The 215115-nt window shown below is 44.7% G+C and overlaps 1 protein-coding gene across 2 annotated transcripts; it reads right to left on the reverse strand.

The window, feature by feature from the left end:
• Window positions 1-7695: 7695 nt before the first annotated feature.
• On the reverse strand, window positions 7696-195081 carry NUP214 (nucleoporin 214). Of its 2 annotated transcripts, XM_077491484.1 has the most exons (37): window positions 194896-195081; window positions 190934-191129; window positions 185519-185670; window positions 181206-181401; window positions 178449-178519; window positions 177524-177587; window positions 171946-172049; window positions 171161-171270; window positions 167484-167550; window positions 153478-153604; window positions 151828-151986; window positions 149287-149938; window positions 147694-147866; window positions 146057-146139; window positions 144193-144234; window positions 134560-134709; window positions 133650-133808; window positions 133450-133553; window positions 131577-131750; window positions 117403-117491; window positions 107934-108017; window positions 106643-106924; window positions 104593-104748; window positions 104406-104505; window positions 92640-92715; window positions 88792-88894; window positions 87735-87834; window positions 82987-83057; window positions 68065-69705; window positions 67844-67914; window positions 64970-65123; window positions 38861-39007; window positions 28894-29065; window positions 19284-19447; window positions 19171-19195; window positions 9713-9771; window positions 7696-7818 (listed from the first exon to the last, which is right to left on the reverse strand). In XM_077491484.1, the coding sequence occupies exons 1-36, from the start codon at window positions 194935-194937 to the stop codon at window positions 9735-9737; spliced, it is 6297 nt and encodes a 2098-aa protein (XP_077347610.1). In that variant the 5' UTR covers window positions 194938-195081; the 3' UTR covers window positions 7696-7818; window positions 9713-9734. The 2 variants fall into 2 exon arrangements, with proteins under 2 accessions (XP_077347610.1, XP_077347611.1); XM_077491485.1 differs by lacking the exon at window positions 38861-39007 and having other exon boundaries at window positions 194896-195080.
• Window positions 195082-215115: the final 20034 nt, after the last annotated feature.

Genomic DNA, 215115 nt, shown 5'->3' on the forward strand with positions numbered 1-215115 from the left:
CGCTGAAGGGAAGGGGGTTCTTGATAGGAACCTCTGACATTTTGCGTTTGCTGGAGTAGCTGCTAGATCTATGTCCGGTGAGCCCCAGGTTTGATTTATGAGCGTAAATGCTTGGGGATTCAGAGACCACTCATTGTTGGAAACAAAACTTCTGCTGAGTGAATCTGCTAGGAGATTCTCGATCCCCGGAATATAGGCCGCTCTCAGATCCAGTAAGTTCAATTGAGCCCACTCCATCACAGGGCAAACTTCCTGCATCAGGGAGAAGCTTCTGGTACCCCCCTGCCTGTTGATATAGGCGACCACCACTTTGTTGTCCATCTTCAGAAGGATTAGTTTCCCCCTCAGGTAGGTACTGAAGGCCAGGAGGGCCTGAAAGGCTGCTTTCATCCTAAATGGATCCTGAATGGCCAGCGGCCCTGAGCTGCATGGTGTTGGTAGTGAGCCCCCCATCCTTCCATGCTTGCATCTGAGGTCACGGATTCCTGAGGAAGGGGAACTATATGCTTGCATCTCGTCAGATTGCAGGAACGAGTCCACCACTGCAAGGATTGTTTGACCTCCTCCAAGATGTAGATCGGTTGGGTCATGGATGAGCTGTCCCATTGACGCAGAAAGGAAGTCTGAAGGGGTCTCGTGTTCCATTGGGCCCACTGGACCATAGGAATGGTCGCAGACAGAGTGCATAGAAGACTGAGCCACACTTTGGCCAGCAGGGATGTTGCTGAGATTGCTCTTTTCACTTCTGAATCAGTGGGGAAATCTTGTCCACCGGTAGTTCCACCGTGTTTGCTCGAGTATCCAACTCTGCACCCAGGAAGATCATCCTCCTGGTAGGATGAGCATTGCTTTTTTTCCAGTTTATCAGCCAGCCCAGGCCTTGTAAAGTGGCCACTAGAACCTCCCGATGTTGGATAAGGGACTCCTGGCTGCTTGAGAGAAGAATGTCATCCAGGTAGTGATGGACTCTCAATCCTTTCTCCCTTAAGGACGCTATCACTGGAAGCAGTACCTTCGTGAAGGTTCTGGGGGCGGTAGAGATCCCGAACGGGAGACATTGAAACTGGAAGTGGCCCTGATTCACAGACAACCGAAGGAATTTCTGGAAGGCGGCATGGAACGGAACATGAAGATAGGCGTCCTGAAGATCTATGGAGAGTATCCAATCCCCCAGATTTATGGCTTGGAGGATCGACTGTAAACTCTCCATCTTAAATGTCTCCACTCGGATGGAACGATTGAGGTTTTTTAGATCTAGAACTGGGCGAAGGTCCCCAGATTTTTCTTGACCAGAAATAATGGGGAGTAGAATCCTCGTCCCTTCTGTGAAGTGGGTACTTCTCTTATTGCTTTCTTTTGAAGAAGCTCCTGAACGTTTCACATCCTTGTAACACAAAATATTGAAAAACTGGAAAGGTGAGCAGCACTGGTTTATTATCCTTGAATATTTTAAGTACTTTTTCTCTGGTGGACTCCCACTTATCAATGTGGAGGTTGGTCCTCAAGGTGTAGAACAAGCTTTTTTTCATATATTGGCATGTTTTTTGGCATCCTATGCAAAATACCTACTGCAATATACTCCTTTGTTTTGTGTTAGATTTACATGTCTGGATCTTTTGGCTCAATCCTTGTGAGCATTGATGTGATGTGCGGTGGGACTAGCGTGGCTTGCCTTTCCATCAATCTACACAGTTGATTTATGTTCTTGGTCTTGTTTGGATCCACAAAATACTGAAGTGTGTTAGGCCCTGTGTGGCCTTTATATATAATACTCCTTTGTGTCTTGCGAACATGTGGTGGAGTGGAATAGGAAGATCTCGGCCTCGATTTTTTGGTCAATTCATCCTGCTGTGTGAACAAACACGAACTATGTGAGTATTCTCTGCATCTATTGATATTTTGCCATGTTTGGAAAATGGTTAATAAGCAGCCACTGCTACCCTTTATACATATTATCATATCTATTCATTATGAATTTTATATTACTTTGTTTTTCTTTTGTTAATAGAATTAACAGCCTACCTCAGCTCCCCCAAAGAAGGAAATAAATACCATATTTTTCCCAAACATGCTGGGCATACTAAGGGTGGGGTCAGTGGCGCTACATTTTTTGTGGGCATATACTACTATTGTACCCTGAATATTTTCATAAGGCTATTATGCCTATTGCAGGGAGAATTGTTTTTTTTTTTTTGAGCACTTTCTAGGTGCTACGGACAACACTATTATTATTACCTTTTTTTCAATATAGAATTCTTATTTTCTTTAAATATATAACCTTTGGATAATAACTTTTCATAAAAAGTTTATACGTGCGTCAGCAACTGTATTGTTTGGTTAAATAACACTATACTGCACTGGATATTATTTATGTTATGTACAGTACAGCCTGATAGGGACTAAGCACCTTTTTTATTTGATGACTAACTGACCCAAAGAGTATTTGATCACCTTAGCCGGTATTTAATATCATACGGTTTTGGGGATAATTACATTTCTTTGTAATAGGTACAGGCACTGTTGATATATATATATATACTTACTACTTTTTCTTTCATATACTAGCACTGCACGTCCAATACCCCCAATTCTCCCTGCAGAAGGCATAATACCCTTATGTAGCCCAGATGAAAATATTCAGGGTACAATAGTAGTATATGCCCACAAAAAAGGTAGCGCCACTGACCCCACCCTTAGTATAATACTTTTATGTAAGGCTCTGGCAGAGGAGCCTCATTCTTAGGGGAGGCTGCAACCGAAATTGCTTACCTAAGCACGGCTTTCTTTAATTAAAAAATGCTGGGCATACTGTCAACACATTTTTTTTTTTTTTTTTTTTTAACCAATAAAAGTTTATTGAAGCATTTGACATCACAATATAGTACAATAAAAACTAAGGAACAGTCGTGGGATCAAACCCACAATGCACAACATATCATATCGTTCAGTCCTAGATACCGTTACAGAGTACCTTATATTTCGGTAACATTAAGCAGCATGGGGAGGGGGCCCGAAAAAGGGGGACCCCCTACCAACATAAATCAGGACCTCTGTAAATGCGGAATCTGATGAGGTAATCGACCATAAACCCCCGATAGTCCAGACATTAAGATACTTGCAAATGGTGGGGGTGAATTTTAAGTGTCTATAAAGAAAGGGGGGGAAAAGAAAAAAGGATTGGGGGTAAAAGGAAAGGTGGTGGGGAGGAAGGGAGGGAGTGGGAGAGAAAAAAAAAAAAGGGGGGAGGGGAACCGGGACCCGAAAAATGCAGGGCGCACCCCGTATTGGGGGAGGTGCGGAACAGAAAAAGCGAGAACCTGTCAATAACTTGTCCTGAGTACACTAGCTGGCTTCAGAACGGCAGCAAAGATGTTACATTATAACCGGCACATAACCCCAATTCAAGATGCAAATTAGTTGAGAACTGAAATGTAGGGCTTAGCTTAAATCACATGAGACCATCTTACTACTAAACAGACATGTACATAGCTATTAGGGATTCAACCATTTTGAAGTTTCGCAAAAGCGTCTGAGTATTTGAAGGTAAACCAAGGTCTCCACAGTCTGTGAAATTTGTCAGTCCGTTCGGCAGCCATCGCCACCGTTTCTTCCATTTTGTACAGGGAGTCCACCTCTGACAGCCACTCCCTCAAAGAGGGAGGGCACGTGGACTTCCAATGTCTGGGAATGATCGCCTTAGCGGCGTTCAGCAAGTGGCGCACCATTGATTTTTTGTATTTGCTTAACGAGTAGCTGGAGATGTGGAGTAAGCAGCATTCAGGTGTGAGGTCAATGCCCGTCTCTGTGATGGCGCGAATCTGCGAGCAGATCCCGTCCCAGAACCCTTTAAGGCTCGGGCAGTTCCACCAAATATGTAACATATCACCTCCACATCTCCAGCAGGATTCTGACGTGCCTGGGAACCATTTATTAAGTCTAACTGGTGTAAGGTACCAGTTCGTCAAGACTTTATACGCTGTTTCTTGTGTGCTAGTGCTTATAGAGCATTTGTGTGCCAGTATGCATGCATTGTTCCATTGCTCGTCTGTAAAGGTCTTGGAGAAAAACCTCTCCCAGTCCAGTTTATGTCTGGTCGAGCGGTCAGTCCTGGAGGTCTGTAGCCAATTGTAGATCAGGGATGTCGCCCTTCTCACTGGTTCACCCGTGATGCACAATTGTTCGAACCACGTTTGTTCTCTCAAAACGTGCGATCTGTTGGTCACGCAGTGAATATAGTCATGTAGCTGTCTGTACTGCCAGTAAGTGAAGTGTTTTGCCTGTAAGTCCTGCGCCAGGGCTTGAAAGGTCTTAAGTTTGTTCCTCTCCAAGCAGTGTGTCACAGTCGTGGGTGTCCCATCAGCCCTATGTGGGAAAGACACCGTAGAGTGCCCAGACGCAAATGAAGAATTGTGAGCCAAGGGTGTCAAGGGACCCGGCGTAGATGCCAGTCCACACCGACGTGATGCTTCCCCAAAGACTTCTAGAGTTGGCCCTATCAGAGGGTGTGTTGTAAGCATGGCCGGTCTAGCCTCCTTCACTACCCACGGCAGGAACCTCAGTGGCGTATCTGACAGGCCAGCTTCCAATCTCACCCAGTCTTTAGTCGTGGCATGGCAGTTCCAGTCCAATATGCGAACCAGGTGTGTCGCATAGTAGTAGAATCTGAAGTTTGGTAGATTGATACCCCCTTTTACCTTCGGCAAAGTCAAGGTAGAAAAATTAATTCGGGGTTTCTTGTTGGCCCATATAAAAGTTCTCACTAATGCTTGCAGGTGAATGAAGAACCGTCTAGGCAACTTAATGGGAAGTGTGTGAAAAAGATATAGTACCCTCGGCAATATTGTCATCTTAATGGCAGCCGCCCTCCCGAACCAAGACAACGGGTGAGTGTGCCATGCCCGTAGGTCCTCACGCAGGTCGCTCAGAAAGGGTTGGAAGTTTTGTGCGTAGAGACTGTCTGAGTTGGGCGTGAGCCAAATCCCCAAATATTTGAGTTTGTGATCTACCCACTTAAAGGGACAATTAGACTTGGCAGTCCGCAGGCACGCAGGACCCAGGGATATGTTCAGCGCCTCCGATTTCTCGCAGTTAATTTTAAAGTTTGAAAGGTATCCAAAGATCTCAAATTCAGTTAATAAATTAGGGATCGAGATGTGGGGCTGTGACAGTATGAATAGAAGGTCATCCGCGTAGGCGGCTAGCTTGAAATGCGTGAGTCCCTGCCTGAGGCCACTAATTGATGGGTTTGCATTGATCATGCGGATGCATGGTTCGAGTACGAGGATAAACAATATTGGCGATAACGGGCAGCCCTGGCGCGTACCGTTACGTATGCTTACAGGTTCGGAAAGAGACCCATTTATTTTCAAACGAGCCGTCGGGCGGTGGTACAGCGCCGAGAGCCAAGCCAACAGTCGCGTCTGAAAACCCACCCGCCTGCAAACCGCGAACATGAAGTCCCACGCCACTCTGTCGAAGGCCTTCTCCGCGTCCGTGGACAGGAGAAGGCCCTCGACAGCGCTCCCCCTCATACAATGCAAGAGATCCACCACTTTGATGACATTGTCCCGAGCCTCTCTCCCGGGCATAAAGCCTGCCTGCTCCGGACCAATCAGTTCGGGCAAGAATGTGTTCAGCCTGGTAGCTATAATTTTTGACAGGAGCTTTATGTCCAAGTTGAGCAGCGAAATTGGCCGGTAGCTTGAGCAGGCACTAGGGTCCTTCCCCGGCTTGGGGAGCACCGTAATGTGTGCCAGGTTAAAGGTCGGTGGAACCTCCCGGAGCTCGGGAAGGGAATTCAGGGCCCTCAATAAGGGTGTCACCAAAAGGTGTGCGAAGGTCTTATAGTAAATGGCTGAAAAGCCGTCCAGGCCTGGGCTCTTCCCGGTTTTCAATGATTGAATAGCCTGCGTGAGCTCCGAGGCTGTAATAGGCCTGCTGTCAACACATTTTGGTCGACTACAGGTCTAGACCTCATATGCATATCGGTGATTTGTTGCCGTTTACTATTCGTGTCATTTATTATTGTTTTATAAGTATTTGTACATTTTTGTATATCTTATGTCCTTTTATATGTTCTTTCAATGATTTTGTACTTTTCTATACTTCTTATATGGTCTGGTTTCACCTCCCATGCCCATATAATCCCAGGGAGAATCTCCATTTGCAAATCTTTACATGTGGGATGTGGCATGAGTCCTCCATTATTCTCATTAGAGGTTTCTCTTAAATATTTTTTTCTCTATTTCCAGGTGGGGCCCAGGTACATTTCCCCAAAACTGAGAAGTCAACCAATACAGAAAGCTGCAACAGAGAGCAGCAGTTGCTATAAGGCAGCTCTGGAATTGGTAGCAGAATCCAAAAAATAAAAATAAAAAAGATAAAAGATAAAAAGAGCATGCTTTTTAAACAGAGAGATGTCCATCACCTAGGAAAATTAGCAGGTGTCCAATCACCTGAAGGTAGCTGCATATAACCTACGGTTAAGACTGATCCCGTGTTCTGTAGGATTCAGAAATTTAAATATTTTTGATAGGGCAAATAAAAAAATACATTTATGGCTTGTGGTGTAGAAGTTGGCGTGCTCCAGACAAAAGCAACAGCTTTCTGAGGCTAGATTGTCAATCAAATATGGAGGAGTAAGTAGACCAGAATACAAGTCACTCAGGACACATACACCCTTCCAGGACCATGTGGGGTGGTCAGTTTACACAGAGGGAGTTTTCAGTATATTTATTTGCAAACGGTGTGTCATAGATATACAATGTTGTATACTTTTATTTGTATATGAAAGAATTTATACAAATAAATTAAAAAGATATAAAACTTCAGTTTAGCAAGCTGTGACCTTTCAAAAAGAGGTTTAAAATAAACGTGACCAAAAACCATTTCACTTTAAGACTATAAAGTACACAATTACATTAAAGTGAAACTTCACTCTCTGAATCAACATTGATTATTTTTAATCCTAATTTTGCTAGCATTGGTAAACAGATCGGAAAGTATATCATATTTACTAGTTTTAAACTTTTTGTTGTACATTTCTTCAGTTCCCAAGAGGGATTTTCACAGCTAACCCTCCAGCCTGCATGTCTGCGCTAAGGGCAGATGGATACCAGGAAGTAAATGCTACATGAATAATGTGCCCTTACTCAAGAAGGTGACGGCCAAAAATGCTGGGAGGTGTTTTTCTCAGCTAAAGCATGAAACATAGATGGAAGGGAGTGTTGGCTTTAAATACTAAAAATGATTTAAATAGCATTTTTGGTTTGTGCCGCTCAGAAATGTTTGGAGGCTTTATAGGAACCTGTCAGCATAGAATCAAAAGGGCTACCAATATCAATTTGAGATTTAAATGTAGATCTTGGCTGTTTTCCCAAATCTTGTTCATAGAGCATCAACATAGTAAGCAGCCCAAAAAAAACAATGCACCTTGCATTTTAGATGACAAAAACAAGCAGATATACCACCATTATTTTATCCTGACAGACTACGTACAATATCTTTGTAGACCTTTTATGAGCATCTTAAATGTTGATATTAGCATGGTAGTGATCCTCCCTGGGGTGGAAACTATTTTCCATGTTCCCCCCCCCCCCTCTTGCTTTCTTGACAAACATTGCTTCTTCTAGCTTCTTAACATATATTGTACTTCTCATTTACATTTACTTTTATTCATGTATTAATGAGAGAAACTTTTTTTTAGCATAAAATGTAAATAAAGTTTAATTTTCTCTGGAACAAAAGTAACAAAGTTGCTGTTCTCTTGAGATCATGATTATTTGAAGTTGATGTAAAATGTTTTTGTTTAGTCTGGATCTGTAAGAGAAGGAAGAAATGTTTGCATCTGTTACTGATACTTCAAATAAATAGTTTTCTAAAAGGGAAAAAAAGAAAAAATCTGTGGGTGAAGGAACGTGAAGGGAAATTAAGAAGTGCATTTAAAACCAAAAGCAAAAATGTATACATTGCAGATTAACAATAAATGGCTGTGAGCTGTGATTTATTATAGACTCCTTTCCCATAATTTCACCTGTTAATCCTGCTGTTATTTTTCAACTTACTGTATTTATCTGCGTATAACACGCAAACCAAGTTTAGGAGGGAATTTTGAGGAAAAAAAGTTTTAGGAGGGAAGTTTAAGGAAAAAAACTTGCATTAAAATGTCCATCAATGCAGCCTTATCGGTGTCCATCTGCAGCCTTGTCCATCATTGCAGCCTAGCCCAGTGTCCATCTGCAGCCTTGACCATCATTATAGCCTTTCCCAGTACCTTTGTAGCCTTGCCAGTCTCTTTGCAGCATTTGCCCGATTAAAATTTGGTGCCGATTTCCACTGACTGTGAGCGGACAGCAGAGAGGAGCGAGCGGAGCCGAGATACAGAAAGCAGAGCGTACTTCAGCTTTACTCGGCTCTGCTCACAGTCCCTCCCATCTCCACTGTTTGCGAGAGGAGAGGAGTGAGTGCCGCTGACATACAGAAAGCCGAGTGTACTTCGGCTAGACTCGGCTCTGCTCAGTCAGGGACGGGACTGCGAGAGGAGCCGAGACTAGTTGAAGTACATTCAGCTTTCTGTATGTCAGTGGTGCTCGCTCCTCTCGCAATCAGTGGAGGTGGGTGGGACTGTAAGAAGAGCAGAGTAAAGAAGAGTGTACTTCGGCTTTGTGTATCTCGGCTCTGCTTGCTCGTTTCCTTAAAATCAGCGGGGGATCGGCGTATAACACGCACCCATGATTTTAAGGGGGAAAAGGTGCGTGTTATACGCCGATAAATACAGTAGTTTTAACAGCCCAGTAAAAGTGGTAGTTTGGTTGAGACAGACCATTTAACACAGACAGAGGTGCTGCATACAATGGTCAGCTTTTATTAATTTATGTAAAAAAGTATAGGCTGGAGTTCAGTTTTAAAGTAATATTAAAAGGTATTTTTTTTAAAATAACAAACAAACATGTAATACTTACCTGCACTGTGCAATAGTCTTTCACAGGACAGAGCAGCCCCAATCCTCCTTTTTGGGGTCCTCTTTTCCAAGTGCCCCCACAGCAAGCTGCTTGCTATGGGGGAACTCTGGCATGCTCACTCTTGAGCATTAGACACACACAGAATGAGCCTCCCGCCGCCCCCTCCTCATTGGCTGTGAGCTGTGATTGACAATGGCTCCCGCTGCTGTCTCTCAGCCAACCAGCAGGCAGAGACCCAAGAGGGCAGCTGCTGGATCGCGATCAGGCTCAGGTAAGTGTTAAGGGGTTGTGGAGGAGCTGCATACTGAAGGCTTTATACCTTCATGCATAGAATGCATTTTATTATTGGCCTGTAATGGGAAATCATAATAGCTGATAGTGAGGTGCAAGAGGTTAACCAATCCAAAGCTCTCAGCCCTAATAGCTCTATCAGAAGTTGCATAACAGGCCCTCTAGGTGAAAACAGGGGTGATATACAGACATCTGCAGATACATACTATGCTACATATATTGTATTTAGTGCCCACAAGTACACTTTAATTTGAATAAAACAAAGCTAAATAGTACTATGCAAAAATGCAGTACACATAAAATAAAACATTTAATTGAAAAGCGTGAGATAGTCTTTGGTAAAATGTGTTACATCTGACGCAGCAGATGCTTAGAATGCTTTCAGGATGTTATTCTAGTTTCTGAGAAGCAAAGAACTACATGATTACAAGGAGAAAACAGGAAAATAAAAAAGGAGTCACCTTTTTTTCTAACTCCATCCATTCAGCCTCTCCAGCCACCCCCAAATGCGGATGTAGACCTGTGGAAATGTAAACAGTGGATTAGCTATGTACAGATGTGCATCAAGAAAGGTAACAAAAGAGTTAACTTTTTTGAAATTTTTACAACCAGAAAATATTACACTTAAAAAAATAAAATCAAAGATTGTCTCATTTGATACCTTTATACAAGTTATTATCAATTCCAAAGGGCTAATAAACCTTTCATCACTTTGCTTGCATAACTGTGGCTACTAGATACACTACTGGACTTTAAAGTGGTTGTAAACCCTTACAACACACTTTCACCTACAGGGAAGCCTAGATTAAGGCTTACTGTAGGTGCTGTAAATATGCCGTGACCCTTCTAAAGTGTGCATGCGCCGAATACATCGGCACATGCGCAGAAGGAATCCTCGTACAGGGAATTGTAAATATCTCCTAAACCATGTAGGTTTAGGAGATATTTACAATTCCCTGTACGAGGATTCCTTCTGCGCATGTGCCGATGTATTCGGCGCATGCACACTTTAGAAGGGTCACGGCAAAGAGGAAGTAAACCCATCAGGGTTTACTTCCTTTTTAATAAATGCACCTTCTTGTCACTGCAAGAAACTCTAGCCCAGCCTTGCTCAATGTTTTTAACATGGAGGAACCCTTAAAATAATGGTTGATTCTTGGGGGACCCGTCAAAAATTACTAAATCCAGAGTTCAGGCACATTAATGTGTAGGTCACTTGGAAAAATGCTCCTTATTTGGTGGCAAGTGGGAAAAAGCCCCCCTTGAAGACAGCTGAAAATATCATTAGTGTCAGTGATGACTTACCTGAGAGGCAGGCATGCATGTGGTCAAGGACCCCCTAGTAACCCCTGGAAGAACCCTGGCTAAGAAAGCTCTAGGTCAGTGATGGCGAACCTTGGCACCCCTGATGTTTTGGAACTACATTTCCCATGATGCTCCTGCACTCTGAAGTGTACATGTTCATCATGGGAAATGTAGTTTTAAAACATCTGGAGTGCCAAGGTTCGCCATCACTGCTCTAGGTTTTACACAGCTATACACTACTGCAGGGGTCTCTAAATTTTCTAAACAAAAGGGCCAGTTTACTGTCCCTTTAGACTTTAGGGGGCCAGACTGTCGCCATTGGGAGAAGAAATCCTGGCATTGGTGGGAGTAAACAATTCCTCTCCCTAGTACATGTAAACATGTACTTGGGTGGGGGGAATCGTGCTCCCATCGTCAGTGCCATAGGAGGAATCGTGCTCCCATCGTCAGTGCCATAGGAGGAATCGTGCTCCCATCGTCAGTGCCATGGGAGGAATCGTGCTCCCATCGTCAGTGCCATGGGAGGAATCGTGCTCCCATCGTCAGTGCCATGGGAGGAATCGTGCTCCCATCGTCAGTGCCATGGGAGGAATCGTGCTCCCATCGTCAGTGCCATGGGAGGAATCGTGCTCCCATCGTCAGTGCCATGGGAGGAATCGTGCTCCCATCGTCAGTGCCATGGGAGGAATCGTGCTCCCATCGTCAGCGCCATGGGAGGAATCGTGCTCCCATCGTCAGCGCCATGGGAGGAATCGTGCTCCCATCGTCAGCGCCATGGGAGGAATCGTGCTCCCATCGTCAGCGCCATGGGAGGAATCGTGCTCCCATCGTCAGCGCCATGGGAGGAATCGTGCTCCCATCGTCAGTGCCATGGGAGGAATCGTGCTCCCATCGTCAGTGCCATGGGAGGAATCGTGCTCCCATCGTCAGTGCCATGGGAGGAATCGTGCTCCCATCGTCAGTGCTAGGGAGGAATCGTGCTCCCATCGTCAGTGCTAGGGAGGAATCGTGCTCCCATCGTCAGTGCCATGGGAGGAATCGTGCTCAGTCATTGGTGTCAGTAGAAGGGAAAACAATGCCCAGTCATTTGTGTCAGCGGGAGGGATAGTGGCCCATTGCTGGTGTCAATGGGAGAAATATTGCTCCATTGTTGATGTCAGTAGCAGGAATTATGCGCCATTGTTGGTGTCAGTGGGAGGCATAGTGTATTGTATCAATGGGAAAAAAAAGTGCTCAAAGGGACAGGTAAAGGCAAGCAATGCACCGCATCCAGCCCATGGGACGCAGTTTGGAGACCACTGCATTATTGTATAACCTATATATGGATATCTGCTGCAATACCTAATGTCTCTATGTGCCTCATGTGGCAGCAGGCCAATAAAAACCTCTTTGCAGCCAGAATGGGATATAATATATGTCTCAAATTTCAGAAGTTTGTGGAATATTTTTCTTTTTGATTAGGTCGGAGAGTGGAGGTTGGTTGAGTTGGCTAATTAGATTCCAACTGAAACATGTTGGGTGGTTTAGGGCTCTTTATAAGCATCCAGTCTGTTCAGGAGTTTAGCATCACCCAGGAACCAAATTTTGTGTATGTCAGACAGGGGAGAATTGAAACATCTGTTTATTGAAAGATGGCTCCTGTTTTGTGAGACACAACCTATGTGACAACTTTATACGCAAAAAGATAGGTGCCTGGTGCAGCAGTAAGTTGCTCCAGGTGGGTTAGCCACACATCCTGTATGTTAGTGAAATGCTGAGTGGCAAGTTTTCCTTTTCTGTTTTCTGATCATGTACATAGTGCATATATTCTGTGTAAATAAATTGCATGTGTGTTTCACCGTGTCACACGCACTCCGCTGCCAAGCTAATCCCTCGCACAAGCAATAATTAATGAACAATCTGTCTTGAAAACAAACCTTTGAACATTGGGGATGCCCTTATAACTATCAAACTCATGGCTAAGTTCCTAATGTACATGTAGTGGGAGCAACTGTGTGGGTCCTTTGTTTGAGCTATATTTGTGTAAGTGTTCTAGATACATTAACCATTTGTCTACCAGGGCATTTTTTTTATTTTACACACATTAAAATCCTTTTTTGCTAGAGTTTACTTTAAGCCCCCAAATAAATATATATTTTCTGAAAGCCGACCCTGCAGAATAAAATAGTAGCAGCTGCATTTTATTATGCCACACAATATTTGTGCAGCTGTTCATCAAACGCAGCATTCTCAGGAAAAAATACAGTAAAATAAACTTTTACGCAAAACAAAAACACTAAAATACCGCTTTTTTAGTAAAATACCAGGGGTGGGGTTGTGTTGAGTAAAAAGATATCAAACATGTCAAGCCTCAAAGGATAAATCCAGCCTAACACTAAAATCTATAGACATCCACGATCTAACACTAACCTATCAAGCCCTGTAAAGAAGAAATCAGTATACAGTGTTCGGGTGGACTTCCACTTTAAAACTGTGTGTGTGAAATCGCAAAAAAAAAAATATGGTACCCAACATTCTTAAAAAGGTGAGACTTTATCTAGTTTAGTACAGAGCTAATCCTGACACTTCTCTCATACACATTTTTTTGCTAGGAAATTTGTTAGAACCCCAAAACATAATAGAGGCCCTAGAGCAGGGGTCTACGGCCCTCCAGGTACTACAATTCCCATCATGCCTAGTCATGTCTGTGAATGTCAAAGTTTTACAAAGCCTCATGGGACGCGTACTTTCGCAAACAGCTGGAGGGCCGTAGTTTGGAGATCCATGTCGTAGAGGATAAAATGGTGGGTGCTGCAATTTTTTTTTTGTCACACTGTATTTGTGCAGTGGTTTATCAAATGCAATTTTTTTTTTTAATACACTTTAATGAATTTTAGTGAACAGAAACACAATAAAATTCCATTTTTTTTTAGAATAGCAATGATTATGTTATGCCAAGTAAATAGAGTACATGCAATGCTTTAAAACAAAGTATGCCCATGGAGTGGCGCAAAACTATGATACCTAAAAATTTCAATAGGCGACACCTTTACAGGTTTCCGGTTTTTATTAAGTTACACAGGAGGCCTGGTGCTAGAATTATTGCTTCCACTTGGACGTTCAAGCCAATACCTCATATGTGTTAAGAAATTAAGGGTTTATAATTTTTTGTCATATGTGCATTTTAAATGATAGGGACAGAATATCAAAAATCCAGAAAAAAACACGATTGTTATAAATTGAGCTACAGTTCAGTGAGTAAAATAATTATCTGATCCCCTACCAACCAACAATAATTCTGGCCCTCACAGACTGACTACAGTATGTGCTCATGTGGCAAACAGATTAGTCCCATCAATTTAAGAAGGTGCTCCTAACGACAAGTTCTTGTGTTTATAAAATAAACCTATCCACTGAATCTTTCTTCCATTCAAACCACCATCATGGGCAAAGAGCTGTCAAAGGATGTCAGGGACAAGACTGCAGCCCTGCACAAGGCTGGAATGGGCTACAAGACTATCAGCAAGAAGCTTGGTGAAAAGGAGACAACTGTTGGAGCCATTATTCGCAAACGGAAGAAATACAAAATATTAATATTTATGGAGGGAGCTGAAACTTCAAGTTGGCAAGCGACAGCCAAAAAACCTTAAGGATTTAGAGAAGATCTGTAAAGAAGAGTGGACCAAAATCCCTCCTGAGATGTGTGCAAGCCTGCACACCAACTACAAGAAACGTCTTGCCTCTGTGCTTGCCAACAAGGGTTTCGCCACAAAGTACTAAGTCATGTTTTGCTTGGGTATCAAATACTTATTTTACAAACTGAACTGCAACTCAATTTATAACAACAATTGTATCATGTGTTTTTTCTGGAATTGTGGTTGCTATTCTCTCTCTACCATTTAACCACTTAAGGATCAAGCCTCTTTTTGAGATTTGGTGTTTACAAGTTAAAATATTTTTTTTTTTGCTAGAAAATTACTTAAAACATTATAAATCAATTTTAAAAAAAAAATACACTTTTTTAAATGAAAAAATAAGACATCAAAGTTACCCCAATTTTTTTTTTATATTGTGAAAGATAATGTTACACTGAGTAAATTGATATCCAACATGTCACACTTCAAAATTGCACCAGCTCGTGGAATGGCGACAAACTTTGACCCTTAAAAATCTCTATAGGGGACGTTTAAAAAGGTCTACTGGTTTCTATAGAGGAGGTCTAGTTCTAGAATTCTCTCACTAACGATCGCGGCAATACCTCACGTGTGGTTTGAACAGAATTTTCATATGCGGGCGCGACTTGCGTTTGCAATCACTTCTGCGCGCGAGCTCGGTGGGACAGGGCGCTTTACTTTTTTTTTCTTATTTCACTTTTTTTTAAAAGACGGAGTAAAAAAAAAAAAAAATGGGTCACTTTTATTCCTATTACAAGGAGTATAAACATCTCTTGTAATAGAAAAAAAAAGCATGACAAGACCTCTTAAAATGTGAGATCTGGGGTCAAAAAGTCTTCAAATCTCATATTTACACACAAAAAAAATAAATAAAAATAATTCCCCATTAAGAACACTGGGTGGAAGTGAAGTTTGACATCGCTTCCAACATCCAATGGTGTGGAGCCAAGCGGGGGACATCTTTACCTCACTCGGCTACTGAGACCACTTTTATCTGAAAGCTGACCGCCTTCTGAAGAAGAGGATACTGGGGTTATCACAGCTAGCTGCTGCCATAACAAAGGTATTCCTCTTCAAACAGCCACCGTATAATGACCGCGGGCAGTCGGTAAGTGGTTAAAATACACCTATGATAAAAAATATAGACCTTTTCTTTGTAAGTGGGCAAACATAAAAAATCTGAAGGGGATCAAATTATTTTTCCCACTGTAAGCGTGCGGAACTTACATATGCATTCTTAGATGGGCATCTTAGAAAACGTCATACACAGGGATATTGGAAAAGGTATTGACAAACACACATACGTTGAACTGGATGGACTGGTGTCTTTATTCAACCTTACAAACTATGTAACCAAGTTCACATATGCACATGAGCTTTTTTTAAATATTATTTAAAACTTTGTTTTACACTGTCCTTTTTTATTTATAATGCAAAGTAAGACAACAAGATAATATCACAAAAAGTACAGTCAGTAAACATCAAAATTCTAAAAGATGTGACTACCAACATAAGCATCAGCCAGGTCCTCCGACAGTAAAATTGGGAGTGCAGTTTCTCAAAGCCATAAGTTAAATATAAACTATATGTAACCAAAATATTGATGGACTGCACATTACTTAGCAACCTAGAAGAGTATGGTGCTTCATCGACCAGATTTTAAAGTATGCCCCACACTCTGCTAGGCCCACTTACACCTCACCCAGGGAGCCATTTATGCCCACATTGTCAGGGGCAATAACAGTGCAGAGAACAGAGCAGGGTGAAGGGGAAGGAGAGAAAAAAAAAAAAAAAGGCGGGGAGGGGGGAATTCCCCTACGCCCCTCTGCCGCGAGTATCAACCTAATGAAGTTGCGCCTGACATTTTGTAAATTATAAGAGTGTCTTGTTAGACAGTAAATATAGAGAAGAAAAAGAAAAAACAGAAAGGAAGGAAAAGAGAAGAAAGAAGAAGAGGAAAAGAAAAAAAAGAAGAGGGAAAGGGAGGGTCAACCAATGGCAAATCACAAGGGAGAGACATATTTGATCCACGGGTCCCATGTCATATCGAATTTCTTGGAATTATTACGGAGGGTCCAGGTGAGTCTATCATTAACCATGATCCAGTTAAGCTTAATTTTCACAGACTCTTTTTACAGCCCCTATACACAGTCTATTTTCCATCTTTTTTCACCCATATATCGCTCTTTAGGTGTGTATAGGTTAATGTCTCATCTCACTGTAACTCTCATATCATATGTATCTGTTTAAATTTGAAGAGTCCTTTACAAACCCCCCGCATCTGCCGTGGGAGGAAACCGATGGGTCCTGTGATCTACTGCTTCCTCCTTTGTGGGTGAGCTGATCCCCTCGCTATTTAAATTACTGTAACTCTTCTGTTATGTCATTATATGATTCGCTGCTATTTGATTATTTGCAAATATTTTTATTTACTCTGTAGACTATCCTCCTGAAGAAGCGGTTTGCCGCGAAACCGGTAGAGGAAACGTTTCTGTATCTCTCTTCAATAGAAACCTTACGGGGTTATCCGTCGGTAGTTCATTAAATTGTGGTGTATATGATTTTAGCAATATGAAAGTTTTGATGGATTTCATTTTTTTGTCTTTATTAAATTATTTGTAATTTTTTATAACAGTCTTTCATGATTTATTTAGTACCGCAATAGTCCCCTCAACAAACATTTTTGGGTGTGGATATCAAGGGAGCAGCCTCAGCAACTGCCCCAATATCCTTAGAATTCCCAATTCTTGACAATTAATTTTCACAGAGTCAAGAGGAACCATCGACTGCTTCCAATATCTAGCTATAGTTATCCTAGCAGCCAAAATTATATACATTATCAGTTTTGAGGATTTCTTAGGAACCCCATCAGGGAGTTTTTGAAAAAGCGCAACTTCCGGGGCTCTACGAATATTAACCCCAGTAACTGTGTATATGAGGTTAAATATACAAATCCAAAATCTAGTTATTGTTGGGCATTTCCACCAAATGTGGTACATCGTACCCACCTGGCCACACCGTCTAAAGCACATGGGGGATGCAGATGGATGCATCTTAGCGATCCTGGTTGGTACTAAATACCATCGCAGTAGGGTTTTATAATTTGCCTCAATCAGTGTTGTATTAATAGATACTTTAGATAAAGCATAAGCTATGTCTTGCCAGTCGGACAGGTCAAAATTAATGTTCAAGTCCCGTTCCCAATGGGTCATATAGGGGAGTTTAGTAGTCGGATCCGTAATAGCGGCATAAATAGTAGATATGCTTCCCCGTAATAGGTCCTTTGATTGGCAAGATAACTCAAAATTCGTAAGTGCAAACGGTCCATCCAGCAAACTGAGTTTAGAACGTATAAAGGATATAATTTGATTATACCGAAACAGTTCACTAGAGGGCATCTGCATTATCTCTATGAAGTACTGCAATGAGTGAGGTCGGTTCCCTTCTAGATAGTCACCTATCCTTAGGAGGCCTTTATTGAGCCACCATTGAAATACCTGTGGAGTCAAGCCAGGGGGGAATTCTGGATTACAGAACACCGGGGCCAATGGAGTATGCGAGGATAATAACGGTTTACGATGTCGCACCCTGTCCCAGACCTCTAGGGAGTGAGACAGGGTTGGGCACAAAATGGGAGGGCGAAGGCGACTCGGCAGCCACATCAAGGAGCCAATAGCAAAAGGGTGGCACGAGAGAGCTTCAATAGACACCCAAAGGGGCAGAGGCCCCCTTTTAATTTTTTCTTGATCAACTTTATAGGCTGTGGCAGGTCCTCTTTTTGGATAGATCTGGGGTTTATTAGACCAAACCTCTCCTCTGGCCTCCAAAGCATCTGATCAAACCAAAATCGGTTTGATCAGATGCTTGTAAAAGCTGGTAAAAAAAAGAAAAGAAAGATCTGATGAAGGAGTCACACATGCTCCGAAACGTGCTGCCGCCCCTTTCTCTCCTGACACCATCAGCCTCGTGTGTCCCGCAGTGAATACAGGCTTCCCTGCGGCCTCCTCTCTTCAACACGTATGAGAACGCTTTACAGCTGCTGGACGGCTCTACACTGCTCTCTACCACCATGCAGAGGATGGACACATGACACAGATGAGGACTCCTGATTTTATCATGTCTTTTAACACTCAACAATCTTGTAAGTGCTTTTAACCCTTTTTGCACCTTATTAAATTTTGCATACTGCACTTAGAGGCGCCTTTCTTTTCCTTTTTTATATCTTCAGAGTTGCTTCTCCTCTAAAAGGTGCTGCCAGAAGTGCCACCTCATCACTATCATCCCTCTGATCAGCTATCCCCCTCCCCCAGAGCGCCCTCATCTCCTCTCTGTTGTAAAAGCTGGTATTTGCTGGGAAGAACAAAAGACCGAATGTGCAGTCCACAGGATGCCAACAGTCTGCATCGCATACCAGCACATTATGAGAGACTTACCTTAAAACAAAGGCCTCCAGTTGTGCATGGTTACCGCTGACAGGAAGCATCAGACCTCCTGTGTAAATCGAAAGTGGTAACCTGTAAAGGCTTTTAAAGCATCACCTATGGGTAATTTAATTTACTGCTGGTTGTCACCGTTACATGGGTGTGTGCAGTTTTAAAGAGTGACATGTTTGGTATCCTATTTACTCGGCATAACTTTTTTTATATTTTACCAAAAAAAATTTGGTATTATACTGTGTTTGTGTGCACTAAAACTCATTAAAAGTGTTTTTCCCTCCAAAAATGTTGTATTTGAGCAACCGCTGCAAATACAACGTGACAACAAAATTGCAACATCCACCATTTTATTCTCTAGCGCCTCTGCTTTAAAAAAATATATGCTTGTGGGTTCTAAGTAATTTTTAAGAAAAAAATTAAATAAAAAATGTAGATATTTGTGAGAAGTGTCAGAATTGGCGGGGGGCTGAAGTGGTTAACTAGCATTCATAATGAGTATCACGTGACACTGTCAGAAATACTTACTGGTTTGATGCTCCAAATGCAAAACCTGCAAAACAATTAACAAAACAAGGGTTAATTTAGGTTTATGAAGATTTACTGGTTCAAGCTGTTTCAGAGTGTAAAATGTACTTCACCTCCACTGCTTCCCGAGGCTGCTCCACCACTACCAGAACCAAATCCAGGAAATCCACTATTCTGTCCACCAAATCCAGGTCCTTGCTGGGACAGAGTCCCAAAAGTTGGGGTGGTTTGGCTGGCAAGGTTGCCAAATGTGGCAGTGGGAGTGTTGCTTCCAAACCTGTAGAAGGGAGGACAAATGGAGAGAACTTTGTAATGACTTATTAACCACTTGACCGCAGGAAGATTCCTCCCCCCCCCTTCATGACCAGGCAATTTTTTGCGATACGACACTGCGTTACTTTAACTGACAATTGCGCAGTCATGCAATGCTGTACCCAAAAGAAATACAATTTTTTTTTTTTAACAAATAGAGCTTTCTTTTGGTGGCATTCGATCACCAGTGTTTGTTTTTTTGCGCTATAAACAAAAAAAAAATGTATTTGTTGCATTCACCGTAAAATCCTTTTCTCTGTAATTCACCGACCGACACAGCACCTCTCTGTAACAAATGGGTTGTTAGCCTCATCACTAGGAGAATACTAGGCATACTTGTAACAACACTCAGAACTCTTAGTTTCTCCCAGGGGGCGGTCCCTTAGGCTACAACCCTCCAGTCTGCAGACAGACCTTAGTACGTCAACAAGCAGTATAACGTAAAGATAAAAGGAGGGGCGGGTGCTGTGTCGGTCGGTGAATTACAGAGAAAGGGATTTTACGGTGAGTACAAAAAATCCTATTTTCTCTTATATTCACCGACCGACACAGCTCCTGTCTAACAAATGGGACGTCCCCAAGCAGTGCCAAACCAGGGGTGGGAAAACAGCATAGAAACTTCATCCACCATGGCAAGTTGGAACTAGTGAAACTTTACCAAAAAAACAAAAAAAACAAACAAACAAACAAAAAAACAAAAACAAACAAACAAACAAAAAACAGTGCGTGGAAAAAAACACCACAAAAACCAGGGTACCCTCAACAGGAGTGACTACCCATAACCGCACATAAAACTGCAGCATGTAATGCAACAGCGCATTAACTTAAAAGTACTGTGTTTTTATCGAAAACCAGGAAAAAAGGAAATAAATATTGCATAGTCAATTGCAACTATACGGCCACCTGCAAAACTTTGTGGCCAAAACTGGCAGCCGATGCACTGACGTCTACCTTGGTAAATGCATGGACAGACAACCAGGTCACCGCTTTACACACCCGAGCGACCAACGCTTGGTATTGGAAGGCCCAAGACGTTCCGATTGCCCTTGTGGAGTGGGCCATTACCATAAAGGGGGGCAACTGCCCCTTCAAGGCGTAGGCTTGTACTACAATCTGTCTGATCCACCTGGAAACAGTGGCCGACAAGACCGCCATGCCTTTATTGGGACCAGCCACTGAAAGAAACAGTGAGTCTGACTTACGAAAAGGAGCCGTGGCAGACAAATAGACCTTCAGAGCCCGAACCACGTCTAGAGCATTAAGGGCCACCTCCTTAGGGTGCTTCGGCTTAGGACAGAGATGGCAATACAATGTTCTCATTAATATGAAAGGTCGAGACCACTTTCGGTAGCAAAGACGGTTGTGGACGCAACATCACCTTATCCTTGTGGACAACCAGATAGGGCGACTTGCAGGACAAGGCCGCCAGCTCCGAAACCCTCCTGGCCATGGTGATGGCCACTAGAAAGACCACTTTCTGGGAAAGAGTCAACAGGGGAATCTCCTTGATATTTTCAAACGGCGGTTTTTCAAGCGCCGACAACACCAGGTTCAAATCCCATGGGGGTAACGGTGAATGCACCGGAGGGACTGCATGTTGTACCCCCTGAACGAAGGTACTCACTAAGGAATGCGATGCCAGGGGTCGCTGAAAAAAGACAGCTAAGGCTGAAATTTGCCCTTTGATGGTGCTTAATGCCAATTTCTGGTCTACTCCTTACTAAAGAAACAGCAGGATCCTGGATATGGAAAAGGAACGCTGATACCATCCTTTCTCCTCACATATGGAGATGTAGGCCTTCCAGGTACGATGGTATATCTTCAGAGAAGATTTCCGTGCTCTCAACATAGTTGGGATCACCGAGTCCAACAGACCCCAGATCCTCAACACCTGGCTCTCAATAGCCATGCCGTTAAAGAAGAAGTAAAGGCTATTTAAAAAAAAAAAAAAAAAAAAAAAAAAATGCAAGGCAAAGGCATAATGAGCTAGTATGCATAGCATACTAGCTCATTATGAATAACTTACCTGAGAACGAAGCCCCCGAAGCTGTACTCCGTCTTCATGTTTGCCGCTGCCATGTATCCCGGAGTGACTTCCGGGTCTCGCTGCTCCGGCGCTGTGAATCGCTGGAGGCACGATGACGTCACTCCCGCGCATGTGCATGGGAGCCGACACGAGCGGCATATCGCCGTGATCTGCGGCCTGCCCAGTGCGCCGTAGACAGCCGTGGCTGTCTTTTTGTAAATATCTCCTAAACCGTATAGGTTTAAGAGATATTTCTTGGACCTACAGGCAAGCCTTAATCTAGGCTTTCCTGTAGGTCAAAGTGGTTTGTAAGGGTTTACAACCACTTTAAAGTCAGCGATGGTAAAGCAGGATGGAGAATAGGACCTTGAGACAGAAGGTCCTCTCGCAACGGCAGTCACCAGGGAGCGTCTGCCACCAGGTCTGCGTACCAAGGACACTGAGGCCAATCTGGGGCAACCAGTATCACTGAGATCCCCTTGGCTTCCACTCTGCGAAGCAGACATGGTAACAGTTTCAGTGGAGGAAAAGCGTAGATCAGCTGGTACTGATCCCACGGGGCCACCAGCGCGTCCGACACGTTGGCCCACGGATCCAGCCAACTGAACTCCCATCACTCCACCCCAGCCGGAAAAACTGGCGTCTGTTGTGATCACCGTCCATTTCAGAAACAAATTTTCCAGACTGAATCACCAGGGACCTCAACCAGAGAGTCTCCAATTGTCTGGCTCACCTGGATCTGTCGTTCCAGGGACAACTGAGATTTGTCCAATTTTTTCAAAAGTTTTACCGCGGATCTGAGAGTCTGCAGCTTGTCTGAAGGGAGAAACACTCTCGCTTCCCTGGAGTCCAGCAGGTAGCCTAGGTACTCCAGATGCTGGGTCGGCACAAGTACTGACTTTTTTAGGTTCAACAGCCACCCAAATTCTTGAAGGGTCTGCATGGTGATCGACACATCCTCCTAATTCTGAGGCGGAAGATGCCCTCAGGAGGAGATCGTCTAGGTATACCACGATCGCAATCCCACGTTGCCACAGCAAACTGGAGCCAATACCTTGGTAAAGACTCTGGGGGCTGAAGCCAGACCAAAGGGAAGAGCCACAAACTGGTAGTGGGCTTCCCCGAAGAAAACCACAGAAACTTTTGATGCTGGAGGCATATGGGTATGTGCAGATATGCATCCTGGATGTCTAAGGACGCCAGGGACTCCCCTTGATGGAGTGCAGCGACTACCAAGCGAACTGATTCCATTCTGAATCTCTGCACTTTTACAAAGTGATTGAGGGCCTTCAAGTCCAAGATCGGACGTACCCCTTCCTTCTTGGGAACCACAAACAGAATTGAGTAGAACCCCTGGAAGCGTTACGATTCCGGAACCGGTACAATCACCGCACGATTCAGCAAATCCCTTAACGCCCCAAAGAGGGCCTCCTGGCGAGCCGGGGATACGGGTATGCTGGAGGGGAAGAATCTGTTTTGTGGCCAAGAGAGACTATCTTGTAGCCTGTGGAAATCAGATCGTAGACCCACTGGTCAGATAACCGGGAGGACCACCGGGCTGCAAACTCCCGAAGGCGACCCCCCTCCTGAGACATGGGTGGGGGCAAACCTTCATGCGGTAGCACTTTTATTCGCAAGCTTGTTAGGCTTGCGGTTCCAGGGACGTTTTTGACTGTCCGTAGGCATCCTGTCGGGCTGGGGACGTTTCGTCGAAGCTCCGGGTGGAAAAAAAGCAGTTTGTGAGCGGAAAAAAGAGGGCCCTTGCCTACGGCGTGGCTCCTTAGCCTTCCTGGCCTGTGGGAGTAAGGTACTCAAAGAGCCGGCCCACCAAGGAAGGGAAGATCCGTCAGGGCTTTTTTGGATGCCTGGTCAGCAGACCAGCATTTTAGCCAAATTAGGCACCACAGCTGACACTGAAGCCCTGGATAGAAGAGGGAGAGTATCTAGGGCCGCGTCACGAAAGGCCTTCACGGTGCAAAAGTTTTGCCCACTCAGTCAGTGTCCGCGACACAAGTGCGGATGCCAGTACTGGTTGCATGGCTGACCCCACAACCGTAAACAAGGAACGAGCCACTGCCTCGGCCTTCCTGTCCATGGGATCCTTGAATGCAGGAGTCCCTTCAACCATGATCATGGTTACTTTATTTAACCTGGATACTGGGGGGTCCACGACTGGAGGAGCCGACCATTTTTTGAGAAGGCTCTCCTCAAAAGGGTAACTGAAAAGGTCTGTTGCGGGCGACCCCATTCCTTGTAAACGAACTTGTCAAAGTAAGTCAAATACGGGAACACCTTAGGTGAACGTGCTGGCTTGCGGGACCCAAAAGGGACCGGTACATCAGCAGAGGGATCCGCTGGCTCCTGAATCTTCAGGGTATCACGCACAGCTGTGATAAGTGCTCCAACAAGTGATTTGTCTCACCCGGACGGGGACTCATCCTCACTGTCTGAACGGTCCTGGTCAGCGTCGTCTGACAAGACAGAGCAGGGGTCACCAGCCTAAGCAGGACCCGAGTCTGCGTCAGAGCTCTCCCCAGAGGATGGGGGTGGGGGGAAGGGGCCTAATTAACGCACCTTTCTTCCCACGCACCGCCTCCATCTTGGCAACGAATGCGTTGAGGACCGCCGTCAGGGTGTCCATGGGCACTGCGCAGTCCGCAGGTGACCTGGTTGCAATTGCCTGGATTTCGGGGGAAGAAACACCAGTTTCTGAAGCCACGCTGACCCTACCCTGTCTGCCACCCGAAGGGGACTTACGACAGTGACAGTCCCACCCTTCTTGCTGCCTCTGACTGAGGGTCTCTTTCCTGCCGGACTCACCACCCTGAGGAGTTCTGCGCTGTTCACAAGTGGTGCCTCTAGACCCTGTGTGCTCCCAAGTGCAGAGGAAACAAACGCTGTGTCGGGCGCAGCCACCAGAATGAGCGCTAAACGTTATGAAAAACGTGCTCAGGCTACAAACAGGAAACACAGGGAAAATGGCTGTGAGAGCATCTAAACCATGCTGCTGCTAGAGAACACTGAAAAAACGCGTCCAGGCTTCCAGAAAATGGTCACCAGTGTCCTTAATAGGAGATCACTTGCAAAATGGCTGCTGAAGCCCAGGAGGGCATACTGCCTTGCCCACACCTAAAATGGCTGCCAGCAGCTCCATGAGGTACAGAAAGAAAGCAATGTGACAGAGACACAGCAGACCCTTACAGGCACCTTCCAAGAGTTTAACACAGAGAACTCTGGACACCGCTAGTCAGCCAGCCCCCCCCCCCCCCCCATCTCAGGTAAGAGCCAACAGAGAGCAAGCATACATCTCTCAGCAGCCATATACAGCATCCCCCCAGGGAGGGAAGATGGGACAGGGGAGAGAAGAGAGGGAGGTGAAGGACCCCCGAATAGACGTCCCAGGGAATGCCCAGCTGCTGAGCCCCGCCGAGGAAGGGAGAGCTGTACTTACCAGTCCCGAAGAGCTGGGAGACATTCCATTGCAGAACTACTCACTGATCAGTACAGGGTAGCTGCTGGCCTCGGCATACTGTGACGCAGACATCAGTAGCCCGGTCATATGTACGCCCCCAGAGCATAAAAGTTCACTGACCAACTCTGGAGCTGAGGTTTCGTCAAGGGCTGTCAAGCCGTAGCTGCGACCTGCACACGCTCGATGGCCGGACTGGGGAGACTACAAGGATAAGGGTATCCAGCCTGTCACCCAGCCGGCTGTTGATAGCTGATCACAGGATCATTCATCTTGCGCAAAAAGCCAAGCTTCTGCATAAAAAAAATGTACGGACCGATGGGCCCGCAGGGTTCCTAGGTCCTTCTTCACTAGGCAAAATAAAACTGAGGTCTGTCTGCAGACTGGAGGGGTGTAGCCCAAGAGACTGCCGGTGGAACTAAGAGTTCTGAGTGTTGTGTTACAACTATGCCTAGTATTCTCTTATTGATAAGGCTAACAACCCATTTGTTACAGAGATGAGCTGTGTCGGTCGGTGAATATAAGAGAAAAGACAAACAATTTTGAAAAAAATATATATCTATATATCATCTTTTTGCTATAGAGCCTATCCAATAAAAAAAAACATCAAAATTTCTTCATAAACATTCAGGCCAATATGTATTCTGCTACATATTTTTGGTACAAAAAAAAAAATAAAAAATACCAAGCAGCATATATTGATTAGTTTGCACAAAAGTTATAGCATCTACAAACTCAACACAGCCATTAATGTCTAAACCTCTGGCAACAAAAGTGAGTACACCCCTAAGTGGAAAATGTCCAAATTGTGCCCAGTGTTAATATTTTGTGTGGCCACCATTATTTTCCAGCACTGCCTTAACCCTCTTGGGCATGGAGTTCACCAGAGTTTCACAGGTTGCCACCGGAGTCCTCTTCCACGCCTTCATGACGACATCATGGAGCTGGTTGATAATAGAGAACTTGCACTCCTCCACCTTCCGTTTGAGGATGCCCCACAGATGCTCAATAGGATTTAGATCTGAAGATATGCTTGGCCAGTCCATCACTTTTACCCTCAGTTTCTTTAGCAAGGCAATGTTCGTCTTGGAGGTGTGTTTGGGGTTATTATGTTGGTTGCTGCCCTGTCTCTGAAAGGAGGGGATCATGCTCCGCTTCAGTATGTCACAGTACATGTTGGCATTCATGGTTCTCTCAATGAACTGTAGCTCCCTAGTGCTGGCAGCACTCATGTAGCCCCAGACCATGACACTCCAAGCACCATGCTTGACTGTAGGCAAGACACGCTTGTCTATGTACTCCTCACTTGGTTGCCGCCACACACGCTTGACACCATCTGAACCAAATAAGTTTATCTTGGTCTCATCAGACTGTGGACATGGTTCCAGTAATCCATATCCTTAGTCTGCTTGTCTTTAGCAAACTGTTTGCGGGCTATCTTGTGCATCATCTTTAGAAAAGGCTTTGTTTTGGGACAACAGCCATGCAGACCAATTTGATGCATTGTGCGGCATATTGTCTGAGCACTGACAGGCTGACCCCCCCCCCACCTCTTCAACCTCTGTAGCAATGCTGGCAGCACTCATACATCTATTTCCCAAAGAGAATCTCTGGATAAGATGCTGGGCACATGTACTCAACTTCTTTAGTCGACCATGGCGAGGCCTGTTCTGAGTGGAATCTGTCCTGTTAAACCTCTGTATGGTCTTGGTCACCATGCTGCAGCTCCTCAGTTTCAGGGTCTTGGCAATCTTCTTATAGCCTAGCCCATCTTTATGTAGAGCAACAGTTCTTTTTTTCAGATCCTCAGAGAGTTCTTTGCCATGAGGTGCCATGTTGAACTTCAGTGACCAGTATGAGCGAGTTAGAGCAATAACACCAAATTTAACACGCCTGAGACCTTGTAACACCAACGAGTCACATGACACCAGGGAGGGAAAATGGCTAATTGGGCCCAATTAGGACATTATCACTTAGGGGTGTACTCACTTCTGTTACCAGCAGTTTAGACATTATTGTGTGTTGAGTTATTTTGAGGTGACAGCAAATTAAGGCCCCTTTCACACGGACGTTCCGTTCAGGCCCGCCTGTCAGTTTTTCAGGCGGACCTGAACGGGTGCTCCATAGAGCTCTATGGAGCGTCGGATGTCAGCGGTGACATGTCCGCTGACATCCGACCCGCTCCGATCCGAAAAAGTGTGACGGAGGAAAAAGCTATTTTTCCATCCGTCTGCGGATCGGATCGGATGACGACGGGCACTGCGGTCCGTCGTCATCCGATCTCCCATAGGGGAGAGCGGCGCTGTGACAGGTCCGTCCCTGCGCAGTGTGCAGAGACGGAGCTGTCATCTCCCTGCTCAGCGGGGATCGGCGGAGTGATCCCCGCTGAGCAAACGGACATCCACGGGGCGGATCAGAACTGATCCGCCCCGTGTGAAAGGACCCTTACACTGTTATACAAGCTGTACACTCACTACTTTACATTGTAGAAAAGTGTAATTTCTTCTGTGTTGTCACATGAAAATATATAATAAAATGTTTACAAAAATGTGAGGGGTGTATGCACTTTTGTGAGATACTGTAGCATGACCCAATTAAAAAGGAAGGTTGAAAAGTTTAGGGGACAGTTGCAAGTACTGCAGAGTTCAGAGGTCAGTAGTATGTAACATGGAGTGCAGCTATAAGTATTATATAATGCACAGTTTAGGGGTGAGTCGTAAGTAGTATCTAACTCAGGGGTCAAGAGTAAGTAATGCAGAGCACAGGAGTGAGTAGTGCAGAGATCAGAAGTATGTGAAGCAGAGTTCAGAGGTAAGTAACAGAGGTCAGGGTCAGTGGAATGTAACAGTGTGGAGGTCAGTGGTGTTAAGGGCCTGTTCACACTGGAGCAGTGATTGTCGTTTTCCTGCATTGAAAACACACCAGTCACTGCTAGGTCACATAATAAACAACTGTTTTTTATGTGTCCCATTCTCCCCGAGGTGCAGTGCAGTGAGCCGTTATAAAATGCAGATATGCTGCATAAGCATAATATTGCAACTCGCTGGGTGGCACTGCATGTCACCACACAGAAAGTACAACAGACTGTGCTGCTGTATGGTGAGGTGAAGGAAGTGTCACTTTGTACACCTCAAATAAAGTGAAATTAAAAAAAGGGAGCAGTAAAACGCAATGAAATACACATCACTGTAGCCTAAAACGGGCTTCTGACCGCACACAAAACCCCTTTGAGTTTGAATGGGCCCTAAGCATGGGTTCACACTACTGTGTGCAGGGCTGCCCATGCATTTTAATGGGCTGCCCTACCTGTGAGAAATGTGGGGAAAGAGGTCCCTGACCCTTTTTGAAAATCACACTGAGCCACATGGTGCTGTGGCACCGTGCATTTTGGTGCGTGTGAAAACACACAGTTTACAATGTGTGGGGGTGACATTAGGAAATAATGACATCCTCGTGCATTTGCTACAGAGAAGTGCATTTCTTTGCGTCAGGAACATGTGATTTTTTGCACGCACTCCCGACATGCAAAGATGTGAGCCAACAATAACACAGTAGCACAATTTCTCCTTATGCAAGGTCTGCCTAAGCTAATCAAACTCCTCAGACTTTGTGTACACAATCTGCTTGGGCTCAGATATCCATCTGCCTCCTGATGCATTTTGGGGAAAATCACCTCTCGTCGGTCTTCTCAGAATAAATTTTTTAACAAACAGCCCAACAGTAGAACATCTCATTTAATTCAATGAGCATAAGGGTCTCCTAAAGCACCGGTAAATTCTTTGGAGGAGACACTATAATTTGTGCAGCTTTCCCAGCCTAAGAAGAACACCAAAATATTAACAATAATAATAATAATAATCAAAAAAACTAATACAATACAAAGTAAAATGTGTAATAGGATAGAATAGCTTCTTACCCAAATCCTCCTGTGTTAGCTGCAGCTGTACCCTCGCCGAACACTTTGCCGCCATTTGAGCCCAGCGGGCTTGAAAAATTTGGGGCTGAACCAAATGCTGGCACCCCTCCGAATCCAGGGGATCCCCCAAATGTTGGAGGGCTGCCGAACACTGGAGCAGCGCCGAACCCACCTGAGCAAAACAGAGGCAAAAAAAAAGAAAAGAAAAAAAAAAAAAAAAAAGGGAGAGGAAAGGAGACATAAGGGAACAAGAATCACATGCATGCCAATAGCAAACAGGGGTCTTAGCACTATGACAAACTAGGACAGAGGTCACATTAAACTTTGTATGGTGTTGACCAATATTTTAAGTAATTATTTCAAATTCTTGGACACACTTGCCAGTCTATCAGTGTTAGAGGTCAGAGGTTCCATATACAGCCTGGGTTTAGGGGCCAAAGGAACTTCACATGTACCATAATCAGATCAGCCATAACCTAATAACCTCTGACAGGTAAAGTTAATAACCCTTTGGGCCGATATCTTACAGTTTATTTGCTTAGTAACCTCAATTTTTGTCCCTCAAATAGAGGCTGTTTGTCTCCTGGGCTTGGTCAACCATCTAGCATTTTCTAGGGCCCCCAGAACACTTTTAGGTCTACTCTTGTTCTGTGCTAGAAAAGCCATAATTTTTGGCATTGAAATAGAATAGCCCCCCTATTTTGGAGCGCTGGAAGAAATTGGTTAATTTAGTGGTCCCATTGTATAAAAATGACATATCTCCCAAGTTTGCCCCCCCCCCCCAAAAAAAAAAAAAATCATAAGGTCTGGGAAATTTTAAATGATTAAATCTCCCTCAACTACTAATGCTAGAGACGATACTGTGCTTGACTAAAGTGGATGGTGTGTAAATTCTATGTTCCTTGGGGGGGGGGGGGGGCTTTACCTTTTCTTATCTTCCCTGGGACTATATGTGGCTCATACTGCATTTTAATATTTATAGTATTACATTCTTAGTTTTATAGCTTTTTTTTCTGAAATAGGATATGTGCTACTCACTATGATAGAGTCTACCTTCTACCTCCCGATTGCCTACCTTGGTCATGTGATGCTGCTACCCTCATTGATCAAGGGACACCGGAGTTGTGACTACAGCTGGGAGTGTTTTGTTATGTTATACATTATATTTTCTTTTGAGACGGAGAATGCCAATAGGCTCTGTTTTGCAACATAACTTTCAAAATTGTTTTAGTTGTAGAAAAGTAACACCACTGGTTATCTCATTACAATGGTACCTGAAACCTGGGTGGGATACAGCAAATTAACATGTCCCTGAAGTTAATGTGTTCAAGGCAGGAAAAATGGGCAAGAGTAAGGATTTGCTAAACCCAAGTGAACTCTGTGCTAATGTAATCAACAAAACATCAAAAAGGATATTTAAAAAAATATGTAAACCAAAAAAATGTCTAACCAATATCACGGTCAGGATAGCTGCTTCTACTAGTATAAACAGATACAGTACTACAAACATATATCCATAGATAAATCTATAGCACTATCACTTTAAGAATAGTGAATCTAATATACATACAATACAATAGTGAATAAAATAAAACAAAATAAGTGCAAAATCCAAACACAATCTCAATAGAAGATTAAGTCCACCGATTGTGAAATATTATATAAAAAAGTCAGCTAAAATTATATAAAAGTGTAATAATAACTTCTTGTGACCACTTCTGTTCTCCAACACTCAGTGAATCACCATCGGGAGGAACACTTTCACTGTCACCATCCAGACTTTTACATAATATTTCACAATCAGTGTGGTGGACTTAAGCTTATATTGAGATTGTTTGAATTTTGCACTTATTTTATTTGCATTGCATTCACTATTGTATGCTTGTTATATTCACTATTCTTAAAGGGATAGCACTACACATTCATCTTTGTATAAAAGCGTAAGGATTTAAGCGACTGTCAAGGGCGAAACTGTAATGGCCAGTTACAGGGTCAAGCCCACTCCAAAACTGCAGCTTTTGTGGGATGTTCGTCATCTGCAGTGCTTGGGTCATACAAAAATGGTCCAAAAAAGGAAAACTGGCAAACCAGCTACAGGGTCATAGGCTGTCAAGGCTTACTGATGTACATGAGGAGTGAAGGCAGACGCCTGTAATCTTGAAAAAGTTAATGCTGGTTCTTATAGAACTGGTTAGAACACATAGTTTGTTGCGTATGGGGCAGACAGTGTCCATGCAGACCTGTGTCCACAGCCAAAAGCTGCTACAATGGGCACGTGAGCATCAGAACTGAATCACAGAGCAATAGAAGGTGGTGGCCTGGCCTGATGAGTCACAATTTTTTTTACATTATGTGGATGTCTGGGGTGCCTGTGCATCCCTTACCTATACATTACCTATACATTACTGCTATGAGCAATGAAACTTTGGGTCCTGTCATGCATGTGGATGTTACTATGGAGTCCATGCCTTGATGGGTAAGGACTGTTATTGTGGCAAAAGGGGGACCTACTCAAGATTAGGTGGAAGTTCATAATTTTATGGCTGATCAGTGAGTGTGTGTGTGTGTGTGTGTGTGTGTGTGTGTGTGTGTGTGTGTGTGTGTGTGTGTGTATTATATATATATATATATATATCTCTCTATCTCAGATGCTCCAACATCTGATAGGAACATGTTTGTTCCATTTCATAAATTCAATGAGCAGTGAAGGAAGAATGACCATCGATAAATACTGCAGTCCACACCAATTCAGGTGGGTCCACATTTGCCCAGACTAACTATTGGGTGCGCATCCAGCTTGTTGCTGTTTGACAGTAATAATTTCATGCTAATCAGTGCTTACTCACACAGTGATTCACTCCATAAGATCTGGTTAGCATGAAACGCATGATGAGAGGTTTGTAAGCATTCCATCGGTATCACTTTTTAAAGTAAAAAGTGTCATAAGTTGTATGGAAAATATGCTGGTTGAGCCACCAAATATATTCTTTGGATTACAGTGAAGGAAAAATGACAGACACCAAGCATGTGCCTTCAAAAACAAGTCAGCAATGTTGACTCTCCTAACATGTTTCTAAATAGCTTACTTCACAAAACAGACGTATAAAAAAAAGCTAAAGAAATGTTACTTGCTTTTTTTTTTTTGTAACAAGGCTCACTTTTGCTTAAAGCTGGACTCCAGACAAATATATTTTGGTGTACCTGTAAAATCTCTTTGAGTACATTGCAGGGAACAGAGGAGTTAATACCCAGGAGTACTTGGGTTATGCTGCCACCAACAGGTAAATGGACACCGGTCAAAAGTAAAAGACAGGAATCCCAGCACAGGCATAACCCCTCCCAGCTCAGTTAAAGAGGAAGTAAACCCTTACAAACCACTTTGACCTACAGGTAAGCCTAGATTAAGGCTTACCTGTAGGTCCAAGAAATATCTCCTAAATCTATATGGTTTAGGAGATATTTGCCCGAAAACGGGCACCGCTGTCTATGGCGCATGCGCCGTAGACAGCGGCGCGCAGGCGCACTAAACGCGGCAGTTCCGAGAATGGAGCTGCCGCATTTGTCGACTCCCGTGCGCATGCGCGGGAGTGACGTCATCGCGGCTTTGCCGAATGACAGCGGCGGAGCTGTGAGACGCCACTCCCGTGCGCATGCGCGGGAGTGACGTCATCGCGGCTTCGCCGCTGTCATTCGGCGGAGCTGCGAGACGCCACAAGCAAGATGGATGCGGCGGACTACAGGGGATAGCGGCGACTTCGCTGGCTCCTGTGTCAGGTAAGTGACACATAATGGGCTACTATGCGATGCATAGTAGTCCATTATGCTTTACCTTTGCAGGGAAAAAAAGAGGAAGTAAACTCATCAGGGTTTACTTCCTCTTTAAGGCAGTTTTGTAGCAAGCAATGATGAACACAAGCAAGAGGGGTGGGATCAAACTCCCATTTCTGTGTCCTGTGATGTGCTACAAGAAAGGATTTTACAGGTCAAAGTGGACCTTCGGTCATTTTTTTTCTGCCAGCAAATACTTTATACAGCCCACTTCCTGTTTTTTGCCTGGTCATTAGCCTAGGCATATGACATCATGCACAGCTCTCTCTTACTCCCCCTGAGAGTCTGTCAGGAAGGCAGGGGAATGAGTCATAAGAGGGCCAATGAAAGCTGCAGAGCTGGAGGTGTGCCTCTGTGTGAATCCAAGAAGTGAACAGGCAACAGCTTCAGCTGCCCATAATTAAAATGGCTGCAGACAGACTTAGTGGAGGGAGATTTCTGCAGTATATTTGGCAAGAATAGAATCACAGTATATATAAAATAATATGAAAAGTGGTTGGAGGGAAGCTTCAGAGTGGTAAAGATGTTTTTATTACAAATTATATGAGCAGACTGCAGTTCATCTTTAAACAAAAATTCTATTTACCTAATTGTACATCCAGGAAATAGGGGAGTAAAACTATAACTAAAAGCAAAACTTTTTTTTTTTGTTTTGGATAAAGTGCAGAGGGATTAGAACGCTGGTTAGTTTACATTGTTGTCTGTGCTCCCGTTAGGTAGATTTGCTGCCGCTATTTGTTCTCCCCAGAAAAGTAATAGAGCCGAAATCTTGTAAAGGGGACACTAGTTCTGGTGATCTGGGGTCCCCAAGGAAATCCCCTAATTTGCAGGAAAATTCCTCTCACTTCCTGTTTGTTTTCAAGGGAGATCCTTGAAATGGGACAAAGATGGGCGAAGTAAAAATCTGTCAGGGGTTATAACCCTCCATTGCTTTATCCAAAATGAAAAAATAAAATAGTACTTTAATAATCATGGCTTTTTAGGATGTGCTAAAGCACTGAACAAGAGGGACAAGCAACAAGACAAACAAGCCCTAAATCCACGAAGGGCAAAGGGACAACAACACATCGCAACAGGCTTTCCAGAGTTGCAAAGAAAACCCCACTTTTGTGAGAACCTGAAGATACCCTTGAGCAAGTAGGGAAGCCCCTTCGTTGAAAACAGGGGAACCTGAGAGTCCAGTCCTTTACCCAAACTTGGTAAGTATGCTTTGATTTGGAGCCTGAGGCTGCAAAATCTCCCAAGAACTGCCAGATAGCAGTATCCCCAAGTTTGATTCTCTGGAATGAAGCATATACTTTTGCCCAAACTTTGAGGGCTTGGCAAATTCCCCCTGCAACCATAGCAGGCTGCTGCTCCTACCAGAACAATGCCTTAAAGTGGGCCTCCAACTTCGAATCTGTGACATCTTTAAGGACCAGGACCTTGTTGAGGTTTTATTTAACTAAGAAATAGCCAGGTCAACAGCCCGAGAACCACATTTCCTGTAGAATTAGTACTCAATGCAGTACTGGTGAACAAACCATTTTAGTGGCGACGCCATTTTCTCAAGGTGAGACCCATCAGCATAGCATACATACCTTCTAGAGGTAGGTGCACTAGGAAAAACTTGGGAATTTAGGGGGCTGCCATGACCCAAAACCATTGACTTTATCAGAAGATGAGGATTCTGAGGGTGGTAAATTAAGGTTAGGGACAACCTTAAATGCCAGAAAGATCATCAAGGTATACTGTGACTAAGACAGCCCTGGATTCCTCCTAGGAGGACCCCTCTACATAGGATTCCTGACTAAAGGCTCCCATTTCTTCCTCCTCCAAATGAAAATCTCCCCATGCCTTATCCTCTCTCATTCTAGAGTTTGCATCTCAGGAATTCCAAACTAGTAAGAACTGCTAAAAGCGGATCTCACGACTCAGATTTGGCCGCAGAGAATTCCTCCCATGACACAAAGAAATCTGAGGACTGTGCCCCTGATACAGTGGAGATACCAGATGAGGGCATGGATTCAGAGTTAATATGACCGTTTAGGGAGCACTCCTACCTGATAAAAGGGATTTAGGGGCCCGTCCCATTGTTCTTCTCGTCTGTCTGCACAAAGCCAAAGTTTGCTGAGGGATAATCAAGCCTATATATCACTGATGGATGAGGCCACTGGGCTGAGAGAAATATCATGCTAGGCAGAAAACATTGGCAGCACCCCTCAAAAACTCCAGTGCCCAGTGCCCCTGGTACTTGCTGTGCCCATATCAGCACAGTTATTCGCTGAAGAGGCAGGATGGCACAGATTAGAGCTGCACAATTCTGTGAAAAAATGAAAATAGCGATTCTTTTGCTTGGACTAAAGAACATAATTCTCTCATGATTCTTTAAAATGGTCATTTAAAAAAGAAAAAATCAGCTGTAGACGGCACATGCGCAAACACCACGCTGCTCGCTCCCGATGCTTGGGGCTGGTTATTCATTTAACACAGGAAGGGGTGGATACTTTTCTCAAAGGGGCGGATGTATGGTTATAAAGACATCAAGGGGCGGATGTATGGTTATACATTGAACACAATCAACATGATGCTCAGGGGTGGTTATTATAATGGGCGGATGCTTTTCTCAAAAGGGACGGATGTATTACATCCGCCCCTTTGAGAAAAGCATCCACCCATTATAATAACCACCCCCGAGCATCGCGTTGATTGTGTTCAATGAATAGGGGCGAATCAAGATTTATACAAGATTAATCGTGCAGCTCTAGTACAGATGCAGGCTGGATTCAGTTAAGGCAATTTGGGGCTGAACCCACATGGAGAGTATAGGAGGCAAAATGCCATTGGCAGTAGCACAATGGCATCATCATAACATGCTCCATTCTGGATTGCCCACAATGAACGCTGCCCACAGCATGTATAGCACCCAATTAAAGTGGTTGTAACCCTAAAAAGGCACGAAATATAGCACAGTACTTTTGCCATGTAAATTGTCCCTTTCTATGTGGTACAATACCTGGCGACCCTGCCTTTTCCTATATTCTGTAAACTGACCACGTTTATTGTGGCTGCTGATCCATGATAGCACGGTCAGTTTACGCGCCTCCATCATCCAGCTATCTCCTCAGCATCTCCCCCTCCTCTCTCTCTTCTGTAGTCTGTGCAAGAGCCGATCTCCACCCCACCCCGCCCCTCATGCATAGATGGAGCAATGCTAATCCCCTGAAGCTACTACTCCCCTCCTGTTTACCAGTTCCCACCCAGGCCAATTCCGATATTCCTCTTCTACATCAATATATTTATTTTTGCTAGAAAATTACTTTAAAACCTCCAAACACATACATAGATAGAGATAGATATAGAGATATATATATATCTCTATATCTATATCTCTATCTACACACACATATACATATATATACACACACACACACACACACGAACACACACACATTTCTAGAGGAAGCCCTAGAGAATAAAATGGTGGGTGTTGCAATTTTTTATGTCACACGGTATTTGCGCAGAGGTTTTTTAAATGCAATTTTTTGGGGAAAAAAATACACCAATACATTTTTTTTTGCACATGAGCAATAGAGAATACTCAATTTTTTGTTAAATTCTAAAAAATTATGTTCCGTTGAGTAAAAAGATACCCACCATGTCACGCTTAATTGCGTACACCATTAGAACTGCGCCAAACTACATTATCTAAAAATTTCTATCAGCGATGCGTTAAAAGCCTTTATAGGTTATCAGTTGAGCGTTACACAGGAGGTCTGGTGCTAGAATTATTGCTCTCGCTTTGACATTCGTGGCGATACGTGTGACCGTTCACATATGCGTGTGCGACTTACATTTGCATTGGTGTTTACAAGTAAGCACCGGGGGATAGGGAGCTTTAAAAAAAAAAAAATGTATTCAAAACTTATTACTGTCTAACTTTTTCTTTTTATTACTTTATTGCTTTCACAAGGGATGAACAATCGACTGACCGACCGATCCTCTCCGGTGGTCAACCGACAGACCAATCCTTTCTGGCAGTTGACCGACAGATCCTGCCGGTAAACCGACTTTCCATCATTCTGCTCTCTCTGCAGTATCTGTATCTCTCCCCCCCCCCCCCCCTCCTGTCATTTCCGTGTTCTGTGTGACGCTAAGGAATGTGAGCCTCTCTCACTGGAGTCCCTCTGCTTGGGATGAAGACCTGAGAAAACAGCACTGCTGGGAAAAGGTATTTAGAGACGATATTGCTGGGGAAAAAAAAAAAAAAAAAAAAACACACACGCCGCCATTACTATTGCTCCATAAGAGAACTTATAATGGGATTTTATTGTGGAGACCACTATTTTTTTTTTTTTTGCAAAATCTTTTTTTATTAAATTTTTCATTAGCATACAAAATCAGCCCACGAAGGGGCCACACCTTTGCCCATGCAGGAGCAGTTCTTCTGATGCAGCAACATACCGCAACGGGGCACAACATACAACATAAACTAACTTATACTATAACCCCAATGTGGGGAGAGGTTCAGTTCAGGAGAATCTGTGCTCAAATTGGTACCAACATTATAATGCAACATAAGAGTAGTTGGGGCAATATACTAACCGACTAGAGATATAGTGTTAATCTAGGAATTGGTTACTGCATCAGTTGCTGTGGTATTATCTAGCCAACAGGTCCATACCTTTTCAAATTTTTGTGGACAACCACTGCCCGTGTAGGTGGCTTTATTACAGGGGTAAACTGGCATTCACCAGGCTTTTCCAGAATCTGACAGAGGGGGGAGACGATTGTTCCCAGTTCATCGTAATGGCCTTATGTGCATAGTACAATAGCAGGGATATGAGTATTTTCCTGGCTTTGATCACTGACAGTTGTTCCACCAGCCCCAGCAGACAATATTTAGGATCATAAGGAAGTGGAGACCACTAATTTAAAGCGGTAAAAACACATAATGCCACTGTCCTATGACCTAAACCTCCACAATCAGGGAACACTGCAAAGGGGGCTGCCACAACTCTACCGTATACAGAGGCACTAATCAGGCCAAGCATCAGAGCACCCTGCCAGTGAAATCACCAGGTACACTGCACACCGGAGATCAATGCTTGTAGGATCCAGTGCCGTCCCTCCCTTGCAGGTGGGGGCAAGATACAGTCCCTCAAGGCCTGCCTGGATGGAGCCCATCTCTGCCCTGGTGGAGGTGTAAGGAACAAGCCAGGAAATGTCTTAAAAGAAGATATCTTCAGAGAGACTCTGGAAAAATGTCACCTTCAGACACCAGCACTAAACTGAGTTTTAGCTGAGCTGGGAAGGGGTATGTCTGAGAGGAGAGTTCTGCCTTTTTTTGGCCTAGTTGTATTGCTTAAAGTGTTACTAAACAAAGGACCTGCATTCACTATATCTGGTCTCCCACAGTACATAGAACAAGGAACTGCAATCGTTTTCTGAAATATATGCTGCTATATACCTTTTCTCACCAGCAGTTAGAGCAGTCTTGTGACTTTTATCAGTGTCTGGTTAAAGCTTGTAGGAGGAGTTTTCATTCTCCCCGATTGCCCTATGAGGCTGCAGGACCCCTGTCCCTCTGTCTGGACTGTGCCGACTGGTCCTGTGTTGATCACATGCACTCTCCCAAGAAAAAAAAAAAAAAAAAAACTCTCTAGCAATACACACCAAACTGAGAATGTGCAGCTTGTCCCCACAGGTCTGTTCGATCAGGAGATGGTTTGGGGACAGTATAAGAAAGGGTGGATCAGATAGGACAGGATCAAACATCCTTTTTACACAATGCAGTGTATTAACCCCTTAGGTTCCACGGTGAGCATAACAAGCATGCTTTACTGCATATACAGACTGATTTTACGGTTGTGGGGTTAGTAACACTTTAATTGCAGCAGAGAGAAGTCAGGTGACCAACCTGGTTGTACTTTTTGACAGGGCTGTGTTAATCTGAGGACTAGATGGACAGAAATACAAATCCAATGACAGGTAAAACAGCTCCCATGAATTTCAACAGTGTTTTAAACATTTTACCTGGAGTTTATCTTTAAGTAAAACTGATACTACTAGATTTCTCCAATAAAACAAGATCAGAAATGTGTCTTGTATGTTGGTGTTAGACAGTCTATCAGGACAGTCTGCAACTACTCTGTCATACCTGTCTTGGTGGGGCTGGAAAAGCCAAATCCTTGTGTAGCCACACTGCCACCAGCGCTGAATGTCCCGGTTGTTTTTTGCTCTCCAAATGATGTGTTGCCAAATCCAAAACTCTTTGCCCCGCTGTTGCCAAAGAGACTGTTTGTATCTGACAGAAGAGCAAGAAATCCAGACTTCAGTATAGAAATGAATTAAAATGGGATGGTGAAGAACATAAAAGATGGTCAGTTTTGACATCTCTGATTCAATTTGAATAAGAGAGGCCGGCAACATTTCTAAAATGCGTTTTCCATAAATGACTATATAGTCAGTTATGTTTTGGTAGAAATAGTTCAACTGGATCTCAGGTGAAAGTTGGACTAGCTTGTCAATAAAAAAAAAACAGAAAGAACACCAACACCACAATAGACTTGTGTGTCTCCAAAGCACACATACTGACAGCAAGGCAGATTACAATACAAAAAAACAATCTGTCACATTCTTGATACAGAAAGCAAAAGGGGTTTTGGGACTTTAAATTAGGTGCATGATAACATGCACCCCCATCCCTAAAATCAGAAAGAATGGGGGTTTTTGGGACTTTGAGTGAGGCACAAGACACGTGGTAGGAGAAATTATAAAATTGTTTAATTGGCATATAAAAAAAGCATACCTCATAAACATATGAAACATTGTTGATGAACATGAGTATTCTTCATACAGGCAGTTTATCCAATGATATACACTGGGCAATTGTGAATGATGACAGCTGCATCTACTTAAAGCGGTTCTAAAGGCTCAAGGCTTTTTACCTTCATTTATTCTATTCATGAAGGTAAAAAAACAAAAACAAAAAAAAAAAAAAAAAAAAAAAAAAAAAAAACTTTCACTGTGCAGCAGCAGTCCCAACCACCAAATACTTACATGAGCCTGATCTTCCTCCAGTGCTGTGCACGAGAGCTCTCTGGGGACTCTCCCTCCTCATTGGCAGAGACAGCAGTGGGAGCCATTGAATTGACACAGGGCAGTGGCTTGGGAGCAAATCTACCTGGGTGCCCCCAAAGCAAGTTGCTTGCTCTAGGGGCACTCAGCAGGTGGGAGAGGAACCGAGTATAGGAGAATCAGGGCTGCTCTGTGCAAAAGTATAACACGTATATTATTTTAATGTGAAAAAATCCAAAGCTTTAATATCACTTTAATGGCTATTGTTTTGCAGGCCAAAACCTACGAATGATTTTAGGACATCATCCCTATATTATTGTGTTCCATGTCAGTCTGAAGAAAAGCATCCCCACAACATGATGCTGACACCACCATATTTCACGATGGGGATGGTGTGTTCAGGGATATGTGCAGTGTTAGTTTTCCACCACACATAGCATTTTGCTTTTAGGCCAAAAAGTTTAAATTTTGGTCTCATCTGACCAGAGCAACTTCTTCCACATGTTTGTTGTAACCCCCCCCCACGTCTTCTCGCAAACTGGACTTCTTATGGCTTTCTTCTTGCCACTCTTCCATAAAGACCAGATTTGTGGAGTACAAGGCTTATAGTTGTCCTGTGGATCTCTGCAGCTCCTCCAGAGTTACCATGCGCCTCTTAGCTGCCTCTCTGATTAATGCTCTCCTTGCCCGGCCTGTCAGTTTAGGTGGACAGCCGTGTCTTAGTAGGTTTTCAGTTGTGCCATACTCTTTCCATTTTTTGGATGATGGATTCAACAGTGGCTCTGCGATGTTCAAAGTTTTGGATATTTTTTTTTTCTTAACTTAACACAGATTTAATTTTCTCCACAACTTTATCCCCAAGTAGGGAGGAGTTCAGGCGTGTTCGCATGGTCCACGTGCAGAGCCCGCCAGGAAGTCAGTGCAGCGCTGCACTAATAACAGGCAGCAAGACATTGCCCGATCTCTGCAGCTGCGCATCGGGGCAATGTCTCACCGCCTGTGATTAGCGCAGCACTGCGCTGACTTCCTGACGGGCTCTGCACGTGGACCATGTGAACACACCTGAGCTCATCCTTATCCCCGAGCTGTCTGGTATGTTCCTTCATGATGTCGTTTGTTCACTAAGGTTCTCTAACAAACCTCTGAGAGCTTCACGGAACAGCTGTATTTATACAGAGATTAAACTACACACCGGTGGACTAATTAGGTGACTTCTAAAGGCAATTGGTTCCACTACATTTTAGTTATGGGTATCAGAGTAAAGGGGCTGAATACAAATGCACGCCACACTTTTCAGATGTTTGTAAAAATTTTGAAAACCATTTATCGTTTTCCTTCCACTTCACAATTATGTGCCAGTTTGTGTTGGTCTATCACATAAAATCCCAATAAAATACATTCATGTTTTTGGTTTTAACACGACAAAATGTGGAAAATGTCAAGGGGTATGTACTTGCACTGTGTAATTGTTTTGCAAAGAGCAATCCGGATCCTCCTCTTAGGTCCCCCACAGGCTTTCCTGGTCCCTTCCCTCCACAGAGTACCCCCCCCCCCTAGTAAGCTGCTTGCTATGGAGGCACTCCTGCATGTTCGCTCCCATAAGACACACAGAATGGGGTTCAGCCCAGCCCCCGCTCCCTCCCCACTGGCTGTGATAGCAACAGGATCCAATGGCTCCTGCTGCTGTGTCTCAGCCAATAAGGCGGCAGAGAGCCTGGAGAGCAGTAGCTCTCCCGTACATAGCTGGATCGAGATCGGGCAAGTATTAGAGTGGATCTGGGTGGAAGCTGCACAGAGAAGAAGTGTTTTTTTTTTTACCTGCATGCATATAATGCGGTGCTTCTCAAACTTTTTTGTCTTGCAGCGCACCAAAAAGATCTAAAAAATTGTTATGGCACACCTGAAAAGATTTAACAATTTTTGTTAATTTTAAAGTTTTATGTGAGGGATGTGCCTGCTTTCGAGAACAAATCAGTTTGAAGCGATTGTAATCTTTATAATTTTGCTTGCTTCTTTGCTTTTTATTGAACAGTTTCTCTTTCAGAGTTCCAGACTTGATTAGTATTTCTCCATCGCTAAACAATGAACAAACTTTATAAGCATCAAAGTTGTAATGGAACGGTCTTTATTATCATATAATTAGAGCGATCAAGCTCTCCAGAGATCTTGCACAAGTCTAGCGCTACGAAAGGAACCAATGAATGACAGACTGACAGAGATTGCATTTTTATATAAGCTACTTTTTTAACTTTTGCAACATTGCTTTACCATTTCATTTTTCGATATGTTCAAGGTTTCATATCGCTAGCACTTTTAAGTATTTTTCAAAACTCCTGCAGTACACCTGCAAATCTCACGTGGCACACAGGAAGAGTCACTGATATAATGCATAAAGGTAAAAATACACTTGAGCCTTTAGAACGACTTAAGTCTAATTCTTCAACTTTAGACTCGAAACCTTAACTCACATGGCAAACATTAGAAATTCGTTTGCGCAATCTCAGACGTTGTAAGGTAAGGAAATTGTTGGGTTCCTGGTGACATTTGACTCCAGATTTAAAGCGGATCTTTGCCCATAGCAAAGTTATACAAAATAAGAACATACATTACACATTAATAATTATGCTACCAAAATCAGTGTGTGCTGTACATTGCCTCCAGCATTATTCCTGTTTCTTCTTGCTGGAGGCTGCCATTTTGCTGAAGGCTAGAACCCCCGAGCAGCAGTAAATCTTTAGGCTGTCAGCAGATTGGTCTACACATTTTGGGCACAGTATCAACAGCTGAGCATATGCAGAGCAGGGCAAGACTGTGTATTACTAAATTTTAAACAGTATAGGCATTTATGTTTAATGTTTTACATAGCTATGCCTGCAAAAGAAGCCAGCATTAAGTGATCTAGCAGGACTTAATTTTCAAAGGTTCCACTTTAAATTCCAGTCATATTTAAAGGATTTTTAAAAATGTAGGACTGAAGAGGAGCTCCAGCACACAGCCTGTGACTGGCAGACACAGCTTTGCGTGGTCCTGTGTACATTGAGGAAAGGACAGAGGTGTCCTTTCCATCCAACCAGGTATTAAAGCTCTCCTCACCAAGTTCTGCAGTGTAGGTCTTCAGGTTCCCAGCCTCCTGCTTTTCATATCTGAGAGATGCAGTGTAAAATGTGCATTTTGGAAGACTATGGGGGACAGGTGACCACAGATAAACAGGTACAACTCATGTAGGAGGATTTGTTTCATCTCTATCACCTGATGTTAGTCAGTCACTTCACTGGGAACACAGTGAGGTGAAAAAAGTATTTTATTCCCTGCCGATTTTGTACATTTGTCGACTGACAAAGAAATGATCAGTCTATAATTTTAATGGCAGGTTTATTTCAACAGTGAGACTGTTAAAATAAACATAATCCAGAAAAACGCATTTCAAAAAAGTTATAAATTGATTTGCATTTTAATCCCCTATCAATCAGCAAGATTGATCCCAGGTGTCTTCTATACAGGTATTGAGATGAGATTAGGTGCAATCTCTCCACCGCCAAGACCAAGGAGATGTCCAAGGATGTCAGGGACAAGAATTGTAGACCTACGCAAGGCTTGAATGGGCTACGAGACCATCGCCAAGCAGCTTGGTGAGAGAGGGTGACAACAGGCAGTGTGATTATGGGAAAATGGAAGAAACACAAAATAACCGTCAATCTCCCTCAGTCTGGGGCTCCATGCAAGATTTCACCTCAGAGTTTCAATGATCATGAGAACGGTGGGGTAATTAGCCCAGAACTACATGGGAGAATCTTGTCAGTGACCTCAAGGCAGCTGGGATCATAGTCACCAAGAAAACAAATTGGTAACACACTACGCTGTGAAGGACTGAAATCCTGCAGTGCCCGCAACGTTCCCCTGCTGAAGTTTGCTAATGAACATCTGAACAATTCAGAGGAGAACTGGGTGAAAGTGTTGTGGTCAGATGAGACCAAAATCAAGCTCTTTGGCATCAACTCAGCATTCCGTGATTGGAGGAGGAGGACTGCCGACTATGGCCCCAAGAACACCATCCACACTGTCAAACATGGAGGTGAAAAACATTATGCTTTGGGGGTGTTTTTCTGGTAAGGGGACAGGACAACTTCACTGCATCAAAAGGACGATGGACGGGGCCCATGTACTGTCAAATATTGGGCAATATCGTAGTTCCCTCGGCCAGGGCATTGAAAATAGGTCATAGATAGGTATTCTAGCATGACAATGACCCAAAACACACCACCAAGGCAACAAAGGAATGGCTCAAGAAGAACCAGCACATTAAGGTCCTGGAGTGGCCTAGCCAGTCTCCAGACCTTAATCCAATAGAAAATATGTGGAATTTCACAAGATGATCTTCCATCCCTGCATTCCGCATCCATCCTCCCCATGTATTTATCTGATCACAACCCAGTTTCTCTGACCATAGATATCGCACAGGCCCCCACCAGATCCTCCATTTGGAGGCTTGACCCGTCCTTACTCACAGATGAAACTATTACGGCCACCATATCTCAGCGATTAACTTTATTCTTTCAAGAAAACGCTTCTCCAGACATGTCCCCCTTGACGCTTTGGGAAGCCCATAAGTGCACGATACGAGGAGATCTTATTGCTATCTCGGCCAGACGGAAAAAGGAAAGGAAGGCTCTCATTTCTAAATTGTCCCAACGCATACAGCTTTTAGAAAGAGCTCACAAACATTCTCAGGCTTTAGCAACGCTCCCAGCTTTGCTCCAAGCCCGGACAGAGCTTTTAGAGGCCCTAAATAGGCAAATACGTCGAAATTATTCCCTCGCACAAAAAACCTTTTATGAATATGGAAATAAGGCTGGAAAACTTCTGGCAAGAGCCCTCAAACGGAAGAAAGCCGCTATGACCATACATTCCATTACTGACCCCCAAGGATGGAAATTGACGGATAGTGATCACATAGCGCAACAATTTGTGACATATTACTCCCAGTTATATAATCTAAGATCCGCTGATCCTCCCACTAGTGACAGTTCCCGGCTTCAGATGATCAATGACTTTCTTTCCACCTACAGCCCCGACCCTCTGTCGGTATCGGCTGCAGCTGACTTGGAAAGACCCTTGTCCTCCTCAGAATTAGATTTGGTACTTAAGCAACTGAAACCTGGGAAAAGCCCGGGCCCAGATGGGTTAACGTCAGGATATTATAAGACGTTCATTGATCCTCTCAAGCCGCATTTTCTGTCCGCCTTTAATTCCTTAGCGCTTGGCGATACCCCTCCTAGAGACTTGTTGACGGCTCACATAACCGTGATCCCCAAACCAAATAAGGATGCATCACTTGTGATGAACTATAGACCAATATCCCTACTAAATGTTGATCTCAAGATCTTCGCAAAGATATTAGCCAACCGTCTCTTGCCTCTCCTGCCCAACCTGGTCTCTTTGGACCAGGTTGGCTTTGTACCGGGCAGAGAGGCAAGAGACAATACGCTCAAAGCTATCAACATTCACCACTGGTTATCGTCCTCCCGTCAGTGAGGTTTCTTCCTTTCCCTTGACGCGGAGAAGGCGTTTGACAGGGTGGCCTGGGACTATATGTCAGCGGTTCTCAAGCGGATAGGACTACGGGACCGCATGCTTCATTTTATCTTAGCTTTGTACTCGTCCCCAACAGCTAGAGTCCGAGTTAATGGCCACCTGTCGGACGCCTTCTCCGTGTCAAATGGAACTCGCCAGGGGTGCCCCCTCTCACCCTTGATTTTTGTGTTAACCCTGGAACCATTGCTTAATCGGCTGCGGGCTAACCCTAACATCAAGGGAGTTACAATATCTGATTCTATCTACAAGTTAGCCGCTTTTGCGGATGACATTCTCCTATTTTTGACAGATCCTCATGTATCCCTACCTAATGTACTTGCGGATTTTGCTACTTTTAACACCCTATCTAATCTTCAAATTAATTTGTCTAAATCAGAAGCCCTGAATGTATCTTTAGATCCTGAGACGCTCACATTATGCAAAGCCAATTTCCCCTTTAGATGGGTTAAAGACGCCATCACTTATTTAGGAATCAAGCTCCCTACTCACCTATCTAACCTATATGCGCTCAACTATATCCCTCTCATTCGAAACATTCAGAAAGATCTTAATGACTGGTCGTCCGGTATGTTTTCGTGGTTTGGAAGGGCGGCTGTCCTTAAAATGAATATCCTCCCGCGCTTGCTATATATTTTTCAAACAGTTCCCATCAATGTACCCCAGACTTTCTTTACCTCATATAGATCGGCCATACGCCGATTCATATGGGGCTCTCAACGTCCCAGACTTAGTCTTGACAGGCTGGCCCTACCCAAAATAGCAGGTGGTATAGGCTTACCAGACGTGACTAAGTACCATTGGGCATGCCAGTTGATTCGTATTATTGATTGGAATGTCCATATTCAATCGAAAGCTTGGGTTAATATAGAACAAAAATTTACTAGATTACCGATAAGTTCATTGCCTTGGCTGGCCTCAGAACACATACCTAGTTCGTGTACACATCATCCACTAATCGGGTGCACCCTTCAAATGTTCAGGAAGGCCTGTAAGGGGCACCGTATTTCCTCGGTAATTGGTCCACTAACTCCAATCAGACAGAATCCGGCATTCCCTGCGGGCATGTCAACCTCTTTTATGTCGGAATTTTGGCCCCATGATGAGATGCAGGCAAGACATTTCTTTTCTGCAGGGTCGTTTTTAGACCGGGCTGATATCCCCTCACGGAATGTTGATCGCGCTTGCCCTATGTGGACTTATTTCCAATTGCGACACTTCTTAAATGACCCCCATAAGCGCAGTGACTTCTCTAGACAACCCACCTTGTTTGAAAATTTGTGCTTGCAAACAGAACAACAAAGACACTTAATTTCTAATATTTACCCAATGTTGTTTTCGAACCATGATCCTAAATCCAATGTGGCTGTTCGAAGCTGGGAAAGAGATCTTGGCCTTAATCTTTCCCCAGCCGAGTGTGAACATATTTACACGCTGATTCATAAAGGTTCTATTAATGTGTCAACCCAAGAGAATGGCTTTAAGATCTTCTCAAAATGGTATAAAACTCCGACCAAATTGAACAAGATCTCCCCGAATATATCTTCCAAATGCTGGCGTTGCTCGCAGGATACAGGCTCCATGCTACACATATGGTGGTCCTGCCCTAAACTCCAACCCTTTTGGCAAACTGTACACCGACTGACTTCCAAGATCACGACTTACCAGTTGGATTACACTCCTGGGCAAATGTTATTACACTACTCTTCGATCCCCTTTAACCATTATCATCGTTCATTAGCTCTCCACCTAATCAATGCGGCCAAGATGTGTATTCCCACATTATGGAACTCCATGAAAGTACCGACAATTGCGGATTGGTTTAAACGCATTTCTAGAATTGCGGAAATGGAAGATCTCATACACCAAGCTAAAGACACAGCGTCTAAATTCACGAAGATATGGTCCTGCTGGAACCACTTTAAGTTCTCTGATGAATATAAACTTCTACTTTCACAATGAGAGAATGCTTCCCCAGCTTTCGAAAGCTTAGGGTAAACATGGTATTGCCCCCCCTACCACCCTCAGGCTGGCTCTGAGGGCAGCTGTCATCCCTTGGAAGTGTTACCATATCTGACGTGTATATATGTAAGAAGAGCATTTATTTTTTAGTCTGGGTATCCCCCTTGTATGCTTCACTCTTGGATCTCTCCATGTCCCTTCTCTTCCCGTTCCCCTCCATCTCCCATGTTCCGTTGTTAGTTGTTTTTTCTTTTCTTTTTTTGTTTTGATTTTTCTGGTGTTTAGCTGTATGTCCACTCGCGGGTAGCACTCACAGGGTGGTCGCTAGAGGTCCGTGACCGCACCCCCTCACCTCTCCAGGCATAGTAATACGACATAATTGCTGCCAATTAAATCCCCAAGCTCTTGGGCATTAAAGTTTCCAGTCACCTTTATGCTGGACACATGAAGACCCATTGTTAAGTTTGTTAAGTATGCCTTAGCACGTACTTTTCCTGTTTTGTTTGGTTCTATGAACATGCATTGTTCGAATTTTTCTTGTGTCGGTTCTTGATCTAGAGGAGCTTTTAGGTATACGGGGCAGTATGATCATGACCCTGGTCTCCTCTAAAGGTATTTGCCTTATCTTGTAGACATGTGTTTTGTTTACTTCAATGTTCCTTGGTTATTAATCGAATGTGACATCACTGTAATATACTGCTCTGATGTGCTGAACTGTAAGTTTTTTGCAACCTTTACAATAAAACTTTTTTTGGAAAAAAAAGAAAATATGTGGAGGCAGCTGAAGGTTTCGAGTTACTAAACCTCAGCCTCGAAACCTTAATGACTTGGAGAGGATCTGCAAAAAGGAGTGGGACAAAATCCCTCCTGAGATGTGTGCAAACCTGGTGGCCAACAACAAGAAACGTCTGACCTCTGCAATTGCAAACAAGGGTTTTGCCAAGTACCGTCATGTTTTGCAAAGGGGTCAAATACGTATACAAATCACTCATTAAAATACAAATCAATTTATAATTTTTTTTTTAAAATGCTTTTTTTCTGGATTACTTTGTTATTCTGTCTTCCGCTGTTAAAATAAAACTACCATTAAAATTATAGACTGATCATTTGTCAGTGGGTAAGTGTACAAAATCAGAAGGGGATCAAATACATTTTCCCCTCACTGTATGTAAGGGTTTTCAACCACTTTAGCAAGGAATCTAGGATATCCACATCCAGAATCCCTCATATCCAATATGTTAGGTTGAAGATGTCAGGGTGATGGGCTTATTCTGCTTGGTCCAGGTGCCAACGCCAGAGGTAATCTGCTTTCCGATTGTCTACTCATGGGATGTGGACAGATGTCGCTGGAACGCGTTTTTCCATCCATGAGATCATACTTGCTTTCTTCAAGGCTGCATGACTCCTGGGTGTCCCCCTGGTGATTGATGAAGGCCACAGTCGTGGTGATGTCTGATTGCAACCTAATCAGGTGTTCCATGAAGAAGCTCCAAGATGTTAATGGGGAGCTTTTGCTTCTTCGGTTGGGCATGTAACTTAACTGGAACACACTCTCTCCCCCCTCCCCCCCCCCCCCCCCCGGGTCCAAGAATGAATATTGAATATGCAGCAACCTGGTAGTGAAATTCCTGTAGCGGAGTCCCTGTGGCAAAGGGGAGAAAGGAAGGAAGGGAAGGGGAGAGAGGAATTGGCTATAAAGAGCTCTAGGCAGAAGCAGCAGGAGCAAAATGAGCGACACTGGTCAGTCATTCACCTGAGACTAAGCTCCTGGGTGGTTGAATTTTAGCACCAAGCTTAAAAAGTTTACACCAATTAAATGAATATGTTTCAAAAACAATCCTGATTTCCTGCTCGTTTTTATGCATAAACAAATACTAATCAGCATACACAAATATTATAAAGCAAGTAATAGCAATATTTTCACTCAAACGTGCTGTGGGACCATAGTAACAGTCAAAGGATACAGGGTGAACCTGTCTTATCTATATATGTGGCAAGTCCCTATACAGGGTCCAGGCTTTACCCACCATGGTGGGTATAACCCCAAAAGGGTCTTCAGATTCTGGGTTCCATAAGAATGGACTACAAACCTGGACCAGTTTAGTATCCTGCAGCTAACTACATGGATTGCAGAAAGTGGCAAGATGAGCACCCATGCAGAATCCATTGCCCGAAGCAACATTACAGGCCATACCCACAGTGTGGTGTCCGGACATGGCTCCCAAGGTTTTACTCAGGTTGCTTTTACTGTTGTATTAGAAGATAGTGAAGGGTTGATTGAAGATTTCAAATTATATTAATAAACTATTTAAGTGAAGAGTAATTTCTCCTGTAAGGGAAAACAGATACTCCACTTTGGGAAACTTACAATGAAGGACTATCAAAAAGGGGTAGGGCTATGGGGAGGGGGGGGGGGGGGGCAGGAGGCATGTCCTCACAGCTTTGCCAGTGTCTCATTACCTGAAGGTGCAATCCTTTAACCCAGAGTCAATGATAATCAAAAGCCTGTATCCTGTACAATTAAGATAAGGTAAGCTCCCCAATGCTCGGCCCACATGGCCTACTCACAAAGTGACTCTTCAGAGATATTCACACCTGGGGCTGTGCCACAGCTCTGGACCCGTAAAATGTTTTAATGGATAACAAATGCAATGCACTCTGGTCTGGAAATGCAGAGCCCAGTGCCTGAAGGTCCCATTCCATACAAATCCACAATCATTCAATCCAGTGGACCCAGGTATGGCCACCAAAGCTCGTGCTGCTGAAAATCTGATCCCGATAGCTGAATATAGAGATAACCTCAAGCAGGAGAATCTTTAATGAAGAAAAAAAAACAGCTGGATTCCTGGGAGTGGGAGGCTGGCAGAGTTTTAGTTTTCTTGTTTGTCCAAGTCCTCCTGTGGGCAGCAGCATAACCCAACCTTTTTTTTTTAAAGTCCTGTCTCTTTCAATGAATGAGAAGAAAAAGTGGCTTGTAAACAAACCAATCGCCACTGTCCCACAACACCCCCTAAAAAAAACTCTGTCCTGAAGTCCAGAGAAAATAATGCATTCCAGCCCATTGCAAGAGTGCATTCTTGTGGGATGTTATGCTCCCAGCTTTGCCAGACAGGGGGCTGGCAAAAAAAGCAGGCCTGCCATTTGCCATTAAAGGTCTTAAGTAAATAGATCACAGACCTGATCTAATATTCAGCAGATTCAGACACATACACCAATCAGCCATACCTAGGGCTTTTTTGTTAGAGAATAGGGGTACAGGAACTCCGGGGGGAAAGTGGAGATGTGGCACATCAGCTGGTGGGCATGGCCAAATTGCACTAACAGTAGGAGGGTCTTCAAGAAGCATTGTCAAACGGAACCAGGAGTGTGTAATGCACAGAATGGTAGGGTTCAGGAGTGCATTATGCTCAGGGTGGTAGGGTTCCAGAGTGCGCAAGACTGGCCCGATAAAGGAGTGTAAACATTAAGAAGTTTCTTGCACACAAAGTGCAGGGTTCAGGAGTGTGCATCAGACAGGCCAGTTTACAACCAAAAATACCTCCTCCCAAATCCTCCCCAGACCCCCACTTCAGAGCCTAATTCCCCCCCCCCCCCACATTTCCCAATTATAAAATCCTAACTGCTGCATTGCCTACTCTTGACCACTGAACTCTGTATGCTGTGCTGTCCCTATCCCTATCAAGTAAAAATCTTCCCCAGTAAAAAGCTTTTCCGGGGGCGTGGCCTAGACATGGCTGAGTAAGGCTGTTTTTCCCCAAGAGCTCCCAGCCCGAACCCTCATACCCCGTCAAAAAACACTTTCACACCGGTATGAGCTTAGCCAAGAAATACGGGACCAGAGCAGCAATGAAGGGGACCCCCCAGGGAAAACTATCAGCGAGATCCATCGCTACTTCCGGAGCCTGCAGGAGAAATCACCAGGCGCTAGACCAGCGGCACCATGAGGCCCCCGCGCACGGAGCTACACAGAGAGCATACATGTCAGGCCCATGCGAATCTCTGCTCGCCACAGGGTTGCCATCGGTCTGCTCCCAAGAAGACCCCACAGAATCCGGGCAGATCGAGATGTCTACCCTTCAGCAACCAGAAGCCTCCATGCTGGATCAGGACATCAGGGAGATGCTACAAGCCCTCCCTACCCAATCCGCCATAGAAGCGCTGATCCTCCGCCTGGAAGAAACCCACAGGAGAGATATTCAAGGGGTCACAGGAGAGGTGTCCACTTTGGCAGACAGAGTATCTACGGGGGAGACATAGTTGTCCTCCCTGGAGGTCCGGGTGTCAGTGCTGGAACAATCCCGAGACCAACACCGGGACACAGCAGTCGCACTCCAGCTACATATGGAAGATATGGAAGACCAGAGCCGCCGTAATAATCTGCGGCTCCGGGGAATCCCGGAATCAACAGAATAGAGAATGTCAGGGAGGCAGTCAGGACTATCTTCCGGACGGTGCTCGAGGACCCAGAAGCTGAAGTAATCCTCAAAAGAGCACACAGAGCCTTGGGTCCCAGGCCTACTAACCCAGACAGATCGTGAGACGTCCTCTGTAGGCTCCACCGCTACACCCAAAAGGAGACCATCCTTCAACGCGCTTGGGAACGAGGAGACGTGGAGGTGGATGGATCGAGAGTCAAAATCCTGCAGGACCTGTCCAGGTCCACACTGAGACGCAGAGCCCTCCTGCGCCCACTGCTGGACCTGGCCAAGCAGCTCGGCTTCACATATAGTTGGGGATATCCCCTCTCAGTGTCCTTCCGCAAAGAGTCCGGAGCCTTTACCCTACAAATCGCCGCAGACCTGCCAGCGCTCTTCTGATTCATGGGCATGGAGTCAATACCCGTCCTGGACTGGCTACAACTGCTACCACGCCAACTAGGCAGATCAGGCGTCTTAGCAAACCACGGTTCACTACCGCCCCGCCAACACCGAGGAAGACGAGGCACCGGTCTGCATCTGGTGGCGCACCATGTAAGTGGGCCTTGGGCCACCAGTCCCTGACATTTACTACCCCAACCTGCCCGGCCGTGAGCACCCCTGCCTGAACGAGGTAGAATGTTCTGCCTCTTGGACCCCAGACATTTGAGACACCCAGCGTTGACCCTGATGCTCTGTAGCTGTAGTCACCTACACAGTATCTCCCTGTCCCATCTAGCGAGACTCCTGAACAGACCTGGCTGATACTTCCCAGGGGAACCAACTGAGACAGTTGCCTGGCAGTTGGCTGCACTACAGGGACCGATCAGAGACTTTCTGAACCACTGGGGCTGCTGCCCTGCTCTCCCCTGAACTAGAGCATAGCCCCCATCCCCTTGGGAACAACCCAGACATGCTTCTCCTCATGCCAAAATGCTGGGACACAGAAATAGGTGGACTGGCACCATACCGCTGCTCCAGTGGGACACGGAACAATACGTGGCCATGACCGGGAATGTGCCCCCCCCACCGAGTGAATGGGAGAGAATTAGTCAGGGCATTTGGACTCACTGCTGGGGAGGACTCAGCTCATTTGGGGGCACAGGGGGAATGCCTGGAGGCACAGTGTGACTACACAAGCCTGGACAATAGCACACATCAGAAGCATGCTTGAGGACTTACTTCGACCCTCCTGGTCATGACCTGCACTTGCAGCAACCAGAGGGGAGGACCGACAGTCTACCCAGTGACATAAGGGTCCTCACCTATTTACAAAGCTGCTGCAATGCGGAAAAAGAAGATAGGACATGCTCTCTTAGCTCAGGAATGGAGAATGAACCCTGCTTATACTTTGATTTGCATTATGTTCCTGTTTTATTGAACGTTGATGATATTTGTTGTTCTGTTTCGGTTAACAGTTATTTATAGAGTTTTGAAATTACAAAGTTCGTAAGCTGCTTAGTCTCATATGGACATGACAGTCCATCTGCCTCACTATACCGGTATACATATAATTTCTTACTGCAACTTGCCGGCGATGGGTGGGGAGAGCTGGGGGTTCGCCTCCAGGCTCGGTCTACCCACTCCCTCATTTAGGATTGCGCTCCATATTCAGAGGTCTCTCTGACAAGCGACACAGCCAACAAGGCTACTAAAGCTGCACACCCTAGTGACAACTTTCTATCCTCCCCCTCCCTCCCCCCGTATTTTTCTTCCCCCTTCCACCCTATCCCCATAGCGTACTTCACCCACAACCCACCCTCCCTTCTCCTAACCCCCCCCCCTTTTTTTGTGGTTTTGTTTTTATTGTGAACACACGCACCCACCACGAATATGGTCTCCCTTTATTAAGTGTTCCTAAACGCAAAGGGCCTAAATACGCCTGAAAAGCGTTGGATACTACTACATGACAGCCGCAGTGCAGGAGTGGACATCGTCCTGTTGCAGGAGACACACTTTAAAAGAAAACAACCTCCCGTTACTTAGAATAGACATTACCCTTTAGCCTATCACTCCAATTAAACTGAAGCTAAATCTAGAGGAGTAACGATCCTCATTTCAGCCAGGATACCCTGGTCGCTCATAGACTCACAGACAAAGGAGGCTGCTTTTTATACCTGAAAGGGTTGATTGGGGACAGAAAGGTAACCCTGGCGAACCTATACGCGCCAAATGACCACCAAGACGTGTTCCTCAGGAAAAGAATGGACCACCTTATGCGCTTCTCAGAGGGACAACTGATAGTAGGAGGAGACCTGAACATACCCTTGAACCCCACGGGGGACACCTCCACTGGTACATCCTCCACCACAAGGGGCACCCGCAAACGTAGCTGCTTGACATTCCACTTTGTACAACTGATTGATGTATGGTGCCTTTTTACCCGGAAGAGCGCGACTACACTTTTTACTCAAAACCGCACCAGAATTACTTGCGTATCGATTACCTCCTCATACCTCACGGACAACTGTACCCGGTCAGAGCACATCCATCGGGTCGATTACGTGGTCAGACCATGCCCCGATCAGTATGCAATATGTCATCTCAGAGACACAAACGAAACAACGACCACAATGGCGACTTAATGAAAGCTTACTGCAGGACCCCGAGGTCCTAGCAGAAGTGGTCAGAGAAATAGGACACTACTTCGACACCAACAGCACCCCTGACAGTGACGCGGGGTGGTATGGGAGGCCCACAAAGCAGTGATCGGGGGACCCTCATAAAACATGGCTCCAGACTAAAACAGTTGAGGAAAGAGAAACTAGAATCACTCCTCACCAAACTCCACGCCCTAGAGCTGACCCACAAGACAGCCCCGACCAGAAGCATTGGGATCTAACTCAACACCACACGTTCTCAAATAGCTGACCTCCTACAAATTCAAAGCCAAAGTAGCGTTACAGATCTGTCGGAGGAAATCATATGAATCGGGCAACAAATGCGGGAAACTCCTAGACCAGGCCTTGAAGACACAACGAATGGCATCCTACATTCCACATATCACGAACACCAATGGACAGAAAATATTACCCCAACAGATTACAAAAGGAGCTCAGAAACTATTATAGCTCACTATACAATCTAAATGCGTTACCGCCCCCACCCCACGGTATGTCGGTCTATCATGACCATGCCCACACTACCGACCGAAATACAGGAACTCCTGGAGGAACCCATCACATTAACTGATCTCTAATTAGCTTTGAAAAGTGCAACACCGGGTAAAGCTCCAGGCCTGGCGGCCTCACCACTGCTTATCACAAGACCCTACCCCCTTCCCTGGGCCAACACTTGGTAGCCCTGTACAATGGTCTTGGAACAGGGACTTCCCTTCACAGCGCCACACTGCAATCACAGATTTCGGTCATCCCTAAAGAGGGTAAAGACCGGCCCAATGTGGGAGCTACTGCCCTATTTCAATCCTAAACACCGATAAATTATTCACCAAAATTCTGGCCTTCAGACTTCAGCAACATCTCCCACAACTCATCCACCTAAACCAAGTGGGCTTTGTATCATCTAGGGAGGCTAGGGACAACACCACCAAAGTCTTCAATTTACTTCATATAGCAGCCAGTAACAAAACGCCAAGTGTATTCCTGGGTACGGACGCCGAAAAGGCATTCGACCGGGTGAACTGGTCATTTATGTTCAAGATGCTGGCACATGTGGGCCTAAGGAGCAAGATGCTAAACTGGGTGACTGTAGCTTATGCGGCGCCGTCTGCCAGGGTGAGGGCGAATGAGGTACTCTCGGAATTATTCCTGATTACGAACAGGACTAGGCAGGGATGCCCCCTCTCGCCCCTCCTAATCGCCCTGACCTGGAACCCTTCTTGTGCAACGTCCGACTGAATCCAAACATCACGGGTATAGGAGCCAATGGACCACAACATAAGATGTCTGCTTACGCGGACAAGTTCTTGTTCCCCTTCTCGAACCCTATGAAATCCCTACCGAATCTCCTGCAAGAATTTAACACCTACGGCCAACTATCCAACCTAAAGATTAACTTCACCAAATCGTAAGCTATTGGCATAGGGCTACCACAGCATCAGCTAAAGCGACTTAAGGACAGTTTCAATTTAAAATGGACGGGCGTGGCCCTGAAGTACCTAGGCACTTATGTACCCACCTTGTTATCCCAACTTTTCAAACTTAACTTTCCCCCCCTGCTGAAAACAGTACAGAAACTACTTGACGGTTGGGGCGACGGCCTGCACTCATGGCTCGGCCGATGCACCATCCTCAAAATGTCGATACTGCCCAAGTTCCTCTATCCACATACCCGGAGACTATTTTAAACGAGTTCACTCCATCTTCACTCGCTTTCTCTGGGTGGGGAAGCACCCACGCTTTAACAGGAAACTACTCTCCCTTCCAAAAGCACGCGGGGGTTTGGCCATGCCAGAGATCCGCGTATACCATGATGCAGATCACCTTAGCAGACTCCTTGACTGGTGCCGACAAAGACACCAAACTATGGACACAGTTGGAGCAGGACCAATGCGACTCAACCCTACACAGAATCCCCTGGTGCCGCGACACCTTGCCTCCTAAACTTAGACACCCCCTGACAACACAGCTAGAATATGCTCACAACTTTTGACAAACTCTGACCTCTCAACCCGTAACTCCCCCTTAAGACCCGTAATTGGGCACAATTCGAACCGGGCCTGACAGACAAGAAATTCCAAGACCTCCGAATCGCAGGTCTCTATCAAGCATCACATTTTAGCACAATGGGTAGGTGGAGGACACACAAGGAACTATCAGACCCCAATTGGCCAATATAAGCTAGACTTTATGAGAGCCCTACAACTCAGCCACTTTTTCAAGGGCCTGCCACCTCCTCCTAATGACTCACAAAGACCCCTTATGACCCTGGAGGAGCTCTGCACTGAGACAGAGGTAATCACACATACGCTCATCCCTGATTTACGCTATACGGATGGAACCACCGGGAGACTACCAATCCCCATGTCTAACCAACATGTTGGTACAGAACTCCCACTCTCCTACACAAGCTCTTCCCATCAAACAGAGGAAGGCACCCTCCTACACATATTCTGGTCCTGCCCCGACTGCGAAACTTCTGGGGAGAAGTTTGACGTATAACCCAAACATTTACAGACCGGATAATACCGGATACTCCAGCCTACTTCCTTCTACACACGACGGAAATACCGGCACGAAAGTATAGAAAATCTGTGATCCGACATACCCTGCATTCCACTTAATTGGAAGTCCCCGCATCCACTGACCATTGGTCAATGGCTACACAAAGTAGACAGACAATGTCAGTCGGATGGAGGACCTGATCCTCACCGGCCAGCACCGCCAGGAAGCATACTCCAAAACGTGGCAGGCATGGAACGCATTCAGATACTCCGATGAGGGACGTACCCTCAGAGGGTCTGACTAGACAAACTGTCCAATGAACTCTGGGTGTCCCCCTCCATATCCCCACATTCCCCCAACCCCCCCCCTTTTTCTTTTCCCTCCCCACTCTGACCCCCACCACCCCTAGAGATACTACATCACCCCCTATTCTTTCCTCTGTGTGATAAAAGGGAAAAGGTAGAAGGGGGGCTGTATCCGCAGGACCAAGGTAACCTAACACTCGTGCAGTCCTGGTGCGCCTACGCCTATCCTACACAGAAGGGGACATCTTAGTCCCAAGATAGGGTCTGTACCTGGGTGAAAACCCAAACATGGACCACCTTATATCGCTGTAATGTGGATGAAGCCTGTATCTATGTAGATGTACCATTGATTGTATAACAGCCAATGTATTATCCTGTTGCTGTGGTTCCTGTGGCCCGGTTCCTCTATCTTAAACAAACAATAAAAAAAAAAAAAAAAAAAAAAAAAAAAAAAAAAAAAATCTTTTCCCCCACAAAAAAAACATCTACAATTCAACTCTGTAAAACCCTGGTCCACAGATCACCTTTACAACTTCCATCCACAGTTCACCTCTATATCCCCAATGCGCAGCTCACCTCCACACTTCCCGTCCACAACTCACCTCTGCAGCTCCGTCTGTCCATCTGTGACCCACCTCTGCACCCCCATCTGCAAGCTCACCTCCACCCCCCACAGCTCACCTTTGCACCTGTCTGCAGTTCGCCAACAAACACCCTCAACCCCCCTTACATTCTGCAGGTCACCTCTGTAGCATTCTTCCACAGCTTTTCTCTGCAACTTCATCCCCTCCCCCATTCCCCCAACAACTATGCTTTGGGACCTTCTTCCACAGCCCCTTACCTCGGCATTCCCCATCTACATCTCACTTACATAGTTGGTCTGGTTGAAAAAACAAAAAACAGAAAAAACAGAAGTCCATCTAGTTCAAAAGAAGGAAAGAATTTAATGAAAAATAAAATAAAGATTATACAATCCCATACCCACAGCTGATCTAGGGGAAGGCAAAAAGCCTCAGCAAAGCATGACCTAATTTGCTACAGCAGTAGAAAAAAATTCCTTCCTGATCCCTCAAGCAGCAATCGGATATTCCCTGGATCAACTTTACATATAAAATGTTAGTATCCAGTTACAGTATATTATGTACATTTGGGAAAGAATCCAGGCCTTTAAAGTAAACTATTGAGCTGGAAAGAACCAGCTCTTGAGGGAGTCTATTCTACATTTTCACATCTGTTACTGTGAAGAGGCCTTTCTGTATTTGGAGATTAAATCTCTTTTCCTCCAGATGTAAAGAGTGTCCCCTTGTCCTCTGATGACCTTAACCACATCAGCCCCAGAAGGATTTACCCCTTAATGACAAGGCCATTTTTAGCGTTAATGCACTGCGTCGCTTTAACTGACATTGCATCGCAGCTGCAGCATTGGGAACATGTTATACCATATGTTCTACCCTGCAAATGGGTGGAACATGTTCCCAAAGGTGAACTTATCCTCTAAACTCTCCAGTATCTTCCCAGCTATAGAAGATAAACTAACAAGGTCTGTAATTACTTGGTAAAGACTTTGATCCATTTTCAAATATAGGTACCGCATTTGCCTTAGGCCAATACAGCGGTACTATTCCAGTCATTAAAGAGTCCCTAAAAATTATAAACAATGGCTTTGAAATGACAGATTTAAATTCTTTTAGGATCCGTGGGTGTATGCCATATGGTCCAGGTGCTTTATCCACCTATATTTAGTCTAAATATTTATGGACCATATCAATTTTGAGTCTATGTGGATCATTGGGAGCTGTGTCAATACCACCCCCATTATGGACATAAAGCTCCCTATGCTCCTTTGTTTACACAGAGCTGAAGAAGGTATTTAAAAGAAGTCCAGCCAAAGCTTGTTTGGCTGGACTTCTATGGATCACAGGAGTGAAATTTGTTTTACACTCCTGTGCGCCGTGTCACGGATATCTGGACAGACACCCCGTTGAGAGACTGAGCCGGCCACCCCCCCTCCACAGCTCAAGTGAGCGAGGAGGGGGCAGAGCAGAGAGCTGTGACCGACAGGCTACAGCTCTCTGCTCGGGGAACTGTCAGAACTGAGCGATTAGCGATGTTCGACCGTCCGGGGGTGCAGAGGAGCCGGGGGACTGATGCTGCATCCACCGAGGCAAGTACGATTCTAAAAAGAAAAAAAAAATTGACCCATACTTCTCTTTTAATAAATTTTCCGTCGCTTTGTCCCCAGTTACCCACTCCAGATTATTTTGTAAAGGGCCTACATGCTCAGACCTGACTTTTTTGCTATGCATATATCTGAAGAATTTTTGGGGCGTTTTCTCTTTTGCAATCTAATGTTTGCTAACATTTTTGAGCCCTTTATTTCCTTTTTACATATTCAATTATATTATTTGTAACATTTAACCACCTCAATACAGGGCAATTTCACCCCCTTCCTGCCCAGGCCATTTTTTAGCTGTGGCACTTTGAATGACAATTGCGCAGTCATGCAACACTGTACGCGCATTATTATTTTTTTTATCTTTTTCTTCACACAAATAGAGATTTCTTTTGGTGGTATTTAATCACTGCTGGGATTTTTATTTTTACAAAAAAAAAAGTTTGTCAGTAGATTTTGTAAATAAGTAATTTTTCTCCATCACTGATTTGCACTGATGAGCAAGCACTGACTGGCATAACTTATGGGCACTGATTGGTGGCACGTATGGGCACTGCTGGGGCTTTCCTGTAATCGGGGTACTGATCATCAGTGCCCTGATTACCTGCCCAGGTCTCCTCTGCGAGAAGATCCCGCTGATCGGCACTCCTCGCCACACACACTGTCATATGCCGTCCTCCCAGAATGAGAGCCGCACGTCCCTCCGTCATTTGACGATGGGCGGGCAGAAAGCGGTTAAGCGCTGATAGTTCCTTAAATTTGATACTTTTGAAAAACTCTTCTTTTCTTATTATTTATAGCTTTTCTAACTTTGGCCATGAGCAACATAGGTTTTATTTTTAGCCTTTAAAAACGTATTGACCACGGGAACGTATTTTGCAGTATGTTTTAAAGAATTTCCATTTCTGTTCTGTGTAATCGATGCCAATATTCCCCTCATATTCTAAGCCCTTATACACATGGTCGGACATTCCGACAACCAAATCCATCGGATTTTGCATGACTGATTTTGTCTGAAACTGTTGCATACTTCATCGTACTTAACGTGATGACGTTATTTCGTTAGGACGGGACTACGTTCAGGCTAGTAGCCAATAGCTTTGGTCTAGGAATTTGATCTGAGCATGCGTGGCACTTTGTCCGATCAGAATTCTCTACACATGATCGGACAAAGTCTGATCGGATCATGTTGTCGGAAAATTTTATAGCCCAGCTGGAAAACTTGGTCCGTTGGATACTCCTACGGAAACAGTCCGATGGAGCCCACACACAGTCGGATTATGCGACAACACGGTCCTATCAGACATTGTTCATCGGAATGTCCGACTGTGTGTACAAGGGCTAAGTCTTGGAGAGCAGCCCTCTTATTTGGAGGTTTTGCTCTCTTAGGCTAGGTTCACACTATTGCGATGCGGGAACGCCGCGAATCCGCGGCGTTTTCCCGCATCGCATACCTCCCGCCGGCAGTTCACACTGCCCTATGCGGACGGCTGGGGGTGTCAATGTTATGTTAATGACACCCCCAGATCCGTCGGCATATCGCAGTGCGATCTGCCGACTCGCACAGGAATCGGATCGCATGGTGTGAACCCCCATGCGATCCGATTCCGTTGCGGACCCAAAAAAGGGTCCTGTGCGAGTTTGCTGCGGGACAGCTGCGAGTTCAGCCATACTATCTGTATGGCTGAACTCGCAGTGCTACGGAGATCGGATGTGATTTGCTGTGCGAATCACATCCGGATCTCCCCCCGCAGCAGTGTGAACCCAGCCTAAAAGTTAAGTGTTTTTATCTTCCCAGTCTGTGCTTGTTGAATACAGCGGACATTAAATGAAAACATGTAATGGTCACTGCTACCCAGATTTTCTTTTATATGAACATTAGTAATAGGCTCTGCATGGTTTGAGATTACCAGGTTCAGCAGAGCATCATTCCTAGTTGGCGCCTCTATGAACTGGACATTAAATTGTCTTGTAATAGGTTTTAAAATGTTTGCCCTTTAACTGCACCTGCAGTGCCATTACTCCAGTCAATCCAGGTAGATACAATTATCTATTATCACTGTCCCAGCCCTTTCTATCTGTGCAAGGAGCCGAGTTTCCACATTAACACTGGGTGACCTGTAACAAACTCCAATGATTACCTTTGTATAGGGGTGCAACGGATCAAAAAAAAAAAAACTCATGGATCGGATAATTTTTCGGATCAGCAAATAATTGAATTTGCAAAAACCTGTGAAAATTCCACCACCATATAGTCCCCACTGTAATATCCACAATCTCCCCCACTGTAATATTGGCCGAGTATGGCTGGGCATTGCCGAGTATGGCTGGGCATTGCCGAGTATGGCTGGGCATTGCCGAGTATGGCTGGGCATTGCCGAGTATGGCTGGGCATCGCCAGGGTGTTGGCGAGTATTGTCTGGGTATGGCAGAGTACTGGCAGAGTATTGGCAGAGTACTGGCAGAGTATTGGCAGGGTACTGGCAGAGTATTGGCAGGGTACTGCAGAGTATTGGCAGGGTACTGCAATTGTCACAGAGCAGCGCTGTGGGCATTAGAGATCCAGCCCACAGTGCTGCTTCCATCTGATCTCTCCACTCCACTGTACAGATCAGTACACCGAGGGAAGAGAGGAACCGGCATCATTACATGACGCCAGTTTGCTTACAAGTGATTGCTCCATCATTTGATGGAGCGATCACATTGTAAATGGCCGCCGGGTGTACCAAGATGACCGCTGCTCCGGAGCTAGGCTGAAGCCATGGCCTTTCCTAAGGCCAAGGCAGGGGAGCGCTCTCCGGATCGCGGGGTGTGCCGATCCGAACATTTGACCCGTTCGGATCAGTGATGATCCGTTGCACCCCTACCTTTGTAGTATGCACACCCATGTGCAGTTCCACCCATAATGCTTTAGCCTCACACTCTCCAACTTGGTCCTCATTCACAATCACTTTGACATTACTTTTTACATAGAGACAGATACCGTCACCTTTCCTCTTTACCATGTCTCTCTGAAAGAGAGCATAGCCAGGAATATTAAATAGCCTGGTCATGTGAAAAATAAAGCCAATATTAGGCAATACTAATTAATTCATAGTTCTCTTCATACACCGAAGCTTTCAACTCACCTATTTTGCTTGGCCAACTTCTGGCATTGGTGAACACACACTTTAATCCATTGTCACATTTTGCTCACAAATTTTGCATATTTCATCTTTTAGTACAAATAGTACCATTTCTAATGGTTGTTTGTAACATGGGAACCTTATAACCTGCCATAGCCCTCCCTCCATCTTTTTCCATTTCACCCACCTATAGGGACTGACCCTGTCTGCCCTATTGTAATCCAATTCTCCCTCCCCCCTCAATCCTAGCTTAAATACTCCTCCAGCGCGTCCCATATAACACTTCCTCAGGCACAGCAGACCCCCTTCTATTTAGGTGCAAACCATCTTTAGCATATAGGTTGTACCCCAATGAAAATTCAACCCAGTGCTTTAAAAAAAAAAAAACAATCCTTCCTTCTTACAGCAGGTCTTTAGCCATGCATTCAATTCTCTAATCTCCCCTTGTCTTTCCTGTGTTGCACATGGCACAGGCAAGATTTCAGAGAATATCACCTTGGGGGTCCTTCTCTTCAGTTTGCAGCCTAGTTCTTTAAAATGATTCTTAAGAAGCCTCCACCTTCCATGTATTCTGTCATTGGTTCCAATATGGACAAAGACAACTGGGTCATGTCCAGCCCCTGCCAGTAAGTTATCAACCTGGTCTACCACATGCTGAACCCTGACACCAGGGAGACAGCAATCCATTTGGTTGAGGCGATCCTGGTGACAAATTATTCTATCAGTCCTTCTAATTATAGAATCCCCTATAACCACAACTGTCTAGGCCTTCCTGCATTACCCCCCACCCCTACTAGATGGGCTGCACTCCCAACTGTTACAGGTAGCATCTACTCCTGCACCTCTCCTCGGCTCTGACCTCTACACACCCACCACCATCTTTCCCCTTCCACCACCTTTTACAGGCTTACCTTTGCAAAAAGTATCTTTCAGAAGCCAGCCAGCTTATAGTACCTCATGCAGTTGCAGTTTATTTACCCACACAGTGCACACTCATTTGTGGCTCTGCCTCTTTCACTTATAGCAGCAGTTAGATCATCCAGCGGGGCATCTGAAGCAGGAATAGCTGCATGAGCTGTCAGGAGAGGTAGGCTGTCACTTGTAAACACAGAGCCAGTCTTTAGTGTTTACAACTGACAGTAGAGAGCAGCCAGAGGTGGCAGAACAGAGTTCCACCATGTTCTAGCTCAGAAAAAGCCCTGGCCATAACATTATGACTACTGACAAGTAAATTGACTATTATAATCTTGTTACAAAGGCATCTGGAAGTGGGTTGGATATATTAGGCAGCAAGTGAACATGTTGTCCATGAAGTTGATGCGTTGAAAGCAAGAAAAAAATAAATAAATAAATAAAAAAAGGGGGGGGCAAGCGTAAGGATTTGAGCAACTTTGACAAGGACCAAATTGTAATGGCTAAATGACTAGATCAGAACATCCCCAAAACTGTAGCTCTTGTGGGTTGTTTCCAGTCTGCAGTGCTCTGGACCTACCAAAAGTGGTCCAAGGAAGGAAACCTGGTGAACTGGCAAAGGGGTCATTCAAGGCCATCAGCCATGACTTATTGATGCATGTGTGGAGCAAAGGCCAGCTCGTGTCGTCCAATTCAATACAAGAGCAACTGTAGCTCAAATTGCTGAAAAGGTTAATGCTGGTTCTGAAATATGTCAGACCTCACAGTCTGATGCAGTTTGCTGCATATGGGGGTGCTTAGCTGCAGACCTGTCAGGGTGCCCATGTTGACCCTTGTCCACAGCCAAAAGAGCCAACAATGGACAAATAAGCATAAAAAGTGGACTACAGAGTAATGGAAGAAGGTGGCCTGGCCTGATGAATAAAAAAATGGTTTGAGGAACTCAACAAGGAGATCAAGGTGTTGGCCTCGAACATCTAAGGGGTGTGCTGGAAAAACAAGTTTGATCTATGGAGGCTCATCTTTCAACTTATAGAACTTCCTATCTTCAGAGGTCTAGTAGCGCTGTCCATGCCTCAGCGGGTTATAGTGGGTGGCCATATAATTATGGACAATTGGTGTATATGGGCTTACTAATTAGCCCCTGCACTCTGTGTCCCAATCCCTGGCAATCGGGACTTTAAACTTCAAGGTTGGCCTGGTCTGCCATTAGTCAAAAGGACTGCCCATTGCATTGAAGACCCAACAAATATGCTTGGGAGACAGAGGAATCAAGTTCAACAAAGGAAAAGTGAGATTTGCATACATCTTCTGTCTGTACCTTTGGACCTACATAATTTTAAATGTACAGTTTTTACTAAAAAAATTACATCAGCTTATGCGTTTTTATCATATTCTTAGTCTGGACTTAGTCTGATTTGCTCAGAGTTGAAACAGGATTATGTTATTAAACCTGTCTGAGGGTTTCTAACAAGGCAAAGTAAGCATGACCTGCATCAAATCATTATGACAAGACAATCATAATATAACAAATTTCCATTTCTTTTAAAGGATCGGCCTTAAAAAAATGTTAGAAAATACTTACTTGCAGAGCTGGGTGACCCAAAGCCAGTGGTGGATGATCCAAATGGGTTCTTGTTGGCAGCTTCCTGGCTGGGTTTACCACCAAGACCGCTAAAGAAACCACCACCCGTACTATTGCTGCTTGAGCCAAAAAGCCCACCACTGGTGGAAGACGCCTGCAAAGAACAAAAAATAAAATAAATAATAATAATAAGATGATCAACAGAGAGATCTGTGTTTTAGGCAACGTGTCAGCATAGATTAAACCCTACACTCAATAGATATTTTCTGTTTTGGGTGTTGCTTGAGCTTCCACAAAGTTTCGACTACTGACTAGAACACTTATGAGAATCTTCTACTCCAACATCGGCATCGCTGGCTGGGGCTCTCGGACTCATACCAACACCAGCTTAAAGCTGGGTTACACACGTACCAAAATTTGGCCCATTCAGCAGGAACTGACTGAATTTCAATCTGTGTGTAGCCCTTTCTGTTCAACAACAGCTGATAATTAAAATGGGCTTCTGTCGAACAGTCCTGCTGGAAAACCAGCATTTCATCAGCTACTGCAGTGCTGATCCGTGTATTCACCGCTGTCAAAATACAATAGCACAGCAAGGGAGATCCCCACATCCACATTGCTTGGGTGGACGCAGGAATCAGGTTTTGTTTTTTCCATTCAGCCCACTGGTTGAGCAAAAAAACAAACAAACCCCAAAAACAAACAAACACACAACAGTGGGCACCCAGTTTACTAAATTTAAAATAGATTCTAATTTAAAATCAACTAGAAATGTATGGTTCAGTCTTTAGCTCCCTGCTTTTGAACCCAAGCTTCTTTGGTGTTTGGTATGTGGTCATTGGACTATCAGGGAGTAGTCAGAGGTGGGAGTGCTGATTTTCTAGAGATGTAAAAGCAGTAGTCTCTACCCGGAAAAAAAAAGGCGGTAGTCTAACAGTCTTATGTAACATGTTCACTGTCTGTCTTGTACAGCAATGTTTCTCAATCCCTGGGCTGCAGTTTGACAGCAATGGAAGGCGGCAGGAGAGACAAGCTGTTGTAATGAGTGGTAAAGGCGTTGGGAGAAGTGCTGTGCCTTTTGTTGCCTGTATATGGATGCCAATGTTGGAAGAGAGAAGGAGGGGTGGGCACGCAGTGGATGCCAGCATAAGGGAGAGACACACACTGGTCCCCAGTGTAAGGGATGGTGCAAAGGGGGGGGGGGGGGGGGGGGGGCTGGGGAGACGCACTTACCCCTGGTGCAAAGGGGAGACAAGCTGGCTGCCGGCGCAAAGGGCAGGGGGGAGACACGCTGGCCGCCGGCGCAAGGGGGAGGGGGGAGACACGCTGGCCGCCGGCGCAAAGGGCAGGGGGGAGACACGCTGGCCGCCGGCGCAAAGGGCAGGGGGGAGACACGCTGGCCGCCGGCGCAAAGGGCAGGGGGGAGACACGCTGGCCGCCGGCGCAAAGGGCAGGGGGGAGACACGCTGGCCGCCGGCGCAAAGGGCAGGGGGGAGACACGCTGGCCGCCGGCGCAAAGGGCAGGGGGAAGACACGCTGGCCGCCGGCGCAAAGGGCAGGGGGGGAGACACGCTGGCCGCCGGCGCAAAGGGCAGGGGGGGAGACACGCTGGCCGCCGGCGCAAAGGGCAGGGGGGGAGACACGCTGGCCGCCGGCGCAAAGGGGGGGGGGGAGACACGCTGGCCACCGGCGCAAAGGGGAGGGGGGGAGACACGCTGGCCACCGGCGCAAAGGGGAGGGGGGGGAGACACGCTGGCCACCGGCGCAAAGGGGAGGGGGGGAGACACGCTGGCCACCGGCGCAAAGGGGAGGGGGGGAGACACGCTGGCCACCGGCGCAAAGGGGAGGGGGGGAGACACGCTGGCCACCGGCGCAAAGGGGAGGGGGGGAGACACGCTGGCCACCGGTGCAAAGGGGAGGGGGGGAGACACGCTGGCCACCGGTGCAAAGGGGAGGGGGGGAGACACGCTGGCCACCGGCGCAAAGGGGAGGGGGGGAGACACGCTGGCCACCGGCGCAAAGGGGAGGGGGGAGACACGCTGGCCACCGGCGCAAAGGGGAGGGGGAGACACGCTGGCTGCTACCGCAAAAGGGAGGGGAAGACAGGCTGATCACTAATGAAAGGGATACACTGACCACCTATTATGGGGACACACTGAGTGCTGATCACCAATGTAAGGGCCTCCAGTATAAGGTGGCATGACGATCATCTGTGTACAGGGGAATGTGGAGTGAAGGTAGCATACTGAGCAACATCCTAAGTGTACACTTAACACCTGGTCACTGCCCTCTGAGCAATTACATAGTCCTGACCACTGCAGTCTGACTGTGGCACGATATGTGGTATGTTGTACATTACACAGTCCTGACTGCTGCACCGTATACTCCACATAATCCGATCTACATGGGGCATGGAATCTTTTAGAAAGAATTTACTAGGACCTGGTCTCACAAAAGATAACAATATTCTACCGCATGTCTTCACCACACTTGTCATATCTATAGTTTTTGACAGTTCCCTCTATCAATTTTGCAGTCTCTGAAAGTCTTGTGAAGAATTACATTTTCTCATTATGTGCGGCTCTTTGGCAACATCAGGGGTCACAACTGAAGTCCCCTAAACCTTGAAACTTGACAACACCTGCTCTAGCCGATTCTTCATACAGACAACTCACTAAGATGCTGTGGTCAGCAGACTGTAAAACAGATTGGTCGGATATTGGGATGAGATATTCCCACTGGAGTCTCCAAAGCCAATAAAAAACTGAGGAGAGAATAACACACTGGCAAAAAAAACTTTAAGAGCAACCCATTTGAACCTTGACTCTATAAAGGCACCTGCATATACACACAAAAAAACAAAACAATAGATACCTGTCCAAAGACATTTGCGTTGCCACTTTGTGATTGGCCAAATACTGATCCAGTGGAATTGGAGCCAAATGCTAAAAAGTAAAAGCAAAAAAAAGATTGCATTTAAAGATATTCTTTTTTATTTCTTAATTTCACTGCAATTAAACTCTTAAAGAGGTTCAAAGCCACAGACATCACTTCCAAGTTTAGAAGGACAAATAAGTAATGAAGGAAATGCCCACCTGATGGTTGCGCAAAGCTGAATGCAGAAGATGACGTCGTCGTCGTTGTAGATGAGCTTGCACTGCCGAAAACAGGAGCACTTTGCCCAAATGTGGAACCCTGGCCAAAAACTGGGGTGCTGCTCTGTCCAAATAGGCCTCCAGAAGTGGATGCATTGTTGCCGGTTGATGGTTGCCCAAATGAGAATGAACTTGCACTGCTCGTGTTTGCAGACGCTCCAAACAGGCTGCCACCACTACTGGTTGCAGCAGTTGAAGCAGGAGCCTGTCCAAAGGCTGGTTGGGATCCAAAGGCGGATGGTGCAAAGGAGAAGCTGCTAGCAGAGCTAGCTGGGGCTTTCCAAAGTGATGCCGTTTGACCAAAGGTAGGCTGTCCGAAGCCTCCACCACCATCTGCTGATCCAAAACCTGGTGTGCCAAAGCCAGAAGTAGTAATCCCAGATGTGGTTGTTGACGTATTGCTTGGCTGACCAAACAGAGTACCTGTACTAGGTGCTGGTGCCTGGCCAAATAGAGAACCAGCTGTTGTTGCAGTAGGTGCAGTTGCTTCTGGTGGTTGGCCAAAAGAAGAGGCTGTTGCAGTAGACCCTGCAGATGCAGACGTGACCGGGGTGCTGGTAGGACCCAATGTAGGAGCTGATGTAACCAACACTGGAGTCTTAGAAGAAGGTCCTTCAGAGGTGGCGGCTGCAGGAGGAGACAAATGACTGATTGATGTAGGTGTGGAAGTGATGGGGACATTTAGATTGGAGCTCGCTGTGGTTGAAAAAACGGAAACTGGTGTATTTGTCTTAGCAACTGTAGGTATTACAGCAGGAACTGTGGCCATTGTTCTTTCAGTCGTTGAAATAGTTTGTGCAGAAGCAGGCTCCTTACTACTCTCTGTTGCGGCAGTAAGCAATGCTTGCAGCTGGGGAGGGAGAACCACCGGCTCATTCAATGGTTTTTCAGGTGCTGGTTGTTTGGCCTCCACAGGTGTGGAGCTGGGTACAGGTGTAGGCAGTGAAGCAGAAACTGTTGTTGTAGGAGTCTGAAGTGATGTTGAAGGAGCTATGAAACCACCAAAAGGCAGAGAGGATGCAACTTGTGTCGTGGACGAAACTTCAGTTTCAGAAGTTGTAGTGGCTGGTGTTGTAAATGAGAAGTTTTGCTTAATGCCAGTAGAATTAAACACACCAGCTATCCCAGGGTTTGTTAATTTCATATTACCAAACATGGTTGAAGAGCTGCTTGCTGTTGAAGCTGGTTCTACAGGTTTTGAAGGCTGAAATCCTCCAATGCCTGTCAAAGGAGCACCACCTGAAATTTTTACTGGCTGTATTGATGGAGTGACTTTAGGAGGCTCTGTCTTTGGTACGTCTTCTGCTTGACCGACCCTCAGTCCTGAAAAACTGCCCAAAGTCTCTCCTCCAGTGAAGGTCTGTGCAGATGCCATGCCTACACCAGTGGATTGTGATGTAGTAAGTGGAGGAGCTTGGGCAGATGTTGATTTAGCACTTGTAGAATCTGAGGGGCTAGCAGTGGAGATACCAGTGGCTGGCTTAGGGGGGCCAAAAGCAAAGTTTGCTTCTGTTCCAAGGCCAAAGTGGAACTTGTTCCCATTGTTGTTAATAAAAGGGGTTGGCAGGCTAGCGTCCTTTACTGAAACAACAAATACAAAAAAGTTTACTTGCGTGTGCAATTATAAAAAATGTTTTACTATATAATTAAAAAAAAAGGTACACAATAATGGAAACAAATCAGGTATGGTTATTTAAAGTGATTCTAAAAGAAAGATTTTTTTTTTTTTTTTTTATAAAACATGTTATATTTGCCTGCTTTGTGCAATGGTTTTGCACAGAGTAGCCCCGATCCTCTTTTTGGGTCCCCAGCCGGAGGTCTTGGCTCCTCCCCTCTGCCCCGAGTGCCCAAGGTAGCAAACCTGTAGTTGTCCATTTACACAAAGAGCACCCCCACGCTCTCCTCATTGACTCACTGGCTGTGATTTACAGCAGTGGGAGCCATTGACTCCTGCTGCTGTCTGAGCCATTAAAGGGTTTGTAAAAACAGAAGGTTTTTTTTATCGTAATGCATTCTATGCATTAAGATAAAAAGCCTTCTCTGTTCAGCAGCCCACCTAACACTTACCTAAGGTGCCTCTCTGTCTAGAGATGTCCACGAGAGTCTCAGCCGCCTGATATTCTCCTTCATGATTGGCTGAGACACAGCAGCAGTGCAATTGGCTCCCGCTACAGTCAATGTCAGGTAGCCAATCAGGGGAGAGAGGGCGCGGAGCCGGGTCAGGGCTCCATGTCTCAATGTACACAGGGAGCTGTAACTCGGCGGTAGCAAGCTGATTGCTGTGGGTGCACTGAACAGAAGCACAGAAGAGGGACCCGAGAAGAGGAAGATCCGGGCTGCTCTGTGCATATCCACTACAACAGAGCAGGTAAGTATAACATGTTTGTCATTTTTTTTATAGGAAAAAAAAAACCAAGACTTTACAATCTCTTTAAGGAGAGAGAAACCCAGGAGAGACGCTGGTTTCATGCACACCTGTGGATCAAGATGGGGCTCGGGTAAGTAAAGTAGATATTTATGCAGCACATACCACACTGAAATCTCAATCAGTGTTATCAGCCCAGTTCAGTTCTCCTCTGAACTAAAAAAAAAAAAAAAAAAAAAAAAAAAAAAAAAAAAACACCTCACCCCATATTATGCAGATAAGAAGGGTATGTGTTCTGTAGTCCTAACACACCTCCTTATCCTAGGGGGAACACTTTTTCATCACAGAGTGGATTCAGGGAACTTGGTTACCCTGGTACAGGAAGTGTGTTACTCTCAGGATCACCAGGTAAAAATAAAAGGAAACAAAAGCCAGAGGGAAAAGAAATTTGAATGCAGCCACTACATTTAAGGACTGGTAAGCTACACTATTTCTGGCTAGGAAGCTTATTGCTAGGAAATGGCTATCTTACAACGGCGCCCACACAGTCGGAATGGATTGTGTCAGTGAATGATTCTCTTATCAGAGAACAACTCGTGTACCAACCAAAGGACTGGTAATCTGCAATATAATAGGATTTTTGCACATACTGTAAAATCCTTCTCTTGGAGTCTATTGAGGAACACAGAAAGTATTTCCCCTTCAGATTACACTGCTGGCTACAGGATTGGACACTGGCAAACAAAAAGACTGCAGGCCAGCCCAGGATAACCCTTTTTACTACCAGTGCGCCTCAGTTTTGAAGTAAAGCAGTACCAAGAACACGATTATAAACATGGAGGGGTGAGACCTGTCTCCCGCAATGGACTCCAATAAAAAGATTATTTTTGGTGAGTACAAAAAAAAAAAATCCGGTTTTCTTTTTCGTCTATTGAGGGACACAGGGAGTCTTTCACCTTCAGGACATCAAAAAGCAGTCCATCTGTGGACAGCACAGAAAAACACACTAACAAGCCCCCAAAAACAACAGAGAGCTGTCTGCAGCTTAATGAGCTTCCCGAAGGAGCTTGTGCTCCAAGCTGGCATCAAGAGAGACCACAAAATCCACCTGGTTGAATTTAGAAAATGTGTGAACAGAAGATCAGGTAGTAGTAAATCTGGGAAATAGTTGCTTGATGCCAAAAAGCCAAAGAAGCAATCAAAGACAAAACCAGAGAAATTTCCCAGCTCAACTCACCAACCAGTCTGCTTACCAACCGAATTAACCTGTCTAACAGTATGTGTTAAAAATTAACTGCAGTCTTAACTCTTGTAAATTTATGAGAGTCTCCAACCGTGAGAGCACATGCATTCTAATGAATAGAGGGCCGGTGGGCCTCAAGGTATCCCAGTCCTCAAAGGCACAGGGGCACAATGGACACCCAGCACAATGGCTGGTTTCGTCTTGCATGCGTTGCCCTTCCATGTGCTCCTTGCTGTGAAGGCCAGTCATAGATTGGAGCAGGGGCCATATGTTTGTTACTGATGCAATATACAGTGGGGCAAAAAAGTATTTAGTCAGCCATCAATTCTGCAAGTTCTCCCACTTAAAAAGATGAGGGAGGCCTGTAATTGTCATCATAGGTATACCTCAACTATGAGAGACAAAATGTGGAAACAAATTCAGACAATCACATTGTCCGATTTTTGAAAGAATTTATTTGCAAATTATGGTGGAAAATAAGTATTTGGTCACCTACAAACAAGCAAGATTTCTGACTCTCACAGACCTGTATCTTCTTCTTTAAGAGGCTCCTCTATCCTCCACTCACTACCTGTAGTAATGGCACCTGTTTGAGGTTGTGGACAGGTGTCTTATACTGACAGCAAGTTCAAAGTCACACGCCAAACTCCACTATTGCGAAGATCAAAGAGCTGTCGAAAGACACCAGAAACAAAATTGTAGACCTGCACCAGGCTGGGAAGACAATCTGCAATAGGCAAGCAGCTAGGTGTGAAGAAATCAACCATGGGAGCAATAATTAGAAAATGGAAGACATACAAGACCACTGATAATCTCCCCCGATCTGGGGCTCCACACAAGATCTCACCCCTTGGGGTCAAAATGATCACAAGAACGGTGAGCAAAAATCCCAGAACCACATGGAGGGACCTACTGAATGATCTGCAGAGAGCTGGGACCAACGTAACAAAGGCTACCATCAGTAACACACTACGCAGCCAGGGACTCAGATCCTGCAGTGCCAGACGTGTCCCCCTGCTTAAGCCAGTACATGTCCGGGCCCGTCTGAGGTTTGCTAGAGAGCATTTGGATGATCCAGAAGAGGATTGGGAGAGTGTCATATGGTCAGATGAGACCAAAGAAGAACTGTTTGGTAGAAACACAACTCGTCGTATTTGGAGGAGAGAGAATGCTGAGTTGCAACCAAAGAACACCATACCTACTGTGAAGCATGGGGGTGGCAACATCATGCTTTGGGGCTGTTTCTCTGCAAAGGGAACAGGACGACTGATCCGTGTACATGAAAGAATGAATGGGGCCATGTATCATGAGATTTTGAAAGCAAACCTCATCACGTCTCTCATAGTTGAGGTACACCTATGATGACATTTACAGGCCTCTCTCATATTTTTAAGTGGGAGAACTTGCACAATTGGTGGCTGACTAAATACTTTTTTGCCCCACTGTAGGTAAGGGGACACACTGGACACCTTTTGCTGCCATTGTGCTATGCGCTGGGTGTCCAGTGTGCCCCTGTGACTTTAAGGACTGGGCTACCTCCAGGCCCACCTGCCCTCTATCTATCCATTAGGCTTAACGTACACAGGATGTTTTTACAACCTCTCCTGAACGATTTAACTTGACAGATAGTAACGCACATTTAAAACGTCAATTTTGGTGCGTTTACATACCGCGTTTGTGTTTAGAAGCGTTTGAAAAAATATATATATATTTTTTCCCCCAAAATAGCCAAAAATGGAAAAACACCTGTAAACTAAATGCACATTTAGAAGTGTTTGGAATGCCTCTAAACTCAGCGTCTGAACTCATTTTTTTGCTTTCCAAAAAAGGCCTCTAAACTCAATTGCCTAAAAACGACATTAAACGAACCTGTGCACATGTACACAAGATAACATTGGATGAGTTCAGGGGAAGCTGAAAAAAAGCAGCCAACTGCCTCTGAACATCCGTTTACCAGCATCAGTGTACACGAGGCCTTAGAATGCATGTGCTCCCACTGTGCAAGTTTACAAGGGTTAGGACTGCATAACACAGGGTGCCGTGAAAGGGCCCTTCAGCTTACTCATACGTTTGCAAATGTGTGCCAACTAAACCCCTGTTTTTAAACGCATACTGTTAAACAGGTTAAAGCGGTAGTAAACGCGCAATTATTTTTTTTTTTTAAACCTGCAAAGCAAAAGGCATAATGAGCTAGTATGCACCGCATACTAGCTCATTATGAAATACTTACCTTAGAACGAGGCCCCGACATCTGGCCCGATCCACGCCGAGGGAGCGGACATGCTCCCTCGGCGTTTCTTCCGGGTATCGCGGCTCCGGCGCTGTGAGTGGCCAGAGCCGCGATATCATCACTCCCGCGCATGCTCGCGGGAGATTTCATTCCGGCTGGCCGGCCACTGCCGGATTTTCAGGCCGAGAATCCCCTTGTGCGCATGCGCCGCTGCAGTCAGCGGCGCATACCGAGGGGAATATCTCCTAAACCGTACAGGTTTAAGAAATTTTTTTCTTACCTACAGGTAAGCCTTATTATAGGCTTTCCTGTAGGTAAAAGTTAAAAATTTGAGTATACAATCACTTTAATTTGGTTGGTAAGCAGACTGGTTGGTGAGTTAAGCTGGGAAATTTCTCTGGTTTTGTCTTGCATGCGTTGCCCCTCCATGTGCTCCTTGCTGTGAAGGCCAGTTATAGATGGGGGCAGGGGCCATTTGTTTGTTATTTAGTAGAGTGTACCTGGACAGGAAAGGGTAGAAATCAAGACTATAAGCTTAGATGATGGCCTGTATGAGCCACCTAGAAATGGCGTAAACAGAAACCAGTGCACCTTTACGGGGACCATCCAGCATGACAAATAAGGAATCAGTCTTTCTGAAAGCAGTGGCTGAGACACAGACCCTCACAGCCCTAACCACATCTAGACAATGAAAGATCATTTCATTTTTAGTGAACTGGAGCCTGGACAGAGGAATGGAAGAATGGTCATGTTGAGGTGAAATTCAGAAACCACTGTGCTGGGTCCTAGGCTCTCAACATCACCATGTTAATATGCAAAACCCCAAAATGTTCCTTGCAGGATATGATCACCAGTTTAGACACGTGCCTCGCTGAGAGATGGCTACAGGAAAGACCACATTTTGGGTGAAAGTAAAGGGTTAAGTCTCTAAGGGGCTCAAACAGGGGTTTCTGAAGTGCAGAGAGAACCAGATTCACATCACAGGGGAACAACCTGGAGAAGCTACATGGAAGAAACCCTGTACCTTAACCAAGCTATAGGAGACCAATGACCTCTGAAACAAGACAACGGGCAGAAACTGGACTTTTAATAGTGTTGGGGGCCAAACACAGCACAGATTCAGCGTCCAACTTTTAACATAGATCACCTGTTCAAAGTTGCCCTTGTCTCTCTGATGCTGGGCTTCAAGAGTTATGTCATCAAACCCATCAACCGAGAATAAAGGTGGCAAGATGTGGACAATCTAGTAGAGCCCAAGGAGCATCCTCCAGGAGTCTACAAGTCGGAGTGCCACGCCCTGGCTGTAGTGCTGAGCAATGAGGATCACCAGGAATGCCCTCAAGTTGGAACCTGCTAAGCAAATGGATCGCTGTTGCTGGATACAAACCTGTTCAGTTTCTTGATAAACCTGGGAGATCCGCATCTGGCACCCCTACGAGACAGGCCCTGGAAAACCTCTGTGTAGGGACTAACCCACCGCCGAGTCGAGACTGTCAGCTGAGGAAGTCAGCCTGACAAACGTCAATTGCCTGGGATGGATATGGCAGACCAAGCTGGAATGTGAAATTCTGTCCACAGCAAGAATTCTGGTTTCTCTCCGATAGCAGATGCATGACACCACTGTGGCCATATTTTGGATTGGTATTGTCCGATCCAATCCGGATCCTCCAGCAGGACAGTCCAATGCTGCAGAGACAACCAAATCAACCAAAGCTCCAGAATGCTGATTGGGAAACAAGATTCCTCTGATAACCAACTTCCCTATACAGAAGAGGTACTCAGGACTGCACCCCAGCCTGCAAAAATTCTTAATTGTACCTCTATGCACTGGAAAATTGATTGCCAGTTTTCAGAGTGTCACGATTTTAAAAAATGGTTAGGGAATGGACTGTGCTGAAGCTGTGTGCACTGCATGTGGGCTGCTGCATTTATGCAGTTAAAACAGGTGTTGAGGAGGCAACATATTGCCTGTTCACTACCTGTCAAATGCCTCTGAGAAGCGACCAGAGCATGAATTGCTTTTCAGAGAAGTGGCAGTCCTTGCTTCTATTATGAACAAACCCTAGAAAAAAAACAGTTCTGATTGTACAGAACTAGGGATCAAAAGTAAAAGTAACATACACACTCCCCCTTTTTAAAAACTTGCAGTACTGTACACGTGCACTGCCAAGTACTGCATTGTAGGGGAAGACAGAGGAGGTCAGGATTTAGAAAGATGCCTTCCCCTTCCTCTACTCTATACTTCACTGTCCAGATCAAGCTTCTGCTGTGCCGATGTATAGTTCGGCAGGGGAGCGGGAACTTGGTCTGATCTGACAGCCTTTCTCAACCAGGATGCCGTGGCAATCCTGGCAACCCAAGATAGCACCCCGATTGAGAAAGACTGGTCTAAGTATCCGACATCAGGGTTGCCACGAGAGCGCAGCAGGGATAGTACTAGGGCGAGTACCTTAGTAGACACTGGAGGTGCAAATGGGAGGCTGAAAGACAAAGCCATTAGCTGGTAGTGTGGAGGTCCACAGCAAAACAAACATTCATGTGCTAAGTAGGGGACATGCAAGTACCCATCCTTGATGTCCACAAAAGCTAGTGGTATCCCCACGTAATTTATGAACTCAAATTCAGACATTCAAAGCTTTGAGGTCTAAAATAGGCTGCATGCCCCTTTAGGTTTGAGAATGGTTAACAGATTGGAGGAGTATAATCCTTTAACCACTTCAGCCCCGGACCATTTTGCTGGTCAAAGACCAGACCACTTTTTGCGATTCGGCGCTGCGTCGCTTAACTGACAATTGCACGGTCGTGCGACGTGGCTCCCAAACAAAATTGACGTCCTTTTTTTCCCACAAATAGAGCTTTCTGTTGGTGGTATTTGATCACCCCTGCGTTTTTTTTTGCGCTATAAACAAAAATAGAGCGACAATTTTGAAAAATTTTTTACTTTTTGTTATAATAAATATCCTCCAAAAATATATAAAAAAACATTTTTTTCCCTCAGTTTAAGCCGATACGCATTCTTCTACATATTTTTGGTTAAAAAACAAAACAAACAAAAAAAACGCAATAAGCGATTGATTGGTTTGCGCAAAAAAGTTATAGCATTTACAAAACAGGGGATAGTTTTATGGCATTTTTATTAATATTTTTTTTTACTAGTAATGGCGGCGATCAGCGATTTTTATTGTGACTGCGACATTATGGCGAACACATCGGACATTTTTGGGACCACAGCAATCACTGCTATATAAAGTGATTTTTGTGTAAATGACACTGGCAGTGAAGGGGTTAACCAGTGGGTGGCAGTGTAGGGGTTAAGTGTTCCTAGGGGTGTTTTACTAACTGTTGGGGGCTGGGCTTTCATTTAGTGAACACTGATCTCTGCTCCAATCACATAGAGCAGAGATCAGCGTCACTAGTTGCTAGGCAGAATGGGGAAATGCTGTTTACAACAGCATTTCTCCGTTCAGCCGCCCCGTGAGATGATCGCGGGTATGCCCGTGGCGATCGAGTCCGGGGGACCCGCGACCGGACTCACGGGGGTCCCGACCGGCACGCTCGCGATGGCAGGGCGGCAATAAAGATTGGACATACATGTACGCCAATATGCCTGCCTGTGCCATTCTGCCGACGTACATCGGCGTGCGCCGGTCGGGAACCGGTTAAACTACAGGAACTGTGTCATGACACACTGGTCTAGAAGACTCAAAAGGGCACAGGGAAGATCTGCTAATCTCTGCGGAGATTAAAAGGGATTGTAAAGTCTTGTATTTTTTAAGTTAAAAATAACATGTTATACTTACCTGCTCTGTGCAGTGGTTTTGCAAAGAGCAGCCCTGATCTTCCTCTTCTCGGGTCCCTCTTCCGAGCTCCTAGACCCTCCCCTCCTGTTGAGTACCCCCACAGCAAGCAGCTTGCTATGGGGGGGCACCTGAGCTGAGCCACAGCTCAGAGTCCATGCAGACAAGGAGCCGTGGACTAGCCCCACCCCTCTCTCCTCATTGGCTGGCTGACTGATTGACAACCACAGGAGCCAATGGCTCTGCGCTGCTGGCTCAGCCAATGAGTGCCCTGTGCAACATCGCTGATGCACAAAAAAAACCTTCTGCCTTAATCTCTTTAAGGAAGACTGAAAGTGAAAAAGAGGAGGGGAGCAGGGAGTGAAACATCTTTGTAGACCTAGGATACCACTTCCTGCACCCAAGCATCAAAGATGCAAGCTGTTAAAGTGTCCACAAAAGGTTAACAGGTGCCCCCCAACACTCTAGTAAAGCAGAGGTCATGCAGAAAACAACTTGTCTGAGGATTTGCCAGTCTTTTGAGTCTCAGACCTTGCAGATGGACTGGGAGTCAAGCTTGAGAGGTCTCGACGAGGAGAGTGCAGGGGAGAAGACAGGAGAAAGGGAAATAGGTGGGAGATGATTTAGGAGTCTGTTCTATAGGCTTCTCTTGCTGAGAAAGATGGGTGCTCTTGCCACTAGCTGCACCTTCGATTATAGTATCAAGAGTAAATCTAAAGAAATGTCCCTCAAAGACAGTTCTTAGATACGGGTTTCGCAGTCCGGCAATTTAGCCAAAGTGTCCTTAGCATGGGTACGGATATCAGGGATTTTGACTAGTAAGCCAAGTCGCAGCCATGATTGGTTGAGAAGCAAGATCTGCTAGTGAGAACAGTGTTCTAGAAATGGCTTCCAAATGCTTATCGTGCGGTTCTTCAAGATGGGTGTAACCTTTAACAGAATATTGGTTGATTTATTAAGACGGGACACAAATTCTTAACCCTACTTTTTATACAAAATCTTCTTCAAATGTATACAAAGCCAACATACCATTGGGGGAAGCAAGCAGCTTGCCAGGATGCATCTTATCTCAACAAAGAAAGAGCTAGAATAGCAGGTGCAACGCAAAGGTCTTTGCAGCCTTAGGGGCTGTAAAAGACCCCAGACTGGAAACCGTCCTGGTAGAAGGAACAGGCTGATCCTCTTGTTTAGCACTGTTGTGCCAAACCTCAATAACATCTAAAATAGTCTCTTTAAATTTGAGAGTATTCAGAGAATACTGCGACTCCTCCAGGATATATGACAAAAGCTGGAGCAATGCAGAATCTCTCCGGTCAATGGATCACAGACCAGATACAAAATCTGCAGGGAAGGTCATGGAAGCACACCTGTGGCTTCAGCAGTCAAAGGGCAGAAGAACAGGCCACACCTGGTGGAACTAAAGACTCTAAGTGGAACTTCACTCTCCTATTTAGTAGTCATTTTTAAGGATGAGCTCTGGCGTGTTCGCACAGCCCATGTGCAGAGCCCGTCAGGAAGTCAGCACTGCGCTGCACTAATCACAGGCAGTGAGACATTTCCCGATCTCTGCAGACATGCATCGGGACAATGTCTCACTGCCTGTGATTAGCGCAGCGCCGACTTCCTGGCAGGCTCAGCAAACATGCCAGAGCTCATCCTTAATTATTTTAATCCTAATACTGCCAGCATTTGTAAATACACTCTATTGTCAAAAGTTTTGGGACCCATGCTTTTACACGCACCTGAACTTTAATGGCATCCCACTCTTAGTCCGTAGGGTTCAACATTGCAGCTATAACAGCTTCAACTCTTCCGGGAAGGATGTCCACAAGGTTTAGGAGTGTCTATATAGGAATGTTCGACCATTCTTTCAGCGCATTTGTGAGGCCAGGCACTGATGTTGGACTAGAAACGCTTGGCTCGCAGTCTCCACTCTAAATCATCCCAAAGGTGTTCTATCAGGTTGAGGTCAGGGCTCTGTGTAGGCCAGTCAAGTTCCACCACCCCAAATGCGCTCATCCATGTCTTTTATAGACCTTGCTTTCTGCACTGGTGTGCAGTCATGTTGGAACAGGAAGGTGAAATCCCCAAACTGTTCCCACAACCTTAGGAGCATGAAATTGCCCAAAATGTCTTGGTATGCTGATGCTTTAAGAGTGCCCTTCACTGGAACTAAGGGGCCAAGCCCAAACCCTGAAAAACAACCCCGCACCATAATGCCCCTCCACCAAATGATTTGGATCAGTGTGCAAAGCAAGGTCCATAAAGACATGAATGAGCGAGGAGTTTGGGGTGAAGGAACTTGATTGGCCTGCACAGAGCCCTGACCTCAACCCGATAGAACGCCTTTGGGATGAATTAAAACAGACTGCGAGCCAGGCCTTCACATCCACATCAGTGCCTGACCTCACCACACCGCTTCTGGAAAAATGGTCAAACATTCCCATAGACACACTCATAAACCTTGTGGACAACCTTTCCAGAAGAGTTGAAGCGGTTATAGATGCAAAGGGTGGGCCAACTCAATATTGAACCCTACGAACTAAGACTGGGAAGCCATTAAAGTTCACTAGCGTGTAAAGGCAGGCTTCTCAATACTTTTGACAATATGGTGTCGATAGGAAAGTATATCATATTTGCCTTGAAAAAAGTATTCGTACCCCTTGAGATTTTCCACATTTTGTCTTTACAACCAAAAGTGTAACTATATTTTAATGAAATTGTATGTGATAGACCAACACAAAGCAGCACATAATTGTGACGTGGAAGGCGAATGATAAATGTTTTTCAAAATGTTTTACAAATAAATATCTGAAAAGTGTGGTGTGCATTAGTATTCAGCCCCCTCTGATACCCCTAACTAAAATCTAGTGGAACCAATTGCTTTCAGAAGTCACCTAATTAGTAAATAGAGTCCACCTGTGTGTAATTTAATCTCAGTATAAATACAGCTGTTCTGTGAAGCCCTCATTGTTAGAGAACCTTAGTAAACAAACAGCACCATGAAGGCCAAGGGACAGATCAAGATAAAAAGTTGGAGAAGTTTGAAGCAGGATTAGATTATAAAAAAAATATCCCAAGCTTTAAACATCTCAGAGCACTGTTCAATCCATTCATCTTCCGAAAATGAAGAGTATGGCACAACTACAAACCCACCAAGACATGACCATCCACCTAAACTTACAGGCCGGGCAAGAGGAGCATTAATCAGAGCACCAGACAAAAGGCCCATGGTAACTCTGGAGGAGCTGCAGAGATCCACAGCTCAGGTGGGAGAATCTGTCCACAGGACAACTATTAGTCACAAATCTGGCCTTTATGGAAGAGTGGCAAGAAGAAAGCCATTGTTGAAAGAAAGTCATAACAAGTTCCATTTGCAGTTTGCGAGAAGCTAAGAAGACTCGCATACATGCCTGTGCAGATGGATTCCAGAAAGTGAATGCTATATGAATCATTTGCCCTTACTCAAAATGGCCACGGCCAGAAAAGCTAGGGGGTGTTCTTCAAATGATTTCTCAACAAAATAAAGCATGGAGACATGGATAGATGGGGGAGCGTGCTTTGAACATACTTTTTTTTTTATTAAATAGTGGTTTTGGTTTGTGGTGCTCAGATGCAGTGAAGATCTATTTTAGGACAGGATTCCATGCTGCAGAGATGTCAGCTGTATGAGTAGGCGTGTTGCAATCAGCCGGGAGCCTTGAATTTGTTAAAGGTCAGCACATGCATACCTGGAGGCTCATGAAATTATGAGACATTTAAACTGTGTGTTTCAGAAAAAAGAAGAAAAAAAAAGGATGTCATATACATATGTTTCACTGCGTTTGATGTGCATTTGGAACTCATAACTAACAAAATAGCTCAACATTTTCAGTAGTGGTTGCATTCTAAGCTTCCTATTTCCAGTGATCTTACAGGTCTCATTGTGAATTCACACTTAAAGCGGAGGTCCACCCTAAAGTGGACCTTCCGCTCATTGGAATCCTCCCCCCCCCCCCCTTCCAGCGCCACAATTGGCACCTTTCAGGGGGGGAGGGGGGTGCAGGTACCTGTACAGTACAGGTATCTGCACCCACTTCAGGCGTAGATTTTGCAGAAGGCACTCCCCTTTCCGAAAGTCCCCCGCTGCCTGCTGGGAAACACACGGATCCCAGAGACAGCAGGGACCATCCTTATTGCGCAGCGCGACTCGCGCATGCGCAGTAGGGAACTGGGAAATTATGCTGAAAGGCTCCACTTCCTGATTCCCATACCCAAGATGGCGGCGGCAGCACCCGAGAGACGATCGGCTTCGGGTGCAGACATCGCGGGCGCGCTGGGCGGGTAAGTGTCACTATTTTAAAAGTCAGCAGCTGCAGTATTTGTAGCTGCTGGCTTTTAAAAAAAACAAAAAAAAAAAAACGGTGGACTCCCGATTTAAAGGCGAACACAGAAAAAACAAATACCTCACTCCTGGGCACACAGCAGCCATTATCTGCAGTATGGATAGATGATCACCCCTGGATGCAAACAGCTTGAATCTAGGAGCGAACATCTGCCCCTAACAGCAAGTAATCGTTGGTTGTGCAATTAAAACCAAACACCAGCCGCTGTCAGCCTGTCATTGCTTTGTACAGGCTCAGCGACTAAAGTTTTGAGCATCCACTTGTGCATCCAGCCACAGAAATCCACCTGAATTTGGCCACAGCTGGAACACTTTTTCCATATGAATGAGGCCCTAAATAGTCTTTAGTGTGACCACAAGTTTCATACATCTCCAACACAAGTATTTCCTGCAGCTGTCTGTGTCCCTGTCCTCTCCCACAGGTCCATAACTAAAGTGTCACTTCTGTATTTTACATTTTGGAGAATACATTAGGCCAGTGATATATTATGTCTTTTTACTAGGAACAGCAGTTAGACAAAACTAACATTTCTGGTGTGGATATCTTACCAATGGAGTCCAAGAAAAATACAACAGTATGCGATAAAATTTACCAGCAACTATTTATTTTTCACACATTTCTATTTGCTTTTCAATACATCAACAAATGTGCGACAGGAGAGACAATGCGATTTTTTTTTAGCTGTGCAATGAAAAATGGGTGGGAAGCAGAAGAAATAAAAAGCAGAAAGCCAGCATAAAATAGACCCAAATATGAAAAAACGGTACGCACGCACACGCATGCACGCGCGATCACTACGTCAATAGAGCATAAATTATGGCTTTTAGTAAAGAGCTAATTACCTTGAGCTATACTTCCTTGACTGGATGACGGAGCAGAAGATGGAGCGCCATTACCCATTGGGAACACACCACTGCAAAGCAGACAGATCACAAATCATCATGTACCATGCATAATACAGAGTAAAGGATATTTAAAAAAAAAAAAATGGAACAAGGAAATATCAAAGCTGTTTATATAAATCTGCACAATATTCAACAACCTATTTGCAGTTTAAAGAGACCCTGTTGCCGAACCATTTATTTCAAACTAAATAATTTACTAAACGGACCTTTCATAATGTGCTCTGAAGCACTGCTGATTTCATTGCATCAGGTTTGGGTGGAGGTATATATTTATATATATTTTTGGTCTTTTAATAAATAATTGTGTTGAATAAATTTAAGGTCCTTTTAGGCTCGGTTCACACCGTACGCGGCACGAGTTGCCGCGCCGCGACCTCAGCGGCGACTTGCAAAACGACTTCTGTATAGAAGTCAATGCAAGTCGCCCGAGGTCGCCGCAAAAGTAGTACAGGAACCTTTTTTCTAAGTCGGAGCGACTCGAGTCGCTCCTATTAGAACGGTTCGGTAGTACAGAACGGGGGCGACTTGTCAGGCGGCGAAGTCGCCTGGACAAGTCGCCCCTGTGTGAACCGAGCCTTAAGTGAGTTTATTCAAAGAGCACCGCTGATTTAAATTCCATCATCAATTTAAGTGGAGGCATATATCAGTTGCAGCTGGCAGCTTTTTATTTAGGCTTTAAGTAATGGGAGCCATAGACTGACCGGGTCCTTGTGCTGCTTGTTCTTGTCATGCTCCAGCCTTGCTATACAGGGATTACTAGAGGCTAATACTAGGCATATTGCTATTTTTATATTTGCCTAGTGAATAGCATCAAAATAATACAGTAGTTATTCTGAGTAAATGATCATCTAAATACAAAAGTTTTTTTTAAAGTGGTATTAAACCTAAAACCAAAAATGTTTTATTGCAGCTTACCAATAATTAGATGTGGTGGCTGTATTTGTTTTCTTTTTTGTTTTGTTTTTTGCCCCGTTTTCCCCTGGTGAGATTACAAGTAACACACCTCCTGCACTAGAATGTCCCCACTCTGGATGAAGGAGCACATTTGGACAGCAGCATTGTCGGCCTGGGTGGAGGGGACTGTACTAGCAGATTTAAATACACTAGAAAATTGAAGCCAATCACACAGTTACAAAGCAGTTACTGCAACAGTTCTTTTGGGATAAAGGTTTCACATGAATACACAAAAGCTGACCATTGTAGGCACCCGTCAGAGGTAAATGGTTTGTCTCAATACTAAATGCGACATTTGCAGGAGAGTTTCAGCTCTTAAAAAACAACAGACTAACTGGCTGGATCACCAGGTGAAAACGTAAAGAAACCGTAAAAAAGAAAATGAAAGCAGCCGTGACATCTATGAATTGGTAAGCTGCGATACAATGTTTGCTTTTGGGTTTCATACCGCTTTAAGCTGGCTATACACTAGTAGATTTTGAATTTGCTTTTAAAAAAGGAGAAGTATGGCCAAAGCTCTTTTTACTTAGTTCTGCAGTCCTGTGACCCAGATACAGCCGACAAGGGGCTAAAGACCCCTGTCAGATGGTGTCACAGAGCAAGTCCAGGATCTGCAGGGATCCCAATAATAATGTTGCAATGCATTGATCCCAATGCACACGTTTCTGTAGAAGTGGCTGTGTGTATAAGTGGGTGCAGAAGCGACCACCGACTGGAACAAGGTAGAGCTGCGCGATTCTGGCTAAAACGAGAATCACGTTTTTTTTTTGTTTAGAAGATAGATCACGATTCTCACAGCGTTTTCGTTTTATTCATTGAAGTGTATTTTTTCCCAAAAAATTGCACTTGAAAGACCGCTGGGCAAATACAGTGTGGCATAAAATATTGCAGCAATTACCATTTTATTCCCTAGGGTCTCTGTTAAAATATATATCATGTCTGGGGGTTCCAAGTAATTTTCTAGCAAAAAATATTGATTTTAACTTGAGAAACAAGTGCCAGAAAAAGATTTAGACTTTAAGTGGTTAAACTTCCTGCATTTACAAAAATTTTTGAAAACTTGGCAGACTGCCCAGACTTCCAAAGTTTGTCTGTCTGTATCCCTTTGATCTAAGAAGGAAGGTTGGTTACAATGTTTCATATTCTAAACTTGGCAGACTGCCCTGATGTTTTCTTTTGACAGCTGGGTGAGCAGTTGGTCTCTCCACTCCATATGAAAGAACCAGCAAAATCAGCAACACAGATCGTGGGGGGGGGGGGGGGGGGGAGAGAGAGAGAGAAATCAAGATCGCAATTTTTTTTAACGATTAATTAAGCAGCTCTAGAACCAGGTGAGCAATCAGAGCGAGGCATGTGACATGACGCCTCTCAGAGAGCTGCTGAGAGCTTCAGCCAGCTGCTCCTGCCCCCCCCCCTCCACAGCCCGGTACACCAGTGAGCACTGGAGGGGTAGAGCAGAGTGTCGATGATTGACAGTAGAGCTGCACGATTAAACGTTAAAAAATAGTGATCTCGATTCACCCCCCTGAGATCTCTCCTGCAGAGGTTGCGATTCTGAGAAACTGCTCGCTCAGATGTCAAAAGAAAACATCCAGGCAGTCTGCCAGTTTTTTAACTTGTAAATGCAGGAAGTTTAACCACTTAAAGTCTAAATCTTTTTCTGACACTTCTTAAGTTAAAATCAATTTTTGCTAGAAAATTACTTGGAACCCCCAAACATATATATTTTAGCAGAGACCCTAGGGAATAAAATGGCATTTGCTGAAATATTTTATGTCACACTGTATTTTCCCAGCGGTCTTTCAAATCCAATTTTTTGGGAAAAATTTCACTTCAATGAATAATAATAATAATGAAAAAAAAAACAGTAAAGTTAGCCCAAATATTTTTGTTTTAATGTGAAAGATGATGATATACCGCGAGAATCGCGATCTATCTTCTAAGAAAAAAAATTGTGATTCTCCGCTTCACCGCTCCCTGCTCAGTGAAGACCAAGAACTGAGCAAGCAGTAATTATGTGATTGCTCGGTTCTTGGTCTTAGAGCCAATGGGGGACAGCTACAGCAGCCAACTAAGTGATTTTGATTGATTTTTCTTTTTTTTTTTTTTTATCTAGCACTTCTATTTTAACATTTAGTTTTCGAATGAATGTATTTTTTGATGTTAAACTGACCCCACTAACGATTTAAAAAAGAATTAATCGAACAACATACTTAAGCCATGCACATTAGCATTTTTTTTAAGCTCCTAGAAGCTATTAGCATTTTTTTTCTGCTCCTAGAAGCTAAGTCGTGTTATCCTATTTGTCCATGAACATTACTTTAGGCTATTAGTATTTTTTGAGCTTCAGCATCTAGGCACAGAATTTTTTTTAATTTTTTGTAGAGTTACATGGAGCATTTTTCAAGCAGAAACGCTCCTAATAGCGTTTTTTTAAACTTTTTGTTTTTCCTTTTACTGCAAAAATGCTAATAAAATGTGAATGCCCCTAAAACGCTACTACAGAAAGCTATTAACAGCATTTTTTTTTTTTTTTTTTTTTTTTAGCTTAAAAAAATAAAAAACACTAATGTGCATGGAGCCTAAAACAAATTTAATTTTACCAAATACTACTAGTGTATGGCCAGCTGTAGCGCACTTTTTCAACGGCTTTAGAAAGATTCCTGAGATACATTGTTTCTTTTTTGGGGACCCCAGCATTAAGGAATGTGGATTGTTCAGGTTGATACAAGGTAACAGGAATGTGGTTAAGTTGTGATACAAGGAACCTGTATTGTTTAGGGGTGAGATTTCTTCTCTTAGCAAACTGTTCATGTTGTATAATAGTTTGGTTGCTAACACATACTATTAGCCAGTAGTGTCTGGGCTTGATTGTGCGATTTCCATTCTGCAGTATTATTTAAAGTGATACTGAACACACATTGTTTCATTTACATAATCCCTTCCGTTTATGTATATGGATGATGACACAGTATTTATTGTGAAAGATATACAGCTGTCATGTGACCCAGCTCTTTCCCAGCCCATCTGAAGAGAGACATTGGTGGGAGGAGCTTCTACTGCTCTGCCATGGTGTGGGCTATCTAGCGGGAAGTTCAAGCAATCAAATCCTGTGTCTAATGCTTGCATGTGCTTGGAATTACAGGGAGGTGATGCCCCCATCAATCATCATCTTATAGCCTGCCCCCACATTGTAGAGCGGTTTATTGGGCATGGAGGAGGAAGGGAGGGAGTGGGCTTTCATTTATCTGGAGTGCATGCACTCACATGTGTGACTCTATAATCACATGGGCTGCACATATAAGGAAAAGGAGGAAATGAACAGCCAAGAAGGGAACTGAAAATGGAGTATGCTCAGTAGATGTGGCAACAGCTTGTCTACACAATCTAAGGCTATAGCGAGGACACAGAGAACAGCAGGATCACTTCGGTTTTTTTCAGAATACAGAACATGAATCCCATTGTGACTGAGCGAGTATGAACAGCATGCAATACAGCACCATACTGACAGTTTTAGTGATGTGTGATACTTTAATGAGTCTGCCTTTGAAGTGCAATTAGCACTTCACCTGACAAAGAGCCTTGAGATTTGAAATGGTTCTGCGTGTTTTATAAACATGCATGCAAGAACTATAAAGAAATTTCTGAAGCAAGAAACTTTTGGAGTGTGGTTACTCTTTGGAACTGCATATGTTACAATTCCAGTAGACAGCCCTGTCTGGTGTTCTTACCTAGGTCCTGAAAAGGAAAATGCTTTGTTGCCTTGGAGACCAGAAGTCAAGCCAGTTGAAGAAGTTGTAGTCTGGGCCTCAAATTTTGAACTGGTTTGTCCTAAAAAAAAAAAAAATAATAATAATAAAAAACAAAAACAGAAAAACATGTGAAGTTAGCTAAAGTGAACTGAAGGTCAAATTAATTTTGGGAGCTGGGTAGAAGGAAGGAAGACCAGTGAATATCTGAATAACTCCCTAATTAGAAAGAACCCAAAAGAAACTTCTATTACATTACTTGCAGCTTCAGGTGTCACTTTTCCCAGCTGCTTTGGCTGGGGAAGAAACTACTACACCATCTCTGTTCCATTAGCTGCAGTGAAAGGCAGGGGAATATCAGGGGTCTAAGGCTCCATGCACACTATAAGCTAAAAACAAGAAGAAAAAAGAGCCAGGAAAAAAAAAAAAATCTGCTCCTAGAAGTTAAAGCTTAAAAAATGGTTCTAGACTAAAATAGTATGAATGGACAATAATAAAGTTACACCCAAGCATTCTCCAGAGTCTCCGCTTTCAGAAAATAATGTGTGGGGGCCTTAAAGTGGTTTTTAACCCACTTTCACATATTAACACTATCTGTTTTGTCTCTTTAAACAGTACCCCGCTGTCTCTGTTTTTTCTTTTAAAAAAGAGGAGACAGACACAGGAGAGCAGGCTGCGGATGACAGAAGCACGCAAACAGGCCACGGTATGAGGGGTACAGCAACCATGATTATCGTGGTCTGTTTACATAAGAGAGGGGAGAAACTGGCAGAATCAGCCAGGTTTTTTTTTTTTTTTAGGTATTAAAGGGGTCCAAATTACACAGCACAAGCAATATGCTGTATAAAATTCTTTAAAGGAGCAGGATCCATATTTTTTTGGGGGGGGTTATCAAACGCTTTAACTATTTTTCATGCCTAAAATGTTTATTTATTTTTTCTTTCTTGTTTTTATGCACACAAGTTAAAATGCACAAACAAAAAACAAAACAGCTTTGGCAGAAAAAAAAGGGCTAAAGAAAGCGATTCCATTAACTCACCCGGTTTGTTGGTTGCCAACCCAGATCCTGATTGTGCAATGACATTGCTGGTAGGAGCTGAAGCTGATGGCGTCTTGAATCCACTGGGTGGCTGCAACTGAACCTGTAAAAAAAGAACAATTAATAAAAACAGATGGACAAAAAGGAGTATGAAATAAAACTAGTTTATGGGCAAAACTACAACTAGTACTTATTTTAAAGTGTTACTAAATCCACAACAGTAAAACCTGTCTGTATTTGCAGCATAGCATGCTAGTTATACTCACTGTGGAACTTAAAGGGTTAATCCTCCCTCTGCATTGTGTACAAAGGCAGTTTTATCCTGTATGCATAGATCCTCCCCCTCCTGCGCTTTCTATCTGGGTAAAGCCAGCTAACACAGGCAGAGTAGCCGAACTGCACATGCTCAGTTGTGTATTATGCTGGAGAGAATAATTACTTGTTGATCGGAACTAGCCAGGTCACATGATATTGGCATCACACATGTGGGTGTGTATACAGGCTGCAGTGGGAATCTCTACCTTCCTGAACTCTCAGCAATGGAGAAACTGCAATTTATCACTGACGTGGTATACAGCGCGGCCAAAAAGTATACAGTGCATATATTTCAATGTAAAAAGAAAATGTATAAGCTGTGGGCACTGGGGGGAGCAGCAGAGGAACTATTTTCATATTACTGGGTTTAGTAACACTAAGTGTATGGTACTGGTGCTTAATATGGGGAGAAGCCAAATAGGGCGAACCTGCAGCTGGCAGCTCAAACCCAAGCCTGGAATATAGTCAAAAAGGATAATAGTAAATACTATAAAAACAATAGTGCCTGGTACAAAGGATCACTAAATTTCACGGTTAAACAGTGGGGCAGAAAATAAATAAAATAAATAAAAAACCACCTTCAGGAATAATGTCAGGGAAATGTTATATACGGCTGTGCTTGATGATCCAAATCGGGCAAAAGGAAGGTAAGGAGAACCGTCAGCTCTCATAAAGCACCAGGCTCCAATGTATACTGCATCAGAGAACCTACAGATCGATCTGTGTATGGCAGAAGGCAGCGAGTCTTGGCTGGCTGCAGAATGAAGATAAAGTGCAGAGAGAGCTGTTAAACACAACCAGCCACAATTCACTGCCTTCTACCATTAATGGACCAATCTGTAGGATCTCTAATAGAGTGTACATTGGAAACTGCCTTTTCACTCATCACCTAGTGCTTCTAGCCACAGCTTGACAGCAGATAGTTCTCCTTACCTTTCTTTCCTCAGCCAGCTTTGGATCCACCAGCCCCAGTACATCAGTATATATAAACCTCACATCATTCCTGTGTAAGTGTTTTTTTTTTGTTTTTTTCTCTGATCACTGTTTAATTGTGAATTTTAGTGATCCTTTGTGCTGGGCCCTACTGTTTTATGGTATTTATTTTAATTGCAAAATACAAGACACAAGCTACTTTAAGTCTTGCTCATGGGACATCTCCAAACAATACAACCGAATGGTGGGCAACAAAACAGACAATGCAAATAGGTTCAAAACAAGGACAACAGGCTCCCAACTTAAAGAGTGGTTAGAAGCAATTCCTGGCAGAGGATGGCATCAGTAGAGGCCTGAACATCCACCTGGTAAAGTTTCACATTCGTGTAAACAGGAGACCATGTGGCAGCCTTGAAAATCTGTGAGATAGGCACCTGGCGCTAAAAAGCCCAAGAGGTCTCAACTGAAACCGTTATGTGAGCTTCAACAGGGTAAGGAGGATTCCTATCCCTCAAGATGCAAGCCATAGTAATAATCTGCATGATCCACCGAAAGATGGTGAAATGAGATGCAGGAAAGCCCAATGAAATTATCACTTTCAATCTGTGGAGCGCAAGGTATGTTTGTTTATGTTTTTTGTTTACATCTGTATGTTCTGTTTTGGAACACACGTCACTTCCGAACATTGCGGTTCATTGGTTGGGAATTTGTTACTTCCGCCATATGGAACGCAATATCTGTTTTTTTCACATTCATCCCTCTTATAAATGGCCACGTCACACGTCGTAACCACTGAAGACGCATGTTTGTGACGAAATGTCGGGTTGTACTAGGGAAGTGTGACGTAGCGCTGTGGACCGGGGAGTGGCCGTCATCTTGTTGGTAGGAAGCGCTACAATATTGCTTGTATTTCACCTATTTCATGTGAGTTTTTTTATAATACTTTATGTCAATTAAATTGACTTTTCTCTCTGATGTCGGCGCAATAAGAGTATTTCTTCCGTTTTCCATATATGTGGCCGCTGTGCTATGCCTTTGGGAAGCATACTGCTTAGTCAAGTGTTTATCAAGATTGGGCTGAGTACATCTAGTGGGTCAGTGAAAGGAGGATCTCTGTAATTCAGTGAGCCATATGAAGTGTGGATCTAACCAACTACAAATATTTATACTGTGTATATCCAATGCACTGGCGGTAAGAGTCAGTTATTTTGGGTATTGGTGACAGCTTTCTCTCTTCAGTATTCCTGATGGACTCTGCTTTTGATTAATTTATCAGAATTTACTTTTTGTTGATGAACTTTTTGTTTATTACCACCATTTTTCAGCGCTGCACCTTTTTATCCCTTATTTTATATTATTGCATCCAACAATATTGTGTCAGCAGCTATTTTGTAATTTTTTTTACAGCGCAACAAAATTTTCTTCTTTTTATTGTTTGTGACACCAGGGCCGTGGCTAACACTGGCCGCAATGCTTACCACACCATCATAAACATGGACCTCGGCCCTTCTGTTGGCAGGGTCCTTGAAAGAGGGGGATCCTTCCACCGGAATAATGGTTACCTTATTTAACCTGGATACCGGGGGGGGGTCAACAACCGGAGATGTCAATTTTTCAGGAAACTCTCCTCAAAGGGCGAACACACCGCCATTCATCTCGGGACTGAAAAGGCCTGCTGCGGTCTTCCCCACTCCTTGTAAATAAACTGATCAAATTAAGATAAATATGGAAATTAGCAGTGCGGTCCAGCTTGTGGGACCCAAAAGGGACCGACACTTCTGCAGATGCCCCCGCTGTATCCCCCAACTTTAAGGTATCCCGCACCGCTGTAATAAGTGCTCCTACTAGCGCAGTCATTCTCACTGTCCGAATGGTCCTGGTCCGCATCCTCTGAAACATCAGAACAGGGGCCACCTGTCACAGCGGGACCCGAGTCTGAGTCAGAGCTATACCTAGAAGATGGTGGGGGGAGGGGGTGTTTTTTACCCCCTTGCCCTCGCACGTCGCTTCCACTCTGGCAACAAACACAGGTACTACAGGTCCTCACCAACAAGAAAAGTGAGCTGCACCAAACCTTAATCTTAAAATCTCACGTGACTAGGATTCATAAGCACGGTATTTTAGATACACTCACACTGCAGATATACAGCTATGAGGCTCAAGGCACAGGCAGTGAGATGTTTTTTTCTGAGCAAGATTTGAAAAGAAAAAAGGTAAATCTTTAAGGACTTTGCTTATGCATAGTTAACATTTCTAGATGTTCCCTGAAACAAAGCAAATCTTTCAAATCCAAGTTGTACAGGTTTAGTAACGAAAGATGTCTATTTAGCTACAGTATACCTCCTTTCAGCTGGAGTACCCCCAGTCACAGGTCACCACTTAAAGCTTGACCTGAATTCATCCTATGATGCGAGGTCAGCCAGTGGGGAGCAAATTTCCAGCCTTTAGACAACATCTAACCCTGGAATTGCTTCAGCAAATCACAGTTCCTGTATTACAGTTTTGACAGGTTCCCTTTAGGAACTTCTCTTGACCTGCGTACCTCTATTGTTATTAATCTGCCCTTATCTCCTCAAGAAAATACTGAATAAACGGCATACCTGTTTAATAGGAGCTGATCCTACGGTCACTAGCACCTGGTTGATCACCTGAGCAGCAGACTGTGGAACAGAAGGCCTAAGGGAAAGATGGAAGGCACAGTTACAATGAACATCCAAGTAAATGATTTCTCAACTCATTACAAGCACCATACACATTGTTTTTACAGTTATGTGAAATGTGGCAATCAACTTAAAATGGCCAGAAGTTGGAGGGAGCTGCAGGTATAGAAACAGAATTTTTACACACTGTAAAATTATATTCTTGATGTCCATTTGTGGCACACGGGGAGTCTTTGGGTTATACTGTTACCTACATGAGGATTGCACACTGGCAAAGATACTACAGCCTAGCCCAGGAGTACCCCTCCTATTACCAACATACCTTAGATTTGTAGCAAGAAGTACCGATAATAAACACAAAGGGGTGGACCTTTTTTTCCCTCAAACTCAAAGTAAAGGATTTTACTGTGCGTACAAAAAGAGTAATTTTGACTTACCTGTAAATCCCATATATTGGAGTACAGGACACATGCAGAGTATTCAAACATAGAAAAAATATATTTCTTCCCTATTGGGGGGGGGGGGGGGGGGTAGAAAAAGGATGGAAAGGCTGCAAAATGACAGCGTACAGACTACAGTAGATCAAAATGATCACCATCTAAAATCATGGTGCTGCATTACCAGCTGCCCTGTGTGTGAGTGATTGAGCCGAGCGAGGAGTGGACCACTGCCCCTTATTATGATTATTATTACCACAGCAGCAAGCACAGTTACACTCACCGTCACAGTAACATTCTGAGTCAGCTACGCTACCCAATGCCCATATTATGAATATTACCACAGCACGCACACAGTAACAGTGACATTCTGAGTCAGCTACGCTACCCCATATTATGAATATTACCACAGTGAATGAATGAATGAATGAAATACTTGTATAGCGCACAATGCGAACCGAATCGCCTCTAGGCGCTGTGGCGAGCTTTGATCATCTGCTAAAAAAGAGGAAGGTCTTGAGTTTTTCCCTAAAAGCCATGTGATTTTCTTCCAGGCGGATGTTGATTCATAGTTTCATAGTTAGTAAGGTTGAATAAAGACACCAGTCCATCCAGTTCAACCCGAGTGTCTACAATTGTCCCCATCCCTGTACTTTACACACTCACATTGGTCCCTACCCACAATCCAAGGTCCCCATTCATATACTAGGGCCAATTTTTGGACAGAAACCAATTAACCTACCTGCATGTCTTTGGTTTGTGGGAGGAAACCGGAGTTCCCGGAGGAAACCCACACAGGCACAGGGAGAACATGCAAACTCCAGGCAGGGAGTGTCCTGGTTGGGATTCGAACCAGCGACCCTTCTTACTGCTAGATGAGAGTGCTAGCCACTACACCACTGTGCCGATTGGTAGAGCATTCCATAGCCGAGGACCTTGGACAGCGAATCTCCGATCCCCCTTGGATTTATACCGGGCTTTGGGCACGAGGAGGAGGTTTTTGTTGGCTGATCGAAGACTGCGGTTTGGTGTGTAATGATTTATTTTCTCCATTAGGTATTGCGGAGCTTCTCTATGCACGCATTTGTGGGTGAGGCAAAGGGTCTTGAACGTGATCCGATTTTTTACGGTTAGCCAATGTAAGCTCCTCAGCGAAGGAGAGATGGATTCCCAGGGTTTTTTTCCTGTTATCAGCCTTGCCGCCGTGTTTTGGATCAGTTGTAATTGCGTAAGTTGATATTGTGCTAATCCTATGTAAAGCAAGTTTGCGTAGTCCACTCGTGAATTAATGATTGTTCCAACTACCTCTGCTTTGTCATTCTTTGGGATAAAAGAGATGAGTCTGCGAAGCAGATGGTGGGATCCACTGACTACTGCTCCTATTTGCGCATCCATTGACATTTGTGCGTCTAAAATAACCCAGAGACTCTTGGCTTTGGTCTTTGGGGAGATGGTCTGACAGTGACAGTCTGACTGAGTCACCTACCCCATATTATGAATATTACCACAGTGACAGTCTGACTCTGACTGAGTCAGCTTAGCTACCCCCATATTACGAATATTACCACAGTCAGCTAGTGCGACCCAGGGAGTCTCAGTCTGGGCCTCTGGGGGGGGTAGCTGATTGACTGTGCTAATATTTATAATATGGGTACGGTAGCTGACTAAGACCGTCACTGTGACTGACTGTGGTAATATTCATAATATGAGTACTACTAGGCTAGCTGACTCAGACTGTGGTAATATTCATAATATTATTAAGGGACAGTGGTTGTTGCCAGTATTTTAAATCCACTCCTCACATGCCCCTCTTTAATAGCCTAGCCTGTCCGACTGTCATTTGCAAGCGGTTTGGGGCCCAGCCATGACAGCGCCAGGTTGTGTGACTTAAAAAAAAAAAAAAAAAAAAAAAACTGTTTATTGCCTTTTAAATGTCAGTGCAATAGTGCATGCATGTGCAATGTGCATATAGCTAGCTGCAACTTAAGACAGTGTTTTCAAACTAAGGCAAATGACATTGTGCGCTCTCAATTTGTTTTCTCTAGGTACATACAACAAGAACATTGTCAACAGATCTGTCTGCTTCCGTCCACCACACCACACTCAGTTGAATATAACGAAAAGAGAGAGAGAGCTGCAACAGCACCTTAGCAATTTGGAGAATATACACAGGACTCTTTAGCCCAGATGGGGTCTTCTGCATCAGCACAATCACTGGTGGTGCCTGCAGTGCCTGGCCGTAGAAAAATGAGTGAGGCAGAGGCCGGTGCAGACAGTGCAGAGGCTGCCGCAGGCACAGACTCAGAGGTAGAGCAATGCACAAGTGAGTCTGATAAAATTAAAAACCCAGATGTTTTTGTTCCAAAAAGAGGAGCTTATTCCCAAGTGTGGGCTTATTTTGGATTGAAACCATGATGATGACACTCAGCAAACCATCTACTGCAAGCAATGTTTAGCTGTTGTTTGTGCACCAAAGGGTAACACCACCAATCTGTTTAATCACCTGAAACGTAATCACATACAAGAAAATGAGACGATAGGGAAAAAGAATACTGCTCAATCACAAAGTACCTGCAAGCATACGAAACAAATGTCAATTAAAGGAACATTATTTAATGCAACACCATACCCGACAAACTCTTTCAGGAGAGCAGTATGTCCAGAGGCGGCTCTCTAATTAGGCAAAGTAGGCGGTGGCCTAAGGCCTCGCCCTCCCAGGGGCCTCACGGACCTCCTACTTTGCCTAAAGAGCCTCCTTTGGCTATCCTCATACATCAGTCCAAGGTCCAATCAGCAGAGGTTTGTGCCGCCTCGTTCAGAGTACAGTCCAGTCAGTCTGCCTCCTCTCTGCTCAGAAACACCCTGCCCCACCAGGGCACTGCCCAGTCTCCAATCCTGTCAAGAAAACTCCTGTCAGAACACTGGCAGACACACACACACAGACCGTCAACTGCCCTGCCTCCCCAGAACACCCTGCCCTGCCAGCAAATCATGTCCCTCCATTCAGCCAATATCTTGCAAGGGCACAGCTAGCACCTCAGCACAGGATTGCAGAGTCCACCCTCCTTCCAGGGCGGGGCTTCCGTGGTGGAGGCAGGGCCTATTCCAGTACGCTGTTTGCAGCCTACTGACTGAGCTGTGAGGGGACAGAGCCTTGCTATGTGTGAGGTACATGGGCGGGGGGGCGGATGTGACTTGAGGGGTGCATGTGACTGAGGGGGTGGTATATATGACTAGGGTGGTACATGTGACTGGGGGGTGCGGTACATGTGACTGGGGGGTGCGGTACATGTGACTAGGGTTGTATATATGACTAGGGTGGTACATGTGACTGAGGGGTGCAGTACATGTGACTGGGGGGGTGGTATATATGACTAGGGTGGTACATGTGATTGGAGGGATACATGTGAATGGGGAGTTGAGAGCACTGACAACAGCGCACAGTACTAAGTATTAATTCAAATTAATTGCATATATTAAGAGCCCTGGTGTCAGTGTGCGCTCAGCGCTGGTGTCAGTGTGCGCTCAGCGCTGGTGTGATCAGGGGCGTACCTAGAGCATTCGGCACCCGGGGCGACTCCTATATCTGGCACCCCCCCTCACTTTAAAATGTAAAAACACCGCACTGTGTCCCCTGCATACCTCTGCATCCCCCAATATCTCTTTGTCACTACTTTGTACCCCCTCTCCACAACTGGACTCCTTTACATTGCACAGCCCCCCGCAGCTCTGGATCCCTTTACATTACACACCTCTGGACCTCTTTACATTACAAAACCGGTGAACCTCTGGACCTCTTTACATTACACAACCCCCTGCACCTCTAGACTCCTTTACATTACACAACCCCCTGCACCTCTAGACCCCTTTACATTACACAACCCCTGTACCTCTAGACCCCTTTACATTGCACAACCCCCTGAACCTCAGGGCCCCTTTACATTACACAGCACCCTGCACCTCTAGACACCTTTACATTACACAACACCCTGCACCTCAGGACACCTTTACATTACAAAACCCTCTGCACCTCCTTGACCCCTTTACATTACACAGCCCCCTGCACCTGTGGACCCCTTTACATTACACAGCCCCCTGCACCTGTGGATCCCTTTACATTACACAGCCCCCTGCACCTGTGGACCCCTTTACATTACACAGCCCCCTGCACCTCTGGACCCCTTTACATTACACAGCCCCCTGCACCTCTGGACCCCTTTACATTACATAGCACTGTGCACCTCAGGACACCTTTACATTACAAAACCCTCTGCACCTCCTGGACACCTTTACATTACACAGCGCCCTGAAGCCTTTGGGTTCACACTGGTGTCCTGGAGTTTGTCGCAGTGCTGGGGTATATGCAGTTTTTCTGCATATAATCCTAATTTTTAGCTGCAGTCCCACAGACGTTTATTAGCTTGGGTAATTTTACTGTGTTTTCTGAAAGATTCAGTATAGAGGACATTTGGTGCGCTTTCAGAAAATGGTGCAAAAATGTGTAACCTAATAGTCTGTGGGACTGTAGTGAAAATTTAGGCAACTGAACCACAGCGCATCAGTGTGAACCTACCGGAGTTCTGGTTCACATATATGTGATGCAGGAATCGATGAGATTCCAGTGCAGATTCCTGCATTGCATGTTGCTTGCTGCCCTTTGCAAGCTGCTACGGGTGTCAATGTAAAATTAATGACATCCCCAGATCGGTTTGCAAATCACAGTGAAAACTGTGAAATGGTGCAAGAATCGGATTGCATGGGTGTAAACACCCATCCAATCCAATTCCAGTGCAGACCAAAAAAAGGGTCCCTCACCATTTTGGTGCAAATGCGATTTCAGCCGTACAGTTTGTATGGCTGAATATGCATTGCACAGACATTGCATGTGATTTGCACAGCAATTCGGTGTAAATCACATGCAATGTCTACACACTAGTGTAAACCCTGGTAAAGGAACATGATGGGAACATGATGGGAACATGATGGGAACATGATGGGAACATGATGGGAACATGATGGGAACATGATGGGAACATGATGGGAACATGATGGGAAGACTCTGTAGGACAACAGAGGAAAGAGGGGGAGTGAATGAGATTTGGGAGAGAGAGGGCATTGTCTGGACACAGGGACAGTGCTGATAACTTACTTGGATGTTCTTGCTCACACTGTTTAAATGTCCCCGCACCCACATTCCTTTCAGACGCAGCACAGCTCAGCACACGGGCTGCACGGAGCATGGATGGGACACGCAGGGGAGAGAGGGGGCAGAGCCAATGCAGACTCTTCCATCTCTGTGGAGGGAGGGGGGGGGAGTACTCACTCACTGGGCTGTTATAATTTAACAGAGAGTGAGAGCTTTGTGACAATGGGTCTGTCTGCCTGTCCCTACTCAGCATGTCACATCAGCTGCACTACCAAGCCTGTCCCACTCTCACTGTTTCATACAGGGGAGCCGCCTGACACCCCCCTAATGTGTGGCACCTGGGGCGGACCGCACCCCCGCCCCCTAGTTAGTATGCCACTGGGTGTGATAGAGCACACTGACATCAGTACTCTTAATATATGCAATTAATTTTTATTGCTTCAATTATTTTTTTCCCCATTTTAGAGGTGAGTGGGGCCTCACGTCTAGGTTATGCCTAAGGCCTCACAAAGCCTAGAGCCGCCTCTGAGTATGTCAGTGTCTCTTCTGTGAAACCTGCTCTACACCTATTTCAGTCTTCTGTTTTGGCTGTTAAGGAAGATGACTCTGATCTTATTTGCACAATGAAATCAAAGATAATGGGGTATCTGGAGGAAAAATATCAGGACCAAAAAACACAAGACCTTCGACATAGCCACAACCCTTGATCCCAGGTTTAAGAGGACTTACATTAATGAAGATAACAAAACTGCTGTCCAGAACAGACTCAAAGAGGAGATGTCAAAACTAAGGCCGCGTACACACGGGCGGATTGTCTGGCCAACTAAGTTCGTCAGACAATCCGACAGACAGTCCGTCCAAACTTTTGAATGAACGGACTTGCCCACACACGGCACTTTTTGAGTGGACTAATACGGCGGACTAAGTCCGCCAGACAATCCGCTCTACTTTTGAAATGAACGGACTCGCCCACACACGCGGAGGAAAGTCCGCTCATTTCGAGCGTGTCTCCAGGTAGGCGGGACCCGCGAAGGAGACGTCGCTGGCCCCGCCGCCTGGTATGGACTTAAAGGGGAACCCCAACGCCGAAAAAAAATCGGCGTGGGGGTGCCCCCCCAAGTCCACAACAGACCCTTGTCCGAGCACGCTACCCGGCCGGCCAGGAAAGGGGGGCGCCCCCCCCCCTCCTGAGCCGTACCAGGCCGCGTGCCCTCAACATGGGGGGGTGCCTTGGGGGAAGGGGGGGGCCGCGCGGCCCCCCCACCCCAAAGCACCTTGTCCCCATGTTGATGAGGACAAGGGCCTCTTCCCGACAACCCTGGCCGTTGGTTGTCGGGGTCTGCGGGCGGGAGGCTTATCGGAATCCGGGAGCCCCCGGATACCGGCCCCCCACCCTATGTGAATGAGTATGGGGTACAATGTACCCCTACCCATTCACCTGTAAAATAAAAGTACCAAAAAAAAAATACAACACACGAGATAAAATATTTTATTGCACAGCTCCGGGGGTCTTCCGTCTTCGGGGGTCTTCTCGCCGGACTCCTCCGCTATCTTCTTGTAGCTCTTTTGCTAGCAATGGAGTCCGGCTTTCTTCCTCCCCGCCGCCGGCCTCTTCTCCCGACTTCAGGGGTCTTGTCCCCCTCTTCGGTTCTTCTGCCGGGCCACCGCGCCTTCTTATAGCTCTTTTACAGGCGGAGGCCTGGTCTTCTGTCGCCTTCCGTTCTTCTTCTTCTTCTCCAGGAGATGTTGCCTCGACGATCTCTCCGGCCGGAATGCCAGAGCCGCGCTGCACGGCCACTTATATAGTGACAATGGGGCGGTGTCACATGGTATATGTCACATGGTGACCCCGCCCCCTTACGATGTCATAGTCCCCATGTGACATCAACCCATGTGACACCGCCCCATTGTCACTATATAAGTGGCCGCGCAGCGCGGCTCTGGCGTTCCGGCCGGAGAGATAGTCGAGGAGGAAGAAGAAGAAGAAGAAGAAGAAGAAGAAGAAGAAGAAGAAGAAGAAGAAGAAGAAAGAAGAAGAAGAAGAAGAAGAAGAAGAAGAAAGAAGAAGAAGAAGAAGAAGAAGAAGAAGAAGAAGAAGAAGAAGAAGAAGAAGAAGAAGAAGAAGAAGAAGAAGAAGAAGAAAAGAAGAAGAAGAAGAAGAAGAAGAAGAAGAAGAAGAAGAAGAAGAAGAAGAAGAAGAAGAAGAAGAAGAAGAAGAAGAAGAAGAAGAAGAAGAAGAAGAAGAAGAAGAAGAAGAAGAAGAAGAAGAAGAAGAAGAAGAAGAAGAAGAAGAAGAAGAAGAAGAAGAAGAAGAAGACCGGGCCACCGCCTGTAAAAGAGCTATAAGAAGGCGCGGTGGCCCGGCAGAAGAACCGAAGAGGGGGACAAGACCCCCGAAGTCGGGAGAAGAGGCCGGCGGCGAGGAAGAAAGCCGGACTCCTCCGCTAGCAAAAGAGCTACAAGAAGATAGCGGAGGAGTCCGGCGCGAAAACCCCCGAAGACGGAAGACCCCCCGGAGCTGTGCAATAAAATATTTTTTTATCTCGTGTGTTGTGTTTTTTTTGGTACTTTTATTTTACAGGTGAATGGGTAGGGGTACATTGCACCCCATACTCATTCACATAGGGTGGGGGGCCGGTATCCAGGGGCCCCCTTATTAAAGGGGGCTCCCGGATTCCGATAAGCCCCCCGCCCGCAGACCCCGTCAACAACCTGTTGTGGATTTGGGGGGCACCCCACGCCGATTTTTTTCGGCGTTGAGGTTCCCCTTCAAGTCCATACCAGGTGGCGGGGCCCGTGATGTCTCCGTAGCGTGCTCCGCCTACCTGGATACCCGTTCGAAATGAGCGGACTTTTCTCCGGGCGGGAAAAGTCCACTCATTTCGAAAGTACAGCGGACTGGCACACACACAGGCGGACTGTCCGCCCAAACCAAGTTTGGACGGACAATCTTACGGAAATTCCGTAAGACTTTGTTCGTCAGACTGTCCGCTGAAAAAGTCCGCTGAAGCCCACACACGAGCGGACTGTCCGCTCAAATGTGTTTCGGCGGACTAAGTTGGGCAGACAGTCCGCCCGTGTGTACGCGGCCTAACAGTTAAGGAAAGCCCCCCTACAACTCCTAGTCGTCAATGTCATGCAAAGAAGGCTCGAAAGAGCTTAGGTAGCTTTTTCAAATCGGCAAGTGAAGGGGCACCAGATCCAGCCTCAGGCTCACAGCAACAACAATCCAAAAGCTTGTCCTTGCAGTTACACTCTTATATGTTTTTAGGCAACACTGACAGTGAAGCTGATCCGTTAGTCTGGTGGAAGACTCACAAGGAGCAGTATCCGAGATTGTCTGCACTGGCCAGAAAATACCTTTGCATTCCTGCAACCAGTTCCCCTTCTGAAAGGGTTTTTAGCACAGGGGGCAACATTGTCACTTGTCGCCGTTCTGCACTGAAGCCACAAAATGTGGATAGGCTCATATTTCTAGCTAAAAATCTTTAAATCTGTTATCTTTATCTGACATTACAATTACATTCAAAAACATTCAGGTAGTATGACGATACTACCTACCTGAATGTGTTTTGAATGTAATTTCTTTCTCTCACATTGTTTTTCATTACATTCATTGTAATTTCTTTAAAAAAATGTTGATTGAAGTCAGAGTACTATGGCTTATTTTAGAACAAAGGACTGTTCCCCAATGCCCCTTGGATGGGACTTTTAAGGCCACAAACACTGACTGAAGTGTTAGAAAATTGATTTATTTTTACATAAAAAGAGAGATCACACAACATCAAATGATCAATGGTCAATGACTTAAAGGCATAACCACTAGATGTGGTATAATAATACATGTGACAAACAAAGCAAAACAAATGATCTTTTTAACCATTGATCATCGTATGTGATGATCTATCTTTATATAAAAATACATTTTTAATGCACTTCAGTGTGGCCTTAAAAGTCCCATCCAAAGGCCAAGGGGGAAGGAACAGTCGTTTCTACCGGTATACAATCCAGGGATGTGGCCACTACAATACATTCACAGCCTGAACCTTGGGGAGCTTTTTCAAAACTGCACAAAGTGAAGGGACACCAGTTGCAGCCTCAGGCTCACAGCAACAACAATCCAGACTCTTGTCCTAGGATTTTACACTCTTATCTGTTCTTAGGCAACACTGTCTGGCAGTGAAGATGAACTGTCACCTGAATGTTTTTTGAAGTAATTGTAATTTCTTTATTTCACATTTTGTTTGATTGAAGCCAGTGTATTATGGGTTAAGTTATTTTAGAACAAAGGACTGTTCCCAAATCCCCCTTGGATGGGACTTTTAAGGCCACAAACACTGAAGTGCATTGATTTATTTTTATATAAAAAGATAGATCACATCATCACACAACAATGATCAATGGTTAAAGGCATAAACCACTAGATGTGGTATAATACATGTGACAAACAAAGCAAAACTAATTATTCTTTTTAACCATTGACCATTATGTGATCTATATGTGAAATAAATCAAAATTTCTAATGCACTTTAGTGTTTGTTTGTGGCCTTAAAAGTCCCAAACAAGGGGGAGGAACAGACCTTTGTATGTTCTATACAATCCCAGGGATGTGGCCAGTGGCCACTACATGCAAAATCACATTCATGTGTTATAGTGATGATCTCCCTTTTCTGTATGGCTTATTTTATTGCCATTTGGTTTGATAACCTAATGTTCTCAGAGATTGTACATTTTTCAAATAAAACAGTTTTTTGAGAAACGTGATCTTCATTCTAAGCAAAAGAATTGTGATTCTCATTTTTCCCAGAATCGTGCAGCTCTACTGGGTACCCTGTATGCCAGAGTTCACTGCCCACAATATCTAGCACTGACCAACAAACATTACAAAGTGGAGATGAGGGCGCTCTGGTGGAGGTGGATAGCTGGTCAGAGGGATGATAGTGATGAGATGGCACTTCTGGCAGCACTTTCGTTAAAGGAGAAGCAACTCTGACGAAGGAGCTGCACATGCTCCGAAACACGATACGGCCCCTTTCTCCCCACTGACGCCATCAGTCTCGTGTGTCCCGCAGTGAACACAGGCTTTCCTGCTGCCTCCTCTCTCTAACATGTACGAAAATGCTTTACAGCTGCTGGACGCCTCTACACTGCTCTCTACTACCGTGCCGAGGATGGACACATGCCACAGATGAGGACTTCTAATTTTATCATGTTTTTTAACACTCAACGATCTTGTAAGCGCTTTTCACCCTTTATGCACTTTATTAAATTTTGCATATTGCACTTAGAGGCACCTTGCTTTTCCTGTTCAACAAATATTACAGGCCATCACTGCTTTTGGGTAAGGGATTCAGGTACAGTCTTCTCTTGGCCTACTTGGCCATAGTGACCTATCCAGATAATGCCCAACTCTGCTACATTTGAAGTGTAAAGACCAGGAATAATGAGAAAAAAAAAAAACCAAAAAAACAAAAGCACAGCAAAAGATCTTTAGAGAGATACAAGGAAGCACATCCATCCCTTATGCCGGCCATATACGGTTCGAATTTCGAAAGAATTTTCTTTCGAAAATCGTATCTAAGAATTTTCGTATGAATTTCGCACCATTAGTGGGCTGCAGCAACAGCCGATTTTCGTGCGGAAATAAAATTTGAGGAATCGGACATGTTGGAAATTTTTAGAAAAACGAACGATTTTCTGATCAATGATGGGAGAATCGTGCGAGAAACGCAAGAAAATGTACGGAGATAAAAGAAAATGTACGGAGAGAAAAGAAGATTCCCAGCCAAGAAAATTCTTTTCTGTAGCAACATGAGGTGAAATTGAAGGCTTGGTCGGCCGAATTTCGAAAATCAATGGTGGCATCATCGGATCACAAAAAAAACGAATTTTCTGATTTTGAAAAGAAAATTCGTTCGAAATTCGACTGTGTATGGCCTGCATTACAGACACTAGCACAAAACGGAGGCTTAGCTGAGCTGGGAGAATTTATTTTGATCAATGTCCATTGACCTGAAGGTGGTGGCAGCATAACCCAAATAGTCACGAATTTAAACTACTGTGTGTCCTTTGAGGTACAAAAAAGAAACTATAATTTACACATTTATAACTTGAAAGTCTTACCCAATCACTGTGGAAATATTTGGACCAGGCCCATTGCTCTTTAATTCTTTAACATTGACCACCTGGGGTACAGTTTGCAGGGTAGATTCAGTCAGTGAAGCTAAAAATTTGAAATAAATTTGAAGTGAAATAAACACACAAATTTATGATAGAAAAGTCAAATATTCATCAAGTAGAAGCATATTACCTGACACCTGGCAGGACATTTGTCTTCTCAAAGCTGCTGCAGCAGCTGCCTGTGAAGCCGTAACAGTGGGAGCACCATGTTTGACAGTCTTGGTAGCCAACATTGTGCTGTCCGCACCTTGTGGGATCACTCTGATTGATTGTGCAGGGACTGCGGCTGAAAAATGACACATTGAAGCACATCAAGTTAATAACATTTGGGTATCGAATGCTGATGTTTTGTTGTATACAAATAAAGAGATGGGTGTTGTGTTAATATTTATGCACTGACAAGTGTTAGGGTAACCTTTCACAGGAATTTTTCTCTATATAATGAAAAATAATGGGCCTCATGACTCACAAAGGAGGTGCAAGTGTTGCCCAAAGCAACCCACTTTAAACCTACTATAGATAAGGGGTGACAAAATGCATGCGTACCATGTGATATCTGTAAAGTGCAAATGTGCAATACCAGCTATAACAAATGTGCAATAGTAACACCAAAAAAAAAAAAAAAAAAAAGAAGAATGCATGTATAACCAACACAATGCATAAACACACGTTATACTGTAAAGTGCAATAACAAAGTGCACAAGCGATATCAAATAACAGTGCAAAATATGAAAAGTTCATACATGGCTGGAATTTAATAGAAGGGATCCCATGTGAGATATGGAGAATTGATCAAATGCTTGACGCGATACCATCACCACAGTAAGATAAAAGGCTTACCAGAAAGCCTGCGACCACCATTACTTAGGGGGGGTCACAAAGCGCTTTGCTGGATCAAAGATCCACTGAAAAGATTTCCCGATGTCCTGAACGTCTCCCACCAAAAGCCTCTACAGACACTGGGTGATGATCAGATAGCCTCAATACCAGGAAATGCAGATATGCAAGGAAACAAAGAATCCAATAGTGTGATATTGTTTCTTTGGATGTTTTTAATAGCAAATGCTGCAATGCTGCATACACAAATTCTGGCTCAAAACAAGTCTCCAGTACAAACAAAAAGGAATTCCTTACAGGCAAAAAGTCCATAAAAGCAATCACGCATGCGATTTGTACTGTGCACTGCGATTTGATATCACATGTGGCACTTTATATATTATTGCACTTTACAGTATAACGTGTGTTTTTTATGCATTGTGTTGGTTATATATGCATTCTTCGTCTTCTTTGTCTGCATTACTATTGCACATTAGTTACAGCTGGTATTGCACATTTGCACTTTGCAGACATCACATGCTACACATGCATTGTGTTATTTTTTTAGTGCTGCACTTTACATTTTATATTTTGGTTTAGTGCCCAATATCTGGGTTAAAGTGTTCAGCTGCTGTCTTATTTTAACCTTTACTAAGCGCGGATATAATTTCATACATACAATAGATAAGAAACAGCTGAAAACTCACCAGTTTCTAGGAGCAACTTTTTTTTATGCTTTATTATATCTAAGGATGACCATCTGAATATTGTTAATATGGCTGAGAAAGAAAAACTATTGGCCAACTTACATGCTATACTTTTAAGTCTAGTTCACACCACATGCAGTCCAGTGCGTTTTTTCCTTTGCTTCAAAAACACACATGGTTTCCAATGGCGTCGTTCACAACAGTGCGATCAATTCCAGGACGTTTCAGCTTCAGAAAACAAAGTAGAACATGCTGTCCTTTTCATGCACTGCACCATGCAGGAATGCGGTGAAACGCATCAAAAATGCACTGGAACACATCAAAACACACCACACGCAAGTACAGTTAAAAATGAAAAAACCCCAGGAAGAAATAAAGCCTCTGGAATGCATCCAGAAACGCAACATAAATGCACTGGAATGCATCAAAAATGTGCAGGCAGAAAAGTATCTGGAACTGATCTGGAGCGTGTTTTTGTGGTGTGAACCAGCCCTAATAGTAGGATTTCTAAAAACAGTGCAATGCACCAGCATCCCCTTACATACCGTACATTAGAAGTGGAATGAATAAGCATGAGAAGATTATTACCACCAAATAAATATAAAATTATTTTTTTCATATAGGATTTAAGAAATTGGATGATTATATTTGACTCACGAGTGCTTGTAATTGGACCAATTTGAGACTGAGATTTTCCAAATGGAAGTGATGGCGTTCCAAAGCCTGGCTGCATAGATGCGGTACGTGTCACTGGGGCATGGCGCACAGTTCGGACAGCAGATAGCTCTGGTGGTGGAGTCTCTCGTTTAAATGCTTCATGTTGTGGAGGTGCCTGCATCTCTTCATTATCTGCTGCCTCGGATAGAGAAGATGTTGAGCTTACATCATCCAAGTCTTCAAAGTAACTCGGGGCCAGGAATGATGACCGACAAAGGTTGACTAAAATTAGAACACAAGACCAATTATTTATAAATGTAAAGAAAAAATATTGGGATTTTGCATGCATCCAGACTGTTAATTCATAAAAATAATTATTTTATTAGCACATATTCTCACACACTTAAAATGACAGACAAATGTTTAAATGATAAGTGATCATAGCAACAACTTGAGTATAGTATTCTAATATTCCAACATGTTTCGAGACACACTTCAAGGAAATAGAGAAGGTAAGAAGAACTCAAGGGATCGCTGAACATTGATAATAAAAAACACATTACACTAGGGGAATGCCCACCCACTACCATGCAGCAGGTCCAGGGACACATTGCTTGACAAGATCACAGATGCTACTCTTCAAAGATATACAAGCCATTCTACTATAAAAAGGTCGCAGGCTGGGGTAAGATATGGAAGTCCAAAGCTGTGCCGGAAATTGCATGGATTAATGTTCATAGATTATAATGCTGCCTGTCAGATACCAAAAAAATCATCAGACATCTCCAAGCATTTATTTAAAAAAAAAAAAATTGCTCATGTTTATCGTACAGTCTTTCATATGAAACACTGTATACTAGTCTGGTATGCACTGTCTACAGGTAGTTTGGTAAGGTTGGTTAAAATTTTTCCAGTACGACTCTTCTGATCAATCTTTAATTCCTATTGAAAGAGGGAACAACCTTTCAATTTCAATACTGTAGACAAGATGTTTGAAAGCAGATAACTTGGAGGGAAAGGCTCATAACCCTATCTGACCTGCAAGCCTGTCATACCTCAAGGTGGCCATGGAGCAAATTGAGCATCTTTGAGAAGTTTGCAGAATAATCAAGACACTATGAATGGCTAATCCCAGAAAGAAAAAAAGTGTCATGGGATGTTTTTCTACACACGCTCTACTGACATATAGAGATCTGTAACCATTTACTGATGTTATAGAAGAGCTTCTGCAATGTTTTCTCTTTGGTGGTCACAAACTTTCCTGTGCCAAAAAGCAAAAGCAAGTTGTTACCTGGAGCAAGTGATCTAACCACTGGCGGTTTCCTGTTGGCCAGAAAATTTCTCAGCTGGTTCAGCTTTAATTTTGACATCTTGGCTGCAAGAAAACACAAAATTCATGCAATAAATATAAAGTACTGAAGTCAAACTAACATTTTAAAACGAGATAGATTAACGAAGGCAGCCTATGTGCTTAGCAAGTTTCCCTTGCAGTATATGTAGGCTTGGGAATTATGAAATAATATTTAGTTTGCTGAACTGTGTTACATAAAGTACTGCCTTTTTTTTATCAATAAAATAGAAGTATGATGGCATTATTAATCATTTTCTTTGCAGGGATGATTTTGAATCCAATTTTAATTTACATATATATTAAAGAGGTTGTAAACTCTTGGAAGAACCCCCCCCCCCCCCAAAAAACCCTGTATAGCATGAAGCCCTTCCGCAGAGTCCACACACCACTGAGAAAGTTGACATCTTCCCCCGGTGTTTCTTCCAGGTTCACGGTCTCTGGCGCTGTGAGTGGTTGCAGTCTCGATGACGTCACTCCCGCATATGCGTGTGGGAGCCGCCGGTCACGGCAGCCGTTTCTTCACAGCGCATGCTTCAGTGATTTCACTGGCGCATGTACAGTAAATATCTCCTAAACAGTGCATGTTTAGGAGATATTTACACTACCTATAGGTAAGCCTTATTATAGACTTGCCTATAGGTAAAATTCAGTAGTAGAGTTTATTTTCTCTTTAATATTTTTTTTCCTTTTACAAAAGTTAACGAAGAGTACAATTGCGAGGGAAGGTACAACAGCTTATAAGTACATCTCTCAAGTATCTTTATATTTACTATAATTATTTTTTTCTCCCCTTACTTCTTCCTCCCCCTCCTTCCTCTAACCAAATATACATAATTAATATATATATATATATATATATATATATATATATATATATATATATATATATATATATATATATATATATATATATATATATATATATATATATAATAAAGGGAAGGGGAAAGAAAAAAAATTGGGGAAAAACAGGAAATATATATATATATATATATATATATATATATATATATATATATATATATATATATATATATATTTTATTACATATATCCAACGTGTCACTGATATCAGAAGGGTGTACAGTGAGTAAAGTACAGAAATTTCAAAACCGGAGTCTCGAGTAACAGCGTATGTAAAAGAGGAAAAGAACAGGTATAGGGTGATAACTGGTGTCAACCAAATGGGTCTTTCAGACCTCTGGCTATACTCCCAGTGAGGGGCAAACTACTCATCTGGCAACATAGATTCAAGGTTCCTTACGTGCAGGTGTCGGGGTCTTGTAACCAACGATCCCATATTTTGTCATACTTGGTCGGGCATTCTCTGTTAATATACATAACCTTTTTATATGGTAAATTATTATTGACCTCCACCTTCCACTCCACCAGCCTAGGGGGTATGGGACGCATCCAATTCCGGGCAATAACTTTTCGCACTGAGAACAATGTCTCATGCAGGAATGTCTTTGTGTATTTGTCTGTGGTATCTGGAAGCACCCAAGCACCCCAAGAAAGCATTGTTTTGGGTCCAATGTGACCTGAGAGCCCATGTGATAATGTAGAAAGGTGACAACTTGCGCCCAGAGGCCTTGTATTTTGGGACACGACCATATTAAATGAAAGAATGTACCCACCTCCTTCCCACACATCTGACAGAGGGTAGATTGAGAGCTTCTATATCTGCCAACCCGCAGGGGGGTGAGATATGCCTGGTGGATAATATAAATTTGAGTCAGTCTGTCAGTGAGTTTGGGTGAGACAGCCTTACAGGATTCCAAAGACTCCTCCCATTCCACATCCTCCAGAGGGCCTATCACCCTTTCCCAACGAGGTTTGAGTTTGTATGCCAATTTGGTGGAAACTGGGGTAGTAAGCATGTCGTAGAAGGACGAGGTTAATTTACGGGGATCAGATCTCGATTACAGCCATAAGTGCATTAGGGATAAACTGTGGTGCGGATTCCGAAAACTGAGCCCGAGCCGCATGTCTCATCTGTAGAAATCGAAAGAGCATGGATCTGGGAAGTGAAAATTCTTCGCTAAGCGTGGCAAAGGTTTTAAAGATTCTGTCGACAAACAATTGGTGCATATAGAGAATACCATAAGTAAACCAAAGGTCTGTATCGGGAAGTCTTAGAAATTCCGACAAAGTTTTATTGTACCACAATGGAGTATAATAATTATAGAGTGGTATCCCTAGCTTGGCGGAAGCTAAATCCCAAATGCGTCTGTAATGGTATAGCAAGGTCTGTCTGTTGTCCCCCTGACCCGCACCGCTAGAGCCCATCGCCAGCGCGTAAATTGAGTCTCCATTGCGTCAAGCCCAACTCGGACAGAGCAGTTGGAAAAACAGCTCCCTGTCCGTCTTGTCAATATGATACAGTTGGGATAATTGTGACGCGACATAATAGAGATTAAAAATCGGGAAGGGCAGTGCCCCCTAGGTCCATGGGGCTTTTAAGCGTCTGCCAAGCTAATTTGTGTCTGTTGGTTCCCCACACAAAGGGTTTGAGCAGGGCCTCAAGGGATTTAAAATGCTTCAGGGGTAATTGCCCCGGGGAGTACCAGAGGATATAGAGTATCTTGGGTAAAAGGATCATTTTAATAAGATTTATCCGACCCCAAATCCCCAGCGGCAGAAGGGCCCAGGCCCGTAGTTTGGATTGAACGTGGGAAATTAGAGGGCTTAAATTTAAATGTGTATAGTCCGCCGGTGATCTGGAGACACACACCCCTAGATACTCACTGACTCGTTGTAATGGCAGACTGTCCTGAAATTCAGTCAGTGGGAAGCTGTCAAGTGAAAGAATTTGGAACTTCCCCCAATTGATTTTTAACCCAGAAAAGGTCCCAAATCTCTCGATTGTCTGAAGAGCCGCCTGCAGAGAGGGGCCCGAGTCCGCCAGGTATAGCAGTGTGTAGTCAACATACATGCTGATCTTTTCGGTTAGGGCGCCATGGCTCAGTCCCCTGATCTCTGGGTTAGCTCGGATGGACATGGCCAAGGGTTCCGCGGCCAGGGCGTATAATAGTGGTGAAAGAGGGCAGCCTTGTCTCGTGCCTCTGCTGAGGTCAAACATCCGAGCCATTGGCCACCCCCCCAGGCTGTGGGCACCTGATACAGCAGTTGAACCCACTTGATGAAACGTGGTCCAAAGCCATATCCCTCCAAGCAGCTCCAGAGATAGCTCGACTCCACCGAGTCGAACGCCTTTGCCATGCCCAGCGTCACCACCACCCGTGACCCAACTTCTGCGTGCGTAGCCTGCAGGTTAATATACAGTTTGCGTAGATTAAAGGATGTGTTGCGGCCTGGCATGAAGCCTACATGTATGAGGGACAGAATGACTTGGTTTAATCGAAGGGACAGTACTTTAGCTAGTATTTTTATATCTACTTGCAGTAGGGAAATAGGACGATAGGATTCGGGGTAGCCTGAGTCCTTCCCAGGTTTGGGGATGAGGACTATTGTCGCTTCCCGCATGGAGGGGGGCAAGGTGAAGGTTTCAAATAGGTGATTGAATAGTGCAAGCAGTTTGGGAGTTAGCAATTCTCTAAATTGGGAGTAAAATTCAATAGGGAGGGCATCAGATCCAGGGGATTTGGATCTAGCAAAGCTGGAGATCGCGGCGTCTCTTTCTTCCGTGGTACGGGGTGCCTCAAGTGAATCTGTTTGTTCTTTCCTCAACTGGGGGAAGGTAATGCTGTGAAGGAAAGTGGTCCGTACATCTGTCGGGTCTGTCACTGTTTTATATAGATCCGCAAAAAACTCTCTGAACTTAGAGGTAACACTGCGTGGGTCCGTGATCTGACTCCCCCCGGGCCATGTAGAGTAATGACAACTGGGGGCCTGTCTTCGCTATGCACTAGGTATGCGAGGAGCTTGCCTGCCTTTTCACCATATTCAAAGAGTTTCTGCTTAGTAAAGAAGAGCTTTTGACGAGCTTTCGTATACTGGAGTTGTCACCACTCTAGTCTGCATTTTAAGCTGGGCCGCTGTTGCTGGGGTGGGATTGGCCGCGTATTCCCGTTCAGTGGAGACTAGCTCCGCTATTGCCCTGTCAAACACTCGAGCGGAATCTGTTTTGATTTTGTTTATGTGTGAGATCAGGGTAGTACGGGCGTACATTTAAATGAATCCCATATTGCAGCAACAGATGCTGTGTGATCATTTTCCAAGAAGTATTGCTTCCATTGGGTGATGAGCCCATCATCCTCTGGAAGCAGTGAGAGCCAGAACGGGTTCAATCACCATGGTCTTGGTGGTTTATCAATGGGGATGCTGAGGGTGGTAGTCTGTAGTCTATCCAGGGCCGGACAGTGTTGTGTTAAAGTCACCTAACCAGATCGCCGGTATTGTGGGGTTACAGGGCATAAAGGTAAAGCCATCTAGGAGCACTGTTACACTAAAGGGAGGGGGTATGTAGAAAGCCATGAGAAGGAACGTTTCACCGTAAAGCTTAGCATGAAGAAATAAATACATACCGACCGTTGGGATCAGTTAGAAGTTCACAGAGTTCAAAACGTACCGATTTGGCTATCAATAATGAGACACCCCTAGCATGAGTCGTGTAGGTGGAGTGGTACGCCCACCCAACCCAGGGGCGGCGAAGGGCCATTTGGAGTCTGCCCTCAACATGTGTCTCGACCAGCAAGACTACGTCAGCACATTGTTTGAGGAATGCAAGGGCAGCCGAGCGCTTAATTTTCTCGTGCAGGCCCCTCACATTCCACGTGAGAAATTTTATAGTTGCCATGGTGCTGTGTAGGGAGCATAGCCTCGCCTCAGTAGGACACGTATCTTTAGGTCTAGTGAAAAATATAATACATAATAGAACTGGAGTACATTAAACACTGTGTGCGGCACCTCTTCAACAGATATACATTTTCCCATATTTGGTTCCTGAGACACTGTATGCACATTTACAAATTGCAAAAATAACTGTTGAACAACCCCCTTCCGCGCCTTACACCTACCCCAACTTTTGTAGGCATGATCCCTTAACTTTAAACTTCCATCTGGGAAAAAAACGTAACTTCGCATGTAAGGAGAAGATAAGGAACAGTTTTAGCCACTGGGACAAGTAGTGGTTCCGAGCCAGCCACCACAAAGATGAATGAGAATGGGGCCTAATTGCGCACCCCCGCATGTTAGTATAGAGAAGAGGCAGCGAGACCCAGTTGCTCTGTTCATCTTCATAGTCATAATTCCCAGTGGTTAGTGGACATAAATTCGCTGCAATATGCATGAGGCTTGTAGGACCAACACACCTCTGCAGCCCCGTGTGGCAGATAAGTTCAGGAGTATAAAAAAAGACCCCCATGGGGGGGCAATGAGATATAGTAAGTCCACTCAAAATATCTAAAATCACAGGAGGACGTTTTAGAAACCCAGTGCTCTGCATGTCGCAGGAAGGATTATATATCAACGGTTGTGGCAGTAGGGTCAGTAGAAAAACCGAGGTCCACCTGTCTCCCTGGCCTGGCAAAGCACAACAACGTGAACCCGCCAATGTGGGGCGTAAGTCGGGGTGACTATGTTGCAAGGGTGATTAAGTCAGGCCAAGTGGTGATGGAGATATGGAACAGTAGCGTCTTGCCATATGGCTCACCTGGTGTGCAGTCAGTCGCCCCTTCCCTGTGCAGGTCTGCGCTCCAGCCAGGAGATGACCTCGCGAGGATCCTCGAAGAATGATACGTGGCCATCATGTTCCACTCTCAGGCGTGCAGGAAAAAGCATGGAATACTTCAGCTGACGGTGGCGCATTCTGCGTTTGGCTTCCATAAAGCTCTGTCGACGTCTCTGTATCTCGGCCGAGAAGTCAGGAAATATTGCCACTTTGATGTTTCCTACCGGGATGTTACCCCTCTCTCTCGCCAGCCTCAACGCAGCATCCCGATCTTTGTAGTTTAAAAGTTTTGCAATAAAAAGGTACGGGGGGGGGGGGGGGGGGGGGGCCTTGAGGAGGAGGCTTAGCTGGCATCCTATGAGCTCTTTCTACCACCAGCACGGGGGAGAAGGCCTCCCGACCGTACGTGGTTATCAGCAGTTGTTCCAGGAATGACGTCGGGTCTTTACCTTCCGCTCCCTCCGGGAGACCGACGAAGCAGAGATTACACCTCCTCAGGCGATTTTCCATGTCGTCCTGCTTGGCGAGCAGCTGGTTAATCTGTCCCTGCATGCGTTCAGATCTAGCCTGTATCGTCGGGAGGATATCTTCTACCACACTAATGCGGGTTTCCGTCTCCATGACCTGTTCACGGATTTTCTGGAAATCTTGTCCAATTAGAGATATGTCCATTTTAACTTCCTCAATCTGGGCAGTGAGGGATGTCCTGCAGAGTGTGATCGCTTCCAGTAGTTTATCCGTGTCTCCCTGCCCATGCTCTCCTCCTGCCCTCTCAGCGACACCATCCTCCTCTCCCTCATTCCGGCGGTACTGTGCGAGCTTTGCCACGGCAGATTTTTGGCGCTTCGGAGGGGACATAGTATGAGGCTTACGTGCGACAGGTTTAGCCAGTTAGGGTATTGCAGGCAGAGAAGGAGGAGGACAGCAGATACAAGGCCCAGTAATGACTGAAGGCTGGGGTATACCAAAATGGCCGCAGACCTTCAGGCACAGGCCAGAGCCTAAGACTTGCCTGATCACAGTAGTGTAAGAGACTCACCCTTCCGTGCAGGCAGATGGATGGCTGTATAATAGATTAGGCAGACTGGATGGGAGAACGGCGTGCACAGGGCCCAGCGCTGGTCCGGAGCCTGGGTGTGCCAAGATGGCCGCGGACCTCCGTGGGTAGGCCGAAGTCGCAGTCTCGCCTAAGTGCGGCTGCCGTGCGGGAGGGCGCCGCTCCGACCGGGCCGCCGGAAAACAGGTGGGGTATGTAGGGGGTCCGCAGGCAAGTAGCCCACACGGGTGGGAGGATTAATGGAGTGGAGGATCACTGCAAACCAGGATTAATAGACGGAGCCCTGGGTGTGCAGGTCCTACTGCATGCTCAGTCAGGCCACGTCCCCCACTTGCAATATTTTTAAATGGCAATTCAACCAACACCATAAAAAAAATATATAAATAATTTTGGATAAAAACAGGAAGAATCAAAACTACAATCGGGTTTCTATTACTGCCAGGAAATTTTCACTTAACTTGCCTTTGTCACTGGGACAGGAATTGGTAAGAAGCTCTACGAGAGTGGAATCAACAGCAATAAAAGATTTTTTTTTTTTTTTTTTTTTTTTTTTTTTAAGCTGGGAAAGGTTAGAACTAGAGATTTTTTTATGCCATTAGTCTCCAAATTACTACCTATTATTTCATCAGGACAAAAGGTTCAGTTTGGTATCAGAAGAATCGCTATCTTTCATACTCGCTCTAGTTTGTGGAGCAGGTGAGGTAGAATGCTTAGTGGAAGGAAGGCATAAACTAGACTTAACTGAGACCAGGGGATTATTAGGGAATCTGAGGCCAAAGCTAGAGGATCCCTGGTTCTGGATACAAATAGAGATAGCTTGCGGTTGTATTTGGAGTCCCTTGTTTTTTGCATATCAGATTGAACAGATCTGGATGAAGAGGCCATTCCCCTTGGTCCAGGCGGTGGCGGCTGAGAATCTACCTGCTAACTGTCCACTCCTGGGATGTGGATTGCAGAAATAGCTGGTCAGTGAGTTTTTGAATCTGGTTTGCTACCTTCAAGGCTGCCAGGGTCCTTGTGAACCCTTGATGGTGGATATAGGCCACTGTGATGGCATTGTCTGACTGCACCTGAATCAGAGGGACAGCCCAACAGCTGTAAGTTCTAAAATGTTGATGGGGTGTTTGGCCTCCTTCTGACTACTAGAAAAATCCTCCTCAGCCTAACAAACTTGCATCTGTTAGAACTTTTTAATTGTAGGGGGAGGAAGGATTGATGTGGTGATTTAGGGGATAGCAGAATGGGTATATCCAAGGAAAGTGCCTGCTTTTTCCATGCTGTTAGAATGTTTAATTGGAAAGTTCTTGAATGGAATCGGGCAAAGGGTACTGTCTTGAAGAAGGATACCATTAGGTCTAGAACGTAACGGAAAGGAAAGGGACCTATGTGTTGCACCGAATCTTGCACTACACCAATCCCTACTACCAGTCCACAGCAACTGGAACAGGCATGGCAGGCAGTAAACCACTGTGGTTTTACCGTGTGCCAGCTGTCCATTTATGTGTGAATGGGCCCTTAGAGAGAAAACTTTTTGTAAAAGAAAGACCTTTGCCTGAGACGCATCTAGAGTAAGACTCAGCTACTCTAGGTTTGTGGAAGGCTGAAGAGCAGATTTTTTTTTTTTAAGTTGATGACCCAGCCAAAGTCCTGACTCTGGGAGTGGAAGATTGGATGAAAGGCAGTGCACTGCACAGCGTAGAAAACACTGATGTGGTGGATAATGGAAACATGCAGATAGGCATTTTACGTGTCCACTGAAGCCATGTGTTCCCTATGTCTCTGACAGGCAATTACTGAACTTGCTGATTCCATACAAGATTTTGGAGAGTTAAAGATTTTGTTGAGAATTTTAAGTCCAGGATAGGACAGATGCCTCTATTGGGCTTTGGTACCGTGAACAGGTTTGAGTAGAATCCCTTGAACATGTCTTGTGGTGGTACTGGTACAATGACCCCCCTGGGACAAGAGGTGGTTCAGAGCCTTGTACAAATATGACTGTCCTTGTATAATCTTTGATTTGAAAGAAGGCGGCGGTGAAGCAGTATCCTTTGGAAACCACTCATTGCACCCACAGGTTTTGGTTGTCTGTGGTCCAGAGAGATGCAAACTGCGACAGATGTCCCTCTTAGGAGTGAGGGCGCTCCTTCAGTGTGAGGAGGGCTTGGTAACCTTTGTGGGCCAAGCCTTGTTCTAAAAGGATGGGCTGAAGATTCAAAGTAAAATAATAAAACTAGTTAGCCAAGAGTGATTTTTCCATAAGGAGAGAAGAGGTCCATCACTTTAGGACACTATCAAAAACCTGAGGACTCAAGGAGTAGGAAAGGGTTATGGAAAGGGGGGGGGGGGGGATAGCGCCCCAGGGGCGGGTCCTCAAAGGCTTTGCCAGTGTCCAATCGCCTGAACATATTCAGCCTGTGTCCTGTACAAATAAGAGAACAAGGATTCTAACACCATGCGAACATTTTGACAATTTAAGCCACAGCCTATGATGCCTTTATACAAATATGAGCCTGCAAACTAGCACAGGTTCAGTGTTTTCTGCCCAGACACCTTAAATACTATTCAACCAATGTACTGTAGGGGAGAATAGACCCAAGTGGAAGAGTCAATTTTTTCTGAGTGTCAGGCTTTCTGTTGGGAACACATATTTATTGATGCCTTCTTTCACAGTGAAAAGTAAAAAAAAAAACACATTAAAATGTAGTGAGGTTTGGTACTTACGCTGCACTTTAGGTGAGGGCTGGGGCTTTGTCTCCAAAGCAGTTTTCGCCATTGCAATTTGCAGGTTTTTAAGCTCTTCTTCAAATTGTCTAAGAATAGATAATATATATAAAACGTAATTTAATACAAATATCACACGTAAAAAAATTTCAGTGGTGTCTACAAACAAAAAATGGAATTACGTACCGGTAATGTCCTTTTCCAGGAGTCTTTCAGGACAGCCACCTTAGAGAGACACCGGCTCCTCCCCTCTGAGGAAACACCGCCTTCAATTTCATAATTTAAGCCTCCTCCTCCCTTCGTTCCTCAGTTCTTCCAGAGTACCTCCGGCCAAACTGGGGAGACACAAGAACACGTCAAACAAATAAACTTTTTAAGTCTTACCTGACGATCTCATGCAATGAGTTCCCGATGATCTGCAACAATTTGGGTGGGAACCGGTGCTGTCCTGAAAGACTCCTGGAAAAGGACATTACCGGTACGTAATTCCATTTTTCCCCAATCGTCTTTCAGGACAGCCACCTTAGAGAGGATAAGCGAGTATATTACCTTAGGGTGGGACTACTGCCTGTAGCACCTTTCGACCAAAGGCTTGGTCTTTGGCTGACAGAAGATCCAGTCTATAGTGTCTCACAAACGTAGAAAAACTGGACCACGTTGCAGCTCTACAGATCTGTTCCGGAGACGCACCAGCCCACTCTGCCTGAGAAGTTGCCACGGCCCTGGTTGAGTGTGCTCTAATGCCCGCTGGAGGATCTAATCCCCCTGCCACGTATGCCTGTCCAATGGCTAACCTTAACCATCTAGCTATGGTACGTCTAGAGGCTTTGGAACCCTTCCTGGCCCCTGAAAATAAAACAAAAAGTGAATCTGTCTTTCTGAACTGACTTGTGCAGTCTAAATAATAAAGAACACATCTTCTAACATCTAGTCTGTGAAACATGTGTTCCTGTTCTCTAACTGGATTTGAACAAAATGTAGGTAGCACGATCTCCTGCATCCTGTGGAAACTAGAAGCTACCTTAGGCAAAAAGGCCGGATCTATCTTCAAAACCAGACGATCCGGAAAAGCCTGAAAAAAGGGAGCCCTGACAGAAAGGGCTTCGAGTTCACTTACTCTTCTTGCTGTAGTGATCGCTACCAAAAACACCGTTTTGAGAGTGATCAGCTTTAATGAGCAAGATTCTAACGGCTCAAAAGGTTCCCCTGTGAGAACCTGTAAAACTAAAGAAAGATCCCAAACCGGGAAGGGGGAGCTTGAAGCTGGTCTTTGCCTACCTAGGGCCCTGAAGAACCTTACGACCCAAGGATCTGACGCTAGATGTTTCTCTAAAAACACGCTCAAAGCGGAAACCTGAGCTTTTAGTGTTCCAAGCGCTAACCCCTTATCCGCCCCTGCCTGTAGGAACTCTAGAACGGCTATAGGGCTATGCACGTTGAAGGAACCCTCTGAACACCAGCTGTTAAACCGTTTCCATACCTTTAAGTAAATGGACTGGGTTTCCTTTTTCCTACAGTTTAGAAGAGTGGCTACCAACCGGTCTGAGAAGCCCTTGGCTTTTAGCAATTCTTCCTCAGAAGCCACGCTGCCAGGTTCCATCGTCCTACCTGAGGGCAGAACACCGGACCTTGAGACAGGAGATCCTCCTGCACTGGGAGAATCCAGGGGGGTTCTACAGACAGGCCCTTCAAGATCGAGAACCACGGCCTCCTGGGCCAGTGAGGTGCAATTAGAATTAGGGTAGTGTTCTCCACTTGAAATTTCCTTAATACTGCTGGAATGAGCACTGGAGGGGGGAAAGCATAGCACCTGGAGAAACCCCAACTCTGTGCTAGTGCGTCCACCGCCAATGCCCCGTCCCCCCTGTTTATGGAGAAGAACGTTGCTACCTTCGCATTTTCCCTTGCGGCAAAGAGATCTATTGCAGGAATCCCCCATCTCCGGGTGATCATTTCGAATATTTCCTGCTTGAGAACCCAATTGCCTTCTCTCAGAGTTCTCCTGCTGAGAAAATCTGCCACCTGATTTTGTTCTCCCTTCAAGTGGACTGCTGAAAGGGACAGGATATTTGCTTCGGCCCATCTGAGGATGGCTTCCGCTAGGGCCCATAAGGACTTGCTCCTGGTGCCCCCCTGTCTGTTGATGTAAGCTACCACCGAGGAGTTGTCCGACCTTACCCTTACGTGATTCCCCCGAAGCTCCTTCTGAAAGGTTCTGAGAGCTAGATCTACTGCCCTCAGCTCCCTCCAATTCGAGGATCTCCTTGAGTCCCTCTTTTCCCAAATACCCTGTATTAATTGGGAGTCTAGGTGTGCCCCCCAACCTGAGCTGCTTGCATCGGTCGTGACCACCCTGGAGGTTGGCATGACCCACTCTAGACCTTGGGACAAATTTGCTCCCTTCCTCCACCACCAGAGGGACCTCTTTACCTGATCTGGAATCGAAACCAGAGAATCCAAAGATTCCTGGCTGTGATCCCAAACCTTCAGCACAAATAATTGTAGAGGGCGGTAATGTAACCCTGCCCACTGAACCGCTGGAAGAGCGGATGTCAGCAACCCTAGCGCTGACATGATCTTCCTTATGGAGATCTGGTGGTTGCCCTGAAGACACAACAGAGCCCTGTCTATCTTTTGAATTTTTTCCAAAGGAAGAAAGACCCTTTGTACTGTTGAGTCCAACTCGTACCCTAGGAAAGTGACCCTCTGGGAAGGGATTAAGTTGGATTTCTCCAGGTTCAGGAGCCAACCCAGGCTTAATAACAGGTTTCTTGTGACCTGTAAATCCTGAATTAATTGTGCTGGGGAAGGGGCAAACAGAAGGAGATCGTCGAGATATGCGATCACCGAGATTCCCCTGAGACGCAGAAATGCCAGAACTTCTGCCATCACTTTGGTGAAGATTCGGGGGGAAGAGGATAGTCCGAAAGGAAGCGCTCTGAACTGAAGGTGTAGTACTTCCATTGGAGTTCTCACTGCCAGTCTGAGAAAACGCTGGTGGGACTCTGCGATTGGAATATGCAGGTATGCATCTTTCAGATCTATTGATGCCATGAAGCAGTTCGGAGGTAGGAGTGCTTTTACTGAGTAAACCGAATCCATCCGAAACCTTCTGTAGGTAACTGAGACATTCAGGGGCTTCAGGTTCAGGATGAGCCTGAACTTTCCCGAAGGCTTGCGAATCACGAAGACGTGAGAGTAGAAGCCTCTGCTTGTCTCTCCTTCTGGAACCCGTACTACCACCTCCTGTTCTTCCAACTCCTGAAGAGAGGAAAGAAGGGCAGATGATTTTTCTGCGCATTTTGGCAGCTCGGTGACAAGGAACCTCAGAGGAGGGAGTTCCGAAAACTCCAAATGGTAACCTCCTCTGACGATCCCCAAGACAAACTGATTGGAGGAAATCATTTCCCACTGTGGGAGGAAGGCCCCCAATCTTCCTCCCACCGTGACCCTGTCACTGAGATTTTTTGGGCTGTTCAGGAGGGCGAAAAATTGCTCCCCCGGGTCCCTTGCTTTTGAGTCCCCAACTTTTCTTCTGCTGAACCGTACGGGGTGGTACAACCCTTTTCTGGGGACGAGTCTTTCTTTTGGCTTGTTCCCCAATTTTCCTTTTAACAGGAAAGGCCTTTCTTTTGTCTGCTGTGCGATCTAGCACCGCTTCAAGGCCTGGTCCAAACAGTAGATCTCCTGTAAAGGGGATTCCACAAAGTTTAAGTTTGGATGCATTGTCTCCAGGCCAGGTCTTCAACCATAAGGCTCTCCTGGCAGAGTTGGTCAGGGCCAAGGACCTTGCCGACATCCTCACAGATTCCGCCGAAGCGTCCGCTATGTAGGCTATCCCTTTAAGAAGCATGGGAAAGGAGGATAGAATAGTCTCCTTTGCTGTCCCTGCTTCAATGTGTGCGCTAATCTGGGTGAGCCAATACTCCATGTTACGGGCCACCACCGTGGATGCCATGGCTGGCTTAAGATTTCCCTGTGACGAATCCCAGGCCTTCTTAAGAAGGTAATCCATCCTTCGATCCATAGGGTTAGACAGTACCCCCATATCCTCAAAAGATAGATCAGTGTGTCTGGACACCTGGGAAAAAGCAGCGTCTAGTCTGGGAGATTTATTCCAGACGAGAGTCTCTTCCTCCGAAAAAGGAAACCTACGTCTTAATGCCCCAGAAAAGAAAGGTTTCCTTTCGGGATCCCGCCATTCCTTCTTGATGGTATCGATCAAGACGTCATGCACTGGGAACACCCGCTTCTTTTGTTCCCCCATGCCCTTGTACATCCGATCATGGAGTGACAATGTCTTAGTTTCTTCTTGAATACCTAAAGTGGTATGAATCGCTCCCAAGAGCTCATCCACATCCTCCAGGGAAAGCTTATACCGCGAGATTCTGCTGGATTCCCCATCCAGCATCTCTGCGTCAGACTCCCCCTGGGAGTCTGAAACGACACTGTCAATTTCCTCCTCAGCTTCCTCCCTGGGACCCTCTGAACTCTCTCCCCTTGCAGGAGGAACATCCACAGGGCTGGATGGTACACTCTGCTGCGCTGGTGTAGGAGTGCTCGGAGGCTGGGGCCACTGAAAACTGGAAAAAAAGTTTTGGAAGGACTGAAAGGTACCAGAGAGTTCCTTCATAGAAGCTACCAGATCTGCACCCTGCTCTACTGCCTGTTCCTTAAGTAAATCCTCAATACATTGTTTGCAAATAGCTTTAGACCAAGAGTCTCCCATAGACGTTCTACACGAAGGGCACTTCTTCTTAGAACCATGGGGGGACTTGCTCGTGGCTTTCTGAAAGACACAAAATACAGGAAGGGGCAGCATGAGCCTAAAAAACAGCAACACCAGCGCTACATAGAGGACCACCGGGAGTGCCCCCCCTAGGATCAACCATCACCAGGATCCCAGACACACTACCCTTCCCCCCGACCACCAAGGAGGAACACCAGTGGAGCTACTGGATACAAGTAAGGGAACACCTCCCCAGGTTTCCTCTTACCTTCGAGTGGCTGGTGCTATTATCTCCAGGAGTTTTTGAAGCCTCTGCCTCGGACATTCTCCCGTTGAGGAAGCGTGGTACGAATGCGCCTCTAACAGCTACCTGTGCAACTGTGAAAAGAGAGGCCGCACCAGCCGAACGCTAGGTTCCCTTTCACGTGCCGCGTCCGGAACCGGAAGACGCGGATCGAACGAAGGGGTCCGCCCCCACCGGAACTGACGTCGCCCGCCTACCGGTCCGGCTTCCAGCTCCCAGCCGGCTGCGTACACAGGGGGGCCCTGGACGCCTTCGTTCAGCACCCCACTGGGCGAAACGCAAGGATGAACCTCTCCAAAGACTTCCTGCTTTCCCCAAGCGAAGATTGGAGTGCGTGTAAAGGTCAGTCGAGTATTCAGCTTCCCCAGCCGACTGGACTGTTTGTTCCGTTGAAACCCCCGCGGGTGAACGAACGGACGACCCCATAAACTTCCCGCTTTCCCCAAGCGGAGTTTAGGGTATATGGACAGTACGAACACTTCAGCTCCCCGCTGATAGGACTGTCCTGGACCGACCGATGAACGGTCGGATAGCCGAACGGGGCCAGGGCTCCGCTCGGGTGGCTTCAGTTTCACCAACCGAATTTAGCCTAAGGTTCCTTGGCGATGTCTCCCCGCCGGAGGAAACACCATAACTGAGGAACGAAGGGAGGAGGAGGCTTAAATTATGAAATTGAAGGCGGTGTTTCCTCAGAGGGGAGGAGCCGGTGTCTCTCTAAGGTGGCTGTCCTGAAAGACGATTGGGGAAAAAATATCATGGGACAGATATCAAGCAGAACTGAACTGTGAAAACTGTGCACACAAAAAGGCAGGCGGGGGGCAAAGGTCTAGTCCCCGGTATTGCCTGTGGTCTCCCTGCACCTGCTCTATTCCCCATTGCTGTTTTACAATGCCTTGGTTTTAAGAGTGCATCTCAGTGTGGAGGTGGCTATCTTGCTAGAAGGAGGGATTTGTATTCTCATGTTAGAGCCTCAAGGCAGATTAGTGAGCAGCACAAAAGTAACTTCTTTTAGCAAATCTTAGAGCAAATCTCTCAGACTAGCAGAAGCACAGTGCCTTAGATCTCACACTGCAGATATAAGGCTCAAAGCACAGAAGTGCCTAGTTACTACCACATACCAGTAAACAGACTGCTATTTTTTCCAGATGGAATTGAAGACAAATGGCAAATCTTTAAGGGTACTGCTTAGAACTCTTTCACACTGGCAGACCGATCAGGTCCACCTGTGAGAGTTTCTTTAAGTGGACCTGAATAGGCCATCCATTGCCCTCTATGGGGCAGTGGATGTAAACGGACGTGTGTCTGTTTACATCCGCCGACATCTGATCCGTTTCGCTAAAAACAGACAGAGAGGGGACCTGTTCCTCCAGGTAGTCCGTTTAAATCTGACCGCCCATAGAGGAGAGTGGGCTCTGTCCATGTCAACACTGCACAGGGACCTGTCAGTTATCCACCTACTCAGCGGACAGATCCACTGACATAGTCTGCCCATGTGAAAGGACCCTGAGCCTAGGTTCCCACATCGCATGTCTCCCACAGGCAATTCACACTGCCCTCTGCGAACCGCTGCGGGTGTCAATATAATGTTAATGACACCCCCAAATCGCAGTGCAAACTTGTGATTCAGATAGGAATTGGATCGCATGGCTGAGAACAACCATGCGATCCAAATGCAGTGCAGGGAAAAAAAAAAAAAAAAAAAAAAAAAAAAGAAGAAGTCTCTGCACTTTTTTTTGCTGTGAATACAATGCGAGTTCAGCCATCCAATTGTATGGCTGAACTCGCACTGCACAGACATTGCATGTGATCAGCACATGCGGTGCGGGTGGGAATCACATGCGATGTCTGAGATTGCACGAGTGTGAATTTGTATTCTGGAAAAGATCAAGACAAAGTCATGACCTCAAAACAAAAGATGCTACAAATGATCCAATAAATATCAATGAACTGGAAAGAGTCTAAAATTCCTCTCAACCCCTGTGCAGGTCTTGTCTGCAGCTACTGGAATGAGCTTCTACCACTTTTTAAAAGGAACAGTCAACAACTTATAAAAATTTTAAACAAAAAGGCAAAGAAAAATCAAGTATTTTAAATGCTTACTTATTGCTCCTCCATTCCATAAATATGTTTTTTCATTGACTTGCAATGTACATCGATCAACCATAACTTTATGACCGCCACCTATTATTAAATAGGTCCTCCTCTTGCCGCCAAAACAGCCCTGACCTATTGAGGCATGGATGCCACTTGACCTCTAAAAGGTATGCTGTGGTATCTTGGACCAAGCCATCGGTAGCAGGTCCTTTAAGTCCTGTAAGTTGTGAGGTGGGTTTTAATATTTCAGACTTGTCTTTCATAAACCATTTTTGCAGTGTAGTAAGGCACGTTATCCTGCTGAAAAAGGCCACTGGCATCAGGAAAATAGTATTTTTTTGTACTCGCCGTAAAATCCATTTCTCTGTAATTCACCGACTGACACAGCTCCTCTCTTAGCCATTGGGTTGTTATGCCCATTACTAGGAATTAGTTGTAATTCAAACACTCAGAACCCTTTAGTTCCACTCAGGGGCGGTCCCTTGGGCAACAACCCTCCATCAACAAGCAGTAGAACGTAAAGAGAAAAAAGGGAGGGGTGGGTGCCGTGTCGGTTGGTAATTTACAGAGAAAAGGATTTTATGGTGAGTACAAAAAAATCCTATTTTCTCTTATATTCACTGACCGACACAGCTCCTCTTAGCCACTGGGACGTCCCCAAGCAGTGCCAAACGAGGGGTGAGAAAACTGCATAAAAACTTCATCCACCATGGCAAGTGGGAACTAGTGAAACTTTACCCACAAAAAAACAGTGCGGTGGAGAGATTCACCACAAAACAGGGTACCCTCAACAGGAGTGACTACCCACAACCGCACCAAAACTGCGGAATGTAATGCAACAGCGCAATAACTTAACGGTAGTAAGTTTTTATCGAAAAACCAGGGAAAAATTAAATATATTGCATCTTCAATTGCAACTATACGGCCGCCTGCAAAACTTAGTGGACAAAACAGGGATCAGCCGATGCACTGACATCTACCTTGTAGAACTTGGTAAACGTGTGGACAGATGACCTTGGTGTCGGAAGGCCCAAGACATTCCGATTGCCCTCGTGGAGTGGGCCGTGACCGGAAAGGGGGGCACCTGCCCCTTCAAGGCGTAGGCTTGTACAACAATCTGTCTGATCCACCTAGAAATGATGGAAGACGAGATCGCCATGCCTTTCTTGGGACCAGCCACGGAAACAAACAGTGAGTCTGACTTCCGAAAGGGAGCAGTGGCAGAGAAATACACCTTTAGAGCCCAAACCATGTCCAGAGCGTGAAAGGCCAGTTCCTTAGGGTGCTTCGGCTTAGGACACAGAGATGGTAATACAATGTCCTCATTGATATGAAAAGCCGAGACCACCTTCGGTAGAAAAGACGGATGCGGACGCAACACCGCCTTATCCTTATGGATAACCAGATAAGGCGACTTGCAGGACAAAGCCCCCAGTTCCGAAAACCTCCTGGCCGATGTGATGGCCACTAGAAAGACCACTTTCGGGGAAAGAGTCCACAGAGGGATCTCCCTGATATTTTCAAACGGCAGTTTTTGAAGCGGTGATAATACCAGGTTCAAATCCCATGGGGGTAACGGTGGACACACCCGAGGGACTACATGTCGCACCCCCTGAACAAAGGTACTCACTAATGAGTGAGCCGCCAGGGGTCACCGAGGAGAGAAAAAAAAAAAAAAAAGACAGTCAAGGCTGATATTTGCCCCTTAATGGTGCTTAACGCCAATTTCTGGTCTACTCCTCGCTGAAGAAACAGCAGGATCCTGGATATAGAAAAGGAGCGCAGATGCCATCCTTTCTCCTCACACATGGAGATGTAAGCCTTCTAGGTATGATTATTTATCTTCCGAGAAGAAGATTTCCGTGCTTTCAGCATAGTTGGGATCACCGAAAGACCCCGTTTCCTCAACACCTGGCTCTCAATAGTAATGCCGTTAAAGCCAGCGATGGTAAAGCAGGATGGAGAATCGGACCTTGAGACAGAAGGTCCTCTCGTAACTGCAGTGGCCATGGGGCGTCTGCCGCCAGGCGCACTAGGGCTGCGTACCAAGGACGCTGAGGCCAATCTGGGGCAATCGGTATTACTGGGATCCCCTGGACTTCCACTCTGCGAAGCAGACGTGGTAACAGTGTCAGTGGAGGAAAGGCGTAGATCAGCTGGTACCGATCCCACGGAGCCACCAGCGCGTCTGACCACGGATCTCTTGTCCTGGACACTAATCTCGACACCTTCCGATTGAGACGGGGGGGCCAGAAGATCCACGTCTGGTGTGCTGCACCTCAGGCACAGTAGCCTGAATACCTCCGGATGCAATGCCCATTCTCCTGGGTCCAGCATCTGGCGACTGATTGATCAGCAACTTGGATTCTTCCATCGACCAAAGGCCCTGAGCCGACTGAACCCCCATCACTCCACCCCAGCTGGATAGGCTGGCGTCCGTTGTGATCACTGTCCACTTCAGAGGTAGGAACGACTTCCCGGACTGAATCACCGGGACCTCAGCCACCAGATCAGTGAATCTCTGCCTGACTGGCTCACCTGGATCTATCAATCCAGGGACAACTGAGATTTGTCCCATTTTGACAAAATCTCCTTCTGCAGGACTCTGGTGTGGAACTGGGCATATGGTACTGCCTCGAAGGAGGCTACCATGAGTCCCAGGACTCGCATGCAAAAGCGGAGCGATGACCACTTGCGGTTCCTCAGCAGTTTTACCTCGGATCTGAGAGTCTGCAGTTTGTCTGAAGGAAGAAAAACTCACTTCCCTGGAGTCCAGCAGCAAGCACAAATACTCCAGATGCTGAGTCGGTACAATTACCAACTTCTTTAGGTTCAACAGCCACCCAAATTCTTGCAGGGTCTGCATGGTGATCGACACATCCTCCTCTAATCCTGAGGCGGAAGATGCCCTCAGGAAGAGATCATCTAGGTATCCCACGATCGCGATCCCACATTGCAGCAGCAACACCAAAACTGGAGCCAATACCTTGGAAAAAGACTCGGGAGGGCTGATGCCAAACCAAAAGGGAGAGCCACAAACTGATAGTGGGCTTCCCCGACTGCAAAGCGCAGAAATTTTTGATGCTGAAGGCATATGGGTATGTGCAGGTACGCATCCTAGATGTCTAAGGACGCCAGGGAGTCCCCTTGATGGAGTGCAGAAACTACCGAGCGAACGGATTCCATTCTGAACCTCTGCACTTTCACAAAGTGATTGAGGGCTTTTAGGTCCAATATTGGACGTACCCCTTCCTTCTTGGGAACTACAAAAAGATTTGAGTAGAATCCCTGGAAACGTTCCGATTCCAGAACAGGTACAACCACCCCGCGACTCAGCAGGTCCCTTACTGCCCCCTAGAGGGCCTCCCAGCGAGCCGGGGATACGGGTATGCTGGAGGGGAAGTATCTGTTTGGCAGCCAAGAGAGAAACTATCTTGTAGCCAGAGGAAATCAGATCGCAGACCCAATGGTCGGATAGTCGAGAGGACCATCGGGCTGCAAACTCCCGAAGGTGACCCCCCACCCGAGACATGGGTGGGGGCAAACCTTCATGCGGTAGCACTTTTGTTCGCAGGCTTGCGGTTCCAGGGACGTTTTTGTCCTTCCGTCGTTGTCCTGTCAGGCTGGGGATGTTTAGCCGAATAAGCCGTTTGTGAGCGGAAAAAGAGGGCTCCTGCCTACGGCATGGCTCCTTAGCCTTCCTGGCCTGTGGGAGTAGGGTACTCTTACCACCAGTGGCATTTTTAATAATGTCATCCAAAGAGGCTCCAAAGCGCCGGTCGCCAAGAAAGGGAAGATCAGTCAGGGCTTTTTTTGGATGCCTGGTCAGCAGACCAGCATTTTAACCAAATCAGGCACTTCAGCACCACTGCTAACACTGAAGCCCTGGATAACAGAGGAAGAGTATCCAGGGCCGCATCACAAACGTACTTAAGGCCTTGCACCAGTTGGTCTGCTAGTTCCACGCAGACAGGAGAAGCCTGTTGCTCTCCCAATTCGCGGTGCAACAGTTTTGCCCACTCAATCAGTGTCTGTGACACAAGTGCGCATGCCAGTACTGGTCGCACGGCTGACCCCACAACCGTAAACAAGGAACGAGCCACTGCCTCGGCCTTCATGTCCGTGGGATCCTTAAAGGCAGGAGTCCTCTCTACCGGGATCATGGTTACTTTATTTTTCCTGGATACAGGGGGGTCCACAACCAGAGGAGCCGACCATTTCTTGAGAAGGCTTTCCTCAAAAGGGTAACGCACCGCCATGGATTTGGGGACCGAAAAGGTCAGTTGTGGGCGACCCCATTCCTTGTAAATGAACTTGTCAAAATAAGTCAGATACGGGAACACCTTAGGTGAACGTGCTGGCTTGCGGGACCCAAAGGGGACCGCTACATCAGCAGAGAGATATGCTGGCTCCTGAATCACGAACAGCTGTGATAAGTGCTCCAACAAGCGCTTTGTCACGCATGGACCCGATCGGGGACTCATCCTCACTGTCCTGGTCAGCATCATCCGACAAGACAGAGCAGGGGTCACCAGCCTCAGCAGGACCTGAGTCTGTTTCAGAGCGCTCCACAGAGGGGGGGGGGGGGGCAGGGGCCGCTTTTTTGCACCCATTTGCCAAGCTGACCCTACCCTGTCTGCCACCCGAAGGGGACTTAGGACAGCGAGAGTCCCACCCTCCTTACTGTCGCTGGCTGAGGGGCTCTTTCCCGCCGGATTCATAACCCTGAGGAGTTCTGCGCTATTCAGCAGGTAGTGCCTGTAGTCCCTGTTGGCTCCCAGGTGCAGAGGAAACAGTGCTGTGTCGGTGGAAGCAGCTGCAAATGGCGCTAAAACCGCTCTGAAGTGTGCTCATGCTTCAAGAAACAGGTCACCCAGCGTCCAGCACAAGGACATAAAACACAGGGAAAATGGCTGCGAGAGCACAGGAGCACATGCTGCCGCTAACACTAGCCGAGAACACTAAAAAACATGTTCAGGCTTCAATAAAATGGCCGCCGTGTCCTGTATAGGTAATCACCAGGAAAATGGCCGCTGAAGCCCAGGAGAGCATTTTGCCCTTGCCAACACCTAAAACAGCCGCCGAAAGCAGCTCCATGAGGCACAGGGAGAAATCAATGGCAGTGAGCCCAGCGCTACGCAGGACACCAGCATGACCTCACAGACACCTTCCAGGGGCATGAAGACAGGACCCAGGACACCGCTAGCCAGCGCAACCCCCCCCCCCCAAGATGAGAGCCCCCCCGGAGAGCCCCTGCATAGACACACACGCTCAGCAGCCACATGCAGCATCCCCCGGGGAGGGAAGATAAGGACAGGGAGAGAAGAGAGGGAGGTGAGGGACCCCTGAATCGACCTCCCAGGGAATGCTCAGCTGCTCAGCCCCACCGAGTCAGGGAGAGCTGTACTTACCAGTCCTGAAGAGCTGGAAGACATTCCATCACAGACCCACTCACTGATCAGTACAGGGTGGCTGCTGGCCCGGTATACTGTGACGCACACATCAGTAGCCCGGTCATATGTATTCCTCCGGAGCATAAACGCTCACCGACCACCTCTGGAGCTGAGGTTTCGTTGTGGCCTGCACACGCTTGATGGCCGGACTGGGGAGACTACAAGGATAAGAGTATCCAGCCTGTCTCCCAGCCAGCTGTTGATAGTAGATCACAGGATCAATCATCTTGCGCAAAAAGTCACGCTTCCGCCGAAAAAAAGCACGGACCGATGGGCCCGCAGGGTTTCTAGGTCCTTCTCTTTCACTAGGAAAAATAAAACTGATGACTGTATGGCAGACTGGAGGGTTGTTGCCCAAGGGACCAGCCCCTAGGCGGAACTAAAGAGTTCTGAGTGTTGTATTACAACTAATGCCTAGTATTCTCCTAGTAATGAGCATAACAACCCAATAGCTAAGAGAGGAGCTGTGTCGGTCGGTGAATATAAGAGAAATACCATTTCCATGAAAAGGTGTACTTTGTCAGCAAAAATGTTTAAGTAGATGGTTTGTGCCAAAGAAACAGCCACGTGAATGGCAGAAACCAAGGTTTCCCAGCAGAAAATTGCCCAAAATATCACGCTGCCTCCGCTGGCTTGCTTGCTTTCTTCCAATACTGCAATATGGTGCCCTCTTTTCCCCAGGTAAGCAATGCGCACACATTCAGCCATCCGCATGATGCACAAGACAACCCGAGTCATCAGACTAGGCCACCTTACTCCATTGCTCTTTGGTCCATTTCTGACACTCATATGCTCATTGTCAGGCCTTTTGAGTGTAAACATGGATCAGCACTGGCACGCTGACCAGTATGTGGTAATGCAGCCCAACACACAAATTGTGATACCCATTTTTCTGTTTTCAAACACATCTATTTCAGGAGGCAACATGTTTACTTGCTGCCTTATATATCCCACCGACTTGTCAGTGATCAGATTATTATGGCTGATCAAAGAAACTCAAAAATTTCTAGCAAATTTGACTGCTTCAGAAAGGGCCATTACCCTAGCTCCCATATAATTTCTGAGAGTGTCTACTTATTGTTTGTGCTGGCTTACACCCTCCCCCCCCCCACCCCCCACACACAACCTTTTTAATGTAGTGGTCAGGGGAGCAGTGTACGGGAATACTAGAGTGAATATCTGAGTGACAGTTCTAAGTCTGCTGGGGCTGCTGACATCACATCCAATATGCTGATGCCCAGCATTTACATTTAAATGTTGTGTACAGACAAGGGAGAGTTTTACAAGTAAATAGAATGCCTAATATAAGTTAAATGCATATGATATCCTATAAGGAGACCGCCATTGAAAAAAATAAAGAAAAAAAAGTCTGGAAACAGGGTCTCTAAACGCAATAGGATCTTAGATAAGTTTGTCAGGCACATATTAAGTTTGAATCCTGCATTAAAGAATGTGTGTGTCCATTATTGTAACTAATAAAAATTTGACCACATTTTAGAAGCCATGTTTCCAAAGCTCCTTCATTCATCTATGAGCCAGGCTACTCGTTGCTCAGCACACTGGTTTGTGCAAACATATATGGCAATTACTGTACCTTTGACCATTGGATGTGTCTATCTGTACAGTCAACTGAGAGGTCTGGTTGTACAGGCCGAGCTCCTGCAAATTGGCTACCAGTTGGTTTAAACGTTGCCTCTGCTGGCTGATGATTTCCTGATGACTAGCCAACGTGTTAAAAAGCGTCTCTCGCTGCGGAACAGCAATGCCCCTGTAGAAAGCATAAAAAGTGCATAAATAGTGCATAATTATATATTCCAACCTGAAAATATTTCTAGCACAAATTTTTTTTAAAATAAAAACAGGTAAGTTTTACTAGTAAACACATGCAGAACAGTGGTATCAAAGACAACCTCGGATAAACACACTATATTAACAGGATCAAGCCACACATAAAAGCAACCCATAGGCAAGTCATTTTTTTAGTTCAACCCGCTGGTTGAACAAAAAAAAAATAATGTCTTGATTCCCCCATTCACACCATGTGGATGGGGGAATCTTCCCCACTGAATTATTGTAGTGGGGAGACCACCCGCTAATAAAATACACTAATCAGCACTGCCAGTTACAGCTGGTGGTGAGCAGCAAAAACCCAACAGGCTGCTTGTACAGAAGTTGATCAACGTCTGTACAACCAACCTGCCCAGAACATGGTTCGAAAATTTGTCTGGTCCTTGTTGAACCTGTTGGCCGGCTTTAGGGTTCAGGAGACAACTATTGTGTTCATCCCTATCATCCAGAACATACACACAAATGCAAGTGCACATACGTGTATGTAAAAGAAAATTTTTCGACAAATGTGTGAGATATTGCCATAAACTGCAGAGCAAGAGCACTAATTCCTGGCTTGTATCTTATGGTTAATTCTAAACTTGTAACCTGTAAAGGATTTTAAAGTATTGCCTATGGACAATTTTGGGCACAGTTATTTTTAGCCATTCCATAGTCACATGCAATGTTAAGACTTAACATGTTTGGTACCTATTTCCAATAAGGACCAGCCGCCGCAGTTATACTGCGGCAATCTGGCTGGTTCCCGCGAATCACAGTCATTGGATTTCGGCTCGTACACAGCGATTTGATTTGATTAGTCAAATCTCCATTCTGACAGGGGAGATCACACAGATCCTTTCTTTCTGCTATGCAGGAAGATGCATCTGTGTATTTCCCCAGTAACACAGTCCCCCATAGATGTTAGCCCCTTCCCTGACAGTGTCATTAGTACAATAACAGTGCATATTTTTAGCACCGATTACTGTAATAATGTCACTGGTTCCCAAAAAATGTCAGGTGTCCGATCTATCTGCCGCAATGTCGCAGTCCTGCTGAAAAATCACAGATCGCCGCCATTACTAGTAAATAAATAATAATAAAAATGTCATATCTACCTCTATTTTGTAGACGCTATAACTTTTGCCAAACCAATCAATATATGCTTATCACAATATTATTTTACTAAAAAGATGTAGAAGAATACATATTGGCCTAAACTAATGAAGACATTTTTACTTTACTTTTTGTTTTAGATATTATATTATTATAATATATTTAATAGAGTATATATATATATATATATATATATATATATATATATATATATATATATATATATATATATATATATATATATATATATATATATAATTAAATATTGATTTATTTTTTTCAAAATTGTCGATACTTTTGTAGCGCAAAAAATAAATAAAAATAAATAAAAAACACAGAGGTGATCAGATACCACCAAAAGAAAGCTCTATTTGTGCGGGAAAAAAAAAAACCATAAATTTTTTTTTGGGTACACTGTCGCATGACCGTGCAATTAAAGCGATGCAGTGCCGTATCGCGAAAAAAATGGCCTGGTCATTAAGGGGGAAAATCTTTCAGTCCTTAAGTAGTTTAAAAATACCCACCTCTGTTTTTTCCTATTGGACAAATATTGATCCCACCGATAATCAAGGACATTATTGACATCCTGAATAGCGTATTCCACATACTGATTAAGTCTGCGAATTTCCTGTATAAGTAAAGCAAGAGATTGGGTCATAAGAAGAGCAGACTGGTGAAGGTTACATTTTGTTTACTGTACAGAAGCACCGGTCCTTAATATTACCTGCATCTGTGCCTCACTCTTAGGGTCCAGAGGTCTCTGCTGCAAAAGACGGCAGTATACTGGATTCTTTTTTTTTTCATTCAGTTCTTTTGCATCTTGCACAGTTGTAAATGCATCGCGCAGGGTGGTTTGTAGACACCCATTATCATTATGTAGAGACTAAACAAAAACAAAACAAAAAAAAAAAAAGGACTTCTGTAAAGATCATTCCTAAAAAAAAGCACAAGCCACATACAATAAACACATTCCACGGTCTTCATAAATGTGTATAGCAAGTATGCTTAGCCATTAAATGGATTTATTTCAGACATTACTGTGATGGACTAGCAAGATTAATTTTATTGTTTAGAGCACAGTTTTCTGAGTAGAGAGGTGGAGTATACAGAATATGGACTTGACAGTGTAAAGAATGGGGCAATCTAGAATGTTATGCACAGCATAGTGTATGAAGAGCACATCCCACTACGCAGCACTCCATACAAATTAGCACATTCTACCATACACCCCAATGCAATTTGGTTTAAATTCTGGAAAGATTACTAGAAGTGTGTATAGCATGGTGCAAATGGTTAATATGTACTCACACCCCGTTTAGCACCTTATCTCATAGAAATGCTGATTGGGGAAAGTGAGAGAACAAAGCTGGCCGAGATCATAAAAGCAAGGTGAAATAAAATCATAGAGAGCTGGAAATGTCCAGCTTTATATATGCGATTTGGTAAGAGTTTATATTTGACTGCCATTGACAAATGAAATGAGTAACAAAACTTTCAGACTTTTACTTGTGTTTCTGCCTGTGTCATAGGACTATATGTCACTACACTATGTTCGCTGTCCATAGACAGATTACTGGCTACATGGTTAATAGGATATGCCCAGCAATACAGCACAACAATACTACTGTACTTACTTCTGTGGTTGCTTTGATATCCCGCACAAAGGAATCAAGATCATTGCACTCTGTCCTCAATCGTCTCATCTCCTCAGCAGTCCCTACAATGAAACGGGCCTTTGCTGTCCGTGCTTTTAATTCATCCATCTCTTTCTGAAAGTGAGCAATCTGGGCAACAAAATATTGATCACAATGTTTTAAAAAGACAATAAAGAGATACAGGGGGCAGATTTACTAAAGCTGGTACATGCAGAATATGGTGTAGCTGTGCATAGTAGCCAATCAGCTTCCTGTTTTTGCCAAACTGGAGTTAAAAGCTGATTAGTTACTATGCACAGCTGCACCAGATTCTGAGTGGTCCAGTTTTAGTAAATCTCCCCCACTGAGACAGTGAATCATTTTCATATTCACATATTTATCACTGCATAATCAGCAGTGGGATAGAAAATTGTCAACTTTAAATTGGAACTCAAAGCAAGCAGATAAAACACAGGTATAGTGCCTGTGCACACAGTCTATGGTTTAGGTCAGAACTGCTTTTCTCCACATACAAGTCAATCATAAAAAAGTAGCTGGAAGCAGCTCAGTATGTCAATTACAGGTCAAATCCACATGTTAAGGAACTTAGAGGCAAAACACAAGATGAATGCACCCATCTACCCAAGCCCTGGAATGGTTTTACCTACACACAGGTTGTATTGCAAAATCAAGTGATGTCCTTATTTCCTGGTTTAGATTTGAAGATTCCTATGTCTGCCCAACGAAAAAATAAATCAGCATCACAACTTTTGTAAACTCAGTAGGGAGGTTCCCCAATGTACCTGTAAGGCAGGCCATACAAATTCCGAACAAATTTTCTTTCAAAAATCTTTTCAAATAATTTTCGTTCGAATTTCGCACCATTAGTGGAACACAGCAATGGCCAATTTTTGTGCGGCTATTGAAATTGCGTGATCGGACATGCTGGAAGTTTTTTGAAAAACAAACGATTTTCTAATCAATAATGGGAGACTCGTGTGAGAAATATTATTGAGAAAGGAATGCACAAAGAAAATTCCCGGAAGGAAAAGAAGATTCCCAGGCACGAAAATTATTTTCTGTTGCAACATGAGGTGAAATTGAAGGCTTGGTTGGTCGAATTTCAAAAATTAATGGTGGCACCATTGGTTCACAAAACGCACAAAATTTCTGATTTTGAGAAGAGAATTTGTTTGGAATTCGACCATGTATGGCCTGCCTAAGGCTGAACCAGAAGTAAAGAGAAGTTTCTGGTTATGCAGTGAAGCAGATGTGTGTGACGTACAAGAATAACTAAATAGATTTGAAAAACCCCACTGTAGCTAAAACATGGAAGGACCTGACTATTTCTATCTATGCTTAAACTTGCTACCTCCCCCCTTTAAGGCTAGGTTCACATCTATGCAGGTTGTGTTTGATGCATTTGTCAGGTGCGTTCTACGTTTTTGATATGTTTGATGCGTTTTGCATTTTTGGTGGGGGGTAATAGTAAAGTATGGCAGTTCATGTAGCAAGGATTGGATGCGACTTTACACTCTCTGGCACTCAAGTAGCATCAAAGAAGTGCAGGAACTTTTAGGTGTCCAAAGTTGTATGGTAGGGTTAGCGCTAAGGGACAGACTTAGCGATAGGGTTAAAGTTAGGGCTTGACTTAGGATTAGCAATAATAGGATTAGCATTCTAACCATATTACTGCTAACCATGACAATTCCCGCTAACCCCAACATATAATCCTAACCTTTAACCCCAACACATAAAAGTTGAACCTTCGCCATTAACCCTAACATTGAACGTTAACACAAAAGGTTCCTGAACTACTTTGATGAGACTCGAGTGCCAGAGAGTGTAACCACTTCAATACTGGGCCTATTCTGGCACTCCTCTCCTACACGTAAAAATCATAATTTGTTTGCCAGAAAATTACTCAGAACCCCCAAACATTATATATTGTTTTTTTAGCAGACACCCTAGGGAATAAAATGGCGGTCATTGCAACTTTTTATCTCCCACAGTATTTGCGCAACAATTTTTCAAATGCATTTTTTTTTTTGGAATATGATGTTACACCGAGTAAATAGATAACCAACATGTCACGTTTTAAAATTGTGCACACTCATGGAATGACGCCAAACTTCAGTACTTAAAAATCTCCATAGGCGATTATATGTGTAGTTTGAATGGTGTTTTCTTATTTGGGGGGGACTAACATGTGCGTTCACTTCTGAGCGCGAGCTACTGGGGACAGGGGCGTTTTAAAAAACTTTATTTTATTTTACTTAATTTTTTTTTATTTTTACAACTTTATTTTTTTTTATCACTTTTATTCCTATTACAAGGAATGTAAACATACCTTGTAATATGAATCATTCAGACCCCACATCTCTCCTCCAGGCTGGAAAGCATGAGATCGCAAAAAAAAATTTCACCGATCCCATGCTAACAGCCACGATCGCGGCTTTTATTTCTGGGAACCCGGGCGTGACTTCATAATGTCGCGCCCGAGCCTCCGACAGTCATAGGCATCCATCTGGTCGTTGGTAAACGTGTGGACAGACGACCAGGTCGCCACTTTACGCGCTTCCGCCTCTCGGTGTCAGAAGGCCCAAGACGTTACGATTGTCCTTCTGGAATGGGCCGTGACCAGAAAGGGGGGCACCTGCCCCTTCAAGGCGTAGGCTTGTACTACAATCTGTCTGATCCACCTGGAAAAGTTGAATGACGAGACCGCCATGCCTTTCTTTGGACCAGCCACTGAAACAAACAGTGAGTCTGACATTTCCGAAAAGGAGCCGTGGCAGACAAATACACCTTCAGAGCCCTAACCACGTCTAGAGCATGAAGGGTCACCTCCTTAGGGTGTTTCGGCTTAGGACACAGAGATGGTAATACAATGTCCTCATTGATATGAAAAGCCGAGACCACTTTCGGCAAAAAAAACGGTTGTGGACGCAACACCACCTTATCCCTGTGGATAACCAGATAGGGCGACTTGCAGGACAAGGCCGCCAGTTCCGAAAACCCTCTTGGCCGATGTGATGGCCACTAGAAAGACCACTTTCTGGGAAAGGGTCAACAGAGAGATCTCCCTGATGTTTTCAAATGGCGTTTTTTGAAGCGCGACAACACCAGGTTCAAATCCCATGGGGGCAACGGTGGACGCACCCAAGGGACTACATGTTGTACCCCCTGAACGAAGGTACTCACTAAGGAGTGCGATGCCAGGGGTCATTGAAAAAGGACAGCTGAGGCTGAAATTTGCCCTTTAAAAACAGGGGTGAACAGCGGCGCTAGATATGGTGATAACATAAAATTATATAATAACTGGGATATAGGTATACATAAAATGTGTGTGAATAAGCACACATACTATTAAAACATTTGTTTAAAACATAATGTCCATAAATGATCCGAGATCTTGTACGATTAGCACCTGGAGGCAGTCCTTAAGAGTGAAGTGATGAGCTCTGTGTAGAAATAGGAACAGAGGGGCGCCAGACTGAGTGCAGTATAAATCATATATTTAATAAAAACAAGTAGTAACTCAGAGGTTAAATTAGATGAGTTCAGTATGTGGTAAAAATCGCCAGTCCTGGAGTCTCATCCAATGGTCTGATGAAGAAGCTGTAGCTTCGAAATGCATTACCATTCCTTGCCACTGTGAATAATCACATTTCCTGTGAAGTCACAACCAGCTGCTTCTAGTTTCCTGCCTCCTGGTTCCCATCATTCTCTGGATCCCTGCAAGATCACACCAGTGCCCCAGGCTGCAAAAGGGAAGACATTTATGAGACTCCAGGACTGGCGATTTTCACCACATACTGAACTCATCTAATTTAACCTGCGAGTTACTACTTGTTATTAAATATATACTGCACTCAGTCTGGCGCCCCTCTGTTCCCATGAAATTTGCTCTTTGATGGTGCTTAATACCAATCTCTGGTCTACTCCTTGCTGGAGAAACAGCAGGATCCTAGATATGGAAAAAGAGTGCGGATGCCATCCTTTCTCCTCACACATGGAGATGTAGGCCTTCCAGGTACGATGGTATATCTTCCAAGAAGATGATTTCCGCGCTCTCAACATAGTTGGAATCACCGAGTCCGACAGACCCCCGGTTCCTCAACACCTGGCTCTCAATAGCCATGCCGTTAAAGCCAGCGATGGTAAAGCAGGATGGAGAATCGGACCTTGAGACAGAAGGTCCTCTCGCAACGGCAGTCGCCAGGGAGCGTCTGCCACCAGACGCACCAGGTCTGCATACCAAGGACGCTGGGGCCAATCTGGGGCGACCAGTATCACTGGGATCCCCTCGGCTTCCACTCTGCGAAGCAGACGTGGCAACAGTTTCAGTGGAGGAAAGGCATAGATCAGCTGGTACTGATGCCACGGAGCCACCAGCGCGTCTGACGCGTCGGCCCACGGATCTCTTTCTCCTGGACACGAATCTTGGCACCTTCCAATTAAGACGGGAGGCCAGCAGATCCACGTCTGGTGTGCCCCACTTCAGGCACAGCAACCTGAATATCTCCGGATGCAATGCCCATTCTCCTGGGTCCAGCATCTGTCGACTCAGATAGTCCGCCTGCCAGTTCTCCACTCCCGGGATGTAAATGGCCGTCAGGGCCGGTAAGTGTCACTCTGCCCACCGAAGTATGTGAGCGACCTCCCGTGCAGTGGCTGAGCTTCTTGGCCCCCCTTGGTGATTGACGTACGCCACAGCCGCGGCGTTATCTGACTGTATCCTAATCGGACGCCCTTGACGTCTCACCGACCATGTGTAGAGGCACAGCTTGATCGCTCTCAATTCAAGCAGATTGATCAGCAACTTGGATTCTTCCCTCGACCAGAGGCCCTGAGCCGACTGAACCCCCATCACTCCACCCCAGCCAGATAGACTGGCATCTGTCGTGATCACTGTCCATTTCAGAGGAAGGAATTATTTTTCGGACTGAATCACCGGGGATCTCAACCAGTGAGTTTCTGACTGACTGGCTCACCTGGACCTGTCGATCCAGGGACAACTGAGATTTGTCCCATTTTGTCAAAATCTCCTTCTGCAGAACTCTGGTGTGGAACTGGGCATAAGGTACTTCCTCGAAGGAGGCTACCATGAGCCCCAGTACCGACATGCAAAAGCGTCAGTTTTACCGTGGATCTGAGAGTCTGCAATTTGTCTGAAGGGAGAAAAACAAATCGCTTCCCTGGAGTCCAACAGCAAGCCTAGGTACTCCAGACGCTGGGTCGGCACAAGTACTGACTTTTTGAGGTTCAACAGCCACCCAAATTCTTGCAGGGTCCGCATGGTGATCGCCACATCCTCCCCTAATTCTGAGGCAGAAGATGCCCTCAGGAGGAGATCGTCTAGGTATCCCACGATCGCGATCCCACGTTGTGGCAGCAATGCCAAAACTGGAGCCAGTACCCTGGTAAAGACTCGGGGGGGTGGGGGGCGATGCCAGACCAAAAAGGAAGAGCCACAAACTGATAATGGGCTTCTCCGTCTGCAAATCGCAGAAACTTCTGATGCATATGGGTATGTGCAGGTACGCATCCTGGATGTCCTTGATGGAGTGCAGCGACTATTGCGCGAACTGATTCCATTCTGAACCTCTGTACTTTCACAAAGTAATTGAGGGCTTTTAGATTGGACTTACCTTTCCTTCTTGGGGACTACAAACAGGTTTGAGTAGAACCCCTGGAAAAGTTGAGTCCGGAAAAGGTACTATCACCCCAGGCCAAAGCAGGTCCCTTACCACCCCCAAAAGGGCCTCCCGGCGAGCCAGGAGTACGGGTATGCTGGAGGGGAAGAATCTGTTTTACGGCCAAGAGAGTAACTATCTCGTAGCTGGAGGAAATCAGATCGCAGACCCATAGGTCGGACAGCCGAGAGGTCCACCGGGCTCCAAACTCCCGAAGCCGAGTTGCGGGTGGGGGCAAACCTTCATGTGGTAGCACTTTTGCTCGCAGGCTTGCGGCTCCAGGGACGCTTTGGTCCTTCAGAGGTCGTCCTGGGGACACTTGGCCAAAGCTCCGGAAGGACGAAAAAGTAGTTTTTGAGTGGAAAATTAGGGGCCTTGCCTACGGTGTGGATCCTTAGCCTTCCTGGCCTGTGGGAGTAGTGTAATCTTACCACCTGTGGCATTTTTAATAATGTTATCCAATGAGGCTCCAAAGAGCCGGTCGCCAAGGATCTGTCAGGACTTTCTTGGATGCCTGGTCAGCAGACCAGCATTTTAACCAAATCAGGCGCCTCAGCACCACTGCTGACACTGAAGCCCTGGATAACAGGGGAAAAGTATCCAGGGCCATGTCACAAACGTACTTAAGGCCTTGCACTAGTTGGTCTGCTAGTTCCACACAGACAGGAGAAGCCTGTTGCTCTCCCAATTCGCGGTGCAACAGTTTTGCCCACTCAGTCAGTGTCTGCGACACAAGTGCGGATGCCTGTACTGGTCGCATGGTTGACCCCACAGCCATAAACAAGGAACGAGCTACTGCCTCTGCCTTCCTGTCCGTGGGTTACTTTGTTTAACCTGGATAATGGGGGGTCCCCACGACCAGAGGAGCCGACCACTTCTTGGGAAGGCTTTCCTCGTAAAGGGTAATGCACCGCCATATATTTGGGGACCAAAAAGGTCCGTTGTGGTCGACCCCATTCCTTGTAAATGAACTTGTCAAAATAAGTCAGATATGGGAACACCTTAGGTGAACGGGCTGGCTTACAGGACCCAAAAGGGACCGCTACATCAGCAAAAGGATCTGTTGGCTCCTGAATCTTCAGGATATCACGCACTGTGCTAAGTGATCCAACAATCGCTGTATCGTGCACGGACCCAGACAGGGACTCCTCCTCACTGTCCGAACGGTCCTGGTCAGCGTCATCTGAAACGACAGAGCAGGGGTCACCAGCCTCAGCAGGGCCCGAGTCTGCACCAGAGCTCTCCCCAGAGGACGGTTGGGCCAGGGGCCGCTTTGAGGACCACTGACAAAGCGTCCAGGGGCACTGCGCATTCCACAGGCGAACCAGTTGCAATGGCCTGAATTTTGGGGGAAGAAACACTAGTTTCTGAAGCCATGCTGACCCTACCCTGTCTGCCACCTGAAGGAGACTTAGGACTGTGATGGTCCCACACTCCTACTGCTGCTGGCTGAGGGGCTCTTTCCCGCAGGACTCACCACCCTGACTGGTTCTGCGCTGTCCAGCAAGTAGTGCCTGTGTTCTCTGTGCAGAGGAATTCCCACGGTCATCCAAAGCTGCTGCTTATGGTGCTGAAAACGATCTGCAATGTGCTCAGGCTCAAAGAAAATGGCTGCCAATCTTTCAGCATAAGGACATAAAGCACTGGAAAAATGGCCGCCGGACTACAGGAAAGCATGCTGCTCCTAGAGACTGATGAAAAACATGCTCAGGCTTCAAGAAAATGGCCACGGCGTCCAGTATAAAAGGACAAAATCACAGGGAAAATGGCCGACAGTTACAGGAGAGCATGCTGTTCCTTGCCCTCACCTAAGATGGCCGCTGAACGCGTCACCCAGCCTGCTGTTGATAGCAGACCACAGGATCTTTCATCTTGCGTAAAAAGCAACGCTTCTACAGAAAAAACACAGAACGACAGGCCCGTCCAGGTTCCTAGGTCCTTCTCCTTCACTAGGCAAAATAAAACTGATGGCTGCATGGCAGGCTGGAGGGTTGTTACCTAAGGGACCGCCCCCTTGGGCAGAACTAAAAGTTCTGTGTTTTTCATAATACGTTATGCCTAGTCTTCTCCTAAAGGTGGCGTAACAACCCAATGGCTAAGAGAGGAGCTGTGTCATTCGGTGAATATAAGAGGAAAAAAAGATTTTACAGCGAGTACAAAAATGTAATTTCTTTCTCATCCATTAACATTTTCGCAGCCAGAGCCGTTTTTGCATTTTCTGCAGACATTCCAAAAATTATTTTAGGCCTGAAGACTACACAAAACCCCAAACAGTATATATTTTCTGAAAACAGACACCCTAGAGAATAAAATGTTGGTATTTTTTAGGTCATGAGATTTTACTGAAAAATGTCAAAAAAAAAAAAAAAACCCCTCAAATGAATTGTAGGGCAAACAAATGCAATAAACTACCCACATTTTTGATAAAATATAAAAGAGGAGGTTGCATCTCCTCTTTTAAATAGATAGTAAATAGATACCAAACATGTCAAACTTTAAATTTGCGTGCGACCGTGAAATGGTGACAAACATCAAAACCCTATATTTTCTATAGGCAACGCTTCAAAAAAAAAACACCTCTCAGTTTAGTGTTACACAAGAGGTCTTGTGCTAGAATTATTGCTGTCACTCCGGCGTCTGTGGTGATATGTAACATGTATATTGCAATTGATGTTTTCATGGGTAGGCGCTCCAAAGCGTCTGTATGTGGGGTCCTCAAAAATATTTTTATTTTGCTGGGATTTTATGTGCTTGGGTGTGTGTGTAATATTATATATATATATATATATATATATATATATATATATATATATATATATATATATATATATATATATATATATATATATATATATATATATATATATATATATATATAATCTTCCTTTCTTGGAGTGCAGTACAGGCCACCCTCCCTTCTACCCTGATTTCTTCCGATTGCTTGCCCATCGGCGGGCCCGGTACTGATATGGCAGGTGGAGAGGAGGGAGAGAAGCCGTCCTTCCCTTCTTGCTGTAACCCAGAAAGCGAGATGTACGACTTCCCTTCCGGATCACCTATCACTTTTCCCAGCCAGCATAGCTGGGAAGGGAAGTATTGCAATGCAATTAATGAAAAATATATAATTTTCAGACTAGTCAAAAATCCTTATGTCTTAATCATAGAGTACAGGGCAAAGACATCTTTAAGTCTTAATCCTGGGATGTAAACAACCAATACAACTGAATGGTGGGCAACAACCAAACAATGCCAACAGGTCCAAAACAAGGAAATCTGGTTCCAAACTCAAAGAGCAGCTCCAAGCACCTTAGTGCTGAAAGTGCTGGCTCCTGACTCTTTCCAGCAGATGATGTCAGAACTCAGTCCCACAGTGCTGACCCTTCCACAATGAAAACTGACACTAAACAAGATATTTTAAAGAAAGGCGCCCAACTACTTAAGGTAGCTAACAGCGCTTAGCCTGACTGGCCCACTCACAAAGTGAGTCTTCAGAGACAGGGCAGGCACTAAAGCAATTGCCCTGGACCTGTAAAGAGACCCACTGTTAACCTTTTAACAAACCAAAGTCCGGAAAGTGACCTATGCGGAACCAAAACGGACTTGCAGACTCTCCCTGCATCGTCCAGTTCAGTGGGGTCTGTACATGGCATGGCATTTCAAAAGCCAGACTGAGGATGGTCACGCTAGATAACTGCAATCGGAGAGGTCAGCTCTAGCAGCCAAGTAGAGAAGAATTAAAAAAAAAAAAAAAAAAAAAAAAGGAAGGACATGCTGTTAAGAGTGCTCTTAGGCTGGCCTACAGTTTTTTTCTTGCCAATGTTCAATCCTCCTATAGGCGGCAGTATAACAGGAAGGAGAAAGACTTCCTGTGTTCCTCAATAGACCAGAACTAAATCATGATTTATATTAAAAAAAAAATGTAAAAAACACATACCTCCTCCTGTATTGCATTTAGAATAGGGTTGGTAGCTTGGGGCTGCAAGAAAACAAACAAAAAAAAAAAAAAAAAAATTATAAGGCAACAACCTTCACAATTAAAGCTGTATCCCAAAAATATTTCAAGGTGAGTTTCAGGTGGAAGCCAGTTAAAGAAGAGTTCAAACCATTTAAAAAAAGTGTTAAAAAGTGTAGCTGCTGACTTTTAATAAATCGGACACTCACCTGTCCCACAGTCCAGAAATGAGAGCTCACGAAGCCCTGCTCCTCTCCCCCCTCCTCCCCGAGGTGTCGACATTCTAACTGTAGGTGCCAGGTTGTGGCTTCACAGCATGCACGAGACTGCGCTGTGAATGGTTGGCCAATCTTCTGGGACTTGTGAAGTGTCTCGGAAGATTGCAGGGAGGGTGGGGGAGAGGTGAACTTCCTTCTGGATCCGCAGAGCCCAGGGAGGAATTGGGAGCTGGGTGCCCATAAAAACTGAGTATCTGCTCCCCTCACAAAAAAAAAAAAAAGGATATGCCAAATGGGGCATGTCAGGGGGTCACCATCACTTATATATATTTTTATTTATTTTTTTATTAATAATGGGGCATGTCAAGGGGTCACCATCACATACATATATATATATATATATATATATATATATTTTTTTTATTATTAATAATAATAATAGCACTTTTTTTTTAACCTACAGTGAACTTTAACCACTTACAGACCGGACCATTTTGCTGGTCAAAAACCAGACCACTTTTTGCGATTCGGCACTGCGTCGCTTTAACTGACAATTGCGCGGTCGTGCGACGTGGCTCAAACAAAATTGATGTCCTTTTTTTCCCACAAATAGAGCTTTCTTTTGGTGGTATTTGATCACCCCTGCGGTTTTTATTTTTTGCGCTATAAACAAAAATAGAGCGACAATTTTGAAAAAAAAAACGCATTATTTTTTACTTTTTGTTATAATAAATATCCTCCAAAAATATATAAAAAAAACATTTTTTTCCCTCAGTTTAGGCCGATACGTATTCGTCTACATATTTTTGGTTAAAAAAAAAAAAAAAAAAAATCGCAATAAGCGATTATTGATTGGTTTGGGCAAAAGTTATAGCGTTTACAAAATAGGGATAGTTTTATAGCATTTTTATTAATAATTTTTTATTATTTTTTTTTTTATTGTAATGGCGGTGATCAGTAACATTTTTTGTGACTGCGACATTGTGGGGGACCCATCGGACATTTTTGACACATTTTTGGGACCATTGTCATTTATACAGTAATCACTGCTATATAAATGCAGTGATTCCTGTGTAAATGACACTGGCAGTGAAGGGGTTAACCAGTGGGTGGCAGTGTAGGGGTTAAGTGTTCCTAGGGGTGTGTTACTAACTGTGGGGGGGGGGTTGGGCTTTCATTTAGTGAACACTGATCTCTGCTCCAATCACATGGAGCAGAGATCAGCGTCACTAGTTGCTAGACAGAATGGAGAAATGCTGTTTACACGGCATTTCCTCCATTCAGCTGTCCCGTGAGACGATCGCGGGGATGCCCGCGGCGATCGAGTTCGCGGGTCCCGCGACCGGACTCACGGGGGTCCCGACCAGCGCGGAAGCCCGCCGGCGGCGGCGCGCTCCCGATGGCAGGGCGGCATTGAATATTGGACCTACCTGTACGCCAATATGCCTGCCCGTGCCATTCTGTCGACGTACATCGTCGCGCGCTGGTCGGGAACCGGTTAAGGACTCAAAATTATTTGTCCAAAAGCAGTTATAAAAGCACCGTTGATCGCAGGACTTTTTTTTTTCCTTTCAGCTACTGACCAAAATCAAATGTTTTACATATTCCTGCCATGGGACGCAGATTACCTGAGGAGGCGTTTGCTTCACCTCTGATGAACTGATCTTCAATGCCTTCTGGCGCATTACTGGGGTTGCTTGTTGTGGTTGGCCTAATTAAAATATAGATATACCTGTTAAAGAATACGTAAATCCAACATTTCACATTCCTGATATGCAACTGCTGTACCATGTACTTGTATGAAAAAGTATTCTGCTTTCTTTGTATTGCTGCCTTTGTGTTAAATTCCTGGTGTTCCTGCCAGTCCTTGTGCTTTCCTATTAAAAACAAACACACTAAGCAGGGGAGCACAGTGAGGCAAGTTCTCTAGCTGTGCTGGGAACTCAGCCTGCTCTCCTCCGGTGATGAGCCTTCTCTTGGCACCCCCACCTTGCAGAGCCTTTCACTGGAAATTTAGTATGCTGCTGCTTCTGATCACTTATAACACACAATCAACGAACCGGGAAAAATTACATTTGCATGTATGCAAAAAGAAAACCATTTACATGGCAACTCGTGGTACACTATTGCACTGGGAAAGGAAACTAGAGAACCTCATTAGTTTAGACATCACGTACTGTGCAAGAGCATTCTGCTCTTAACATGGATAACTGAAACGCAAGGAAGGTTTCTTAATTGCTCACCGTCACCCTGTCACATGCACTTTCCATGAAGCCTAAAAGTTGTATTGCCAATGTTTTTTGCAGAACATGTTCCGCTGCTGTCACAAACAAGAAGCTGTCCCTGAGCAATGACATGCAGCAGAGTATAAAACAAACTGGGCAATTGCTTATAATACACAAAAAGGGACATGTATCAAACAAATTAGCAACTCAATTAGTTGCAAATTAAGCTACGCCTCCTTCAGCAACATTTCTGGGACATTATTCCTGGGCAGCCAACTGCAACCATTTGCAAAAGTTCAACAACAGACTTATTATTGAAGAGAAGACAGAATTACACCCAGAAAAGATACATACTGTATTTATTGGCGTTTAACAGTCACTTTTTCACCCAGTAAATCGGATGCAAATAGTGTGTGCGTGTTATACGCCAATACTTAAATTTTAGCTGCCTCAGAGGGGACAGGGAGGGGGGTGGGTTGAATGCCATCCGATTACATACTATGAGAATTTCCTGTTTACTCAGTGGCCTCTGCAATAGGAAGTCCCGTCTCCTGGGCTGCCATTGGACCACTGTTCTGTCTATAAAAGGAGGGTCTCTCTGTATGTAATCTGTCGTCCTGCCCCCTCTAGGCTGCAGATGGGCATCGATCAGGCTGCTGATGGCAATGGTGAGGCTGCATTGATGTGGACTGATGAGGCTGCATTGACGACACTGGTGAAGCTGCAGATGGGCATGATCAGGCTGCAGATGGACACTTAAAATTTTATTTTTTTCCCTCTTAAAATGAATGTGCGTGTTATACGCCGATAAATACGGTAAATAAGACAGGGTCAGGTTTCACTCAGTCACTGGCAAAGGAGGAGGTTAAGACTCAGACAGGAATTTTGTAATAAATCTGTCTTGTAATGCTTTTTACTGTTCAGGCTTAGCATTGCTTTGCCTTGCAACAGGATTAATAAATGTTCCCCACAGTGTTCTAGCACACTAAATGTCACTAAGTTAGGCCCCTTTCATTTGGTCTTAGACAGCAGTAAATTACCATCAGGAAATGAGCGGTTAGGAGCCATCATGGACGGTGACTGAATTGATGGAGGCCCAATAGTGCTCTGGGGAACAGCTGCCACTGTGGACTTCACAGGAGGGGTTAAAGGATATGACTGGCTATGAGGAGTAAAAGCAGGTTTTGTGGCTGCTGGTTCAGCGGCACTGAATCTAGAACAGAAAGAAGAATTGAATACACATATGCAACAAATACGAACACATATAAAAGAGAATAATCACATAAGAAATTACTGATCGTTCACTTCAAAAACTCAACACTATAAAAAAATTATATTCCCTGGCTGCCTGAGATCGTACTGGCTTCTTGGAAAGACTTCCTGGTTCCCAAATGCTACAATATTTTATCCACTGCTGTCCTCGAGAATGGAATTTTAACATTAAATAATATTCATGCTAACCAGTTGTTACTCACTCACAGACTGTCCAGACAGAAATGTTCATATTTGGAAATAAAGTTAAAAATTGCCTTAATATAAAGCAGGGAAGAATTAAAGTGGTTGCAAACAAACATTCATTATTAAAACAAAAAAACAACAACCATGTTACACTTGGCTGCTCTGTGCAATAATTTAGCACAGATCAGCCCGATCCTCCTCTTCTGGGGTCCCCTGCCGGTGCTCCTGGCTTCTCCCTCCTGCCAAGTGCCCCTGTAGCAAGTCATTTGCTATGGGGGTACTCGTGCGTGCTTGCTCCTGAGCCCTGCATGTACATAGACAATGTGTGTACTTTGGCCCTGCCCCCACTCCCTCCTCACTGGCTGCGATTCACAGCAGTGGGAGCCATTGAGGAGGGAAGAGTTGAGAGAGCCTCTGCTCTCATGCACAGCACTGATTTGAGATGGGGCCCAGGTAAGTATAAGGGCACGAACAGAATGCAATAGGGTAAAAAAACCTTCAGTCTTTTTAAAACCACTCTAAAATATCTTTTATTACTGTCTGTATCACTTTGGGAAAGATTTCACCATCTTACTTTCTGGCGTTAGGCTGGGTTCACATTGCAGCGGTGACGAGAACCAGATGTGATTCGCACCGCACTGCAAATCACATCCGATCTCTGTGCGATGCGAGTTCAGCCATACAGATAGTATGGCTGAATTCGCATCACACCCAGCCCAAACTCGCACAGGACCTTTTTTTGGTCCGCAGCAGAATCGGATTGCATGGGTGTTCACACCATGCGTTTCGATTCCTGTCCGAGTTTGCAGATCGCACTGCGATATGCGAACTGATCTGGGGGTGTCATTAACATTTCACTGACACTCCCAGCAGTTCGCATAGGGCAGTGTGAACTGCCGCTGGGAGGTATGCGATGCGGGAACCCGCAGCGGATTTGCGGCATTCCCGCATCGCTGCAATGTGAACCCAGCCTTAAACATAAAAATAAGTGTGGGCTTCTGTATTTGGGACATAAAAAGTAAAAAAAAAAAAAAAGATAAAAAAAAACAGAACTGACAGAGGCTCCAAACCACTTCAAAACTAATAAAAATGGCAGAAATTGCATTTTAAAATCCATTTCTAAAACACAATACAATTTATGCTAAGTGTGATAAAGTCAAAACTTTTGTACATACTTTGCGCTAAGGTTCACTTTGACATTAGAAGTAGAAAATGCAAAACTGGAGCTGACTGCTTGTTGTGCAATGTTAATGGAGTTGTCTGGCTTGGAAGTGGGGGTTCCAAAAGCTGGAGGTCCCTGGACAGCAGAGGAAAAACCCTGGGGATTTGAGGGCACAGAAAAGCCAGGGTGGGCTGTTCCTACTGAAGCAGATGGCGAATTTGCGGAAAAGCTGAAACCCATAGTAGATTCTTGGGGTTTTCCAACAGGGCCTGTGATGCCAAAATGTGAAGCGCTAGCCTGTGGTTTGCTGGGAAGACTTGGAACCGTGGCGCCAAATCCTTGTGCAGTAGCCTGTGGTTTGCTGGGAAGACTTGGAACCGTGGCGCCAAATCCTTGTGCAGTAGCCTGAGGTTTGCTGGGAAAACTTGCTGCAGGAGCGCCGAACACCTGTGAAGTGGTCTGAGGTTTGCTGGGAAAACTTGCTGTGGCAGGAGTAAAAACCTGGGCAGGTTTGCTGGTAGTGACAGGCAAACTAAAAGCTGGGGGTGTTGGCTGAACTTTGGAAGCAAGGCTAGATACAGGAATGCTAAAAGCTGGATTGATGGCCGAAAGTGTAGTAGATGGAGCTCCAGGACCCTGGGGGGGATGGGAAGGAACACTCGATGCTGTAAAGATAAAAAAAAAAAAAAAACACGAATTAAGCATGTAAACTATTTTCTGATCCAAAAAAAAACAAAAAAAAAACAACAACAACAACAGACAATCATGCAGTTATGGTTTCACTACAGTTACCACCATTTCCCATACCAAGAGATATGAATTAATATTAAAGCTTCCTGCAGCATGCATTCAACAAACTACCTAAAATAATAGGTAAAAGGCATGGTTACCAGATGTTTCACCTTAACGCTCCCCCTATTTTCAGGGGGGAAAAGTGCATGTTATACGCCGATAAATACGGTATTCAAAGTGTTGACCAATAACACCAATAACATAGTCTAATAACAAAACAAAAAAGACTATATAGTTAGTCTGCACCAATCCTAAAGTGCAAATACATCCACAATAAAGTGCGTATATAAACTTTCAGTGTGCAATCTACAAAACAGAACACATCAGTGCAAAATATAAAGTCTATAAAGTACCATGACTAAATAAAGTACTCAAGGCAACACGTCAGACGCACATAGTGATCATTTAAAGAGGAAGTAAACCCTGATGGGTTTACTTCCTCTTTTTTTCCCTGCAAAGGTAAAGCATAATGGACTACTATGCATCGCATAGTAGCTCATTATGTGTCACTTACCTGACACAGGAGCCAGCGAAGTCGCCGCTGTCCCCTGTAGTCCGCCGCTGCCATCTTGCTGGTGGCGTCTCGCAGCTCCGCCGAATCACAGCGGCGAAGCTGCGATGACGTCACTCCCGCGCATGCGCACGGGAGTCGCGTCTCGCAGCTCCGCCGCTGTCATTCGGCGAAGCCGCGATGACGTCACTCCCGCGCATGCGCACGGGAGTCGACAAATTAGGCAGCTCCATTCTTGGATTTGCCGCGTTTAGTGCGCCTGCGCGTCGCTGTCTACGGCGCATGCGCCGTAGACAGCGGTGCCCATTTTCGGGCAAATATCTCCTAAACCATATAGGTTTAGGAGATATTGCTTGGACCTACAGGTAAGCCTTAATCTAGGCTTACCTGTAGGTCAAAGTGGTTTGAAAGGGTTTACTTCCTCTTTAAGGAGAAGACTGCATTTGACTTTTTGTTTGCACTTTACACATAGCTTTTTGTTTGTCTTTATGACATTACAGTGCTTTGCTAAAGTATTCATACCCCTTAAAAGTTTCCACATTTTGTCATGTTACAACCAAAAACATAAATGTATTTTATTGGTATTTTATGTGATAGACCAACACAAAGTGGCACATAATTGTGAAGTGGAAGAATGATAAAATGGTTTTCAAAACGTTTGCAAATAAATATCTAAAAACTGCAGCGTGAAATTGTATTCAGCTCCCTTTACTCTGATGCCGATAACTAAAATCTAGTGGAACCAATTGCCTTCAGAAGTCACCTAATTAGAAAATAAAAGAGTCCACCTGTGTGTAATTTAATCTCAGTATAAATACAGGTGTTCTGTGAAACCCTCAAAGATTTGTTAGAGAACCATAGTTAACAAACAGCATCATGACAAATGACACAGTAGATCAGCTTCTGCTGTGAATAAAAATCACAGTAGAAGCAGCTTGCACCCCCCTGCAGGCAGAAGTCGGGGATCACGTATAATCGTATAGATACAAAATGATCCTGCAAAACTACTAAAACTGCTGAGCCTTGTAGCAGTAAAGCAGCTAAAACTGCTATAGGGCAGTCAGCAAGTGATTAAGTAGGCTCTGGTGCCGTATACAGTATATGCTAGTATCTTTATGGTACACTTACAACACCTGGTAGAATTGAATTAGGGAGTAGGATTGCAGATCTGTAACTACCAAGTTTGGAAACTGACAACCTACAAACCCACTTTCCAAAAGTCCCCAAGGTAGACAGCAAGCATAAACTTACCACTTTTAGGCTGTCGCTCCCCCTCCAGACGGAGTTCCTCCAGGGGTGTGTTGAGAGACTTTACATTTGGATTGTAGTTTATCACATGAAAGGGGCAGAGGACGCCATCAGTGGAAAGTATCATAAGTATGGGGGAAGGAGGTAGGACTTTTTCTTCAGCTGTAGAAACCAGGCAAAGAAAAAACATTCACGGTTACTTTCACTACAGCTAAGTGTAAGCAATAGATATTGTTAATCTTGGCAGCCTGTTAGCCCAATCTAATAGCCAGCAAGCATTTTATTCAGTTGACTATAAAGCCAAAGGTTTAGAGAAGTTATGCCATGTTTTGTTCATTTTTTTTTTTTAGCATTGGGTATTATCCAGACTGAAATAATTAAAACTACTGCCAACATGTCATTTAATACAACCGATTAGTTACACATTTTTATTAATAGCGTACCGCCATTTCTTTTAGATGAAATAAACAAGCAGATTGTATGGCACCAAGGGGTGTTTGCACATATTTTCACTTATATTTTACAGCACCTTGAGAGCCCTCTGTAGGGTCAGTGTAATTTAAAATTTCAAACAGACTTCCACTAGAAGACATTAACCAACTCCCTCATATTACTGTATATTGGTCAGCTAATGCATTTGGTGCCACCAAAGACCAGCAGAGAGCTGGCGTAGCCAGTAGGACCAAGCAACAACATTCAAGTCAATATCTGCCTGTTAAAGCACATGGTTTAGGAGCTCTAAGATATGCGCAAGAGATTCTGGGCACCTGAACTAATATTATTTGGAATAGCATCACAGGTTAATTATATTAAAAAACTGAATAATTTTACTATTCACCATGGATTACAACTGCTTGGTGTTGTGTGATCATTTTAAAAAGGAGAAGATAGCATCTGACACATTGCTTTTTGCACTTTATCTTCCTATACCAGGGTTATATAAGCATGTCCAGCCTGATGCAGACCTGACACTGCATCTCTTCTGACTGCATACACAGTGCCAAAGAATGTAAATACAAAGCCAGCACCAGAGTAAAGACAAATAGTCTTGCGTAAAAAGTTACCCATATATATTTAGTTTTACAGTAAAATCATATCAGCCTAAGACTAATGTACACACAGGCGGAATTTCCAACAGCGTCTGACGGGAGCTTTTCATCATATATTCCGATTGTGTGTATGCACAATCTGACTTTTTACGAAAAAAAATTCTGACGGACCAAGAAAGAGAACATGTTCTAAATTTTTCCCATGGAACCAATTCCTATCGGGAAAACCACTCGTCTGTATGGTGTTCCGACGTACCAAAAACAACGCATGCTCTGAAGCAAGTATGAGACAGAAGATATTGGCTACTCACTATTGAACTTCCTTTTTCTATTCCCGTACGTATTGTACGTCACCGCATTCTTGATGGTCAGAATTTGGTGTGATCGTGTGTATGCAAGACAGCTTTAGTGGAATTCCGTTGGAAAAACCTTCAGAGTTTATTCCGTTGGGAAAACTGGTCGTGTGTACAGGGCATAAGAGTTTTCTAAAAACTTTTAACTGTCTAAGCTCCTAGAGACATGGTTGCTGTGACCTACTGTGGACAATCAAAGAAATTAGGAGTTCAGAAGGATACTATCGAAATTTAACTATACGAGCACATACTGATTTCTATTTGTAGCCGGCTGGTATAATCCAGTACAACTCCCATAGGCAATGTGTCATCGCTGTTGTCGGACAATGGTAGCTCAGCTCGCCCAGCATCTTCCAAAATCCATAGTTCCCAGGTGTTCTGTAAGAGAGAGCATGCTTGAGACAAGAGAAGCAGTGTCATATCAACAGCTGTTTGTTTCAACAAAAATAGTCCAAAGTTGCCTTAACAGCAAATTCTGCCTTACAAAAAGGCGTAGTTAGCGCCGGTGTTAATTTTCAGACTGTTGGGCATGTAAAAATGACCCTGCTGTCCTAAAACATAGTTAGACACAGCTGACATTTTAGAGATACACACCAGTAAATAGAGAACATTTGTGGGGATGTATACTGGTTTTCTGCAGTTTTTCTTTATCAAGCAATACTGCATATTGAGATTTCACTGTGTCCCTGTAAGCCACAGCCAGTATTCAGTGCAATGAAAATCACACCCAACCACTTTTTCTCAGCTGTGGAGGCCAAACTTATGATTCTGCACACACTGCTTTCAGAAAATGCCCTTGAACTGAGCTCATCATTGCGCATCCATTCCAGATGCTTGTAAGTGACATCACACATAAGCACGTGGGCTGGACGCGAGAGGTGGATCAGCAGGATAAGTGTGTCAGGACACATAGCTGCGTCTCATCTCTGCTTCCTTTCACCACAGCAGGAGGGGTTCAGTGCTGGGGCAGAAAAGCAGTGGGGCAGATGTGAAATGAGGTGTATTGGTGGGGCAGATGAGCGGGGCGGGGGGGCAGTGGTGGGGCAGGAAAGCAGGGGCGTACAGAGGTGAGACAGATGTGCAGGAGGTACATTGGTGGGGCAGATGAGAAAGCGGGTTACAGTGGTGCAGCAGATGGGTTCAGTGTTAGGACAGATGAGAAGGTGATTCAGTAGTGAGACAGAAGAGCATGGGGATATGGCAGTGGAGCAGATGTGCAGTGCTGGGGCAGATGAGAAAAGGGGTTTATTGATGGGGCAGATGAGCAGGGGGGTTACAGTGGTGGGACGCAAGGGGGTACAGTGGTGGGGCAGATGTGTTGGAGGTACAGTGGTGGGAGGGACAAGGGGGTTCAGCGGCGGGACAGAAAAGCAGGGGGGGTACAATGATGGGGCAGATGAGCTGGGGGTTACAGTGTTGGGCAGATGAGAAAGGTTGTACATCAGTGGAACAGATGAGCAGGGTGTTACAGTGGTGGGGCAGAAGAGAAAATGGGTTACAGGTTACAGTGGTGGAGCAGACGAGCAGGAGGGGGTTTACAGTGGTGGAGCAGACGAGCAGGAGGGGGTTTACAGTGAAGGTGCATGAATTGGGGTTGATCTGAGGCATGAGTGGAAGATGTCAATTTTCTCACTACTAAAGTAGTTCACAGCATTTACTTTATAAAAAATTATTTGTGATTGAGTGTGTAGTTGACTTTTTTGTTTTAAAATAGGCACGCTCAATTTCTTTGAAAACATTTTTTGCCACACTGTGCTCAAAAGGTTGCCTACCCCGGATCTAGTAGGCAGATCAACCAAAAACAATACAGTTGTGCACAAACAATTGAAAAGCAAGAAAAAAAAAAAAATCAAAAAAACACAAGAGAAAAAGAAAAGAAGGCAAAAAACGGAAACAAGATGTCCTCACGTAGGATCCTCCCACCTGAAGGACCCTTGAGAAAGTCCATTGTGATGCAAGCTTGCAGGTGGGAGGAGCCTACATGACGACATCACACAGGAAGTACCCAGAGTGACATCTTGTTTGCTATTGAATGCGTTTGATCTCCTATCATATAGTGAGTACATTTTTAACTTGTTAAATAACTTTTTTTAATGATTTTTATGATGTTCGTTTTTTTCTTTACCTATGGAATGCACTGCATGGAGTCATGTAGAGAGAGAGGTGGGACCCATTAGAACACTTGTTTGGTGGATCACTGAAGAGTCTGCAGACTGTCCAAAGGGTGAATCACCTATTTCCCTAGACCAAGTGGCTCTGCAGGTGATCCATCCAAACTCCCAGGTTCAGGTTGTACACTCATACCCAGGAATCACTGTACAATTACCTTTGAGTTCGTATAGAACAAATATAGTTTGTCCTTTGCTTTCTCAGTTACAAGAAAAGGCCAGGCAAAGGATGGATCCCCCATTGGAGTCAATATGCTTAATATGATATATCTGCTGAAATTGTTATATGTCTTGGCTAAAGCAGGCCATAGACTGTTCGAATCTCGGCCAGTTCAGCATGGAATGGCCGAGATCTGAACCATGTACACGCAGGCTGAAAGTACCCAATTAGATTGATCAACTTGGGTGCTATTCTACATGTGATTATTGCTAGCGGTTATTATAGCTGCTAGCAGTATTCACTGTGTACTCCTGGTGGTGACTGCTCCCTCTGCTGGGAGAACACAATATTTCCATGGGCGGGATTCCCTGGGTGAATCAAGCAATTTTCTTTCCTACAACCCATGGCTGGGTTCATCCGTCCTTGGCTAAAGCTAAAGCTTGCACAACTGCTGAAGCAGCCATAGTTTTGTCCCTCTTTATATAGATGCCAAGCACCTCCCTGCAAAAGGTCCTGCTATGCTGCAAACTTCCCTTTCTCTCTCTTTCTCACCATTGTAACCAGTATTTCCAAGACTCCATAGTCTGCTTCCCAAATGATCCTATGTGGTCCAATCCCACCCTATCTGAACTGCTCAATATTCCTGACCCACAGACCCCATTGGCTCCCGCTGCTGTCCATTATAGTCAGTAAGGAGGGAGCAGGGTTGAGTCATGCTGTATGTGTTAGACACAGTCATGCACAAGTGTCCCTATAGCTTTCCTAAAGACTGGAAAAAAACTTCCCTGAATGTAGAGCTGGATTCCTGAGCCAACAAGGAATAGCTTCATTCTTGGTAATAACCAGAACAGCCTGTCAAGAGACAGGACCGATTTGATTCACAATAAGAAAATATTCCGTTTCATATAGTTGGTGTGCAGATAAACTGGGTGAAGGGAATTGCCCTACTGTCTAGGGGGGAGAGAGGGAGATAGGTGTTCATACATAGTATGAACACACGATGTGTCTCTACTTCCCTGAAAGAACCGGGATCTGTGTGTCTGTCACAAGAAATCGTCGGAGCCAGGCGGTCATCGCGAACATGGGCACTCGCATTGGCTCCGGGCACATGCCCCCTGTGGCCAAAGGCGAGGTGACCTAAGGCAACGTCGTTTCACCCAGCCGTGCCATTCTGCCCCAGTAAAGCTGCAGGGCAGCAAATGTAAACCATTAGTGGCTTGAGGTCCAAGATGGGGTAACTACCCCCTTTGGGTTTGGCAACAGTGAACAGGCTGGAGTAAAACCCCATCCATCACAGGGGCTGGGGCAATGATACTTTGATCCAGAGGATCCAAGAGGCCCCAATAGAGATCTGCTAGTCTTTTCAGAGACACATAAGGTTCTAAGTGAGAAAACAAGGAGGCGGCAGGGTGCAAAACTCACATTTAAAGGCTAGGGCACCACCTCCTACACTTAGGCATCTAGAATTCCCGTGTCTGCAAAAAAGGTCAACTGACGACCCCCACTCCGGATAGCCATTTATGCAGTGGAAGGCTTGTCTGAGGATTTGGCTGATTTGGGATGCCAGAGAAATAGTATACAAAGATGAAGCGATCAAAACATACTGGATAACAGGTACCACATCCCAATATTGCATATAACAAAAAATGAGGGAGGAGAAAGGGAAAAGGGGCTGGAGGGTAACCAACCCCCGGGACTTTTAAACTGTACCAAAAATAGGAAAGGATCAGAAATAATACATTCTCTTTATTAAATATTTAGTAAAAAATGAAGTCCGTAAATAAATACATATACAGACTGTATATGTATTTATGGACATCATTTTAAATTTTTACTGAATATTTAATAAAGAGAATCTATTATTTCTGTGGGTATTATTTCTGATCCTTTCCTATTTTTGGTACCGTTTTAAAAGTCCTGGGGGTTGGTTACCCTCCAGCCCCTTTTCCCTTTCGGATGCCAGAGCTTCTGGGTAGAAGGGGAGTTAAGCTTGGGGGTCCGTGACAGAGTGAAGGAGGAGAAGGGAGGAGAATGGAAAGGAATGCTTCTCAAAAAGGTATAGAGAGATGTCTTTGTAGTTGCTTCTTCTGCTGAGGAACATGAATGCTCTTGCCACCAGTAGCATCCGGCCAGCATCTTTCCATTCTCAATGGAGCCCACAAAAAAAATAAAAAAATAAAAATAAAAAACACTTTGAAAAGAACTCCCAACTGCTTATCAGTTGGGTCCTTAAAAGGAAAATACATCATCCATAAGAACGGTAGCTGCCTCTTTAAGGCTAGAATTTACAGTGCACATTTCCAAACAAAATCCTCAGAAAACAGATACAAAGCAAGTGCTTCAAGCCCCATAGAGAAATAGTTGAAAAGTAGGCGCAAAGAGAAAGTCTGGTCTAAAGGGTCTTAAATGCCTCAAGTTTGAAAACAATACTGGTAGAGGCAACAGGCCAATTCTCTAGCTTCAGAGGTTCACTCTGCATCAATAAGAGCCAATGTCCCCCTTTAACTTGTAATAACTAACAGTAGACTGTGACGGATTACTTGTATACTCATCGTCATGTTTTCAGGCTCTCCATTATTTGGCACAGGTGATTTGATCAGTTTCACTACCTTATTACCACAGCCTTTCATCTCTGAGGGAAATCCTGAAAACATGACCTGTTGGGGCGCCTTGAGGAATGGAAGGGGAAACAGGGAATAATGGCAACCAACAAAAATGAGGGAGCTTCAAATGCTCGGTTCTGTCAGCCTACTCAAAAAAGTGAAGATTCACAGAAAGGACAAAACGCAGAGGCAATGCCAAAGGCTCTAGACCCAGAAAGCGCGATGCAGCTAACTTAGCCAGAAAGTCTGGAAAGTGTCCCCCACATTATCCATTGTCCAAAAGGTCACATCTAGGCCAGCTCCACAACAGATGTGGTATGATCTAAAAATAAAGGTTGTGGACATTCAGCTACAATGTAAACTCCATGTCTCCATGCTGAATAACCCCTGCGTATAAAAGCACTTAAAACATGGAAACACATTTTTAAATATTCATATCAAAATTAATTAAACTAAACAGGGCATCTGGACAATGTAGATAATGCTGGTATTAGCAATCTGTGCTGAAAAAGATAATGAAATCATACTCAGGCAAATCTACTTTTAACAGACAATTCCCAATTACACATTGCTTTCATTCCCTTCTGCTATGCGACATCAAAACTACTAAACAGCCAGATGGGAATAACAGAGGAGTTCATCTCCATGAAAGGAAGGATCTCTGACTTTTTCAGCAGATTGCCAATACCAGCATTATCTAGATTGTCCACATGCCCGTTTCATTTATTTTTATATGAATATTTAAAAATTCTGGACATTTGAGGGATAAGTTGTGTCCCCAGGTTTTAAGTGGCGTTATGTGCAAGGGTAATTCAGCGCCAATTGATTAAGGTATTACAGGGCTGACAACTGAGGGCTGCAAATGGGAGAAAAACCTCAAAACAGTGGAGTAGAGAGTCTTGATTTGAGAAAAGTGAAAAAAATAAAAAAAGTTGCTAGAAAAGTCATAGGTTAGCCTAGTCAAAACCCAACTATACTTAAACATCCTCCCAGCCCCATTCTAAGCATATTCTATCTGCTCTGTAACAATGTTGTCACATGATAGGGTCCCAGCTACGATCATGCCTATGGGTAACTTCACTGCCAAGGCTCTGCAGCCATTTTCAGCGAACGATCCTCTTCACATAAGCTGCCGCGGGGACCCAATCATGTGACCGGACTGGCTTCAGAATAGGCAAGCATAGGCATCTTTGCTTTTACAGGTTAGATAGAACAGAAAGCAGATTTAAGCTTAGTTAGGTTTTAACTTAAAAGCGGAGGGCCGGTTATAAAAAAAAAAAAAAAAAAAAAAAAAAAAAAAGTCAGCAGCTGCAAACACTGCAGCTGCTGACTTAATAAACACACTCACCTGTCCAGGGCGCCCGCGATGTCGGCCGCCCGAGGCCGACCCGTCCCTCGGCTCTCGGGTCCCGGCGCCGCCATCCCTTGTAAAGGGAAACAGGCAGCGGAGCCTTATGGCTTCACTGCCCGTTTCCTACTGCACATGCGCGAGTCCCGCAGCGCTTTCTGAATGGGACGCGCTGTGTTCTGGAACACACAGTTCCCAGAACACAGCGCGACTCATTACCCAGAAGACGCCGTGACGAAGAGAGAAGACAGAAGATCTCCGCGGAGGAGGAAGAGGAAGATTAGGATAAAGTGCCTAGCAACAGGCATTTCTGGTAAGTAAAAAAAAAAATTTCTCATTTTTTTTTTTTTAGATTTTTTGTAATTTAACATTTTTTTGTTTTTCAGGGTGGCCCTCCCCTTTAACTTCTGCTTCAGAATAGCAGAGCTGAAAAAAATCTATCATCCTAGAGCACTGGCAAAAAAGTGATGCTTTGCTGGAAGAAGGAGGAGGTAAACCCTGTGCTGGCCAACAGTTTTCCGTTCGACGGTGTCTTACCCTCCTTTAGGTGGCAACATAACGTGAAGGTTTTAAAACGTCCCGTTTCCCTCAATGGACGAGAAAGAAATAAAGGCTAAAAAGAGACACTTGAGGGAGGTCAGCTATAGTAACAATGTCATTCACAAAACTGGAGTCAAAATAGGATGCAGAAAACACCCAGGATTAAAAAGGAGGTCTGGGGTTCTGTGGCCAAAAGGGGGAATCCTGGAATCAAACTTGGGCAGCCACTTGTAGCAACAGTGGACACAAATAATGAAGCCCTCTTGACCTTGTATAATCTAATATTTCTAAAGCCTTTCCTATTTACCCCTCAACCTGCATTCGAACTTGCCTGTCACAAGACTCCTTTCTCCTACATCTGATGGGAATGCAAAGTCTTTCAAAGACCAAAACAAAGCCCTTTAGGATTAAAAAAAATAAAATAAATCACTTTAATAAAAATGCAAATTTTTTGGCAGGAAAAAAAAAAAAATAGGATTTTTAAAACAGCTTACCTGTAAAAATCCTTTTCTTGGAGTACATCATTGGACACAGAGTCTTAAGTAATTACTTGGTGGGTTATAGGCCTACCTTCAGGTGTTGACACTGGTATAACCAATACAGGAAGTTGACTCCCCTATATAACCCCTCCTCCTTCCAGGAGCACTCAGTTTTTGTAGCCAAGCAATATACTCTCACCCCATAAAACAAAGGGGCGGGAGCTGTGTCCTATGATGTACTCCAAGATAAGGATTTTACAGGTAAGCCATTTTAAAAATCCTATTTTCTTTATCGTACATCATAGGACACAGAGTCTCAAGTAATTACTTGGTGGGATGTCCCATAGCAATGCTACTTGAGGGGAGGGTAACCCCCAGACCTGAGGACTTATACTGCTGCCTGCAGCACACTGCGCCCGAAGGCGATATCCTCATTCCATCTTACATGCACTTGATAACATTTTGCAAATGTATGTACTGAAGGCCAAGTCGCGGCCTTGCAGATTTGAGACCTGGAGGCCTGGTGACGCACTGCCCAAGAAGCCTCAACCGCTCAGGTAGAGTGTGCCTTAACTTGAAAAGGGGGAATCTTTCCCTTTAAATCATAAGTTTGAATTATAACTTGCCAAATGCACTTAGCGAGAGTGGATTTTGATGCTGCCTGTCCCTTCTTAGGACCCTCTGGCAGAAGAAATTAGACATCAGTCTTACGAATCGGAGCAGTTTTCTTAACCACTTCCCACCCTCGGCCAATGTACATATACGGCCGGGTCGGAGCCACCTCCTTCTGACTGGACATTCAGGAACGTCCTTCAGAAGGAGGGGGGGATCGCGCGTGCCCACGCAGCGGCGCGATCCTGATGCGCTCGTGTCACCCGGACACGGCGCATCTCGGATCGGCAGGAGGGCTCTGTGATTGGCCCTCCTGATCACATGATGGCCGTGTCCAATCACAGCCGTCATGTGATCAAAACAAACAGCCAGTTGCTAGGCAATCAGCTCTCCTCTCCTCAAACGGAAGTCGTCACTGAGGAGAGGAGAGCAGATTGCTGCAGCCGGCTGGTGATCAGTGAGTATGAGCTGTTTTTACAGCTTTTTACTCACTGATCACTAGTCTAGTGTAAACACACAACACCACACAGTGTAAAACACACGTCCCCAAATAATAAAAAGACATGTACGTGATCACCTGCACACATATGTACATGATCATTTGCGTACATATGTCCGTGATCAAACAAACCAATTATTATACACTTAATGGAATTTTTTTTACCAAAAACATGTAGCAGAATACATTTTGGCTTAAATTTATGACAAAATTTGATTGGATTTCCTTTAAAATAGAAAAAAGAAAATAGTTTTTTTTCCAAATTTCCGCTTTTTTTGGGCTTATATCGCAAAAAATAAAAAACGGAGTCGTAAATAAATACCACTAAAATAAAGCTCTATTTGTGCAAAAAAAATGATAAAAATTTCATTTGGGTACAGTGTAGCATGACCGCGCAATTGTCATTGAAAGTGCGAGAGCGATGAAAGCTGAAAATTGAGCTGGGAAGGAAGGGGGCGAAAGTGCCCTGTATTGAAGTGGTTAAATACATTTTCACTGCTCTCACTACATCAAGACAATGTAGTGACCTTTCTTCCCTGGAACAAGGTCTTGGGAAAAACCCTGGCAGGACAATATCTTCATTCAGATGAAAGCCTGAAACCACTTTTGGCAAAAAAAATGGACGAGGGCGTAACACCACTCTGTCCTCATGAATAATCAAATATGACTCTTTATAAGAAAGAACAGCCAATTCTGAAATCCTTGCTGAGGATATAGCAAACGAAAATATCAGCTTCCTAGTCAGAAGGACTAAGGGTACATGCTGCGATGGTTCTAATGGCTGTTTTTGTAACACTGACAAAAAAAAATAAGTCCCAAGGGCTTAAGAGTGATTTAACTGGCGGATTAATACGCAGCACTCCTTGCATGAAACCCTGGACTAAAGAATGCATAGCAAGCAGTCTTTGAAATAAAAATTGATAAGGCTGAGACTTGGCCCTTAATAGTACTCAGGGCCAACTTCATATTTACGCTTAATTGTAGAAAGGTAAGAATTCTGCCTATGATATATCTCCGAGGGTACCAACTCTTGGACTCACACCAGGAAACATAAGCTTTCCAGGCTCTATAATATATAGCTCTAGAAGCTGGCTTCTTAGCATTAATCAAAGTAGAGATAACTGACCTGGAAAGCCCACGTTTATTCAGAATGTGGGTCTCAATAGCCAAGCCATTAAATTTAGCGTTCGTAAAGTAGGATGGAATATCGGCCCCTGAGATAGCAGGTCTGGCCTTAGTGAGAAGAGCCCTGGACCCTCCACTGCCATCCTTACGATCTCTACGTACCATGACCTTCTGGACCATGCTGGTGCTACCAGTATGACTGATCTTCCTTCCAGCTTGATCCTGCAAAGAACTTGAGGTAGCAACTGAATCGGAGAAAAGTGCATAGATTAGTAAAAACTGATCCCACGGGGTCGTCAACGCATTTTTTCCATATGCGAGTGGGTCCCCTGTCCTGGATGCAAAGTTGACTAGCTTAGTGTTGAATCTGGATGCTAGACGGTCTACGTCCGGAGTCCCCCATCTTTGGCAAACAGCCTGAAACACCTTGGGGTGAAGAGACCATTCTCTTCTCTCCAAGTTAGAATCTGGTTCACCTCTCTCTGAGCTGAGAGACTCTTGGTGACCCCTTGTGATTGATATATGTCACAGCTGTGGCATTGTCGGACTGGATCCTGGCAGGACAATTCTTTAACCTGGGAGGTCCATGTTTCTAGAGCCAGATACATTGCCGGAATCTCTAGGATGAAGTCGATGGGCAAGGCTCCTACTCCCCAGCCTGAAAGGCTGGCATCTGTCGTTACTACCTTCCAGATAACTGATCTGAAGGACTTTCCCTTCAACAGGTTCCAAGATAGTAACCACCAACTGAGGCTGGGGACAGCCACATTGGCAAGTCCAAAGCTTGAATCGTTTTTTTTTCCCAAGCAGACAGAATACTGCTTTCAGTTTTGAATGGAATTGAGCATAGGGAACTGCTTTGAATAAAAACTACCATCTTCCCTAACAACCTCATGCAAAGGCGAATTGAAGGATTCGTCTTCGACCTGATCATCCTCACAAGTTCCTGTATGGAGCTGATCCTTGCAGGAGGCAAGAACACCCCTTTTCTGGGCTGTGTCTATGATCAGGCCCAGATACTCCAGCCTTCTTAGCGAGTGGCTTTAAGGAGGATTTCTTTAGGTTGAGAATCCAACCCAAACCTTCCAGGTAACTGCTTGTGATGCCTACACCTTGCTTCAAGCAAGCCACTGACTGGTCTATTAACAATAGATCGTCTAAGTAAGCCAAGACCGTTATGCCCTGTGCTCTTAACCTGACTAGAGGTGGGGATAATACCTTAGCGAATACTCGAGGTGCTGTAGCAAGCCCGAAGGGCAAGGCTATTAACTGAAAATGCTTCTGTTCTACTTTGAACCGCAGAAACCTCTGGTGAGGAGGAAATATATGGACAAGCAGCTATGCATCTCTGATGTCGATGGACGCCAGAAGTTTTTCTCCTTGCAGGATGGAAACAACTGACTTGATTGACTCCATGCAAATGGAGCGGATTTTCAGGAACCAATTTAGATTACGTAGATCTAGACTTTGTCCGATATTCCCATTTGGCTTTGGCACCGTAATTAGGTCTGAGTAAAACCTCAAACCTTGCTCTCGTTTGGGAATCTGTCCGATCACCCCTTGAGCCAATAATCGGTCTAATGTTTGCAACAGGGATTGCCTTTTCCCTGAATCCTTGGGAACGTTTGATCTCAGAAATCGAGATGGTGGAAACTCTCAAAGCTCTAGCTTGTATCATAGAGACACTGTGGAGAGAGTCCATTTGTCCTGAATCTCCCTTTGCCAGACTTCTGAGTACATCAGAAGTCTTCCCCCCCACCTTGGTGAGGGGAGATGCCTCTTCATAAGGAGGTCTTGTATTCTGCTTTGCAGACTTGTAGCCCCAGGTCTTCCTTTATGCCTGGTCTGATGGCAGAGGCCGAACAGTTTACATGAAAGATGCTTATATTTTCTTTCGACTGGCAAAAGTACTATTTCCGCTGGAAATTGAATGTATTTATCCAAACTATCGTCAAATAATCATTCTCCCTTAAAGGGGAAACTAGTTAGAAGGTTCTTACAAGGCGCCTCAGCTGACCAACCCTTTAACCAAAGGGTCCTTCGCATATGTACAAGTACAAACGCGTGATGCCTGGTGAATAGAATCCTTCATAGCGTCTACAGCAAAGCCTAATGCTTTAGGTAGCTCGGCCAGTTCCTGTGCTTGTTGTGCAGGGAGCTCATCTGAGAGCATCTGTGAACTGGTCCTTTAAGGACTGACAGATGCCTATAGCTGCAATTGCAGGCCAAGCAACAGTACCTGCTAAGAAAAAAGGGATTTTAACAGACCTTCCAACTTCTTATCTGTTGGATCTTTAAGCATAAGCGCATTGTCCGCTAGGTAAGTTAAAAATTATTATTATTTTTTTTTTCACATTGGAAATTGCAGCGTCAACTGCTGGAATTTTCCATCTTTTAGTGAATCTTTCTTCCATAGGATAGAGTTTTGCGAGTCTCTTTGGAAGGGAAAAAATGCTTATCCGGATGATCCCATTCGGTATAAATAAGCTTTTTTAGTAATGCGTGGACGGGAAACGCATGCAAAGGCTGTAAAGGCTTCAAAGAACCCAAGGAAGAGACTGGCCCTTCAGCTAACTCTGTTAGGGGTAGCATGCAAGTAGAGGGAACCATCTTTGCAAGCCTCTGTACTTCAGATTGTGAAGTAGGGATCCTTGGGAACTTCAAGTATTGTTTCCTCCGCAAAAAAATAATCGTCTTTCCTCCCGATCATCTGAGGGCAAAACCCCATCCTGTCCCCATAATTCTCTTGGACCCTCCACTAACTGTAAAGAGTCTAAGGTGGGGGAGGGGGGGGGGGGGGGATCTAGGACGTTTCCTATACACTCGATGGAGGATGCGATTAAAGCTGCTAATCTTGCTTCTAAGCCTCGCAAGGTAGAGGAAAATGCATCTTTAGTCACCTCTACAGGGGCTGAAGTGTGTGAAGCAGTTGCACCACCGCTAGCTTCCAATGGCTCACCCTGGCTTGCCATGTCTGATCTCTCTGAAGAGGAAGACAGTATGGAGGCATAACTGGGATTCCCAGCGCCTGGGGGGGTGACACCTTAGGTACCTTTACGGTAGGTCTGGAAGACATAGTGCAAAGCACAAGCAGAGGTACACACAAAATAACAGTTTTTACTCCTTATAGAGGAAACATTTATAAGGCATATAAGGTATATTGAAGGAAAAAGCAAAGCTTCTTCCCTTACCTTGTCCTCGCTGCAGGATACTGCTGATTTAACAGACAGATCCAACTTTCACCCATCACGGCGGGCTGCGTTTAAAACACGCTCAAAGACTGGAGCCCTTTTAAAAGGGGTTCCGCTCCTTTGGGCCTTGAATAGCACTCCTCAGGACAACTTTAGGAAATGTAGCAAGACCAAAAAGAGTCCTGGTTCCTAAGGTCCAGCTCTCAAAAGAGAAGCATTACAGGCAAAACCTCGTTCTTGCATCGAGGTCCAGGTACCATCCTATGGCCTCAGTGGCGAGGATGGATTTGATTGTGGAGGTTTCTTTAAATCCAGCATGGATCCCTCCTGGAGCTCCGCAGAGCACATCTTCACTCGTGACCAACACTGGTGAAAAAAAAACTGAGTGCTCCTGGAAGGAGGAGGGGTTATATAGGGGAGTTAAACTTCCTGTATTGGTTATACCAGTGTCAACACCTGAAGGTAGGCCTATAACCCACCAAGTAATTACTTGAGACTCTGTGTCCTATGATGTACGATTAAGAAATGTGCATTTATTATTTTTTAATTGGAGCCTGTAAAGTATTGCACCAGCGATCAGCAGATTGCTGGTGCCATGCAGGTGTCCAGCAGATTTTCCAGTATCTGCTAGCCCTTACATCCCATACAGGAAGCATGAATGAACAACCACAGCGCTCCACACTCACAGCAGCATGATAGTTCACTGAAAACTACAAGCCAACAGCCGCAAAGGCTGCTGGACCCTGTATTTTTCAATGCAGAGCCCTCCTCTCAACTACACTTTAACTGTGACAGCTAACGGGGAGGGAGAAGAACCCCGCTAGCTGTCACAACAGGGATCGGGAGATGCGGGAACATGCAACATGTCCTGTTACACCCTGAATATGGGTGTGACATGTACATGTTATGAAAGATGAACATATCCTTTAAAAATGCATATCATCACGTCTCCAAAGAAGTAAAATCGATATAGCATGAAAGTACCCCTCTCTCTTATTCACAGGATTTAAAGTGATACCAAAGGAAAAAACAAACCAAAAAAAACCCAAACATGTTATACTTACCTGATCTGTGCAATGATTTTGGACAGAGCAAACCCAATCGTCCTCTTCTCAGGTCCCCGCCGGCACTCTGGACATCCTCCCCCCTACTGAGTGCTTGCAATGGGGGCACTCGTGCATGCTCGCTCCCCAACTCCCCCTCTTAAGCCAATACCCTTCTTTTATACCCCTCCTTTATCATCCAGTTACTCTGAAATGAACACGGATGTTACTCAGAAGTAGTGACTAATAATGAATATCTAGAATTGAAACAATTATCTTTCACTTTTACAACAGAGTAAACGCTAGCTCATCTACCACATCCTTCCCCCATTTACATGTTACTTTTGATTTAGAACATTTAAGGTCAGCCTTTAATTGGCAATCTGACCAATATTTAATTATTGCAATTTGTTATTTTTGTATTGAATCTGAAAATATAAAAAAAAAACTTAACAACAACTACTTAAAAAATAAATCAAATAAAAATACCTGCTCAGGTAGCTTGGCAATTACACTGACTTCTATTGAAGCTGCAGAAGCGCCGAGAAGGACCCCCCTAAGTGAGAGATAAAGTAATGTAATCAGATCACTTTTTTCACTAAAAAAGTCACCTCGCTTTTTCCATTTAAAAAAGAAAACAAAAACAAAAAACAAACAGGAATCCCTGCCCAGGCATAGCCCCTCCCCTTCAAGGGGGATCACTCCCCTTGACCTGTAGAGCACCCTGCCAGGTAGGTCGATTCACTGCACCCAAGAGATCACATTACAGGCTGTCCCCGCTCTTGCACATGAGGTCCAAGTAAAGCCCCTCTTGGCCTGCTGACCATAGCATCTGGCTCTAGAAAAGGCCAGTTTTTACAGGAACAAAGCCCATGAGTGAGATCAAAGATGCAGGGAGGCACATCTATCACCTAAGGACCCCAGCTTTAAAAAAAAAAAAAAAAAACGAGGCCTAGCTGTGCTGGGAGCGATTATGCCTGCTGGGGATTCCTTCCTTTTTTGGCCAGTGTTCATTCACCTAAAGGTGGCAGCATAACATGAACATAGAATGAAAATCAGAGTCCTCTGTGTCCTGTGATGTAGGATTAAGAAATATACATCTCTATGTGCCAATGAATACATAAAGTGTACATGACAATTAGATTTAGATTTAACAACTGAATCCTCCCCTAGAAAACATTATCGGATACACATGATGCATTACAGGTTAGGAATCTCACCAGCACATTTCTGACAACACAATATGCCAATATCCTATGCATACACAGTAGTGGCCTGGTCAGCAATTTCACTACCGTACATGCGCAGGATCTTGCCGTTATGTTGTCCGATAATTCGCAGCAATATCCCGAACATTAACGTTGGTGGCAGTAAAGAGTAGTCATTACCACACGTGTGTTCGATCTCTTCCACTGCTCTGGGAGTAGTGGAAATGTCAGATGGCAGTTCCATAAACTGGCGACGCTGCTCAACAGCAAGTTATAGAAACCACTGGGGAGGCTGGAAAAAAAAAAAACCCACACAGGGATGCAGATAGCCATCCTTGATATTCACAGACGCCAAGATGTTCCCCTGCTGGAGTGAAGCAATCATTGACCAGGTGGACTCCATCCTGAACTTTTGCACTCAGAAGAACTTATTGAGGACCAGAATAGGCCAGACATCTCGGTTTGGCTCGGAAACCATAAAGAGGTTTGAATAGAAATTGTAAAACCTTTCCCCTTTCAGTGTGAAAGTGTCAGAGCTCTAGCTTGTAACCTATGGACACCATGCTATTCATCTACAATTTCCTGAGTCCAGACAGCCATAAAGGCCAACAAACTTCCTCTCACCCGTAAAAGTGGGAGCATTCTTTCACTGGGAAAAGGACTTCTTTCCGGCAATGGAGGTCTTTGGGGTCCAGTTCTTTATTTGAAACTGGGTGGTAGGCTTTTGCTTAAAGCCCTATGGCTGATGAAAGGACTGCTCCTTGGGAGCTGAAAAAGGCCTCAGCTTTTAACCTATTGGCTTTGCCTTCTTTTCGGGGGAAATAGCATGCTCGTATCCACAGTCACCTTCTGGATGAAAGCATCTAGGCATGGCCCAAACAAAACGCTCACTGTCACAGGAAAGCCGCCAATGTTGTTTCTTAGGCCTCATGTACATTGGAGCTCAAAAACCTAGCAGAAGGAGTTTATAAAAGCCCCAGCGTGCTCCCAATAGGGGTGGATGGACGAAAGTTACAGGGCCCGTTTCCAACGCTAATGGTCTCACTGACATAACCCTATGAACCCCCCCATAACAACTATGGCCTATTGACTTGGAATTTCCACAAATATAGATCACCCAAGTGGTGCCTCCAAACTCCCTAACTCTGCATCCTGATCGTACTGAAGATTGGCGCTTTGTACAATTCCCCACTTGAGAGGCAGGTTAGTCCCTTACATGTCTTGTTCCTACCTCCCTATCCTATTCATGTTGCCTCACCAATACCATTGGCTCCATACACGCCACTCTCCCTTGGTTTAATTTACATTGTAATGATAAAAATCGCAAGCCTATGATAATAATATTGCTTGATACCTACTGTTATTTCCAGTTATATGACAGTAGCTGATGGATTATACATCCGATTGTGATTTTATTACGATTACTGTATTTGCCTTGACTGTATTGTTCTTTATACTTTAATAAAATGTTTGAAACAAAAGCCCCAGCGTGCATGCCGCCTTACAGAGAAGCTCAGCTGATCAATATCTGAGCCACAGGATTCTCCTCATATGGACAGGAATTCCATCCAGCCTCAACAGTTGCTGAATGGAATCCTCCAAGACACTGACCAAAAAACTCAAAGCTCTTGAAAACTGCTCCAGTTATTGTCCAACATCAGGATCCTTAGGATCAGATTCCCTAGACTGGAGTATACGTTTTGTCCGAACCACCTTGACCACATAGACTCCCACTATTAGCGACTGGCCTGCTCCCACCAAGGAGAAAGATGCATTAAAAAGGCAAAGTTCACCTTAAAGGGAAAAAAAATAAAAATAAAAAAAATGCACATATTTTTGCAGGAACAAAAAAAACAAAAAAAAAAAAAAAAAAAAAAAATCTTCCTTCTTTCCCACAACAGCCTGCAAAGCATTGAAACAGTAATCAAAGAAATGGCAGGCTCCTGCAGACATATCCTCCAGCTTTTTACCCATACCTCAGTACAAACTTTCAGTTAAAAAAGTGAAGTGTCAATGGACTACAAGTGCACTGAAAATTGCACCCATAGTTCGAGAGTGGGAGGCAAGCGCTTACTTCATTTTTAGGAACGATGCATCTGTATTTAGGACAAAACATGTTCCTAAGTTTTTAGACAGGCTCAAACCTCTTATCCATAGCATCATTAAACCTGGAACTAGATCCACCGGGATCATGAGAGCATAGGTAAGGTAAGCAACAGCCAAGTCCATGGCTGGGGAACTCTACATTCTTTTTGGAGAACTCGTCCTACACGAGGTACTGCTGAGTAAAGCAGGTGAAAAAACATCTTCTCCTGATGAGCCCAATAAGCATACATCACCCTTCTGCAATGAGGATGCCCAGAACAAGATTTGGGGTGGTTAGCAAGATGCCAGGACCAAAACCCAGTGACAATAGAAAAAGTGAATTTTAAAATTTGTTCTGACTGAATCCGCCAAATTAAGAAAAAAAAAGACAAAAAAAAAACAATAAAATAAAACCCTATAGTTCTCTATGCCTGACAGAGGCCAGAACCCTCAGCCTCTCCCTGTCGGGACTCATCCAAAGAAGAGTCCCGATCTTCATCATGAATCTCGTCGTCCTCATCCAAATCACGTACTTCACCTGACACTTCATCCTCCCGCAGGTGAGGAAGAGGAGAAGGAAACCATCTGTGTTTGCGCCCCAGGTGTTTTAAACCAGAAAAAAAAAAACACCTAAAAGCTAGTCACGCAGCCCAGAAAGCACATCTGTCTGAGGTTTCCTGTACTGTCAGCAGTGCGAGATATGGACACCTATGATTATATGAAAGCTGTCAATTTCCAAGCAAAGTTATTGTTTGGATGCCAATTCTTATGCAACTTGGGAAATGAATGCAGATCATGACATTTCACCAATGCTAAAATGACAACCAACAGAATATTGAGCTTAAAAAATTGGTGTCTTAAAGTTCAACTTACCAATCCTCCATGTAATTCATAAAGAAATGATGCTGCCTTTCATTGTTGACGCTGCAGTAACAAATCTCTGTAAAATTAAGGAAGCGCTCACCTCGTTTGTCTTCTTTTTTCTGCATTAAATATTGGTATAGATAAAAAAAAAAAAAAAAAATAGTTCAACTTCAAAAGCAAAGTTTTACAATGGCTGCCATTGTTAATATCACCATCAGAAAAGGCTAACTGCTTGGTTGATCCAATGGCTTTATTTTATTGTTAGTGTATGAAATTACATAATAATCAGTGAGCTTTGGCATCAACTCTCAGGAATTCAAATCTTCATTGCTCACATTTTATTTTCAGAATTGCATGCACTCAGTGATACCTGCACATTTCCTCTATTTCCATCTAGGGTGAACATGGAAACAATAAACCCTGTGTGCCCTTGTATGGACTTCCTACTATGAAGACAATGATGGCCCTGCCTCCTTTGATACCTGGATGGCCTATTGTCAGTTACAGGATCTGGGAGAGGCAGGGCTAACCAACAACTACCAAGTAAAAGTGTGCATTTGCAAATTAGAGTGTTCCAGTGCACTCCGGAAACTGGTAAGGTATGCAGGCCCCACACTGCATGAACCAAGATGCTGCGGTAAATTCAAATGCTCTAACACGAATGCAGTGTCACTTACAGAATTATTATTCCTAACATGCACGGTAAACATAAATGGTATTAGATATGCAGCACATGTCTTTAGAACAAAATCTGCATTTACGCATAATAGATGGATACAATTAAAGTGACATACCGGAAGCAAGACCATCACAAGCTGAGGAGATGTTTCCACAGAGCCATCAGCAGCTGCATACACCACTGCAAAGACGTATGTGCTGATCCACAGAACATCCAGCACTAAGATACAAACACATAGTGAGTATTGAACATATAAAGAACTAGACTGTTTACACAATTCACTACAACCTCAATTAAAAAAAAAAAAAAAAAAAAAAAAAAAAAATCAGGTAAGTGTTTAAAATCTACATGAAAACAGAATGCAATGATCTGCAAATCTCACAAATCCATATTTTATTCACAATAGAAAAAAAAAAATTGATAAACTTCATCAAAATGTTATAAGGGGTTTTAAGGGGTTGTAAACCCTCATGGTTTTTCACCTTAATGTATTCTATGCATTAAGGTGAAAAACCTTCTGTGCTGCTGCAGCCCCCCAGTTTTACATACCTGAACCCTGTCATTCTTCAGCCAGGAATGAGCATACCAGCTATAGGTGGATGTCTCGTATCCTGATGGGATAGATTGACTGCAGCAGGAGCCAATGGCTGCGCTATCAATCTAATCCAAAGACGTGGCTCCGAGTCCTGCATTCTGTGTGAATGGACACAGATGCAGGACTCAAGAGCACTGAGGGACCCCAGAAGAGGATGATCGGGGGCCACTCTGTGCAAAACTAACCGCACAGTGGGAGGTAAGTATGACATGTTTGTTATTTAAAAAAAAAAAATTAATAAACAACACTTTACAAACCCTTTAAAGTGAGAAAATGAGAAAATGTACCAATGTAAAGTGCAACTCAGACCTCGGTGGGGAGCAGAAAGTCAGAGAGAGCTACAGGGTCAATAAATAAAACCCTGTACCCGCAATGAATAAATGCAAATATTAAAGTACACCTGGCTCACTTGTTGTGTGGTCACTACTCTTTAACCTGTCTAGCAGGGTGTTAGTAAACGCATTGCGGATTTATGATCTCATCCTCTATTTTGTCACACAAGCTATAAACCTGAGATTCATGGATTGGCCCCTAAAGTACATAGGAGTATGAACTCCCAGGACAAACCTTTTCACTTAAATATTTTCGTTTATAGCGACAAAGGATTTAAACACAGGTTGAATGCTTCAAATGTATTTACACACACTGTGTTAAACTGAAGAATGTGCAGCAAGCAGAGCTGTGGAGGAGACACATCAGGTTCTTTTGCTACAGACTGCCTGCAGAAAACAAGAACACCCTGCACTCAGAGAGAGCAGCAGTGACTGGTCTTTATTACAGAACACTTCTGCAGGAAAAGCACAGGCATTGTTTCATACTGGATTATTGCACAGATCCACAAAAAATGCACAGTGGGCGCCAGCATTCAAGCAAGTATATCCATGGCTCTTTTATTTAGGGCCAGTTCACACCACATGCAGTATTCTTTTTTTCCTTTTACTTTAAATAATATTTATTTTCTACATTAATACATATTTTATACAAAATTACCACAAGTTTACAACCTATATACCGTATATACTCGAGTATAGGCCGACCCGAATATAAGCCGAGGCCCCCAATTTACCCCCAAAAAAACTGGCAAACTTATTGACTCGTGTATAAGCCGAGGGTGAGACATGCCCGTCCATCCCTGTGTGTCCGTCCATCCCTGTGTGTCCGTCCATCCATCCCTGTGTGTGTGTGTGTCCATCCATCCATCCATCCCTGTGTGTGTGTGTGTCCATCCATCCATCCATCCCTGTGTGTGTGTGTCTCCATCCATCCATCCCTGTGTGTGTGTGTCTCCATCCATCCATCCCTGTGTGTGTGTGTATCCATCCATGTGTGTGTGTGTGTGTGTGTGTGTGTGTGTGTGTGTGTGTGTGTGTGTGTGTGTGTGTGTGTGTGTGTGTGTGTGTGTCCAGCCTACCTGTGTCCCGAGCCTTTGTCCCGAGCCTCCGTCCCGTGCCTTGCCTCCTTGCCTCCGTGCCTTGCCGCCGTGCCTTGCCGCCGTGCCTTGCCGCCGTGCCTTGCCGCCGTGCCTTGCCGCCGTGCCTTGCCGTCCCGTGCCGTGCCTTGCCTTGCCTTGCCTCCGTCCCGTGCCCTCTTCGTCGGCGCCTCGGCGGCCATTGTAAAATTCAAAAGCTGCGCCGCCGCCTTCGCCTGTGATAGGCGGAACACTGAATTTCCCAGCAGCCTGTGTTCCGCCTATCACGTACATCGTATCATCCTCGTCCGTAGTACGAGGATGATACGATGTCCGTGATAGGCGGAACACAGGCTGCTGGGAAATTCAGTGTTCCGCCTATCACAGGCGAAGGCGGAGCCGGAGGCGCGGCTTTTGAATGATAGAATGGCCGCTGTCTGTCTGCTCGACACGCTGATCGAGCGGGCAGACAGCGATGACTCGAGTATAAGCCGAGGGGGGCACTTTCAGCCTCAAAAAAGAGGCTGAAAATCTCGGCTTATACTCGAGTATATACGGTAACACAATTACATCAAGAGAGAAAGAAAAACAAAACAAAACAAAAAAAAAAAAAAAAACACAGAACTAAAACCCGGCATATGACAATGATCCTCCCGTTCCCCCCCCCCCCCCCCCCCTATATTGGATATCCCATCCTATCCAACCAGGGTTTCCACATTTTTATAAATTCTTTCAGGTTTCCTCTCCTTGTATATTCTACTTTTTCCTTCCATACCATTTCTGTAATTAGGTTTACCCCCTTCCCCACCACATGCAGTATTCTAATGTAAACGTAACAATCACGAGGGAGCTTTTAAAAAAAAAATAAAAAATAATGGATTATGAGGACTGGAACTCCACTTTAAAAAGGGTTTGTTTTGGCCCCCTGTATAACCTAAAAACCTGGCTGATCCAGCCTGGTTCTGCCCTCCCACCTGTAAATGGACCATGGTTTTTCATGGCTGCTAAGCCCTGACACGGTGGTCAGTTTACGTGCCTTGGTCACCCGCATCTCTGCTCTCCGTCCTCTTTCCCCCCCTCCCATCCTTGCCTGTCAGCTCGAGACACTGCCCACCCCTCCGCTCCAATACTATATTATATGTATAAAGTATGTGTAAGATTTCACGCCTATTGACCTAGCAACCCAAACTTCCTTAGGCATTTTATTATCCAAGTCTTTTCACTTTTGGAGCAAAATCTTACACATACTTTTTTCTTTTGGTGTTATCGTGAACACTTTTATTTTGCAGCACTTGTGAATACACAAAACACCTTTATACACGTATAGTTATTTTTTTTCACTCTTAGTAGCAGGAAGGCCTTTACTACATTCATATATTATAAGTATACCATCCCATATGTTATATAAAACTCTGAGTCTCAGTGCTAGTGCTGTAAAAAAAAAAAAAAAACTATGCCAATTTCTACCTTATCTCAGACCGTCTCCCGGCGCTCAAGTGACTGCTGGTCTCTCTGATCCTCTCCTACAGGCTGAGTTCTCGGCCCCGTCCACTATAGCTGTCAGCCGGGTAGAGGAGAGAGCCAAGGAGCCACATGAGGGCGAGCCACTCGAAGAGAAGGTAGAAAATCGGCATTGTTTTTATACAGCACAGGCACTAGGACATATAGCAATATATAACAGAGGGGTGGTATACATACGATATAGGGGCTTAAAGAGGTTGTAGAGGGTTTTAATTTTTTTTAAATGACAAATCATACTTAGCACCTCTGTGCATGGGTTTTGCATAGAGGGGCCCAATCCTCCTCTTCTGGGGTCCCCATTGGCACTCCTGGCTCCTCCTTTTCTTAAGCGCCCTCATGGAGAGCTGAATTCCCTGGGTGCACTAGTGTGGGCGCACTCACGAGTCCTGCTGCTGCGTCCATTGTCAGAGACAGCAGGACTTGGCCCCGCCCCCATGTCACTGGCTTTGATCGACAGCAGTGGGAGCCAATGCTCCTGCTGCCATCATGACAACTGCCGGCCACGAGCGATTGCAGGCACGAGAGGCAGAAAAGGGATGCGCGTGTGTGTATATATTATATATACATACATATACATACATATACATACATACATACATACAAACACACAAATCTCTGTTCTGTTTTCTGAGAAGTGATAGATCGTGTGATCCTAATAGCTAGGAATCACGATCCGTAATTTCCTCTAGTCAGTCCCCTCCCCCTACAGTTAGAAAAACACACAGGGAACACAGTTAACCCCTTGATCACCCCCTAGTGTTAACCCTTCCCAGCTAGTGAAATTTTTACAGTAATTAGTGCATTTGTGTGTCAAAAGTGTCCGATGTGCCCGCCATAGTGTTGCAGTCCTGATAAAAAAAAAAAATCGCAGCTTTTAAAAATAAAATAAAAATAAATAATACTAAAAAATAAAGAAGGGGGGGGGGGTATTTATTATAGCAAAAAGTACAAAATACAAAATTGTGTTTTTTCAAAATTGTTGCTTTTTTTGGTTTCTAGCGCAAAAAATAAAAAACGCAGAGGCAGGATCAACAGGTAATTTTTTGCACTTATCAAACAAATATAGCAAAAATGGGAGAAAATAAGCGCAGTTCATCTTTGGAGTTTACATACATTTTAAAGCCCTACACTGAAACTCCACCAGCCAGACTGCAAGGGACAAGGCTATGTGAACTGGTCTAGAAGTGTGGCAGAGTCTGCAGGAGCAGAGTATTGGATAGTAAAACTGCTCTCCCAGCCCTCTAGATAGTACTGAAAACACCAAATAGAACATACTGTACAAGGACTGGAAGCATGCTGGATGTGTGTGAACAACTGGTAAGAAAATTTTGCAGTAGTACATATAGTTAAAGCATATATGTGATCAAAATGTAAAATCATACACTCGTTTCCTCATTGCATTTTAATTTTTAGCCTACTCCTATTACTTTGAATAAATCTTTGTAATGTTTGTACACTTACTTTATGAAGATACCCACACCTTACTTCCTTGTATTCTATGACACGTTTACTCTGACCTGTTGATAGGCAGTGCTGTGTCACATATTTCACAGAGCATACTGCATTTCCCACACCGCATATGAGCTAACCTAGACTTAATGGGCTCAAATTGCACGCATTGCGCCAAAAAAGTGCAGGCACCTTTTATGGAGCCGCACCGTAATGCATGGTCGTTTTGGATCATGCAATCTGGTGCAGGCAAACCACAGTGTGTTTCCGATCGTTTTGGGGCGTTAACTTTGTATTGACACCTGCAGCAGATCACAAACAGTACAATTGCAATGCGGTGCATTTCCCGCCCAGCATATGTGTGGACCTAGACTCAATGGGCTCGAATCGCACCAAAAAAGTGCAGCCAACTTTTGTGAAGCCGCTCCGCAACCTTATTGAATGGCCATTTTACACCATGCGATTCAGTGCAGGCAAACCACACTGCATCTGCGATCCTTTTGGGGTGTCAATAACTTTGTATTGACACCCGCAAAAGATTGCAAACACAGTGCGATTACAAGGTACAACGGGAAACACGCAGGGATAGCTGTATTTTTCACACCGTATATATGTGTGAACCTAGGCTACTTCCTAATGCTTCGCATTTCTGTTCTACTGTGAGGGAATGCCCCAAAAAAAATAAAAAAAAAATCACTAACAGAGCAAAATCATATTTACCTTTAACTGGATTATCCGAATCATAAAAGGAAGGACAGGGAATCACTTTCTTCTCTTGGAGATTCTGAAAGAGAACATTACTTCAATTATTACAGGATGAAAAGACAGACGTAAGAAGCAAATAAATAAAACAAGGAAATAATCAAGGCTTGACATCTCAACAGGGTAAGTCTCCTACAAACTAGAAACTTCCTTCAAGTATTCAAGGATAAGTTCACCTTTTGGAACACGTTACAGCTCCTGCCGCCAGATCTTCTCCCCACACCCACTATCACTTTTTGAAGAGAGCGCAGCCGCGCAGGTCTTTGCCCACACAGTTACCTGTGAATTAATGAACTACGGAGTACCGTTATCCACTATGGCTGGCGGTTTGCAGTTCTCAATGAACTGCAAGGGTACTGATGAGCTCTCTCATAGTTCAATCACAAGCCCTGCTGCTGTCAAACAGACAGCCTGTATGCAGGTACTAGTAGAAAGCTGCAGGGCTTGTCTGCACAAGCCCAACACTGCATCCCTGATCATGGGTACAATGGTTTCCAAAAAGTTAGTAATATTAGTTTGTTGAGCTTAAAAGGGGACATGTGGCAAAACACGTGAGCCAGCAAATATCCTTTTAAATCGCTTTCAAATTTGGGAATTGTCACACACCGTAAACCCAGCTCTCCTCTATTAGTTTTGGAAAAAATTAAAAGTCAAAGAATGCAGAACAGGAAAGCAGGTAGAACAATAGATTACTGGTTTACATTTAACCTATAGTGCAAGTTTAAGCCTATATTGTAAAGGCTTAACCAAATTTAGACTACAGCGTATAGGGTTCACCATATTAAGTCTTCAGTGTAAAGGAATTACCGGTTTATAAATATGAGCAAAACTGCTAAAATCTCAAAGAAAACTTACTCCATCATCAGGGACAAGCCACACTTACCGGGAGGTACTGTACAACTGTGCCATTCTGTTTTCCGACAGCCAGCTGCTTTCCTTTGGGGCTCCAACACACTACAAACAAAATGGAAGGTTTAGAATATCAAATTCTATACATAAAACAAGTGGAAAGTTAGGTTTCAACTTTTTGGGTGTTTCTCCTGCCGCAAGTCACAGGCACTGGATTAGTTGTTGATGGCAATACGTAAGCTTTTTGCTTTACTTTTGACAAATAAGCCTGAATATAGAAACACAATGACTTGCAGACACTATTTAGCTCAATCACTTAAAGGCCAACTCTTTTTAAAACTTTATTCTGTTTGTTATAAAGTCTTCACCCAAAAAAAGACACTATCCCTAAATGCATTTCACCCCAATGGGTTTGCTCACAAGGATAGAACAGTTCCTAAAATTAGCCAACTACATGCTCGACATCTTACATCTTCATGTTGGATCGCAATAAGCGTATATTGATTGGTTTGCTCAAAAGTTATAGAGTCTACAAAATAAGGGGTAGATTTATGGACTTATCTTTTTTTATGTTTTTACTGGTAATTTTTGTGATCTGCGATCTTCAGCGGGACTGAGACATTGCAGCAGACAAATCGGACCCAAAGTGACACTTTTTGGGGACCAGTGACCTTATTACAGTAATCAATGCAAAAAAAAAAAAAAAAAAAAAAAAATAAAAAATGCACTGATCAATGTACAAATGTCACTGGCGGGGAAGGGGTTAACACTAGGAGTTAACTGTGTTCCCTTGGTATGGGCTCACTGGGACAACACAGAGATCGCTGTTCCTGATCACTGGGAACAGTAGCTCTCCATGTTGTCCACTGTCAGAATGGGGATCTGCCTTGAGGCAGAGAACCCGTTTTGCCTCTCTGTACTGCGATCACGGGTGGCCAGAGGACATAGACCCAGCCGCTCCCATGGGGCATGCCCAAGGTATCTATTGCATGAAGCTACATACAGGTACGTAGTTTTGCGCAATAGAGCTGACCTGCCACAGTATATGTACTGCGGTTGGTCAGCAAGTGGTTAACTAAGGGGTGGGGCCCACCCGAAGACTTGACTGGGTGACCCCATCCACTGGGAAATCATTAATGCAACAGGCACTGGCCGATAATGTCACAAGGGCTCCACCCCATAGCTATTTAGGAACTGTCAGATGGTGGAGCTGGCAGACGGCAGGAACAAGCAACACGTTTGGACCTATTTTTTCCCCCCTTCTTTTGGTTCACTGGTAGCGTTCATCGCGATCGACGCTGCATCTACAACAGGGGACATTCATTTTATTTTTTTAATTAAAAAAACTAACACTTTTTTTTTTTTTGGTGAATGAGTAGGGGTACAATGTACCTCATACTCATTCACATAGGGATGGGGAGAGGATCTGGGGCCCCTCGTTAAAAGGGAGCTTCAAGATCCCGATAAGGCCCCCACCCGCAGATACCCACAACACCAGCCAGGGTTGTTGGGAAGAGGCCCTTCTCCCAATCAACAGGCAGTGCTCAGAAAACACACAGGACTCCTTTCGATTTTGCATTGAAGTCGCACTGCCACTGCACCACAGAAAGCCGGTTAGATTCACGTCATGCAAATAAGATGTGGTTCAAAAACACATCCAATTTGTATATATGTGAACTGAGGCTTACTATGGAGAATCCGTTGTCGGCTGTCCCTCCTTTACACTGAAGCTGGCGCTGGGACTTGATCGTGTGACAGCACCAGAATGCCCTCCGCATTCAGGTAAGTTATACAGATCTTTCCTTTAAAAGGCTAAAAAGAATAGCCTTAGAATGGAGGTGGGAGTATAGTGTTTGACTAAACTTCCACTTTAACAGTTATAAGGTTAACTGTTTTAAAGGGTCCAAATCTGATTTTTCCAAAGAATCCCCAATAGCATAAGAGGTAGGATTTTTTGCAAGCAGATACAAACTGCTTAGGCAGAAATAAATTTTATTACAAACTACAATACAAAGATTAGAGTGTACAGAAAACAAGCCAACTTTTATATGGGCATTTAAACAGTATTTCTGCGCCAAATAAATCAAATTTTTGCATGGCAGTTTGTTAAATAGCGTTACTCTGTCCGTCCAAACATGCAACTGTCCACTCGATCTTGTAGTGCTGCTCTTAGCTGTCCACCCCTCCTCGCTACAGTATTAACACCACTGTGGTAATCAAATACATTTAGAACAATTTCTAACTTAAAACTTTGCCGTGTGATTATTTTGGTGCACACCAATACAGATTCTTAGAAAGTGTAGCATTTCACTAAAGTGATTTGGCACAACAGCACATTGAACACTGTAATTTGGCTCATCAAAAATGCACCAATATTTATCCAACGAAACCCAGAAAAAAAAATAAAACATATTTCCCTTTGTTAGGTTCTTCCCCCTCCTGCCAACTGTTATGCCACGTACAGACGATCGGACATTCCGACAACAAAACCATGTATTTGATGTTGGCTCAAACTTGTCTTGCATACACACAGTCACACAAATGTTGTCGGAAATTCCAAGCGTCAAGAACGCGGTGACGTACGACAAGCCAAGAAAAATGAAGTTCAATAGCCAGTGCAGCTCTTCTGATTAATTCTGAGCATGAGTGGAATTTTGTGCGTCGGAATTGTGTACAGGCATTTTTTTTTTTTTTTTTTTTTTTTTTTTTAAGGCCAGTGTGCATGGAACCTTAAAAGTAATATGTTTAGAAACAAACACATTCACTTTAATTGTACAAAAAAGATACTCACCTGAGGTAACCCCAGTAGCTGGGGGCAGGCTGGCATACAGACTTACAGTATCTGTGACCTGTAGAACTGAGATGCTCCCATCACTTAGACAGATGGCCACATTAGACGCTACTGGGTTCCATTTAAGGTCTGCAACAAAACTGCCAGCATCTTGCAAAAGTCTTTGAGATGCAAAGGCCTGTTTAGGTTGCCTTGCCTGTGAGAGAAAGGACAGAATTCAGCAAGACACTTACAGTTTAGGTATTTTACTTTTATAAACACTACTATATACAGTTGTGCTGATAAGTTTACATACCCTGGTGGAATTTATGATTTCTTGGCCATTTTTTCAGAGAATATGAATAACACAAAAATATTTCTTTCACTCATGGTTAGCATTGGGCTGAAGCCATTTATCATCAAGCAACTGTGTTTACTCTTTTTAAATTATAATGGCAACAGAAATTATCCAAATGACTGATCAAAAGTTTACATACCCCTTTTTGTCATTACCGTTTATTGCCCCCTTTAACCACTTCCCGACCGCCTCACACCCATATATACGTCAGCAGAAGGGCACGTACAGGCAGAATCATGTACCTGTACGTCGCCCTTTAAGAGGCGGTATATATATATAATTTTAATAAAAATGCCATAAAACTATCCCCTATTTTGTAAATGCTATAACATTTGTGCAAACCAATCAATCGCTTATTGCGGGGGGTTTTTTTTTTTTTTTTTACCAAAAATATGTAGAAGTATACGTATCGGCCTAAAACGGAGGAAAAAATATTTTTGGGGTATATTATAGGAGGAAGAGGAAGGAGGAAGGAGGAAGAGGAGGAAGGAGGAAGAGGAGGAAGGAGGAAGAGGAGGAAGGAGGAAGAGGAAGAGGAGGAAGAAGAGGAAGAGGAAGAGGAAGAAGAAATAAAAGAAAAAAAACGCAGGGGTGATCAAATACCATCAAAAGAAATCCCTATTTGTGGGGGAGAAGGATGTCAATTTTGTTTGGGAGCCACGTCACACTACTGCGCAATTGACAGTAAAAGCGACACAGTGCCGAATCACAAAAAGTGCTCTGGTCAGGAAGGGGGTAAATTCTTCCAGGCCTGAAGTGGTTAATAACAATGACAGCTTGAAGTCTTTGTGGCATTTATGGATGAGGCTCTTTATCTTCTCAGATGGTAAAGCTGCCCATTCCTCTTGGCAAAAAGCCTCCAGTTCCTGTAAATTCTTGGGCTGTCTTGCATGAACTGTACGTTTTGAGATCTCCCCAGAGTGGCCCAATGATATTGAGGTCAGGAGACTGAGCTGGCCACTCCAGAACCTTCACTTTATTCTGCTGTAGCCAATGACAGGTCACTGGCCTTGTGTTTTAGATCATTGCCATGTTGGAATGTCCAATTACATCCCATGTGCAGCTTCCTGGCTGATGAACGCAAATGTTCCTCCAGTATTTTTTGATAACACTGTATTCATCTTGCCATAAATTTTTACCACATTTCCTGTGCAGTTATAGCTTACACATCCCCAAAACATCAGCGATCCACCTCCGTATTTCATCATAGGCCTTGTTGACTCCCCTCCAAATGTAACGTTTATGGTTGTGGTAAAAAAAAAAAAAAATCAGTTTTAGTCTCATCAGTCCAAATGACTGTGTGTCAGAAGGTTTGAGGCTGGTCCCTGTACTGTTTGGCGCATTATAAGAGGGATACTTTGTGGTATTTACATAGCAATGGCTTTCTTCTGAGGACTTGACCATGCAGCCCATCTTTCTTCAAGTGCCTCCTTATTGTGCATGTTGAAACACCACATGTTTTCAGAGAGTCCTGTATTTTACCTGAAGTCATTTGCGAGTTTTTCTTTGCATCCCAAACTATTTTCCTGGCAGTTGTGGCCGAAATTTTAGTTGGTCTACCTGACCGTAGTTTGGTTTGAACAGAACCCCTAATTTTAGACGTCTTGATTAGAGTTTGCCAATCAGCAGTGTTCATTTTCAATTCCTTGGCTATCTTTTTTATCCCTTTTCCTGTTTTATACAGTTCAAACACCTTTTCCTGCAGATCTTTTGACAATTATTTTGCTTTCCCCATGACTTAGAATCCCGAAATTTCAGTTCAGCACTGGATGAAAGGTGCAAGGAAGGGTGCGTCAGGAGTCCAGAAACTCATTGACCTTTTATATGAACACACTAATTACAAGCAAACAGATCACAGGTGAGGATGGTTACCTTTAATAGCCATTCAAACCCCTTTGTGTCAACTTGTGTGGAAGTTATCAAGCCAAAATCACCAGGGTATGTAAACTTTTGATCAGGGTCATTTGGGTAGTTTGTTTCCATTATGATTTAAAAAAAAAAGTGTTATTAATAGTCTCTGAAAAATGGCCAAGAAATCATAAATTCTGCCAGGGTAAACTTATGAGCACAACTGTATCTGTGCTTTTTAAACGCAAGCCATCCCTATAGGCCTTTATTCTACTAAAGATTGAGGATTCATTTAAAAGGATACGTTCACCTTTCTAAAAAAAAAAAAAAAAAAAAAAAAAAAAAAAAAAAAAGAAGAAGAAGTTTGCACATTTCTTTTAATTAAACTAGGAACCTATAAAAGCATTATACCCATGATCAGCAGATCACAGGTGCAATCTCAGGCTCCTGCAGACTGTCAGCGTAGCTGTCTGCCCATAACTTGTACAGGTAGGGAGTTACTGAATGACAGGAAGCATCAATGAACTACTTAGAAAGCTCATCAGCACCCTGGTAGTTCACTGAAAACTATAAGCCATCAGCCACAATGGTTGACAATAGTTGTAGTTCCTCCATTTACAGTAATCCGTTAATGAATGACATGGGGGGCAGAGCGTGTTTTTTTAAATTGTGGCAGTGGGTGCGGGGAGAAGATCTCCAGTCCGCTATCATAAGAAGGTCGATCAGGTAGAGGCCGCAGTGAAGTCACTCTCGTGCATGCGCCCCTAGCTCCAAGAGCTCTGAAGGCATGGCATGGGATGCAGTCTCTTCAGAGCGCATGCGCCGATGACATCACCGGCAGCATCCCTTGTGAATATCTTCCAAAGTTTAGGAGATATTCACTGTACCTACAGGTAAGCCTTGTTATAGGCTTACCTTTAGGTACAAGAGAAAAAGTGGAGGAGTTTACCTCCACTTTAAAGTCATCGGTGTCCTTCCTGAACAAAAGATAAGTGCAGGATGGGACAGAACTTGACTGCTGAAGTTAAAGTGAAAGTAAAGGTTTATTTTTATTTTATTTTTTTATAAACAAACATGTTATACTTAGCTGCTCGGTGCAAGGGTTTTGCACAGAGCAGCCCTGAGCCTCCTCTTCTGGGTTGTCCCACCGGCACTCCCCCTTCATAGAGTGCCCCCCATGGAGAGCCGCTTTCCATTGGGGCCCTGGAAAGGGTAGTGTCAGGACGCTCTATTGGTAAAGACATCGGGACTTTGCCCCGCCCCCCGCATCATTGGACTATCTAACGAGGACACGGACAGCGGCTGGAGCCACTGGGCTTATGCACATCGTTGAAATGGATGGGCTCAGGTACGGAGAAAAAAAAAAAAAGAGAAGGAGAAGGAGAAGGAGAAGGAGGAGAAGAAGAAGAAGAAGGGCTCTGGGGGGCAGCTGCAGCAAAGAAGATTTTTCACCTTAATGCTTGAGACTACAATCCCTTTAAGATTTTCTTAATAGACAGCCAGGCTCTGGGGCACTCATGCAGCTACCAATGTACACGTGGAAAAATCTTTAAAACAATGTTTGATAAACTACCTCTGATAAAAGTGAACTAAAGCGGAGTTCCAATGAGATAGATATCTCTATCTATCATTTTTTTTTTTTTTTTTTTTTTTGTGAATATCTTACGATCATAACTTATAAATATACCACTCACGTTTTTTGGATATATCACTACTCGATTTCTGATTTTGAGTCAAAAAATAACTTATATTCTCCTGTCCTGGCAGTTCCCATATTGCTTGTGGGCATGTGAAGTGCACAAGCTCTATCTTCCGGGATACGGTGCACCTGAACGACCACCATGCACCACCGTTCTTGCTCATGAGCAGTAGGAAAGACTCGCAGTGCGGGAAACGTCTCACGTTGCCATCACAACTGGCGGCAGTGTCAGAAGTGCCGACCCTTTGTGATAGCAACGAAGATATCTCACGATGAAATCTTGTGATGCTGAGCGGCAGCGATCCACACCGACTCCTGGGAATTATGACACCAAGCTCCCAGGAGACAATGCGCCGCAGGAAATGATGTGATTAAAAAAAAAAATAAATAAATAAAAAAAAAATGATAATGAAAGTCTGATCCAAATACCTTGTTCAGTAGTGTACGAGTATCATAGAAGGAGATTATACAGCCACTGTCACTGGAGGACATGCAGACAGACAGCGTGAGGTTGTCAAAACTCAAGGCTACATGATGCACTGGATATTTTGTTTGCACATCGATCCCCGGTGGACTGGCAACTGCACAAAAGAGGCAAAAAAAATAATAATCAACCAACAGTCTGTGATGCTAAATACAACAGAGAAACCTGTCACTGCTATAAAGGCCAATCCAGTAGAAGGAAGGAGGTTTCTACACATTCCTGTAGCTTTCAACCCACCCTAAAAGCACTATAAAAGCACTGAAACCCAAAGAATTCATTTTTTGCCAAGTTTGCTTTGAACTAAGTCAAGGTTCAGTCCACTCACCCCCACCTCTCAAGTTCCTGTTTATCTCCCAAGGTATCCACCACATCAGATGATAAATAGAGAGGTTTGGCAAATTGGCACCTTGGGCTAGGAATCACACTGTGTCTGTTTCCCTGTGGCCTTGTTTGCTTAAATGGAGTCTAATCCATTTAAGGGAGAGAATGGATGGACCCCCCCCCCCCCCCCCCTCTACACAGTAGAAACATCCAAAGCTGAGGCCATCAATCACCTACTGTGTGCTGGTGGGGGGGGGGAGGCCTGTCTCAGGATTGTCTGGTGCCAGCACAAACTGGCATAGGATAGAGAGAGGAAACAGAAATCACACTCTGTGCTTTGGATAGAGGCAAGTACACACTAGAGAAGAATAAGCTTTGTTCATTTGTTCACTTGATGGCTTTAGATCACTTTAACTTTCTCAACTGAAACCGAATATGCAAAATGAGTAACTTATGTCAAAGGGCTCCCAGGGAATAATTGCAAGTATGTATAACTAGGAGGTCGACCGATATATCGGCCACTATTTGGCATTTTTTAATTAATTGGCAAGGCCGATTGTGCTGATAAAAAGGCTGATTATATGTCCAGCATCACTTGCAAAAGACTTCTGTAATAGAAGTCAATCAGTGAAGCAACTTTCCTCCTCTCTGGGCAGTAGGCCAAGAAAAGATCAAAGAGATACAATGTCTCTTCTTCAATGGACTGAACTCCCTGTGTAGAAGTTCTCAGTTTAACCAATTAAAGACTATGTCTTTTCTGACACTTGTTGCTTACAAGTAAAAATCCTGTATTTTCTGCTATAAAATCACGTAGAACCCCCAAAAATTATATATATTTTTTTAGCAGAGACCCTAGGGAATAAAATATCGGTTGTTGCAATATTTTATGCGATGCGGTATTTGCGCAGAGGTCTTTCAAACGCAATTTTTATGGAAAAAACACACTGATTTAAAAAAAAAAAAAAAAAAAAAAAAAAACTGTAAAGTTAGCCTTTTTTTTTCCCATCCAAAAGTTTTGAGTACCTGTTTTTGTGTATTTAATATATAGTTTTTTTTTTTTTGGTTTGTTTTGTTTAAATGTAAGTAGTTTTCTGTATCACTTATTACTGAAGGCTGCTTTCACACTGGAGCGGGCAAGCGCTGACGGTAAAATGCTGCTAGTTTTAGCAGCGCTATTCGGCTGCTAGTGGGGCACTTATAACCTATCTAGTGGCCAAGGAAGGGGTTCAATGCGCTTGTGAAGTGCTGCTGCCAAATCGCATTGCATGTGCCTCAGCAGTGGTGCCCATTCATTTCAATGGGCAGGAGTTGTGGAGGAGCGGTTTACACCGCTCCAAAAGGTGTTGCTTGCAGGATTTTTTTTTTTTAACATCCTGCCAGCGCATCGCCTCAGTGTGAAAGCACTCGGTCTTTCACACAGACTGCAGGGGAGCCGTTTTGAAGGCAATTTACAGGCACTATTTTTAGCCCAAAAGCGCCTGAAAAACGCCCCAGTGTGAAAGGTGTCTAACTTAGATTTTATGAGATGAAGGGGGAAAAAAAACAATTGGCCTAACATATCGGCCGCCGCAATTTCTATAAATCGGCATCGGCCAGAGAAAAACCCATATCGGTCGACCTCTATGTATAATTTTTATGATAGAGCCAATACATCCAAAAGTTATATTACTTTTAGCTAGAGATCACATTGTACTAGCCAACACTTTTAAGGTAAACTCAGAGTCCAGGTATTTTTAAAATTGGGTGTGCTGCAGAGCTTATATACCAACAATGAAACCACTGAGAGGGTGAGAGTGCAGAGAGATGATAGCGTCAGTCTTCTTACCTTAACTGTTCAGTCACAGGCTTATAGTGCCCTTGCACCCATGAACACAGAAAAGCGCACCCCCGGTGCACACAAGTATGAAAATGACGACTAGCTATAATTCTTGAGCACTGTTTATTTAGATAAAGTGATATTAATAAGGTTTTTTTTTTTTTAAATAACAAACATGTTATACTTACCTGCTGTGCAGTGGTTTTCTGAGTGCCCCCATAGCAGGTCGCTTGTTAAGAGGGCACTCGCTCACATGCCTTGATCTGTGCGTCCTTAAGACACACTGAATGAGGCTCGGCCCTGTCCCCTGCTCCCTCCTCATTGGCTGTGACTGACAGCAGCGGGAGCCTATAGCCTATACTCTCTCTCCTCTGATGCAGTAGCTCTGCTCTCAACAATTGAGAGCTCACTCCTGATGGTGGAGGACGACTAGGCCTCACTTAGCAACATAGAGTTGCTTACAGTACCTAGCAACATCCTGGGAGTATTCCAGTCAGGTTTCATAAGGTATGTAAATGGCCTACACCTACAGTAAGGGCTTTAATCAACTTCATTTAGAGGTGCATAGTTTGTTTTGATCTATAGATGCCCCTTATCTGCATAGGCAGTTTTGTGAACTATCACTTTAAAGCAGAGGTCCGCCCACTGCTGCAAAAATTAAAACAGTAGTAAGAAGAGCTGGCAACACTGCAATCCTTGAAGTGTCGTTTATTGGTACATCAGAGCGACAGTAAAACAAAGTTGACGCGTTTTGGCAATAGCCTTATTCGTAGCTGGTTTGAAACATATGGATAGATATAGATATATTATATATATATATATATATATATTAATTACACACATATACAAACTCCATTGGCCCATCAGGTTAGTGTCACAGAAAAGTAGCATATTTCATTGATACCACCAATTATTCAAGTGGTTAGTGACTACACCTGTTTTTAGCCAACATGAGAAGGGGGAGGAAAAAAAAAGGCAATATAAAAAGTTAAATTTGTTGAGCCAAGAAGAAGTGTGTAAAATTGGTGGTATCAATTAAATATGCAAATTTTCTGTGACACTAACCTGATGGGCCAATGGAGTTTGCATATGTGTATGTGAGTATATAAAACGCATCAGCTTTATTGTTTTACTGTCACTCTGATGTACCAATAAACGACACTTCAATGATTACAGTTTTGCCTTCTTACTACTGTTGCATTGGAGTGTGTTGGGACACATTGAGCCTCGGCACCTGTAAGTGGACCTGGTGTATGGATTGAGTTGTCCCTGCAGAGAGCGCCGTTACCTTTCTTCTTTTCCATGCAAAAATTTAAAAGCCAGCAGCTACACATACTGCAGCTTCTGGCTTTTAATAATAGGACACTTACCTGTCCTGGAGTCCAGCGATGTCGGCACCACAGCTGATGTTTCCATCAGCTGTCGGCTGCTGCCGCCGCCATTGCGGGTAAGGGAACCCGGCAGTGTAGCCTTACTGTAGCTTCAAGCCGGGAACCCTACTGCGCATGCACGAGGCTCCGCTTCTCTCTCCTACTAGCCCGACGACAGGGGGAAGAGGCGGGAGCCGAGCGTTGATGTCAATATCCGCGGCTGTGGCTCCCGGAAGTGGGAACAGGATACTTGCCCCCCGCCCCCGAAAGGTGCCAATTGTGGAGGAAACAAATGTGCGGAAGTTACACTTTTGGGTGGAACTCCGCTTTAACTATTAGTGGGGCTGCATACTGAAGGATTTTTACCTTCATGCATAGAATGCATAAAAAGGTAAAACCTTCAGCCTTTCTCACCACCTTAACTCTAAATTGAAGAGCCTATGGGCAAATATGGGTACTGTAGTAGTCAGCCATTTTACAAGCAAGCAGTTTTAAGCCTTGTAATATTGGGTATTTGTTTACTCTATGCAAACTCGTCTTTTATCATTTATCCAAAAAACAAGCGTGTTAGTGTGTAATAAAACATAATTTGAGTGTATTTTTTGCTGAAAATGTAGATTTGACAAACAGTAACACAATTCATGTGTGACATTAAAAAAAAAAGGCACCGTTTTATTCTACAGGGTCTCTGCTTTCCAGAAAATATACGTTTTGGGGGTGTACGTAATCATTGGGCCTAAAATTTGGATTTTAATGTGTGCAGCAGTGAAAAGGTTAAACAGTATTTCACGTTCAAAATAAAGAGGCGAGATCCTCCTACCAAGTCTCCTTTTCATCCCCCCTGCTGCCAATTGGCTGTTTTACCAGCACCGATGAGGGGCTTTGAGGTTACCTGTGCTAGTACAGCACTGCCTGGCTTTGAGGGGACAACCTTTTTTTCTCCCATAGCACGTCGTGTTGTGCAGTATCATTTTTGGACTTGGATACCTACTGAAAAGCAACAAAGAGTAGCCCCACATCTCTAAACAGTGGCAGCCTCTGAGAGCTTGGTCAGTGCTGCTGAAGGAACTCACTGGCAGGGGTGCAGAGCAGATCACTCCTGTTTTATAGCAGCAAGAGTGGACATGTGTTATCTATCTGTAAGGGTACTTTCACACGGGGCGGATCAGTGGTGATCCGCCCCGTGGATATCCGCTTGCTCAGCGGGGATCGCTCCGCCGATTCCCTGCTGAGCAGGAAGTTGACAGGCCTGTCTCTGCACGCAGGGACGGACCTGTCACAGCGCCGCTCTCCCCTATGGGAGATCAGGTAACGACGGACCGCAGTGTCTGTCGTCACCCGATCCGATGACGGATGGAAAAATAGCTTTTTCCTCCGTCACACTTTTTTGGATCGAAGCGGATGTCAGCGGACATGTCACCGCTGACATTCGACCCTCCATAGAGCTCTATGGAGCATCCGTTCAGGTCCGCCTGAAAAACTGACAGGGGGGCCTGAACGGAACGCTAGTGTGAAAGAGGCCTAAGAATACAAAAACCTTTCTTGAAATGTCCATAGACCCGAGATGATTGGCAATCTCAATCTGACCAATTCTAGAGGAACTGGGAAACTCTTATGGGTTTACTTCAGGCTCCATTTTTTTTTTCCATTAAACAAATTTGAACTGGTTTATGACACAGCAGTATAGCAAATTGGGGATATAGTGCCAAATGAGCAGTCTGGTTCCAGATGTCCATTTTCTAGACTTTTACAGAATGAAACCGATATGATATATGGCCACTATCCACCTGGCTTTTTCCACATTCATGAAAGACTGAGCACAGATCTGATTTTGCTTAAATAACTAAACCTACCAACGCTGTTTGGGTCCACTCCAGTTTTTATAGGGATCAGAACTTCGTTGGTAGAGAAAATCTTCAGACCAAAAGGACTGCCAACAAACAGGACCCCATACTTGTTGGATATGGCCAAGAGAGCGGATCGATCTTTGGGAAGCTCTTGTGGAGGTTCGAAGATACGCAACTTCGTCAACTGTCTGAAAACGAAATCCTGTTAAATAAGAAAAACATCTGTTTAGAGCAAATCTGGTAGAATGTCAGTGGAGGTATAACAGTTCCTGCATTTGTAACATGTCACTCCAGAAAGAAACGCTCAGATTCCACTGACTATACACACTACAATATGATTGCACAAAGCCTGCACAATCTCATTTAAAGTTTACTTAAACTCTAATATGAAGGACAAACCTATACTGTACAATTCATTCAGTCCAGACACAGTCTTTACATTACATAGTCGCTGGCAAAGCTAAAAGGAGATTGTACATACGTAGTGTATGGTCAGCTTAACTCCACAACACTACCAACAAGTCAGGACACCGTCAATCATGACCGAGCAAACTTGTACTGATTGCATGAGAATCCAATATAAGGGCATTTCTAACACAAAGGTGCCAGAGCATATCGATACCATGGTAGCTCTTCACATAGCACCAAAACCCCAGCTTTTGAGTATGGAAAGAATGCGACTCCTACCACATAGCACTAAGGCTGCATTCACACCTGAGTGTAGCGTTTTCAAGCAGAAAATTGTGCGAATTTACCGTGATTTTGCAGCGGTTTTTACAGCGATTCGCGGCGGTGTTTACCGCGATTTTGTGCAGGGCAAAAGGTCACCAATGTTAAAAGAAGAAAAACGCCCAAATCTGCTCAATTCGAGCGACAAAAAAGGGTCCGGAACGTGTTTGAGCTTCAGGCGTTCGGCTTCAGGCGACATGGAGTGGAGATGTGAACCATCTCCATTGAGAATAATAGATTTTTTCCCCTCTAGCGTTCTGTAGCTTCAGGCTTCAAGCTACAAAACGCTCAGGCGTGAATGGGGTCTTAGGGCTGATTTACACTTGCTTCATTTTTAACCTACATTAAAGCACTTATCGCTTCAGCATGCAGTTTTGACGATTTCGGCAAATGCCCTGTGTCTGTTGATTTTCTATTTAAGGCCCAGTAGAACCTCGGCTCAGCAGATCCCCAGCTCATCAGCAACCTCGGCTCAGCAGATCCCCAGCTCATCAGCAACCTCGGCTCAGCAGATCCCCAGCTCATCAGCAACCTCGGCTCAGCAGATCCCCAGCTCATCAGCAACCTCGGCTCAGCAGATCCCCAGCTCATCAGCAACCTCGGCTCAGCAGATCCCCAGCTCATCAGCAACCTCGGCTCAGCAGATCCCCAGCTCATCAGCAACCTCGGCTTAGCAGATCCCCAGCTCATCAGCAACCTCGGCTCAGCAGATCCCCAGCTCATCAGCAACCTCGGCTCAGCAGATCCCCAGCTCATCAGCAACCTCGGCTCAGCAGATCCCCAGCTCATCAGCAACCTCGGCTCAGCAGATCCCCAGCTCATCAGCAACCTCGGCTCAGCAGATCCCCAGCTCATCAGCACCCTCGGCTGAGCAGATCCCCAGCTCATCAGCACCCTCGGCTGAGCAGATCCCCAGCTCATCAGCACCCTTGGCTCAGCAGATCCCCAGCTCATCAGCACCCTTGGCTCAGCAGATCCCCAGCTCATCAGCACCCTTGGCTCAGCAGATCCCCAGCTCATTAGCACCCTTGGCTCAGCAGATCCCCAGCTCATTAGCCCCCTCGTTCAGCAGATCCCCAGCTCATTAGCACCCTCGTTCAGCAGATCCCCAGCTCATTAGCACCCTCGTTCAGCAGATCCCCAGCTCAGCAGTACCCCTAGCTCTGCTAATACCACACTCAGTAGTACCCCCAGCTTTGCTAATCCCCTACTCAGTAGTAACTCCCCCAGCTCTGCTGATCCTCCTCTCTCTAGTCACTGCTTACCTCCCATCATATTGCTCCCATGCTGCTCACCACATGTGACATCTGCTAGATTCTCCTGCTCTTCAACACATTTAGATTGTACATTGTAACATGCAATGGTCATACTAAGGCTTTAACATATATTTCACCTTTATCATTTTAAAATTAATCTCTGCAGAGATTACATCTACAATAGAGGCCAATGACAATATGTACGGATCTCCAGCGTTTACATCCTGTTTGTATGTGTTCTGATCAATGCATCGGACCCTCAGATGTACAGGCAGGGGTGCACTTGTAGATCCATGCAGCTGGCCATCGGTCATTGATTTGAACAGGAAACCTGTACAGAGGTGAATGAAATACCTGTGCATCCAATGCAGGTGAAGACGACCCTTCACACAGGTGTACAGATCGGCATACCCATGTGAATAAGGCCTATAATGGTGCCAGTACACTGGGACAGGGCACTGCGGCTGGTCTACAGGTCGGAGTCCTGAAGGTTTAAATTTTTTGGGGAACAATGATTTATCATCTACTCCATGTGTAAATCTGATGCCTTTTAAAATGTTATTGTAAAGGTGAATTTCATTTTTCAAATGATCAGCCTGGCATTTTGTGAAGCAGTTCAGCAAAGGCAATATGCAATGGCAGCCTTCGTGCTGTATGTTCTCGCAGCAGACATCCCTGCAGTATGGTACAATGCCTATCAAAGGTTATTATTGGGGGGGGGGGGGCGCAGTACAGAAAGGGCACTGCGGCTCCAACCTACACACAGGCCCTAAAATCAGGTCCACATATATTAGATAACTTTTATACTCATCTGCCACAAGCCCATCATCAGACTTGCAGAGCGATAGGTTATCCTATACTACAAGAACTAGTCAATACACTTTGTCAGACTCCAACACATAATCAACAACTCACTGCTACCCTTAGTACTCCCAGCATGCCTTACTACTAGTTGGGGAGAGAATAATGCTCCCAGCATGCTCTGCTGCAGGTGTTGGGAACAACACTCCCAGTATTTCATGCTGGCAGCCATGTTAGAAATAGTATTTCCAGGATTTATGCCGCCAGTTGAGAAGGAAATATTACTCCCAGCATGCCCTGCTGCCAGCGGTGGAATAATACTCAGAGTATTTCATGCTGGCAGCGGTGGTCGAAAGAGTACTTCCAGCTTCTCTGCTGCCAATTGTAGTTTGAATAATACTCACAGCGTGCCCTGCTGTCAAGTATGGTAAGTATAATACTCCCAGTGTGCTCTGCTCTCAGCTGTGATGGGAATAATATACTCTTCATGCTCTGCTGTCACCTAGGTTGGGGAACATTGTCATGCTTGCAGCTGCAGAAGGAATTCCCCCAGCATTCCCTTTTGTCAGCCACAGTGGGAGTAATACGCCCGGCCTATTCTGCATTCAGCAGTGATGGGAAGAACGCTCGGTCATGTCTTGCTGTCACCTATGGTGTTAATGACACTCCTAATGGTGGCCATACAGGTACTGATCTGATTGACTGATACCACAGAATGGGAGGAACAGATCTATGAATTATTACTATAAAGTGGCTCCTCCATCTATTTCATCAGGATGACAGTGCTGGGTCTTGGTGGGAGATCTGATCAGAGGGAAGTAGAGGGATGGATAGGAGCATTGGGTGTATGGATCAAACAAACAATCTGTTCCAGCTTCTGATTAGACAGAAAATCTATTGAAAACACGATCAGATATAAAAGCGCCCCGTGTATGGCTACCATACCATGTCCTGATGTCACCTACAAAACGAAGATTACTCCACAAAGGTTATCCTGCCAGCTGTGCTAGGAAGAATACTCCTCACATGTCCTTCTGTCAACAAGAGGGAGACACTTGTCCCCAAAAACCTAACTGCCAGCTGTGCCAACAAGGGTACGCTCAGCATGCCCTGGCACAATCTGTGGTTGGTGCAGTCCTCCCAGCATCCCTGGCACTAGCTATCCCCTCCCCCCGCACTCACCTTGGTGTCCCTCTCCGGGGGGGCATCCGTGTCTTCCTCCATGTGGCCGTAACTCTCACACAGCGGATCCCCTCACAGATCCGTGAACTTTCCACCACAGCAGTCGTACGTAGAAGCTTCGCGCTTTTCAGTGGAATTGTAGTGTCACATTTTGCTGCCTATCACAGGATGCTACGGAAGTGACGTTGCCGCCAGAAATTGCGTACTGCGCATGCGCGATGCGTTCCAAACACTCGCGCCGTTGTAGTGTCACATTTTGCTGCCTATGTAGTGTCACATTTTGCTGCCTCTCAAAGGATGCTACGGAAGTGACGTTGCCGCCAGAAATTGCGTACTGCGCATGCGCGATGCGTTCCAAACACTCGCGCCGTGCGTTCCAACATAGTTTCGGCAATACAGTTAAGCGAAACCATCACATAATGTTACGGAAGTGATGTTGCACATAACACAAACACTGGGCCGTACGTTACAACACTAATACTTCCCTTGTTACCTAGTAGGTTTTGCATTGCTGGGACTTGTAGTGCTTATCCTGAGCTACATGCTTCAATGTTCAGTGTCATCCTTATCCCCGAGCTTCAATTTTCAGTGTCCTCATCCCTATCCCCGAGCTTCAATTTTCAGTGTCCTCATCCTTATCCCCGAGCTTCAATGTTCAGTGTCCTCATCCTTATCCCCGTACTTCAATGTTCAGTGTCCTCATCCCTATCCCCGAGCTTCAATGTTCAGTGTCCTCATCCCTATCCGCGAGCTTCAATGTTCAGTGTCCTCATCCCTATCCGCAAGCTTCAATGTTCAGTGTCCTCATCCTTATCCCCGAGCTTCAATGTTCAGTGTCCTCATCCTTATCCCCTAGCTTCAATGTTCAGTGTCCTCATCCTTACCCCCGAGCTTCAATGTTCAGTGTCCTCATCCCTATCCCCGGGCTTCAATGTTCAGTGTCCTCATCCCTATCCCCGGGCTTCAATGTTCAGTGTCCTCATCCTTATCCCTGTGCTTCAATGTTCAGTGTCCTCATCCCTATCCCCCTGCTTCAATGTTCAGTGTCCTCATCCTTATCCCCATGCTTCAATGTTCAGTGTCCTCATCGAAGCAGGGGGATAAGGATGAGGACACTGAACATTGAAGCTTGCGGATAGGGATGAGGACACTGAACATTGAAGCTCGGGGATAAGGATGAGGACACTGAACATTGAAGCACACTGAACATTGAAGCAGGGGGATAGGGATGAGGACACTGAACATTGAAGGGTGGACCTTCGCTTCACCTGTATGGTAAAAACTCTCTGATTAAGGAATAATGAATAATGCCTTTGCTATAGGTGTGGGCTGGGCTCTTTTTTTTAGCCAGAACGTGGGGAAACGCCATTCCGCCACCTCCAGCGCTGCCCTGTGCATTCCGATTACTACTGTCACTTTTAGGGCCAGTTCACACCAGAGGCAGCTCCGTTTTTCCTGCACCAATACATTCAGTTCTGGTGAGTTTCCAATCAGTTTCTGCACCGGAAACTGACTGCTTGGTGTGAACTAGAGCCATTGGAATACATAGAACCCACTGTGCATGCATTTTTAGTGCAGAAAAAATGCGCACTGGTGTGAACTGGCCCTTAAACACAGAAGCCCCACTTCTGTATCTAGAAGTGACAGTGGCCCTGTCCTGGCCGCTGCAACAAATCCTCCCCAGGTGCAGCTGTTATTTACGAGGGGGGGCCAATGGCATCATTAATGCTGGGCAACCAGGCGTTGCCCCGCTATCATTGTTGGCACTCGCACCTTCTCACACCACCTGCTCTGTCACACTAAAGCATGGATCTCCAAACTTTTCAAAGGGCCAGTTTACTGTCTTTCAGACTTTAGGAGGGCTGAATAGTGGCCAGCAGGGTAGAACATGTCCTGGGACCCAGCATCAGTAAGAATAAATATGGCCTCAGGGTTGGTGGTCAGTGGGAAGAGGAGTAGCGCCCCTCATAGTAGGAGGAATAGTATCCCATCATTGACATCAGTGGAAGAAATAGTGCCCCATTCTTGGTGTCAGTGGGAGGAATAGTGCCCCGAGGGCCTGATAAAGGCTAGCAAAGGGTCACATCTGGCCCCTGGGCCACAGTTTGGAGACTCCTGCACTAGAGACTGTGAAGCTTCCCCTAGGCTCCTCCTTGGTGTCCTCTAACATCTCTTATAATAAATTATGAGGAGGAGCCTGGGAGGAAGAACATCTCCCCCACTGCATTGAGCCGTGCTGTGTTTGAGGTCTGTGATGTTTGCTGAGAGAAGAGATTTGAAGGGCAGAAGAAAAAGCATTAATGGCATTTGTACAGGAAGGGGGATGGGGGAAAGGATTTATACTGGGAGGGGTGATGGGAGGACTTGTTCTAGAAAGGGCGAAGACATTACTATCAATGATGATGAGGATTTGGGGAGGAACCCTGCACTCTGTACGTCACACCCTCCTGAACCCTGCACTCTGTGTTTAGCACCCTCCTGAACTCTACACTTTGTATATAGCACCCTCCTGAACTCTGCACTCTGTATGTAGCACCCTCATGAACTCTACACTCTGTACGTAGCAACCTCCTAAATCCTGCACTCTGTACATAGCACCCTCCTGAACCCTGCACTTGGGATATAGCACCGTCCTGAACCGCGCACTCTGTAGCACCCTCCTGAACCCTGCACTCTCTTTGTAGCACCCTCCTGAACTCTGCACTCTGTGGCACCCTCCTGAACTCTGCACTCTGTATGTAGCACCCTCTTGAACTCTGTAAATAGCACTCTCTTGAACCCTGTACTCTGTATATAGAACCCTCCTAAACCTTGAACTCTGTAGGGAGCATCCTCCTGAACTCTGCCCGCTGTACATAGCACCCTCCTGAATCTTGAACTCTGTATGTAGCACCCTCCTGAAACCTGTACATCGCACCTTCCTGAACCCTGCACTCTACACATAACACCCTCCGGAACCCTGCATGCTGTATATAGCACCTTCCTGAAAACCCTGCACTCTGTATGTAGCACCCTCCTGAACCCTGCATTCTGTATGTAGCACCCTCCTGAACCTTGAACTCTGTATGTAGCACCCTCCTGAACCCTGTGCATAGCACTCTCCTGAACCCTGCACTCTACACATAGCACCCTCCTGAACCCTGCATGCTGTATGTAGCACCTTCCTGAACCCTGCACTCTGTATGTAGCACCCTCCTGAACCCTGCATTCTGTACGTAGCACCCACTTGAAACCTTCACTCTACGTAGTACCCTTCTAAACCCTGCACGCTGTACGTAGCACCCTCCTGAACCCTGCACTTTGTACAAAGCACATTAGTGTATTTGGTGGAGGTATGTCTTACCATTTAAAAAGCGATTAGTGTTAAGTGAATTTTTGTAATAAATACTTTCAATTTTTTGATAACTTTGCCTGTTCCTTTGTGAAGAATTACTGAAGATCGGGAAAAGACCGCTTTCATTACCCTGTTGGGGGTTCTTTCATATTGATTGCATGCCTCAAGGCCTGTCTGGCGCCCGGCCACCTTCCAAAGGCTGATGGAGAAGACTGTGGGTGACATGAACCTGATCTAGGTGTTGGTGTACTTATATGACATCATTGTGTTTGGCAAGACTTTGGAGGAGCATGAAGAACATCTGGAAAAGGTCTTAAAGAGACTCCATGACAAAAGATTGAAGCTCTCTGGAGAAGTGCCAGTTTTATCAACCTTCGGTCAACTACCTTGGCCACATCGTGTCTGCCGATGGAGTGGCCACAGACTGCCAGAATCTGCAAGCCATCACGTTCTGGCCGAGACCTACTAATGTGACAGAGCTTAGTAGAGGTCGACTGATATATCGGCCGGCCGATATTTGCCATTTTTTAATTAATCGGCATCGGTCGATTTTGCTGATAAAAAGGCCGATTTAGAACTACAGCCCTACTTGCAAATGACTTCTGTAATAGAAGTCAATGCAAGTTGCCTGAGTCTTCATAGAAGAGACTTTCCTCCTCTCTGGGCAGTCTGCCAAGAAAAGAGCAAAGAGATACAATGTTTACACTTGAATGAATGAACTCAACTCAGTGTGTAGAGTTCTCAGTTTAACCATTTAAAGACTAAATCTTTTCTGACACTTGTTGCTTACAAGTAAAAATCCTGTATTTTCTGCCAGAAAATCTTTTAGACCCCCAAAAATTATATATTTTTTTTTAGCAAATCCTAATAAAATAGAGGTTGTTGCAATATTTTATATCACACAGCATTTGTGCAGAGGTCTTTCAAATGCAATTTTTTGGGGGAAAAAAAATACACTAATGATTTAAAAAAAAAACGAAAACAGTAAAGTTTGCCCATTTTTTTTTTGTCCAAAAGTTTTGACTACCTGTTTTTATTTAATATATAGTTTTTTGTTTTTGTTTTTATCTAAATGATACATACAAGTAAACTGATTGGAGATTTGTGTTGTTTAATAAATGTTTAAATGTAAGAAATTTTCTGTATCACTTATGAAGGCTGCTTTCACGCTGGAGCGGGCAGGCGTTGATGGTAAAATGCTGCTAGTTTTAGCGGCGCTTTACCATCATTTTAGCGGTGCTATTCAGCTTCTAGTGGGGCACATATAACCCAGCTAGCGGCAGGGGAAGGGGTTAAATGTGCCCCGTTAAGCACCGATGCCAAGTCGCATTGCATGCGTTTTCGGCTGTGGTGCCCATTAATATCAATGGGCAGGAGTGGTGGAGGAACAGCATACACCACTCCAAACGTGCTGCTTGCAGGACTTTTTTTAACATCCTGCCAGTGCATCGTCTCAGTGTGAAAGCACCAAAAGCGCCTGAAAAACGCCCCAGTGGGAAAGGTCTCTGTTAGATTTTATGAGATGAAGGGGGATAAAGGAAAATAAAATAAGAAAAATCGGCCCAAAGGCCGCCATGATTTCTAAATATCAGCATCTGCCAGAGAAAAACCCATATTGGTCGACCTCTAGAGCTTAGGTCGTTTCTGGGATTCTGCTCATATTACCAAATATTCATTGAGGGATTTGCTAAAGCAGCTCACCCACTCAATGAGCTACTGAAAATAGAAGAGGAAGACAATGACCCAGATTCAGTTAAACCTGTCAGACCAGCTGGAAGGCCCAGGAAGCCCAAAGAGTCCATTCAGGAACAGTAGGCCACCCAGTGTAACAAGGCTTTTAGGCAGCTGAAGTGGGACCTTAGAACTGCTCCAGTCCTGGCATATGCAGAAGCAGCTAACCATATGAACTACATGTGGATGCCAGCCGAGAAGGGTTAGATGGGTTGCTGTATCGAGAGCATGATGGGAACCTATGGCCTGTTGCATATGTGAGTTGGAGTCTAGCACCCGCCGAGAAGAACTACCACACGCACAAACTCGAATTTCTGGCCTTGAAGTGGGCAGTGGTGGATACATTGAGGGATTATCTGTATGGTGCAGAATTTGGGATTAAAACTGACAATAATCCCCTCACATTAGAGCTGCACAATTAATTGTTAAAAAATCGTGATCTCAATTCAACCCCTCTGACGATCTTTATTGCAGAGTTTGCCAATTCTTTCATATAACAAGTGGAGAGACTTATCTGCTCACTCAGCTGTCAAAAAAAAAAATCCGGGCAGTCCCAAGTTTTTAAAATGAAACATTGTAACTAACTCTTCCTTCTTAGATCAAAGGGAAACTTCTTTAAGTTAAAATCAATATTTGTTGCTAGAAAATTACTTGTAACCCTCAAACATTATATATATTTCAGCAGAGACTCTAGGGAATAAAATGTCAATTGCTGCAGTATTTTATGTCACACTGTATTTGCCCAGCGGTCTTTCAAACGCATTTTTTGGGGAAAAAATACACTTCAATGAATAAAAAAAAAAAAAAGAAACAGTAAAGTTAGCCCAATTTTTTTGTTTTAATGTAAAAGATGATGTTACGCCACGAGAATCATGAGAGAATCGTGATCTATCTTCTAAGAAAAAAAATCATGATTCATTTTAGCCAGAATCGGGCAGCTCTACCTCGCATTACCTACTCACTACCGCCAAGTTGGACACCACGGGTCACAGATGGTTGGCTACCCTATCAGGGTTTACCTTCAGCCTTAAGTAACAGCCAGGGATCGGGAACAAGGATGCAAATGCTTTGTCAAGAAGGCCCCACTGTCCCCGAGGCTTCCAAGGAGAATGGACCTAGCTGACCCTTGAAGGGGTGAGATCCCTATGTCAAGGAGCGGAACAGCAAGCTGGAGGTGGAGCCAGGGCTGAGGACATTGGAATGTCAGACACTGGGGAGCCCAGGTGTTATTGCAACATCACCCAAGTTGGGGATGAAGGTCTGCCCAGGCTTTCAAAGAAAGACTTGTGAAGGGACCAGTTGGGAGACCCTCTCTGTAGCTTGGTATTGAAGGCCTTGGAGAGTCAGCATCCTGACTTGCTCCTCACTGACTCTCCTAAGGAAGGGCCGCTTGCTGCACAGGGAGTGGTATCGGTTACAGCTGCAACAAGGGGTGGTCTACCAAAGGGGCCCCTCTGATGATCCTAAAGAAAAATGGCAGTTATTCCTACCGGAAAAGCATAGGGAGACAGTGTTAATTGCTTTACATGGCCATCTAGGGTCTGAGAGGACTTTCCAACTGGTGGGGGACCGATTCTATTGGCCCTGCATGCAGGCTGAAGTCGAGACCCTTTCAGAGCAGTCTTATTAAGAGACTTTTAGAGCTGCTGGGCATTAAGAAGACTAAAACCACCCCATACCATCTTCAAGGAGATCCTCAACCAAAGAGATTTAACCAAACTCTCCTGAATATGCTCGGGACTCTAACTTCAGAGCAAAAGCAACACTGGAGCAAGCACATAGTGGCTATTGTACATGCTTATAACAGCACTGCAAATGATGCCACAGGATATTCTCCCTATGTTTGATGTTTGGGCTGGAGACTCAGCTGCCAGTAGATCTGGCTTTTAGCATATCCCTGGACCATACCTCAGCAATGTCCCACAGAGGATATGTGGATTGCCTGCGGAGAAGCCTAAAGGCTGCCTATAATAAGGCTCAAGCTTCCTCAGATACCCAAGGACAGAGGAACAAAAGAAATTTTGACCTCAGGGTACGAGTGCAGGACTTGCAACCAGGTGACTGACTGCTGCTGAGGAATCTAGGTGTCCATATATATATATATATATATATATATATATATATATATATTTTGGTCACTTTTGTCTCAGTAAACATACACTTTTAGATTATCACAATTGTGTTTCCTCTCTACTGCTATGTTTCGCACTAATATTGCAGAGGAGGTGTGCCAGAGGGGTTGAGATTGTTGTTGGGGTTGAGAGGCATAGAGGCAAATACACATTAAGCGCTACTCGGGGGGTAGCGCTACATATATATATATATATATATATATATATATATATATATATACAGTTGTGCTCATAAGTTTACATACCCTGGCATAATTTATGATTTCTTGGCCATTTTTCAGAGAATATGAATGATAACACAAAAACTTTTCTTTCACTCATAGTTAATGTTTGGCTGAAGCTACTTATTAACAATCAGGTATGTTTACTCCTTTTAAATCATAATGACAACAGAAACTATGCAAATTACCCTGATCAAAAGTTTACATACCCTGGTGATTTTGGCCTGATAACATGCACACAAGTTGACACAAAGAGGTTTGAATGGCTATTAAAGGTAACCATCCTCACCTATGATCTGTTTGCTTGTAATTAGTGTGTGTGTATAGAAGTTCAATGAGTTTCTGAACTCCTGATAGATCCTTGCATCTTTCATCCAGTGCTGCACTGACGTTTCTGGATTCTGAGTCATGGGGAAAGCAAAAGATTTGTCAAAGGATCTAGAGGGAAACGAGCTGTATAAAACAGGAAAGGGATATAAAAAGATATCCAAGGAATCGAGAATGCCAATCAGCAGTGTTCAAACTCTAATCAAGAAGTGGAAAATGAGGGGTTCTGTTGAAACCAAATCATGGTCAGGTAGACCAACTAACATCTCAGCCACAGCTCCCAGAAAAATTGTTTGGGATTCAAAGAAAAACCCACAAATAACTTCAGGTGAAATACAGAACTCTCTGAAAACATGTGGTGTGGCTGTTTTAAAATGCACAATAAGGAGGCACTTGAAGAAAGATGGGCTGCATGGTCGAGTCGCCAGAAGAAAGCCATTACTACGCAAATGCCACAAAGTATCTTGCTTACAATATGCCAAACAGAGACAAGCCTCAAACCTTCTGGCAGAAAGTCATTTGGAGTGATGAGACCAAAACTGAGCTTTTTGGCCACAATCATAAATGCTATATTTGGAGAGGAGTCAACAAGACCTATGATGAAAGGTACACAATTCCTACTGTGAAACACGGAGGTGGATTGCTGATGTTTTGGGGATGTGTGAGCTGCAAAGGTCAAAATCGATGGTGATATGAATGCAGTATGTTATGAAAAAATACTGGAGGAACATTTGCATTCACCAGCCAGGAAGCTGCGCATGGGATGTAATTGGATATTCCAACATGACAATGATCCAAAACACAAGGCCAAGTCAACCTGTCATTGGCTACAGCAGAATAAAGTGAAGGTTCTGGAGTGGGCATTTCATTCTCCTGACTTCAATATCATTGAGCCACTCTGGGGAGATCTCAAACATGCAGTTCATACAAGACAGCCCAGGAATTTACAGGAACTGGAGGCTTTTTGCTAAGAGGAATGGGCATCTGTACCATCTGAGAAGATAAAGAGCCTCATCCACAAATACCACAAAAGACTTTGAGCTGTCATTGATGTTGCAGGGGGCAATATATGGTAAGTAATACACGGAAGTAATTTTCTAGGAAAAAAATACAGATTTTTGCTTGTAAACAAAAATTGTCAGAAAAAGGCCTGATCTTCAGTTGGTTAGACCTACAGGGGGACCAGTCTTTTTTTTTTTCCTTTTTATAAACAGTTTACTACTTCTGTAAGTACGATGTATGAATAAAGAAAGCAGTTTTTATTTCTATAAATACATGTGATATTTGGTCAAATTAGTTTTTTACCTTAAAGGGGTTGTAAACCCTTGTTTTTGCTACATATAAAAATAACAAACATGCTTATACTTACCTGTTCTGTGCAATTGTTTTGCACAGAGCAGCCCCAGTGGCCCAGGCCTCTCCACTTCATTGGGTGCCCCTTAGATAGCCGCTTTCCCTAGGGGCACCCATGGGGGTTCGCTCCCGAGTCCCGCTGCTTCATCCATTGACACAGACACTGCTTCCTGTTCCAGAATCACTGGATTTGATTGACAGCAGTGAAAACCAATGGGTCCTGCTGCTATCAATCTGTCACTGGATCGGATTGGGCTCAGGGAAGATAAAGGGGGGGGGGGGGTCTGCGGGGAGCTAAAGGCAGAAGCTGAAGGTTTTTCACACTAATACATAATGCTTTACAACCACTTTAACCACATGCCGACCAGCGCACGACAATGTACGTCGGTACAATGGCACAGCTGGGCAGATGGGAGCGTACAGGTACGTCCCCTTTAAATCACGACATTGTGGGCGCACGCACAGCAAACACCGTGCCCGTGGATCCCACAGATTCGATGTCCGCCAGGGGCCGTGCTTGCGTCATGGAGCAGCAGAACAGGGAGATGCCTATGTAAACAAGGCGTTTCCCTGTTCTGCCTAGTGACATGACATGGATCTACTGCTCCCTGTCATCGGAAGCAGTGATCAATGTCATGTCAGTGGTAGCCCATCCCCCCACAGTTAAAATCACTCCCTAGGACACCCTTAACCCCTTGATCGCCCTCTAGTGTTTAACCCCTTCCCTGCCAGTGTCATTTACACAGTAATCAGTGCATTTTTATAGTGTCCGATGTGTCTGCCATAATGCCGCGATAAAAATCGCAGATCGTCCACCATTACCAATAAAAAAAAATAATAATAATAAAAAATCTATTCCTTATTTTGTAGACACGATAACTTTTGTGCAAACCAATCAATAAACGCTTATTGGGATTCTTTTTACCAAAAATATGTAGAATATCAGCCTAAACTGAGAGATTTTTTTATATATATATTTTTGGGGATATTTATTATAGCAAATATAAAAAATATTGCTTTTTTTTCAAAATTGTTGCTTTTTTTTTGTTTATAGCACAAAAAATAAAAACTGCAGAGGTGATCAAATACCACCAAAAGAAAGCTCAATTTGTGGGAAAATTTTGTTTGGGTGCAACATCACACGACCGCGCAATTGTTAGTTAAAGCAACATGGTGCCGTATCACAAAATGTGCTCTGAAGTGGTTAATGCATTCCCTGAATTAAGGTAAAAAATGTGCCCCCCCCCCCCACTTCTAAAAGCTTGCCTGTCTCCTCTCACCAATCCAGCGCTGTCCCTGACAGCAGCACCACTGCTCTCTCCTCCTGGTCTCACAGGCAGCAGTAAGAGCTATAGGCTCTCGCTGCTGTCAGTTAGATCCTGTTAGGAGGGATCGGGGGCATAGCTGAGCCACGTTATGTGTGTCTATGGATCCCCACAGCCCAGCTTTGGTGCCCCTTAGCAACTGACTTGCTGGGGGGCACTCGGAGGAGAGGAGAATCGAACAGTGCCATCAGGGTACTTTAGAAGAGGAGGTAAGAGACCGCCCCCTGTGCAATATTGTTGCCCAGAGCAGATAAGTATGACTTCTTTTTTATTTTATTTAAAAAAACTTTTAATATCACTTTAAAATCCCATTGGACATACTGTATACAGTGTATGGAATTTTTGTTGCAGTTGTGAAGAAACCAGTTACTATGAAGGTCCCTTGTTCATTAAGAATATTTTGCAGCTCACCAATCCTTAAATGTGGTGGCTGCATTCATTTTCTTTTTTCCTTTAAATTCATCGGCCAGTAACATACAGTACTTTGTCTTAGGCCTCATGTATATTGCGGACAGAGGGCACAGGTGAACTGTCCAGCCCCATTACCAACAGCCTGTTGAAGTCTATAGGAGGCTGAAATCTGCTGCAGCTGGACTGTGCACCTAGCGGTACTAGTGTTTAGAGCTGTATGCTCCCAGGTAGGGATGAGCTCAGGCATGTTCGCATGGTCCACGTGCTGAGCCCGCCTGGAAGTCGGCGAAGAGCTGCGCTAATCACAGGCAGTGAGATATTTCCTCGATGTGTGGCTGCAGAGATCGGGCAATGTCTCACTGCCTGTGATTAGTGCAGCGCTGCACTGACTTCCTGGTGGGCTCAGCACGTGGACCATGCGTACACGCCTGAGCTCATCCCTACTCCCAGGGATGAATGGGCTGCCACGCCCGAGCAAATTCGGTCCAAGGCAATTCCTCCTCTTCCAATGTGGCCCAGGAAGGTCAAAAGTTTGGACACCCCTGTGCTAAACAATATATCAATGAACTAAAGCAGGGATATGCAATTAGCGGACCTCCAGCTGTTGCAAAACTACAAGTCCCATCATGCCTCTGCCTCTGGGTGTCATGCTTGTGGCTCTCAGAGTCTTGCTATGCCTCATGGGACTTGTAGTTTTGCAACAGCTGGAGGTCCGCTAATTGCATATCCCTGAACTAAAGCATGAAGACATGGATGATGGACATGTTTCCTTTTAATATAAAAAATGAATGAATAAGTTGTATTTTTGTTTTCATCCAGCAGGTGGAGTTCCCGGCATTTTTTTAAGGACCTTCACATTCCCTACATGGTAACACACTCCGTTTATAAAAGCACTGGTATCTGTTTTGCCAAGCATTGAAGGGGTATTGTTTACTTTTTTTTATTTTATTAATTCCATTCAAGTCTCCATGCTGCAATCCACTGCAGTGAGGAGATCAGCAGTGCCATTTCACACTTTATGGAGAAATGCAGCATAGTGCTGCATTGTGTTGTGAATTGGGGAACATAGGAAACAATTATTTTCTGTGCACAAAAATGCAGGCCAGTGCATATATTTTGAGTGAGCCTTTCCATGTTACTTGCTTTGCTTAAAAATGCCTTTTATAGGCCTAGTTCACATTGGCGGCAGAAGGTCAATAAAAACAGGCAGCTGATCCCCTATTTTATTACCCCCCTCAACCACCGACCACTAAATATACATGGCAATTGATGCAATAATTTTAACCATGTTCAGTTTGACAGGCAGTATGGCCTCCTAAATGCCTGTAAACCAGCTGTTAACTGCAGTCTATAAAGCGATCTAATGCGGCTTGTTTGTCAGAGGGTATAAAGTCGGCCACCCATGTACCACATATTTTTGTTTATTTTTGTAGATACATGAACCTTGAGGTCATTAGTTGGTGACCATAGGAAGCAACTCCCTTTTTCATATTTTTTTTTACCACAGAAGTGTAAAAGCTTTCTTACCAAGAGGCTATATACATTAACCACTTGCTTACTGGGCACTTAAATCCCGCTCCTGTCCAGGCCAATTTTCAGCTTTCAGCGGTGTCACACTTTGAATGACAATTGCGCAGTCATGCAACACTGTACCCAAATGACATTTTTATCATTTTTTTTTCACACAAATAGCGTTCTTTTGGAGGTATTTGTTCACCACTGGGGGCTTTTATTTTTTGCTAAACAAACAAAAAAAGACGGAACATTAAAAAAAAAAATTTTTGTAGTTTGTTATAAAATTTTGCAAACAGGTAATTTTTCTCATTCATTGATATGTGCTGATGAGGCTGCACTGATGGGCTCTGATGAGCACTGATGGGCTGCACTGATAGGCACAGATGAGGTCGGCACTGATTAGCCCTGATAGGTGGCACTGATGGGCACCAATAGATGGCACTAATGGGCACTGGTAGGTGGCACCGATAGGCACCACTGCTGATGAGGCACTGATTGGTGACACTGATAGGTAACACTGTGGGCACTGATAGGTGCTACTGTGGGCACTGATAGATGGCACTGTGGGCACTGGTAGGTGGCACTGTTGTGCATTAGCAGGTGGCACTGGTGGGCACAGATGACTCCGCAGCTGCTCTCCTTGATCGGGTCCAATGTCCCTCTGATAGCCGCCAGTGATCGGCTTTTTTTCTCCTCACGTTGTCAGCGCGAGGAAAAAAAAAAGGCGATTACCGACTCTGTTTATATCACATGATCAGCTGTCATTGGCTGACAACTGATCACGTGGTAAGGGGTTGGGATCGACCCCTTACTCTGATCTGTGATCAGCTGAGTCTTATAGATCACAGAGCATGCCGTGCCCACCCTGCAGGGGGCATGCAGGCCTCTCGAGCACGGGAGGACGTCTAATGACACCCTCCCGGCAAAGCAAGTCCATGCGTGGACTTTTGTGTGATGGACTTGTGTACACACAAACGGAAAGTCCGACAACAAACATTTGTTTGCAGCAAATTTGAAAACCTGCTAACCAACATTTGTTGGCGGAAAGTCTAACTAAAAATGTCTGATGGAGCATACACACGGTCAGACTTACCGCCAACAAGCTCACATCCAACATTTCCCTTTGGAAAATCGTGTGTACGCAGCATTAGAGTGTGTTTTTAGTTTCGTTGCCACACTGTAGGCAATGTGGCTGTGATTTTGTGTAGGTAAAAGCATAGTTTCTTTCACTGTATACAGTAGGCTATGATTGTTTAGTTAGTCCTGATCTGTGTGCTCTGCTGCTGCTAGTCTGCTGGATAGCTCCCTCTGTATCCAGGCAACTTGAGAAGTTTCTGGATGATGGGTGTGGAGCAATGCAGATAGCAGTACGAATATTGATACAGCCCTAGCTGTATCAGCTTCCTAGAAATGTGCATTTTAGGTAGTCCATAGATAATTGAATGTGATCGGGGGATGCTCACGCAATACAGTCAATGCCCTGGTGCTCTGTTTGGGAGCATATGTAGTATGGCAGTGCAGAGGGAATCATGACATGCTCAAGGTGTGCTCCCCACCTGGAGTATTATTATTATTATAATACACGATCTATACAGCGCCAACAGTTTACGCAGCGCTTTACAATGTATAGGGGGGGGACAACACAATTACAGTACAGTTCAATACAAAAGGTACAGGAGGGTCCTGCTCGTAGAGCTTACATTCTAAAGGGAGGGGGTGGTGGTACAAAAGGTAATAGATGCGGGGAATGATTTGATGGGGGTGGCTCAGGGTCAGTTGTTATGTGGGTGTGGGATAGGCTTCCCTGAATAAATGAGTTTTCAGGGATCTCCTAAAGGTGGACAGGGTAGGGCCTGATCAGACAGACTGGGACAGGGAGTTCCAGAGGATGGGAGAGGCTCTGGAGAAGTCTTGAAGGCGAGCATGGGAGGAGGTAACAAGGGAGCTAGAGAGCAGGAAGTCTGGATATCTGCAGATGAGGTTGGTGACGTAGATGGGGGCGATGTTGTGGATGGCCTTGTATGGTATTGTTAGCATTTTGAATCAGTGGGGTAGGGGAAGCCAGTGAAGGGATTGGCAGTGAGGTGCGGCAGTCACGGATCGGTTAGTGAGGTGTATTAGTCTAGCAGCAGCATTCATAATAAAGTGGGGATAGCCTGCTTAAGGGTAGGCCATTAAGGAGGGAGTTGCAGTAGTCAAGGCGGGAAATAATCAGGGAGTAAATGAGTTGTTTTGTGGTGTAATTAGTCAGGAAGGGTCTTTCTGGAGATATTGGAAGTATGGGGAAGTTCTGAAGTGAAGGAGGCAAGCGATATAAAACTAGTTGGGTGTACCATAATGTGAATAGTTGTGTTATTATTACTTTAATATTTCAAACACCAGCATCCCAAAATTAATGCTACAACAAAACTAATTTAGAAAGCAAATTTTTTAAGGTGCCTATATCAACCACACTGTATTCACCATTATATTGAGAATGTGATATTTTCCCCTTAGAGGGATAGAAAAAGAAAATATTGACCAAGAATGCAATTCACCCAAAATAAGTAAACATTAAAACACCACATTTATTGACCACGTTAAAAAAACTATACAAAATGTTGACGTAGAAACCACCCCACAGATGGGCATATCCCGTCCAATATTTCCAAATCACATCTACCTCCAAGAATCATAATGGCACATATAGTATAATAATTGTAGTGGTGTAAAATAATTCTGTATGCGTCCCAAAGAATTTAAGAGTCATTTTTGGAGTCCTTTTTTCCAGTATGTGTGTAAAACATGAATTATTACCAGAAAACAGCTTGTCCAGCTGTGAAATACAATATAATGAGCTACAACAGAAGCACCTTTGTCACACTTTTATAAGCTGTCACTACATAAACTATTAATGTTTACGGCATCTGTCAATGAATACTGTTTTTAAAAAAAAATGGTGGGAAACTTTATTTATAAGAATGAAGCCAGAGCTTGTATAAAATTGGTGTTCAAAGTGCATTAAACGTTTGTTAACCCCAAAAGAATAAAGATCCTGCTTCTTTAAACCATGTTATACAGCACAGTGCTTGTGCTGTGTCATTTGGCCCCCTGTATTACCTGAAATACCTGTCTGATCCTGCCAGTTTCTATCATCCCCTCTCTGCACTGACTCCGATATATCAGGGCAGCAGAGCCCTGACACCGGAGTCAGTATGTGTCTCCGTCATATGCAGCTCTCCTCTGTGTCTCCTGTGTCCTCTCCCCCCTCCTCTCCCGCTCCCCTCTCTGAATGTCGGCTGTGTCCTCACCGCCCCCTCCCATTCTGCTGCTCAAAACTTTTGTTTCTTTTTCATATAATCTGCTTTGTTTATTAATGTAATGGCCCACTTTATGTTTTTGGTTATAACATGACAAAATGTGGAAAATTTCAAGTATGAATACTTTTTCAAGGCACTGTATGTGGGCATGACATACCGGGTACCCTTATATCGGGAGTGCAGAGACTGGGAGGAAATATCCTTGAATGAAGAGAAATGTGTTTTTGTTCATAATATAAATCAACTCAATAAAGGGGGCAACTCTGAATTGGTCAGCATACTCTCCATATACTGTATTGCAGGATAGACTGATATGCAAGAAGACCCCAACCTCCCCATTATACAGTACAGTGGAACCTTGGATTACGAGCATAAGCCATTCCAGGAGAATGCTTGTAATCCAAAGCACTCGCATATCAAAGCGATGAAGTCAATGGAAACTAAGATAATTTGTTCCGCATTGGCTTCTATTGCATGCAATATCGCATGTGGCCAGAGGTGGAGGGGTGCCTGAGAGCCTCAGAAATACTCGGGATTGCTCGGCTGAACTCGGAAAGGCTTGGAAACACTCAGGAACAGAGTATTTCTGAGTGATTCCAAGTATTTTCGAGTGATTCCGAGTATTTCCAAATGGCTCCGAACCGTTCCGAGTGTCACTGGCACCCCCGCACCTCTGGCCAAATGCAGTACTGCACACCGCATTAGCTTAAATTCTGCTTGATCTGCGAGACATTTGAAAACCAAATCAGAATAAAAAAAAAAAAGTTGCTTGTGAGAACGCTCTTTAACCACTTCCCGACCAGCGCACGACGATGTACGTCGACAGAATGGCACGGGCAGGCATATTGGCGTACATGTACGTCCAATATTCGTTGCCGCCATGGCATCGGGAGCGCGCCGCCGGCGGCGCGCTCCCGCGCTGATCGGGACCCCTGTGAGTCCGGTCGCGGGACCCGCGGACTCGATCGCCGCGGGCATCCCCGCGATCGTCTCACGGAGCGTCCGAATGGAGGAAATGCTGTATAAACAACATTTTCCCATTCTGCCTAGCAACTAGTGACGCTGATCTCTGCTCCATGTGATTGGAGCAGAGATCAGTGTACACTAAATGACAGCCCAACCCCCCCACAGTTAGTAACACACCCCTAGGAACACTTAACCCCTACACTGCCACCCACTGGTTAACCCTTTCACTGCCAGTGTCATTTACACAGGAATCACTGCATTTATATAGCAGTGATTACTGTATAAATGACAATGGTCCCAAAAATGTGTCAAAAATGTCCGATGGGTCCCCCACAATGTCGCAGTCACAATAAAAATCGCAGATCGCCGCCATTACTAGTAAAAAAAAAAATAATAAAAAATTATTAATAAAAATGCTATAAAACTATCCCTATTTTGTAAACGCTATAACTTTTGCGCAAACCAATCAATAATCGCTTATTGCGATTTTTTTTACCAAAAATATGTAGAAGAATACGTATCGGCCTAAACTGAGGGAAAAAATTTTTTTTTAATATATTTTTGGGGGATATTTATTATTACAAAAAGTAAAAAATAATGCGTTTTTTTCAAAATTATCGCTCTATTTTTGTTTATAGCGCAAAAAATAAAAACCGCAGGGGTGATCAAATACCACCAAAAGAAAGCTCTATTTGTGGGAAAAAAAGGACGTTAATTTTGTTTGGGAGCCACGTCGCACGACCGCGCAATTGTCAGTTAAAGCGACGCAGTGCCGAATCGCAAAAAGTGGTCTGGTCTTTGACCAGCAAATTGGTCCGGTCTGAAAGTGGTTAACTGCGTCACTCGTTAACCAAGGTTCCACTGTACATTTATATGTGCCAAAAGATATATTTCTGAAAAGGTGGGAAGGTATCTGCATGTCCCTGCATAAGCATACTAGATGGGCTGCAATCCTTGGGTGTTACTTTGGATCCTTCACATTCCTCCATAGAAGAGTAAAGCATTTAGCCCTTTTTGCAGAGAGATTATGTACTAGTTGAAAAATCTCCCAGTGCAATAATAAGATATTGTTAAAAATATTATTATATATATATATATATAGTTAGCTGTATTTTATTACTTCCACTTGTTTGACAGAATGGTCCCATAACAACAGCATATCAAAATGCTCATGGGAAATATAGATATATGGGCCAATGTCAGTGGGTGCTTATAAGAAATAAACTCTTAAGGTTGGGTTCACACCTAAATCGGATGTGGCTCACAGCCGGGCTCCGGTGCGTCTCTGTTCTCTGTTTCAAGGACGAATCAGGCACAAATTTTTGTCTGAATTCGGACCTGAAACTGAGCCAAAGACACACAGGACTCCTGTGCAATGCACTCCGCAGCTTCCCCGGAGATCTGTGAACCAGCTCAATTGAGAGCCTTGAACACTCTCCTGTCATGCAAAGTGGATGTGGAGAAATCCGCATCCAAATCGCACTAGTGTGAACTCAGCCTTAAAGTGGTTGTAAACCCTTACATATACCCAGTGAGGTGACTGGCCTCAGGTGATAAACAGAGATGAAACAAATCCTCCTACATAAGTTGTAACTGCTTATCTGCTGCCATCGCAGATAAAGTTCTGCTGTGGAGAACTGAAGTTAGACTCTGCAGAGCTCAGTGAGGAGAGCTCTGAGAGCTGATTGGAGAAAAGGGACACACCCCCTCCACACAAGAACAGAGGTGAGGCTGTCACCAAGTTCCTCCCCTGTAACCATTTTTCTCTTGGTGTCAGGAAAACTTGTCAGAAGTGATTCATGCTGATAGCAGGGGAACAAAGCAGCAGACAGAAATGACATGTAGTGTTCTTAACCACTTGCCGACCGCCGCACGCCGATGTACGTCGGCAGAATGGCACGGGCAGGCATAAGCACATACATGTACGTGATTTGCCTCCCGCGGGTCGGGGGCCCGATCGGGCCCCCGCCCGGTGCCTGCGGCGGTCGGTTTTCGTTCGGGAGCGATCCCGGACGAGGGGACGGCCATTCATTCATGGCCACCCCCTCGCGATCGCTCCCGACGAATGGAAATCCCCGGTGACATCACTTCCTCTCCTGTAATGTAAACACAGGAGAGGAAGTGATGTATTCTCTCCTCCGTGTCGGTATTTTTCGTTCCGACACGGAGGAGAGCGGATCAGTGAGTTGCACCAACACATCCCACACACAGTAGAACATGCCAGGCACACTCACACCCCCCCTTTACCCCCCGATCACCCCCCCAATTACCCCTGCCCCCCAGTCACAGTGACACCAATGTCATTTTTTTTTTTTTTTTTTTTTTTTTTGCATTGGTGTCATTTGTGACTGTAATAACTGTTAGGGCAGTTAGGGTTAGCCCCCTTTAGTTCTAATGTACCCCCCTAACCCCCCCAATAAAGGTTTAACCCCGTGATCACCCCCCGTCGCCAGTGTCACTAAGGCTGGGTTCACATTGCAGCGGTTTATGAGAACGAATGTGATTCGCACCGCACTGCAGTGAAAATCACATCCGATCTCTGTGCGATTCGAGTTCAGCCATTCGCCGCACCCGCCGCACCCGCCGCACCCGCCGCAAATTCGCACGGGACCCTTTTTTTGGCCCGCAGCAGAATCGGATCGCATGGGTGTTCACACCATGCGATCCGAGTTTGCAGATCGCACTGCGATATGCGAACTGATCTGGGGGTGTCAGTAACATTTCACTGACACTCCCAGCAGTTCGCATAGGGCAGTGTGAACTGCCGCCGGGAGGCATGCGATGCGGGAACCCGCCGCGGATTCGCGGCGTTTCCGCATCGCTCCAGTGTGAACCCAGCCTAATAAGCGATCATTTTTCTGATCGCCGTATTAGTGTCACAGGTGACGCTAGTTAGGCAGGTAGGTATTTAGGTTCGCCGCAGCTTTTTATAGCGCTAGGGACCCCCATATACTACCGCATAAAGCCCCCTGATTGCCCCCTAGTTAACCCTTTCACCAGTGATCACCATATAACTGTTACAGGTGACGCTGGTTGGTTAGTTATTTTTTTATAGTTTCAGGGCACCCGCCATTTATTACCTAATAAAGGTTTAACCCCCTGATCACCCGGCAGGTGTCATTTGTGACTAATAACTGTTAGGGCAGTTAGGGTTAGCCCCCTTTAGTTCTAAGGTACCCCCCTAACCCCCCCAATAAAGGTTTAACCCCGTGATCACCCCCCGTCGCCAGTGTCACTAAGGCTGGGTTCACATTGCAGCGGTTTATGAGAACGGATGTGATTCGCACCGCACTGCAGTGCAAATCACATCCGATCTCTGTGCGATTCGAGTTCAGCTATACAGATAGTATGGCTGAATTCGTGTCGCACCCGCCGCACCCGCCGCAAACTCGCACGGGACCCTTTTTTTGGTCCGCAGCAGAATCGGATCGCATGGGTGTTCACACCATGCGATCCAAGTTTGCAGATCGCACTGCGATATGCGAACTGATCTGGGGGTGTCATTAACATTTCACTGACACTCCCAGCAGTTCGCATAGGGCAGTGTGAACTGCCGCCGGGAGGCATGCGATGCGGGAACCCGCCGCGCATTCGTGGCGTTCCCGC

This window comes from Lithobates pipiens, unplaced genomic scaffold (assembly GCF_037356315.1).
Source record: "Lithobates pipiens isolate NorthernLeopardFrog02 unplaced genomic scaffold, aLitPip1_a1.2 Scaffold_19, whole genome shotgun sequence".
Classification (NCBI taxonomy): Eukaryota; Metazoa; Chordata; class Amphibia; order Anura; family Ranidae; genus Lithobates; species Lithobates pipiens.

Bases quoted from the DNA above. Each gene is read 5' to 3' on its own strand.
- NUP214 (XM_077491484.1), bottom strand. From the start codon at position 194,937: ATGGAGGAAGACACGGATGCCCCCCCGGAGAGGGACACCAAG. The intron at 104,506-104,592 runs GTAATATGCTTC...TCAAATTTTTAG, and splicing joins AATGTCCTGCCAGGTGTCAG to CTTCACTGACTGAATCTACC. The intron at 39,008-64,969 runs GTAAGTATTTTC...CTCTTCTGTCAG, and splicing joins TGGGTCACCCAGCTCTGCAA to ATACAAACAGTCTCTTTGGC.